This window comes from Hyperoodon ampullatus (genome assembly GCF_949752795.1).
Source record: "Hyperoodon ampullatus genome assembly, chromosome: 3".
Classification (NCBI taxonomy): Eukaryota; Metazoa; Chordata; class Mammalia; order Artiodactyla; family Ziphiidae; genus Hyperoodon; species Hyperoodon ampullatus.
This window is the reverse complement of record NC_136916.1, coordinates 19,102,457-19,390,814: the sequence shown is the minus strand read 5'-3', so window position 1 is coordinate 19,390,814 and position 288,358 is coordinate 19,102,457. Positions and strand designations below refer to the sequence as shown.

General features: G+C 40.5%; 5 protein-coding genes and 1 pseudogene across 9 annotated transcripts in view; 3 read left to right on the top strand and 3 right to left on the bottom strand.

Moving 5' to 3' along the window:
* CCDC3 (coiled-coil domain containing 3) overlaps positions 1-91,039 on the bottom strand; it is a gene marked incomplete at its 3' end in the record, with an annotated part of 98,087 nt that extends 7,048 nt beyond the window's left edge. Inside the window, exons 1-2 of the mRNA XM_079700134.1 lie at positions 90,660-91,039; positions 86,294-86,468 (exon numbers count right to left, since the gene is read on the bottom strand). Of these exons, the coding sequence (XP_079556260.1) occupies positions 86,294-86,468; positions 90,660-91,033 (549 nt within the window). The 5' untranslated portion in view covers positions 91,034-91,039. The remainder of the gene's footprint in view (positions 1-86,293; positions 86,469-90,659) is intronic.
* Positions 69,048-69,520, top strand: LOC307050134 (large ribosomal subunit protein uL24-like; annotated as a pseudogene). Its single transcript has one exon. The product of its transcript is annotated as a large ribosomal subunit protein uL24-like (transcript).
* A 52,025-nt stretch (positions 91,040-143,064) lies between the features above and the next one.
* On the bottom strand, positions 143,065-206,764 carry ANKRD26 (ankyrin repeat domain containing 26; the record flags this gene model as incomplete). The annotated part of the gene is made up of 28 exons (XM_079699053.1): positions 143,065-143,269; positions 144,453-144,498; positions 151,111-151,339; positions 152,738-152,955; positions 153,771-154,061; positions 160,002-160,131; positions 161,961-162,067; positions 166,422-166,515; positions 166,857-166,927; positions 169,777-169,929; positions 171,325-172,281; positions 174,844-174,981; positions 175,595-175,778; positions 177,634-177,847; positions 181,104-181,245; positions 181,530-181,563; positions 183,351-183,518; positions 186,057-186,208; positions 189,861-189,943; positions 193,170-193,242; positions 193,333-193,361; positions 196,113-196,206; positions 199,088-199,149; positions 199,691-199,817; positions 202,925-203,118; positions 203,208-203,268; positions 204,153-204,225; positions 206,538-206,764. 28 exons carry the CDS (start codon positions 206,762-206,764, stop codon positions 143,133-143,135), a joined length of 4,488 nt encoding a protein of 1,495 aa, XP_079555179.1. The 3' UTR covers positions 143,065-143,132.
* Positions 206,765-221,817: 15,053 nt separating this feature from the next.
* YME1L1 (YME1 like 1 ATPase) lies at positions 221,818-255,914 on the bottom strand. Of its 2 annotated transcripts, XM_079699325.1 has the most exons (19): positions 255,798-255,914; positions 251,432-251,563; positions 245,427-245,589; positions 244,812-244,910; positions 239,307-239,416; positions 237,827-237,977; positions 237,336-237,419; positions 236,145-236,227; positions 233,704-233,794; positions 232,824-232,976; positions 229,957-230,089; positions 229,185-229,247; positions 227,942-228,054; positions 226,931-227,086; positions 225,808-225,959; positions 224,667-224,793; positions 224,500-224,573; positions 223,768-223,854; positions 221,818-222,339 (listed from the first exon to the last, which is right to left on the bottom strand). In XM_079699325.1, exons 1-19 carry the CDS (start codon positions 255,828-255,830, stop codon positions 222,196-222,198), a joined length of 2,148 nt encoding a protein of 715 aa, XP_079555451.1. In that variant the 5' UTR covers positions 255,831-255,914; the 3' UTR covers positions 221,818-222,195. The 2 variants fall into 2 exon arrangements, with proteins under 2 accessions (XP_079555451.1, XP_079555452.1); XM_079699326.1 differs by lacking the exon at positions 244,812-244,910.
* Positions 230,474-231,189, top strand: LOC307050686 (synaptophysin-like protein 1; the record flags this gene model as incomplete). Its single annotated transcript, XM_079700881.1, is given in 3 exon segments — positions 230,474-230,808; positions 230,810-231,073; positions 231,075-231,189. Coding segments are annotated over 3 exon segments (714 nt in total).
* Positions 255,915-256,957: 1,043 nt separating the features above from the next.
* Positions 256,958-285,887, top strand: MASTL (microtubule associated serine/threonine kinase like; the record flags this gene model as incomplete). 3 transcript variants are annotated; one of them, XM_079700450.1, is made up of 12 exons in its annotated part: positions 256,958-257,143; positions 260,346-260,483; positions 265,544-265,683; positions 266,353-266,441; positions 269,351-269,460; positions 269,653-269,803; positions 272,673-272,845; positions 274,784-275,929; positions 277,000-277,138; positions 282,768-282,881; positions 282,979-283,080; positions 285,730-285,887. In XM_079700450.1, the coding sequence occupies 12 exons, from the start codon at positions 256,958-256,960 to the stop codon at positions 285,885-285,887; spliced, it is 2,646 nt and encodes an 881-aa protein (XP_079556576.1). The 3 variants fall into 3 exon arrangements, with proteins under 3 accessions (XP_079556576.1, XP_079556575.1, XP_079556577.1); XM_079700449.1 differs by having other exon boundaries at positions 276,997-277,138; XM_079700451.1 differs by lacking the exon at positions 282,768-282,881.
* Positions 285,888-288,358: the final 2,471 nt, after the last annotated feature.

Sequence of the window (288,358 nt, the reverse complement as noted above, 5' to 3'; positions counted from 1 at the left end):
TACTGACATTCTACTGGATGAGGAAGTGAACCAGACCCTGAGATATATTATTCTAGGACAAGCTCAGAAAGCAATCCAGGACTATGCCTACAAGGCACTGCCAGCTCCCACTAAAAATACAGAGGAAGGAGCAGTTCCTTCACAAATAAACCCCGGGGACCTAAGTTCTTCTCAGTACCTGGAAAGAGGGCTCCCCCAAAGACCAACTGTTGCCAAAATGGAAGGACCACTATAAAGTAATTTTAACCACCCCCACTGCTGTCAAACGGCAAGGGGTATCTGTTGGGTACATCTGTCCAGACTAAAGCTTTTACTTCCAGAAACCCCACGGGTCACAACAGAAGAACCATGCACCTGTGAGCCAGCGGAAGATCTGAGACACCTATTCCAAAGACAGGTACCATCAACAGGTAAGTAAAATGATGTAGTGGGTTGGCTCCTATTTGAAGCCTTAATGGGATTTGGGACCTCTCTTGTTTCCTTGGCTGATGTGGTTCTTGACAATCGTCTGGCCCTTGAGTACCTTCTGGCAGAGCAAGGCAGAGTTTGTGCGATAACTAATACTTCCCGCTGCACTGGGATCAATGCAATAGAACACGTAAAAGTTAATATTAAGGAAATACAAGCTCAGGCAGAGTGGCTTTATAATTTTGTCAGGGGTGATATCGCCTTCCTTGTCTGGTGGTCAACAGTCAAGGAAGCCCAAAGTTAACCTGGTTCCTTCCCTTTCTAGGTGCTTTAATGGCAATTGTTGTTCTTCTCCTTTTTAGCCTTTGTTTTGTTTAACCTTTTGGTTAAGTTTGTGTCTTTTAGGCTCCAACAGTTTGAAGTAAGGCTCATGATGGCTCAAGAAATTTAGCCCATTCCAGCAGAAAGTGGCCCAGGTCCCTACTTGTCCTTGGAACAGTCAGCGAGGGACTTCTCCTCTAGGGGAGGGTTAGGGTCTGTGGCCCCTGTCCAGCAGGAGGAAGTTTCAGAAGAAGAGACCTTCAGCCTCTTACCCCTTAATAAATGTGTAGAGTCTCTCATGGGGGAATGAGACAGGCTGGGACCTGGGACCCTTTGCTGCAGTGCTGCAATGCTTGCACCTGGACACTCCTCTCCTCAAGCAACAAATTAAAAGAAACTGTATGGGACTAAAAATTACTGCGTGCATGCTCAGTTGGGGCAAATTCTGGACAAAAGATACAAAGAGACCAAAAAAACCCAACTGTCATTTTGAGGAGCCTGGAGCAAAAGCAGGGGTCTGGAACAAAAGCAGGGGTCTGGAGCAAAAGCAGGGGACTGCACATGCCCCCTGCACACAACACCACCTAAGGGGTGGGCAAAACACCTAAGCTACCCCTTCGGCCCAACCCCTGGACACACCCCTACCCTCACCCCATATAAGGAACAAGCTCGCCCCCTCTCAGGGAGTGGGCAAGCAAGGGAACCTGTTGTTTGTTCTCACTCCCCCCTGCTGCAGCAGGGGCCCCAATAAAGCCTTGCCTGAAAAAAACAAACAAAACCCACAATGAGGTATCACTCACACCTGTCATCAAAAAGACAAGAAATACGGTTCCAGTTCAAGATGGTGACATAAGAGGATTCTGAGCTCACCTCCCACCATGGACACACCGAATCTACAGCTACATACAGAACATCTTCCCCTGAAAGGAACCCCAAAACTATGAGTGACCCCTATATACCAGACAACCGAGGAAAAAACGCACATTGAAGCAAGTAGGAGAGGCTGAGACAATCTCATCATAAACCCAGTGCAGCAACCTGCAATCAAGAGGGAACTGACAACTGAGCTTATCCCTGAGGAGCAAAGGGGTTGAACCCCACATCTGGCACCCCAACTTTTAAGACCTGCACCTGAGAGACCGAGCCCCTGAAACTTCCAGGTTTGAAAGCCACCAGGGCTTGCCTCCCTGAGACCCACAGGCTATGAGTGAACTGAGAACAGTTCTTAAAGGGCTCACACAGACTCACCTGGCTACCCAGCACCAAGGCCCAGTGCAGAGGCAGCTGACTGAAAAGCAACCAATTCGCTTATCTGAAAGCTCTGGCCTGAGGGTCAGGCTTCTCACTGAACACACAGCTAAAGGCCAACTGAAATACTCGACAAAGACTATGGCCTTCAGGATCCATTGTCATGCTTTCCCTCTGCTCCACCCTAGGTTGTGGTGTCTCCAAGAAAGGGGCTTATGTACACATCTGACACCCTAGCTTTTGTGTCTGTCAGTCACCCAGAGAACACATCCCTTGATAGCGTGGCTCTGGTGGCCAGCGGGGCTTGTGTTCATGGGTTCATCGGGATGGTAGCAAACAAAGAAATAGTTCTTAACTGGCTATTACCATGGGGTTCAAGGCAGAGGGAGCAGACAGAAATGCCCAGTTCCCAGTCTTCTCCTAAAAGAGATATTTGCAAACTGTAAAAGCTTCTACATGAGGGCTTGGCTTCCAATCAGCCTGAATCTAGGTGCTGACTGAAATCCTGCCCTGACAGGTCTTGGCACACCCTCAACTACTACGAGCCACTAAGAATAAAGTAGGCTTCTTGGACAATCACAAAGGTTTGAGACATATCCAAGAGGTAGGGCAGAGTTGAACGATAAGGTTCATCTCCTACATAAAGCCACTCCTTCAAGACTGGGAGAGGTAGTGGTTTCATCTAACGCATATAAGCCACAGATTGTCAAGGAAAAATGAAGAAACAGAGGAATATTTCCAAAGGAAACAATAAGATAAAACCTTAGAAAAAGACCTTAATGAAATGGAGATGAGTAATTTACCTGATAAAGAGCTCAAAAGAATGGTGATAAAGATGCTCACAGAGCTCAGGAGAAGAATGCATGCATAAAATGCGAATTTCACCAGAGATCAAGAATATGAGAAAGTACCAAATAGAAGTGACAGAGCTGAAGAATACAATAGCTGAACTGAAAAATACAATAGAGGTGTTCAACAGCAGACCGGATGAAGCAGAAAAAAAGGATCACGGAACTCAAAGACAGGGCAGTGTAGCTCATCCAATCAGAACAGCAAAACGAAAAGAGAATGAAGAAGACTGAAGATAGCCTAAGGGACTTACGAGACAACATCAAGCAAAAGGGGTCCCTAAAGAGGAAGAGAGAAAGGGGCAGAAAAATTGAAGAAATAATGGCTGAAAACTTCCCTAATCTAGATCCAGATCCAGGAAACCCAGAGAGTATTAAATAAGATGAACCCGAAGAGACCCACACCAAGATACATTGTAATTCAAGTATCAACAGTTAAAGACAAGGAGAAATCTTAAAAGCAACAAGAGAAAAATAACTTGTTATGCACAAGGGGAACCTACAAGACGATCAGCAGATTTTTCAGCAGAAACTGCAGGTCAGAGGGAGTGGCATGATATACAGCTATAAAGAGCTGAAAGAAAAAAAAAACTGCCAACTAAGAATACTCTACCCTGGAAAACTGTCCTTCAGAACTGAAGGAGAGAGAAAGAATTTTCTAGACAAGCAAAAGCAAAAGAATTTCATCACTACTAGACCAGCCTTACAAGAAATGTTAAAGGGAGTTATTCAAGCTGAATAGAGAAGGTGCTAATTAGTAGCAAGAAAACATTAAAAAGTATGAATCTCACTGGTAAAGGTAAATATATAGTAAAATTCAGAATAATCTAATGTCATAAAGGCAGTGGGTTAATCACTTGTAAAGCCAGTATGAAGGTTAAAAGATAAAAGTAGAAAAATAACTATATAATTTGTTAGTGGGTACACAGGATAAAAAGATGTATTTGTGACATCAAAAGCATTGGAAAATAAGTTATTAACTTAAAATGGACTGTTACAAGTTGTTTTACATAAACCTCATGGTAACTACAAAGCAAAAGCCTATAGTAGATAAACAAAATATAAAGAGAAGGGACTCTACCACTACAGAAAATCATCAAACAACAAAGAGCAAGAGAAGAGAAAGGAACAGAGGAATTACAAAACAACCAGAAAGAAATTAACCAAACAGTAATAAGTACATACCTATAAATAATTACATTAAATGTAAATGGACTATCTCCAATCAAAAGACAGAGTGGCGAGCCTGTGCTCTGCAACGGGAGAGGCCACAACAGTGAGAGGCCCACGTACCAAAAAAAAAAAAAAAAAAGACAGAGTGGCGGAACTTCCCTGGTGGCACAGTGATTAAGAATCTGCCTGCCAATGCAGGGAACACGGGTTCGAGCCCTGGTCCAGGAAGATCCCACATGCCGCAGAGCAACTAAGACCATGTGCCGCAACTACTGAAGCTTGCGTGCTACAACTACTGAAGCCTGCACACCTAGAGCCTGTGCTCCACAACAAGAGAAGCCACCGCAATGAGAAGTCCATGCACCACAACGAAGAGTAGCCCCCACTCGCTGCAGCTAGAAAAAGCCCGCGTGCAGCAACAAAGACCCAATGCAGCCAAAAATAAATAAATAAGTAAATAAATAAAGACAGAGTGGCTGAATGGATATAAAATATGACCCATCTATATGCTGCCTAAAAGAGACTCACTTCAGCTTTAAGGACACACAGAGACTGAAAGTAAAGGAATGGAAAACGATATTCCATGCAAATGGAAATCAAAAGCAAGCTGGGGTAGCTGTACTTACACTATAAGACAAACTATAATAAGAAACAAAGGTCATTAATATAATGATAAAGGGATCAATTCATCAAGAGGATATAACACTTGTAAATACTTATGCACTCAACATAGGAGCATCTAAATATATAAAGCAAATATTAACAGACCTAAAGGGAGAAATAGACAGCAATACAATAATAGTAGGGGACTTCAGTATCCCCCATCAATAATAAATAGACCATACAGACAGAAAAATAAGGAAACACTGGACTTAAACTACGTTAGACCAGATAGACTTAACATTTACAGAACATTCAATCTAAAAGCAACAGAACACAGATTCTTCTCATATGCACAGGAAACATTCTCCAGGATAGATAATAAATTAGAATGCTGAAATCTTATCAAGCAGCTTTTCTGACCACAATGGTATAAAAGTAGAAATCAATTATAGAATAAAACTGGAAGATTCAAAAATATGTGGAGATTAAACATGCTCCTGAACAACCAAAGGGTCAAAAGAGAAAATCAAGAAATAAAACATACCATAACTTGCGGGATGCAATAACATCAGTTGTAAGAGGGAAGTTTATAGTGATAAATGCCTACATGATAAAACAAGAAAGATCTCAAATAAACAACCTAACTTTACACCTCAAGGACCTAGAAAAAGAAAAAATAAAGCCCAAATTTAGTAGAAGGACTAAAAGCTGGTTTTCTGAAAAAATAGTAATCTTCAGCTAGATTCAGCGAAGAAAAGAGCCATATATAAAATCAGAAATGAAAGGAGGTATTACACCTATTACAGCAGATCATAAGAGACTATGAACAATTATACACCACCAAACTGGACAATTTGAAGAAATGGATAAATTCCTAGAAACATACAACCTACCCACAGTAAATCATAAAATAAATAGAAAATCTGAACAGACCAAGTACTAGTAAAGAGATTGAATCAGTAATCAAAAACTTCCCAAGTACTAGTAAAGAGATTGAACCAGTAATCAAAAACTTCCCAAGAAACAGAAGTCCAGGACCATATGGCTTCAGTGGTGAATTCTACCAAACATTTAAAGAAAAATAAACATAAAAAACATAAAGAAAAATACCAATCCTTCTCAAACTCTTCCAAAAAATAGAAGAGAGAACACTTCCAAACTCATTTTACAAGGCCAGTATTACCTTAATACCAAAACCAGACAAGGACACCACAGAAATCACAAGCCAGTATCCTTGATGAATACAGATGCAAAGATCCTCAGCAAAACATTAACAAACTCTTTTCAACAATATATTAATAGAACCATATACCATAATCAAGGTGCATTTATTCCAGGGGTGCAAAGATGGTTCAACATCTGCAAATCAGTTAATGTGCTACACATTAATAAAATGAAGGATACAAATCCTATCAGTAAAGGCAGTAAAAGCATTTGACAAAATTCAACATCCATTTATGATAGAAACTTTGGTGGGGGATTAGGCCTCAAGGGCAGAGCTCTCATGAATGGGATTAACGTCCTTATAAAGGAGGCCTGAGAACTCCCTTGCCCCCTCTGCCGGTGAAGATACAAGAAGTCTGTGACCTGCAAGAGGGCCCTCACCTGTCCATGCCGGTTCCCTGACCTTGGACTTCCAGCCTCTAGAACCTTGAGCAAAAAATTTCTGTTGTTTATAAGTCCCCCAGTGGGTGGAATTTTGTTATGGCAGCCCAAACAGACTAAGACCCCCTGGTACATAGTAAATGTCCACTAAATGTTGTTGATTATTATGGTATAGAGTTCAATCTCTTAAAACCCTTAAGACCTTTGTGACTGGACCCAGCCTGCATCTCCAGTCTTACTTAACATCCTTCTGTTCACACACTTTATGCCCAAAGCAACCTGGCTCTAGTTGTTCCCCAGTATGTCTTGTTCTTTCCCATCTCTGGGCCTCTGCATGCCCTTCCTTCCTCCTGGAGGGCTGGTTGACCCCAGCTCTCTCTGGCAGTCCTAGAACCATTCTGCAGGTCCATCCCCATGACACTTTCCATAGGTGTCTCTCCAATTACACATAACGTTTCCTACTCCCCCATCTCCATAGCACGCAGAGCTATTCATACAGCACACACCAAGCACCACACAGCCCCGGGGGTACGTGCACTGCCCTCGTCACATCACAAACTGCCGAAGGCCTATTTCACCATGGTCTTTGTAGCCTTGTTGTCCTGGCCATTTTAGGCATACACTAAAACATCTGAATCAAGTTAAGTGTTCCAAAAATACCTGTCATTTAACAAAGAGCTTTTGCCACTGTTAAGGGGGTTGGGGGGAGGGAACATGTGCCACACTGCCCTCTTCTGGCCAAAATGAGCCCCTCGAAGAGAAGGTACCACAGGAGACTCTAGAGAACTCATTAGTTAGATAGTATATGACCAGATATCATCTATATAACTTTCTGACAGTTTAGTATGGCCACGTACTAGGCTCAGTGCTTTATATCCACTCTCACTAAGTCATGATCGTTCTCTAAGTTATGACAGATCCTTGAACCAAGAACAAGATAAAAGAATCCAAGCAAAGTCTATTAAAAGAAGAGGACTGATGGGGAGGGGGAAGGGTAAGCTGTGATAAAGCGAAAGAGAGGCATGGACATATATACACTACCAAACGTAAGGTAGATAGCTAGAGGGAAGCAGCCGCAGAACACGGGGAGATCAGCTGGGTGCTTTGTGACCGCCTGGAGGGGTGGGATGGGGAGGGTGGGAGGGAGGGAGATGCATGAGGGAGGGGATGTGGGAACAGATATATATGTATGACTGATTCACTTTGTTATAAAGCAGAAACTAATAAAAAATAAAGAAAGAAAGAAAGAAAGAAAGAAGAGGACTGGGTTTTCGGGGGGATTGACATGTACACACTGCTGTATTTAAAATGGATAACCAACAGGGTATTGCACAGGGAGCTCTGCTCAATATTATGTAACAACCTAAATGGGAAAAGAATTTGAAAAAGAATAGATACATGTATATGTATAACTGAATCACTTTGCTGTACACCTGAAACTAACCCAACGTTGTTAATCAACTATGCTCCAGTATAAAATGAAAAGTTAAAAAAGAGGACTGGGTTTTAATATGGCTGGCTGTTCTTTTTTTTTTTTTTTTTTTTTTTTTTTTTTTTTTTTTTTGCGGTACGCGGGCCTCTCACTGTTGTGGCCTCTCCCGTTGCGGAGCACAGGCTCCGGATGCGCAGGCTCAGCGGCCATGGCTCACGGGCCCAGCCGCTCCGCGGCATATGGGATCCTCCCAGACCGGGGCACGAACCCGTATCCCCTGCATCGGCAGGCGGACTCTCAACCACTGCGCCACCAGGGAGGCCCTGGCTGTTCATTTTGAAAGGACAGAATCCAATAGTGGGTTGGAACATAACATCAAAGAGAAGGCTGAGTTACATTTTATGACGTTCTTCACACGCTGCATTTTAAAATAATAAATGAGGGGTTTCCCTGGTGGCGCAGTGGTTGAGAGTCCGCCTGCCAATGCAGGGGACACGGGTTCGTGCCCCGGTCTGGGAAGATCCCACATGCCGCGGAGCAGCTGGGCCCGTGAGCCATGGCCGCTGAGCCTGCGCGTCCGGAGCCTGTGCTCCGCAACGGGAGAGGCCGCAACAGTGAGAGGCCCGCATACCACACACACAAAAAGATACCATAAAATAATAAATGAGAGCAAACACGGTGGGATGCAACAAGCTCTGTGGTCTTGGTGGAACGTTAGTGCACATCTAAGACATCAACACTCTTCGTAGGCATCCCTCAGACCCAGGGCCCAGCTGTTCCCTGCTCTAGGGAGATAGAGCAAGAGGAAGGCCATCTTGACAATGGCCTGAAGAAACCAAGATGAAGCAAAGGGACAGCCGGAAAGTTTGTCTGTGGGGGGGTGGGGGTAGTTATTAAAATGGGATGAAAGGGATGACTGGAGTTCCTTGGTGAATATGTCACTCTCAATCCCTTAGCCTCTGACATGGTAGGGTTTGAGCTGGAGCAGAAAGACATAGGAGGACTCTTGTCCAATGTCACCCATAGCAAAGCTGTGACCCAGGACCCCTTACCAAGCAGAAGGTCTTTATCTCTGGAAAGCGGGTTCTGCCTGCAAATAGGCAGGGCTTAGGCCCTAGGAATAAGAGGCTAACCCCATAAAATGAAGCCATTGTCACAAGGGTCTCAAGCAGGCCTCCGGAATCCTGGCCTTCACCTCTTGAGAAAGCATGAATTTCTACACAAGACCTGTGCTTTTAAATATGTGTTTCTTTAAGAAACTATCCTTTCTCTGGAATGCTTTCCAAATGAAATCAATCTCTTTAGAAACTGCTTTTAAAGTATACATATAAAAGGTCAACACACTTGCTCATTTAATTTTGTGTGCTTTATAAGAGGCTGAGGAGAGGAGGGGGAAAGGCCAGACCAAGAGGAAACACGTATTGCCACGCGTTCTTTGAAGAAGAACCAAAGAGAAGCAAATGATCATTTGGGGCAACCCCCAAGCAACTGATTCCTAGTGAGCAGCCCCATCCTCAGGACCACATCACACCAGCTCTGACTGGCTACAGAGGAGAAAGCCCTTGCCTGTCAGATGTCTAAGCCCCCAGCATCCACCTGTGGCTGAGTCGCTTTTCTCTAGAAAGCTCCACTGCTTCAGGGTGGATGGGAAGGCTGCCATAGGGGAGCCTGCCCTTTTATTCTCAGACAAAAGGTAGGCTGGGATACCCATTCTTTACCTTCTTTTTAAAGTAACGTCTTTTTAAACTATAAAAAGCAACATATTTTATTGTAGAAAAACTTTTTCAAATTGAGACCAAACAAAAGACAATTAAGATCATCTGTAATTCTGTTGCACTGAGATAGCCACTGGTTTACATTTTAATATATCTCTTCCTAGGATTGTTTCTATTGGTATACGTAACTATTTAAACGAAGTTGGACTCGTGCCATTATTAGACTTTCTGATGTGATTTTTCCCTTTGCTATTTTGTCATGATTCTTTTCTGGACACTTGTCCACTTCCATGGAGCATTTCGGTGGAAGCTGGGGGAGGGGGTGTCAGGTGGTTCTGCCCGGCTGCCATGAACTACAAAACCCATCCCTGGTCGTTAATCCTCCTCCATCCTTACAACCACAGGCCAACAGGGAAGGATGCCAAGACGGGCGGTTTTGCATCTGAGGGGCTGAATGATCTTAGGGTGGCCTTTCGGGTGGTCACCAGCCTCCAATGACAGGACAAACCCATGAGAGTTTCTCACCTGTGCTCTACCTAAAACCTTCCCATGTGTTCTCTGCTGTCCCCAGGAATCTCAGGTGCTGTGGGAAAGTTTCCCAATCAAGATCTTGAAGGGTTAAGGAATTGAAGCCATGTTACCATATAGAATCCATATACAATACAGAATCACCTCTAAATGATTAAAGAAATCATTTCTAAATGGTTTCCACTTCCATATGTTCATTCATTCCAGCAAGAAGCATTTATTATACCATGCCTGGCACTGTACGGCGCAGAAAGTTCTCCCTGAGTTATTCCGCAATATACCACTAAGCTCTGTATCTACTTAACAAAAAGACAGTGCATTAAAAATTACTATTTCATGGCAGCAGACATACCAAAGGCTCCCTGAGAGGATTCTTGCCTTCACAGCTGCTTTCAATTTAAATAACTCTATACAGACAAGACAAAAATGTACTTTCTGAAATGTTAAAAATGAGGCAAGTCCCAAAGTGGTAACACTGACCAACAGCTTGCCTTTTTAACACTTTGCTGCTGTTCTTGAGATTCAAAAAAGAGAAAGGAAAAAAAAAAAAGGAGAGAATTAAAATCTAGAACAGAGGCCAGCAAACTATGGCTTGTGGACCGGATCCGGCCCACCACCTGTTTTTGCTAATAAAGTTTTATTGGAACACTGCCACGTTCCTTTGTTTACATATGGTCTGTGGCTCCTTTCCCACTACAATGGCAGAGTAGTTGGGACATAGACTGTGTGGTCCAAAAAGTCTAAAATGTTTAGTACCTGGCCCCTTGTTGGAGAAAATTCTGGAACACTCATCTTGAGAGAAGCTCAAGGCAAACGGAGATGCAAAGGCAACAGCTGACAACTGGATGAGTTTGGAGGGAAAACAGCCAATAAAGAATGGAGGAGGGCAAAGGATGGAAAAAGCATCGGGTCCCAGAGTTTGCCAAGACCCTCACTGCCCACCCTTCACCCTTTTCACACCACTTTCGAACACTGATGTGCAATCACTGCTTCGGGCTGCCAGGTCGCAGCTCAAGTTCTCAGTGATTCTTGTCAAGGAGGCTTTGACTCTCAACAGACTGCTGCCAATTTCAAACCTCCAGATGGAAGTTCACAAAAGAGCTCTTTCCAAAATGGTTATCCCACTCTTTCTAAAGTGCTTCCCCAGCGACACTGGAAAGGTACGCTTTCTGGAACCTACCCATGTGCACTGCCCAGGAGCAGCCACTCTCAGGGCGAGAGGCACTCTGAAGTGGGTCGCTGGTCACACACAATTTGTCAGTTCTGAAAAGCTGACACTGCATGGTGCCTTCTGATCCAGTCAAGGCCAGAGGCCAAGACTCCTTCATTCTCCGTGGGATGCGGGAACTCCTGGAGGGTTGATGGAGAGCCCACCGGCCTCAACCCAAGTTCCTGCCAGTGCTCCCTCACCCTGTCTCTTCGTCCCACCATTGTTTTCAACCTCTTAGAGACAGAGGGGTGAGGAGGCGAGCAGCAGAGTCAAGTCAAAGCAGAATGGTTTCCTAAATGATTTGACAGCAGCAGTTTGGATGACACCCAGCACTACCGAGAAAACTCCCAAGCCACAGAAGTGACAACAGCGTGGCTCTTCTGCGGACTCTCTGGAGAAACAACCTGAGGTTCCTATGACTGTATTTGACTTGGCATCTGGTCCTTCCTGTGCTCCACCCAAAGTCAAAAGAGTTGTCTCCCTGTGCCAGGAACCCAGCAGAAGTGAGAGCAGATGCCCCAGACAGGCTGTGGCTGAAGGCGAGGGGCATGGAGAATGGGCAAGTGGGGGTGGGAGCAGGCAGGCAGGGGGTCAGGGGACAGAGCTGGGGGCAGCAGCACCCTTCCCACTGGGCGGTACTGGCTCAGGGGCTCCCCCAACCCTCCCTTCCCCCCACTCTCCCCAGACAAGCCAAGGCTGTCTGGCCTCCTGGGTAGGAGCCTGGGCTTCAGAACCAGGCAAAACTGGGATTGCATCCTGGCTGCTCCTTCACCGTATGGCAGGGCCGCCTCGCCTGCATCAACGAAGCTGCCTTACTTCACTCTCCTCATTTACGCAACGGGGGTAATAATGCCTCCACCATCGACTTGCTTTGAAGATTAAAATCAGATAACAGATGTAAAAGCATCTGACATAGCACCTGACATACGGTAAACATACAGTAAATGAATCTTTATGACTGTTCCTCACCTGAACTTGAGCTTTCCTGATTGAACTGCTCCTTCATAACCACACTGGGCTCCCTCAAATATCTATGCCTTTGCACGTGTAGTTCCTTCTGCTTAGAAAATCTCCACCAGCTACCCCCCACATCCTTATCCAACTGACGAAATTCTACTTATTCTCCAAGCCTGGGTTCAAGGGTCACCTCCTCTGCGAAGCCTTCCCTGATTCCTCCAGAAAGAGCCATGTAATCTTTCCCCAATTCTATTGTCAAGTTTATCACACTGCGAGTCTGACTCTCTCCTGGACAGTCAAAGCCCCTCAAATGCAAGGGTTCCATCTTTTCATCTTCGTATCCAGTACCCGGCATGGAATAAAGCACTTAAGGAAGGGATGCAGGTTGAAATAAAAACAAGTTCAGTGACTTAAAAAATGAGCAACAAACGGAGAAGCAGGAGCCACCTTTGGAAAGTAGGTGCTGGTTCATTGTGATCCTTGTGAAGTCCTATCCCAAGTCTGTTCTGACTCCCTGTTCTGGTAAGATCAGGAACTGGCTTTAATGATCCCTGAAGTTAATGCATTTTCTTTTCTGATTCTCTCCCAGGCCCCGCTGACTAGGTTATTTTGTGTATTCTACACCAAATCCATAAGAGCTGCAGGACATAATGGAGGTGAGAAAAGACTGAATTTTCACGGGGAGATGCTGGGTTACAGGAAGCCCAGGTAAATTCAGGACACAGATCACGTTTCAGAAAGACTCCAGGGGTGGCGGAAGAAGAGGACAGGGTCTTCAAAGGCCAGGGCTTAACTCTTGAATCGACTATGATTAAAATCAGGAGAGACTGCACCGCCTTGGGTCCATTCTGTGCCATCACAGAAAGGGAAGTTTACCGATTAAGTTCCGTTACAGAGAGAGATAAAGGTAACTCTTCAGATAAATGCCCTAGAAAGCACTGCCAAGGTGAGGTCTACAAAATGCTCAACTCGTGATGCTCGCATGGGGACAAAAGGGGGTCTTTTGGTCAAATAAAGTTCAAAAATTCTGCATATTATGTCTCCCTCTTTGATATGATACACATTAACCTATCAACCATACACGTTGGTCCTGCATTAAATCAGCCTCCATAAATGTTTTACACCCGTTCTCATCTGACTATGGCAGAGCCCTCCAACAGGCAACAAGAACTGATCTCATGTGTTGGGGGGATGTCCATCTTCCTAGCCCTGGAGGCAGCCAGTCCACTCAGCTATGAGCAGCCTGCTACGTTGTCCTCAGGGCTTTTTTTTAATCAATGTCCATTACAAAAATCCTTTACTGTTATGGTTGGAAAAGGCATCATGGGTCTAGGAGTTCAGTAACTTTTAGAATAAATTTTGAAGATAATTAATGATATTTTAATTACCACTCATACATAAATGAATAAATGTCCTCACTGCATCCCACTACACACTCTCTCTATATATATATCTATATAGAGATATAGACATATATCTCTATAAAGAGAGAAAGAATATTAATCACTCAATTGTATGCACGTGGACCTTGCTGATGGGAACTGAACTTGTTCCATTCTGTGACACTTCGATCTAGGTTCTAAGCTTCTCGCGGGGGAAATCCGTGTCTCCCCAGGGAGTTTTGCAAACATCATTTTCCACTGTCCATGATGGAAGGATGACCGGGAAGCACTAGGTCATGGAAGACTGATTCCCACCCCCAAGGCTTTTCTAGACCTACTGAAGGAGGTAAAACGGAAACCGCAGATCCTCGCGTGAGAAGGCTGCTAGCAGCTCTTATTCAGTTCCGAGCACTTTCCATGGTGCGAGGGAGAGAAGACTCCCCGGTAAAGTGGAAAGGAGGGTGTGACTTTTTTAGGTTCCCAGAAATTCATTCCAGACAGTTGGCATCACAGTAGAAGGATGGGCACCTCCATCTAGTCCCTGTCCTGCCATCGATAAGTTGGTGACTTTGGCGAGTCATGGCCCTCCCTGAACCTCAGCTGTAGCCTCCAAGACGTCTTCCGATGCCTCTGAATGTTTGGTCAAAGCCTCCTTGGGCGTTTTAGTCCCTAGTTGTCCAGTTCTGGCCAGGGCTGGGATTCTCTCCCATGAAAACAGTGGGAGGAAAACAGACCCACAGTAGACTTGCCAATGCAGGAATTCCCCTGGGAGGCATGGGTGCTATTCACGGTCACTGGGACCTCCGGATTTTATTTAAAGATCTGACCACTGGCCTTCTGATGTGCGTGCTCAGCTTCCATGGCATCTCAGGCTATGGGAGAGGAAGAATGAAAGGGCCTGATGGTGTGGGCGCCTCCAAACCCAGCAGTCGACAGACGTGCGACTACTAGCGACGGGGACCAAGTTCCTTCCTGCCCCAGCCCTGGGCGTGCGGGCCACTGCTGAGTGGGGCTCACAGAGCCACCGACTGGCTCCGTAAGCTCCAGGCCTCGGGTCACTGCTGCTGCCCAAGGGAACAGCAGGCCAAGGTGAAGCTTCCCCCTGGCCCTGTGGACCTCTGAACTCAGTCCAAGGTGACCTAAAGGCAGCCCCTCTGATCTCAAGGCATCCGGGTAAGGCTGCGGAGAGTAGGAAGGCTGAACCATGGATCACGGGGGTCCCACCAGGGAGGGGAAGCCTAGAGCAGAAACTGGCCCAGAGGCAAGCCAGCCTGCTCTGCCCCTGCTCTCCCTTCAAAGGCATCACTGGCCTGACCCATCTGGGTCCAAGGCTCACTTCCCTGGGGCCTTTCACCCTCACAGGTTTCAAACATTCAGTATTGTCTCCAGCCCTTCTGAAAAGGGCAGCTAAGGACCAGGCTCTACTCTCCCTCCTGATGTGTGGTGTATTTTCCTGGCATCATCAGTACTGGCTGAAAAACCCAAAGGGTTCCTGCCACCAGCCCAGCCCAACTGGGAAATGCAACAAAGATTTATAAGCTGTGAGCATGCTCCTATTTACTTCCCAGAGACTGATGACTGGTCCACGGCCACATCCAGGGTCTGACTCAGTCCAAAGTCTGTTTGCTTGGGAGAGTTTTTCAAACCCAGATACAGGATTTTCTGCTACTGAATCAAGACAGATAGCCCCGGAGCCACCTCTCCTTAGAGGAGAAAGAGCTGGGGGTGGGATTCAGTGAGAGCTAGCTTCAAACTTAGCTCAGGCTACGCAGCTATTTTTTCTTCTTTCAGACAGTGGAGATACAGATAATGGTGAGACTGTGCATGGCGGTATTTGGGAAGCTGTCCATCCACTAAATGTTGACCATTATAATTACATACAGGCTCAGTCCATAACCTCATGTCCCAGAATCAGTTCTCAGCTAATATTTTAATAGGTAAAAATATTATTGGAAAATCCTTAAACCACAGATGACAAACAGATACTCAAGCACACTGATGTGTTTCTGCCAACTTTCAAGGGCTGTCCTTCCTGCCTTGGTATCTGGCACAAGTCCCTGCAAACTTAAAAGCTTCAATAACACGGTCAGGGCAAATTTTACATGTGAAAGGCATTAGATTACAGAATCCTACCCACTGCATGGTTATGGCCAGATTCTATGACAAATGAAAAAGGAATATTAGCTCTGAGAAGAAAATTTAAATATGCCTTAATTATTGTCCCATTATACAAACAACCAAAGTTATTCCTAGCCACCTCTTTAACAATTTGCTGTTCCACCTTCCTGAAATGCTGTTCCATGACTCTGCACATCAAGCTCATTGTCATCCTTCTGGTTCCTGTGTCACCGCCTCAGATATCTTTCCTTACCACCTTGTAAGTAACCTCCCCTAATGACTACCTCAGCAACCTGCTCCTGCCCCTAATAGCATGATCAGTTGACTAAATAATGATTAATTATCTCTTTCTTCCATTACACTATAAAACAGGGACCCTGTCTCTCATTTTTACTGCTATTACCCTAGTGCAGTTATTACCCTAATACAGTGCCTGGCATACAGTAAGTGCTCAAAAGAGTTTTGACTGAAATAACGAATTATAAAGCTATTACATGCTAATTATTTTAAAAATTGGAAACTACTTCAAAACAGAAAAAACAAAGTCACCACTCAAAAATGACTTCTTTTACTGGCATCATTTTTTTTTTAACCTAGTTATAAACTACACTGTATTTTCAATTTTGAATTTGGCTTTCTCAAGCTTTCATTTCATAAAAACCTTACAATCTGAGAGTTTCACTATTCTGATGACTGAATCTATTTAATTATAAGATTACTCTTTAATTTATTTAGATATATTCCTTTGGCTGGGCACACAGGCTGTTTCTAAACATTGTACTATTTTAAATAATGTTCAAGAAAATAACACGTCACATTTTTCTTTATCAGGATTATTTCTTTAGGGCTGACACTTGAAAGTGAAATTCTTAGGTTATTAGACTGGAAGTAATGAACATTTCTAAGAATTTTTCTCTGTGTTGCCGAATTGTTTTCTAAGAGTATTATACTGATTTAAGATTTAATTTTTCATATTTCTTTCTTTGATTTACCTAGAATCTATTTGGGTATATGGTATGATGTGAGTACATAAATACATTTTTTTCCAAAAAGCAAAGCAATTATTCTCCCACATTTTATTAAATACTCCTCCCTTAAGCGGGGGGGTGGGGGTGTGTGATGAACTGGGAGACTGGGATTGACATATATACACTAATATGTATAAAATAGATAACTAATAAGAACCTGCTGTATAAAAAATAAAATAAAATCCTAAATAAATAAATAAATACTCTTCCCTTTCCCACAGATTATATTACCTCCTTCCTCAGGATTCTAACTTATACTAAGGTCTGATTGGACCTACTTCGGCCTGTTTAGCTGTGGGTTAGTACACCAGTCTCATGGGGCTTTCATAGTATATCATGTGATAGGATATTCCTCTTCTTTTTCAAAAAGTCCTTAGCCAAACTTTTAAAATCCAGATGGATTCTATAAGGATCTTAAAATACAGTATGAACCCATAGAGCTCTATACATATTTTGAGTGTATCAAAAACTACAGACTAATATTTATTACCTAACTTTAAAAACTGCTTCAAAGTATATGCTTTTCTCATCTGTCTCCCTGCCCTTTATTTTTTCTTAAATACACCCTTGATTCATCTGTCTTATTCCTACTCAGGGAATAAAGCCATGAAAGTTTTATGTTTTGTTCTGGATTTAACCTATAAAAGTTGTATGTTCCCCTCTTCTCATTACCCATCTAGAAAAATACGCACAGATGTTCCTAATGGGGATAAAGAAGGACGGTCACAGCAGTATTAATAAGATTGAAAAAGTAGCAACAACTTTCATGCCCGACAGTAAGGGAAGGGCTAAATAAACTACAGCCTGTCCACCCAATGAAATACTATGCAAAATTAAAGGGATGAAAAGGGAATAAATCTCCGACATGTATTATCAAGTGGTAACCTCCCCCCAGTTGTAGACCCATTCATATAGTATTATACCACTTATGAAAAAAAAAAGCCCACCAAACTATTTTTTAGGGTCCACATGTATGCATGTAAAACCCTGGTCTGAGGTCTGGAAGGATCTTGACTGTTAAGGAGGTTGCCTCGGGGAAGGGGCCTGGGACTCAGAGTTGTAAAGGAAGCTGTGCTTTTATCTGTAGCGCATACATTTTTATACAAATACCATATGTGTGCATGTTTCACTTGTGCAATTAGAAATGAGTACGTGTTTTTAAAGTCATACTCTTGGGGGCTTCCCTGGTGGCGCAGTGGTTGAGAGTCTGCCTGCTAATGCAGGGGACACGGGTTCGAGCCCTGGTCTGGGAAGATTCCACATGCCGCGGAGCAACTGGGCCCGTGAGCCACAACTGCTGAGCCTGCGCTTCTGGAGCCTGTGCTCCACAACAAGAGAGGCCGCGATAGTGAGAGGCCCACGTACTGCGATGAAGAGTGGCCCCTGCTTGCCACAACTAGAGAAAGCCCTCGCACAGAAACGAAGACCCAACACAGCAAAAATAAATAAATAATAAAGTCATTCTCTTGGAAGGGATGATCAGCTCTTAGGTGCATTTCTCTTGCACATGCCTTGGTGCCATGAGGTTCCTTCCGTAGGTGCTCGGCATGACTTAGCCCCATGGAGCACCCAGGGCCTTGGCCCCCAGGGATCCTCACCCAGCAGGAATCACAAAAGACTGCAGTTGCCATTTTAGGTAAGAAAAGCCACTCTCGGGCAAGGGTGGGGGGAGCTTGATGAGGATTAGACTAGCAGCCAAGTCACGGGTGACACTTCCCAACCAGTCATAAAGGAGCAGGTGCTAAGCATGTAACCAGCTGGGGACATCACACACGACCCATCAGATCCAGTTCACGGCTGTGGAAGGGGGCTGTTGTTTACTTGATGCACCAAGATCCCCACACTTGGGACTTTATCACCCCTAGATTCTGGCGTTGGAGAAAGAATAATAACTACCATTTATCAAGGCATCCACGTGCCAGGCACCGTACTACCTGTTTTGGACACATTCTCGTATTAAATTCTGACATTTGACCCACAAGGTAGGTTGAACTATTTGTCCCATTTTAGAGATTAGAAACACGAAGCTCAGACGGCGGAAGCAACTCGCCTAAAGCCCATGGTACGTGATGGAACTTGAGCTTGGAATCAGACCATCTCTCCTCAAAGGCTGTGTGCCCTTTGCTCTTAAGCTCTGTGACAGAGGTCTTCAACTAAGTAGATTTCATCTGCAAACCAATAGCTCAAGTGGAGTTTTCCAGGGGCCTGGCTCTCCTCCCTGGCCCTCCGCAGTGCACACAGGTCCATTCCCCTTCCACCACCTTCCACCTACTCCCCACTCCTCCGCCCGTCCCCCCACCCCAAAAAAACAGGCGCAAGCTAAACATGACAATATTTTGCCTGTGACACAGTGGTTTCAGTTACCAAAAGAGAAAACTGAAAACAAGCGTTCCAGCTGCCCACCTCCTCATCTGCGTCCGTAACCCCACTTGCGAGCACTCTGGATACTCAATCTAAAATGAATTAAGGAGGCAACTTTAGTGAAGAAGGACATGAGCTCAGCTTATTTACTTGGCTGTGTTGGGTCTTCGTTTCTGTGCGAGGGCTTTCTCTAGTTGCGGCGAGCAGGTACCACTCTTCATCGCGGTACGCGGGCCTCTCACTGTTGCGGCCTCTCTTGTTGCGGAGCACAGGCTCCAGACACGCAGGATCAGTGGTTGTGGCTCACGGGCCTAGTTGCTCCGCGGCATGTGGGATCTTCCCAGACCAGGGCTCGAACCCGTGTCTCCTGCATTGGCAGGCGGATTCTCAACCACTGCACCACCAGGGAAGACCCAAGCTCAGCTTTTAAAAACTAACAGTTAATGAACATCAAATTCCACTCTAGTCCCTGAGAAGGTGACCTTTTGACTCATAAACTTTATACATCCTGTGGCCAGAGCCGCCTCAGCGCTGGAATCCTGTCCCCAAGGCTGGGCGTGTGCATCTGCTGTGAGGTCTGCCCAGAGGCCCAGGGTGGGCGGCCAGCTCCCCACTCACCCCCTCCCTGAGCTGGAAGCCAGGAAGCCCCGCCCACTGATAGACTTGACTGACCGAGGAAAAGCCAGGCCTTATGCTTTTTTCTCTTTTTATCTATCTATCTATCTATCTATCTATCTATTTTATTTTTGGCTGTGTTGGGTCTTCGTTGCTGCGTGTGGGCTTTCTCTAGTTCCGGCAAGCAGGGGCTACTCTTCGTTGCGGTGCGCGGGCTTCTCACTGCGGTGGCTTCTCTTGTTGCGGAGCACGGGCTCCAGGCATGCAGGCTTCAACAGTTGTGGCACGCGGGCTCAGTAGTTGTGGTGCGCTGGCTTAGTTGCTCCATGGCATGTGGAATCTTCCCGAACCAGGGCTCGACCCCGTGTGCCCTGCATTGGCAGGCGGATTCTTTTTTTTTTTTTTTTTTTAGATGTTGGGGGTAGGAGTTTATTAATTAATTAATTTATTTATTTACTTTTGCTGTGTTGGGTCTTCGTTTCTGTGCGAGGGCTTTCTCTAGTTGTGGCAAGTGGGGGCCACTCTTCCTCGCGGTGCGCGGGCCTCTCACTGTCGCGGCCTCTCTTGTTGCGGAGCACAGGCTCCAGACACGCAGGCTCAGTAGTTGTGGCACACGGGCCTAGTTGCTCCGCGGCATGTGGGATCCTCCCAGACCAGGGCTCGAACCCGTGTCCCCTGCATTAGCTGGCAGACTCTCAACCACTGCGCCACCAGGGAAGCCCTGCAGGCGGATTCTTAACCACTGTGCCACCAGGGAAGTCCCTCCTTTTCTCAAATAATTTTTTTTATTGTGGTAACATACACAGAACACCATTAATGCACCCACGTTTACATGCACGGTTCCGTGGCCTCAGGTGCACTCCCACGGCTGTGCAGTCCCCCCTGCCATCCGTCTCCAGGCCTCACCTCTGGGCTCCCTAAGCATTCCCACCCCACCCTACCTTCCCCTGTCAACTGCTCCGCTTCGGCCCTTACAAACTGGCCTCCACTTCTCCAGATGGTCCTTTGCTTTCTGCAGCGGTGCCATTCTGGGGAATAAAGCCTGCACCGCGAGCAGCCCACACGGCACAGGCTCCCGAGCAGCCCCGCTCTGATGGCCTCCGGGGCCTCCTTCCAGACCCGGGCTGGACCTCCCTGCCCAGAAGGCTCAGGATCTGCCCCCTGAGCGGACCCCCAAGCCTCCCCCTTGGACAGCCCTGCATCCACCTGCTCCTCCCTCCAGGCTTCTCCGTGTCAGGAGATGCTTTGGAACCCGGGTTACAACCTGGCACCTCCCTGGGCAGCTAGGTGACCCCGCGCAGGTGGCCGAACCTCAAGGAGACAAAACACCCCTCTACAAAATGGAGCCCCTCTATCTAACTGCTACAATGGATGTGAGGACTGAAAAAGAGTCTTGTCAAGGGCCCGGGATGTGGAAAGCTCTGTTAGATGCTGACAGGCTCCTTCCATAAGATGACACTGACTCCTAGTGATTCCTACTCCAGCTCCCTCTCTCTCTCCATCACTCTCCTTCTCAGTTCTCACTTCCCTCTTCCCACAACACCCCTGTCCGCCCACTCCTCACTCTCTGCCTTTGGTGGGAACCCAGAAAGTTGATGTTATCCCAGCACGTGGTAGGCTCCCTGCTGTCTGAATCCCAAGGAGCTTCTGTTTCTAACCTCTTCACTTGGCTGAGTCTGGCAGAAAAAATGCCCACTTAGATGTCACATCTCATAGGAGGGAATGTACAGAAAGAGACAATTCCCCAAATGCCAATTTACAGCCTGGAAAGGGAGCCCAGAGCCTTCTGGGCTCGGAAAACATACCCTTGCTCTGATGCTTGCCAAATGTTCGATATACAAACATAGGACATCCTTTCCTTCCCTTCCCCCTCTGTGAGCGAGATAAAGACAATCCCTTGATAGATTTGAAGAATAAATTACTTATTTCTAAAAGTCACTGGGGGAAAGAGACCATCTGGACGCTTTGAAAGCCTTAAACACAGGAAAGAAACCAAGTAGACGAAACCAGATTGGAATGGGCTTCTACAGACATCCCCTGGGCCCGTCTGTAACTTTAATCTCCTAGAAGAGAAAGTAATATGATTGTTCCCCTGCAATCTCCTGTTTGGGAAATACATGCCAGGGCACTTGTATTACATCACTTCTCTGCTCAGAAACCTTCAAAGGCAACCAGAGCCCACCAGGAGGTGGTCCTCACTTGGCTTTCCGATTTGACATCATTACTCTTTTCACAAGCACTAAATTACAGGCACCCTGAACTAGTCTTGCTGTTTCCCAAACACACCCCAACCATCACTTGTAGAGTCTTCATTACCGATGCGTTCTTCACCTGGCATGCCTCCCCACCCCCACCCACTTAAAAGGCACCCTCTCCAAGGCCAGCCTCTGATGCCACTTTCACAAGACCTTTCCTGGGCCCCTCGACTGCATGTAATCCATCCCCTTTGGCGTCCCATGGTGCCTGGAACCCCCCTTTTTGCATTTACCTTGCGGAGGCAAGAATTAAAACCCATTATGTGATATCTTATCATAAGGTACATAGATAGGTTCACCCCAGGGATACATCATGGTCATGTACATACTTGTCTTCACCTCTGCGCTTGATGATGAATCTTTGGAGACAACACCTGTGTCTGCCTCCTGGTCTCCATCACTCAGCACCCCTGCTCCATGCCTGGAACTTTCCGGGTACTCAGTAAACATTAGTCTATTAAGCTTTACAAGTTGTTAACACTTCTCTAAGCATACAGCCTGTGGACACAACCTCCGCTGCCATGTGGATCTTTGCAAATGTTTATAAGGAGCCTGAACTCAGCAGTGCACACATCCCCATGGAACAGCTGCACTTTGCAGTGAAACCAAGGGAAAGTGGAATTCCCTCCCTTTGATAGATGGATGACACACTAGGTCTGGTCTGAGATTCATCTATGAGCTCAGTTCTGTACCTTGAAGGAGACTGGTTTCAGATGCTACAGACTTATCATCCCCTCAATTTCCACTTGAAGCATCTGGTATGATTAGCTTAGGCTATGCAAATTTCCAGGTGAAGCTCTGAGTTTTTAGAGCCCTTCCCAATCTCCCGGAAAGCCATAAAGCAAAGAGCTTAACATTCCCTATTTCCGATTCTGTCTTGAAACCACATTCCCACACAGTGTGGCTTAAGACACAAAAATCATTGCATTAGGCTGCAGACTTTCCAGCACGAATGAGCCCGTTAGGTTCTTCTGACCTCTTTCAGGAAATCCTACACTTGTGGGTTGAAGTAGAAATCCTAGAATGCCTTCTGAACTGAAAATTCATTGCCAAAAGGGAACTTATAACTGTTGCCATGGCAGCCAACCTGTCACGTTTCACTCAGCCTAAGAATATCTAAACCCTGATGGTTCTGAGAACAGGCTAAGTGGAACGGCCAGGTGCGATCTCCACAGGGACCTGGGGTAAGACCCATTTTCCTGGTCTTAACCCACTGTGCCTCTCTGTGGATCTCTAAATGCCCTGACTTCCTCTGAGTGTCATTGTGGGGATCCAGGCTATAGCTCCTGCTTCTCCATCACGTTCTGTATGTACACATGTGTGAATGTGAGACTCCCCAGAACACACGGTCAGTGTGGGTCTCCGGAATGTGAGCACCATGGAGAACGCTGCGAGAGAACAGACCAAGAGGAGCTAGAGATTTTCAAGGGAGACTGGCAGTTCCCCAAGGTGGGAACCGGATGGGACGTGGTGAGCAGCCCCCAGGGATCACTGAGCCCAGGTGGAGGGGATGCAGTAAGCCTGAAGTTCTAGAAGCTTCTGTGTGCTGAAGGAGAGGGCACCACCCATAACTGTTCGGGGGGAAGGCTCATTTGGGAGGCAGAGATGGTCCGAATGAAACACAGGGTCCCAGGAGAGCCCAACTGGGGAGAGCAACAGACCTCGGTCAGACCAGTGGGTCTCCATCAGGTAGCAGGTAGGTGGGAAGGGGATTCCAGAGAGGGGGGATAAGCAGCAAGGCCTGAAGGGATGCCTCGAGGTGCTAAGAAAGCCCGTCAGCGGGAGTGCTGTTGAGGTCACCAAACTAGGGTGTCCTCTTTGCCTCACTGGCTCATATTCAATAGGTTACTGATCCTAGTCAAAAAGTCATCCACATCACCTTTCCCCTCCTTAAAATCCCTGGTGGCCCACTATTAATCAAGAATAATTTGAAAATTCAGAGCCACTGAATCACATGTTTCGAGGTCCTGCAGGCAACCTCTCACCCAGTGAAGGCACCTCTCACCCACTTCTGACAAGTGGCCACTGGGGAAAGACACTCTGACCACACCTGGCATCCAGCTCACTTTTTTTTTCTAGCACAACTACCTATCCCAAAAGTAAACATACTTACATATCTTATAGCAAAATATAACATAAATGGTTTCAATTCTTGCTTCTGGAATCAACGCAGAATAAAACCATTTTCTCTTCTCCAAGGTAGCACCCCAAAGGTTTGTACTATACAGAATCATGCCTTCTCTAAGTCCTCTCCATCCCAGGGTAAATATCGCCAGCTCCCTGGACCATTTCTCACATTACATTTTTCAAGACTCCCTCATGGTCTAAACTCTACATCTCAAGAAACCCTCCAATCGATCGATCCATCCATCCATCCATCCGTTCTACCTAATGTGGTATCCAGAGCTGAGCACTGTGCTTAAGGGATGGTCTGATCAGGGCCACTAAAGCCCAAACCTTATGTATGAGGCAAGAGGGAGCAGGGAGGGGTAGAGGTGGAGCTCCCACACAGCCAGCTCACTAAGGTGGGATAGGCCTGAGGAGGGCTTACCGGGCTGTAGAGGAAGAATCTGCAGATGCAGTGGAGGATTTGAGGTGTTGTGCCCAAGAGAGAGGTTGGGCAGCAGTAGAGAAGGACAGCTGGGCACCCAGTGATACATCTGGAGTGCTGGACTGGGTGGGGTCTATGACACTGGGTAGGATGGAAACAGGTGGACAGTCAGGAGTAGAAACCAAAACAGTAATAAATATCAGTCCTTGCTATGGACTGGGAAACACAGGTGGAGTGTGAAGACAGCTGTAAATTAGTGATAATAGGCTGGTCTCTACTCCATGCACCGGGCTGTGTGTAACAAGGAGTGATCATCAAATTCTGAGCCTAAGAAACTGACATAACCCTAAGAGCCACTGGATGGGGTACCAAAGCCATGTATTTAAAGCCATTAATGTATTTCTCATATATGCCAAGAACTGTGGCTAAATGGAAAAGGATGGCAGGCAACAGGAGCCTTAGCTATGAGGTCCAATGAAAGGACGGCAGGACATACATGATGCCCTGGCTCCAGGATGCCTCATTCACGATGTATTGGAATTGTGATCCAGCAGCACTCTTTTCAAGATTGTGATGTGAATGATCATACAGAGAGGGCCTACTTTCTTTGCTCTGCATCCTGTTTTTCTATTAAGGTGGAAACAAAGATCGAATAACAGGTAAGACATAGAAAATGATAAATAGCAAGATGGTACACTTAAACTCAACCATTAAATATGGTTGGACTAAACACTAATTAAAAGGACAAAGATGATCTAACTGGATAGAAAAGCAAGACCCACTACATGCTATTTATAAGAAATGGACTTTAAATACACAGACACAGATACATCATGGAAACATGCAGCACAAGAAAGCTGGTGTGGCTACACTGATATCAGGTGAAGTAGACTTCAGCACATGGAGTCTACTACTCGAGATAACAGAGGACACTTCATCAAGGGTCAACTCATCATGAAAACATTATGATTATATATATTTTACCCCTAAAAACAAAAAATGTAGGAAGTAAACTCAGGGAATATTTCTTCAATGCTGTGAGCATTAAAAAGATAAATAAGATACAGTCACTGCCCCCAAACAACTTCCATCTTGTAAATAAACAAGTATTTAAAGATTTTCAGAGTAGCGTAGGAATTCTGTCCTCTGACCACCATTCCATCCCTGGAGCAGCAACTGGGAAGTCAGTCCTTTTTGTGTAGCAAGTTCTGATGTGGCAAAAGGCTCTTGTTCCACTGAAGACATGTCTAGTCCCTCAACATCCAAAGTGAGGGGACAGAAAAGTCTCTATCACAGGACCGTTGGCAAGACCAGCTTTGCAGACACCTGGTTGACCTCAAGTGGAGATGAATGTGATGATTAATTTTATGTGTCAACTTGACCAGGATAAGGGATGCCCAGAGAGCTGGTAAAACATTTCTGGGTGTGACTTTGCGGGTGTTTCTGGAAGAGATTAGCATTTAGCTCATAGACTGAGTAAAGAAGATACACCTCCCCAATGTGGGTGGGCATCATCCAATCCCTTGAGGGCCTGAATAGAACAGTAAGGTGGAGGAAGGGTGAATTCTCACTCTGCTTGAGCTGGAACATCTGTCTTCTCCTGCCCCCAGATATCAGCACTCCTGGTTCTTAGGCCTTCAGACTCAGGGCAAGACTTACACCATTGGACCCCTGGTTCTCTGGCCTTTGGGTTGGGACTGGAACCATACTACTGTCTTTCCTGGACCTCCAGCTTGCAGATGGCAGATGATATGAGCCAATCCCTCATAAAAAGTCTTTCTGTTTTCCTACATTTATCTTCTTGGTTCTGTTTCTCTGACTGATACAGTGAAGATCCAGGTCATCTGGGGCCATCAGACTAAAAGATGACATCTATTGGAGTATAACTGGTTTACAATGGTGTGTTAGTTTCTGCTTTATAACAAAGTGAATCAGCTCTACGTTATCATATATCCCCATACCTTCTCCCTCTTGCGTCTCCCTCCCACCCTCCCCGTCCCACCCCTGTAGGTGGTCACAAAGAACTGAGCTGATCTCCCTGTGCTATGTTTCATTATGTTTAAAATGGAAGTCCTGATGCCAGTCTGATAGAATTGGGGATTACATCATGCATGAAGACGTATACGGAAGGTCTTTGTAAACTATAAAATGCTATACAAAAGCAAGCTAAGAAGTCAAAGTGGGAGGGAGTACAGTCCTATCCTGCAGGGCACAATAACAGAAAATCTAGAATGAGAAAGAATTTTCTGGGCTTGCTTTAGCCACTGAAATTTCTTTTTGTAGTAAGTAGATGAAAGGTGAAGGGTATTATAAGGTAGTCCGCAAACATAAAATGGGAAAGACGTTGACAATTAACAGCTATGTATTGTTTTAAAGTAAAAGTACTGTTTACACATCTATATGTTATAATGGGAGATGCTAACTTGGGAGCAAGTTATGATGATGATTTTTTAGAAATTAACTTATTTATTTTTGGCTGCTTTGGGTCTTCGTTGCTGCCCACGGGCTTGCTCTAGTTGCAGCGAGCGGGGGCTACTCCTCATTGCGGTGCGCGGGCTTCTCATCGCGGTGGCTTCTCTCATTGCGGAGCATGGGCTCTAGGCGTGCAGGCTTCAGCAGTTGCAGCACGCGGGCTCAGTAGTTGTGGCATGTGGGCCCTGGGGCGCAGGCTCAGGAGTTGTGGTGCACGGGCTTAGTTGCTCCGTGGAATACGGGATCTTCCCGGACGAGGGCTCGAACCCGTGTCCCCTGCATTGGCAGGCGGATTCTTAACCACTGCGCCCCCAGGGAAGCCCCAGTGATGATTTTCTTCGTTCATTTTTTCCTTTCATAATTGCACAGTTGGAACAGAATTCCAGATGTCACCAAGCTCATGCTCCAGGCAGAACCTCAGCCAAATCACTTTCATCAAATAGGTCTCTAATCCTTTTGAAAAAGCTTTCCAGGAGAAGAGATTGTGAAGTTTCTCTGTGAATGGTTTAACATTTTTCACTTTCTTTTCTAATCAGTGATAATGGGTCACCGATTTGCAATGTGCCCTCAGAAAGCATATGTGTCACAAAAGCAATCTCTAGACATTTAGCAGAGTGGTGGGTATACTTAGATATTATTTTGAGGGAAAGTATTACCCAGTTTCTAGTGGCAAATATTGTGAACAATGGAAAATGTTCTCTTCCCATGACTGGGATGAGAGTTCCCCTCAATGTGTGAATGTTTCTCTGTATTATTGGTAAGAGGTCAATCTGACACTGAGGGGACGGGATGCCGTTTTGATATGTAAGGTAGAATTGTCCTCCTGTGCAACTGACAACAGCCACAGCAGACAGTGGCTGCTACGATTGGGTTAACAGCTGAAACCACATGCTAGAGCAATTGTTCTCAAATGGGGTTGGGGGGATTTTACCTCCCAGGGGACATTTGACAGTGTTTGTAGACATTTTGCTTGTCGTGACTTTGGAGATAACACTACTGCCATCAGTGGACAGAGGGCAGGGATGCTGCCAAACAACTCACAATGCCCAGGACAGGCCCCCTCAACAGAGAAGTATCCATCCAGAAATGTCAACAGTGCTAAGGTTGAGAAAGCCCGTTCTAGAAGGAGACCTGGAGCACAGAGCAAAGGAGGGGCTTGTAAGGATGGGGCTTCAGTGGGAACTCCAATGACATGTGTCTGTCCCAGGCTCTGGTCCAGACCTGACTCTACACAGTGAGGGGCACAAATCCATTTAAAGCTCTGACAAGTGTACTGTGTTCACAAACCTTTATGAATGAGGTCCACGCATGAGTACAACAATTATCAACTTTTTTAGGCAGACATGGTGGAATGGGAAAAGCCAGAAGTCCTAAACTGTCTGCATTTCAAGAATTGGGTCCTATGTGTATGTTTCTTCTATGGGGGTTCTTACTCAGGGGTTCCCACCCACCAAAGGTCTGTGAGTAGAATTCAGAGGCTCTGTGGATTTGGGTGGGAAAATATTACATATTTATTTTCACTGATTTCTAACTGAAACATAGCATTTTGCTCTATTCTGAATTCAGTCAACAAGCCACAGCAGTATTAGCAACACCTGACGTTCCGTCACTGGTGGAAATCAGACACCTTCATCTCACCTTATATCTCAATAAATTACTGATGCTCATCATTACTTTGAAGTTGTAAATGTTATGAGACTTGCAGCTAGTTCTTATTCTATAATGTGTCAACAATAGAGCATGTGTATTTCTATATCACAAATTTGTTTTTTTTATATTCTGATAACTTATGTCATAAAACTGGTTGCCTTTGTAACCCTGGGCATGTTATTTTCTGCCTTTAAAAATATTACTCTGAAAAGCGGTCCAGAAGCTTCACCAGACTGTCACAGAGCTCTACGGCACAGAAAAAGTTTAAGAATCTCTCTTGGTGATATAGTGAACAGACTTGTGGTTGCCAAGTGAGAGGAGGGGTACGGAGGAAAGGAATGGGAGTTTGGGATTAGCAGAGGCAAACTAGTATATATAGGATGGTTAAACAGTAAGGTCCTACTGTAGAGCACAGGGAACTATATTCAATATCCTGCGACAAACCCTAATGGAAAAGAATATGAAAAAGAATATCTATCTATCTATCTATCTATCTATCTATCTATCTGAGTCACTTTGCTGTATGGAAGAAATTAATACAACATTGTAAATCAACTATACTTCAATGAAATTTAAAAAAAATAGAAGACTCCCCCTTGGATAGGGACAGAATATGACTCAGAACAAGCCCATTCACAAATTGTTGCCACGGCTAAAGGAAAGCTGATGGGTCTGTGGAAAGCATGTTCGTTGGCCTGGCTCTGATGGAAGGCCAACCTGGACCCTTTGGACAGTGGTCACAACCTGGGGCCTTGGCCTGCTGGAGGCCCATGCAACTTCACACCAGGGCTCCACTTGGACCCGTGAAGGCACACAGTCCACCCAGGTCTGTCATCACCCAAAATGTTGGCCCCTTCCACCTCCTATCCTCGGCCCTGCTCTCACTCCAACTTTCTCTGTGTCGTTATGCTTTGATCCAGGCTGCCCACACCCTCCTCCCTCCCAAATCGCTGGAACTCTGCAGTATAGAAAATCAATCCTCAAACATCTTCATCTCGCGGGGAGAACCCTCCTTCCATCTGCCCGCCTGGTTGAAGCCTCGCTCTTCCAAGAACACAGCTTCCCAGTCCCTCAGGCTGCAGGGCTGGGAGGAGGGATTCGCTTTTTCCTCCCCCAACAATGGCATTTCCAAACCATTCCTCCTCCACTCACATATAACAACCCTGGAGCTTTCGGACTCAGGCCATCTGACTGTATCACAATCTCCACCTCTTCATTTGTCATCCACTGGTCTTCTAATCACCAGCCTACACTCAGGAATGCCTTTAGCCCAGACTTCTCTCCCACCAGGAATCACATGGATAATGTACCCTTGATCTTGCCTCCAGTGACCTTCATTCACACCGGGCTTTAGCCACTTTCTCCTACCGGATGTCTCCAGTAGTGAGTCATCACCTGGAACCACCCCACCCTTAACATTCTACACCCATTACGCACCACAACTTCCTAGAGGCAGTATAAGTACAATGTGGAAAGCTTAGGCTTTGATGCTAGACTACCTGGGTTCAAATTCCAGTTCTGTACTAGTGGGGAGACTTTGGACAAGTTACTTAATCTCTCCATGCTCGTAAAATGTGAAAAATAATAGTCCTTTCTCATACGGTTGCTGTGAGAGTTAAATGAGTTAATTTGCACCAAGAATCTAGAATGATGCCTGGCACACATACAGAGCTATTTATACACCGGCTTCCACTATCATCCTTCCAGATTGCTCATGCCATCACTTCCTTTGTTGGTCCTTGGCGTCCTGGGGTTTCTCCTCTCCTGACCTCTCCATTTTCTCCAGAAGTATCCATTTACTCCTGTCTTCACCTCCTTCCCTATGCAGTCACCCTCTCTCCCCTGGTTGCTTCGTCAATATTTGCTTAATGGATGAATTAATCAATGATCCATAACTTCAACTATGTTCTCGTCCATACCCTCAGCCCCGCTGCCTTCTTGTCCTTTTCATAAACACCCCAACAATACACCAGCCCCAGATCTAACCAAAGATCTCACTTCTCCCCTTCTACCCCCCAGATGTTGACTGCTTCCACTACAAATTCAGCATCTCCAGCTTCAACTCTGCCCAGTTCTTCCTTTATGTGTCTCACGTCAACTCTCTTTGCTATCGCTCACAACAATGATGCCAGCCTTCAGTGCTCCCTCAAAGCCCTCTTCTCTGACCACCTCTTTCTCCACTCCTGGCAGATGACTGCTTCCTGCCTTATAGAGAAATAAAGACTTCCGTGTGTGCGTGTGTGTGTGCGTACACGCTCACGTGTGTATGAGAGAGAAAGGAAGAAGTGAAGTGGGGCAGAATAAAGGTTCCTCAGCTTTCTTCCCCATTCCTTAAACACATCTGCATCTCCTCATCTCCCGTTCCAGGAGAAAAGCTGCCTTCCTTTGGAGTAAGCTAAATTCCTACTCCAGTGCCCAACTTCCATCCAACCCATCCCACTGTAGCTTTTAAGCTGCCTGAGAAGGAAGCTTTGTATTTTAGAATGAAGATTACTACTATGTAATAAATGGTAGAAATGGATCAATCCTGTCCAGATATCAGCTGGACTCTAAGAATAAATTAGACACTCTGGGAAGGTCAGCTTTCTCACACGGGGCCATACAGAGACATACTGGAGATACCAACCAAATCATGAGACTTACCTAAAAGAACTATGAAATCAAAGCCTGAGCGATCCCATTAAGAGTGACCAAAATCAGTAACTTTTTACAGCCAATGACTTAATAAAAATCTTAACTAATTGGTAAACCCAAAGAACTTCCTGAAAACAAAGACCGTTAGGTACCAGCGTAGTTCATCAACAGACCTAAATATCTGAAAACGGGCTGTTTTTTTCCGACAAAGCAGAGAACGCTGCTGGCAGATGTTTTACAGAGAAAAGCAAATAGCTTAAAATACATCAGACTATTTCAGTTAAAGAAGCAATGACACAAAAAGAAAAAATAAGGCATCTGGAAAAATAGTAATTGAAAGAATTTTTTCCCCTTAAGCCAAGCCCCAGTACACTGTTTCTCCTGGGAATGAGATTTTACAGTTGGGAAACAAGATGTGGGGATAACTGCTACATTTCAAATATATTACTGGTGCACAGAAGGCTGCAATGAAATGGTCAGCAAGGATTTCAAAATCGTATAGCCCTTTGAGAGTTACACTAATAAGATCCATGTTATGAACGAGCTTAGATGTCTGCAGAAGTCACCTTTGGGTCAGGGTGGTTCCCTACTCAAAGGGATGAGAATCGGATGTGGCTTAAGGAAGGAAGGTAATATACATACATGATGGAGGAAAGGGCCACCTTCAGCCCACATCCCTTCCTTCTCTCTCTCTCTACTTGCAGGACTTTTCCTAGAATAGCAGGTCTCTCTCTTCAACCCTAATTTGAAGGTCATTGTTGGACAGGATTTGCCCTTCTTAGACCCTAGGTCCAATGCCTTAAATCACTGGGAGCACTAAATAAATATCTGGTGACCAACTGAAGACCAACAGGTCTGGTCAGAACTCAAGTCCTTGTCCTTAGGCCCGTTCATATATACCTTGTGACATTATGAGAATACCTGGGAAGCTGTGGGGCTGTGAGCAGACTGTGACATCACATTTGATTTTTAGGGCCCCTGGAAGACTCTTTTGGTTATTTAAATAGCAGAAGAGCCAAACACCACTGCCAACGGTCCCTCGATATGGGTTCTCTCTTTTCCTCAGTAACAGAATCCTACAAGAACTGTGTAACGGGGCACTGGGTTGCCCAGGTGAGAACCCAAGTTTCCCAGCCTGCCTTGAGCCAACTGCAGCCATGTGAACAAGTTCTGACCACAGAATATGAGTAGAAGTGGTAGGTAGAGTAGTATAATGTACAACTTCTAGGAAGTACTTCATAAAGGTAAAAGCATGTCCTTCTCTTACCCTTTTTTCCTTCCCGCTGGCTGGACTGCAGATGTGATGGCTGGAGCTGGAATGGACATTTTGGGCCATGAGTTGAAGTTAGTCACAGAGGCCATGCACAGGGGAGTAACGAGACGGAAGGACCAGACCCCAGGGCACTCCATTCCAGTCTGGCCTGCCTACCTGACTTTCACATGAGTGAGAAACAAACCTCTACCTAAGCCTCTTGGGTTTTCTGATCCTTGACCTGAAACTAACACTAGGAATACATACTGATTTATATAACACGGCAGGACGGGGCTAGTTGCCATGCTCACTGGGAAAGAAGGTATAAAACAGACTCATGCTTCTAACTCCGTGGAAGTAATAACCTGGCAGGACTCTTTGAGGAGGTCACATCAGATTCTTGGACAAAGACTCTTCCTTTAATACCAATATATCTGGGTTTTCTGACCAGGGGAACCATGGACTTCTCCGGCTGTATATCACTATGAGTGCAGCCTGTCAAGCAATCAGGTGCTGACGTTAGGCTGAGGCTGTATACACGTGGTGACTGCGCAGGCCCATCGGAATGGCGGGACATCCAGTGGAACGGACATCCATTGGAATGGCTGGGCATCACACTGTACCTGTTTCTGAGCATGCTTTAGGGGCACACCTGTGCTCTCTCCTGGCTACTGCTACCCCTCACCCCTCATACACCATCACGTCCTGCGCTCCCCTGGCTGTCTCCTCTCCAGGGCAGCCCCCTTCCCGCATCCACCATTCTCCTTACGACACAGATCCAGCCCCACCCCCTCCTGGAAGCCGGTCCTTTCTTCCTCCAGCTCTTACCTGCACACTGACTAACCCAAGGGCTCCCCCTGACAGGTCACGGCTCAAAACATACATATTGAATGAATAAATAAACTAAATATTCAATAAGGCCTCAGGCCTGAGAGTTCAAGGTAACAGGAAACTCTCTCCAAAGCACTCCCCAGAAGCCAGAAAGCAGTGCATATTTAAAAGAAAGAGAATCAGCCTGAGTCATCACTAGGCTGCTCTGTCCACAGGATTGTTTCACTTGAAAAAAAGAGGGGACACTGCCTGCTGGAATGCTAAGCAAGACTCTAAAGGAAGGAATTCATCCCTCACCCTTTCAGATGCTAGCTATGGTGCCCGAGATCAGCTTCGGAGCAAACAGAATGAGGTGAATTGTTCTCTATTAAAATAAACAACATGGGGGGCTGCCCTGGTGGCACAGTGGATAAGAATCTGCCTGCCAATGCAGGAGACACAGGTTCGAGCCGTGGTCCAGAAAGATCCCACATGCGGCGGAGCAACTAAGCCCGTGCGCCACAACTACTGAGCCTGTGCTCTAGAGCCCGCAAGCCACAACTACTGAGTCCCATGCACCTAGAGCCCGTGCTCTGCAACAAGAGAAGCCACCGCAATGAGAAGCCCACATGCCGCAACGAAGAGTAGCCCCCGCTCGCTGCAACTAGAGAAAGCCCGAGTGCAGCAATGAAGACCCAACGCAGCCAAAAATAAATAAATAAATAAAAAATTTTTAAAAAATAATAAAATAGGGCCTCCCTGGTGGCGCAGTGGTTGAGAGTCCGCCTGCCGATGCAGGGGATACGGGTTCGTGCCCCGGTCTGGGAGGATCCCATATGCCGCGGAGCGGCTGGGCCCGTGAGCCATGGCTGCTGAGCCTGCGCATCCGGAGCCTGTGCTCCGCAACGGGAGAGGCCACAACAGTGAGAGGCCCACGTACCCCCCAAAAAAAAAAAAAAAAAAAAAAATAATAATAATAATAAAATAAAATAAACAACATGAAATGCTTTAACACACTGGGGTTGGTGAACCTCAGAGAAACATGCATTTGATTGTCATTTTCTCCCCTTATCCTGGATTTTCTGGCTAAATCTCCTGTACGCCATTAGAATAGAGAAGATAAACATTTCTCAACTTCCCACCTCGTCACCCACATCTGAAACCCTTAGAAGAACCCACACACCCCAAGCAGAGCCGACTGCACAAGTTCAGACCTGCAGTCCTGCCCAGGGAAGGTGTCGGTCACGATCGTTTTTTCACAGCTGACAGTGAGGTCCTCTATCAGGAAGGGTCTGACTCCATTTAATGCCCAACTGTAGTAATTATGACCAGGCAGCCCGGGTCACCTCAGGAGGGGCAAGACATGCAGGGGACATGTATGGCTGGGCTTCCTCGGTAACACAAAGACTGAGTGATCTACGGCTCAGTTTGTGCACAGCTGCTTGGATATCAAAGGCCAAGGAGGAGCTGAAACAATCCATCAACAAGTACTTAGTGAGAACTGGGAGAAATAAAGACAGTTGAAAACGCTGTGTCAGCCAGCAAGGAATGTTCACCTTGACACAGCGATTCTTAGCCTGGAGGCCATGACGCAGTCACGGTGGGTTGTGAAATCAATTTAGCGGGTCTCTACCTACATTTGTAAATAAATCAGGACAGAATAGAAAGTATCAGGGCTACACTTTCATAACTTTGTGAAACTTCTGTTTTGGTCCTAAAATGTTCTTCTTTGTGGGAGCTCCAGCCAAAAATGTGTGGGAGCCACTGCCTGAATAAATGATGAACAGTTCACGTTCTTGTGGGAGCTCCTCTTTTATGTCTCGTGCACTCGCCTTCCATGGAATTCGACCCCATCTGCACAACCCCCAATATCGTTCTTCCGGTGTGTTCAAAGATGGCCACAATTATACCCTTTAAACAGATAATGGATGCAGGTGCAAAACAGAAAATGACTTCTAGTGGCCACTCAGAGGACACGGCCAAAATGGCTGTGGCCAAATCAGGTAAGACCAAGAGGCAGGCTTGTGTGGTCCTCCCCAAACCAACTATGTAGCCAAACAATGAACGGCTGCAAGTAGCTAGTGGGCGCCAACTAGAGCAGCTCGCTGCTCCGTCCTCAGTCCCGGAAACAGTCCCTGGCACAAAGCTGGCCCTCAATAAATATTAGTTGAGTGAATAATTCAATGAAGGAATGAATTAGGACAATCCCCAAAAATCATGATGTAGTGACATGGACATTTACCTAACCCTACAAAGAAATCATGTTTCACTGAGGTGCAGTAAAGACACTCAGCTAGACTTAGAGAACTGAGTTAGAACCAAGATTATTTAACTCCAGCTTGAAATGCTCTGATGGCATCATTTGGACTGAACACTACCCTGGCCTGGGGCATCACTTCATTCCCGAGCTCCCTCCTAGCCTTCTAGCTACAGATTCTTCTTCCCTCTCAGCCCATCTTGAAACTTCTTCTTTAGCAATAATGAACTAAATGAAATTCTCCGTCTCATGGGACTGTTTTATGATTTGGTGCCATTGCAGGTTCAGTGTCCTTTGCCTGAAATGCTAGTCTTCTTTGACAGCCAAGCCAAACCGTCCCTTTAAGTCATCCTCCTTTAAGTCCCAGGTCAGGTATGATCTCCTCAAGGCCTGCCCTGATCACGTGCCCTTAACCCCAGCCTCTGCAGAGTAAACCAAGCTCTCATCCACGCTACCTCTGTACCGCAGACAAATCCAGTACAATTGTTGTTTGGCTAATATCCTGTTGCAGTTTACCTGGTTAGGTGTTTTACTCCCGGGCTGGATTTTGAGCTCCCTGAGGTCTACAGTGGCTCTTATTCAGTAAGTGTTTAATGGAGGTATAAACGAGTACATGAATGAACGAGTAAACCAGTCAGTCCTCCTGGACCCTTCTTGCCCACCTTCAGCCCATCTCATCCCATCTCCATAAATTACGAGAAAATTAAAAAGATTAAAATATGTACATGCAAATAAAATACTGATACGGCCTGAAGCAAAAGAAAAAATAGGAAGTCAACGGCTAATGGTGTTTTCACAGGTAGACCACGGAGAAGTCACTGGTCTGTGACTCTGGCACCACCTGCTTGAACGTGGGCAGGGAACATTCTCTCCCGAGTCCCGCTGCTCATTCGCTGAGGGACAAGCTGAGAGGGTGGCTCACTCAGGTTTAACCCTGTGGAATTGTGACTTAGGAAGAGCCTGGGGGGCTCGTGGGCACTCAGCCCAGGGAACACTGACCCCGAAGAGAAAGGACCTCTCACGTGGGAAGAAGAAAATAAGGGAAGTCATGAAAGGGTCCAGGGCAGGGGACGGCAATCATTTTTGATAAAAGGCCAGTGAATAGATATTTTGGGCTTTGTGAGCCACATGGCCTGGGACACCACTCATCCAGGCCATTGTAGCCCAGAAGCAACCACACACAATCCCTAACACCAACCAAGGCTGTGAGCCACTAAAACTTTATTTATACACACTGAAATTAGAATTTCGTACAATTCTCATGTCACAAATTTTTTTTTTTTACATTTAAAAATGTAAAAACCATACTTAGCTCAGGAGCCATACAAAAATAGGCAGTGGGCCGGAGGTGACCAGCTGACCAGATGTGGCCTGAGGGCCGAAGTTTGCCAACCTCTGGCCTAGTGTGGAGAAATCATGCTAGGTAATAACGTCTGAAAATCTTCACTCAGAAAACAAATACTGCTATGTATATGTATAACTGAATCACTTTGCTGTACACCTGAAGCTAACACAACATTGTAAATTAACTATATTCTAATATAAAATAAAATTAAATTAAAAAAAGAAAAAGAAAACAAATATTGTTGTAGTTTACCCAGAATGCCCATGATCTGACCTATGCCAAATTATCAGTATTTCCAGAATTTGGATATTCTAAGTTCAAACAAACATGATGCTCATAAAAGACTTCATCCAACTCAAATGTTTTTGATTTTGAATGAGCTTATGCTTCCTTCTATGACACAGATTATTGAATGGGGTACTTAATATATATTTGCCCCATTAGAATCCAACACTCCAAAAAAACGAATATCATCCATGAAAGCAAATAAGGGACCCAGACAATCACAATGCATGTGTCACCTGGGAGACTCCCAGGAGAGCCCTGCAGACGTCCATCGCCATCTGCCTTCCCGTCTTTAGCGTGTGGACCAGCCCACCTAGACATCACCAGCTGTCACTCACAGCCCAGCACTTCACGCAGTCACCACACACTGCCCACAGCAGCAACCTGTGCTTCAACTGTTTTCGATGACTCATCATCTATTTTTAAAACGTTTAGAATAAGTGTATTTTTGTTCAGACACGTCTGATATTTAGACTCCTCAGTTGGTATACCAAATGGAGTTACACGTTCCCAAAATTGTTTACTTCCATTTCCCTAAAGAGTCACTGTAAGATTTCATTAAATACTAAGCTCTCCTAATTCAAATAAAATATAACTTTTCAAGGACACCTCTGTTAGGCAACCTGTAGAATTTCACTTAAGAAAATCTTACTACCTGCCCTGTGATTGGGATTCCACACCCCCCGCCCCCAATCGTACTCCATCCATCACTTGATTCCTGTCTGAAACCACCACCTTTCTGAGGCAAAGCCCAGCGATGTCTAAGCCTGTCAACGGGTATTACAGGGCAGGATGTTGGGAGTGAAGAGAGGGAGACAAGTTTCAAGGGAGGCCCTGTGGATCATCTGGTTTGTAACCAAGATGCAGATTCAATAACTTCATCCTTGTTTCTGTGACTTGTGACCACTACGTGTTGCTGTTCTGCCAGACCACCACAATCAGAAAGAAAACGTCCTCATCCATCATTCTAGGACTCTCAAGATATACTGAGCTATTCCTAAAACTCCGTATTATACTCTTCAGGCCAATTTTCCCCCATCGAGCCTGTCTATGGAGCAGGAATATGGTTAAGATGGACATGAATGGGCCCTCCACCCAACACAGCTGGGGAGTCAGCACCCAGACCCAGTGGCAGGCCCGAAAGCCACTCCTCACCCGCTTCTTCCTGCCCATGGAACCCTGATTTTATTCACCTTCCTCCTGGTTCCAGGCTCAGAGAAAGGGCTTTCCCACCTCCAGGAGATGTATCTTGATGAGTCTAAGGTTAGACTCTACACTACTAGGGGAAATGACACTTCTTTTGCCACAGTATAAGCCTGGAGCTCCTGGTGGATTAATTATCATGGGCCAGGAACACAATCCTGGCCAAGGAAATGACAAAGACCTCTTCTTGACGAAGCTTTAGTCAAGTTCCTCGGAGTCATCTTCTCCACGAGGCCTCAACCTTGTGCTGAAAAGACTTTGACTCTCTGCACAAAGGATCTTACCCACTGCACCCACTAAGGGGCTCAAACAAACTCTAGCACGGCTTCTAGCAGCCTGTGGTCCTGTCCCTGGGTTGAACCAGTGCCCTGTGAGTTCCCACCTGAAAAACCTCAAAGCTGCCAAATGAATTTACCATTTGTTCCAGCCAACAGCCTGATAGGCCCCTGACTCCCTTTTCTTAAAGCATTTATTTAAAAACCAAAACAAGACAAAAAACCTTACAATTGTAAATCCTTCTCCTGTCCCTTTGAGATGTATATGTATCTCCTCTAACCAAGGAGTGTCTTCCTCAAGGACCTGAGAGCCATTCCTTTCAAATGTAATCATCAGGAAAGATAGTGCACACACGCACGCGTGCACACACACGCGCGCACACACACGCACACACACACACCCCGTCTCCCCGGTCTCCCAGGCTATATGGGAGGCAGGAGGCTAACTTCTATTAGCACCAGTTAGTAAACCCACATGGCCTCATCACACTGACTAACCAGCGTGCTTTTTGTGATTTTTATACCTCTCTGTCTGTGCTTGAGCCTCTGTTCATCCTCCTCTTAAAACTCACAGCCACCTCTACCCAGATCAGAGTTAAGCCCAGCTCTCCACATACTCGTCTCCTTCTCCTACTGCCATAGTACTGCGTGAAATCTCTCTTTACCGCCTTTACCTAGTGTCAGGCTTTGTCTTTCTTTACCAGAAGCAGAAGGAAAGCCTGCTAAAGGGCTGCTACAACATTTTCTTTCTGATCAAAAACAAAATGAAACAAAAACAAACAAAAAAAAACCCCCAACCATCCAAGACTATGAAGGAATTTGGAGAGAAATTTCCATTTGGGATATAGCAGCTGTGTGAGGAGGTGATTCCTAAGGCTACAACCTTGCACCACAAGGGGACAAATTCAAAGGCCAGGCTGAGAGCCACAGGTGCCAAGACCCTGACAGCCTGAGCCTCTGATGACACTAGATACCAGCCCTGGACCTGCACGGCCCTGGGCTTCTTGTTAGAGGAGACTGATAAACACCCTAGCGTTTAGGCTGCTTTGGGTACAACCCTGAAGTCAGACACCTCCTAACTGATTCAATCCACAGGGTGAAGGGCTGCCCAGAGGGGGCGGCAGAAACACAGCAGTGCCCAAAGAGCCACGGTGATCATGACAATTGCAGGTAACACAAATGCAACCCAAAACTCCAGTAGGGAAAAAGGAGTCTTTGGTCTATGAAACTGACAAGTCCAAGACTCACTTTAGGTTCTGGCAGAGCTGGACTCAGGTATGCTGACGATGCCATCAGAAGGCTTTCCCGTCTCCTCTCCTCTGCTTTCCCCGTCACCAACCTCATCCTCAGGAGCTTCGCCCCATGTCGTGGTGAAGATGCCAACAGCACCAGGTGTACCCTCTTCCTATTGGTGACCCCAAAGGGAACGGGGAGGCTTTGTCCTTACAGTTCCAGCAGAAGTCTCATTGGCCTGGCTTAGGTGTCTGCCCATTTCTTAAACACTGACCGTGGCCAGGGGAGATGAAATCTACTGGACCAGGCCTAGATCACAGGGATGCAATCAGTTCAAGGAGAAAGGGTGGCCACAGGAAAGTCAGGATGCCACTGCCAAAAGCAAGAGTCAGGCCGAAGCAGCAGATATCCAAAAATGACAGGAATGAAAATTAAACCTTAGACTCTGACCTGCCTGGCTAGCTTAGTCGGTAGAGCATAAGACTCTTAAATCTTAGACTCTGATAACTACCCTACAACTGCCCTAATCCACTGTAACCTGGGAAGGGCTACCACTGCCATCTCACCCACGTTAGTAGTAGTAGTAGTAGTAGTAGTATACAAGCTACAAAGAGTAGGACTATGCCTTATTATTCCTTAGCACAGTGCCTGGCTTGTAACAGACACTCAAATACTAGTTACCCAAGTGTTCTACCATTTGTATATACAGGGGGGTCAGGGTGAGCCAAGGACCAGCCCATAGGAAACCATCTTTATGGACTTAGTATCTCCTCCACTCAAAAAATAGGATGTCAGAGCTGAAAGACACCTTATAAATCATCTAGTCCAAACCCCTCGGATTACAGTCAAAAAACCTGAGCCTCAGACAGGGTTGGTGGTGTGGCCTAGATCTCAAGGCTGGTCAGGGTCAAGGTCAGGGCTAAGGCTTCTTGCCAGCCTGGTGTTTACCACAGCACCACATAGTACCCAAAACACTTACAGGTGAGTCTTCAGGAAAATTAAAATGTTCCTTCCTTTCCTAAGGGTTTTCTCAGCATAACTGTACTGTCCTTGAGAGGGAAAAGCAATGAAAATAACAGACATAAGAGTTTTGAATATCTGTTGTGTTTTTACCCTCCAGTTCCACAGACCTTTGGGATTACTGTATTGTTTTTTAGTGTTTCATTTGCGTGCGTGTGGAAAGAGCGGGGGGCGGGGGGTGTTTGTCCGGGGGTGAAGAGCCAGAATAAAGAAAAGATCACTGGGAGCGAGAAAGATGTGTCTGGGTCCTGGTGCAGCAGAGGATGGAAATTCCCTAACCTTAGGTTCAAGACTTATCTGCTTATTGGCCCAGAGAAGGCAGCTGCGAGGCACGGGAGATTTATAATGTGACATTCCAGCCCTGATCTCTGTGGAAGAAACAGGCCAAAGCCCACAATACTCAGTGTACGGCTGGTGCTTTTGTACAGAGCTCAACATCTTTTCCACCACAATGGCAAACTATGCAGAGTGGAAACACAGGGTGGGCGGGTGAGCTGGGCAGTGGGGAGAGGCGAGAATTGTGGGAGATGACGCCGAGGCCCCTGAAGGGGGCAAGGCTGCACAGCCCTCCCCAGACCCAAGGGCTTGCAGAAGGCCACACCTTTCCAGAGTAACTGTGCTGCCTGAACTCCGCCCGCCACATCCCAAGCTTGGGATTTCTGCCCTGACACCCAGAAGCAGCCCTACTGACCAAACCAATCAGGATGGAAAATGGAAAGTTTTCTGTGGGGTATAAAGCTCTGTGCAGAAATGCAAGGGAGATTTTGGTGGTCTTCAGACTTGGTCTGTTTAGAATGTGACATCTCAGTGGAAGAAAAGTAGGCAGGACGGGGAACAGAAGTGCCTAACAGCAGGGAAGAGCCCACAAATACCACCACCACACCCTTGGCAATAGGGATGCCCCCTAAGGTGCTGGCAGAGAGCGCCACCATCCTGCAACAGCTCTGCGTACGCATGGGCTTGGGATCCCCTACACCCAGGCCCTGGCCCAGACTCCGCCCTCACCAGCTCGGTGGTTTCAACAAGTGGCTTCAGCCCACCCTGTCTCAGTGTCCACGTCTACGACAGGAGAGTCCTCAGAGTACACACATTGCAGGGCTGTTGTGAAAACCTAGTGTCCCCAGAGCCTGCTGGGTGACTGTCACCCACTTTATCCACTGTTCCCAAAAATGAGTCAGGAAAGGAAACGGCAGGTGGATCGACTCCTTGCTGAAGACCAGTATTTCCTTCAAAGAAAAGAAGAACCATAAAGCCAAAGAGCATGAAACGCGCAGAGAGGGAAGACGCTTCCATCAGTCTTAAATTATCCGAGCTACAGTCTATGTAGCAAATCTATTCATAGAAATGGTCCTTGTGAAGGTCGGGAAAGGTGTTGGCACACATAATCGGGGTGTTTTTTCTGTTGCTTCTTCCTCAAGACTCTGGGACTACCGTATACCTGTAGCCTAGCTCCCCGCTCCGTGTTTGCTCTAAAGCCTGGAGCAACTCAGGACAAAGGAGGGCTTTGCATTAGGAAGTTAATGGAAGCACCTAGGCTCAGAGCGCTGGGGACGCACAAAGGATCTGCCACTCCCAAGAAATCAGCTGAAATCAGTACAGTTTCCATTTCAACGTTGGTGATCCAGGTTTGCACTAAAGACCTCCTTAGGAGGCTTCCAAATAGTTACTTGTGGTCTCAACTTCAAAGAAAATACTCCAGCCATGTAGAGGAAGACCCTCTGACCCCTCTTTGAGGGCATGAGCATGAGGAAACAGCTTCTGAGAAAGAAATGACTATTTGTATTTGTGGATGCTAAGTGTCAGACCAGATAGATGGGCAAACATCAGACTTTAGGAGGTTGATGATAAATAATGGAACGTAGCTTTCTGAGATTCAAAGTCAAATTTGATAAAAGGCCAAGAAGAAAGAAAACAGAAACTGCTGTTTTCACACCAGGGTAAGAGCTCCAAAATTTCTCCCTGCCTTCTTTGGCTTCCCTGAAGTGGAAGGATTTGATATGACAAGTTCTACTGTCAGATGGACACCTACCCTTTAAAGAGATTTGCTTTGGATCTAAGAAAAATACCGAACCATCAGCAAACCCCCCAAATCTCTTCCAGCTGTAAGAATGAAATGATGCGTTAACATGAATGAGCTTTCCCATTTAGAACTGGTTCTTCCTTTCTTCTTCTAAAGACCTGTAGTTTTGCAGTTGTCACCTGTTACATCTAAAATGCCATATCAAGTGGCCAGCACAAAAGCCTAAGTCCCAAACGACATAAAACATCTTCAGATACAACAGGGAGCTTCTTAAGTCACATAGTGTGAATATGAACTCCAAAATCATTTGGGATACACAGAATAAATTTTTTCTTGAGTAATGTATCAAACATGGACTAGGAAGATTATTTTTAGTTCTAGTTAAAAGCTTCAAGAAGCCAAGTTTTTTCTTTTCCTTTTTCTTGGCTAGAATTGCCATAGCTTTTATATGTTTCTTACAAGTGTATGTGTATGCTTTTCATAAATTTACACACAGATACACAACACACTTTTTCCAACTCCATTCTCCCATCAAGAGTAATGGAATCTAAGCTTTTTATTTGGTTAAGAGACCTCCGGCTGTGTTAAGAATACTTCTGCAGTTAAATACCACTTTCAACTAGTAAAAGAAAATAGCTGTGGGAAAGAGGAGACTTCTGAGACTGGAATTCTTCAACACATTGGACAATAGTATTTTTCCTTTATTTAGAAAGCTGCTCTAACTCCTCCCAAGATAAAGACGATGACCAAATACAGGCCAAGTGCTCACTCTGTCTCCTCTTTGGCTCTGAGCATCAACTAGATTTCCTTTCTTGTTTACCTTTGGCTCTCTCTTTTCTTTTACCTCTAACAAAACAATACCATTCATAATGCTACTTTTTATTGATATGGCCCTCAGACTCATCAAATACATATATTCAGCACAATAAGCAAACACACACATAGTGGTGCCCATGTCCTAAGCACTGTTCGAAGAGTTTTGTATGTGCTTCACTCATTAAACCACGTTACGTCAACATTCCTCACAATAGTCTTACAGGCTTCATGGTGATGGCTACCCAAATTCTTCCTCCCTTCCCGTTAAATCCCAACTTTGTTAAAGTTCCACCCTTTTTCACATGGCCATTACTGCAGGAGGGTGTCCTAGGGGGCGGGTCCTTACTGGTCTAAGTTAAGTGGCCCACTGGGTGCAAGTATGTGACACACTTCTGGCCAAAGACACACAAGAGAAAGTCTGCCGGGTTGCGGGGAGGGGGAAGTTCATGAAAATAATTTTTTTGTTCTTAATAAAAGCTACACAGGAAGAGAGAATGTCTCCCTCTTTTGGATCTTGTTGGGCCTGGAGTTGATGCCTTCAACTGCTGCAGCCTTCTTGCAACCATGAGGGAATCTAGCCTGAGGACAAAGGCACCACAGAGAGAATGCCAAGCCAAGAGAGTCACCCAGAGGGGTCCAAGAGCCCCAACTGTACTGTTTCTGCAGCTGCCATAGCTTTTGATTTCTTGCCTCATGTGATAAGACATTTCCTCATTGTTTTATTCTTCTATAAACTATTTAATCTAGTATTAATTTTTTTTATTATATTTTAAAATTTATTTATTTTTGGCTGCGTTAGGTCTCCATTGCTGCACCTGGGCTTTCTCTAGTTGCGACGAGCGGGGGCTACTCTTCATTGCAGTGCGTGGGCTTCTCATTGCGGTGGCTTCTCTTGTTGTAGAGCACAGGCTCTAGGTATGTGGGCTTCAGTAGTTGTGGCACGCGGGCTCAGCAGTTGTGGCTCGTGGGCTCTAGAGCGCAGGCTCAGTAGTTGTGGCACACGGGCTTAGTTGTTCCGTGGCATGTGGGATCTTCCCGGACCAGGGATTGAACCCATGTCCCCTGCATTGGCAGGCAGATTCTTAAGCACTGTGCCACCAGGGAAGTCCCTTCCTCATTGTTTTAAATTAGCTGAGTCCAGAGTTCTCTCTTACTTGTAGCCAAAGGCATCCTTAATTGTAAATTAAGAGATGAAGAAAGAAATAAAGAGTAAGAGGGCAAGTGACTTACCTAAAATCACACTGCTAGTAAATGTCCTAAGAACATGCAGGCACTAAGGGACTACGGTTTATACACAAAACCTAAGAAAAAGGGCTAAGAGAAAGACTTCCAAATACCAGTGTTTTATAAATTATATGTACATATACTTTCATAATCACACACACACACAGTCTCTCTCTCTCACACACACAAGCACATCACAACTAATCTTGAAATTATGGTTAGCAAGTTCATTAACTAGAGCTCAATATATATCTCTGACTCCTATCCCCAAAGATTATTAGATTTTGATGTTGTGTGAGAGAGAAAGAGATTATAGGTGTAAGTCACTGAAAGTGTCATGGGCACATGAGAAGGCAAATATATTCTCTTTTTATTAAACTCCAATGGTTTTGACTCTTAACAGTTTATCTTAGTAAAATCAAGCGATCAGCCACCATAGTCTAAGAATATAAACCAGGCAGTGATCTGTTGTTCATTGTTAATGCTTCTTTTCTCCCGTGATCCTGAGTCACTGACTCCTGGATGCTAGCTGTGTGGGGATTTCGGCTAGAAGGAGGCATCATGCAAAAGAGAGCCCAACGCTGGCTCTCCCCAAGGAGAAAGTTTCATTACTACAGATGCCACAGAATGACACATGGAAAAGGCAGACTCCACACAAGCGGGACTCGGCATGGAATTCACTCCGGATGATAAACCACTGAGTTCTATGAAGCAAATTAAGAGTTCATTCTTAGTGACTGCCCATCAATAAGAGTCTCCAGCACAGAAAGCGAACCCCCCACCCAGGCATCAGACTTCCAGGTCCTTTGTAAGCCTTTCCCCAGAGGCTCCTAAGGCAATGTCTCAATAAATCTGTCATGGTCTGTGAACAAGAAGCATCTGGGAGTGAGGTAAAAAAGCGCTAATGAATTCAAAGCCCACAGCATTAGTTCTGGGCCGAGTTACTTCTAAATGGTAATATCTGTCCGGAGGAGTCTCCTTCCCTGCTGTCTCGTTTCTCTGTAGAGGGTCCCTCAGTGGAGGTACGCTGCTGGTCTATCCGGGGCTCCTCACTCACGCCCCACCCCCAGGGGGCGGGGAGTGAATTCTGATTGGTTTGAGAACGGAAACTGCGCCTGCCTCGCTTGGTCCCACCCTCTCCCCTTACCCTTTCGGGAACTAGTTGACCACAGGGGGCTCCCTGTCGTCTTCTTATCAAAGCTGAAAACAGTAGAGCATCACAGCCCACAGACACAGGCTGTGGTTTTCCAGAGCCATCTGTGCCTGACTGGGTGGGCGAGTGCATCGAATCCTACACTGGAGAAACTGCCCTCTCACCTGCAGGTAGGATGACATTTTCCTACACCATCTTGATCCGTTAAAGAAAAAGCAATCTTCAACTCAATTCAGAACATGGGTGACGAAGCCGGCGGCTCTTTATGGAGCACACTCTGACCCCAACATTTTCCAAAAGCAGAGAGGCTTCACCACCCTTGACTGTGTGTGTATAGTGCCTCATGGCATTAGAAGCACTCTCCCATATCCTCTCTCTTTGGGCCTTTTCAACAAACCTGGTGGAAGACAGCGTTTAGCATCCCAAGCGGGCTCCAGTGTGGCAACTGGGACTCGCAAATTTTAAGTGATCTGTCCAGAGTCCACAGCTCTGCGCAATGTCGCAGATCGCTAGCTCCAGGCTTCTGTTCTTTGCGGAATACCTTTCCCTCTCAGCTTCCTCCAAGGCTCTAAGAATCCGTGAGCCACGTGACAGAGCCGTGATGGGGCAGGACGTAGACCAGGGCTCTCTCCATCTCCCCCGACGTGGCAGTCCTGCCTTTTAAAGGCTGCTTCAGTGCAACACCATTTATTGATTTTGGTTCTGTTTGATAGAGAGCTTAATTTACAGGAAGCCCCAACTTTACATTTTTCCTCGCTTCAGAGGCTTCGACCAGGCACGGAAGATAATTAGATGAATTCTTCTGTTATTTCAGTGACCTATTTTTCATTCTGACAAAGAGCGTGTCTCTCCCCAAATTAGAGACTCTTAAAAAGTTCTTTAAAAGCCACTCCACAAACTAATAAACTAAGCAAATAGAAAGCACTTTGCAAAGGCGGCAGGCGTGTCATCACACCGTCCACTTCTCAGGGTCTACACCCTAAAGTGGGAGCCTGTCTACTTACAGGTGCAGTGTCAAGGCAGGTAATCGCTCTAATACATACATCTGCAAACTTGTAGTATTCTGAAGGGAAGAAAAGTCCTTGACTGTCATGATGTGGAATCAGACCCCCGAGCGGTCAACTGCCCTCGGAAGCCTGCCTCCCTCCCTCTCTGTCCCGGGGGGACTCATAGACTACATTCACACGGTGCAGCAAAACTGCCTCACTGAAGCTGGCAGGAGAGGAGCCTCGGTGGTCAGCCGAACCAAGGCCTGAGCGGAAAACACAAGTGGCTGTTACCCTTCCTCCCATGACCAAGGACGTTCTCTTGCCTTAACTGGTCCTGCACAGTGAACACAAGTGACTCTCTGAGGACCTCAGGTCTCCCACTCAGAGCACAACTTCCCAATGTCGACCATGGTAGGCGGCGATGTGGACGAGCAGGAATGTGCACGCTGCAGTCCTAAAGGACCTCTTTCTTGCCAAACCCAGCATCTTTCCGCCCCTTGAACTTCAGCTCTGGGCACCGCTGCCCTCCTGGTTGTCTCTGCGAGAGGGTCCCGCCACACGGCAGTCTCCTGCTCTCCCACCCACATTCCTCATGGCTGGTTGTCTGTCGGCCGGGCTGAGTCTTGTCCCTCTGTCCTCCTCCCTCAACTGCAGCCAAGCCCCAAGGCGCGGTTCTCAACCTCGGTTCTCTCCTGTCTCCTCCGAGGTGGCCTCATGCTGCCTCGTGGCTGCAACCATCACCTCCCAGGCCAGGCACGTCAACTTCCCTCTGCCTCTCATCCCACTGCCTACAGGATAATAATCCTCACTGTCAAACCATGACTCCGTGCCATCCACAACCCAGACCACCCCCTACCCAAGCAAGGCCTCCAACGCAACCTCTCTCCCCAACTTTGCTTGTGGTTTTGCTTTTGTTGTTCTATTTTTGTCATGATACTCGCAGTCAAGCAGGCTTCACCTCCAAAAATGCACAGCATCCTTGGACCTCACTGGCACCTCACCCCCAACTTCTAAAGCCGGCCAGAGGCAAGCATCCCCTTATCTCAGCCTCAGGTCCAGGCCATACAGTTGGTTTCTGCCATGTTTCCAGTCTGGCATCCTGGGTTTCCTGCTGGACCAGACCTCCTACCCTAAGCCACATCCCATTCTAAGCTGGAGTCCTGATATGTTCCTAGTTCCTGCCAAGTCCCCATCCACCAGGGCTGGGGGACAAGCGTGTTCCATAGCCACCTGGAGACTCTAGATCACATTCCAGATGCCTCTAAAAATGAGGAATTCCAGTATGGAGGTTCCTTAAAAAACTAAAAATAGAACTACCATATGATCCAGCAATCCCACTCCTGGGCATATATCTGGAGAAAACCATAATCCAAAAGGATACATGCACCCCAAAGTTCACTGCAGCACTATTCACAATAGCCAAGACATGGAAGCAACCTAAGAGTCCACTGATGGAGGAATGGATAAAGAAGATGCGGTACATATATACAATGGAATATTACTCAGTCATTAAAAAGAATGAAATAATGCCACTTGCAGCAACATGGATGGACCTAGACATTATCATACTAAGTGAAGTAAGGTCAGACACAGAAAGACAAATATCATATGATATCACTCATATGTGGAATCTAATTTTTTTAAAAATTAAACAAATGAACTTATTTACAAAAGAGAAACAGATTTACAGATATCAAAAACAAACTTATGGTTACCAAAGGGGAAATGTGGAGGGGAGAGATAAATCAGGAGCTTGGGATGAACAAACACACACTACTATATATAAGACAGGTAACCAACAAGGACCTACTATACAGCACAGGCAACTCTACTCAATATTCTGTAATAACCTATATGGGAAAAGAATCTAAAAATGAATGAATATGTGTATATATATAACTGAATCACTTTGCTCTACACCTGAAACTAACACAACATCGTAAATTAACTATACACCAATAAAATTAAATTTTTTAAATTTTTTACAAAATAAAAATGAGGAATTCCAGAAGACAGCTTGGTTTGGGGTAAACAGCATAGCAGAGGGAAGTAGGGTGGTAGAGTAGAAAGAATCCCAACTTTGGGTGCGGACAGGCCTGGGTTTGAATCCTACCAACTCACCAACTGTGACTAGGCAGCCTTCTCCTCTAAGCCTGGTCCCTGCACTGTGAGGTGGGGATACCACCACCTGGTTTTTGGAATTGTCATGAGGAATAAAGAAGTTCAGAAGAACAATGACAGGAGCTACCATTTATGGAGTCTTCAAGGGAAGGAGACCAGATGAGACCGCCCTTAGGGCTGCAAAAAACAGAACATTCACACTCCATCTTGTGAGAGCACCAGAATCACAACTAACTGCTAAACAGTCATGACAAGAAGACACTGGATCTCACCAAAAAAGATACCCCACATCCAAAGACAAAGGAGAAGCCACAATGAGACGGTAGGAGGGGCTCAATCACAATAAAATCAAATCCCATAAACTGCTAGGTGGGTGACTCACAAACTGGAGAACACTTATACCACAGAAGTCCACCCACTGGAGTGAAGGTTCTAAGCCCCACGTCAGGCTTCCCAACCTGGGGGTCCAGCAACTGGAGGAGGAATTCCTAGAGAATCAGACTTTGAAGGCTAGGGGGATTTGATTGCAGGACTTCGACAGGACTGGGGGAAACAGAGACTCCACTCTTGGAGGGCACACACAAGGTAGTGTGTGCATCGGGAACCAGAGGAAGGAGCAGTGACCCCAGGGGAGACTGAACCAGACCTACCTGCTTGTGTTGGAGGGTCTCCTGCAGAGGTGGGCGGTGGCTGTGGCTCACTGTGAGGACAAGGACACTGGCAGCAGAAGTTTGGGAAGTACTCCTTGGCGTGAGCCCTCACAGAGTCTGCTATTAGCCCCACCAAAGTGCCCAGGTAGGCTCCAGTGTTGGGTCGACTCAGGCCAAACAACCAACAGGGAGGGAACCCAGCCCCACCCATCAGCAGTCAAGCGGATTAAAGTTTTACTGAGCTCTGCCGACCAGAGGAACAGCCAGCTCTACCCACCACCAGTCCCTCCCATCAGGAAACTTGCACAAGCCTCTCAGATAGCCTCATCCACCAGAGGGCAGACAGCAGAAGCAAGAAGAACTACAATCCTGCAGCCTGTGGAACAAAACAAAAGACACAGGCTCACTGAATGGATACGAAAACAAGACCCATATACATGCTGTCTACAAGAGCCCCACTTCAGACCTAGGGACACATACAGACTGAAAGTGAGGGGATGGAAAAAGAGACTCCATACAAATGGAAAGCAAAAGAAAGCTGGAGTAGCAATTCTCTTATCAGATAAAATAGACTTTAAAATAAAGAATGTTACAAGAGACAAGGAAGGACACTACATAATGATCAAGGGATCAATCAAAGAAGAAAATATAACAATTATAAATATATATGTACCCAACATAGGAACACCTTAATACATAAAGCAACTTCTAACAGCTATAAAAGAGGAAATCGACAGTAACACAATAATAGTAGGGGACTTTAACACCTCACTTACACCAATGGACAGATCATCCAGGCAGAAAATTAATGAGGAAACACAAGCTTTAAATGACACAAGACACCAGAGAGATTTAATTGATATTTATAGGACATTCCATCCAAAAACAGCAGATTACACTTTCTTCTCAAGGGCGCACAAAACATTCTCCAGGATAGATCACATCTTGGATCACAAAACTAGCCTCAGTAAATTTAAGAAAATTGAAATCATATCAAGCATCTTTTCTGACCACAATGCTATGAGATTAGAAATCAATAACAGGGGGAAAAAAATGTAAAAAAACACACACATGGAGGCTAAACAATACATTACTAAGTAACCAAGAGATCACTGAAGAAATCAAAGAGGAAATCAAAAAATACCTAGACACAGATTACAATGAAAACACAATGATCCAAAACCTATGGGATGCAGCAAAAGCGGTTCTAAGAGGGAAGTTTATAGCTATACAAGCCTACCTCAAGAAACAAGAAAAATCTCAAATAAACAATCTAATCTTACACCTAAAGGAAGTAGAGAAAGAAGAACAAAACCGAAAGTTAGCAGAAGGAAAGAAATCATAAAGATCAGAGCAGAAATAAATGAAATAGAAACAAAGAAAACAATAGCAAATATCAATAAAACTAAAAGCTGGTTCTTTGAGAAGATAAACAAAATTGATAAACCATTAGCCAGACTCATCAAGAAAAAGAGGGAGAGGATTCAAATCGATAAAATTAGAAATGAAAAAGAAGTTACAATAGACACCACAGAAATACAAACCATCCTAAGAGACTACTACCAGCAACTCTATGCCAATAAAATGGACAACGTGGAAGTAATGGACAAATTCTTAGAAAGGTATAACCTTCCAAACTGAACCAGGAAGAAATAGAAAATATAAATAGACCAATCACAAGTAATGAAATTGAAACTGTGATAAAAAATGTTCCAAAAAACAAAAGTCCAGGACCAGATGACTTCACACGTGAATTCTATCAAACATTTAGAGAAGAGCTAACACCCATCCTTTTCAAACTCTTCCAAAATATAGCAGAGGGAGGAACACTCCCAAACTCATTCCATGAGGCCAACATCACCCTGATACCAAAACCAGACAAAGATACTACAAAAAAAGAAAATTACAGACCAATATCACTGATGAATATAGATGCAAAAATCCTCAACAAAATACTAGCAAACAGAATCCAACAACACATTAAAAGGATCATACACCATGATCAAGTGGGATTTATCCCAGGGATGCAAGGATTCTTCAATATATGCAAATCAATGTGATATACTATATTACAAATTGAAGAATAAAAACCATATGATCATCTCAATAGATGCAGAAGAAGCTTTTGACAAAATTCAACACCCATTTATGATAAAAACTCTCCAGAAAGTGGGCATAGAGGGAAACTACCTCAACATAATAAAGGCCATATATGACAAACCCACAGCAAACATCATTCTCAATGGTGAAAAACTGAAAGCATTTCCTCTAATGTCAGGAACAAGACAAGGATGTCCACTCTCACCACTAGTATTCAACATAGTTTTGGAAGTCCGAGCTATGGCAATCAGAGAAGAAAAAGAAATAAAAGGAATACAAATTGGAAAAGAAGAAGTAAAACTGTCACTGTTTGCAGATGACATCATACTATACATAGAGAATCCTAAAGATGCCACCAGAAAACTCCTAGAGCTAATCAATGAATTTGGTAAAGTTGCAGGATACAAAATTAATGCACAGAAATCTCGTGCATTCCTGTACACTGATGATGAAAAATCTGAAAGAGAAATTAAGGAAGCCCTCCCATTTACCACTGCAACAAAAAGAATAAAATACCTAGGAATAAACCTACCTAGGGAGACAAAAGATCTGTATGCAGAAAAGTATAAGACACTGATGAAAGAAATTAAAGATGATACCAACAGATGGAGAGATATACCATGTTCTTGGATTGGAAGAATGAATATTGTGAAAATGAGTATACTACCCAAAGCAACCTACAGATTCAATGCAATCCCTATCAAATTACCAATGGCATTTTTTACAGAACTAGAATAAAAAATCTTAAAATTTGTATGGAGACACAAAAGACCCCAAATAGCCAAAGCAGTCTTGAGGGAAAAAAATGGAGCTGGAGGAATCAGACTCCCTGACTTCAGGCTATACTACAAAGCTACAGTAATCAAGACAATATGGTACTGGCACAAAAATAGAAACACAGATCAATGGAACAAGATAGAAAGCCCAGAGGTAAACCCACACACCTATGGTCAACTAATCTATGACAAAGGGGGCAAGGATATACAATGGAGAAAAGACAGTCTATTCAATAAGTGGAGCTGGGAAAACTGGACAGTTACATGTAAAAGAATGAAATTAGAACACTCCCCAACACGATACACAAAAATAAACTCAAAATGGATTAGAGACCTAAATGTAAGACCAGACACTATAAATCTCTTAAGAGGAAAACGTAGGAAGAACACTCTTTGACATAAATCACAGCAAGATCTTTTTTGATCCACCTCCTAGAGTAATGGAAATAAAACCAAAAATAAACAAATGGGACCTAATTAAACTTAAAAGCTTTTGCAAAGCAAAGGAAACTACAAACAAGACGAAAAGACAACCCTCAGAATGGGAGAAAATATTTGCAAACAAATCAATGGACAAAGGATTAATCTCCAAAATATATAAACAGCTCATGCAGCTCAATAAAAAAACAAACAACCAATCCAAAAATGGGCAGAAGACCTAAATTGACATTTCTCCAAATAAGACATACAGATGGCCAAGAAGCACATGGAAAGTTGCTCAAGATCACTAATTATTAGAGAAATGCAAATCAAAACTACAATGAGGTATCACCTCACACCAGTTAGAATGGGCATCATCAGAAAATCTACAAACAATAAATGCTGGAGAGGGTGTGGAGAAAAGGGAACCCTCTTGCACTGTTGGTGGGAATGTAAATTGATACAGCCACTATGGAGAACAGTATGGAGGTTCCTTAAAAAACTAAAAATAGAATTACCATATGACCCAGCAATCCCACTACTGGGCATATACCCAGAGAAAACCACAATTCAAAAAGACACATGCACCCCAATATTCATTGCAGCACTATTTACAATAGCCAGGTCATGGAAGCAACTTAAATGCCCATCAACAGACGAATGGATAAAGAAGATGTGGTACATATATACAATGGAATATTACTCAGCCATATTAAGGAACGAAATTTGGTCATTTATAGAGACATGGATGTACCTAGCGACTGTCACACAGAGTGAAGGAAGTCAGAAAGTGAAAGACAAATATCTCATATTAATGCATATATGTGGAACCTAGAAAAATGGTACAGATGAACCAGTTTGCAGGGCAGAAATTGAGACACAGATGTAGAGAACAAACGTATGGACACCAAGGGGGAAAGTGGCGGGGGTGGGGGTGTGATGAATTCGGAGATTGGGATTGATATATATATACTAATATTTATAAAATGGATAACTAATAAGAACCTGCTGTATAAAAAATAAAATAAAAAAGAAAGAAACAGAACATCCTAGCACAGTGCAAGTCCCTCTATGATACAGGGCCACTACAGCTGCCCACCCTACGGGGTAAGTCTCCAGGCTAAAGGGAAGAAGGAGGAGGCCCTGGAGAGAGTCCAACCAAGGCGGGAGGCCTGAGCGATGGAAGAAGGCAGGGAGGCAACCTGGCCTCACGCCTGAGTCCTTGGGGGATGCCGCCGGTTCTCGCCTGTGTGGACCAGCACTGTCCACCTCTGGGAAGGGTTGGGGGAGACAACCATGCTCTTCCAACATGGAAGTCTCCTCCAAGAGGTCAGAGGCCGAGATTATTTGCTGGGTTCCCAGCGCCACCAGAAGGCCATTGCTGTCTCCAAGTCAGTGAGAAGGGGTAAGCTTCTCTCGCGCTCATGCACGTTACCCAATTTCCACTGCACTTAGGGCTTCCAGGTAAACCCAACCCAAGTCCCACACCCCCAAGGCCTCTTGCATATAACCTCAGCTTTTCTCCCAGGAGCACGATGTAGTTTTAAACAAAAGTCACTACACCAGACATTTGGGGACCTGAATTATTTTCCTACCTGCTAACAACCTCTGTGACTTTGAGTTGGTCACTTACCCCCCCCAACCACGTTGTCATCTGTAATGACATCTGTGGTTGTGAAAATGAAATGAAAAATAAAAGCATCCCCAAACCAGGCAGCACTAGAGAAGGATCCAAGATGATCTTTGGAAAGGTCAAAGACATAGACAATAGCCCTTTTAATGGTAGGAGATTTAAGGGGCGATGGACAGAGCATCCCAAATCTGAGATACCTAGGCCTCCATAATGAAACACATTGGATAGGAAATACCTGCTGGGTACAGTGAGAAAAGCCTCATCCCATGCAGAAACCATGGCCAGGTTTTCAAACTTCCTGTCTGGACTTTCCATTTATGAGACAGGCTGCTTTCAGAACCTGGCCAAGCCAGCCAATGTGTTCCATACGTCATCAACAGAGCACAGGAACAGGGCAGTTCGGTGCAGGCCAGAGGTCTCCACTGCCACCAAAATGATGATCCTGCTGGCAGGGACTGGCCACATGCCTCTCCTCCTGTTTTCCTCTCAAAGTGTGTTTTTATAGCTGTTATCTTTATCAGCAGAGGGGATGGAACTGCCTGATGGTAGACTGATATATTGAAGTGATAGCAATTATATAGAATTTGGAAATCATGCATATGGCTATTTTATCCACCTAAACTCGGCCTCAGAATACCCTGCAGAAGGAGAGGGAGGGGTGGGATGGAAAGGGAATTACGGCCCAGACAGAACACGAGGTACTGGGAAGCAGAGGGCACGGGGCTGAAGGCTGAGTGAGCTCTGACTATGAGTCACAGTGGAGCTCAGTCAGGAGACCCAAGGTGGGCTGGACCCCCAGGCCAACAGGACACCCCCGTCTTTGTAGGAGAAAGGAGAGGTGGGTGAGTGGATCAAGAAGAGGCCTGGTGTTTCCCAGTGATGTCATCTGCATCCTTAATCCCAGAAAAGGAAACAGGAGGGTGTTTTATGAGAGTCCTCCCTGCAGCCCAGAGAAGCCCAAGGTCTGCTCACTTCCTCTCTGTCCGGAGGCCCATCCTTCAAGGTCGGATGAGGACACTCTCTCGCCAGCTCCTGCAATGGTAGGAACCAACCTTCTGCAGAGCAAGACCTGATTTCTGCCAGGCACAAGGGAAGAAAACGGGGCTGACTCAACCCATCCGAATGGAAGTGGGTGGGAGGAGGCGGGTAGGATGAACCCAGCTTCTCAAGACAGTCCCGACAATCCCCTGCCCTTCCTGGAAACTTCTTGGAACCCAAATCAAAGGCAGGAGATGGAAAGAGAGGATGGAGGTATAGGAGGAGAAGATGGAATACAGAATAATCACAGTGAGAACAACAGAACCGATATTTATCGGGGGCTTTACTCTAAGTGTATTAAGTATATTAACATGAGTTAATACATTTAACTCCTAACAACCCTATGAAGTAAAGTCTATTATTATCCTATTTTTTTTTCATGAGGAAACTGATCCCACAGCTCATACTGTTCACTTTCATGCCAGGTGTTTGAAAAATGTCCCCAAGGCCTTTTTTTTTTTTTTTTTTTTTTTTTTGTGGTACGCGGGCCTCTCACTGTTGTGGCCTCTCCCCCTGCAGAGCACAGGCTCCGGACTAGCAGGCTCAGCGGCCATGGCTCACGGGCCCAGCCACTCCGCGGCATGTGGGATCCTCCCGGACCGGGGCACAAACCCGTGTCCCCTGCATCGGCAGGCAGACTCCCAACCACTGCGCCACCAGGGAAGCCCTCCCAAGGCCTTTAAGACACGAGTTAACTGTCACTCCGAATAGCCAAGCAGAAAAGGGCAGCATAGCTGGGAAATGCCGTTCCATGTGGCGAAACGGGAGTGTGGCGTCCTGTTGTCGAGAGCTTTTGTGAGAGTGTAGGGAAGAGAAACAGACGCAGCTCTCGGAGCCCTTGACGCTGACCCACCAGCAGAGGCACCCGCCTTTCTGAGCAGCTGGGTCCTTGCTGCTGGCTCCACGGGGGTCTTCCATCGCCCCTAGGTCACTGCCTAACTGCGGGGGGGGCGGGGCTCTGTGAAGCTTCGTCCTTTCAACATCTTGAATTCTTCAATGGGTCTTATTTGAATCGCATCCAGGGATGAAGGTGGATGGCCAGATCGGGATCTCCTCGGAGAGCTCCAATGTGTTCTCCCAGTTTAACAGTTACCATTTTTTGAACACCTACTGTGTGTCAGAGATCTGTAGTAGCTAGGGTTTTATATACATTATCTCCTGAAATCTTAACCTCTTCAAGGTAAGTAATGCCTACCCTGTACATTGTGCCATGACAAATGAAGAATCTGAGACCACCCTCCTGCCACCACCTCCACAACGAAGGGATTCCCAAAGGTCAAATGTCCGGTGAGGCCAGGAGTCAAGTCCATGCCTGACTGACTGAACTCAAGTCATCACGTGGGCTTCTCTGGCCTTCATTATTAGGTTTAAATTGTTTTAACACCATGGGCTTCGATCCTGCCATCCACACCCTCTTCCCAAGCCCTGACCCAGCAGGGAGCAGAGGCATCTCTCCCTTGTAAATGTCCTCCACCACACCCACACCCACCCACACCTACCCACACGCACCCACCCACCCACCCACCCACACCTACCCACACCCACCCACCCACCACACCCACCACACACACACACACACACACACACACACACACACACTCTCACTCTTTCTGTTTGTCTCTCCCTCCTCCTCCCTCTCTCTCTCCGGGCCTCCCACGCCCTCCAATGGGAACAAACCAAGGCTCCTTTTGGGCCTAGCCCCCAGCCCAAGTTCTGAACAGACAGGAACCTTCCCATGTTCTACTCAATTCCAACCCCACCTACTGCACACAGGTCAGCCTTGTAAGAGAAGAACTTGAGTTTCATCAGCCTTTCACGAGAAAGGCTGCAAGTAAAAAAATCCACCGAGCCAATTCACCCCTAGTTGTTTCTCCAACTAGAAGAAACATGGGCAAATCAATACTCAACAACCCCTCCCACGGTCTACAGCACTCAAGTCTCTCTTTGTGCACAAGGCCAGGCCTGCAGCCAAGGGCTCTCAACAAGCAGCTGCCCACCTGCTGAGTATTGGGGGGCAAGTCCTGCTAACAGTCCTTCTGTTGCCAGCGCCCTCAGTCACACAAGGGGTGCCCCTGGCAGGTGACAAGAAATGGACACACTGTGCATGTAACCAGCAACTCTTTCAGACAGCCTCAAAGCACTTCACTCTTATCATCCTTTAACCTTGTTACCAAGGGTGGTAGAGTTATCCCAACCCCAGTTTGCAGGTGCTAACCTTCATTTCCCCAGGTTTCAATGAATTGAGTCAGGCTAGAAATTCAGGACACAGCACAGTCATAGGACCCTGGGCCCCAAGACGCACCCTTCCACATTGCATCCTACTGACTTATTAAAGACAGGAGGTGAGAATCCCTGCAGGGGTAAGATGGCTGTTATTTGCATCTCAGCCCCCAGGTCTCCCCAGATGGGGTCCAGACAGTGGAGCAAGGCCACCTCAACCAGCCACAAGCCCGGGCTTGGTGAGAAGCATGTCTCTGGAGACCAAGGTCTCTGCCCAATTTCCCTCAGATGGATGAGTAGAAAGATGAGCAGTAGCAGCAGCGTAAGTGAGGGACGGGCGGTCAGCAGAAGCTCATGGACCTGCATAAATGAAAGGAAGTGGTGTTTCTGGAGCTGGTACTTGAGCATTCATTCTCTCATTCGCTGAGCAATTTCTGTGTGTTAAGCTACAAGGATGATGAAGACATGGTCCCTACCCTCAGAGTAGCAGGTATAATGGAGAAGCGTAGCATGAGGAGTGGCAGGGATGGGGAGCAGGGGTAGCCAAGAATTCTAAGTGAATTCCACCACATAAGGTTGAATTGTCAAGACAAGAACCCACAACCACAAAGAAATGTATGTTATAGAATTTATCTTTCTACATCTGATCCTAACCTGCTTCTAACTTACAGTCTTATGATGCAAGTAGATAAAAACAGATGCATGCACCTCTACACATGCCCTGTCCCATATGCAAAATAATGTAATTCTCGCTGAAAATCCAGTAAGACTAGCGGGGAGGGAGGGATGAATTGGCAGAGCACGAGGGAATCTCAGGGCAGTGAAACTACCCTATATGACACTCTAATGGTGCACACATGTCATTATGCATCTGTACAAATACATAGTATGTACAACACCAAGAGTGAACCCGAAGGTAAACCATGGACTCTGGGTGATTATGATGTATCAATGTAGGTTCGTCAATTGCAACAAATGTACCATCTGGAGAAGGATGTTCATAATGGGGAAGGCCATGCATGTGTTGAGGCAGCGGGTGTATGGGAAATCTTTCTATCGTCCCCTCAATTTTGCTGTGAACCTGAGACGACTCTAAAAAATAAAGTATTTTAAAAAAACTTTGATAAGACCACCACCAGATCATAATATAGATGGGTATTTAGTCCAGTCCAGCTGCTAAAACAAAGTACTATAGACTGGGTGACTTGCACATAACAGAAATTTACTTCTCACAGTTCTAGAGGCTAAGAAGTCCATCAAGACATTGGCAGATTCGGTGTCAGGTGAGTGCAGCTTCCTGGTCCATAAGCAGCCATCTTCTCGCTATACCCTCACATGGAGGGACAGGGAGCTCACTGAGGTCTCTTCTATAAGGGCACTAATCCCATTCATAAGGCTCCACCCTCATGACCTAACCACCTCTCAGTCCCATCGCATTGGGGGTTAGGGTTTCAAGATATGAATGGGGGGAAGGGCACATAAACATTCAGTCTGTGGCAACAAGAGCCCTGGGCAGCCAGCCAGCCTACCCACCCTGAGCCCTCTCTCTGCTCAGAGCCTTCTCCATGGCAGCAACCAAAATGAGACATTATGCAGTATGCCAGGCATCTGAGCCTCCATGGCCACGCTCTAGGGTCCAAGATTTAAAGAGACGTCCATTTGGAAGCCCAGATTTCTCAGTCTGCAAGCTCTGCCTTCACACACCATCCTGAGATAGAAGTTCAGTGGGCCAAAATGCAAACCATTTCGGGATTTGCCAAATTACAGAGCTCCATTCAGCAGCTAGCCACTTCTTAATCTGTGCCACAGTCTTTGCATACATAGCTCGTTTAAATCTTAAAATAGCCCTGTGCAAAGAGATCATTATCCCCGTTTTGCAGATAAAGCAGCAGAGACTCAGAGAGGTGGAACGTCTTACCCACAGTCACAGAATGAGTTTGGGGCAGTACCAGGATTCAGCCCCCAGGTCTCCCCGGGCCAACACTCAGAATGGTATCCACCACTTTGTAGTGTCCAGAGGAGAGTAAGCAGTGCCTTTGACATATTTCCTTGGTGCCCCTAAATGCCTGTAGATACCAGTGTTGATGAAGCCTTTCAAGGGAAAAGAGCAAACCTGCCACCCCTGCAGAGTTAGTAAGCTGATTGCAATGCTGACAATGACAGCATCTCAAGCTAATTTCCTTGGATAGGTCTCTCCAGAAAGCATTCAATTCCAGCCATGAGAGCAACATGTTTGCAACATGAATTGACTAAAGGGAGAAGAAATGCCCTTCACTTGAGGGTTTCAATTAATTAGTGTTTCTCATAACAAAATCCAAGCTCTCATAGGACCTTTCCAGTAAGGCCTTGTAAGCGGTTTTCTAACCCTAGGAAAGACTTACTGCTGACTCCTTCAGACTTATTAATGTTTCATCACTAACAGATACATATTAAGTTCCTATTGTTCATGAAAAGAATTGGATTTGAAAGAGAGGATTCCTTCTCATTAGTAGCTTATGACCTTATTACAGACAGATAAAAACTTACAAAAGACACGTCTGGGGACTTCCCTGGTGGTGCAGTGGTTAAGAATCTGCCTGCCAATGCAGGGGACATGGGTTCGAGCCCTGGTCTGGGAAGATCCCACATGCTGCGGAGCAACTAAGCCCGTGCGCCACAACTACTGAGCTTGCGCTCTAGAGCCCACGAGCCACAAATACTGAGCCCTCGTGCCACAACAACTGAAGCCCGCATGCCTAGAGCCTGTGCTGTGCAGCAAGAGAAGCCACTGCAATGAGAAGCCTGCACACCACAAAGAAGAGTAGCCCCTGCTCACTGCAACTAGAGAAAGCCCACACACAGCAACGCAGACCCAACGCAGCCAAAAAATAAACTAAATAAATAAATTAATAATAATAATAATAAAAAAGACACATCTGGAATAAAGCAGATTTCATCTTCCTTAGGAACAACGGGACAGAGGAATGAGCTCAGGCCCAGGCTTGTTCATGGTTGGTGTCTGGATGGTATCAACTGTGTGGTTTGAGTGACCCAGTGTATCGTCTAGAAAAGCTATTTTCCCACTCTTGCTTGAGTGCCCTGTTCCACTCATTTTTTTTTCAACTGAAGTATAGTTGATTTATAACATTATATTAGTTGCAGATTTACAACATAGTGATTCAATATTTTTACATAGTATACTCCATTTAAAGTTATTATAAAATATTGGCTATATTCCCTGTGCGGAACATTACATCCTTGTATCTTTTTATTTTATACATCTTTATTGGAGTATAATTGCTTCACAATACTCTGTTAGTTTCTGTTGTACAACAAAGTGAATCAGCCATATGCACACATATATCCCCATATCCCCTTCTTCTTGTGTCTCCCTCCCACCCTCCCTATCCCACCCCTCTAGGTCGCCACAAAGCACCAAGCTGATCTCTCTGTGCTATGCTGCTGCTTCCCACTAGCTATGTATTTTACATTTGGTGGTGTATATATGTCAATGCTACTCTCACTTTGTCCCAGCTTACCCTTTCCCCCCACCCCGTGTCCTCAGTTCCATTCTCTATGTCTGTGTCTTTATTCCTGTCCTGCCCCTAGGTTCATCAGTACCATTTTTTTTTAGATTCCATATATATGCATTAGCCTACAGTATTTGTTTTTCCCTTTCTGACTTATTTCACTCTGTATGACATACTCTAAGTCCATCCACCTCACCACAAATAACTCAATTTCGTTTCTTTTTATGGCTGAGTAATATTCCATTGTATATATGTACCACATCTCCTTTATCCATTCATCTGTCGATGGACATTTAGGTTGCTTCCATGTCCTGGCTATTGTAAATAGTGCTGCAATGAACACTGTGGTACATGTCTCTTTTTGAATTATGGTTTTCTCAGGGTATATGCCCAGTAGTGGGATTGCTGGGTCATATGGTAGTTCTGTTTTTAGTTTTTTTAATATCTTTGTATCTTATTTTATACCTAGCAGTTTATACCTCTTAATCCCCTTCCACTATCATGTCCCTCCCCATTCCCCTTGACTCATTTTTTTTTAAGAATTAAAGGATCTAAAGCTTTAAAATGTAAATGTTTACGGAAGGCAATAAATAATGCCACTAACCTCCCTTACCACTTTATCCTGAATTAGTCTGTGAGATTGGCTTCAACTGTCTAGCAGAGCCTTGGGGTTACACAACACAGGCAGGCAAAGGACAGGTGGGGCAAAAGAGACCTCTGGGGTCTGGAGAATGGGACTCTAAGAAAGAGATAAGGTGGGAGCCATGGGCACCAGGCAGGCGGCCAACGGGGGTCTGCAGGGAGAACCCAGAGATGAAAACAAAAAGACAAACAGCACACAGAGACTAACCCTGGTCTCCAGACGCAACTATGACCATTTCCCAGAAAACTGAGAAACCAACCCTTCTCTCTGGCCACAGAATAAGGAAATGAAAAAAAGGGCCCTTTTCTCAAAGCAAACAAATAGAAATGATTTAGAAAGCACCTAGAGGGTTGCCACCTGACACTGTGCAAAAATGTCCTTCCTTTACTTTTTATGTATGTATGTATTTACGCACACATGCATTGGTTTATTATATTCCTTTGACCTGTATTTATGACCATTTTGCTTTACTACAAAGCTACGACAGAGTCTACACACTTTTGGAACCCTACGCTAGCTTCTACTAATATTTTAATAGTTTTAGTGAAATTACAGTTACCATATTTAAAATCAAAACAGCAGCACTTGGCCACATGATAAGAGTTGTAGCTGTGGGGTGGGTCTTTGTTTTCCTATAAAATTCTTCCGCGATGTTGCATTAAGGGGTTGACCAGATGACTCTTCAGCTCCCTTCTAGCACTGACATTCTTCTCCTTGTGTCTGTGCAGAGTAAATGGACTGGCCTTGAGTGCACCCAGGGGACACCGATCCCCAGAACAGGCTGGCAGCATCTGGGTTTGCCTAGGCCCCCAGGGGAAGCATGGCTCTGCCAGGTGTCACAGCTGATTTAACTGAAAGAAAGATGAAAACCAGCCATGGGAACTGAAGCTTGACAGCATTCCCTGAGGGTCTGGTGAGTGAGAACCAGAGCAGTATGGAGGAGACTGGAGGAATCTCCTCTGGCCCAAGTCTCCCAGGCAATGTTTGCTCTAACCACTGAGATCCATCCCCAGGAATGCCCCCAGCTGTGTGCAAAACCACAGCGCCTGCTGAGGAAGGTGAGAGCTGAAGCTGCTAGTCAACTCCTGGGATAGGATGATGCAGAAGCAAAGGGCCTACTGGGAGAAGGGGGTGTGGGGAAGAAAAAAGGATAAAGGCAAAGATACGTTTTCCCTTCCCAAGAGAGGTCTGCATGAGCTAATATCTCCACAGGGAGAGCTCAGATGGTGGCAGATTTTTTGCTTCCAAGACAAGAAGGGGATAAATGATCATCCTGTCTTATTCAAGACCACAGCTTGATGGCCAAAGATCTCTCTTCCAAATCTCTCACACTGCTTTGTAAAGGACAAGGACAGTCAACACATTCAGCCTCCATGTCCACATGGGAACAATGAAACACTGAGAAAGAATTTAATGAAGAAAGCAACTGCAGTAGACTTTGGGAATAGACGTCAGAACGTCCATTTCCTAGCCTGCAAGACTCTCGGAATGCTTTATTTCCTTTCCTCCTAGTACCAGAACACATTTCCATAGTAACTCCCAGAGAACTGGGTGCCTCGTGGGGCCAGACGGAGGTTGGCTTAAAGATCCTCTTCTTTGGGGGCATAGAAGACCCTTAACAAGAACCAGATCCCTTGTTGGATCCTCCCCTTTCAATTTCAGGATATATGTGCTGAGGTACTCTGGAATGATTTGGGGATTAAAGGGTGGACATTATGCAAGAAAAGAAATTAAAAATTAATGAAGAAATGAGGTCACTCAGTGAAGCCTCTTCAAAAAACCAGGATGAGAACCTTCTCCTGCTCACTTCTGACTTTTTGGCGAAGATGCATAACTGCCATCTGTGAGGCGGTCCACAGGATGAGAGTATGGATTATTCACAAAGCTCTGAGTTTAGTTACCAAGTTCCATACCACTATGACCTACCCTGATCCATTTTGCAGATGGAGAAACTGAGTCATGGTGAGATCACATGGTTATTAATGAGATAAAAATGAGCATTGGCCTAGCATGGATCCAAATCTACAGCTTGGCAGCTCTATTCACAACAGTCAAGACATGGAAACAACCTAAATGTCCATCAACAGATGAATGGATAAAGAAGATGTGGTGTATATATACAATGGAATATTACTCAGCCATAAAAAAGAATGAAATAATGCCATTTACCACAACATGCATGGACCAAGAGATTATCATACTAAGTGAAGTAAGTCAGAAAGAGAAAGACAAATACCATATGATATCACTTATATGTGGAATCTAAAATATGACACAAATGGGGGATTCCCTGGCAATCCAGTGGTTAGGACTCCGCACGCTCACTGCTGAGGGCCCAGGTTCAATCCCTGGCTGGGGAACTAAGGTCCCACAGGCCACGCAGCATGGCCAAAAAATAATAATAATAAAAAAAATAAAGTATGACACAGATGAACTTATCTATGAAACAGAAACAGACTCACAGACATAGAGAACAGACTTGTGGTTGCCAAGGGGTGGGGTGGAGAGATGGATTGGGAGTTTGGGGTTAGCAGATGCCAACTATTATGCATAGAATGGATAAACAACAAGGTCCTACTGTACAGCGCAGGGAACTACATTCAGTATCCTGGGATCAACCATAATAGAAAAGAATAAGAAAAAGAATGTATATATATGCATAACTGAATCACTTTACTGTACAGGAGAAATTAACACAACACTGTAAATCAGTTATACTTCAATAAAATTTTTTAAAAATCTACAGCTATGGTCACATACTACAACACGGATGAACCTTGAGGACACTATGCTAAGTGAAACAAGGCAGTCACAGAACGACAAATAATGCATGATTCCACTCATTTAAGGTATCTAAAGTAGTCAATCTCACAGAAGCAAAAAGCAGAATGGTAGTTGCCAGCAGCAGGGATGTGTGGGGAATGGGGAGTTACTATTCAATGGGTCTAGAGTTTCAGTTTCTGCAAAATGAAAAAGTCTTAGAAATCTGCTTACAACATGTGTATAGTTAATATTTGCACCGTACACCTAATGGTTGAGGGTAGATTCCATGTTATGTGTTTTTTAATCACAATTTAAAAGATCTATAGCTATGAGCAGCTTAACAGCTGTGTCTCATCCATCTTAGTGCTGCTGCAAAGAAGAGTTTGAAGACATATATACTATAAAGGAAAATGTCTACAGCCATAGCTCTAGTAAGAGGAAATGACAAACATGGGCAAAAGATATGAATAGACATTTCACCAAAGAGGCCATACAGATGGTAAACCTGCAGATGAAAAGATGACCAACATTGGCAGTTACTAGGGAAATAGAAATTTAAACCACAGTGACAAGACAGACCACAAAATGGGAGAAAATATTTGCAAATCATACACCTAATAAGGGTCTAGTATCTAAAATATATAACGAACTGTTACAACTCAACAATAAAAAGACAACCCAATTGAAAACTGGGCAAAAGTTTGAATAGACATTTCTCCAGAGAAGCTATGCAAATGGCCAATAAACACGAGAAGATGCTCAAATCATAACTCGTCAGGGAAATGAAAAATCAAAACCACAATGAAAGACCACTTCACTTCCAGCAGGATGGCTAGAATCAATAAGGCAGATAATAACAAGTGTTGACAAAGATGTAGAGAAACTGGAACCCTCATACACTGAAGATGAGAAGGTAAAATGGCGCAGCTGCTTTGGAAATCAGTTTGGCAGTTCCTCAAAAGGCTAAACATAGAATTACCATATGACCCAGTAATTCAACTCTTAGGAAAATACCCAAAAGAAAACACATATACATACATACAAAAACTTGTACAAAAACGTTGTTAGAAATATTATTCATAACAGGCAAAAGTGGAAACAACCCAAATGTCCATCAACTGATGGATAAACAAAATGTAGTAATCATACGATAGAATATTATTCAGCCATACAAAGGAATGAAGTGCTGACTCATATTACAACATGGATGAACCCGCGAAACATTATGCTTAGTGAAAGAAGCCAGTCGCAAAGGGCCACATATTGTAAGATTTCATTTCTATGGGCAAATCCATAGAGACAGAGGATAGTGGTTGCCGGGGGCTGGGAAGAGGGCTGAATTGGGAGTGACTGGTAATGGGTACCAGTCACTCTTTTTGGAGGGATGAAAATGCTTTGGAAATACAGATAATGATGATAGTTGTACCTACCTGAGAATATACTAAAAACCACTGAATTATATACTTTAAAAGGGTGAGTTTTATGGTGTGTGAATTACATCTAAAAAAAATTTAAACACAATGAGAACTCCTATCAGAATGGATAAAATAAAAAATAGTGATAATGGCAAACAGCAATGATGCAAAAAACTGGATCACTCAGACATTGTTGGTGGGAATGTAAATGATTCAGCCACTTTGGAAAACAGTTTGAAAGTTTCCTTTAAAATGACGAATGGACTCATCAGGTGACCTGGCATATGACACTCTTGGCCATTTACTGTAGAGAAATTTTTTTTTTTTAAGTGGCATACCCTTTTTTAAAAAAATTTATTTATTTTTGGCTGCACTGGGTCTTCGTTGCTGCACACAGGCTTTCTCTAGTTGAGGCAAGCAGGGGTTACTCTTCCTTGCGGTGCTCGGGCTTCTCATTGCGGTGGCTTCTTTTGTTGTGGAGCACGGGCTCTAGGTGCAAGGGCTTCAGTAGTTGTGGCACGCGGGCTCAGTAGTTGTAGCTCACGGGCTCTAGAGCACAAGCTCAGTAGTTGTGGAGCATGGGCCTAGTGGCTCCGTGGCATGTGGGATCTTCCTGGACTAGGGCTCGAACCCGTGTCCCCTGCATTGGCAGGCAGATTCTTAACCACTGTGTCACCAGGGAAGTCACCTTTTTTAAAATTTATTTTTGGCTGCACTGAGTCTTTGTTACTGTGTGCAGACTTTTCACTGCGGTGGCTTCTCTTGTTGTGGAGCACGGGCTCTAGGTGCACAGGCTTCAGTAGTTGTGGCGCACGGGCTTAGTTGCTCTGTGGCATGTGGGATTTTCCCGGACCGGGGCTCGAACTCGTGCCCCCTGCACTGGCAGGCGGATTCTTAACCACTGCGCCACCAGGGAAGTCTAAGAAATGACAACTTCTGTCCACTCAAAAACCTATGCATGGGGCTTCCCTGGTGGCGCAGTGGTTGAGAGTCCGCCTGCCGATGCAGGGGACATGGATTTGTGCCCCGGTCCGGGAAGATCCGACATGCCACGGAGTGGCTGGGCCCATGAGCCATGGCCGCTGAGCCTGCGCGTCCGGAGCCTGTGCTCCGCAATGGGAGAGGCCACAACAGTGAGAGGCCCGCGTGCTGCAAAAAACAAACCAACAAACAAAAAAACCTATGCATGAATGTTCAGAGCAGTTTTTTTCATTATAGCTGATAACTCAAAACCAACCAATGTCCTTCAGTGAGTGAATAGTTAACCAAATGATGGTCCACCATACCATGCAGTTATTACTCAGCAATAAAAAGAAAAACAACTTTGGATGAACCTCAGGGAAGTTATGCTGAGAGAAAGAAGATAATCTCAGAAAGTTCCTTAAACTGTATGGTTCTACTGATATAACACTTGAAATAACAAAATTCTGGAGATAGAGAACAGATGAGTGGCCGCCAGGGTTTGGGAATGGACAATGGAGAAGTTGTAGCTATAAGGAGTACCACAAGGGAGCCCGAGGTGATAGGACGGTTCTGTATCTTGACTGTGTTGATAGCAACAGGAAGCTACACACACACAAACAAGTGCATTATGTATAACTGGTGACTCAGCTCCGTGCATTTTACCAGTGTCATTACCCGGTTTTGCTATTGCACTAGTTATACGACATGTTCAATTGGGAAGAACGGGTGAAGGGTACCAAAGACTTCTCTCCATTTCTTTGCAACAGCCAATGAATCTATATTTATTCCAAAATAAGAAGTTTGTGGGGTTTTTAAAGTAACTACATGGGGTATTAGTCAATGCTTAAAAGTAATGACTGTGTTTCAATAAAGCTCAGAAGTGAAGGCAGAAGAAGAAATGACAGCCTGCACAGTACAGCCACAAACTATCACCTCTACAACACGTCAGAGGAATCCTCCTTTTAGTGTGAACTGCATATACCTGATAACAAGTCAAGAACTTCCGGTGTAGACCCACTAACTTGTGTGTCCTCACTTGTCCTCTAATCCCCCGCATGCAGATCTGCTATCCTAATCTACCCTCATCCTCATCTCTGGGCTTCCATTCATGCTCTTTCCTGTCTGACTTCATCTTCTCTCCACCTATCCAAATCCTTCCCACTGGGTCATAAGGCCCTGCAGCAGTATCCATCTTTCCACATGGGTTAATTGTATCTCTCTAAGTAGATGCTTGAGTTCAGGCACCAGCTCATCTTCCTCTACCACATCCTCCATAATACATCATACAATGCTGAGAATGTAGGGAGTATCAAAGATTTCTGTTGATGGAATAAAGGCCTGCCTGCATCAAGATCTTTTATTCTCACTCTTGTGAGCTAGGTGATGGAGAACGGGTACACACAGGGGCATGAAAGCCAAGACAATGTTTCACACGTAATCGCAACTGGGACCAGCTGCTCTGTGGCATGTGGGATCTTCCCAGACCGGGGCACAAACCCGTGTCTCCTGCATCAGCAGGCGGACTCTCAACCACTGCGCCACCAGGGAAGCCCGCAACTGTGTACTTTTAAAATCATCATCTCAGTTGCTTTTTATTACAGGGCTATGAATGATGCATAGGAGGTATAATCTGATCCATTTTACGGATAAGGAAACTTAGTTCAGAGTGTCTAAGTGATATACAAAATCACAATTGGTACTGAGTCAGGGTTAGAAACCAAGACTCATCCTAAAACCTTAACGAGATGCAAATTGCCACTTTAAACTTGGTTTTTAAAAGAGCAAATTATTGGTCTCTTCCCTTCTGCGGCCATTGCTGAAGCACCAGCGGCCAAAATGAAATGCAATCCCTTTGTGACTTCTGACCCAAGTGAGAATCGGAAAAGGCATTTCAACGCGCCTTCCCACATTCGCAGGAAGATCATGTCTTCCCCTGTTTTTAAAGAGCTGAGACAGAAGTACAATGTCCGATCCATGCCCATCCGAAAGGACGATAAAGTTCATGTTGTACAAGCGCGCTACAGAGGCAGCAAACTGGCAAAGCAGTCCAGGTTTACAGGAAGAAATATGTCATCTACGCTGAATGAGCACAGCGGGAGAAGGCTAATAGCACGACTGTCCATGTGGGCGTTCACTCCAGCACGGTGGTTATCACCAGACTAAAACTGGGCAAAGACTGCAAGGAGATCCTCAAATGTAAAGCCAAATCTCACCAAGTAGGAAAGGAAAAGGGCAAATATAAGGAAGAAACAATTGAGAAGATGCAGGAATAAAGTAATCTTGAATACAACTTTCATTAAAAACTGTTAAAAATGAAAAAGGGCAAATTATTAGTAAATTAAGATGCAAATGTTCCCAAAATGAAGTGTAACTTTTGCAACCCAAAATATGGTACTTAGCCAACACCTTGGGGTGGCTGAGGCCCTATATGAAGAGGAAAAAGGAGAAGGCTTAAAAAGTGGGGATAGAAGAGCAGACTGTGATCAGGGAACAATTGGAGGAACACAGGAAAAGCCCCACTTCCAAACATATCCTGAATCCAGCCATTCCTCTCCAGCACCACTGCTGTCCCCTAGACCCTGCCTCCATCACTCAGAGCACATCACTCCACTCAACAGCTCCCCGAAGCATAAAGGTCTAAACTTGACCTTGCTTAGAAAAGCTCTAAATGGTCCAGGTCCTGCTCACCTCTCTAAACTCATCTCATTCCATTCGTCCCCACCGACAATGCTCCCTTCACACCTTTCCAACCCTCAAGCATGCCTAGCAGGGTCTAGCACAGCGGCACTGGCTTCTTCTCCTGCCTGGAATGCTTTGCCACCTGACCTTTGTACAGCTTGCCCTGTCATTCAGACTTCAGTGTAGGTGTCACCCTCTCAGCCTAAAGTAGTTGCCAATTCCTCTTTGTCATTTACCACCCTCTTTTAATTCTTTGCCAAACATCATTAGCTGACATGTTTCTTATTGACTGATTATTGATTGATGTATTGATTGTCTCTTCCTCATCCCACTATAGCGTAAGCTCTAGGAGGGCAGGGAACTCTCTTCTCTTTTTTTTCTTTTGTATTCCCAGTGCCTGACATACAGCAGGTATTCAATAAATACGTGTACAGTGAAGGTCTGAATAAATGAATGAATGAAAAAGACCACCACCCTAACTCCCTCACAGTTCTGGTTCTACCTGGCCAATGAATGACCTATTAATGGCAACCTAAAAGTTACTAACATTCAACTAGAGGATAAGTAAATAGCATGACCCTTGATATCACAAAAAGTACTTTGAAAACAGTAAACCGCTGACCCCTGAACGACACGGGGGTTAATCCACGTATAACATAGTTGGCCCTCCGCATCCTCAGACTCAACTAACCATGGACCGCGTAGTACTGTATTTACTACTAAAGAATATCTGCATATAAATGGACCCGTGCAGTGCAAACCTGTGTCGTTCAAGGGTCAACTGTATTACAGATCATCTTACAAGGTCCAGATCAAGCCCCCTCTCTTCTCTGAAATCTTCCTGGGATACTCAAGGCCCCACTGATCCCCCTTTCTCTGACTTCCTAAAGCTTTTACTGCCTACACCACTCATGTGATACTTTACAACCCTCTTCTGTATTTTGGTACCCATGCCTACCATGTGAGGGAACCATGCTAGGTCCTGGGAATAAAACAACCAGTAAAAAGGAGTTTATATCCCGGATGGGGGACATGAATAGTAAACCAGTATTTTCATAAACCATTGTATTTGTGATAAGTGTCACACACACAAAAAGGTGTGCACTAACAGCATAATCAAAGGACAAAACCAGACCAGCTGCATAAAGGAAGGATAGCAAATAAGAAGTGGGTCAGGGAAGTAACAGTCTATGAGAAGAAAATCTCTCAGCTTTGGAAGGCAGGAGACCAGGGAGCAGGCAGGATGGAGAACATAAATAGCATGAACTTGAAGCTGGGAGACCCTGATCTCACTTCTGGCTCCATCACTGTCCACCCACATTCCTCAGTTTGTCCAAGTTTCAATTGACTCAACTGTGATAACAACAGAATCATGTTCAGTGTTTACAGAACCCTCAGAGAAATAAAATATAACCCCTTCATCTTCCACAGATGAAATTATTTAATTTCAGAGAACAAGATACCTATTGAGCATACATTAATTACGTGTTAAGCATAAAGATCGATCAAAGTAAATGGATTTGCCCAAGATTAACATTAGTTAGTGGGCACAGACCATATTAGAATCCACATCTGCTGAAGCCCAGGCCCTGAATTCTTCTCATAGGTATCCATCACCCTCCACAATCTGGTCTATGCAACTCCCACTACTCTCACTGCTAGAAGCCCATTCCAAGCTGAAATGCTGAAACCATTCCAAGCTCCATGTTGACTCCAGGCCTTCTGAAATTCTGGGCCCCTTTGTGAGGTCACACATCCCCCTTTCCCAGCTCAGAATGTGAAATGTCCCCCATCCACACTCAGCTCAGGTAACACCTCCTAGATTGCCATTCACCTAGCTGGTCTAGAGCAGTGGTTCTCAAAGTCTGCAGATTCCTGGGGGATCCAGAGATCCTTTCAGGGGAGCCCATGAAATCAAAGCTATTTTCAGAACAATACTAAGATGTCTTGTTCACTGTGCTGACATTTGCACTGTTGGTGCAAAAGCAAAGGTGAGTAAAACTGCTGGCACCTAGTGCAAATCAAGGCAGCAGACCAAATGACACTAATAGGGATTATATTTTTCAGTGCCTTGTGTGGGCAGAAAAGAAAAAGGCAGTTTAAGAATGTCCTTGATGATGGGACTTCCCTGGAGGTCCAGTGGTTAAGACTTCGCCTTTCAGTGCAGGGGAAGATTTGATCCCTGGTCACAGAGCCAATATCCCACATGCCTCAGGGCCAAAAAACCAAAACATAAAACAGAGGCAATATTGTAACAAATTCAATAAAGACTTTAAAAATGGTCCACATCAGGCTTCCCTGGTGGCACAGTGGTTGAGAGTCTGCCTGCCAATGCAGGGGACACGGGTTCGTGCCCCGGTCCAGGAAGATCCCACATGCCACGGAGCAGCTGGGCCCATGAGCCATGGCTGCTGAGCCTGCGTGTCCAGAGCCTGTGCTCCACAACTAGAGAGGCCACAACACTGAGAGGCCCGCGTACCGCAAAAAAAAAAAAAAAAAAAAAAAAAAGGTCCACATCAGAAAGTCTTAAAACAAACAAACAAACAAAAAAACTTCCACTAGAGCTACTACTACTAGAGCTAATCAACGAATTTGGTAAAGTTATAAATAATTACATAATTAATGCACAAAAATCTCTTGCATTCCTATACACTAATGATGAAAGATCTGAAAGAGAAATTAAGGAAAGACTCCCATTTATCACTGCAACAAAAGGAATAAAATACCTAGGAATAAACCTACCTAAGGAGACGAAAGACTTGTATGCAGAAAACTATGACACTGATGAAAGAAATTAAAGATGATACAAACAGATGGAGAGATATACCATGTTCTTGAATTGGAAGAATCAACACTGTGAAAATGACTATACTACCCAAAGCAATCTACAGATTCAATGCAATCTCTATCAAACTACCAATGGCATTTTTCACAGAACTAGAACAAAAAGACTGCACAATTTGTATGGAAATACAAAAGACCCCGAATAGCCAAAGCAATCTTAAGAAAAACAGAGCTGGAGGAATCAGGTTCCCTGACTTCAGACTATACTACAAAGCTACAGTAATCAAGACAGTATGGTACTGGCACAAAAACAGAAATATAGATCAATGGAAGAGGATAGAAAGCCCAGAGATAAACCCACACACATATGGTCACCTTATCTTTGATAAAGGAGGCAAGAATATACAATGGAGAAAAGACAGCATCTTCAATAAGTGGTGCTGGGAAAACTGGACAGCTACATGTAAAAGAATGAAATTAGAACACTCCCTAACACCATACACAAAAGTAAACTCAAAATGGATTCAAGACCTAAATGTAAGGCCAGACACTCTAGACCTAAATGTAAGGCCAGACACTCTAAAACTCTTAGAGGAAAACATAGGCAGAACACTCTGACATAAATCACAGCAAGACCCTTTTTGACTCACCTCTTAGAGAAATGGAAATAAAAAGACAAACAAATGGGACCTAATGAAACTTAAAAGCTTTTCCACAGCAAAGGAAACCATAAACAAGACAAAAAGACAACCCTCAGAATGGGAGAAAATATTTGCAAACGAAGCAACTGACAAAGGATTAATCTCCAAAATATACAAGCAGCTCATGCAGCTCAATATAAAAAAAACAAACAATCCAAAAATGGGCAGAAGGCCTAAATAGACATTTCTCCAAAGAAGATATACAGATTGCCAACAAACACATGAAAGGATGTTCAACATCACTAATCATTAGAGAAATGCAAACCAAAACTCCAATGATGTATCACCTCATACTGGTCAGAATGGCCATCATCAAAAAATCTACAAACAATAAATGCTGGAGAGAGTGTGGAGAAAAGGGAACCTTTTTGCACTGTTGGTGGGAATGTAGACTGATACAGCCACTATGGAGAAGAGTATGGAGGTTCCTCAAAAAACTAAAAATGGAACTACCATACAACCCAGCAATCCCACTACTGGGCATATACCCTGAAAAAACCATAATTCAAAAAGAGTCATGTACTACAATGTTCACTGCAGCTCTATTTACAGTAGCCAAGACATGGAAACAACCTAAGTGTCCATCAACAGATGACTGGATAAAGAAGATGTGGCACATATATACAATGGAATATTACTCAGCCATAAAAGGAAATGAAATTGAGTTATTTGTAGTGAGGTGGATGGACCTAGAGACTGTCATACAGAGTGAAGCAAGTCAGAAAGAGAAAAACAAATAACCTATGCTAACACATATATATGGAATCTAAAAAAAAAAAAGTTTCTGAAGAGCCTAGGGGCAGGACAGGAATAAGGACGCAGACATAGAGAATGGACCTGAGGATACAGGGTGGGGAAGGGTAAGCTGGGATGCAGTGAGAGAGTGGCATGGACATATATACACTACCAAATGTAAAACAGATAGCTAGTGGGAAGCAGCCGCGTAGCACCAGGAGATCAGCTCGGTGCTTTGTGTCCACCTAGAGGGGTGGGATAGGGAGGGTATGAGGGAGATGCAAGAGGGAGGAGATATGGGGATGTATGTATATGTATAGCTGATTCACTTTGTTATACAGCAGAAACTAACACACCATTGTAAAGCAATTATACTCCAATAAAGATGTTAAAAAAAAGACAAAGTAATCAAAACCTATCCATACAAAATAAAACATAGCACAAAACATTGAAGATAGTAAGAGAGAAAAACATGGGAAAATGAACTATAAGACAAACAAAAAACAGTTAACAAAATGCCAATAGTAAATCCTTATCAATAATCACTTTAAATGTAAATGGACTAAACTCCCCAATAAGAAGATATGGGATAGCCGAATACATACAAAAATTAAGATATAATTGCGCCTGGTGGCGCAGTGGTTGAGAATCCACCTGCCAACTCAGGGGACACGGGTTCAAGCCCTGTTCCAGGAAGATCCCAATGCCGCAGAGCAACTAAGCCCGTGTGCCACAACTACTGAGCCTGCGCTCTAGCTCCCGCAAGCCACAACTATCGAGCCCTCGGACCACAACTACTGAAGCCCATGCACCTAGATCCCATGCTCTGCAACAAGAGAAGCCACCGCAATGAGAAGCCTGTGCACCTCAAGGAAGAGTAGCCCCCACTTGCTGCAACTAGAGAAAGCCTGTGTGCAGCAACGAAGACCCAACACAGCCAAAAATAAATAAATAAATAAAATTTATTTTTAAAAAAGATATAATTGTATTGTATCTAGAAGAAACTCACTTTAGATTCAAAGGCACATTGACTGAAGGTGAAGGAATGGAAAAGGATATTCCATGTGAAAGATAACCAAAAGAAAGTAGGAGTGACTATTCTAATATCAGACAAAGTAGGTTTTAAAAACTGTCTCTAGAGATAAAGGTCAGTACATAATCATAAAGTGGTCAGTTCAATAGGAAGATATAATAATTGTAAATATATATGCACTCAATGTAAGAACACCTAAGTATATAAAATATTGACAAATCCAAAGGAGAAAGTGATAGAATACAATAATAGTAGGGGACTTCAGTATCCCACTTTCATAATGGAGGTAACACTTAGATGCAGAATCAATTAAGAGTGGACTTGAACAACAGTATAGACCAAAAGGACCTAACAGACATATAGAAAACTTTTCACCCAACAGCAGGAGAGTACACATTCTTTTCAAGCACACATAGATATTCTCCAGGATATATCACATGTTATACCACATGTTAAGTAACAAACAAGTCTTAACAAATTTAAAAAGATTAAAAGTACACCAAGAATCTTTTCTGAACACAATGGAATAATCAATAATCGAAGGAAAAGAGGGAAATTCACAAATACACCGAAATTAAACAACACACACTTGAATAACCAATGGATCAAAAGGGAATTTTTTAAAATCCTGAAACAAATGAAAATGAAAACACAACATACCCAAACTTATGGGATGCAGTAAGAGCAGTACTAAGAGAAAAGTTTATAGTGATAAATGCCTATATTATAAAAGAAAATCTCTAATAAAGAACCTAAATTTACACCTCAAGGAACTACAGAAGAACTAAACCCAAAGTTATCAGAGGAAGAAAATAATAAAGAACAGAGAAGAAATAAATCAAATAGAGACTAGAAAATAACAGAAAAGAACTAAAAGTTGATTTTTTGAAAGAAATAAACAAAATCAATAAACCCTTACCTAAACTAAGAAGGAAAGAGAGGAGACTGAAATAAATACAGAAATGAAAGCAACATTACAATAGATACCTCAGAAACAAGAATGATCATTAGGGACTATTTATGAACAATTATGTGAACAAATTGGAAAACCTAGAAGAAATAAATTCTGAGAAACATACAACCTGTCAATACTGAAACAAGAAGAAACAGAAAAACTAAACATACCAGTAACAAATAAGGAGATTCAAACAGTAATAAAAAGACTCCCAAAAGCAAAAAGCCTAGGACCAAATGGATTCAAAGCTGAATTCTACCAACATTCAAAGAAGAATTAACACCAATCCTCCTTAAACTCATCCAAAAAATAGGAGAGAGAATACTTCCAAACTCATTTTATGACAGCAGCCTCACCTAATATCATAGCTAGACAAAGACACTGCAAGAATAGAAAACTACTGACCAATATCTCTGATGCACATAGATGCAAAAATCTTCAAAAAAATACTAGCACACTGAATTCAACAATGTATCAAAAAGATTATACTCCACGACCAAATGATATTTATCCCTGGGATGGAAGGTTGGTTTAACATATGCAAATCAAGGTAATACAGCACATTAACAAAATGAACAATTTGAAACACATGATCATCTCAGTATGCAGAAAAAGCACTTGGCAAAGTTCAACACCCATTCATGACAAAAACTCTCAATAAAATAAGTATAAAAGAAATTTCCTCAACACAATAAAGGCCATTTATGAAAAGCCCACAGCTAACATCATAATCAATGGGGAAAATGGAAAGCTTTTCCTACTCTTGCCAATTCTATTAAACATAATGCTGGAAGTACTAGCAAGAAAAGACATAAAAGGCATCTAAATTGGAACAAAGGAAATAAAATTATCTCTGTTTGCAGATGTCATGATTCTATATGTAGAAAACCCTGAAGACTCCACACACACAAAAATTAGAATATATGAATCCAGTAAAGTCGCAGGATACAAAATCAACATATGCCAAAAAAAGCAGTTGTATTTCTTTACACCAACAACAATCTATCTGAAAAGGAAACGAGGAAAACAATCCTATATATGATAGCACCAAAAAGAACAAAATACCTAGGAATAAATTTAACCAAAGAAGTGAAAGATCTATGCACTGAAAACTTTATAAGATTGATGAGAGAAAGACAAAAAATCAGTAGAGAGATATCCCATATTCATGGACTGGAAGAATTAATATTGCTAAAATGCCCATATTACCCAAAGTGATGTAGAGATTCAAAGCCATCATTATCAAAATTTCAATGGCATTTTTCACAGAAATGGAAAAAACAATTCTAAAATTTGTGCAGAACTACAAAAGATCTTGAATAGTCAAAGCCATCTTGAAAAAAGAACAAAGCTGGAGGCATCATGGTTGCTGATTTCAAATCATATTACAAAGCTATAGTAATTAAAACAGCATGATACAGGCATAAAAACAGACCAGTGGAATAGAATTGAGAGCCCAGAAATAAATCCACACATGTACAGTCAACTAGTCTTCAGTAAAGATGCCAAGGACACACAAGGGGGAAGAATAGTTTAATACATTGTGGGGCTTCCCTGGTGGCACAGTGGTTAAGAATCTGCCTGCCAATGCAGGAGACACGGGTTCAAGCCCTGGTTCAGGAAGATTCCATGCGCTGCGGAGCAACTAAGCCCGTGCACTGAGCCTGCACGCTAGAGCCTGCAAGACACAACTACTGAGTCCGTGCACCACAACTACTGAAGCCCACGTGCCTAGAGCCTGTGCTCTGCAACAAGAGAAGCCACCATAATGAAAAGCCCACGCACCACAACGAAGCGTAGCCCCCGCTTGCCTCAACTAGAGAGGGCCCGCGTACTGCAATGAAGACCCAGTGTAGCCAAAAATAAACAAATAAATAAGTTTATTTTTAAAAAATACATTGTGTTGGGAAAACTGGATTCACATGCAGATGAATGAAACTGGACCCTTATCTCACACCATATACAAAAATTAACTCAAAATAAAGACTTAAAGGTAAGACCTGAAACTAGAAAAAAAAACTTCTTGACATTGGTGTGGGCCATAATTTTCTAGATAGGACCCCAAAAGCACAGGCAACAAAAGCAAAAATTGATAAATTGGATTGCATCAAAATAAAAAGCTTGGGCTTCCCTGGTGGCGCAGTGGTTGAGAGCCCGCCTGCCGATGCAGGGGACACGGGTTCGTGCCCCGGTCCGGGAAGATCCCACATGCCGCGGAGCGGCTGGGCCCGTGAGCCATGGCCGCTGAGCCTGCACGTCCGGAGCCTGTGCTCCGCAACGGGAGAGGCCACAGCAGTGAGAGGCCCGCGTACCTCAAAAAAAAAAAAAAGAAAGAAAGAAAATAAATAAATAAATAAATAAAAAGCTTCTGTACAACAAAGGAATCAATAAAATGAAAGGGCAACCTATGGATTGGGAGAAAATAATTTGCAAACCATCTATCTGGTCCAAAATATACAAGGAACTCATACAAGTAAACAGCAAAACAACAACCTGATTTAAAAATGGATGAAGGAATTGAACATACAAATGGCCAACTAATCATCAGGGAAATGCAAACCAAAGCCATAATGGGATATCACCTCATGCCTGTCATGATGGCTAGTATCCAAAAAATGAAAGATAACATGTGTGAGCAAGGATATGGAGAAAAGGGAACACTTGTACACTGTTGGTGGGAATGTAAATTAATGCAGTCATTATGGGCAACAGTCCAAATGGAGGGTCCTCAAAAAATGAAAAATAGAACTACCATCCAGCAAACTCTCTTCTGAGTATATACACAAAGAAAATGAAATCAGTACCTTTAAGAAATCAGTACCATGTTCATTGAATCATTAATCACAATAGCCAAGACATGGAAACAACCTGTATCCATCAGCAAGTGCATGAAGATAAATGTGGTAGATACACATACAATGGAATATTATTCAGCCATGAGAAAGAAGGAAATCCTGCCATTTGTGACAATACAGATGGACCTTGAGGGCATCATGTTTAGTGAGATAAGTCAGAAAAAGACAAATACTGTTTGGTCTCACTTATATGTAGCTTTTTTTTTTTTAAACCCACAATGAGATAGCACCACACACCTATTAGAATATCCTTTTTTTTTTTTAAACTGATAATACCTAGTACTGATGAGAATGCAGAACTGGAAATCTCATACAGGGCTAATGCAAATGCAAAATGGTACACTCACCCTGGAAAACAGTTTCGCATTTTCTGATAAATTTAAACATACACTTACCTTATGATCCAGCAAACCCATCCAAGGTATTTACCCAAGAGAAACGAAAATTTATTTTCACACAAAAACCATACATCTCTATTTAGAACAGCTCCAGTAGCCTAAAACTGGAAACAACCTAAGTATCTCTAACTGCTGAATGGATAAATAAAACTGTGGTACAGCCCTATAGCAGAATATTCCTAAGCAATAAAAAAGGAGTGAACTACAGATACATAAAACATAGACAAATCTCAAGTGCTAAATAAAAGAAGCCAAACTAAGAAAAAAAAAAAGCAACATACATGATTCTATTCACATGATATTCTGGAAAATGCAAAACTAGTTGGAGAAGCAACCAGAGGTTCCCAGGAGCTGAGGTTGGGGAAGGGTCTGACTATATGGCAGCAGCTCAGGGGAGGGTTTTGGCAATGATGGAACTTTTCTATATTGTGGTTGTAGTTGTGATTATACAACCATGTGTATCTGTCAAAACATAACGGTACATGAAAAAGAGTGACTTCTGCTACATGTGGATTTTAAATATTAATTTAGAAATCAGAAATAGAGAGGGAGAAAGAGGAGGCCTCTGCTCACTAAGGCCTCAGAGCTCCCTGAATGAGAGATAATACATTCAACAAATGTGTAAGACACCATAAAAACATACCAAATATACAATAGTGAATAAAACAGATAACCCTGCCCTCGAGTAGTTTAGTCTACTTGGGAAGACAGCATCTGATGACTAGGAAAACAGGGACCAAGAGGCTTTGAACAGGATGGCTGCCATCTTTATTTATTTATTTTGGATGGCTGCCATCCTTAAATACAACAGCCACCCCCCACCCCCACCCAGCTGTTCTGCCCCCTTCACCTGCAGCCTCATCTGTATTCAACCCTCCACAGCCAAACGTCCTGAAGGAGTTGTCCACTCCCACTATCTCCATATCCTCGTCTCACCCTCTCCTCACACCCCACAACCTAGATTCTCCTCCCTCTATGGAACTGTCCTCATCTCTGCCACCAAAGCCGAGTGGTTACTTGACTTCATCTTACTTGACTTCTCAACAGCTTTTGGTTCTGTCGATCACTTATCCTTCCGGAGACACTCTGTGCCGTTGACTCTCCTAGTTTTCCTCTTACCAGTCTGACCGCTCCTTCTCCACCAGTGTTAGCATTCTACACCACTCAGTCCTGCCCTAGGGCTTCAACTCTTACTCTAAGCCCTCTCCCATGGAAGTCTCATCCGTGTCCAGTTTCAGCTGACATTAGTTATCGATCAGACACAAAGGTATATCTTCTAATCAGAGCTCTTCTCAAAGCTCCAAACAGACACAACCACCCATTCAAGATCTCACATGGATGGCTCAAGGGCACCTCAACTCAACATGTCCAACCCTAGACTCATGAATTCCCTACCAAACCTGTCCTATCCCCATTTATCAGTGTTAGTTCTGGCATGCAGTCAGCCAGGAACACAGGAGTTATCTTTGACCCTCCCACCTCTTGTACCACCCCAATTCAAACCGTCATGAACATCTACCGATTTTATTTCCTAAATCTCTCTCAGGTTTGCCTACATCACTCCACCCCCATTGCCTCCACCCTGGTCCAACATCTATCTGGTAGCTTTCTAACAACCACTACCTGTTCTTACCATATCACCTGGATCCCCTCCAATCCAGTTCCCTACTCCTGCCACTTTGGGTGGTTTTTGTGTGTGTGTGTGGGTGTGTGTGAATTTGCTCCCGTCACCCCTTGCTTTCAAAACATCAAGGGTTTCCCATTACTGTAGAACAAAGCCCAATCCTCACCAGAATCTACCAATCCCTGCATGGTCTGACCCCACCTACTGCTCTGGCCTCATTCTTCTCACTCACTCCCTTTCCTCCAGCCACAGGAGCTTTCTTTGGTTTCCTCAAAGGCACCATGGACCCTGCTACCACAGAGCCTTTGCACAGATTCTTCTCCCTCTCTGGATTGCTCTCATTTCCCAGTTACCCCAACATTAACTAAGATACCTCCTCATCCATCAGATTTTAGTCCCAGTATCAATTCAGCAGAAAAGGCTTTCTTTACCCCTAAGTCTAGATCAGACACCCTGATTATTTCCTTTCTTTTCCTTGGAGCATTGATTTCCATTTTAAATTATAAAGTCATTAACGTGGTCTTTTGATTGTGTCCACCATCAACACTAAGACTATAAACTTCATGAGATCAGGAACTTTGTATTTTGCTCAACACTGAAACTCTAGTATCTAACACAGCAGCTGCCTCACAGTAGGCACTCAATAAACATTTGCTAAAGTTTGGACTTGGGACTTCCCTGGTGGTCCAATGGTAAAGAATCTGCCTTACAATGGAGGGGACGAGGGTTCAATCCCTGGTCAGGAAACTAAGATCCCACATGCCACGGAGCAACTAAGCCCGAATGCCATAACTACTGAGCTCGTGCGCCTCAACTAGAGCCCATGTGCTGCAAACTAGAGAGCCCACACACTCTGGAACCTTCGCGCCACAACTACAGAGCCCACATGCCCTGGAGCCTGCGCACCACAATGAAGAGCCCGTGCACCACAACAAAAGATCCCGCATGCCTCAACGAAGATCCCACATGCCGCAACTAAGACCTGATGCAGCCAAAAATATATAAAATAAAATAAGTAAATAATAGATCTTTAAAAAAAAAAGATTGGACTCAACAATCCCACAAAATGAGGTATGTATAATGTTATACATGTCCGCACTCTATGTAATATCAATGGATTGGAAACAGCATAACTACCTATCGACAGGGGACTTGATTAAACATATACAGTGAGGCATTCATACAATGGAATACTATGCAGCAATTTAAAGCAACTTACATGCACTGATATGGAAAGATGTTTAAGATCTACTTATGAATAACGCAGGGCACAGCAAAGTGTGCATAGTGCAGTGCCACTGGTGTCAAAGACGACAATAAATCATGTTTGAATTGTTTGTTGGACGAGAATACTCATCGAACGTTTACAAGAAACTGTTAACAGTGGTTACTTGTTTGGAGGGTAGGTGGGAACTGGGTGGATGGGTGTCAGAGGTGGGAGAAAAAAACTCTACTGACTACCATTTTGTACTTTTAGATTTGGGAATCCACATGAACATGGTTTATAATTCAGTAAACGATTTTTTTTAAGTGCTCCCTGGCTGGAACCCAATAAGTTCTATTGAATGAATTACAGCACACATGACAGCTTCCTCATCACTGTTCCCATCTCCAACACATATCCCTGTCACCACTGCTGCCACCACTCTGCCACTGCCCCGGGAAGAAGCAGGAAGCTTTTTTAAAGCTACATATCCTTTACATTTGAAAGCCCTACTTTCTAATTACCAATTTACAGTGAGCACTCTTTAGACTTGACAAAGTGCTTTCAAACATGTGCTCTAATTAGGTCCTTATAACAACCTGAGACAGTTTAGACGTTTTTAGCCCCATTTTATAGATTAGAAAACTGAGGTTGTGAGACATTAAGGGTCCTGCCTGAGGTCACGCCTCTGGAAATGGCTGAGCCAATCTCAATCTCCTGATGAAAAGTCGACGTTCCTTCGGATGCAGCTTGGAGGATGACAGCTCCCCCACCATCCCTCCTGACTCCAAAATGGGAAAACAGAAAGATGGCAGCAGGTCTTTCACAGATTTTACTTCAATCCCATGACATTCTAGAACAGTGTGGATCAGTCTGGGTATTGGTCCTAGGGGACAGGACATGCTGAGAGGGGAAAACAGACAACTTCTGTTTTGATTGTTAACACTCACCCAGCAGGGAAGAAAAGAAGGAAAAGCTTCTTGGCTGGTGTGGAGAGAATCCTGCCAGAAAATGGGATGGATGCTCTAACTTGCCAAAGACATCCCCCATAGTCCCATTAACACCATGATACTGCACCAGAGAGACACTAAACACTTAGGAACGCTGCTGATTTCCTGGCAACTTTTGTTTGTTTGTTTTGGTTTGGTTTTTTTGTGGTATGCGGGCCTCTCACTGTTGTGGCCTCTCCCGTTGCGGAGCACAGGCTCCGGACGCGCAGGCCCAGCGGCCATGGCTCACGGGCCCAGCCGCTCCGCGGCATGTGGGATCTTCCCAGACCAGGGCACGAACCCGTGTCCCCTGCATCGGCAGGCGGACTCTCAACCACTGCGCCACCAGGGAAGCCCTCCTGGCAACTTTTGAAAGCAAGATTGTGTTTCTACTGTCTGAGGCATGGGTGGAACGTTTGAGGGTGGAACTAGAGAATGGGAGGATTCGGCTGCTGAGGATGAGTTGCGGGTCACCCTGGGTGTGCATCACAAAATGTTTCCCTACGTAGTTTCCTCTGGTTCCATTTCTTAACCTCCAGATGGACCCTAGAGTCCCAGATTCATGTGGTGCTCCGAGTGAGTGAGAACTATGAGACAAAAGAAGGAGATGTGCCCTTCACAACCAGAGCCTAGATCCACCGTTCAAGCTGACTGGGGGCTTAGAGAAGAGCAGCTGCAACAGTGGAAAGGACAAGAACTCAGCTTTCCTCCAGGATTTATCATCATCTAAGATATGGCACGTAATTCAAGAAAGCCATGTTAACGTGCGACATCCAAGGCCATTCATAAAGGTCTCAGAACAAATGAAGGATTCGTGTGTTCCAATTAGCAAGAGTCTAACTGGAGTAAAAAGGTGACCTGCACAGCTCCTCTGGTCCCTCCTAAGACAGAGACCCCACCACCTTAGGAAAAACATAGCTTCTGATGTAATATGATGTGTTTAGACTGCCTAGGAGAGAAAATAGCATGCTCACCTTCAGACAGAAAAGGCAGAGAATTTTTAGCCTTTTTTGGAAGAAAGGAGCAAGTAATTGTCAATAACTCTTCATCTAACTCTGAGATCTTCAAGTCACAGCTACTTTAATCACTCCAGAGGCCATAAAAATTTCTCAAGGAGTGTTGTAAAATGTAAATGCTAACAACATTTACCAGAAAGCCAACTTAGTTTTCGTTTAAACCTAAATTCTCAAATGAACTAGCTAATTTAATTTAGCTCTAATGTGGTACATTTCCAAATGGTCCAGGGATAAAAATGGAAAGAGCCAAAGTGTTGAAAAGTACAAGGTCCATAAACGCCTTCAGCTACACAGCAGCTCAGCAATCTGTAACAATTAACTTTCCTCCCCAGAAGCTTCTGACTCTTGGAGCAAATGCACACGCCCACCCTTTGTTGTCTAAGAGACCAGGGTGATGAAAGGGAAAAGGAATTCTCCCCAAGATCAACATCTGACCACCAGAAATAGGACTGCCTTCACACTGAAACAATTCTCCATGGTCCTATTGTTCTACTTTTTTCTAATGATGGAAAAATCTAATTCCAGGGAAATGTTAATAGCTTCATTATGTGACCACGGGGCTAATCAGTTATATAGCTAAAGAGTTTGGGGGCTAAGCTATAAGGTATTTTTGGAACAACATCTGATCTCTTGATATAAATCTATTGTTACCAAGGATTTAGTAGTTTAAGCAAAACTCCCACAGGATGGAGACCCAAAGGACCAAGACTAAAAGGATTTCATTCGGAACATGCTAAGGACTGACCCAGGCTGGGGATACTCAGGCTGATACTTGGTAGGTCCAGTTCAATGCAGGGTGGGTGCCAGCACCCACCACCAGATGAAGAGCAGAAAAACAAACTAACAAACAGGTGCTTGGAACCATGTTGGGAGCAAAATATAAGACAAGCACTCAGAAAATTCTGGCAAACCATGGAGGAAGGGTCAGAGAAGTCTAGATCTCTGTCAGTCGAGGAGGCCTAAGGAAGGAACCCTTGGTCATGTTAAGGAAGTAAGAATCCACATTTTTCCTTAGTTGGATGCACCTGACCATCATGAGAACAGTTTCTGGGCAAAGAACATGAAGAAAGCCTCCAGGTGTCAGGGAGCCCTGGGCAGAAGGTAAGGAGGTTTGGGCAAACAAGGCCACTCCCCTGGGCCAATCCACCAGACAAGAGAAAGTCACATCCCCCAAGGCCACCCCAGATAGGAGAAAAGAAGGAAGCCACCAAACATGTGCAAATTGACCCATTAAAAAAGTCCTTGTTTCAGGGGACACCCACATCCCCACATCAGAACTCTCTCCAGTGGTCTGTCACATGGTCCTAAAAACATCTCAGATGGGAGACTGGGAGCCATGGGCCACCACCTCCCCTGACCTGGTCCCACAATCACCACAGGTCTATTGTGGCAATGCCACTGCTCTGGGAAAGTGACAATCCTCAAAATGTCTCCACAACTCTGGCAACTGCCTCAGATTGAAGGATCCCTTTTATATTTTCATGCCCCAAACTACCCGACCCTTACATTCCACAATTACCTTGGTCACACTGTACCTCTACGTCTTAGCAACTATAGATAAGAATCATAGAAGTGTTAGCTATGATAATTATTTAAGTCCATTTCCTTAAGGGCCTTTTCTTTCCTCTTAGAAAATTCCTTAGAGCCCTATGCTATCAATAATAATGATAATAATAGTGATAGTAGTCATAATAGCTCATGTGTATTGAGCACTTACTGTGCTAAGGGCTTTACACATTTCCATTTCCTGCCTAGTTAAATCATGTCCCATCAGCCCTACGGGGTAGCTGCTACTATTGTTTCCATTTTACAGAAGAGGAAACTGAGGCACAGTGTGCCAACCTTCATCCCATCTTGTTCCCTCACTTTGTGAGGAACCCCACGCCAAACAGTAAAGCCTCAGAAATCCAAAGTTTATGAGCAGTGTTTGTTAACTGCAGGCAGGGAAGGGAGAAAAATACTCTTTGGTCTGGATTTTTGGAAGAGGACTCTTGACTCCCTTCGTCACAAAATGCACACAAGATGTAGCTATTCTACTATTTTGCTGTAGCTCAGAGTACAGCCAATTCTTACCCTAGTGTCTTCTTGGACCTCCCAGTCACTGGAGAAAGTTGCCAGTTGCTGCCCTTGGGAACAGTTTGAAAACTGGAAAAGGCTGGAAAACATCCTTCTGTTCTCTTGAGTGTCTGGAAAGATGGCATCTTGGAAATTGACTCCATGAGGCAAGAGGTTATAATTTTCATCCATCCTAATGGAAAAAAGGAAAAAAGCAGAGCTGTAGACTGGATACATATGGGGTGTACCATCCTGAATCAAGAGTCAACAGAAGACTGTGACAGTGTTGCCAATTTTATGACAATGTCTTTTTTTAAATTAAAGTATTGTTAATTTACAATGTTGTGCTAATTTCTGCTATATAGCAAAGTGACTCAGTTATACACGTATATGTACTTTTAAAAATATTCTTTTCCATTATGGTTTATCCCAGGAGACTGGATATAGTTCCCTGTGCTATACAGTAGGACCATGTTGTTTATCCATTCTAAGTGTAACAGTTTGCATCTACTAACCCCAAACACTCAGTCCATCCCTCTCCCTTCCCCCCGTCCTCCTGGGCAACAAGAAGTCTATTCTCTTTATCTGTGAGTCTGTTTCTGGTTTGTGGACAGATTCACTTGTGCCATATTTTAGATTCCACATGTAAGTGATATCATATGGTATTTGTCTTTCTCTTTCTGACTTACTTCAATTAGTATGATAATCTCTAGTTACACTCATGTTGCTGCAAATAGCATTATTTTGTTCTTTTTTATGGCTGAGTAGTATTCCATTGTATATACACCACATTTTCTTTACTCATTCATCTGTCGATGGACATTTAGGTTGTTTCTACGTCATGGTTATTGTGAATAGCGCTGCTATGAACATAGGGGTGCATGTATCTTTTTAAATTATAGTCTTGTCCGTGTATATGCCCAGGAGTGGGATTGCTGGATCATATGGTAGTTCTATTTTTAGTTTTCTGAGGAACTTCCATACTGTTTTTCATAGTGGCTGTACCAACTTACATTCCCACCAACAATGTAGGAGGGTTCCCTTTTCTCCACACCTTCTCCAGCATTTGTTATTTGTAGACATTTTAATGATGGCCATTCTTACCGGCATGAAGTGGTACCTCATTGTAGTTCTGATTTGCTTTTCTCTAATAATTAGTGACTCTCAGCATCTTTTCATGTGCCTACTGGCCATCTGCATGTCTTCTTTGGAGAAATGTCTGTTAAGGTCTTCTGCCCATTTTTTTGATTGGGTTGTTTTTTGTTGAGTTGTATGAGCTGCTTTTATATTTTGGAGATTAAGCTCATGTCTGTCACATCATTTGCAAATACTTTCTCCCATTCTATAGGTTGTCTTTTCTTTTTTTTAATGGTTTCTTTTGCCGTGCAAAAGCTTGATTTTGATTAGGTCTCTTTTGTTTATATTTGTTTTTATTTCTATTGCCTTGGGAAACTGACCTAACATCGGCACGGTTTATGTCAGAGAATGTTTTGCCTATGCTCTCTTCTAGGAGTTTTATGGTGTCATGTCTTATGTTTATGAGAAAAAGTCTCATAAAGGCGCAAAGTCTCTAAGCCATTTTGAGTTTATTTTTGTGCATGGTGTGAGTGTGCGTTCTAACTTCACTGATTTAGATGCAGTTGCCATTTATACGACAATGTCTTACATGGCTCTCATTAGAGGAGTGACTTTGTTTCTCTGCCTCACATCACATGAGTCTATTCTTAAGGTTTTCAAAAAACGTGAGCTGGGGAATGGGGGAGTGTGCGCATGTGTCTGTCTATTTGTGTCTCCCAAGTGGCCTTCCTTCTCAGAGTGTTTCTTGGTGAAAGGAAAGCCAGTTGTAATGAGCCGGGATTCAAGTCCTACCATTGCTACTTACCTCCTGTCTGACACAAAGTGAATTTCTTAAATTCTCTAAGCTTCAATTTACAAACTATAAAAAGAGGATGACAACAGCGCCTTATTATTTAATGGTGGTGTAAGGACTGCATTTTAAAAAGTAAGTAAAGCATCTGGCACAGAGTGAGGACAGTATGAAAGTTAGTTAATATTTTTACAGAGCTTCACGTAAAGTATCTGTTGGCAAGATAAAGTCAAGAAAAGGAAAAGGAGAGATGGGAGTTACCCTCCGGCCAAAAGGGGGCATTTAGGGGTCACCAGGGAGTCTCCACTGCCACTTTCTCCTGTGACACTGACCAGAATCTGTTCTCTTCTCAGTGGGTCCCAGAATAACAGAAGAGGAATGATTTGTATGCGGTTGTTAACATACATCAGGGCAACACAGCCCTGAGAAATAGAAATCTGTCAGACTACCATTTGACTCTGTATTTCTGCCCTAACGTTTTATAAACATGTCATAGCAAAAGATGAAAGAGTTGGCTGACCACCGCAGAGCCAGCAGACAAAACTGTATTTCATTATAAAATCGGAAAAGAAAATAATGTCTTCTCAAGTACTCCAGCTCTTTTTTTTTTTTTTTTTTTTTTTTTTTTTGCAGTACGCAAGCCTCTCACTGTTGTGGCCTTTCCCGTTGCGGAGCACAGGTTCCAGACGCGCAGGCTCAGCGGCCATGGTTCACGGGCCCAGCCGCTCCGCGGCATGTGGGATCTTCCCGGACCGGGGCACGAACCAGTGTCCCCTGCATCGGCAGGCGGACTCTCAACCACTGCGCCACCAGGGAAGCCCCAGCTCTTTTTTCTTGGGAAAATTAAGTTTTATTGTTGAATAGTTTTATAGCTGGGTTCCCAGTGTTTTCCCTAAATAAAGGCATGAAAAAATCTATGTGAAGTTTCTCTGTATCAAGAAGACACTGTCTCACTCCTTGCTGACTTCATTTAGAAACTCTTACTTCTCAAGCAATTAAAAAAACTCAGCTTAATCTAGCTAAACCACCCAAGCCAACACAAAGCACGCCATGTATTCTAAACTTAGATATTCTGGCTTCAATATGGAAAACATGTGTTGACATGAGCTTCCCGACGGCCCTCTGTGGAACTTACTGTTTTCTTTCTCAGTGACATGAAATCTCGAGAGCTAAAAGTGAGTCTGCAGGCCAAGGTCATGGTCAGTCCATATTTCCTTACTGCTACTCCAGAGGCTGGGAAGACTGGATCCTCTGGATCCCCTGAAGATCAAGATAGAGAGTGAATCCACGGCCCATCACAGCCGTGGATTCACTCGCTATCTTGATAGATACAGAACCTCAAAATGGAATCTAACGTATCAGTCTTCTCCTTCAACTGGAGACAACCAATGCATTTAGGGTTCCACCTGCTGTTTTTTATTTCAAACTTCAGTTGAACCCATCGTCTGAATTCTTATCCACACGCATTTCACCGTGACCACAAGACCAGCTTTCATGGAACTGCACGAGATTCCAGAAGTCTCCAATCAGACAGGGCGTCCTACCTAATTCACCTCTGTATTCTTCAAAGCCCTGTGACACCCCGCCCAGAGCCCTTACCGTCCTCCATAAACCTTTGCTATTTCGAAGAGCCTGGCATTGAGGTCTGCTGGCAGCTGATATGAGCTAACATGAGTGAAACAAGAAGACAACAGCTGGGCTGCATTCCACACCATTCCCATCTTGGCATTTAAGCAGGTGCGCAGAATAGAGTAACTATTCGTTCCCCATCTAACCTGAACCAGGTGTTTTGCATGAGTTACTGTGTTTTAGTCTCAACCAGCCTTGTTTCTCACATCATGAAGGTGAGGCTATTGAGGTTCTGGACAAGGTCAGTAACTTGCTCAAAATCATAGGGAGGGCAGAGCCAGAATTCCAGCAACGGTCCGATTTCAGAGGGGTTTTGTTTTGACCACCGCCCAGCCCAAACTACTCCCACCGAATCCAGCTTAAAATATAGGGTCCCACCTAAATTAGGGTTCCACCTGTTCTTTATTTCAAACTTGAGTCGAAGCCATCACCTCAATTCTTATCCACAAGCATTTCATCTGGACCACAAACCAACTTTCATGGAACTCAGAGAGGGCTCCTGCCTGATTTACCTTTATATTCCTCAAAGCACTGTGACCAGGGTCTCCCCGCCCACCCCCCGGAGCCCCCCGCATAAACCTTTGCTCCTGCAACAGGCTGGCTACTTGTTGCTGGAAACCACCTAGAGCTTTTGCCTGAAACATTCTTCTGCCCTTTAAGCGCAGGAATCATCCCTCTTTTGCCAAGTCTTAGCCAGAGGTACCCCGGATGTTGTAGACACGTCGGGAGGAGCAGGAAAGAGGCGAGTACGGGAAGGAGCCCAAGGCATCATCTAACATCGCACGCACGGCCAGGATCCTGTGGGAGGTCCTGATCCGGCTCCCAATAAAGGTGACCTCACACGCAAATGGCCGGGGGGGTGGTGTGGGCGGGAGGTGGCGGGCTCACCTGAGGAAGAAGAAATAGGAGTAATCCTGGACCACGGTGTGGGAGTGACAGGAGAAGTAGCCCAGGCCGGTGAGGTTGAGCCTGGAGCCCGCGGGAACCTCGAGCATGCTGCCCCACGCCTGGTCGCACAGCATCTCGATCTCGGCCGAGTAGAAGAGCCCCGCCTCGCCGGCCTCGTACTGCCAGGGCAGGTAGTTGTACAAGCCGTGCACCTCTTGGTGCAGCGCCAGCACCTTGGCGTACACGATGATCTCGGCCAGCTCGGCGCGGCAGCCCTCGCTCAGGGGTCTCCACTCCGAGGGCAGCTGGCAGCTGCGGGAGGTTCCCAGCCGGCCGGCCAGGCAGAGCGCGGCGAGCAGCAGCCGGGGCAGCATGCCGGCGGCGGGGCGAGCGGCGGGACCGGCCTGGTGGGCGCTGCGCCCGAGGCGCACTAGCCGGGGCGCATGGCGGGGAAGCCCGGGGCGGAGCTGGGGCGCCGGTGGCGTCGGGGAGCCCGGAGCGGCCGGCCCACGGCGCCGCCCCGCCGGCCGGGGAAGCGCAGCCCTGGGCGCTCGACGCGCCGCTCCCACCGCCGCCAGGATCAGCCGGCTGGCCCCAGCCCGTGACGCTTTAAAAAGGGCGCGGGGAGGGCCGACCGCCGCCTCCTCCTGCCCACCGCGGGTGGGGCGTGGGCGGCGGCGGGAGGGGCGGAGGCGGGACGCGGGCCAAGGACGCGCGAAGCTCGGGAGACGCGGGGCGCTGGACCCGTAGCCCCGGGCCAGGCGCGGTGTTTGGGGAGCGCCGGGCTCCGCGGAAAAGCCAGTGCTGGGAGCGGCGGCCCAGCCCTCTTGCAGCGCCCCGCGGACCGACTGGTCGAAGCTTTCCAGGCGCAAAACCTGTTCCAGATGTGGCATCCTTAGAATGATCGCTGTCAATTGCCATGATTACGCTGTATACGTTTTTGCATTTTCTGTAGTTCATTTAGAGTCAAATACATAGAAATCTAACTTTACCATCGCAGAGGTCAACTAGGAAATTCAATGTGATACAACAAACTTTTCTGGATTCATTCATTCTCTCTCTCTCTCTCCCCACCCCACCCCCTTATTTTTTAATAATGCTCTTAGGAAAGCCTTAAAGATTTGAAAAGCCAAAGCCAGACTGCTCTGATTTTGCTACAGTTACATGATTTCATGTTTTACATAATTCCTACATTCAGATTCTGAATACCCTTCACCTGAGAAATAAATTCAGAAGTAAATTGCAAACAGCTTTTCACAAGTCAATGAGTGGCTGTGAGGAGAGCCAAACTCCACAGTTAAATCTTTATTCCTAAACTCAGCAGTTCCTTTTATCTCCAAATTGCCTTAATTGCTCCTAATGTAGTAAGAAGAAAAAAGAGGATATTTATAAATATGTAATATTTTATATAGGCAATACATATACATAATATGCATATAATATACACATATGCATATGTCGTACATATTATATAATATATATTTATAATAAATTTATAAGCAAAACTGCCTTAAAATGGAAGGCTCTTTGTTCTGCAAGCATATTAACCAGGGTATCTGCAAGTGTAAATCTTAGAATCCAGATGAATTCTTCTCTGTACTGAAGGGAAGAGCTCTTAGGGAATTCTGGAAGGAAAGGTAAAGAGAAAAGAGTGTAGAGAAGCAGGAGAGAAAATTCCAAGGCTGGGGCCTCACCTCCCATGATCCCCAAACCTTCTTACCGTGATCCCTGAATCTTCGGTTAGGACAACTGAATTCGTGAGTGCTTCTTGTGACTGAAGCTTTCGAAAGGCAACTCTGGGGCACAGATCCAGCCACTGTGGGACAAGGAATGGGGAGGAAGAGTGTGTGAAAAGGGCAGCCTCAGGGAACCAGAAGACATCTTAGGGAGGGCTTCGGCATCTCAAGAAGTGGAATGACCAGGACTCCAGCCAGCGCTGCCCAGCTCCTGAGAGAATGGAAGGCTCCAGCCGACATGAGGTCACACTAATCCAGAATCTGATCAATGACTCAATGGACCAAATTCTTACTCCTACAAAATCATCTGTGATGAGCCTAAAAGAAGAAAGAAATCAGAGTAAAGAGCTCCTCACAGGTAATAACTAACCCCTGCATAGCTAGTAGTCAGCCTGAGGCCTCCATTAATTTTGTAGAAAAAGTAGTTATATTGAGGGGAGCAAGTGGACAGTAGTCCTGAGGGTATATGACTCCTCACGGCGACCCCACCCCCCCCATGGTAGGTACCAGACTTTCCCAGTGGCATGGAGGATGGCATCACGTGTTGTACTTCAGGACTGCTCAGTTGTCTCTCACTGAAAATGTGAGTTAAAACATTTCATGGTCACTGTCTTAGTCTGATCAGGCTGCCATAGCAAAATACCATAGCCTGAGTGTCTTAAACGACAAGACATTTATTTCTCACAGTTCTGGAGGCTGGAAGTCCAAGATCAAGGTGTCAGCAGGATTGGTTTCTGGTGTGGTTGCTCTTCCAGACTAGTATACGGCTGCCTCCCCTCTGCATCCTCACACGGCCTTCCTTCTGTGTACCTGCAAAGGGAGAGAAATCTCTGGTGTCTCGTCCGTCCTCCTCTTGTAAGGACACCAGTCCTATCAGATTAGATCACCACCCTTGTGAACTCATTTAACCTGAATTACTTCCCTAAAGGTCCTATCTCCAAATACAGTCTCATTGGTGGTTAAGGCTTTAAGATATGAATGTAGGGCAGGGAGGAGGGGACGGGAACAGGGGACACAATTTAATCCATAAGTTATTTAGCAGGTGTTCTGCAGGTTTGCTAGAGAAAAAGAGAGAGAGGATATAAAAGGGTTTATATTCCTGGCAAGCCGACATAGAGCAAGCATTGCCAAATTATCATATTAACAACTGCTAACATTTATTCATCGCTTACTATGGGCCAAGCACTATTGTAAGGACTTTGCATATTGTAATGCTCCAAACAACACTTTGAAGTAGGTACTGCTTATATAGAATAGATAACTAATAAGAACCTACTGAATAGCACAGGGAACTCTATTCACTACTCTGTAATGACCTATATGGGAATAGAATCTAAAAAAGAGTGGATATGTGTATATCCATGAGTCAGTACATATAACTGACTCACTTTGCTGTACCGCAGAAACTAACACAACATTATAAGTCAACTATACTCCAATTTTAAAAAATTAAGTTAAGAAAAAGCAGGTACTGCTATCATCCTCATTTTAGAGATAAGGGACTTAAGAACAGAGAGGTTAATTGACTTACTAAGATCACAGAGCTAGAAAGTGACTGAGCCAGGATTCAAACCCCAGCATCAAATTCCAGAGTCCATGCACTTAACTACAGCATTAAAATATGGACAAAACAAGCAATGTTTTAAAAGCATGAGTGGGCCCTTTATCAAGAAGTAAGTAGAGTATATGAACAATAATAACCTTCTCAGAATCACCAGTGATGGTTAAATGAGGCTGTAATTGGACTAACGTTAATTTTGTTTTAACCAGCAGCCCTGCTCTATAAGTTATTAAGTCTATTTTAAGTTAGTGCTATAACTTATGCAGACAAGAGAATAAGGAAGTTTTTCTTTTTAATTGTATCTTCAAGTGCTTCAGAGGCCTGGAAAACGTTTGTCCATTTCTACAGACCTTAAAACCCTGAATTTTCTTTCCATTTAGATGAACAAATAAATAAAAATCAGTATGCACGGCTGATGTCTCTCTTGTTGTATAAACCTGACAGAATCAAAACTCTTCCAATACCGCCCAGAATGTATTTTCCAGACACGAGGGCCTTTGAGAGGTTGTCCTTCTCCTGGATTCTTCACAGACACATCAGTCATGCTTTTCTTCTCTGTAAAGTCTGGCAGAGGGCCTCGCTGATTGGGGTTCTTCACCTGGAGCCCTGGGTGAGCAGCTCCTCTTTGGGGACTAAGAACTCCAAACAAGCAGAGCTCAAGATAGTCAGGATGGGAAGCAAAAACTCTATGACTGAATCTACGGGTTTGGTGGCAAACAAGCCACTTCCACCCCTGGATTCCAAGACCCGTATATTCTGGCTATGGGGGAGATAGCACCATATATGTTCTCTGTTTCAAACGTGTACAATATCCTTCACAGCATTTACAATATCCTTTAAGATAGCACCCCATCCTTTCAGGATGCTGACTCCCATCTGACACAGGAACTGAGTCTTCATAAGCCATTACATTGTACCAGTAAGCTTTCAAAATTTGCTCAGTTGCTTCTAGGTGATGTAGTACATGGTTAGACCAGTTAATTCCATGGCCAAGAGCCCATTGCTGCATTCGCTTTGCTGTGAGAGAAGAGATGCTATGGAAGTCATTGATCAGAAGCAATGCTATGGAGAGTACCATGACGGTGAATAAGGTGTTCTTTGGTCCATAGATAGTGCTCCTGGCAGAAGCATCGTGGGGCAGGGAAGGCGCATCCACACCTAGAATGTATCTACTCCAGTGAGGACAAGTCTCTGCTCCCTCCAAGATGGAAGAGGTCCAGTGAAGTCAACCTGCCACCAGGGCATCAGTATTGATCTCTGGTGCTAACATAGTAAGCCTTCAGCATTGGTGTTAGCAGGATCAGCCTGAGTAAGGTGAGTTCAGAAACACGAAGTGAGCAAATACTGTTGGAAAAATCACACAGATAGACTTGCTCAACACAGGGTTGCCACAAACCTTCAATTTGCAAAAAGACATAATATCTGTAAAGCACAGAAAAGTGAAGCATAATGAAACGATATATGCCTGTATCCTAAATATATATAAATGTAGATATATCCTAATATATATATTATATATTCTAATATATATACATATATCTCATATTGGTGATACATATAATATATATATTCATGTTTTTCTGGTGATGCCTAACACATATCCAATCAAACCAACATCAACTGCCCAAGAGCTGGTATCCATATGTACTACTGGCCATCTCTCAGTCTGGACATTGTGTACAACTAAGTATGTTGCTCAGAGTTCTACCCATGGGAATGTTTTTCCTCACCAGCATCCTTCAGCATCAACCCTGAGTGGCAGGCACTGAGGGATACTAGCATACAAGACAGAACAATCTGTAAACCAGGCTTACAGTTGATTCTATAGGTGGGTCCAAGTAGCACATTCAAATGTGATATATACAGTTGACCCCTGAACAACAGGGGTTTTAACTACACTGAGCTTGAGTTTGAGTCCTCTTATAAGGGGATTTTTTTCAATGAATATGTATTATGTTTTGTGGGACCTATCTCCCACCTTCTAATTTACAGACACATTACTAAGGCCTCTAAAGTATCTGCTACTTTATGAACATCAAATCTAATCATCATAATGTCATCAGTGAGCTTGGAGTATGATGTTTTGTGGAATGTCAAGATAATCAAGATCTGTCCAGAATAATATGACAGAAAGTAGAATTGGTATAGCCCGGAGGCAAGACTGTGAAAGTGCACTGTTAGCCCTGACAAGTAAAAGCAAACTGTTTCTGGTGGCCTTTACGACTTGGTATAGAGAAAAGGGCATACACCAGGTCAGTAGCTGCAAAGCAAGTGCTCAAGAACATGTCAATTTGCTCCAGGAAAGATACTACACCTGGGGCAGCAGGTGGAGTTTTAGTGACCACTTCATTAAGTTTATAGTAGGCATCACTCATTCTTCAAGATCACTGTGACTTTTGCACAGGTCAAACTGGTGAGTTCAATGGAGATGTGGTAAGTGTCATGTTTTGTGCAGCTTTCAGCCTATAGATAACTAATATTGTGGCTGGACCGGCCCTTGTGGTTCTTATTATAATTGTAAGATGCCCTCAGCAATAACTAATAGGAAGCTTTGAAAAAAAAATTTTATTACTTTCAAGTCCTAGAAATTACATGGGACACATAGGGTCATACAGCAAAGTCACAGGTAGAGAGAGAGAGCACAGGCCTGGAGTTCTGTTATCTAACTATCTATCTATTTATCTATCTATTTATTTAGCTAGCTGCGCCAGGTCTTGGTTGTGGCACACGGGATCTTTGTTGCGGCATGCGGGATTTTTTTTTTTTTAGTTGTGGCATGCGAATCTTTAGTTGCAGCATGTGGGATCTAGTTCCCTGACCAGGGATGGAACCTGGGCCCCCTACATTGGGAGCACGGAGTCTTACCCACTGGACCACCAGGGAAGTCCCTGGAGTTCTGCTTTTATTGGGGTTGAGGGTGGGCTGCCTAGGATTTTGAAGGCTCACTATTTATTGGTGAGTTTAAAATGCAAGAGCAGGACTAATAAGAACCTGCTGTATAAAAAAATAAGTAAAATAAAATTCAAAAATTCAAAATAAATAAATAAAATGTAAGAGCAGGAACCTAAAGCACAAGAAGAGGAAACCCAGGAGCCCAGATGGTCAGTTATCGAAATCAACCAAGATCTCTAACAAAGGAGCTGGTGGGTTGGAGTAGGGACAGCCTGGCTTTTTCTCTAGTCTCACGGCTGGCACTGTGTTTATTCAAGATAGCTGACTTTGAAGAGGATACCTTGGCAATCAAAGCTTAAATCAGGCACTTGCGCTACGAAAAATAAACAAACAAAAAACTGTCAGGGCCTACACTACATATCATCACCCAGACTTCTTTCAAGTCTTTGATGGCAACATTAATTTTTGCACTCCTCCCAGGGATGCAGTACTGTTTCTGATTTACTCTCTTGATATGAATGGAAACCCTAGGGGCGTCTGCTTAGCCCTTCCTACCATAGTGGCCATCACCCACGGGTCAGAGACCAAATGTGGGATTCTGCCCCTTGTCAACTATGTCTATTCCAATTACACCTTCAGCAACTGGGGAAATAACCACTAGCTGAGTCCCTGGACTCCCTAAAGTTAACAAATGAACAAAGACTCCAGCAGCTACAATTCAGAGTCATCCTACCTGAATTAGGTTCAGAATGGTCTTTCACTTTTGCCTGTTATTTTAACATTGTACATAGGGACTAGGCCCAGAAAGGCTGACCAGAGACCAACAAGTTAAAAACAAAGGACGTTCTTCCCATTGTATCATATTTCCCAGTTGTACGGTGTCTTTCTTGGAGGCTCTCAATGTGCTATGTAAATATTAACTCATTCTTCTGGTTCCCTTGGAAGGCAGGAAGCCAATGTTATTTCATAGATAAAGAAGCTGGAGTCCCGAGGGGTTAAAAGCCTTGCCTGGGATGACATAACGACAGGAGCTGGGGGGTGCTGGGAATGGGGCTTGGGGTCAGGAATCCCTGCCAGGTGTCCACTGGCTCCCAAATAGGGCCTTCTTCTTAAGAGACAACTTTGTGTGTTAAAACTCTGTGGGAATCTTGTTCTATAAAAGGAATGTTATGGGATGCTGGGATGCGACATACATTATTCTTCCCCACATGCATGCAGAGTACATTTTCAGGAGGCAGGTTTAGGACACGTAGGTATTGTCTATAATATTGATAGTTCCAATTCATCCAATTTGGGGACTAATATTTAGCCTAAAAGACCCTTTCAGTGCTGAATCCATGACAATTCTATCAAGAGAAGATAAAAATAAGGAGGCTTAACTCTTGACAGACATCTTAATCTATGCCATTTTATGCGTCCGCATTCAGAAAACGAATGATCTAAGTTTGGGGTTGACAAGCACCCCGTAGGAATGCATGGCTCTCTGTTAGGTTTTAGGAACCATGCTTACTTCCTCACTCTACTGTCACAATGAAGACTTGGCCAGACCCCTTTTCACAGTTGGCAAAACAGAAACAGAGAGACTAGTTGATTTTTCAAGTAATTGAGCTGAGGCTGTAAGAATTCCTGTTATAATTTTAAGTACATCAAACCAAATTCCCAACATCCTTTTGTGTAAGTTTTTAGATGCTAAATGGAAATGCTAGGCATGGATTGAGCATCTTGACATTCTAATATCATCAATCAACACGTACGTTTCAACAAATAACTTTCAACATTTACCTTTCAACTACCATGTGTCAGGCGCTATTCTAGGCCCTGAGGATACAGCAGTGAATAAAACAGAGACCCCCTCCCTCTTGGGGGGTACATCCACCAAAAGCCAAATTGGTGCCATTGATAAGTTGGGGAGAGAAAGGCTTGCCTTTGAAGACATAGCCTTTACCTGGGAAAGAATGGCTTGAAAACCTCGTTCAACATCCTCTGAAACAACTTCACTTAAGTGTCCAAGTAACTGACCAGGTTAAAATTCAGCACTCTGGGGCTTCCCTGGTGGTGCAGTGGTTGGGGGTCCGCCTGCCGATGCAGGGGACACGGGTTCGTGCCCCGGTCCGGGAAGATCCCACATGCCGCGGAGCGGCTGGGCCCATGAGCCATGGCCACTGAGCCTGTGCGTCCGGAGCCTGTGCTCCGCAACGGGAGAGGCCACAACAGTGAGAGGCCCGTGTACTGCAAAAAATAAAAAATAAAAAAAATAAAAATTCAGCACTCTGGGTCTCAGATGAGCCTCTGAGAAGCCAAGTTCCCCTTTCTATTTCAGAGCGTAACCAACCCTCAGACTGAGAGCAAGGTGGGTTTCATTGACATTAGTGTCACATCATTTCCTTCACATCATTTCCTTTCACATCAGTGTTCTTGGAAGGAAAACAATAAGCCACAGTTGAGGAGGAGGAGTGGAGAGAGGGTATCTGTGTGATTACCCTAAAGCCGCTCTGACTTTCCCTGAGATGTTATCAACAACTGGTTCTTTCCCATAGGAAGTGAAGTCTCGTGGGGAAGTGGTAGAAACCATGGTGGGTGGAGTGGAACAAAGTTCTTAAAAGGGAAGAGCCCTCCTGCTGAAGAGAAGACACACAGCTGGGCCCACTCAACGGACTGTAAATTCACAAACTGTGCATCCTGGACCAATTTTCACCTCTCAGCCCTTGCCTGTTAGCTCAGCTTATCAGTTCCTGCTCCGGGAATGTATAAAACCGATAGAATAGCGTGCATGGGAAATTTTATTTAGACCCAAACATATAAACCACTGGGTGTTTTCAATTTGCTGGTTCAACATTTTTGCCAGCTGCATAGAAGAGTTCAAATCCTTTTGAAAAGCTTGCTGGAGAAACAGGCTTTTATTCCAGAGGAAGGATCTCATAGGATTTTGGCTTGGTGGGACATTGTGATGACCACTGAGAAATGAACAGAAAGTTTGGATTTCAGGTATTCTTATGTTTACTGTGAAAGCACTGCATTAAAAGGGTTAATAAATATGGCTCTGAAACATACATAAAAGTAGATTGCAGCCCTTTGTTTGGCATCAGGAAGAAGTCCAACGGATTCATTTATAGCAAAACCCCAAAGGCATCACAATTAGAGTCTTTTTTTCCCCTAAGTGATTCTTTTCACTTGCATTCTGCATTTATTAATCTTTCTATCTGTGCTCTTATTGCAAAGGCATAATGTGATCAGTATTTCAGCAACTTATACCCCTAAGGTAAAGTACTTTTCAGAAGAATATCTGCTTTTTCCAAATTTTCCATTACTGATTTTGTTCCATTTAAAAATATTGACTTGCTGCCAGTAACCCCACTTTATACATTATAGCCTTTAAAAATAAGTTTTCCAAACCTGTGTTAATAATGTGAGCAGTGAGCAGGCACTATTGAGTTACATGAATGAATGAATATATATGTTCTGTATCTATAAATGTACAACTTCATCTGAAAGATAATCCAACACTAAAACTATTTATTCAATTTAAATGTTCCCTTATCATGTATTTAATTTTTGTGTTCGAGCTAAAAAATGTGGGCTTTGGGGGTGGATTATAGCTATAATATAATATAGCTACAAATGTTCTACTCATTATTTACAAAAATGAGTTCTTTGTGGGCATAGCTAAGCTTAACACTTCACAATAGAAGCAGATAACTCTTCTGAAATAGTTTTTTTTAAAGAAACCAATTCCAAGTACAATAGGTTCCCTTCTATCTTTCTCTTCTTCTCAATCTCAGCTTAATCTTGCACGAATCTCCAGATCTGCACTCAAGAGCTTCTCACTCCACTTCAATCCTTCCTTGGAGTCAACTCCCTTCTATTTCTAGTAACACACTTTGGGGGAAACTGGCTTTAAAAAAACCTTACAGCTTTTTTCAGCAGTAAGTTCTGAACTTCAACTTGCATGAGAGCTCATTCCTGTGACCAGCTTCTGTCAGTCTGTGGCTAAAGCAATTCTGCCCAGAAGTGTGGCTTCCTTTACTCAGCTCTCGTATCTCCTTTCCACGGGGGAAGATTAAGAGAGAAATAGAGTGATCGGCTCTCGGAGTATAACACCTACCTCCCTTCTCTGCTTTGTGACTTTCCAACCTCCCATCACCTAATGGGTAGATTCTCTCCAGTAAGATGGACACTGTAGAGGGATGGGAATCTCCGGCCCTCTTTTCCTGCTTTTCTATTTCCCTACCCCCTCCTTCCTCCATCCTCTCACAAGAGATGGGGGTTTACTAACTTTATTGGTGAGAGCCCAGGACATTCATCAGGTCATATCTGCCAGTGAGCAGGTTCATGGTGCCTTTAAGGACAACACAGGTGGGCAGACCTCTCTCATCAGGCTCCTCCTGTAGACTATGCAGAAGCTGTCTTCTCAGAGCATTCAGTTCTTTTCTCCACCTCTTCCACCTCTAATGGCATGCTAAAATGGGCCAAGGGAGCCAGACTTCTCTCTAGTTTTCTCCCTCCCCGAAGTTATATCTGAGTGGCTTGTGCCAAGATTTAGATTCAGGATAAAACGTAGACAATCCTCTTAGACTGTGAGCCGAAATCACATGCTTCAACTCAGTTTTACCAGAGAGTCAAGCATTGTCTGGTACTAGGGCCTGTTCAGCTATAAATAGAGTGGTACAGGGGGCCTCTCATTATATGAGAATCCATTGTCTGGGTTATTTAAGAGAAGCAAAGTCATCTTAAAGCAAACCTATTCATTAATAAACTGACTACTGATAAAATTAATGTCCAACCAAAGACCCTTTCTTTCAAGACATTAGTATCCATCCTACCAACATTATAGCAGATAATAAATTCAAATATAGAAGAAGTGAAAAGAACTTGTAAATATTACAAAAGATGCTGGATTTCATGAAGTTGATGAAAGCAATATTGCAGAACTGCTTGAAATATATGTCAAGCCAATAATAAACGGGGGGGCTTCCCTGGTGGCACAGTGGTTGAGAATCCGCCTGCCAATGCAGGGGACATGGGCTCAATCCCTGGTCCGGGAAGGTCCCACATGCTGCAGAGCAACTAAGCCTGTGCGCCACAACTACTGAGCCTGTGTGTCAAAACTACTGACGCCTGCGCGCCTAGAGCCCGTGCTCTGCAACAAGAGAAGCCCCCACAATGAGAAGCCCACGCACCACAACGAAGAGTAGCCCCCACTCACTGCAACTAGAAAAAGCCAGCGCGCAGCAATGAAGACCCACCTCAGCCAAAAATAAAAATAAAGAGAATAAATTTATTTTTTAAAATAATAATAATAAATGGGGATAATTTGACCAGTTAACAATTGAAGAAGAGAAAATAAACAAAGATGATGACATAAAAGATACAAAGCAGGTGGAAAAATTAAATAAAATTTTTGAATATTTTTGCAAAAATAGCCCTTTTTCTGATTACATCAAAAGTCAAATGTGAAGTCAAAGATATTTTATCCTACCATTATACAAGTGCATCTAAAAATCATTAGCTCTGTTTGGCTTATCTATTGTTGCCTAACCAACCACCCATACATTTAAAGATTTAAAACAATAACAATGTAACATTTCTCACAGTGCTATTGGATGATCGGTAGCTCTTCTGCTTCACATGGTACTTTTAAGGTTCTTAGAAGTCTTCTTGTCTAGCTGAGAGGATCATTGAGATAGTCCTTAAATCTTTCTGACGCCTTAACAGAGACATTGACCCGGAGGTCATATTTTACTAATAGCACCCTGTATTTCATCCTCAAACCAAGGCCATTTTTTACTTTGAGAAATGTTTTTCTTGGAGAGACTAAGGATGGAAGCAATTTTATTATCAAACCCACAAGTTTTAGTGCCTTTTTAGTTCTTCTAAATTCTGCTTGAAATCTAAACAGTTCCTTCTTTGCCTCAACTGGCTCTTCCTGGACTTCACCATAGGCATCTAAAAAGAGCCAGATTTCACTTTCAACATACTGTCCAGAAATCCCCTTAGCCAGATCCCAAGTTCATAAGCTACCCTTTCTATTTATTTCGTATATTTCCACAGGCAAATAGTTTTGCTAATTGTTCTACCAATACGTAACTCGGGTTCTCTTTCCTTCAGCTTCTAGAAGGATGTTCCTCACTTCCCTTCAGTGTCCACTAACAGTCTCTTCGTCATTTCTCCAAATTTCTCCATTCTTCCACCAGACTCAAAATCAATGCCACATGTGGTGGCAGGACCCCACTTTGAGGTCATAGTTTCTGTTTTAGCTATCTAATGCTACATAACACACCACCCCAAATTTAATGGCTTCTCACAATTTATTATGACTTCTTACAACTCTGTGGGTTGACCAGGAGGTTATTAGGCTTCACATGTTGTTGGCTTGGAGTTGGATGCCTATAAGATCTAAAATGGACTCACATACATGGCTGGAAATTGGTACTTGCTACAGGCTGGGAGCCCAGTTGGACTTGGCTAGAGGCCTTGATTCTCCTCCAGGGAGGCTTCTCTCCATGGTTGCTTATGCTTTCTCACAGCACAGTGGATGGTTTCCAAAAAGAAGCATTCTAAGAAGGCAAGGTCCACTGTGCAAGGACTAACCAGTCTTTCACTTGCATCACTCTTGCTAATGTTCCATTGGTCAAAGGAGTCACATGGCCAAGCCCAGAATCAATGTGTGAGGGGACTCACAGGGATGCAAATAAGAAGCTTGGTTCATTGAGGGCCACTAAATTAACAGTCTATCACATCCTTCAAATCAACACTCCATTTATTTTTGGTTGAGCAAATGATTTAGTGCACAATTGTCATTATAAGATCATTTTGTTGAGTATGAAACAAAATAGACTAATTTTTCTAAATTTGCATTTTATTTGTCAAAAATCATACCTGTCAAACCTGTTTTACATTGTCTACTATGACATTTTGGTCCTCATTTTAAGTGAATTCCGTTTGAGTGGCCTTTTTCTAGTATTAGTTATCCTCGGATATAAAGAGTCCTGTATTTTGTTTCGCATTTAGTTTTTGTGCCTTGAGTCTCACTCTCAGGTCAACAGCCCTTTGCAGAAAAGGAGTGAGTCACAAAACAGGATTTGGGCCATCACTAGTCCCTGGAAATATCATAATAGCACCAAAACATCACCCCTCATCCTGACATATCTTTTTTTACTTTATTCATAAAAAAGAATTAAATGGTCACTTTCCCACCAGTTTTCTAACTAGGCACTGATAACCAGGTGTGGCTTGAAATTATTTACAATAGTACTTTCCTTGTCAAGCCTTAAAAACCTACAGCTCTTACAAACTGCTTCAGTAGGAGAATTCTACAGATATTAGTTCTAAAAGGCCTAGAGTCTTTATAAGGAACATTTTGAACAAAGGTATACTTTGTAAACAGAGGTTTAATTTTGTTCTCTGATACATGTTTAAGCTTTGAAGGAGGCTTTAACGAATAAGAGTACTTTATGTTTCATAATGCTATGGAGTCTACACTTAGCATTGAATACCTGGGATATGTCTTCTTTATATAGAGACAGAAAAAAATCTAAAATGTTTGAATTCACTGAAACTTAGGAAACACTCTACATTCTTATTTAATCCTTGAGGAAACGACAGGTTATTTTTTTAAGGGATTTAGTATCTAGCCAGGAAGCATGTATGGTGACCATTTTGATTTCCTCCCCAGAGACTCTCAGTTTAATCATATAGTGGTCAATGTAACACAAGATTTTTTTTTTACCCCAGCATGAATCTGAGATGTAATGTAACTGAAACTCTCTAATCAAATGCTTCCACAAAGCCAACGATTTCAACAGTGCTGTTTGGGGCCACCCCTAGAGTGTTGTTACCTATTCTTTCATTTCCTCCTCTTAGATAGATCCGTCATTTTTCCAGGCCTGAACTTTCTGTTCCTTTCACATACCTTCATAAGCACTTAACAAAGGATAACCCCCAACCTTGGAGTTTTGTCATTTTGCCTTCAGTTTCCATGACAATCTGGGTTGTTTTTAAAGGAACTATAATTGCTGCTTCAGTACTAGCTCTGCTTCCAGCCAACTTGAAAACAAAACTGCCAAAGGCCAGTGAGCTGGTCTATCACCAACCTGGAAGGTAGAGCCACTGTGAGGGATGAGCTTACGAGAAAGGGTCAGGGTCTGGGTTCATGGGTGAATTTCAATAGCAGTTCCTCTGCTAACAGACATCTCCCAGAACCCAAAGTGCACCTCAGGATGTAATTCACCCTATAGTGAACTCTTTCAACAGATGGATAGTGTCCTATTTTAAAGAATCTAGTGAGAAAGAGATTCAATGGCTTCCTTCAGAAATGTGTCCCATTCATCATGCCTTATCAGGAATTCCTTCACATCCCATAATAATATGAAGTCTCCCCTTTGTCCCCCTTCTCTCTGACTCCTCACTGCACTAAGACACTAATTGTTAACTCATTCACAGCTACCATTCATGGAGCAGCCACCACCTGCCCACAGTACATGTTGACACTCCACCAGGGTTTATCATTTAACCGCTACAACACTACAAGGTAAATATTATTAGCCCCACTTTACTGATAATGAACTAAAGCAATAGTTCAGAGAGGTTATACTAACTTGCCCAAGTTCTCATGGTCATACAGCTAGTAAATGCTAGAGCCAGCATTTATTTATTTATTTATATTTATTTTTTGCGGTACGCGGGCCTCTCACTGTTGTGGCCTCTCCTGTTGCGGAGCACAGGCTCCGGACGCGCAGGCTCAGCGGCCATGGCTCACGGGCCCAGCCGCTCCGCGGCACGTGGGATCTTCCCGGACTGGGGCACGAACCCGTGTCCCCTGCATTGGCAGGCGGACTCTCAACCACTGCGCCACCAGGGAAGCCCTAGAGCCAGCATTTAAACCTCATATTCTTTTTTCTCAATTAGTGATGGAAACTAAGGAGATATCATGATTCCTCTTAGGGAGTTATCATGATTCTGCCGTAGAATGTTTACCCCATGTTTGACAAGGACCCTTGGTTTACAATGGCCAGGTTGACATAAGACACAGTGTCTCAATGTCGATAAGTCAGTGAAATAGCTCAGAACAGAATTTGGAACACATGTAACCCAGACCACCCAGACACTCAAAACAACCTCACTGGGATTTTAATTTTTTTTTCTATTTTTTTCTAATTTGCAGTTCATAGAGCACTCACAGATGCCAGAGCAGAATCAAAACTCTAGGGATTCAGTGGATTATACTACTTCACCCACCAAAAAAAATGGGTATTGGAGTCAATTTGTAGACTACTGCTGGATTCTTGGCCCCATGCACTAAATAACTGGTCTAAGTTGGAGTCCTAGGAGGACAAATTGAGGCAAAAACACAGATATAGAAAATAGAAGGGCAGTAAAACCCAAAGGGCACTGTCTCCCTTTCTGATAGTCAAATTCACCAAAACCAAGTTTCTGCCTCTTTACAAATGAGGTATTTCTCCAGACACTGCTGGACCATAAATGACATGAGGATAGGAAACCTGGTGTCTCAGTCCCTAGCATATCACTGCACTCTGCAGAGCAGTGGCCATACTGTCAGCTCTCAACAGATACTGAATGAATCACTGCATAATCTAATAGTGTGTGGAATTTCCCTCCGATTTAGAGTCACTTGTTCTATAACTAAACAAGGTGTGTGGTATGTGATCAAGGATGAAAGTGGAGGCTGATGGGATGCCAGTCTCTCCCCTGTACTCCTGCGGTGGGCTCTGATACCACTGCCCCCACTGCGGATTCCAATTCTAAGTCTCAAACTTCTGGAAATTTCGGTGACATGAGGAAAGCTGCTTTGATATTGCCTCAGGAAACAGTTTCATCTTGTCCATTTGAGTTAAAAAACAGAAGAGATGGAAGGAAATCACTATAACACCCAGTTCTGGGATTATTGCAGGATGCCCAAGTAGAGAGCACCACTGCTCTATTTCTGGGTTGCAATCTTACATATGGGGCCTTTACTAAGTGGAAGTGGCCTCTGCAAGCTTCAGTGCTTTTTGCTCCTGTTTTGCTCCAGCATGTCTTACATTACTTTTCTGCTAACTTCCTGAAAGCCAGGCAAAAGAAACTCACCTTTTGGCATGACTGCTATGATGCGTTTTGTAGCTCAGCAGCTAAACAATAGGTATTAGCAACCAAAAAACAAACAAACAAACAAAAAAAGGAATGAACACCACCTAGTAAAGAAGGCTAGAGAAGACAAGTCTCAACTTGGTTCTGGAATGAATGGCAATATCCTTCAAAAACACTTTGCCAAAACAGATATCCTACCCTACGTGAGCCTTTCAAAAATTTCAATTTTTCTGTGGTTCCACATTGTCTTTTTGGTTAGACCTGTGATATTGTTAAGGGCAGGAAACATATCATGTTTATATACATTCCAGTGAACCAAGCATATTCTGGTTGTTTGATTCATGTTAAGGAATCCAAAGGCATTTTTAAAAAATATCAAGGAGCTCTTAAATTTATAAAACAAATATTAACAGACCTAAAGGGAGAAATAGACAGCAATACAATAATAGTAGAGGACTTCAATACCCTGTTTTCATCAATGGATACATCACCCAGACAGAAAATCTATAAGGAAACATTGGACTTAAATGACACCCTAGACCAGAGAGACTTAAGAGACATTTACAGAACATTCCATCAAACAGCATCAGAATACACATTCTTCTCAACTGCTCATAGAACATTCTCCAGGATAGAGGACATGTCAAGCCACAAGAAAGTCTTAATAAACTTTGAAACCATATCAAGCATCTTTTCTGACCACTGTGGTGTGAAACTACAAATCAATTACAAGAAGAAAACTGGAAAACTCACAAATATGTGGAGATTAAACAACATGCAAATCAACAACCAATGGGTCAAATAAGAAATCCAAAGAGAAATCAGAAACATCTTGAGACAAATAAAAATGGAAACACAACATACCAAAACTTATGGGATGTAGCAAAAGAAGTTCTCAGAGGGAAGTTTATAACTATAAATGCATCAAGAAAAAAGAATGGGGGCTTCCCTGGTGGCGCAGTGGTTGAGAGTCCGCCTAACGATGCAAGGGACGCGGGGTCGTGCCCCGGTCCGGGAAGATCCCACATGCCGCAGAGCGGCTGGGCCCGTGAGCCATGGCCACTGAGCTTGTGCGTCCGGAGCCTGTGCTCTGCAACGGGAGAGGCCACAACAGTGAGAGGCCCGCCTACCGCAAATAAATAAATAAATAAATAAATAACTTAAAAAAGAATGATATCAAATAAACAACCTAATAAGGAACTAGAAAAATAAGAACATACCAAGCCCAAAGTTATTATAAGGAAGGCAATAAAGATCAGAATGGAAACAAATGAAATAGAAACTAAAAATAAGTAAATAAATAAAATAAAAAGCTGTTTTTTGAAAATGTAAGCAAAATAAACAAATCTTTAGCTAGACTAATCAAGAAAAAGAGAGGAGTGAAATAAAATAATAAATGGAGGGACGTTACAAGTGATGAGATACAAAAACAAAGAAGCATGAGAGACTACTATGAACAATTATATGCCAAAAAATCTGATAACCTAGCAGATATGGACAAATTCCTATAAATATACAACCTATCAAGACTGAATCTTAAAGAAATAGAAAATCTGAACAGATCAATTCCTAGTTAAGAGGTTGATTGGTCATGAAAAATCTCCAACAAGGAAAAGTCCACGATCACTTGGATTCATGAGTGAATTCTACCAAATATTTAAAGAAGAGTTAATACCAGCCCTTCTCAAACTCTTCCGAAAAACAGAAGATAAGGGAATTCTTCCAAACTCATTTCATGAGACCATCATTACCTTGATACCAGAACCAGACAATAACACTACAAGAAAAGAAAATTATAAGCCAATATTCCTGATAAACATAGATGCAAAATTCTTCAACAAAACATTAGCAAACTGAATTTAACAATACATTAAGAGGATCATACATCATGATAAAGTGGCATTTATTCCAGGAACACAAGGATGGTTCAACATCTGAAAATCAATAAATATAATACACCACATGAACAAAATGAAGGATAAAAATCATATGAACATCTCAATAGATGCAGAAAATGCATTTGACAAAATTTAAGGTTCATTCATGATTAAAAACTCTCAGCAAAGTGAGTATAAAGGGAATGTACCTCAACATAATAAAGGCCATATATGACAAGCCCACAACTAACATCATACTCAATGGTGAAAAACGGAAAGCTTTTCCTGTAAGATCTTACACAACAGTGTAAGATCAGGAACAAGAAAAGGATGCCCATTATCACCATTTTTATTCAACATAGTACTGGAATTCCTAGCCAGATATATTAGGCAAGAAAAAAATAAAATAAAACTTATCCAGATTGGAAAGGAAGAAGTAGAACTGTCTTTATTTGCAGATGATATGATATTGTATATAGGAAACACTAAAAATCCCTCAAAAAAACTGTTAGAACTAATTAAAAAATCAGTACAGTTGCAGGATACAAAATCAATATACAACAATCCCTTGAATTACTTGAACAAATATCAGAAAGAGAAATTAAGAAAATAATCCCATTTATAATTGCATCAAAAAGAATTAAATACCTAGGAATAAATTTAGCCAAGGAGGTGAAAGACCTGTATGCTGAAAATTATAAAACATTGATGAAAGACACTAAAGGAGACACAAACAAATGGAAAGCTATTCTGTGCTCTGGATTAGAAGAATATTACTGCAATGTCCAACTATCCAAAGCAATCTATAGACTCAATGTGATTCCTACAGCATATAAATAATTCATAAAACTCAATAGAAAGAAAAACAATCCTATTAAAAATGGGCAGAGGATCAGAATAGACATTTTTCCAAAAAAGGCATACAAATGGCCAAAAGGTACATGGAAAGGTGCTCAACATCACTAATTATCAGGGAAATGCAAATCAAAAGCACAATGAAGTATCACCTCATAACTGTTAAAATGGCTATTAACAAAAAGACAAGATATAACAAGTGTCCATGAGGATGCAGAGAAAAGTGAACACTTGTACATTGTTGGCAGGAATATAAATTGGTGCAGCCACTATGGAATACAGCATAAAGGGTCCTTAAAAAATTAAAAATAGAACTACCATATAATCCAGCAATCTTTTTCTGGGTATTTATTCAAAAGAAACAAAATCACTATCTGTAAAACACATCTGCACCCTCACGTTCATTGTAGCATTATTGACAATAGCAAAAACATAAAAACAACCTAAGGGTCCATTGATGGATGAATGGACAAAGAAAAATATGATAAATATATAATGGAATATTATACGGCCATAAAAAAGGCCTGCCATTGGGACAACATGGATGGACCTTGAGGGCACTATACTAAGTGAAATAAGTCTGTGAAAACTGATAAACAGAAACCTCATTTAAAATGGAGTCAGGGGGGCTTCCCTGGTGGCGCAGTGGTTGAAAGTCTGCCTGCCGATGCAGGGGACGCGGGTTCGTGCCCTGGTCGGGGAAGATCCCACATGCCGCAGAGCGGCTGGGCCCGTGAGCCATGGCCGCTGAGCCTGCGCGTCCGGAGCCTGTGCTCTGCAAAGGGAGAGGCCCGCATACCGCAAAAAAAAAGAAAAAAAAAAAATGGAGCCGGGGCGGGGGCACTTCCCTAGTGGTGCATGGTTAAAAATCCGCCTGCGAATGCAGGGGATACGGGTTTGATCTCTGGTCCAGGAGGATCCCACATGCCGCGGAGCAACTAAGCCGTGCGCCACAAATACTGAGCCTGTGCTCTAGAGCCCACAAGCCACAACTACCTAGCTGGCGCTCTAGGGCCCACAGGCCGCAACTACTGAGCTTGCGCACCAGAGCTACTGAAGCCCACGCGCCTAGGGCCTGTGCTCCGCAACAAGAAAAGCCACTGCAATGAGAAGTCCACACCACAATGAAGAGTAACCCGCACTCACCGCAACTAGAGAAAGCCGGCATGCAGCAACGAAGACCAAAGGCAGCCGAAAAAATAAAAAGTAAAATAAAATAAAATGGAGTTGGGGGCCAGAAGGGAGAGCTCTCACACCCTACCACTCAATGTCAATTGCAGATCCAACAGGAAGAGAGGTACATTTTCATCTCCCACAGGAGGAAGGTTACTACTTTACTACACAGCAGAAGGGAGGAAGAATTTCTCCTTGCCTGGTAGCAGGCCAGCCAATAATAGACTGTCACAATTCAGCCAGTAAAAAGCCACTACACTTAAAACTTTCAGTTTCCTCCAATGGACTCCTTGTTTATAACAGCCCCTTCCAACTCTCCCTTCTCCTCTATAAGAGAAGGTTCCTCTCCTTTGTCCTCTGAACTTGCCTGTGGTTCACTACACATTGCATGTCCCAAACTGCAATTCTTTGCTCTTCCTGAGTAAACCATTTTGCTAGTAAAATAACTGGCTGTTTTACTGTTTTACTGTTTCTCAACAAGTCACAGAAAGACAAATACTGTATGATCTCACTTGTATCTGGAATCTAAAAATCAAAAACTGAACTCATAGATACAGAAATAGTTTGGTGGCTGCCAATGGCCACAGGTAGAGGAGTGGGCAAAATGGGTGAAGGTGGTCAAAAGGTATAATCTTCAGTTATAAATAAATAAGTCCTGGGGATGTAATGTACAGCATGGTGACTGTAGTTAACAATACTGTATTGTATATTTGACAGTTATTGAGAGAGTAAATCTTAAAAGTTTTCATCCCAAGAAAAAAATATTTGTAACTATGTGTAGTGTTAGGGGTTAACTAAACTTATTGTGGTGATCATTTTGCAATTAATACATGTATCAAAGAATTATGCTGTATACCTAAAACTAACACAATGTTGTATGTCGATTATATCAATAAAATGTATATTATTTTAAAAAGAAAAAATATCAAAGTCTGTGGTAACCATTCACATATAATTTATGGTTCCATGACTTAAGGGGCCCTGGGATTGGAACCACTTGGGAAGACACTTCAGAAAATGAACTTGAATAGAAACACACCACCAAACAAAATTTCCCCCTAGGAAGGAAAGCAAAAAGGGGCTTAAGTGTCTAATACCACTAGGAAGTAGCCGTCCACCAGTATGTAGTAATAAAAAAAAGTACTGCCATATGACCCAGCAATTCCTACTCCTGGGTATACATCCAAAACCACAAAAATACTAATTTGAAAAGATACAGGCACCCCAACGTTCATAGCAGCATTATTTACAACTGCCAAGATATGGAAGCAACCTAAGTGTCCATCAACAGATGAATGGATAAACAAGATGTGGTATACATACACACACACACACACACACACACACACACACACACAATGGAATACTACTCAGCCATTAAAAAGAATGAAATTTTGCCATTTGCAACAACATGGATGGCCTTGAAGGGAATTATGCTAAGTGAAATAAGTCAGACAGAGAAAGAAAAATACTGTATGATATCACTTATATATGGAATCTAAAAAATGAAAGAAACTAGTAAATACAACAAAAAAGAAACAGACTCACAAATATAGAGAACTAGTGGTTACCAGTGGGGAGAGGGCAGGAGGGAGGGGCGAGATAAGGGTAAGGGATTAAGAGGTACAAACTACTATATACAGAATAAATAAGCTACAAGGATATATTGTACAACACAGGGACTATAGCCAATATTTTAAAATGGAGCATACCTTTAAAGGTTGTGAATCACTATGTTGTAGACTTGAAACTTATATAATGTTGTATATCAACTATATCAATTTAAAATTAATTAAAAAATAAAATAAAATAATTATTTTAAAAACTGAACAAAAAAGAGAAGGTGGAAAATATTGAATCCTGCTTGATCTCTTTTAAATTCAGTTGACATCACTGAATTTAACAGTATTTCCAAAATGTAAAACAATCCATAAACTCCAGGTAAACCATACGCAATTTGCAAATAGAAACCTCTTCTTCAAAGAGCTTAAGTCAGAGAAGTTCTAGAAAACCAGGCTCTCTCTAACCTAGACAAAAAGTAAAAGAAGCCTTAAATATGCTAAGTAACTTTATCCCATAACTAATTCTCATATTTTTATATAAACCATTTAATTTTTCTGTTAAATTGTTTTGATAAAAAATTCCAAATATACCCCAAAATAGAGTATAACAAATACCCAGGTACCAGTTATCCAGCTTCAATAACCATCAACATTTTGTCATGCTTGTTTCATGAACAGTCATTTTTCCTTAAGCTAGGGTATATTAAAGCAAATCTAAGTTTTCGAGTCATTTTGCCACTGAATACTTCATTAGGCCTCTAAAAAGAAGAAAATATTCTATCACATAACCATAATGCCATTAACACACCCAACAAAATTATGATACCCAACTTCGTAAAAGTTTCTCAAATACCTAAAACAATCTTTCTTACCATAGGTTTATTTGAAACACTGTATAAGGTTATTATGTGACTTAGGTCTCTTTTAAGTTTCTTTCACACTAGAGCATTCCTCTCTCTCTTCCCTTTTTTCTTCCCATGCTATTGGGTAGTTGAAAAAAACTGGGTCCAGAGTCCTGAAGAACTTGCCACACCCTGAATTTGGTTGCAAAGCCATTTCTTAAGCTGTAACCCCCCTGGCTAGCTATGATTTCCAGAGGAGCATCCTTTGATATTGTGGACACTCTGTATTGCCTCACTTGGTGAAACTGGTGGGCGTATAACCTGTGTCCACGCTACCCTACTCTTCCCCTGGATCCAGGTGGAGGAATGTAACTAACCACTTGGAACCCCAAGAAACAGCTTTTCTCCAGTGGAGATCCCTAATGGGTTTCCTAGGAGAGCTGGAAAGGAGAGAAGTGTTCCCACAATCCAGTTAAAGAAAGAGTAGCCCAGGGCTGTGTAGGCGCTCTGCCAGGAAAGAACAAAAGTTGATTGTTAAGGAGAAAAAACAACCAACAGTGTTTGTGTTCCAGAAGAGGAAGCTCCTATCACAGACAAAGTTGTAGGACTTGCTGAGGCTCAGCAGTAGAGGCTCCACGTCTCTTGTTGGAAGGCAAGTAGCAAGAAGGAGCCTGCGGTGCTCGCATGTATTTGCTTGTCTACCCAGCCCCGCTCCTTTCTTTGTATTTACAGACACGGAGCCTGGATCTGCAGATTAGAAACAAGAATACAGATGAAGTTCCCGGCAGCTCAGAGCACTTGGCAGCCAGCACCTTGCTCAGGATGCTGGAGCTCCTGGGAGGGAGGGATTTATGGGCTGGCCAGGGGGCCTCTTCTATACACATGCCCAGCAGCACTGGTGGCTCATTTTGACCACACCTTGCATACCTGCTTCAAGGTGATTCCTTCTGAGTTCCCGCTCAATCTGGGTTGCTTTGAGGGTCCGGTTTCCTCACCATAATCCAGAGGAGCCTGGTCAGGAAGCCCTGGAGTAATTAGAAATTAAACTCCAAGGTACACCTTTTGACTAACTATCTAAGAGGGCAGCTCAAATGCAAACATGCATGTGCTTTAGTTTGAATGAACACATGATCGCTGACTGTCAGCTCAGCGCCAGGCTTGGTGCTCAGGACTGGGACATATAGAGAATATTCCAGACGATTCCAGACCTGCCCTCCCAGAGCTGTCAGTCTGGACACAGTTGTGCTCTATCCATCCCTGATCTGTCTCTTTTTTTAAAGTACTTCCAGAATGGATTCCAATATAAATTTTTATTCTGTAATTTATACTCCTGTTGCTACTGCCCTATACTATAAATAGAAAATAAATCATCTGGGGCAGTTATGTAGTATCTTTTGCACAGGACTTTAAAGCACTTCACAAACACTGACCATGAATAGTAAATTAATCTGTAAATTAATTCCTACTTTACAGATGGATAGCAGCATGAGGATGTTTAAAGTCTAGAGATATCAGAGTAAACTTCTGACTTCACTGTAATTTGCATTATGGTCCTCCTCCCTGGAGCCCCGTGTCCTCCCTGTATGCAGCATTGGCAGCTGAAAATAATATGACCCTTTCCTCCTCTCCCCCCCTCCCCAGTATTTGAAAATCAGGGAGAGGTGATCTTTAGTTGTCATAATAATGGTGGCAGATGCATTAGTGATATGTAGATGCCAGAAGCCTGGATGCTGTTTCTCCTGCACAGCAAAGTTTTCACGGAAAGAGATTTTCCTGCCCTAAATGCCAGTAGTCCTCTGGGTGGTCATTTACCCTGGTAAGTGATCTCTTACACCCTTCCCAGTTGACAGTCTATGCATATCGGTCACTGACAGTCCAGTCACAGAGAGATGAAGTTCTACACTCAGCTGGTCCAGCCCAGGCTTGATGAGAGGAACCAGAAGGGAGCAGACAACTGGCATCAGGGGCTATCATTTGCAAGTTTTTCAGGTTACTCAGCTTCTGCTTGGGAAGGGCCCCAAAGTTTCACACAGATTTGCTTCTAAATTCCACACAAGAATCTAATATTGGCAACCCTGTCAACTTGTGTAAAGAATATCATCAGCCCAAGGTCAACTCTTTTAGTAGCCAGTGGGTCCCAGCTGCCAGTGGAGCCTGACTAACCAGCAAGTTGAGCTGTACTCAGAAGTAAACAGCTGGAGCCAACCAACAAGGACAGGCAGAATAAGTTCCAGGTTGCTAAACTCCTGGCCATCTGTACACTTGAACTTCCAGGTGGTCTTGGAGGGTGACCTTGTGCTGTTTATGATGCTGTAGTCCTTTAGTAAATTATGTCCTGCGTGCGCTAAGTGGACTAAAATTATTTACTGTGTATCTTACCTACAGACTGGCTCCTTTAAGGCCTACAGAATCAATCACTCTTAGAGATCCCAGTTAACTTTATAATGTTCTCAAGAGCTCAGCCTCAAATGAAATACCTCACACTGAAGAATAAAAAAATCAAGCTCCAAAGACGGAGTAATTATTTTTCCAAACTGTATGTCTGAATGCACATACACCAAAAAGTTATCCTCAAAAGTTTTCCAAAAAATAACACAAAAGTATAGGTAAAGTCAACTTAACCAGAAATAACTATTAATTTGGGTAACTTGAGGTAAGTTGAAACAGATTTAGTATTTCTCTTGGTTTCTAAAAGTTGGTGTCTTTAATTAAAAATAAAAACTAGGGACTTCCCTGGTGGCGGAGTGGTTAAGAATCCTTCTGCCAATGCAGGGGACACAGGTTTGATCCCTAGTCCGGGAAGATCCCACATGCCACGGAGCAACTAAACCTGTTCACCATAGCTACTGAGCCTGCGCTCTAGAGCCCAAGAGCCACAACTACTGAGCCCACATGCTGCAACTACTGAAGCCTGCATGCGCCTGGAGACCATGCCCCACAACAAGAGAAGCTACCACAATGAGAAGCCCACACACCGCAACAAAGGGTAGCCCCTGCTTGCTGCAACCAGAGAAAGCCCACACCCAGCAGCAAAGACCCAATGCAGCCAAAAATAAACAAATAAATTTAAAAAACAAAACAAAACTAAAGCTAGATAACTGGTATTTTACTAATCAAGTCTTATTTCTGGTACAGCTATACAAACTAAAACACCACTCACAGCAAATCTTGCACATTTTTATGTGAATGTTTGTTTATACTCAGCTCCTCTTGGCTCCACACCATAACATCATGTTCCGAGTTAAGTAATCTTATTCCGCAAGAAGTACGCATATGTGCTGATTTCCCCTCGCAGTAAGTCCTTTCCAAATGTTTGGCAGAGAATCTTGATGAAGTGGGATGGCCCCAGACAGTGGCCATCAGACCAGGACCACATGCTAACACCTACCACCATCTCCAGAGGTGTGATCATTAAGGGTGCTAAACGGGCCACCCCAGACTCAAAAGATTCCAATTGGTTTTCTTTGACCTTGGACTTGGAGCAGTGAGATGTTGTGCATAAAGCAAAGAATCTGCAGACAGGTGACCTGGATCCAAATATCAACTCCACCATTTCTTGCTGTGTCATCACAGGAAAATCACTTAAATCCTCTGAGCCCCAGTTTCTCCTATCTATCTATCTATCTATCCATCCATTTTCTTTCTATCTTCATCTATCACAGCAGGTTGTGGTAAAGAGTAAAAGAAGATAAAGAGGGAGGCACTTTGAAAACTGCAAACTTACAAATTAATCCTAGTTGTTGAGATGGTGATGCATGGACTAGGGCTTGGGGACCAGGACCAACCCTGGGCTTTCTACCTTCTGAAGGTTTCTGGGATTTGGGGGAAGAACAAGGCAAGGAGCATGGGGCAGGGAACCATGAATCCCAGGATGGTTCCATGAGGTGGCCCCAGGGCCAGGTCAACGTGGTTGGTTATTTAGTGTGAAACAAATGAGTGCAACCTCTGGGAGGAGGAGATTAGTGGTAACGTGGGACATTAAGTTGGGACTTGAGGGCACCAAGAGCTGGATAGACCTGGACGCTACACTAGAGGGATGGCAGAGGGAGGGAGTGTGAAGTGAGCCTGATTCAGACCTAATGTGGCCATTTCTGGACCCCTATTTTTTCATTCTCCTTATGTGCTTGTTCAACTTCCTGCTTGTTTACCCCTTAAAATAATTTTTTTAACCATACGTCTTTTCAAATTATTCACTTGTGAGTATTTCAAAATGCATATTAATACTGTCATTTGACTAAAAAAAAACTAAAAAAAACTATATGTCTTTTCACACCTATTTAAGTTAACATCTAAAACATTTCTTCATCAGCTTAAAGAGCTGCAAAGGATATAATTTCTGGTGAATTGGAAATACTAAACATTTAAAAATAAAATCCTAATATGACTTTTTTCAATGTTTCCAGTATAATCTAATATCACAGCCATGTGATATCCACCATAATTCAATATACACCAACAAGCTTGTCTTTAATAGGCAAACATTATTTCATTTACTCCTTAAAGTTGTATTTCCACTCCACTTTCTTTACATAATTTTATGTTAATGTGATCTATTTTATGCCTAAAATTCTTTTATTGATCACCCATAATAATTATCTGCAGCAAAAATATGTATATAACTTGAAATTGATCTTGCACATTTTAATTAATTTGAAATTAATTTTTAAATCCTGTAGCCAAATAGCTCTAGATATCAAAGAAATAATTCTGGACTGAATTAATATTAATTCAGTCCATAATTATTTATATGTGATTTATCAAATTAATGTGATTTATAGATACTATTAATATGTGATTTATCAAAATAGAATTCTTATAAAAAATTATTAAACATAAAAAGTACAATTTTATTGGAAAAACTACTTTTCATCAGACTTCTTACTAAAATAGAAGGGGTTCCTCATCAACATTATTACCATTTTACAATTATTGTTGTTACAGTTATTGTAAGCACTGTGAAAACGTTTTCATGAAAATAAATATATGAGAATGAAAGGAATTTTATCATAGAAATATCAATTACTGAGCTCCTTCTGATAGGGTAATCTATCATCAAAATTATTTTTAATCTAATCTCTGACAGCTCAATTAGGTCTTCCCTCAATTTTCATGAAAGCAAAGAATTAAAAATCATCTGAGTTGCAAAACGATTACTAAGTCAATAGACTCATTCGCTTTCTCAAAACACAGCATTTTGTCTGGCACCCCAGAGATTTGTGGGCCCTGGGGCATGCATGATAGTAAGAAGAGGAGGGGAGAGAAACATGTCTCACCTTTATGAAGTGGCCTTTGTAGGAGGGGAGACCCTCCACCCCACTGGAATGGCTTACTGCCATTCAGCTCTCAGCAGAGTGATTTTAGGAAAGCGTGCACGTGCAGGTTGTGGATCTAGAAATTTTTTTTTAATCCATGTACCCTTAGCAAGCCTTCACACACCCCTATGGATGTGGGTGCCCATATGTGAAGGCCACCCCCCTTGGAATGACCCCACTGACCTGGGAGCTGAGTCTCAGTGGAGCTGGTGACCCTGGACAACTGGAGCTTCCCTGACTTCTCCAAATAGCCTTCTCCAAACTGGGTTTGGTGGGACATTAGTGGCCTTTGAAATGTTAGGGATTCCCAGTGAAGAGAGACTTGTTTTTGACCTGTTTTTCCCAGGTCAAAAACATTTGGGAAAAGCTCCCTCTCATTTCCCCCTCCTAGAGATTTGAGATAAAACCTGAATATTAAAGGCTAAAGAAGGCTGTTTAACTTTGTTTAGTGCAGAATTTCCCAAACCCACTTGATCCTCCACCCCAATCTTTTCCCCCAAAGAACACATAGTTATAGAGAGAGAGACTTGAAGTCATCTGCTCTGGCCCACAGAGCTCCAAGCTGAGTCTCCTGTGTGTTGCCTATGTGGCCTGACCTGTTCAGGACAAATACAGACCTCTTTAAACTCTCCAGGGGGACCTGAGATCAGTTTGTTTTCATGGACTGTTCCCTGCTACCTGCTAAGGAAATGTTACCTTCTGCGCCAGCTTTCCTATTGATGTTATCCATTTTCAGATGGAGGTTCTGGTACAACAGGAAGCCTTCTGTGCTATTGACACTGGGCAGCACCCACTGCAGCCATGAACTTGAAGTATTATGATCAACTCTCAAATAACCACCAGTGGATGGTCAGCTTGGTGCTTCCTCAGCTGCCTTTCTGGGCTCCACAGTCATTGACAGCGTGGGCCAAGCCAAGAAAGGGTTATAATTAGATGTAGAGTAAAATGAAAATCCAAACATATATGAGTGGTGTGTATGTATGTATGAGACAGAGAGATTGTGCCTCATTATAGGAGTGTTTTTCATTACTTCCAGAGCCACGTGGATTTTAATCAACTGGTTTGAATTGTCCATCTTCTCATTGCAAAACACAAAGTGTAGGCTATACTATCATGATGATGTTGAGAATACACAGTTCAAGCATCACCGTTGGGGAGAGAAGCCCCTGAAGTTGTTTACTGCATGGGAAAGAGGGTTGGGTTACCTGACTTGGGTCACATTCTGGGACATCTTAGGCATTTGATCTAAACACTACCACTGAAGATACACAAGAACAAGGCCCTGCTACCCTTTCCCTTTATTCACCAGGAAGACTACAGGACTTCAAGTTAGAAAGTAGTCAACATTCTGTGCACAAGTCCTGAACATTTTGGTTAGCACTGAGATCCAATCAGACTCTCCACTCTTGACTGCAGCTCAAAATTCAAACAAATCAGTCATACCTGCTGGAAAAGAAGGTTGGAGAGCGAGCCTGTGCAGCAGCTCTGTTCTTGGAACACAGGAACCATGAAGCCTGTCTGCCTGTACCTTCACTCTGCACACCTACTCAGAACAAGAGAGCTGGTTAGAGCCAAAGACCAACTCTATGGATACTGGTTCAGCCTCAGCGCAGATTGGCTTCGCTCTTTGGAAACCTCTGCTCTCACCTGTGAATCTGGAAAACAACAAATGCACTTTTATAAGCCTCTGCAAACCAAGAAGAACAAAACTCAAAATAGCTGGAAGAAACGAGATAAGGAATCAAAACTACCTTTTGGGGCTTCCCTGGTGGCGCAGTGGTTGAGTCCACCTGCCAATGCAGGGGACATGGGTTCGTGCCCCTGTCCGGGAGGATCCCACATGCCGCAGAGCGGCTGGGCCCGTGAGCCATGGCCGCTGAGCCTGCGCGTCCGGAGCCTGTGCTCCGCAGCGGGAGAAGCCACAGCAGTGAGAGGCCCGCGTACCGCAAAAAAAAAAACTTTTGATCTTAAAACCACTTGAGATTTCTTGGGAAATTATCCCCCCAAAACTCCCTTTTATAGGAAGACAAAGGGAGCAGAAATTAAATGGTTTGCCTACAGTCGAAGGGAGAGGGCACAGCTGAAACATGATGGAAGTAAGAGCTCTCAGCCCGTCAGGTCACAGGTTCTAGGGGTTAAAGTTCAGAGAAAACTGCTCACGAAGTACCGGGGAATAAACAACACGCAGCGAGGCCATCAGCTGGATGCTCACTGGAGGGAAAAAAGAGAGTTCGAAACCCTCAATCACCAACCCGTCCCCACAGACTGGGGTGGGACAGTGGGGGGGAGTTAACGTGCATGCAGTCGGGGGCTGTTATCACTGCCTCGGCACGGAAGGGGCTCTCACCCTGTTTTTGAGGGGCTGACGCATTGTCTTCTGATTCAATGTCTCCCTGGTGTGGAGAACAGCTGTAGCGGATGTCCAACATCCCTCTGCCTAGTTCCCAAGAGCAAGAAACGAGCTTTTGTTTTGTTTTCTCCCTCCATTGGCTCTTCCAGGTAGTAGCAAGGCTGGGAAGTAGCAGAGAATAAACGTCTGCTCAAGGGCACTTTCTGATCCAAACCCACAGCGTGGCGTCAATCTGTCACTTTGGGTTCCGCAGGACGGGCAGTGGCCGACCCGAAAGGCGGTGAAATTGGCCAGGTGTTAACCTGGGAGCGCGCGGGGTGAAGAGAGACGTTTCTTTATCACGGCCACGGATGCGCCTGTGGTGGGGGGGAGGGTCTGTTTTCAGCCTGTGAAGGAGGCTGAGCGATGGGAGAGTTATTTCTCCACGACAAAGGGAAGTGCAGCCTGCAGGTCTGTGCAGCCCCCGGGCTGCTGCATAGCCACGTGGTATCCCTGGTTAGTTTCTGAAGCTGTCAGAGCGCGAGAAATCCGACTGCCAGGAGGTGGGATGTTGGCGTTTAAATGCTTAAATAAACCACATCTGTAGGAGGGCAGAACCCATGGGTTGTTTCTGGGCCCTGGGCTTTGAGAAAAGTAATAATAGGGATATGTGAGTAAGACAAAGCTCTAGACACTGGAATTCCTTTGAATTATTCTTCTCTGTCCCCAAATGAACCTCAAGTATTTCCAATGAATTTATTTTCTCTATCTTCCTATCCATTCATTTATCTATCTGTCTACTTTGATCACAGCCTGCAAATTAAGACTGTTTGCTTGGGGATGAAGAGGGATAGTTCTCACCCAGCAAGGCCATTCCAGCACTGATTCGGCATTAATATAAACGAATCCCCACAGTGATAAAGAAAAACCATGGGGTGCAACAGAAAGATGCAGGCTTTGGTGACAGGTGGGCCATTTGTGTGCAAATTCCAGCTCAAATATTTAAGTTTAAACCCTTGGCCTCAACTGTCTCATCCCTAAGTGGGAATGATGGCGGCACCTTACAAAACTGTTGTGGGCATTGCAGGTTATCCTATAAAGTAAAGCTCAGGGCACCTCGTAAGCATACATGTGGCTACTGTCACTACTGTTATTATTGTATTGATATTACTGTTTCTGCAAAATCAGGGAAGCGCTGCCACTAGGTGGAACACTCATCTACTAAGGACGGACTTCAGATATTATCAAGGCAAGGCTGGGGAGAAAGGAGGAGTCCAGCTGCTATGGAGAGTGGGCAGGAGGGCAGGAGGTAGCGGGCCTGGGACAGGTGGGTATCAGGCCCTAGACCCAAGGGGTGGTGAGGAGAGAGGAAGGGTAATGATGAAAGTTCTTGACTGGGCAGGAGAAGACTTCAGGCCTAAACAGTTCTGCCTGGACAAGACAAAGCAGAAATGGACCAGAGCCAAGGAATGTGCTGCCGGGGAGGGGACAGGAGGAAGCCCATTTCCTGGGTTCCTCTTGCAGAAGGTGTGCAGCTGTTTCCCTCAGGGGATGGATGGGAGGGCCCCTCTTAGGGACTTCAGGAGGAGGCTGGAAGGCACAGACGACAAGGGCAGTATATTCTCCAAACCTTGTTGACTGCTTACCTGACTTGTTCTGGTAACTTCCATATACATATTTGCATGGATACGTTATTCACCTGTATTGATGATGTATTTGTATGGCTTACGTAAAATGTCTTAAAAACACAAAGATCTGCCGTAAAACACCGTGCCTGTAGTTAACAATACTGTGTTATGCACTTAAAAAATTTGTCAAGAGGGTAGATCTCATGTTAAGTGTTCTTACCATAATTTTTTGTTTAAATTCAATGTTTTTTTAAATAAGAAGATCCAGTGGATCTTCTTTCACATCTAATTTCAGATACTCCTGGCCCCCAAAACAGGTGGTAGGGCCAGGGGTAAAGCCTTTCCCCTCCACCCTTAGAAAGAGAACTCATTTCTCTTTCTCTAATACCACAGGTCTGAAAGTAGTGTTATGTACTTATTTTTGTAGGTAGGAGGGTTAAAATTAGTGAGATAAAAACATTTGGCGGGCTTCCCTGGGGGCGCAGTGGTTGAGAGTCCACCTGCCGATGCAGGGGACACGGGTTCGTGCCCCGGTCTGGGAGGATCCCACATGCCGCGGAGCGGCTGGGCCCGTGAGCCATGGCCGCTGAGCCTGCGCGTCCGGAGCCTGTGCTCCGCAACAGGAGAGGCCACAACAGTGAGAGGCCTGTGTACCGCAAAAAAAACAAAACAAAACAAAAAAAACATTTGGCGACTATTGGTTTATGTAATAAAAGCACAGAGAGCCCAAACTGATGCTCTTTGTGAAAAACCATAGGTGATAGAAACAGAAGGGTTACCACTTGTACAAGTGAGGGATGTTGATTTTTTATTCTCTTGTCACTTACAAACCTGAACCTGATACTTCATTTGTACACCGCTCAGACCAAAATAAGAGCTCCTCTTTTGGCCCTGGTGAGCTGCGTGGGCAGGCATGGCGGTGACACAACTCCCGGTGTCGTCCGGCAGAGGGCGGCACCGAGCCCAGCCAGGCAGCTGTGCTAAGAACAAGGGCACTCTGCAAGGGTGGGCCTCACCTGGCTTGCCTGCTCTCAGCCCGGCTTCTGCAGGCTGCCTGTGCTCCCTCTTTTTACCATCACGATCCACCCCTTCCTGACTCTGTGTGTGATCTCCCCATGCCTGGAATGCTTCTGCTCCTCCACTGCAATCCCCTTCAGCTACTCATCAAGCCCTATTCATCTTATAAACTCAACTTAAGCTCTTAAAAATGGATGGCTCCCATTTTTTTGTCCCCCACTCAACAGCCAGTCCAATAACTAGCTGTTTGTTTGCATTTCTGTCATTCTGCTTTGCCATGAGCTCCATGAGGGCAAGGATTGCATCTCAATGGTCTTTGGGTCCTCCTGGCCCAGCTGACTCAATCATAGGGGATTCAGGAATTTATTGTTGAAGGATTTTCTTCTCTGCCTTGTCCTCTGCCGTGTCCTGAAGCATCTGCTCCAGAGCTTTTATGACTTTTCCTGCACTTCGGTTATCTATTGCCACAGGATAAACCACCCCAAAATATAATGACTAAGAGCACGATGTATTAATTCTTATGATTCTGTAGGTTGGTTGACTTTACATCAACAATTCTTCTGCCCCATGTGGTGTACACTGTGGTCACTTATGTGGCTGCTTTCAGCTGGGAGCTCAGTTGGGCCAGAACAGCCAAGAAGACTTCACTCAGATGGCAGGTGGTTGGTGCTGGCCATTGGCTGGAGCCTCTGAGTTCTCCCCACCTGGGCTTCTCTTCATCTCACAGTCTAGTTGGGCTTCCTCACACTATGGCAGCTGGGTTCCAAGAGAGTGGAAGCTGCCTATGCCCAGAACTTTCACTGCATTTGGTTGGCCAAAGCAAGTCACAAGGCCAGCCCAGATTCAAGGGAGAAGAGAGAGAACACCCCTCTTGATGTAGGAGAAACTTATGTATACAGGGAGGGGAGAAATTGTTTGTGGCCAGCTTTAAGGACAATCTCCCCACCATGGACAGTCCTTATTACAGTACCTTTATTCCTACTGAAGGATTTACTTAACTCCAATATGCTCGGCAACTTGCTGGCTATCTGCTTTGCTCAATAAATAAACTCGACCACGTGCCATTCTCTGTCTTTATCCTGAGTTCGTTTGCATTCTCCCTGCTATCTGCCTGCCTTCCAGGCTGCAGATCAAGTCCTTTGTTTGCTGAAACAATTGGGGTGAGGAAGCCTTTGAAACCTCCTTTGACAGGGAACAGTCACTTCCTGTTTGGTGTCTGATGTGGGAAAATGATATGCAATTGTGCAGAAATTTGGATACTTCTTTAAACATCTTCCCCAAAAACATCACATGGAACAGTAGGTTTCACCAATTAATTTTGTTCAGTGACGGTAGACTAACCACTGCAGCAAAAAGTCCACAATCTCAGAGGCTTAACACATGAGACTTTAATTCTTACTCATGTAACAGCCCAATGTGGGCCCAAGTCAGTGGGGTACCTGGCTCCATGCAGTCATTCAGGGACCCGGGATGGAAGCAACTCTGCCACCTTCAACCCATGATTTCCAAGGTCATCCTGGGCATACATCCAGAAAGTGGAGGGGAAAAAGCACAGGAGATTTATATAGGCGAACCCTGGAAATGGCACAGATCACTTCCTCTCTCTTTCCGTTGGCTACATTTCAGTCACACGGCCAAAGTGAACTATGATGGAAACCAGAACATGTGGTCCTGCTGAGTAACCAGGAAGAAGGGGAAGCAAGTTCAATGATGAACCAGCAGTCCCTGCCACAATGTCCTGGACCATACAAATTACACACAGAGTATCACTCGTGCCTGTTAGTTCACAGCTCACACTCATTGTGAGCACGCAAACCTGGGACGAGGAGGGTAAGCATGCCTATAAAATTAAGGAGTGTTTAGCAAGAAACTTGAGCACATCTTCCCTCAACTTTCCCTGTGTATGGAAAAAAACGTTTCCAGGCTTGTGCACAGCGCCATCTGCTGCTCAGAAGAAAAAGCAGGAAGGGATCCCAGTAACCCGGCAGAAGAGTCAGAAATTAGTACACACTCTGGACTCGTAATTGGTTTGGTAACATAGGTGATTAGAGAAAATTCGTGCAGCAGTCATTTTCGTTTAATAGGCACCAACTAAAAATTGTGAGGACGACTGTTTGGTTTTTTGGCTTAGTTTATTTTTCTGTGAAATTAAACTAGGAGGTCAACACAGGAATGAGAATCAAGAGGAGTATGTGAACGTGCTCGTGTAGGAAGGGAGCTGAGTCCAGTGAAGTGCTTGATTGGAGTGCAGAGACCTAGCTTTGAGTGCCAGCGTTGCCATTACCCGGGCTGTAGTTTCCTCAGTTTTAAAATGAGGAAATAAGAAGATTTTTGTAGACCTCTTCCAGCGGGGAGTTCTAATCCAGTCACAGAGGTCGTATATGACCCATATTAAAGATGGCGGTTGAAGCCATATGAATACATTGGATCCCCCAAGGAGAGTGGCTTTGGTTTTTTTTTTTAATCCAAATCCATACGTTTGTTTTCTGTTTTGTTTTTTTTTTTGGCCACATCTCATGGCTTGTGGGATCTTAGTTCCCCGACCAGGGATTGAACCCACACCCTCAGCAGTGAAAGCACCGCATCTTAACCACTGGACTGCCAGGGAAGTCCCCAAATCCATATGTTTTAATTTCCACGTAAGAAGCATTATTCCTTGCATTTAAGGAAACATAAATATGCATGTATTTCTTAAGTAACTAAGTAGGACTCACTGACTTGGTGAAGTTGGTTATGGGGAAGAGAGTTTATAGCCTGGTGCAACCGGGTAGCTGATGAATTCCTGCAACTGACTAATAACAATAGTAGTTAACCGACTTTGGAGCATCAACTATGAGTCAGGCACATTCTAATTGTCTTACATAGATTATCTCACTTATTACAACAACCCCTGTGAGGAGTACAACTGTTGGTCCATTTTACAGAAGAGGAAACTGAGACACAGCAAATACTGGTGGAAGAAAAAATCAGAAATGGAGAGGAAGAGAGAGTGTGACAGACTCTCCACCAAAGTTGGGTGCTATGCTCCCCTCCCACGCATTCAGGTGGCCCAACGGAGTGGGACAGCAGTAATGTGACACTAAAACTCAGATGGGCCTTTGCCATCCTCTTTTCTGCTCCCTCCTTCTCACACCAAGGCAACCTTGGAAGCCATATATTGAAGGTGGCTGCAACTACTTGAGTCTGGATCCCTGAATGACCTTGTGGAGTGGATCTCCTGTGCCCCATTTCACCCTCCATCTCCTGACCTGGAACTTTTGCCTTGGACTGTTACACAGATGAGAAATGCATTTTTTTTTCTAATTTTTTTTTTTTTTTTGGTACGTGGGCCTCTCACTGTTGCGGCCTCTCCCGTTGCAGAGCACAGGCTCCGGACGCGCAGGCTCAGCGGCCATAGCTCACAGGCCCAGCCCCTCCGTGGCACGTGGGATCTTCCCGGACCGGGGCCCAAACCCGTGTCCCCTGCATCGGCAGGCGGACTCCCAATCACTGCGCCACCAGGGAAGCCCCGAGAAATGCATTTTTACTGGTTAAGCTACTAAGAATTGGGAGTATCTTTGTCACAGCAATAATATACAGTGCACATCTTGTTATAACTAATTAAAACTGAGTGGGAAGTGAAGACAATAGATTAAATATTGGGCAAGTTGAGATTGAAATCTTGTGGGACAACCGAATGAAAATGTCTAATAGGCAAGCAGTGGGAGTTTGTAGAGACACAGGGAGTCATTTTTACATATGCAAATTCACCTGTGCGCGAGAGTGGGGAAGAATTATTTAAATTGTTTTCTTTATGCAATTTTACCCTATGGCTCCAGGCTCTGAACTGATGGAGAAATGGGAGGTGTGAATCTGCTCTTCCTCCAAATGGGTTCATTTCGCTTGTAGGTCTTCACAGTATGAAAATCTCACCATTCTGAGTATAATTCCAGTCTTTAAAGAAACGTTTTCCTGCATCATAGCTCCAAATTTGAGCCAGCTGTTTCATCTCTAATTCAACTGAGAAAACAATGAACAAGTCTCGTGTTGACAAATGCTATTCTCACCTCTGACCCCGATCTTAGAACTCAACCCCCTACAAGACGCAAGTACCGTGTAAGTTTGGGAATTAGTGTTTTCAAGATGGCAGTTGAATTCATGGGAGAGGATTGGCTTTCTTGGGGGAAGTGCATAGAGTACAATGAGGAGAGGACAAAAGATGGAACCATGGGCAACTCCAACCTATGGGAGGTGGGTGGAGAGGAGCAGGTCCTAAAGGCTGACGACAGAAGGAACAGGGGAGAGGGGGAGGAGGACCAGGAGTACTTGGTGCCCCCAAAGCCAAAGGAGAACAGGATGCCAAAGAGTGAAGAATCGATGATTTCAAAACAAACAAACAAAAAAAGCTGCGAAAAGGGTAAATGGATTTGACAATAAAAATAGCATTCGCGGGCTTCCCTGGTGTCACAGTGGTTGAGAGTCCGCCTGCCGATGCAGGGGACACGGGTTCGTGCCCCGGTCCGGGAAGATCCCACATGCCGCGGAGCGGCTGGGCCCGTGAGCCATGGCCGCTGGGCCTGCGCATCCGGAGCCTGTGCTCCGCAGCGGGAGAGGCCACAACGGTGAGAGGCCCGCATACCGCAAAAAAAAAAAACAAAAAAAAAATCATTTGCAACTTTTGCCAGAGCAATTTAAATGGAGTTGCAGACATAAAAATCAGATGTTAATGGATTAAAAAAATAAATGAGAGGCGAGGAAGAGGGAGCAGGGTGCTGAGAAGTCTGGTGATGAAGGCACAGCCAGAGACTGGGGAGGGCTTGGGAGTCAGCAGGTCAAATCCTCCCCCACAGTTTTCTAGCTGTCCAACTACCCTCAGATTCAGTCTCTTATCTGTGAAATGGGCTTAATAATGCCAGTCTCAGAGAGGTTTCTGAGGATGAAATGAGAGGACAGGAACAACTGTGCTTTAAGAAGCTAAACAACTCGGAATGGGTGTAAGTCATGGGTGTTCCAGACATTCTAAAATCTTCCTCTCCACAGAGCAGCATCAACACAGAGCTGAGCACTGCGCACAAATGTCGTCTCCTCATAGAACTTCTACTGACATGTGCTTGGAGGAGCGTCATGGGAGTACCCTGTGAAACTCTGGTTCATTTGATGAAAAGATGTTAAAGATGTTTTTTATTATATTACACAGCTTCATCCTAAAGACGACTTCTGGGAGTATCCTCTCTGGTCTTAATTGCATCATTAATTCTGTAAGTAAATGTGTTTCTCCTGAACAACTGGCCTGTTTTTATCTTGTGCGTAACCGATCATTTCCCTTTTTCCAATGGTTACTAGAAAGCTCAGAGACAAAGGCCATGAATGCATTTTGTACGAGTTCTTCTCCGGTTCTCCTTTATGTCCTTACCCTTGTACTTCTCATATTTAAGACCTGCGTCATACGGCTTTTTATTGTGCATTCTTGTATACAGTCTTAAACATTTCCTCTGACAGGGAAGAATATAAATAATGTTGCAGGGTGGATAAAAAGAAACAAAATTGAGTTATTTGTAGTGAGGTGGATGGACCTAGAGACTGTCATGCAGAGTGAAGTCAGTCAGAAAGAGGAAAACAAATACCGTATGCTAACACATATATATGGAATCTAAAAAAAAGAAAAAAAAAAGGTTCTGAAGAACCTAGGGGCAGGACAGGAATAAAGACACAGACGTAGAGAATGGACTTGAGGACACGGGGAGGGGGAAGGGTAAGCTGGGACAAAGTGAGAGAGTGGCATGGACATATATACATTATCAAATGTAAAATAGATAGCTAGTGGGAAGCAGCCGCATAGCACAGGGAGATCAGCTCCGTGCTGTGTGAACACCTAGAGGGGTGGGATAGGGAGGGTGGGAGGGAGACACAAGAGGGAGGAGATATGGGGATGTATGTATATGTAGGAGATGATTCACTTTGTTATAAAGCAGAAGCTAACACACCATTGTAAAGCAATTATACTCCAATAAAGATGTTAAAAAAGAAAAAGTTTCAGGGCGGTGTTGAATATTTTTAGGCCCATATTAGAGTTGATTTTCAAGTACATATTAACATCTCTCCAACCTATCTATATATCCCAAGAAACTCGCTCCTGTGTACCTTCCTCAACACCAGAGCTCATGACAATAGCTAACACTGACTGAGCTTTTACTATGTGGGCTGTTCTAAGCGCTGTGTATGTATGGATTCCTTTAACCATCACAAGACCCTATTTGTGTCTACTTTACTGATTAGGAAACTGAGGCACAGCAAAGCCACAAAGATAGTAAGTGACGGATCTAAGATTAAAAACCCAACTGTCTGGCTTCCCTGGTGGCGCAGTGGTTGAGAGTCCGCCTGCCAATGCAGGGGATGCGGGTTCGTGCCCCGGTCTGGGAAGATCCCACATGCTGCAGAGCAGCTAGGCCCGTGAGCCATGGCCGCTGAGCCTGCGCGTCCGGAGCCTATGCTCTGCAATGGGAGAGGCCACAACAGTGAGAGGACCAAGTACCGCAAAAAAAAACCAACAAAAAAACCCAAAAACCCAACTGTCTGGCTCCAGAGTCTGTCCCCTTTCCCACCAAGTGTGGTGGTGGTGGTATATAGTAATACCCCTTCTCCACACGGTCAATGAAAACTCCTGGACGAAATTGGCTTAAATATTTTGTTTTTGATGCTTTGTGGTTGTTGGGAAGAAGAGCTGGAGAAGAAAAACAAAGTAGCTAGATTAAAATGTCTTTCACGTAATGAGATAGGCAAAATATAGCTAAATATAATAATATGTCTAAGCATAAATCTTTAGGAATACAGCTTTCCTTACTACATAAGTAATTTTTAATTAAACTCATCTTCCTCCCTTGGTTTCGAACAGTTCTGATCCTCTTCTGATGATGCTAATTGTCTATGCCCGTCTTATGTCTTATGACCATAATTTTAACTTTTTTAAAGCAGCTGGATGAAATAGATATGGACCTAAGAGAAAAACAGGATATATACAGTAAACATGCCATGTCAAGCATTCCTACTATTTATCAACTTATTAAAGTAAAAAAAAATGGTCCAACTGGCACCAGAATACTGAAAAAAAGAAGGAGATGATGTTGCTGAGTCAGGAACTTTTGGCTTCTCATCCTTTATGGCTCCTCTGAAGGCAGTTAATAAGATTATCCTTTTAATCCCTGACCATGCCTTGCCACTCTGCTATCTTTAGTGCAGGCTTATGGGTATTAATAATGACCTTGCTTAACAAGCATGATAGGAAGCTAATACTGTTCCTTCCTCTCAAATATCCTGCCTACTCCTCATCATTCAGGGCCCAGGCCACATCCCACACCCTCCGTGGAGATGTCTTCCTTTCCCAGCCACACTAGCTCATGTCCAGGCAACTTTCTTCTAAATTCCTGCAACACTCTTTGGTATCACAGCTGTAAATTCTACAGTTACCACTTGACATTGTCATTCATATATATATTATATATAGTATAAATAGATTATATATTTAACATAATATATATATGTATAATATATGTGTGTGTGTATATATATATATGTATATATATATATATATATATATATCAGCCTATCAGTCATTAGGTATAAAATACCTTCCAGGCGGGAACTGAGTCTCTTTGTATTTACTAGGTCCAACATCTCCTAGTACAATGCAAGGGCACCAGAAATGTTTTTTGAATTAATGAGTTCAGGAGAAAGGGAGGGAATGACTGAAAGGATGCATGGATGGATGGATGGACATATGGGAAGCGAGTTTGAAGGCCTCCCTGAATGACCAATCCTGCCTTTGCTTAGGGCAATATTTCTCTAAGAGAGGTCTTTGGATCTTCTGCATCTGAATCACTTGAAATGATTGTTTAAAATGCAAATTGCTAGGCTCCAAACCCAACCTCTTTGATCAGAGTCTGGAGCTAGGCCTGGGAATTTGCATCTTAACAAGCACCCCAGGTGATTCATTAACACACAAATTTGAGAGCCACTGGCTTATCAGAGCTTGTTTAGAAAGCATTTTCGGGGAATTCCCTGGCGGTCCAGTGGTTAGGACTCTGCCCTTCCACTGCAGGGGGCATGGGCTCGATCCCTAGTCAGGGAACGAAGATCCTGCATAGATGTGGCACGGCCAAAAGAAAAAAAGGAAGGCATCTTTTGAAGGATTAATTGGAATAATCTGGATTAAACACCTCTCCCCTCCATAGATTTTATAATTAAACTCAAACCTGTAAGAACCTGGGTGTCATACTCTTTTTGTAACAAATCAACTCTCCTGGAAGAAAGGGACTTCTAGTTTTTAGGCAAGTTTAGTTTTTGGTAAGGTCATTGGAACTGAGGTAAATTGCGAAGCCCAAAATATTTTATACTATGATGCTTTAAAGACACTTCTGCCTGTAGCATCATTTCACTCAGGAGTTTTATAACTTGCAGGATTCCTAAGAGGAGCCGCAGTCTCCTGGGCAAACCATGGTAGTAGAGTCTTGGTCCTGGCTTCAGTGGTCGCTTGTGGTTGCTCATTGGAATATCTCATGACTGCTTTTCTTTTTCTTCCTTTTTGAAATGTCTCCCAACAGGTGACGTAGGACACAGGGAACTGTTTTCCGAATTAGGGTGTGGGTGGCCCTGTTCTGGAAGCAGCTTCTGAACTGATAGATCCCTCGATGCAGCAGGAACAACCTCCCTCTTCACAGCCCCCCTTATCTGAGGCAGACTTTCTCTTTTAATGGGGGAGATTTTAAAAGCTTAACAAAGAAGTGAACTCAGTAGGTCTACTATTTGAACTCAACGCTGCGTTTTTCTTTTCTCCTTTTCCACAGTAGGGAGTTTCCTCTTTCAGTACCTGCAGCTTCGACTTCACTTTCTGTAACAGGTGCTGTGAGGGGTATGGAACATTCCCAGTCTTTGTGAGACAAAGTCAGAGTCCCTTGAAATGAAGAATTCCATTGAATTGGTTCCAGATGACTTACTGTATTTTTTTCTTGTCCTCTACTTGTATGATATTCATTAGAAATTCAATTATTAGAAATGCAAGAAATAGAGGAATAGGATGCTGTCTCCTGGAGTTCCCATGTCAATACTTTTATCCATGTAGCCTAGTCTCATGCTCCCTTGAGCTCTCCCTTCTCTTTCTCTCTTTCATCTCCAACTTTTTTACTCTCTTTATAGGTTTTTCTACAATATTTTCTCTTTACCTTTTATTAAAGTATGTTTCATCACTTCCACTCTTTATTATCTTTCTCAGAAGTACACATACACACACACACACACACACTCACACGAGTTCCCCACACCAGCTCTGTGTTTAGGTGCTGTTTTACTGGGCTGTCTCTGTGTTTGACTTACATTTTCATTATTCCACAATATTACCACATGCCAGGAGAGGCAACCATTTTACTGTCTGCTTCTCATTTTGATTCACATCACGCTAAAATAGAGCAAAAGAAAGCGTCGCAGACGGACAATATGAATGCTCTGTTTAAGGTGCTGGGCTTTTATAATTACATTTCATGTTTTCCAAAGAAGAGCCCATGTATTGGAATCATGGCCAGTCATTTGGCGCCATCTGCTGGACGCAAAGAGTCACAGGCTGGGAAAATCAGATCTGATTTAATGAATATCAGGTGCCTACCACATACCTAGAACCATCCTGAGCAAATTGCTTCTCGCTGTCAAAATGACTATACTACTCAAAGCAATCTACAGATTCAATGCAATACTTATCAATAAAATTACCAATGGCATTTTTTACAGAACTAGAACAAAAACTTTTACAATTTATATGAAAACACAAAAGATCATGAATAGCCAAAGCTATCCTCCCAAACGCAGCTGGAGGAATCAGGGTCCCTGACATCAGACTATGATACGAAGCTAAAGTAATCAAAACACTGGTTCTGGCACAAAAACAGAGATAGAGATCAATGGAACAGTTTAGAAAGTCCAGACATAAACCCACGCACCTATGGTCAATTAATCTACAACAAAGGAGGCAAGAATATACAATGGAGAAAGGACAGTCTCTTCAGTAAGTGGTGCTGGGAAAACTGGACAGCTACATGTAAAAGAATGAAATTAGAACACTCCCTAACACCATACATAAAAATAAGCTCAAAATCCAAGACCTAAATGTAAGGATGACTACTATAAAACTCTTAGAGAAAAACACAGGCAGAACACTCTCTGACATAAATCACAGCAAATCTTTTTTGATTCACCTCCTGGAGCAATGAAAATAAAAACAAAAATAAACAAATGGGACCTAATCAAACTTACAAGCTTTTGCACAGCAAAGGAAACCATAAACAAAATGAAAAGACAACCCACAGAATGGGAGAAAATATTTGCAAATGATGTGACCAACAAGGGAGTAATCTCCAAAATATACAAAAAGTTCATGCAGCTCAATATCAAAAAACAAACCATGCAATCAAAAAATGCGCGGAAGACCTTAATAGACATTTCTCCAAAGAAGACATACAGATGGCCGGTAGGCACATGAAAACCTGCTCAACATCACTAATCATTAGAGAAATGCAAGTCAAAACTACAATGAAGTATCACCTCACACCGGTCAGAATGGCCATCATCAAAAATCTACAAACAATAAATGCTGGAGAGGGTTTGGAGAAAAGGGACCCTCCTACACTGTTGGTGGGAATGTAAATTGGTACAACCATTATGGAGAACAGTATAGAGGTTCCTTAAATAACTAAATATAGAACTACCATATGATCCAGCAATCCCACTCCTGGGCATATACCCTGAGAAAACCATAATTCAAAAAGATACAAGCACCCCAACATTCACTGCAGCACTATTTACAATAGCCAAGACACGGAAACAAGCTAAATGCCCATCGACAGAGAAAGGAATAAAGAAGATGTGGTACATATACACAATGGAATTTTACTCAGCCATAAAAAAAGAAGGAAATAATGCCATCTGCAGCAACATGGATGGACCTAGAGATTATCATACTAAGTGAAGTAAGTCAGACAGAGAAAAACAAATATCATATGATATCACTCATATGTGGAGTCTAATTTAAAAATGATACAAATGAGTTTATTTACAAAACAGAAACCAACTCACAGATCTTGAAATCAAACTTATGGTTACCAGAGGGGAAGCATGGGGGGGAGGGATAAATTAGGAGACTGGGATTAACATATACACAATACTACATATAAAATAGATAACTAACTAATAAGGACCTACTGTATAGCACAGGGAACTCTACTCAATATTCGGTAATAACCTATATGGGAAAAGAATCTGAAAAATAATGGATCTATATAGGTATGATATATATATAACTGATTCACTTTGCTATACATCTGAAACTAACACAACATTGTTAGTCAACTATACTCCAATAAAATTTTTTTTAATTGTTTCCTGCTGGAACAAGGCTTTATATCCCTTTAGAACAAATCTCTCCAACTCCTAATAAATATCTCAGAAGCTAAGTGGTCTTTCCTACGACTTCCTTTCCATTTTCTTTGCAGTTTCATAAAGTGATTTTGTTTTATTTACTCCAGTGAGTCATTAGCATAAGGATCAAAATGACAACCGGTAACAAACAATTAGAGAGAAGAAGCCACATTTTATTTGTTGTTGCTTCTCTAGCATCCAGCACAAAGACTAGAGCTCTGGAATTGGCTGGTTTTGGTTTTGTGGCTTTTCGAATGATATAACACGCATTTACTATCTGAGGTGAGGGAATATGACACGCAGATTATTTTATTTTAAGGAGAGAGATTTTTCTAGACCTTCCAGTTTAGGTGGGTTATGATTGAAAAACTAACTAGGAACCCTCTCCCCTCCTCTTGAAACCATTAAAAATAAGGGGGGAAACACTGTTAAAAAGAAAAGCTAATTGCAATGGAGCAGGACCCAGTGGGGACCTCCCCATGGCCCCTGCCTCTTGTTTGTAGAAAACCTTTAGCCTCCTAGGCTTTCCCCCAGTTCCAAAGAGCAAATGTAATTAGGGAAGTGAGAAAAAAGGAAAATAGTGAAGCAAGACAAAATAATAATAGTTTAGCCATAAAACAAAGTCAAGGACCTTTAGTTCCTCCTCAAGGGCTATAGATAATATTCTAAGCCATATATATCCTTGAGCTGTTTTGCAGACACTGAAAATCCCACCAGGTGGAAGAAGTTAACTGCATGCTGACCACAAGCCCACAGACCTCAGACCGGTTGGAACCTGATGGTTGATGTTGATTCCCAAAACACCACCCTGTTACCTCACTGCCAACCAATCCAGAAGGATGTACACAAGCTCATCTGGCACATTACACCCTCACCCCTAATGTTGCCTTTAAAAACCCTTCCCTGAAAACCATCGGACAGTTTGGGTCTATTGAGCCTGAGCCATCTGTTCTCCTTGCTTGGCGCCACGTTGGGCACCTTGGAATAAACGCCACACTTTCCTTCATCACAACCTGGTGTCAGTAGATTATCTTTGCTGTGCACTGGGCAAGTGGACCCAAGTTTGGTTTGGTAACAAAATCAATAACAAACTCCTATGCTCAACATCACTAATTATTAGAGAAATACAAATCAAAACTACAATGAGGTATCACCTCACGCCGGTCAGAATGGCCATCATCAAAAAATCTACAAACAATAAATGCTGGAGAGGGTATGGAGAAAAGGGAACCCTCTTGCACTGTTGGTGGGAATGTAATTGATACAGCCACTATGGAGAACAGTATGGAGGTTCCTTAAAAAACTGAAAACAGAAATACCATGTGACCCAGCAATCCCACTACTGGGCATATACCCTGAGAAAACCATAATTCAAAAGGACACATGTACCCCAGTGTTCATTGCAGCACTCTTTACAATAGCCAGGACATGGAAACAACCTAAATGTCCAATGACAGAAGAATGGATAAAGAAGAAGTGGTACATATATATAATGGAATATTACTTAGCCATGAAAAGGAATGAAATTGGGTCATTTGTAGAGATGTGGATGGACCTAGAGTCTGTTATACAGAGTAAAGTAAGCCAGAAAGAGAAAAGCAAATATCATATATCAATGCATATATGTGGAATCTAGAAAAATGGTACAGATGAACCTATTTGCAGGGTAGGAATAGAGACACAGATGTAGAGAATGGACATGTGGACACAGGAAGGAAGGGGAGGGTGGGATGAACTGGAAAAACAGGATTGACATATATACACTACCATGTGTAAAATAGCTAGCTAGTGGGAACATGCTATAAAGCACAGGAAGCTCAGCTCGGTGCTCTGTGATGACCTAGGTGGGTGGGATGGGGGTCGGGGCGAGGGAGGTCCAAGAGGGAGAGGATATAGGTATACATATAGCTGATTCACCTCATTGTACAGCAGAAACTAACACAACATTGTAAAGCAATTATACTCTAATAAAAAAATTTTAAAAGTAAAACAATAAAAAACTCTTGCAGGGGGGCAGGAAGGAACATACAGGTTGCATTATAGGTTCTCCATAAAACCTAGCCTAGAACTGGAAAAATATTAGAATATTTCAATATTCTTCTTAAAATTGATAGTTAAAATATCTGCCCAGTGTGATAGTTAATTTATGTGCCAACTTGGCTAGATTATGATCCCAGCCGTTTGGTCAAACACAAGTTAGATGTTTCCATGAAGGTATTTAAATATATATATATATATATATATATATATATATATATATATATATTAAAGACAGTTTTGTATCCTGCTTTTATAAACATCACATTTGGAGCACTTTACCATACCATTAAGTATTCTTTGAGGAAATTATTTATTTATTTATTTATTTATTTGGTTGCACCAGGTCTTAGTTGCAGCAGGTGGGCTCCTTAGTTGAGGGACGCAGGCCCTTTAGTTGTGGCATGCAAACTCCTAGTTACGGTGTGCATGTGGGATCTAGTTCCCTGACCAGGGATCGAACCTGGGCCCCCTGCATTGGGAACGCAGTCTTAACCACTGCGCCACCAGGGAAGTCCCCTCTGTGAAGGTGTATTTAAATGTGATTAGTATTTAAATCAGTAACTTTGAATAAAGCTGATTACCCTCCATAATGTCCATGAGCCTCATCCAATCAGTTGAAGGTCTTAAGAGCAAAGACTGAGGTTCCCCAAAGTGGAATGAACTCTTTTCAAGACTGAAGCATAGAAACCCTGCCTGAGTTTCCAGACTATTGTCCTGGGGATTCAGACTCAAGACTGCAACATCAACTCTTCCCTGGATTTACAGCCTGCAGGCCCACCCTGCAGATTTCAGACCTGTTGACAGAGATAGATAGATAGACGATAGATGATAGATAGATAGATAGATAGATAACCTCATACTATTTTTATTTCCCCTCTGGAGAACACTGACTAATAATTTTACTATATCCCAGCAGCAGCAGGGCTATGTTATGTTTCACTATATCTTGGCAACAGGGATATAGTTATGTTTATAATTATAGTAAAATATATTGTGGTAATCATCTCATAAGTCAAATCATTATGCTGTACACCTTAAAATTATACAGTGTTGCATGTCAATTATATCTCAATAAAACTGGAAGGAACAAAAAAGAATTTCAATTCGGGAGACACAGATTCACGTAAAATTGAGTGTTCCGAGAGAGAGTCAGGGGCTTATAAAGACAAAATGCCACAGGCTGACAAAATATTGCCTGATGAGAATTATGACTGACTCTGATACGAGTCAGGAAATACTTGTCCTTAAGGGATCACAAGTTATTTTAGGGTAGGGTCCAAGAAGTATCTTGAGTTTCTGGCAGATGTTCTGGATGACTTCATTAGGACAATAAATGGTCAAAAGGTCAGATCCCATCCAGGCTGAGACTTGCATATGTCACACCCCTTAATGGCCTCCCAGGTCCACTTTAGAGAGCCCTCTTTAGGGAGCATTACCGACTCCATTTTTATTTTTCTTTCACAAAAGGCAGTATGAAATTTGTCCCTGACTTCTGCTGAAGTGAATAACTGTACAATACCATACAAAGTGAAGAACCTTCATATTCTATTACAAGTTAATCACTGAGGGGATGTTGCCTACAAGCTTAAATTATACACAATGGCCCATCTCTGGGAACCCTGCCTCCCAGGTAATGAGCATTAAGCTAAAGTACCTTTGTTTAGCTCCCAGGAAGCATGCTGACCAGGCCCACCTGTGAATGACTGCAGGGAGGAAAAAGAGGAAAAAAGTAACACCTCCCCTCAGGAGGCTGATGGGAGCCAGGAAGTGTTTGACTTTACTCCCTTCCCTTTCAGTATAAAAGAAGCCTGAATTCTAACTCAGGCTAGATGGTTCTTTGGGACATGAGTCTCCCATCTTCTCAGCCTGCCAGCTTTGCAAATAAGGTCGCTATTCCTTGCTCCAACAACTCGTCTCTCAATTTATTGGCCGGTCCTGCAGCGAGCAGTATGACTAACACAATGACCCCACCTCAGCTTGAAGCCATTCAAGTGAGCTTCAACTCACTGGCTAGTATTGTATGGATAACAGAGTTTGCCATAGATTCCTTCCTTGCAGGCGAAGCAAAGTCTGTGCCACTTGTAAATTAGCATCGCTACCTGTACTAAGGTATGTGCTGTCGGGGAGAAAAAAAACCTTCCTCTATCCTTCTAGGTTCGTCTGACTGGTCTCAGGATAAAATTGATGTGAGACAGATTGAGGAGAAAAACAAAAAAAAAAGCTTACTAACATGTATACTTCCTATATACATGGGAGAGACCCAGGAAAACTGAGTAACTCACCAGAATGGCTAAAAACCTCCCCTTAAATACCATCTTCAGCTAAAGACAAAAGAGGATGTTATGGGTAGTGGTTTGGGACTACAAAGTGGAGGAAGGCAATTCACATGGAGATGGAAAAGCAAATGTTTGGAACTCCCTGTAAAAATCTGGAGTGCCCTTTACCGCACCTAGCCCATATTCCTTCTAGGTGTCTCTGGTGATGGTGGTCTTCTCGGACCAGGCCCTTTATCTAAACTCTTCAACAGTTAAGGGGGTGGTAAAAAGAAAGACTTCCTGAGTCTTCCACTTCTTAAAATTATTCAGCCTAAAATAATTCTCGTGCCAAAGAGACATGTTTAGGGGTGACATATTTTGCTTCCTTACAGTGCCTTGGGCCAGATAGCAAAGGTTAATATGGAAACACAAGGAGGAAGCCACCTGCCTTCCCAAGGTCGTCCCTAATGGTTTGGGGGACTCGGCTAGATACCTGAACCTGAGATTTGGGGGAGTTCAGCTGAGACCAACTTCTTTTGCTAAGTCAGGGTCCTGCTGATCGTAGCTCTGATTAAGTGTTGGCTAAGACAAACCCAAAGGATTTGGTGCCCACCAATTTCAAGTTTAGTTGGACTGGTTACAGTGGCCGATGTTGGGGCTAAAGCTCCTTCCGGAATGAGGGGTAGAATTGTGGGGAAGCAAAATTTCCTGGGATTTCTCAGCGATCTTGTAAAAAGCCCTGGCCCTCTGAGACTCTTTGTGCAGTGTGAGATTCATATCTACAGCCATTTGTCTAGTTAATTGCTCTGATCTGAAAGGATTCATAAAGTCTCATCCCCCCAGGAGGACCAAATAGTTACAGCTCTGAGTAGGCCTCCGAAGCTGCACCATCTCCCTAGGAATTCACATTTCAAGGAGGAATGAGGCCCAGAAACTTGGAGACTCCGGGTCTGGCTCCTGGAGAGATTTCATCACCGGCAAAGCCCATTAGCTGTTCCCAGGAAATAAAAATAGAATCTGGGTAGTAAAATAAAGTCTAACCTTTTTTGCCTTTGTGCTTAGTCTGCTTTCACTGGCTTACAGGGGGGCTTCGTGCAGAGGCCTCGCATCCAGCACTTCAGACCCGAGTGCCGGGTGTGAAATGTCTGCGCCAATGCTCCAGCTGGGGGTGGGAGGTCCGACCGTATGCAGGAACGCTGCGCACGACACCCCCAATCAAGATGGCGGTGGCGGGCCATGTGGGCACTGCGATGGGGAGCAGCTGCGCCTGCGCCTGCCCCGCGAGAACTCCACCCCCTCCCCTGCTGATGGGATCCCTGTGAAGCAGTCCCGCCCACAGCCTCTTGAGCGGGAGCTTGTGCCTCTGCATTCTTTGATCAAAGAGTAAAGCTTTCTGGGCTTCCCTGGTGGCGCAGTGGTTGAGAGTACGCCTGCCGCTGCAGGGGACACGGGTTTGTGCCCCGGTGCGGGAGGATCCCACATGCCACGGAGCGGCTGGGCCCGTGAGCCATGGCTGCTGTGCCTGTGCGTCCGGAGCCTGTGCTCCGAAACGGAAGAGGCCACAGCAGTGAGAGGCCCGCGTACCGCAAAAAAAAAAAAAAAAGAGTAAAGCTTTCCTTTGCTTCTGAACCCAACTCATTCTACTGGTGGGGGCGACACTGGGCAGAAGGACCCTTGTTGGGGTGGGTAACAGTTTTACTTACATACCAAAGGCCAGAGTGAGGAGATGCTTCCCAGGAGAGAAGGACGGCTAACTCCCGCCCCTTCACCTGCTGACTTAGAACAGCTGACCTGTTCTCACCGTGTTGCCCCAGGTGCAGGCCTAGGCGAGGGGGAAGGCCTGTGTCTTTACTGTGAGATATTAATAAGGACTGTCTCCGATCCCAATACGCTGTGGGTGCATTCAGGATGAAATTAAAGAGTATTAAAAGCCCAGCCAGGGGCCCCCCTGGTGGCGCAGTGGTTGGGAGTCCGCCTGCCGATGGGGGGGGCCTGGGTTCGTGCCCCGGTCTGGGAGGGTCCCACGTGCCGCGGAGCGGCTGGGCCCGTGGGCCGTGGCCGCTGGGCCTGCGCGTCCGGAGCCTGTGCTCCGCGGCGGGAGGGGCCCCGGCAGTGGGAGGCCCGCGTACCGCAAAAAAAAAAAAAAAAAAGCCCAGCCAAAAGGAGAGAGTGTCTCAAAGAGGTCCGTTATACTGAAAGCCAAGAGGAATGAGAAATTCAGTTAGACAAGGACTGGAAAGGTGTCACTTTGATTTAGCGATGTGGAAGTCATCGGTGACTTCGGAGTAGTTTTGAGAGAATGGGGGAAGGAGAAGACAGCCTAGAGCGGGTGGGGATACAGGCAAATCTTTCAAGAAGTTTCTCGTGAGAAATGAGATTGCCTGGTACACATGAGAGGGAAAAAACAGCGTGAAAAGTTTACAGAGAGAGGAGATTTGAAATCGACATTGTGAAGAAAGAAGATGCAAATTAACTAAATAAAAGTAGTAGAATAATTTTCTTCAGCAGCGCGTAGATGCCTGGGTGAAGGTTACGGGGGAGAACGATAAGCAATCTCTTATGAAGTTCTGCCAACTAAGTACACTGAAAGGACAGAAGAAAAGGGAATAAAGGATGTAAGTAAGAGTCACTAACATTTTAGCTCTTGGAATTGTTGGGAAGGAAAACACTTCCTCTACCCTCTTACGTTCATTAATTGGGAATCTGCAAATTAAATTGACAAAAGCAGATTACCATGAGAAAAAAACATTTACCTGTGTATGACTACATGCAGGGGTTCACAAAGAAACGTGATTTGAAGGGCTGGCTACAACTGGGGGCTTATATACTACTTAAGTGACAGGGAGTAGGAGAAAGGCATCTTCTGAAAAACATGACTTCTTGGTGGGGGGAGGGAAGGGCACTTATGGGAGAACAAATGACATTTAGGAAAGATAAATGTTAGATTAGGAGAATATATGGGAGATATGGTGGTTTTATGAAAATGTCTGTTTGAGTCTGGTGCTTGGAACTCTTCTCTAAGACTGTTTCCAAAAAGTAAGTAAGTAAATAAATAGAAAAGGTGAAAAGTCTTAGGCAAATTTTATTTCTCCATGAGGAAAGATCTATGAATCAGTGTTTAAAGTTATATATACTAAGTTTTATGGCACTATAACAATTGTAATACATCAAAACATTGACAATAAGGACTTCCCTGGTGGCACACTGGTTAAGAATCCTCCTGCCAATGCAGGGAACACAGGTTCGCCCTGGTCCGGGAAGATCCCACATGCCATGGAGCAACTAAGCCTGTGCGCCACAACTACTGAGCCTGTGCTCTAGAGCCCGCCTGCCACAACTACTGAAGCCCACGCGCCTAGAGCCCAGGCTCCGCAACAAGAGAAGCCACCACGATGAGAAGCCCGTAGCCCCCGCTCGCCGCAACTAGAGAAAGTCCGCATGCAGCAACGAAGACCCAACACAGTCAAAAATAAATAATATTTAAAAAAAAACAAAACATTGACAATAGCCATAGCAGCAGTATATCCAAATGATGTCTGTCTAAATCTTTAGGTCTATATATAGTGATAAAATTGGAAATAGAAAAAAGCTATCAATCAACACCACTATATATTAATGACAAGTTTGGTTGTCTGGGTGCTGGTATCAGGGCTCAGTTTGAGTGTGTAAAACTCAACAGTGTTTTGATTCACAAAATCTGCTTAAAAGGAAGTTAGATGCAGAGAAACATGGTTTAAAATACTATATAAATTTTCATCATACACATATAATACAAAAATATTTTCCTTTAATCAAGATTTTCACGTCATGTTTAATGGGAAACAACTAAAATGTTATGCAAACAACCCAGTAGGGAAATTTTTACTATTTATCCTTTAGATCATATAATTTTTCTTCAAAATCTGTACATATTCTCGTGATGCTTTCCAAACTAGATCTTGATTTAGATTTGACTCATCAGTAGCTCCTAGAGGAGAAGCGCTATAGGATCCAGATTCACATTCAGCAGCATCTGAAAAGAAAAAGAAAGGATTATATTCTTTACCTAAAATACTTGAGTTAACTAAATATAAGTTAGTAAAAAAAAACCCTGAGACCTTTCTAAGCGTTCAGAAGAATGAAAAGTATCTATACATGACATAACACAAAATACAAGATTACTATTATATAATTTGCCTGGGGTTGCACAATGAATTAATTGCTCTTGTGGCTGAGTATCAGAGCTTCTGGCTTTCTCGTTCGTCATTCATTTACTCAACAACCATCTGCTAAGGTGCTGTGACAAGCACTGAAATTACAAGATGAAGGTGACACAGTCCACCCTGAAAAATCATACTATAAACTGGAAAAACAGACAAACAGGCAATTTCCATACAGAGTCATAAATACTATGACAGGTATAAAAGAGGGTACAAGGAATACTCAGAAGTGACACCCAGCTTTGTGTCAATACTGTCAGCTTTTTGGTGGAGGTGGTATGTAAATGGATACCTGAAGGACAAGGAAAAAGTACGGGAGATGGAGGGAAGAAGCAAATACAAAGACTAAAGGTGAGGAAGAGCACCTGTGGGATTGTAAGTAGTCTATTTGACTAGATGTAGAGCAAAGGGGCAGAGGAAGGTAGTAAAGAGATAAGGCTGAATACTATGGCAGGACCCAAACTGATTTGGGTGTTTTTATTCCATGATAAGGAATTTGGAATTTTTCCTGAGAGCGAAAGATAAACCAATGACAAAGTCAATGACAGGAAATTTTAATGTCAACCACCAAGTGACAGCTACACGAACGTGACTGCTTGAGTCTGGGTATTTTGGCCTTAATCACTGCCAGAAACTTGAGAAGTTGATAAACCCCATGTTTTCTAATAGTGTCAGCGTGCAGGTTGACAGTTCCACAGGGATGGCAGAAGTAGAGAGGAAGGATATAGCCAGAAATAAAAAGAAATACATAGACTTTTTGAGATTTTCTTTTTAAAGCTATGGAACATGATGAATAAATGAGGAATCAGGATATTTTTCATTATGAATGTTCATTCTTTCACATTTTTTCATTAGATATGTATAAGAAAAGATATTTAACCTATCAATAGTATCTCTCATCCAAACAATGGAAAGAGATGCCATTTACTACTGAATATTTACAGTTTATTTCAGAAATTTAATTCTAAATTTAATTCATAAATTTCAGCAACATACCTTTTTCTAGTTCTCTAGTTATAGCATTTTGCAACTCCTGCCGCATCTGAAATAAGTCAAATATTATTATGTTTAAGTTAGACAAGAGACTTTTGTAGGAATGATGTATAGCTTATGAAATGTGGCCTTTAAATAATACTTCTAGAGACTAGACCTAATTTGAGGATTGCTTAAATAGAAAAATAATCACATAAATAAAATAAAATAAATTCCTATTTATTTTGATTTTAGATAATAAAGAACATATATATGTAATGTTATTTAGATTAATCTGATAAAAAGTACAATAAATATCAGTCTATTGAATATACATAATTTCAGAGGGTGATATTTGATCTTATTGGTACAAACAAGTTTAAACGATTAAAGTTATATATTACAATGAATGCATTACTTTGCAATTCTTAGAAAAATTGCTCTTTATAAAAGTTTAATCAGTTTTTTACTCTAATGGATCTTTCTTTAAAATGAGTTTTCCTTTCTTACACTTCTATATAACTAAAAATTTAAGGTATGTTCTATGGTAATAATTTTTCAACATAGAATCTTAAATACATAAAATGGAGAAAATGGTTCTGTTGTAATGTCATGTCAAAATTCTACTGGCAAAAAATTAAGTAAAGGTATTTTGCTGTCTATATTAGGACTAAAACATTTATTTCAGAAAATCTGCTTGAAGAAAGGAAAAGTAGAGGCTAGAGCCAGTTTTCAAACTCAGTTTCTGATTCATGACTTTCTAGAATTAGAAACAAGGAAAACAATACATAATTCTTTAACTGTAACTTTGTTTCCATTCTAGAAATTAGGGCCAACTTTTTGAAACATTTGACTAATTATAGTTATCTACTTAATTATGAAATGTGTGGGAACATTTCAAACTGTCTTACAAGTGTCTCCACCTAGAGTGTTCTTTTAAAAATCTTTCTTATAAAAGGCACCCTCTCACTAAACAGGGTCTAAAATAGTATACTGAACATAACAAACACTGTGATGATAATGATATCATGATAGCCAACGCCTTTGTAAATTTTAGGTGCGAAGACAAATTTTTTGGCTAGCAGGTTTCCCAATATTTTCAGAGACTGTTTTCCATAACACTTTTCTGACAACAGCACTGTAGAGAGGCCCTATGAAATGAATAATGTGACAACATTACTAGACAGGTTTTGTGAAATTAATAACTCATAACAGATGAAGGAAGAAGCCTTTACTGAAATAATTTTTTATTACCATTAATAAACACTGCAAAATGTAGGTCACGTTTTTACATGCGTTGAATTAGGGAATGACCTGTGTAAGATTACTCTCTTTTCCCCCAAAAGCTCTTTTCCTCAACATGTACTTCCGAGACCCTTATGTTGATTTCTAGGTGAAGATCATGGAGGAAGTAGTTGGTAGTCAAACATTAATAAGGAGGACAGGGCTTCCCTGGTGGCGCAGTGGTTGAGAGTCCGCCTGCCGATGCAGGGGACACGGGTTCACGCCCCGGTCCGGGAAGATCCCACATGCCGCGGAGCGGCTGGGCCCATGAGCCATGGACGCTGAGCCTGTGCATCCGGAGCCTGTGCTCCACAACGGGAGAGGCCACAACAGTGAGAGGCCCGCGTACCGCAAAAAAAATAAAATAAATAATAAGGAGAACACACCTGCATTTTTCTTTAAACTTTTCCATTTAACAAAAACACAGAAAGGTGAGAAAATTATACACAGGAAAACAATATATCAGCAAGTTTTAATTTTAAAGATTTTTAGTTAGAAGGATTCTCTCACAACTGGTAGTTTCCAAACTATGTCCCATAGAAATGGAAGGTCCCCCACTGAGGACACTGCAGGATTGAAGGAAAAAGAAGTCACAGCTTCAGGGTCTCCGCCACTCCTTTAGCTAAACAGCTCTATATTTGTCTCTGTTTTATATAATACAGTTTCATGCAAAATTTTTTTTAAAAAAAAGAAAGGTTCTTTTCCTTGAAAGAAAATTTTTTAAGGTATGAGAGTCATTGATTTAGTCAAAGTCCCTAATTTTACAAAAGAGGTAACAAAGGCTCAGAGAGGCTTTGTCACAAAGCCAACGTGTCACAAAGCCAACGGCCTTCTCACTGAGTCTAGAGAGAGTTCTACGCCAGCTACTTCCTCAGATAAAGAAAAAAAAACACATAGATTTTTAACTATAACTCAGAGAAAATGAATATGTAAAACTTTGTCATGTAGCTCAATAACGTTTGATGCATGAGACATGAAATAGTAGCTTTCTAACTAAATTATATGTTTTAAAGGCATGAACAAGAATAAATTATCATAACTCCTATTAGTAGCAGTCAATATATTTAATTTATAAAGCACAGGTTTTTTTTTTTAACCACAGGACAGGGAACTTGAAGGAGAAAATCTTTAGTTGAATCACACAGGCCAAAATTGAGGAGATTCTTCTTCTTTTTTTATTATTATTTACTTATTTATTTTTGCGGTACGCGGGCTTCTCACTGTTGTGGCCTCTCTCGTTGCGGAGCACAGGCTCCGCACACGCAGGCTCAGCGGCCATGGCTCATGGGCCCAGCTGCTCCGCGGAATGTGGGATCTTCCCAGACCAGGGCACGAACCCGTGTCCCCTGGATCGGCAGGCAGACTCTCAACCACTGCGCCACCAGGGAAGCCTGAGGAGATTCTTCTTTAAAAGGATATTCGGTTCCTCCAAATAAAACTTGGTTTACCGAAATGAGTCAACAAATGAATTATCCACGTTGTGGGTTATTTATGGCAAAATTTAAAACACAAAACAGATTTCTCTTTACCATCTAGCATACTTCAATCTCTCATCATTAGTTTGTATGTACAAAAAACATGAGTGTAATCTCAATTAGAATTTAAATCCAGTCAGAAATTATAGGCTAATTCCTTGGCCTAATGTTTCAACGTGAGGACTTATACTCCTACCCTCCTCATGAGAGGAGGGGAGATTTACCCAATGCGTGAATTTCGGAGAAGGAACTAAGAAGTGCTTGCTTGCTTCTGAATCTCTTCTTTGAGAAGGTGTGTGTGCCCTCAGCACCGGAAACTGGGGTCTGCTCTCATGCCCACAGTAAGCAGCCTGCCCTGGGGTGGGGGTCGGGCATTTGCTTCCTCCCCTTAGGCCTAATTTGGGATGAAGTATTCTGAGGCCCACAGTGACTGCACACCTAAAGCACGTCCTCCAATTCGTTAGTTAATGTGTCAGTAACAAAGCTCCTTAGTTGATCTCCAGCTGCTGACTCCCACGTGCTGAACTCACAAGGGGAAGAGAAGTGTCATCTGCCACCTACCCACCACAGCTCCAACAAGGCAGAGGACCACACGACACTGAGGGAACGTTTTCTTCTTCTTCCCTGACTTTATAATTAATGTACATTGTTCAAAACAACCCCCACTATAAAGTAGGGGAAAGGTGAAAGGAACATTTTAGAAAGAAACGTAGTGAAGCCAGTAACAATATGAAGCGCAACAAGCATGTGTTCGTTCACCCAACCATAATGTATTACTGTTAAATTATACCTGAGACTGCAGGCTGGAAAATAATGTTGCACTCTCTTTTTAAGACCAATCTGATAAATATATACACACCACACACATACACATGCACACTCATTTCCAAAGTTAATTTATTTTCAGTAATTATTGATACTTTTAAAATTTGATATCACTCATTTTAAATGTCATGAAAATGTAATAAAATCAAGTCATTTAAATCACTTCAATTCATTATCCAATTGTAAACAGGCTAAGGTATGAAGGAAATTACACTTGGCAGTCTGTAGATATTAAGTACATATATTTTGCTGCAGAGAGAAGAACTGAGGAAGAATTTGTAGATCAAAGAGCTGAAAAACTAAGTACAGGAAAAAAAATGAATGAAAGAAAAAGAACTGTTAAGAAGTTGAACTATTACCTCTATCTTTCAAAAGATAAAATGCCTACTCATTTGTCCATGTGGACAAAATGAAGTGGGAACAAGAAGGATTATACTGATATAATAAACTGAGACAATAAACAAGTTTATTGAACTCTGCCTCTGCCTTATGAGAAACTAGCTTAACTACTGTAGTAATTTGATTAGAGTTAAAACTCAAGAGTGGACAGGCACTGCCTTGGTGATGTAAAGACGAGGCCTATTTTTTTTAAAAGAAATGTGACTCAATATTCTGGTGAGACACAAAATGTTGTGTCATATAAAAAGTCAAAGTCTTAGGAATATTAATTGTTTTAGCTTCAGTGCATTTGTATGACCACATTTAGAAAGGGAGTTGCTAAACTGAATGGACATTTGAGCAATTTTTAAAATTACTTAAATAAATCATTAGAAAAATTTTCAAAGTGTCAGTAATGCACCAAAAGTCCAAAATCAGTCAATGTAAAATGTAATCCTCCTACTTAAGACAGATTTAAAGGGCATTTATTAACTACTGTGGCCATGCATCGTGTTCGGCACACAAATACCTAAAAACTCTTGAACATAAAAAAATCTTTAAACCAGTGAGATTGTGTCTGTTATAAAATTGTCTGGAATAGATTTTTAAGTTTTCAGTTCTTGAAAAAATTCTATGTGCAAGAAAATCTAACAGTGATGTAGCTATTTTGGCTAATGTTAACTTTTTGTATTTTATAATAATATAATTAAATAACACAATTGAAAAAAACTGTAAAATTACTTCTGATATATAGGACAAAACATCCCAGAATTAACTACAATGTGAAAACTGAGGGTAAAATTAGCAAGACAGATACGTAGTAATCTCCTACCCCCACAATGGTATCAACTGCTAAGACTGAACTTCATGTACTGGTGAGGGAGGTAATAAATCTAAGTGTTAGGTACATGGAGAAAGCTTGCTGCTACAACCAGTGCAACTGAAACCACACACCTAGAGCAGTACTTTGCTATAATTATTTTCCTTAAAGTTAGGGGAAAATGCTGAGTAAGATAAAACTTCACAGTAGGAATAGTCCAAAATGTTAAAACATTGCAAATAAAGGAGAATGATAAACAAATGCAATCTTAATGCCATTTTTAACATTTTACTTTGTAGAGTCATAGCTAAAACCTTTAGAAGGCTATTGTTTTATCATGTCCCATCCAAAAACCCACCTCTTTCTATCATTTTAGATAGTACGTTAACACCTCTCATAGTATTATTTTATGTTTTCCTAGTAGAAATAATTATATTCCTAGCAATTCTAGAAGGCACCTTCTTTCTGTAAGTCTTACTAAGAATTATGTGAACAACAACTGTATAATAACTCTTCCGCGGCATTCTGTAGTGATTATGGAGACATGTCTTTGCATCTTGATAGAGTTAAGTAGTGCTCTTCAATCTCTCTTATTAAAACCAGCACGATTTGGCAAAGACCCCACAAGGGAACTATGTATACCTAGTAACTACAACATTGAGTTTAAAATAAACTATTTTTCGATTTATCTAGAATTACTAAAAAAATAAACGCCTCTTTCCTCCAAAAAAATTAAAGGAAAAAATTCCCGCAGAAATTTTCTCTCACATTGTTTTTGCATTCACACACTCTTTCATCTTCATCTTGTAAAATGATACATTGTTTGATTTTTTGGGTGACAACTCATGAGAACATTGTAAGTTTACATCATGCTTAGCAACTGACAGAGGGCTTGACATGCATTTTCTTTTTGACCCTGGAGTCCAGTTTCATGAAGCACTTAGACCCAATTTAGCCACAGCACTGTCTAAGAAACCTTAGCTTTGCTCTTCTATGATTTCTTACGACGTGAAGCCAAATGGGAAAACAGATTGAGACTTCATTTAACAAGGGCTACTTTTCTCTGCATCAGGAACATCATGAAAACACCATCAAAACCATAACCCCGTGTGCACTGAGTGAGATGCATATTTTAATAACAATGATACACAATGAAAACCAGTTGCAATTTAAAGACTCCCCATCATAGTCATCATTCATCCAGGTGATGGCAAGATAGAGACATAAGTGGACTTCATTTTAAAAATTTAAATATTTGCTTTATTTACGTATTTAGAAATGTTCTACAATTGCTCAGTGAGACATTTTATAAAAATTCAATAAAAATGCTCTAAGTAAAATAGCAATTAAGGATGCACTCTCATGTACGAAAACAACAAAAAATTTTAACTTAAAAACAGAAATTAACCTATTTAGTGCTACAAGTCTATTTAATTTACACAAAGGATTTATCTAGGATTCCTTTAAACAAAAGAAATCCATATATGGTTAAGTGTTTGGATGCCAATCATTCACTTATGCTTAGGGGTAGAAAAACTAGGGTGCAGCAAAACTTGAAAATGATTATGAACCATTGCCAAACTGAAATCAATTAGAAAGTATATCTTTGGTTATTAGGCAATAATATTTAATTTCTAAAATAGGATTTAACTGCAGTTTTTCAAGAAATGTCAGTTTAATTACATTTACTGAATAAAGTTAATGATAAATCTCTCTTGAAAATGAGAAATCCAGGGACTTTAAAAAATCATAAAATTTCTGTCTCTTTATTAGCACAATTAATTATGGCTTTTACTTCGTGTGTGTAAGTCAAATAAACAATTCAGAATTTCACCAAATTAAAAACAAGAATTATTATCAGAAATCTGAAACCCAAGGAAAAAAGGATAATATAACTAACCTTGGTCAAGTACATCTCCATGCTCTCACGTGAAGGGCGTGAACTTGAGGTAGAAATCTCTAAGTTTTCTCCTGGAGTAAGATATCTATTGAGCACTAAACTATTATTAATATTTCCTACACAAGGTGGCTTCAGGACTGGCCTCGTAGTAAGAGTGCTGAGTAAAGGTCTGTTCTGCTGTTTCTCCACCAGTAGTTTGGTACTGATCTCTGCCAGCCTCTCATTAGTCCTGGGAAGACGGCAAAACACCAATTTCATTCATTGCATTTTCCCTAAATGATTCGTAAATGATTTGCATTTTTTAAATTGCCATAATAGTAAATGGAATGTCCCATTAAACCACGTTTTAACACTGAAAATGGGTCAGAGCAGACCTATTATAAACAATTCTAGGTGGAAAATTGTTCTAAAGAAGTATATATGTGTCTGGGGGATCCTTAACTAACAAGTAAGTCAAAGTCGGGAGAGGAGAGAAATGGCGTCAGCGATGGAGACGGCTTAACAGGTGACGCTTGCTGCCTTCTGCGATGGCTGCACTTAGACACCCACCTTTAGTAAACCAGTTCAGGGATGAAAAACCAAACCATCCCTCAAAGACATTTTCAAGCATTTGCTTTCACCACCCCTGTATACACATTTCACTCATTACCTCAGAGGAATTAAGCATTCGGCACTGAGGAATAATCTAGAGCAGCGGTCCCCAACCTTTCTGGCACCGGGGGCCAGTTTCGTGGAAGACAACTTTTCCATGGATGGGGGTGTATGGGGCTTGTCAGGATGGTTCAGGCGGTAACGCGAGCGACGGGGGCCGATGGGGGGGCGGCAGGTGAAGCTTTGCTGGCTCGTCCGCCGCTCACCTCCTTCTGTGCGGCCCGGTTCCTAACAGGCTGCGGACAGGTACCGGTAACACTGTTACTGAGGCACTGGGGGTGGGATCTGCCCTTGCGGTCTTCCACGCACACCCTCACGCAGGCCACCGTGTTATTTTTAGACACTTTGTGAATTATACGGCCCTTCGCCCCTCTGTTACTTTCCCCTTATTTCACAAGCATGCCTTTATGTAGAGTAGAAAAACTTCAAATACAGTAGTTTGTCTCAGGGCGCCCTCTAGCGATGATACCAAAGATCATAATCAAGAAAGTAAATTTACCAAATGCTAAAATGTGACGCTTTGCGTTTAAGCTGTAATCTTCCAAAAAATAATTAAACTCGTTAATGTTTCTATTTACCGGAATTCCAACAAGAAATTTTATCTAAATTACAAAGTTTCAAAAACACTTAGCTTAAAGACTAAATCAGGTTAACTATTGGGTTGGCCAAAAAGCTCGTTTGGGTTTTTCCAGTAACATCTTACGGGAAGACACAAATGAACTTTTTGGCCAACCCAATATATGAAAATATAAAAAATAAAGTTATGTAAAACCAACAAAAAGGTGGGGAGATGCAAACTGGACTAACATTTTAAAGGTGACTTCACTTACTAACATCATTTTCCAAAGTTATACTATCTAGTTAGCTTTCACTTCCTACTAATCTCATGAACCTGGCTCAATAAAAATTATGCTTTAGAGGCAAATTAATGAGCTAAATTTAAATTTATTTTCTATGATTCTATGTTTTGACTTACTTGTTTAGTTTATTTGCCAATGACTTTCTAACTTTTAGTTCTTCGAGGTAGAGTTGCTTATATTTTTCCAACTCTGCTTTAGTAGAATCTTCTTGAAAAGTTTTCATTTTGGAGAGTTCAGATTCCAGATCTTTAATTCTGAGTTCCATTTGACTTCTTATTGAAGCATAATTATTCTCTCTTAACTGCTCTAAGTTTTCTTGAGATGCTGCTTGTGTCTAAAGTAAAATAAAAACATACATGTTTAAAATAATTATAACCTGAATAATTATAGTATATTTGTTCCCTTTAGTTTTGTGTCAATGATTCAGAGAGCAATTTTAAATGTGAAAAAAAAGCTGAACTTTAAAAATATTTATCATCAATGTAAACTGAGTTAAATCTTAATTATAAAATTAAAGTTGGATCATTCTTTTTTTTTTTTTTTTTTTTTTTTTTTTGTGGTACGCGGGCCTCTCACTGCTGTGGCCTCTCCCGTTGCGGAGCACAGGCTCCGGATGCACTGGCTCAGCAGCCATGGCTCACGGGCCCAGCCGCTCCGCGGCATATGGGATCCTCCCAGACCGGGGCACGAACCCGTATCCCCTGCATCGGCAGGCGGACTCTCAACCACTGCGCCACCAGGGAGGCCCTGGATCATTCTTATATTCATACTCATGTAATCTGATAATTCAAAGAATAATAGGATCAATTTAAAAATTTTTAAATTGAACAATACAGCTAAGAATAATCCAAGAGTATAGTACAATTTGTAAATCATAATATTTTCTTTTCATCCTAATAGTTTTGTTTTATACCAGTTGGTCTTAAAAATAAAATGATTCTCTAGTGAGAAATGTTCTGAAAGATCAATTTAGTGAGAATAATGATGGAAACTGAAATATTTAAAGGGAGAAACAAATGCCACCTTCCTTCCAGAAATTTACAAAACAAACTGCTATAAGGGAAGTAGAAGAAACACATAAAATGTATACATCCGAAATGTAATTTATAGTGAAGTGAATTAAAGCACATTACAGATCAAAAAATTAACCTGTAAAAATAGGTTGACTTCTTTTAATTTTTCTATTATATCCTGTCTTGCTCTTTCTTCAACCTCCCGTTTATACTGCTCTACTTGACTGTGTTCTATCATATTCATTTCTATATGACTTCTGAGGTTCACTACTTCTTGTTCCAACTTCTTTTTATTCTTCTCTAGTTTTTCACATTTCTTTTGCATTACTTTTATAGATAATAACTCCTGTTGAAGAACTTGATTTTTTGTACCCAGATGTAGACATTTTGAAGATGCAGTTTCCAGTTCTGCTGTAAGGTCATCAATCTGCATGAATAAAATAAAATCGCTTGGTAATTAGGGACGTAGACTGAGAATAGCCTAACTCAAAACCAGTATCAACTTTTAAAATAAATTCAGTTACAATAAAATGGTGTCTATATTGTAGCGTGTAGGACCTTGAATTACTAAGAAAATGAAGAAAAAAGTTCAAACCACCAAGAGCCACAAATATATATCCTTCACTGTCATCATTGTTACACAAAATTTGCATTTGATTTTATACTTTTATTCTTCTATTGTTTCATGTCTTTCCTCCATAAAATGACTATAAGTCACCTCTTAGTAGAAAGCCTCTTACTCCTTCCCCACCCCCATCTTAACCCTCCATGATTTTTAAACTTTTAGGGATATCATATTGAGTTATTTAGGGCTGATTAATAAATGCCTCCCAAAATAAGACTCTGAAAATCAGACTCTAATGAGTCTTGTAAATATGGCTTCTAATGCCATAAGCCTTTTTTCTGAACTACAAATATTTTATGCTAATTTGAATTGCATTCCAAGGAGAAATGCTTCACAGGGTTAAGGAGAAATCACATCTCCCAGTGTAATAGTTTAGTGAGATGATCCATACATTTTTCTGAACAAAAAAATGCCATTAATTCTTGTAATGCTTTGTTACTTTCCACAGAATAAGAGAACATACTAAACAAAACAAACAAAAAAACTTGCTGGAATTTCAATGACACTGAGTTGGGAAGAACTACTTCCCTTTAGACAGAATGATTGTTTGGTAAGACAAGGCAAGTGGATGTGGTAGTTTAAAAACATGTCTACATGTTTTTAAACTGGTGGCGCAGTGGTTGAGAGTCCGCCTGCCGATGCAGGGGACACGGGCTCGTGCCCCAGTCCGGGAAGATCCCACATGCCGCCACGGAGCGGCTGGGCCCGTGAGCCATGGCCACTGAGCCTGCGCGTCCAGAGCCTGTGCTCCGCAACGGGAGAGGCCACAACAGTGAGAGGCCCGCGTACCGCAAAAAAAAGAAAAAAAAAACATGTCTACAAATTCTTTGACACTTATCTCACGAAATTCTCAGGGCTTCGCAAGACTGTTAATGGAAGTCTGACGGCCCTTGAAGAGGCTGAAGGTGACAGCTTCTAGGCAAGGGAAGAAAATGACACTGCAACCTGGAGGAAGGGGGACTCTAGCGACAAAGCAGCTGAAAGTAAAATTGATGAGAGGGATAAGCTAAAATAAAAGACTATTAAATATAAAGGATCCAGGAGTCATTGGGTTCAAATATCTGTATCCCATTTACAGCATCTCCACATGCCCAAATAATGCTAAAACAGAGAAATAGCTTCTGGGCTAAGATCAGATTTAGGGTGCTGCCAGGAAAACATGGTCTAAAGATGAAGCCAAGACTGTAGAACCCTTTATTAACACCCTGGAAAGACTTAAGTTGGTGCCTCAAATTCCTTTAAGGATCTTAAAAAAGCACAAGAATTTTAAAGGCATCATCCTACAAAGTTTCCTGTCCTACCGTCCTACAACAGCTTCACAAGAAGCCCAAGGGGAAGAGCTTATCTCAAAAAGATTTGGGAGGGTAGCTTTTCCAATGTCATGAACCCCAATAAAATTCACAGGACATTCAAAGCTTTAAAGAGAACTGTGGTAGCAAAAACACTGCTTGCTAGCTTGGATTAACAGAGACCAAGACAGTGCAAAATGAGAAGAGGCCTCTGGGGTTTTCTTAGAAGTTCTGTAAGTCCCCCTTCCTCCAGGTTTCAGTGTCATTTTCTTCCTTTGCTGGCTTGAGAAACACTACTCAGCTGCAAACACAGGTCATTTCTGATGAAAAGGACAGAACAAAGAGCTCAGAGGGTACAGCAAAGGAGAATCACTTCCATGGTTGGGACTAAGTCCTAATCACAGAGCTGGCAGCAGGTATCAGGCTGTATTTCAGAACTGCTATGGACCAGCATGTCTTCCATTTTCCATTTCTGAAGGGGAGAGTCTTTAGCAGTTTAACAGAATGTTGGGTATGTGGGTGGCAGAAAATTTGTCCCTTTAGTTCTCAAGTCTTATACTGAGAGGATTGGTACTCAAGGGGCTATACTCTAGAAACCACACCCAGGAGCCTCATCCCCATCCGTACCTGGTGAAAGATGGTAAGATCCTGGACTCAAGCCCGAGCCTGACACCGTAACAATTGAGACTTGTGGGGGAACTGAGTAGGGATAAGTGTATTCTTCATGTGGAAGGAATATAAAAATTGTGGCCAGTGGGTAGATTATGCTGGTTTTTAAATGTATCCATAAGTTTTTAAAAAAAATTATCCCATAAAAAAAGGTAGACTATGGGCCAAGCATAAGTGACTTATTCCTAATGAACAGAATATGGTGAAAGAGATGCTGTGTGAATTGCAAGGCGAGGTTAGACAAGGCAACACAGCTTCTGCCTGGCTCTTAACCTTGGAACCCAGCCCCATGTTGTGAGGAAGCTCAGGCCACAAAGAGAGCCTAGGTGTTCAGGGTAGGTGTTCCAACTGAGGGGAAGAGAGGCCAGCTGTCCTGGCTATGCTTTTCCTAAGTATAGATTGTGAACAAAATAAACGTTGCTTATTTCAGCTACTAAACTTTGAGGAGATTTTTAGGAAAAAACAGATAGAAAAGTGGATAAAAAAAAGAGATAATAAGAAACATAACTTAGACACAGTAGAAATTGGTTTCCTATAAACTGGAATCTAATAAATGTTGAGATTAATTTAAAATGACAAACAATGCTGATGAGAAGGAGATAACTAGAAGAAAGACCTAAGAACTATTCAGGAGGAAGTTTCTGGCAGGTTCCCTTCACTTACAATTTCTTACAAATAGGCAGGTATGCCTCTTCAGAATTTCCCCTCAAGTTTGAAGATAAGGAAGATTGGTAGGCAAGGAGACATATGAAGTGTAAGAGTTGAAAAACAACTAGAAATCATCAGTTTAATTACCAAAATCAGACTTTTTTACCTCATCTCAATTAACTGAAATTCTAAGGGATAGGCAACTTTGAATATTTATTAATCTAGGACTCAATCTTCATTGTCCTTTCCTCAGAGAGGAAATAAAACATCATGGAAGCATTTTTAATCTTCTCAGTAGTAAAACAAATGGAATGTCCTTTGGCAGTATATAATTAAATACAATTTTTCCTTTACCTTACTTAAAGCTTGTTTGTAAGGGAAGGTAGGATATCTCATTTTTACATTGTACCACAGTGCTTCTCTATATCATACAAACTGGCTTTGAAATTTTGAAATTCAAATTACTAATCTATTATTTGTCCCAGATAAATTATTACCTTTAAAAAATTTTTATTTTATTTATTTTTGGCTGTGTTGGGTCTTCGTTGCTGTGCACAGGCTTTCTCTAGTTGCAGCGAGCAGGGGCTACTCTTTGTTGAGGTGCACAGGCTTCTCATTACAGTGGCTTCTCTTGTTGTGGAACACGGGCTCTAGGCGCATGGGCTTCAGTAGTTGTGGCACACAGGTTCCACAGCTGTGGCTTGCGGGCTCTAGAGTGCAGGCTCAGTAGTTGTGGCGCATGGGCTTAGTTGCTCCATGGCATGTGGGATCTTCCCGGACCTGGGCTCGAACCATTGTCCCCTGCATTGGCAGGCAGATTCTTAACCACTGCACCACCAGGGAAGCCCTACCCGGTTTTTTAACAGCTATACTCTTAAAAATTTTTCTTTGGATGGGATGAAATAGTTATTCTATTCATTATGTGTTAAGCTATAAAGTACAGCTATGCATCTCTTTCTTTTTAAATAAAAGAAGGTAGATACAGGGAACTGTGGTTTCTGAGAATGCAGGATCTATATCAAGAACAAGATCAGCATGAGTGTTACACACAAGAACCACATTAAAAGATGATTTAATTGTGAATTGCAACATGATGGCTTAGAGAGACTTCCAATGAGGAAAGCTGACAGCCCAGACTTAATCTTCTCCTAGATGGTGAAACCTATGGATGAGTCTATGAATTATAATGAGCTAAACATAATGAAGCAGATAGCAGACTAAGTCAGCAGATCTCGTGACCAAGATTTGATGGAAACTGGAGTGAAGTGGGAGGCACTGGGTGAGAGACTAAAGGTCTGAATGGAGGGAGAAAAAAAGGAATGGACTTTACCTTTGTAAACCTACTTCCCATTGTGTCATGGGGTCAGTGAGGCATAAGCTGGCCACAGGCTCCTTCAAGAGGCAAAAAACCTCCACGGAAGTAGAGTTAAAGACATTCCACTACACTGACTTTTTACTATTATATAAAACAACTGGTAAGATGCAAGATGACTAAGAAAGAATTCTCATAAAATCTGACTTGGTACTGGCATAGGACAGACATATAGATCAATGCGTTACCATTGAGGATCTAAAAGGAAAGCCCCACATTTACGGCCAACTGATTGTAAGAGTGCCAAATAATTGAATGAGACAAGAATAGTCTTTTTAACAAATGGTACTGGGACAACAGAATATCCACATACAAAAGAATAAAATTAGACCTCTACCTCATACCATATGTAGAAATTAAGTCAATATGCAAGAGCTAAAACTACAAAATTCTTACAAGAAAACACAGGTGTTTATCTTCATGACTGGATTTGGCAATTCTTAGATATGACACCAAAAGACAAAAATCGACTAACTGAACTTCATCAATATTAAAGACTTCCGTGTTTTGAAGGACACCATCAAGAAGGGGAAAGGGCAAGCTCCTGAATGAGAGAAAATACTTGAAAATCCTATATCCGATCGAAGGTTTGTATCTAGGATACAAAAAGAACTCTTACAATTCAATAATAAAAAGACAATCCAACTTAAAAATGGGCAAAAAGTTGAATAGACAGTTCTTCAAAGAAGATACACAGATAGACAATAAGCACATGAAAAGTGCCTCAATGTTATTAGTCAACAGCAAAACGCAAATCAAAACCACAATGAGATGCCACTTCACACCTACTAGGATGGCTATAATCAGAAAGACAGGTAATGACAAGTGTTGGTGGGCACGCAGAGAAACTGGAATGCTTACACACTTTGGATAAAAATGTAAAATGGTGCAGCCACTCTGGAAAACAGTACGGCAGTTCCTCAAAAGTTTAAACAGAGTTACCATATGATACAGCAATTCCATTGATAAGTATATTCCAAAAAGAAATGAAAAAAATATGTTCACACCGAAACTTGGACATGAATGTTCATAGCAGCATTATTAACAATAGCCAAAAAAGTGGAAACAACCCAAAGGTCCATCAACTGATGAATGGATAAATAAAATGTGGTATGTCCATACAAATGAATATTATTCAGCAATAAAAAGAAATAAAGTATTGATCCACGCTACAAAACAGATGTACCTTAAAAATATTATGCTGAATGAAAGAAGGCAGTCACAAAGGACCCCATATTCTGTGATTCCACTGACATGAAATATCCAAAATAGGCAAATCTATAGAAACAGGGAGTACAGTCGTGGTACTAGGGCTGGGAATATGAGGAAGGGAAAACTGGCACAGGGTGATGGCTAAAAAGTATAGGGTTTCTTTTTAGGGTGATGAAAATGGTCTAAAATTGATTGTGGTGATAACTGTATAACTCTTTGAATATACTAAAAGTCACTGAATTGTACAGTTTAAATGAGTGAACTGCATGGTATGTTCATTATATTTCAATAAAGCTGTCACCAAAAAATAATGGATGCTTTGGGGTAATGGTGTGCTGCTCAGCTTCAGATCACTAGCCATGGTTCAAGACACAAACAGTCAACAGTGTGCCCTTTTTATGGAAAAATTATATAGGAAAAAGTTGTCTTTTTTACTGGTATCAAGTCTAAAAAATTAAGAGACAAATCTATGTTTCACTGCTCAAAGCATGGAGTGATTTATATTTCCCCCAATTAAGTGACTTTTGGGTCCCAAAACTGATTAAAAATTACCTTATGTTTTAGCATATTAATCTGAATATCCATTTCACTTTGACTGGTTTTTAAATCTCCATGGAAACTAAGCTCTCCATTTTCATATTCATTTAACTTCCTTCTTGGCATTTTTAAGAGTTTCTTAAGTCTGTAGAAATGCATAGAATGAATAAATCAAGTTCTTTAAGAGTAGATAATTAATAACTATTTAAACAGATATATGTTCTATCATATAAAATAAACTCTATAAATTATAATCCTTTCTCATCTGTTCTAATCTAATATTGTTTGAAAGCATAATAACTAAATTTAAATCTTAGGTAAATAATATGAAGAAAAATTTTATGACACATGCTAAGTAAAGAGTTAATATAGTATGTGTATACATATATTATACGGTTCTTATAAGTAAGCTGTTCTTAGTATCCATTTTTAGTATGTTGATATGAAATATTAACTTATTATTAAATACTAGTTATAAACCAGAGATCAGTATCCAAGCTGAAGAAGAAGAGCATATCATATATGAATATTTTGAAAAGACACAAAAAGACATTTTGGTACCTACTGACCACAGGCTCTACAAGAAGCAAAGAAATAACATGCAAAAAAACATCGACACTGGCTTCCCTGGTGGCGCAGTGGTTGAGAGTCCGCCTGCCGATGCAGGGGACACGGGTTCATGCCCCGGTCCGGGAAGATCCCACATGCCGCGGAGCGGCTGGGCCCGTGGGCCATGGCTGCTGAGCCTGTGCGTCCGGAGCCTGTGCTCCGCAATGGGAGAGGCCACAGCAGTGAGAGGCCCGCGTACCGCAAAAAAAAACAAAAACAAAAACAAAACCAAACAAAAAACATCGACACTCACTCAAAATAGAAAAAGAAACAAGACAGAAAAATCTGTGGAGTCTGAGTTGACGGAGAAAAAAACCAGGCTGAGCTTCATGAAAAAGGAAATCAGCAGAGAGAGAATGTGTACCAGTCTCTTCAAGCTGTTTTAAGAGATCTAGAAATCTTGCCCAGCACAATTTTAACAAAATGCCAAGCAATGTAGAGAAAATTAAATGAGAGAAAAATACTAATGAGAATCAGGGAAGAACCATAAGTACAATACCAAAATCCACAGATGCTCAAGTCCTCCTAAGCATATACTCCTGTATACTCTAAATCATCTCTAGATCACTTATAATACCTAATACAAGGTAAATGCTATGTAAATAGTTATAAATACAATGTAAATAAATTCTATGGAAATAGTTGCCACCTGAGGCCAATCCAAGTTTTGCTCTGGGGAACTTTCTGGAATTTTTTTCCCGCTGAATACCTTCAATCTGAGGTTGGTTGAATCTGCGGATGCTGAGGGCTAACTGTGCTCAGCAAATAACCAGAAAGGAAGCCATGTGGAGGCATCACAGACATTGGGAAACACTCTATTTTTTTTTTTAATCTGAGTGGTCAAAACATGATCATTAATTTTATTATTCTTTAAGTCATACATATGTTTTTCTATGTATATTTTAGAACTAAACTTTTAGAGCAGAAAGAAAATATAAGCAAAATCAAGATAGTTTTTGATGTTGTTAAACAGTGACACAAATAGGTTTTTAGATATTAAAATACTTGAACGCTGAAGGGGAAGAACACAACTAAAAGGAGGCAGGATTACCAAAAAAGAGCAAAGATATCTTGCAGACATAAAAATTCAAGGTCGATGATGAAGAGCAGAGTGACATTACTATATGCAAGGCACACTATTGTTATTGTTTTAGAAATCATTAAAGAGGAACTGTAATACTGGGGCACTCAAAACAGTTTCAGATTGTGCTGTGAGTTTCTAAAGTAAACTTTTAAATAGGATGGATGATTTGTTTAAGTATGAATATACACATCTAAAATGAATTTGTATCTAAGGTTTTAATAAAACAAAATTATAGTTAAATCAATTAATTGTTGAAATTATCAGAAATATTAAAATCTTACCCAGTAATCTCTTTTTCTAATTCACTATTTTTCTTCATTTCTTGATCCAAACTATATTCCAGAGACTGTTTTAACTCAATATATTCCTTTAATTGCTCCTTTTCATCCTCAAAACAAATTTTTTAAATTATTTTTTAAAACCTAGAGACTTACTCTTCTTTCTTAAAAATATTACTTCTCATGAGTTCATGAGTAATATACGTTTATAGTGAAACACAGTTTATAAACCTGATGCCAATAAGGACAGATTTCAAAAATAATGACTTTTCTTGAAACAGCTTATATTGATTTTTCATTTTCATCATTTTTCTAGAATTTAAATTGCCAAAATTTATTTGTTAAAAACAGATGTTTTGGGACTTCCCTGGTGGCATGGTGGATAAGACTCCGTGCTCCCAATGCAGGGGGCCTGGGTTCAATCCTTAGTCAGAGAACTAGATCCCACATGCAGGCCGCAACAAAGAGGTTGCATGCCACAACTAAGGAGCACACCTGCTGCAACTGGGGAGCCCGCATGCTGCAACCAAGACTTGGAGCAACCAAATAATAATAATAATAATAAATAAATAAGTAAATAAATAACCCAGAGGTTTTTACACGTTAATGAAATTTTTTTAAAGAGTGGTTATATTTACGTTTTAGTTTCTAAAGATGCCCTAGAAACATTTTCATCAATGGTTTAAGATATTCCAAGTTTTGTTAAATCACATCTTACTAATATAATCTTTTTTTTTTTTTTGTGGTACGCGGGCCTCTCACTGTTGTGGCCTCTCCCATTGCGGAGCACAGGCTCAGGACACGTAGACTCAGCGACCATGGCTCACGGGCCTAGCCGCTCCGCGGCATGTGGGATCTTCCCGGACCGGGGCACGAACCCGTGTCCCCTGCATCGGCAAGCGGACTCTCAACCACTGTGCCACCAGGGAAGCCCCCACTAATATAATCTTTGAAAAATTCCCACACAAGATAAAGCCTTTCATTCTCTGTAAGCATTCTTCCATAGGTTTCAATTTCTACATTTCTATTAACCATTCTTCTCTTTAAATAAAGTTTAAGTCTTCTATACACTAAATAAAAATGTAACTTCGGGCTTCTCTGGTGGCACAGTGGTTGAGAGTCCGCCTGCTGATGCAAGGGACACGGGTTCGTGCCCTGGTACAGGAAGATCCAACATGCCTTGGAGCAGCTGGGCCTGTGAGCCATGGCCGCTGAGCCTGCGCAACCTGTGCTCCGCAACGGGAGAGGCCGCAACAGTGAGAGGCCCGCGCACCGCAAAAAAAAAAATGTAACTTCTTCTTGACTCTTGTAGCTTTTTCTCTCATCCTTTTTCTCCCTCACCCCCGCTACTGGACTCTTACATTCTTTTTTTAAATTAATTAATTAATTTTATTTATTTATTTTTGGCTGTGTTGGGTCTTTGTTGCTGTGTGCGGGCTTTCTCTAGTTGTGGTGAGCAGGGGCTACTCTTCGTTGTGGTGTGTGGGCTCCTCATTGCAGTGACTTCTCTTGTTGCAGAGCATGAGCTCTAGGCACATGGGCTCAGTAGTTGTGGCTTGCGGGCTCTAGAGTGCAGGCTCAGTAGTTGTGGCGCACAGGCTTAGTTGCTCTGCGGCATGTGGGATCTTCCCGGACCAAGGCTCGAACCCGTGTCCCCTGCATTGGCAGGTGGATTCTTAACCACTGCGCTACTAGGGAAGCCCTGGACTCTTACATTCTTTAACGCACGGTCTCATCCATAATTCATCTTTCATCACTTATTCTCTTCTTTTACACTAAATTGACTTTCAATCTTGTAACTCCACTAAAAGTTTTGAGGGTCATCAAGAACCGTTTCTTCTTCAGTCCTTACCCTGCTTCACTTCTCAGCAGCAACCGCAAACATGACCACACTCTGCCTCTGCTCCTCTGAGCCCACCTCAGTCTGAATGACAGTAACCCTTGATGTTCAGTCCTTGACCCTTTCTAATCCTCTTTCTAAATTCTCTCAGGGCTCCTTATATCTCAAGGCATCGTACCAGATTCCCTAACCTACCTTTCCAGCCTTGACCCCTTTGCTGAGATCACCTGTACTTTTCTCTCCCCCTTCTTGCTCCTCATAGACAACATCCTCAGCCACACTCATGAGCCATTACTCGGTGTGGATTATCCTTGTACAGAGCTATTCTTGGACACTTTATGTTTATTCTTATTGGTGTTACTTTGAGTGTAGTGTTATTTTCTAATCTTGGGGGGCACCCTCACCCTTAGGATGTTGACCAGCATACTTTGTCTTTATTTTCTTTTATAATGCGAAAGTTTTTCAAAAGGATCAGATTATCAATTATTTGCCCTTGTTTTCTTTTTTTTTTTTTTTGGCTGCATTGGATCTGCATTGCTGCGTGTGGGCTTTTTCTAGTTGAGGTGAGTGGGGGCTTCTCTTCACTGTGGTGCACGGGCTTCTCACTGCAGTGGCTTCTCTTGTTGCAGAGCACAGGCTCTAGGAACGTGGGCTGCAGTAGTTGCAGCACATGGGCTCAGTAGTTGTGGCTCGCAGGCTCTAGAGTGCAGGCTCAGTAGTTGTGGTGCACGGGCTTAGTGGCTCCCTGGCATGTGGGATCTTCCCGGACCAGGGATCAAACCCATGTCCAATGCATTGGCAGGCAGATTCCTAACCACTGCACCAGGGAAGTCCCTGCCCTTGTTTTCTTTTGAATAATTTCCTATTCCATAGAGACCTGACCTTATGGGAGTCTTCTGACACTCCTTTCAGGTGAACTCAACTATATTGTTTGGAGTCTTGAGTCAGCTAGAGCTCTCTCTTCTTCCCAGCCCAGATTCTTCATCTCAACACTGTGCTGACCATATATCTTAACTCAGGTTGGCTCTGGCCTGGGGATTCCTGAGATGAGAACTTTAGGAGAAGCCAGGGCTACTGACTGAGTTGGTGAAAAGCTGTCTCATTAAATTTTTGATTTGTGTAGACCTTAAAGTGGCCAATAATTCTATGTCATAATCCTAACTCATTTCTATAGGAATCTACAGAAAATCCCTCATTATTTTTTAATACGCTTAATCAGTGTGGGGTATCCTTACAAAATTTTCAATTTCTGATACCCGAATAGATTTGTGTGACAATGTAAGGGGACATCTGGCACTCTCATTCACATGAGACTCCTTTTGTCAACATATTGTATTGTCACTTGTATGAAAAGTATGCTAATACAATGTGACTAATGCATATCAAGTCTAGAAAAAATAATTTTCAATGTTTCTTTGAACACAATAAGGGCCAGTCAATAGAATGTTCTAGTTCCCCTGACAGGTATATCTGTATAATGACACTGCATGAATCTAACTATTGTGATGGAAAGAAACGAGTTGGTAGGTGCATCTACCTCATCCCTCCAACTTAGGGTTCACAATAGAATCTTCTGATTTTTAAATCATAGGTAGCTTCCCCTACAAAGGAGAGTATAAACGGCAGGAGAATCCCTTTCTGCTTGGTAAATAGTTACATAGCTTTCACTATACACTTATAAATTGGAATCCTGGATTACACACCAGTCTTCTCTGAGACTGGCTGTTACACCTTTGAAAGGCTGATTAACTCAACTGTCTGGGAAAAAAATTGTTCCTGAACTTGCTATGCTAGGAGCACCTGTTACTATGTAAGGCCCTGATTGAGCAGCCATTTCTACTTTTTCACTGGCATCTCTTTTCTTTTTTTAAAGAAAAAAGGGGGACTTCCCTGGAGGTCCAGTGGTTAAGACTTTGCCTTCCAATGCAGGAAGTTCGATCCCTGGTCAGGGAGCTAAGATCCCACATGCCTCCTGGCCAAAAAACCAAAACATAAAACAGAAGCAGTATTGTATCAAATTCAGTAAAGACTTTAAGAATGGTCCACATCAAAAAAATCTTTAAAAAATAAAGTAAACTAAAATCCAAGAAAGGAAAAAATACATTCCTTTCAGAAAAATGCTTGCATAGTGACCTAGTATTCCTTCTTGATAAAGAAAATGAACTACAACATTAAAAGTAATTCATTCTCAAAATAGCACTGGAGGGTTTAGATTACAAGGGAAATTCAGAATTCTAGATCAAATCATTACTCAAATTTCTGGACTCAAACAGATATTTGTGTACCACTGTTCATAGCAGCATTATTAACAATAGCCAGAAGGTGGAAAAATCACAGTGTTCATTGACAGATGAATGAATAAACAAAATGTGGTATATATAAAATATTGCTTTTGGACTGTCACAATCTTTTTAATTAAAATCTTACTATAAAAATCAATTTTATTATTTCAGTCAACTTCCTCTATAAAGAGGAATTATGCTACTAGTAGCAAGTAGTATCAATATAAAAATAAACTCTTTTATCAATGAGACTTTTCATATTGTCCAAAATATTCTTATATATTACTAGTAAAAACATTAAAATTCCTTTTCAGCATGACAGAAATTAAGAGATTGACTTACTGAACTTGTACTTAACAGGTTTTTCTGAAACTCTTCAATTTTGTCCGCTTGCTTTTTGACTGTAGCTTTTAACTCGGCATTTTCAATTTCAAGCCTAAAATGCATATTTTAAAATAATTATTCTCACACATAGATTTTAAAATACCACAGATTTTCTGAACAAACACCTGCAGGTTCAATTACATACGTTCTTAGAATTTTGAAAAGTAGATGATTTGGCAATTGTGCCGTTTTCTAGTTGTGTTCTGTGGATAATGTGAAAAATTTAGAAATAATGGAGAAAAATTATGCATTTCAAAATAGCTCAAAGCTGAAATGTTTACCCAGCTTCACAAAGATGTATTTATTGTCATAACTGACATAATTCTCATACTATACTGCTTATCTGCTCTATACTTATACGTAAGTTATTTTCTGTGCTGCTTTAAATTGTACTTTTGGATGTGATCCTGCGTCTTCTCAGCACATCTCATGGCCTCTGTACGTCGATCCTGTGCTTCTTGCAACTAAAAGGAGAAAAAATTTTTTTAAATTACTGATAATCTAGCAAATCCGCCATCATCTGTTTTTATGTCTTTCATCTGCATATTGTTTATGGCTACTTTCCTGCTGCAACAGCAGAGTTGAGTTGCTACAACAGACACCTTGTGAACCACAAAGCCTAAAATATTTACTATCTGGCCCTTTACAAGTTACTGACCTCTAGTACTAAACCACAACATCATTCATGCTTTAAATTATATTTTATCAAATAAATACACAAATTTATAAATTGGCCAAATGGGGGAAGACATTTATATTTTTTACTCCACGCTCTATACCCAACTATAATTTTAAATATCCACATATGTGAATGACCACAGCTCTTCCAGTGATTATGAATGTTCACACTACATACTACTGTTGGTGACAACCAGATGCTTCAGGGACTAGTGTGAGAGGTAGAATCTACACAGGAGCCAGAATGCGTGGGTCTGAGTCCCAATTCCACCAGTTATTTGCTGTATGTCCTTGAGCAAATTACTTAAATTTTCTTGTCTCAGTTTCTCCAGCCGTAAAATGAAGATAATAATAGCACTGACCTCACTGGGACGTCGGGAAGATTAAATTGGGGGGGGGTATACATAACGTATTTAGAAAAGTACGTGGCACATAGTAAATGCTAAGTGTTTACAATCAGAATTATTACTATTGCTGTATTTTATGTTTAAACAATTTGATATTTTAGGCAGATGGCATGCCAACAGAAGTGGTCTCCTGTACAAGTCACACTGAAATCATTCTCCATACCATTGAAATTGGCAGTAAACAGGGAGCATGAGGACCAGAATGTATGTGCCCAGTACTTCAAAAACTTTCACTGATTCCACTAGTCCTTTTTTCCACTTATAATAATTTATAAGTTACCACCTCTCTGTACCACTCAGTGGGCAGTGATCATGGACTAATATGCAAATAGCACCTCCTGGATTGAGTGGTACATAACTTACATGACCATCAGAGGAAGGGTTAAGTCACTGGCATGGAAATATCATCCTATTGCTAAATCAAAGTTCTGAATCAATTCACTCCCAGCAACTGTTTATGTCTAGAAAGTACTCGGATGAGAAAATTAAGGTTATGTGGTATGGATGTCGGAGAAGCTATCCACAGAGCTTTACAGTTGGTGAAGTGCTACAAATGTGAAAATCCCCAGTTCTGGCTGCATAATGAAGGAAGGCAAATTTAGATTTTTTTTTCCAGAGTGAGGGGAAAAAAAAAGAGCATTTAATTGAACAATTCTCCTCTATTAGATTAAGAGCTTTTAATTGCATATTTAATTGCTTAAAATACATTTTAATAAAAGATTTATTATATCAATATCTCCAAGAAAAAATGATTGGTATGGTATAAAGTACTTAATTGTATCCTAGCAACTGTTAAGCTAAAATATTTTCAATTTATGCAAGACAGGTGCCGTGCATATCAATAAATATTCCCTGTTAGACAAATTTATACTTAGACGAGATTCTCTCTCATGAAAAAAATTAAAACAGTGTAAAATTAAGGGCTAAACTGTTCTTCACAGACTAGATGACAGGGTCAATGAGAGCTAGGACAGTCAGAGAGAGAGCTTCATGGAGAAGACTGGGGGCCAGGTCTGAATAAATGGAGGATTAGGCAGGAGGAAAAGAAACTGTAAAGACAGAAAGGACAGCATGAGTAAAGGCCAAGAAAAGGTGAAATCAGCCAATTAACTCAGAGGATAAAATCCAACAGCAGGGAGATAAAAATTATGTCCACACAGTAACTTGTAAATGACTGTTCACAGCAGCATTATTAACAGCCCAAAGGTGGAAATAACCCAAAGGCCCATCAACTGATGAATGGATGAACGGCTTAGCCACATAACGTGCTGTTCAACAATAAACAGAAATGCAAGTACTGATATGCGCTATAACATGGATGAACCTCGAAAATGTTACGTCAAATGAGAAAAGCTAATCACAAAGGACCACATACTGTGTGATTCCATTTATATGAAATACCCAGAATAGGCACATCTACAGAGACAGAGATTAGACTGGTGGTTGCTGGGGCTGAAGGAGATGGGGGTCATGGGTGACGGCTAAGGGATGCAGGGTTTTCCTTTGGGGGTGATGGAGATGCTCTATAATTGATGCCAAGTGCACAACTCTCTGAATATACAAGGAGAGATTGAACTACACATTTTAAATGGGTGAATTATATGATATGTGAATTATCTCAATAGTTTTCTTAAAAATACAATGGCAGGATCTAGATAATTTTCTTAATTTTCTATTTTGGGTGTACATACTATACACGATCTGAGTATCTCTATGCTTTTACAATATATCTAAAATGAAAAGAAAATGAAGGCAATGCCTAACTTCAACTGGTTTGTATAATGACCTTTCTGCACAAGTTATTCTGAAATCCATGAAATAAATATACACAGATACTATATCCATTCACGAAAGTGAAGATGAAAAATGACAATTTTATGGAACATTCCATTAAACATTATCCTCTGATTTTATCTGGCTTGCTTCATCATGGTAGTAGAGATATCACTAAAAAATACTGTTTAATAGAAAAAAAAAGTCTCTCAACTTCTGTGAGGAATCACGCACAATTCTCAACTTTCCTAAGAGTAAATATTGTAAGAAAAAATATATAATGCAAATAACAGAATGAAAGTCAGAGTTTAAGAAACAAGTGCATTATAAAGATAACAAACTTGTAATAAATTTACTTGTAACGAAAATACAAAAGAAAGCCGTCCATGAAAATTAGTGTCCTAAAACACTTTATCCTATACATTAAGTATTGACACGTTAAATTTCATACATACCTGACTTGTGACTTGACGTAATTTTTTCTTTAAATCCTGTGCCTCATCTTCTAAATTAGTACGATAACGTGACGTGACCTCCAGTGAAGCCTCTGACATAGATTGCTTTTTTAGGGTATCAGCCAGTTCTTGTTGAAGTTGTCTCACAAGTGCCTAATAAGATACTCTGTCACTGATTTTATAAATTACCTTATTATTAAGTTATGTTAATAATAGATAACTCCAACCTATGTATTTTGAAAACTATCACCAGAGACATCAATTTGTCTCCTTCTTCTTGTATGTGCACCTTCCTGCTCACTGAATTTGGTTTAAGACACAGAAGGTGTTACCCTCCGGCCTTATCACTATTAAGTTACTTAGACAATGGATTCAGTCCCACCATCCACTCCCCGCCCTTCCCGATCAATTTGCTGAGCTTGAGGACCTCCTCAAGTCTCAGAAAGAAATGGGTGTGTAGGTGGGACGAGTGGTGGGAACATCTTCCCTCTTCTCTACTGGAGGCTTCGATTAACTTCAGAGATCCTCACATATTCAATCCAGTGCTCAATAGATTCCTATCTCAGAATTAAAATGAGGTCATTCCCATTTTAATTCCCAGAATTAAAATAAGACCTTCAGGGCCTCCCTCTGCCTCCCGATAGCAGCCCCTATGACCCTGTCCTCCACCCTATTCCTGCTACTCATGAATCTGCCACCCCTCACTAGTCTGAAAATGGGAGTCCAATGCCAAATTAATAAGTCACAGAGAGCTACAATTCTCTTTGTATTGGACAGATTTATATCCAAATGATAGTAACTGAGCCTTGAAATGAGAATTATGAGCAAATTATTTGTAGAAATGTTCCAAGTAAATTATAAATAGAAGTGGGAAGATTAAATCAAGTATAGTTTTGCTAAAGCTCACTACTTTAATCCCAAATTATGATTTAATGAAAAGTAGATGTCTTTAAAGAGTTGAGAGGTCATAAGAATACATGGTTTGAGGCTGAACTATTTCCCAAATTAATTCAAATTGACATGAATAAAAATAAAATTATATCAACTAAAAAGTTATGACAAGCTACTGAAGGAAAAGTACTATGAGATATGGCATCGACACATCAGTTCATTTGGGAAAACTGGAATTGACTGTCAAGGTAATACACACAACTGAACCTTAATTTCAAAATAATTCATTTTAGATCTGAGCGTTTCATTTATCTGCTTCATCATGATACTAAAATGTGGTGACATAAAGATTAAAATTATTATCTTAGCAGTAGAAGAGTAAATTACTAATACCTGTCTATACCCATTAACAATTTATAACTTAATCTCTTAAAATTTCATAGGTGACACAATGTCTCTACTCAAAGTAAAGCACCTCTCAGGTCTAATTCTTTATTTGCTGGATACAAGGTATGCTTTTAGGCTGATTTACAGTCTATAGATTTATAGTCTATATATTATTTATATTCAACTAGATTCAACATTTAGCCATAATCAGAATCACTTTGAATTTTCTTTCAGGAAGTCTGAGAATTATTTCTCTTCTTGGATACTTACTTCTCTTTCTGTTTTCTCATTTTCATACTGATACATTCTCTCTTTTAAATGATTACATTCATTGATTAACTCCTTGTTCCTTTCCTCCAGCATCAGACCTTGTTTTTCACTTTCAGCTTGAAGTTTTTTCACAATTTCCTGAAACTGGTCTTGGATGTTAATTACTGTCTTCTCTCTACTGTCGGCTTTGATTTGCGCATCATCCAGTTGCTGCCTGAGCAACATGTTTTCACTCTGGAGTTGAGATAATCTCTCTTCTAAGGATTCCTGCTTTCCAATGTATTTATTCACTTTGCCTTGTTCGCTTTGATACATGTGTTCAAGTTCCTTCTTTTGACACTGTGCTTGGCTTAGGTCTCTCTGTACACGTTCTAACACCAAAGTCTTTTCTCTGAGAGCATCCCTCGTGTGATGGAGCTTGGTTTCTAGGCTACTGAATTTACTTTCAGCTTTAGAAAGTTGCTGGGAAAGCATCTCATTGTTATCTTTCAGGTTAGACACATCAAAATTCATTTTGTCCTGCAAGCGTAACCTCTCATCTCTTGCTCTCTGGAAGGCAAGTTCCAGGTCTCTTTTTGATGTCTGACTTTGATGGTGATCATGTATGGCAGCAGCCAGTCTAGAATGGTAGGATTCCACTTCTGTTTCCAGTCTTTCTTTGCTTTGTTTTTCATTCTCCAGCTTAGAGTTTAGCATTGTATTCTCAGCTGTCAGAACATTAAGCTGTCCAGTATATTGGAATATTGTCTTTGTTAATGTTTCCTCATTCAGTTTTATTGTCTTTTGAAGATCATCATTCTTTTCTTTTACAATTTCAATGTCCTCAAAATATTTCTTTTCCTTTTCCTGGTTCTGACATTTTATTGTGTCTATTTCCAGTCTTAGCATGGCAACTTCATCCTGCAACATGTGGTTTTTATGTAACAGATCTTTTTCTTTTTCAGGACTATCGGACACCTAAGTGAAATAAAGGAAATTTTTAGCTAGTACTCAATAAATGGACATTTCATGATTTCCTCTGAAAGACTAACCTATATGTTTATACAATGAAAAGGCTGCAATAAGTGGATATCCAACTGGAAAAAATAAGGTTGGATACAAACCTCAGACTTCTTACAGGCAGAAATCTTCAAAAGTTCAAAAATTTAACTGAAGACAATGAATCCATGAAAGTAAAAAAGAAACCACAGGAGAATTCTTAAGAAGCTCAGAATTGGAAAGGCCTTTCTCTAAATTATAACAAACCCAGAAGGCTTAAAATAAAAGACTAATAAATCTGACTACACTTAAAAATTGCATCTGATGTGATATACTTATACAGTGGAATACTACTCAGCCATAAAAAAGAATGAAATAATGCCATTTGAAGCAACATGGATGGACCTAGAGACTGTCATACTAAGCGAAGTAAGCCAGACAGAAAGACAAATATCATATGATATCGCTTATACATGGAATCTAAAAAAATGATACAAGTAAACTTATTTACAAAACAGAAAGAGACTCACAGACGTAGAAAACAAACTTATGGTTACTGAAGGGGAAAGAGGGGGAGGGATTCATTAGGAGGTTGGGATTAATATATACACACTACTATATAAAACACAGGTAACCCACAATGACCTGCTGTGTAGCACAGGGAACTACACTCAATATTTGGAAAAAGAATCTATAAAGGTATATATATATATATATATATATATATAACTGAATCACTGTGCTGTATACCTGAAACTAACACAATATTGTAAATCAACTATACTTCAATAAAAAATAAAATAAAATACCACCTGCTAGCTTAAAAAAAAATTACATCTGCTATCTAACCTATACAGCTACCCCATAGTAAAAGCCTTACCTCTGTATATATTTCGACAGATTAAATTTCCTAAAAAATTTTTTTTCCTGAGAATATTCCATAAATATTCTATGTTTCTAATATTTTTATAGTCAGTTACAAGAATTACATCTACTGATAACTGTACTAAGCACTTCTACAAACATCAATTAACTCATTTAGCTATGACAGTCCTGGAAATGAGGAAGTCAAAAATACAAGCAAGCTGCAGGCTTTTCTCCAGGTCTTCTGACTTTACTATGAGTCCTCTTACACCAAACCACAGCTAGTTCTCTAGTACAAACATATAAATATGAAATGAGCCTTATATTTCACTATGGTGCATACACTAGTGGTAAATAAGGTAAAATTTATAGAGATCTTAGAAAATCGTGAGATTATTCGCTGTTGCAATAACTTATATTCTCTCTTCATAATGCTTAAAATAGTAAGGTAGGGGGAAATACAATGAACTGTTTCACTAAAAATAAAATACTTATCAATAAATTATCACTAAATAAATATTACGGCATATCTATCACTATTTTCAAAAGTTCCTTGTACTGAAATAGGACACTACATGGAGCAAAGTGTTAATTTTCTCACAAGTAGAAGAATGACATCCGAAAGACGGTCTCTGAACTGGCTATACCTTTCCTCCTTACCATCAGTGGAAGGGATAAACTAACCTCTCTATTAATCTATCAAGGAAGTGAAATCACTGCCAAAAACCATAATGTTGTTTTGTTTGTTTGTTTTGGGGTTTTCTCTTTTTTTTTTTGGTAATTTTGTAAGTTTATTCTAAGGAAATAATTTTTTTTTAAGTGCTCAAAAATGTTTTTATGGGCTTCCCTGGTGGCGCAGTGGTTTAGAGTCCGCCTGCCGATGCAGGGGACACGGGTTCGTGCCCCGGTCCAGGAAGATTCCACATGCCGCGGAGCGGCTGGGCCCGTGAGCCATGGCCACTGAGCCTGCGCGTCCGGAGCCTGTGCTCCGCAATGGGAGGGGCTACAACAGTGAAAGGCCCACGTACCGCAAAAAAAAAAAAAAAAAATGTTTTTACAACTAATGTTGCAGCTTTTAAGATACTGAAAAATTGTAAGTGATGTGAAAATGTCATTGATGGGGTACTGGTTAAAGAAATGACAGTGAAGCCAAGAACAGACTCTGATTTAGACACTGAAAATGATGAGGTGCATAGTGATTGACATGTTCACTCCAAAGCAGAGGGCAAGAACATATTCAGTGCTGGGATTTGGTCGGGTAGTGTGGTCGATGGTGGAGCACACATGGTCTTCCCTGCCTAAACCGCCATCAGGGTGCAGACTTTTCTAGATGGTAGCAATAGCTTTGACATTATGAAAAGTTCATCAGTTCCTATGGAAAATATTAAAAGCCTCTCCTTGGATGAGGCTATTGTATGTCACTGCTTGACTGTTGCAGACAAATGGATTTGAATTAAAAATACTACTTGAATTAAATTTGATCAAATATAATTCAATTATGTTTGAATTAAAAATATTAAATATCCAATGGACGAGAAACGTCACCCCCTCCCAAAATATACTTAAATAGGTTTTAAATATCCTCTACACTGTCTGTGATGTGTAGTATTGGTTTTTAAAATATATACATATACAGATACATATCCACAAATATTTGAAAATGATTAAAGAAAATACCTGAGAATTTATTTCCTTATTAGTCATTTCTATCTCCTTTTGTTTGGCAAGGTGACTGGTCAGGATTCCATCTTGTAAAATTCTGGCATTCTGCTCTCGAGAAAGCTGCCTCTGAGCGTCATTTCGCTCTTCTACAACCTGGAGACACATTTCATGAGGTTTTTGGTCTCATACCATTAAAAAAAAAAAGTCAAAAGCTTAAGAGCAGAATTAAAAAAAAAAAACTGTTAAAAGGAAGTAGCCTTTTAAAATAAACACAAGGATATTTATCCCACATGAATAACTTAAGATTTTAATTTAAATGACTGCTAAACGTATCACAGAGCAAAAATACAGGGAGATATAGTATTGTGAAAGAAAATCTTTTTACAAAGCTTTTAACTAGTTCCATCACAGTCTCAAGGCAATTTACCCTGTATTTTAACATAGAAAAGCCAAAATTAACACATGGATTGGAATTAAGAATATTACTTTCGAATGGACCAAAAATGCCAATCATTATGTTAATCATTAAGCTCAATTTACCTGCCATTCCTCGATTCAGAAAACATACACAGAGCATGTATTAGAAGCTAAGAATGGCAAGAAATTAATAATTTAAGCTATAAATGTCATAGTTCATATTTAGGATGAGATAACACTTTTTATTTGTTTTAAACCTAAATAATACATATTAAATCAAAGAGATATTACAAATAATACTGATGAAATACTGTTGGAAATTTGAAATTTTCACCAAAGATTAACTTACCTGATTCAGATTATTTCTCACAGTCCTCAGTTCCATGTCTAGTGCTCTGAGAGTGAGTTCAAGTTGTTGTTTCATTTCAACTTCTTTACTGTATTGCTCTTCTTTTCTTCTTAACTGCTCCCTAATTTTTTCATATAACATGTCAGCATTTCTTCTCTTCTCTTCTTCTTGTTTTAGGGTGAATCTGCAGTTAAATATGCTTACCTTAAAATGTGTTTTGTTAGAAAATAAAAAGTTCATTTTATGATCTGGCTCTTCACCTGCTGATTTAGTATCCTAATGAAATTTCTGTTCTCCAGTTTTTTTTTCCTTTCTAGGTCTCATATTTTTAATTCCTCACTTCAATCTCTTCATAAAGATATATATACTTGAAAGGTAGCAATGGAAAAACATTCTGCCACTTAAGTAAGTTTTAGTCAAGAGTAACTCTGGTGAATAGTGTAGGAAAGAAATTTTGAAATTATTCAGTGAAGTTAGGCTGAAAATTACCCTGTTTTCCACACTGTCATAATTACTCCTCCTTTAGGACAGATAATTTAGTTACTAGTTAAAAAGAGAAGCTGTTGTTTAGAAACAAGTTTATAAGTTCACTAGAAATAAAATTTCAACTTCATAAAATACTACAGGTACCCCTAAATGACTTACAGTGCCAGATAAAATCTGCAGATGCCTTTTACAGAACATATATCTTCAGACACTGTAATCCAAGACTAGGCTAGGGAGTCTAATATCTGTTGCCCTACACTTTTTATGTTTCTTCTTTTGCAACATTTTCAACTTGTTGATTATTATCTATTTAATAAATAATTTTAAATCCCGTAAGGCAGGATCCATATTAATTAATTAAATAGAGAGTATTTTGTGCTTTCAGCACAAACCTGTGAACTAATTTTATCTCTGTATGAAAGAGATATTGAATAAACTAATCAGTAATCACCTTCCATTTTTACCTTCTATTTCATCCATGCATATGTTAAGAATAAAACTACATAAATTTAAAAAAAAATTTTGTCTTGAAAAAAATGGCCATTTCATACTTCTGTGGGTGGGAGTGTAAAGTAATATAAACTTTCTGGAGAACAATTTAGAAACATGGATCAAAGACCTTTTTTAAAAGTCCTCATACTTTAACCAAATAACACAATATTAAAGAATTTATTCAAAATAAATAATCAGAAATGTAGAAATGAATTTACAGAAGAGACATTCCTTGTAGCATTAAATATAATACAGAAAAATGAAAAATAACTGAAATTCAATTTGCTAAAAAAATAATGACCATAATTCAAAAAGACACAAGCACCCCAATGTTCATTGCAGCACTATTTACAATTGCCAGGTCATGGAAGCAATGTAAATGCCCATCAACAGACGAATGGATAAAGAAGATGTGGCACATATATACAATGGAATATTACTCAGCCATAAAAAGGAACGGAGTTGGGTCATTTGTTGAGATGTGGTTGGATCTAGGGACTGTCATACAGAGTGAAGTAAGTCAGAAAGAGAAAAACAAATATCGTATATTAACGCATATATATGGAATCTAGAAAAATGGTACAGGTGAACTGGTTTGCAAGGCAGAAATAGAGACACAGATGTAGAGAACAAACGTATAGACACCAAGGGGGGAAAGCAGGGGGGTGGGATGAACTTGGAGCTTGGGATTGACATGTATACACTAATATGTATAAAATGGATAATAAGAACCTGCTGTATAAAAAAATAAAATTAAAAAAAAGAGAGATTACAAAAAAAATGAGGCTTCGTATGGAGAACTTCTGTATGGCCATGAAAATGATGATTTGGAAATATATACATTAAATTATTAGTAGAAGTATCCACTGTTAAGAACTTGCTGTATTATTTCCAAGAATTTCACACTCCACAATACTAATGAAGTTTTCTCCCCTGTAAAATCCCAGCAGGTAAGTTAGCAATTATAAAACTTCCCGTAGTATTAAAGTAAATACACATCTGTAGTATTACAGTAAATAAAAACAGTTCAAATATTTCTTTAAAACCAAGATGTTCAATACCTCAAGCTGCAGAGCTCTTGTTCCCACTCCACTTTTTGATGCTCTAACTGTGATTTCATTTCTTTTGTTTCTGATAGCTCCTTTTGTAGCCCAGTAACCTTACTTTCCATTTTTTTATTTTTTCCTGTAAGTAGTTCACAGTGATCTTTTTTAAGTTCTATTAATCTTTCATATGAAAGAACTGCATCCTGAATTTTCAATAAGCTAACAGAATCTGCATTAGGAAGAAAACAAAGATAGAAATAAAATATATGAGTAATTTTTATGTATAAAGCACTGTGCATTTTCACCTTCACTCATCCATACATTGAACAAATACATTTTTTTTTTTTTGGCCATGCCGCACAGCATGCGGGACCTTAATTCCCTGCAGGAATTCAAGTGGCTAAATATACAATGCCCCAAAGAGGTGGAGGAAAGAAACAGAAAAAAAATATTTGAAGAAAAGAATGGCCAACAACTTTCTAAACTTAATGAAAACCACAAGCCCACAGATCCAGGAGGATCTGGCAAGGAGAAAAGAAGTGGAAGTAAACTATTTTGTAATATTCTTATCCTATATATGATGTGGTACAATATTACTTGAAGGTGGACTGTGATAACCCTAAGTAAAATACTGTAAACCCTAAAGCAACCACTAAAATAGTGAAACAAAAGAGTTACAGTTAATAAACCAAAAAAACAAAAAAGAAATAAAACTACATCATAAAAATTACTTGATTAATCTAAAAGATGGCAGAAAAAGAAAAGGGGAACAAAGAACAGATGGGATAAACAGAAATCAAACAGCATAATGACAGATTCATACCTACTGTATCAATAATCACATTAAGTGAAAATGGTCTGAAAACCTCAATTAAAAAGCAGATTGTCAGGGACTTCACTGGTGGTACAGTGGTCAGGAATCCACCTGCCAATGCAGGAGACACAGGTTTGAGCCCTGGTCCTCCCACACGTCATGGAGCAACTAAACCCATGCGCCACAACTACTGAGCCCACATGCCACAATTACTGAAGCCCATGGGCCTACAGCCTGTGCTCCACAGCAAGAGAAGCCACCACAATGAGAAGCCTGTGCACCACAACGAAGAGTAGCCTCCACTCGCCGTAACTAGAGAAAGCCTGTGTGCAGCAATGAAGACCCAACGCAGCCAAAAATAAATTAATTAATTAATTTTTAAGAAAAAGCAGATTGTCGGACTGGATCAAAAAGCAAGACCCAACTGTATGCCACCTATAAGAAATGCACTTTAAACATACAAACATAAATTTGTAATAAGGTTAGAAATAAGATATACCACACTAACATGTGACAAAACAAAGGTAAGCTAGACTGGCTATATTAATACCAAACAAAGTAGACTTCAGAGCAAAAAACATTATCAGCAATAAACAAGGTCATTTCATAATGATAAGAGTGTCAATTAATAAGAAGCATAACAACTCTAAATGTTTATGCGCCTAATAACTTCAAAATATATGAAGCAAAACTTGAGAGAACTGCAAAGAAAAATAGACAAATCCACAATTACAGTCTGAGATTTCAATACCCCTCAATGAATAAGTGATAGAAAGAGCAGGCAGAAAATCATCAAGGATACTGTAGACTTGAACACCACCATTCTTTTCAAGTAGCCATGGAACACTTACCAAAAGAAGACTATATTCTGGGTTATAAAATAAAGGAGTAAGTCAAAAGGATTTAAGTCATACAAAGTATGTTCTCTGACCACAAAGCAATCAAACTGGAAATCAAGAACAAAAATATTTCTGGAAAATACTCCAATATTCGAAAACTAAATAACACACACCTAAATAATCCTTGGATTAAAGAGGTAATGAAAAGAGGAATTACAAAGTATTTTGAACTGAATAAAAATGAAAACATAATATATTACAATTTGTGGAATGCTGCTTACTTGCATGAAAATTTATAGCACTGAATGTCTATACTAGAAAAGAAGGTCTCAAATCAATGACTTGGCTTCCAACATAAAAATCCAGAAAAAGAGCAAATTAGGAGACTTCCCTGATGGTTCGGTGGTTAAGGATCTGCCTTCCAATCCAGGGGACACGGGTTCAATCCCTGGTCGGGGGACTAAAACCCCACATGCCATGGGGCAACTAAGCCCGCCCGCTGCAACTACTGAACACGCAAGCCACAACTAGAGAGCCGGCATGCCGCAACTACAGGGCCCACACACGCTGGAGCCCACACCCCATTTGGAGTGTCACAAATACTGAGCCCACACGCCACAACTAGAGAGAGAAGCCCACGTGCTGCAACAAAAGATCCCACGTGCTGCAACAAAGACCCAATGCAGCCAAAAATAAAATAAATAAATAAATATTTTTTTAAAAAGAGCAAAGTAAACCCAAAGCAAGCAGAAGAAAGGAAATAAAAAACATCAAAGAAAAAATCAATGAGAAAAAACAAAACAAACAAAACAAAAAAGACATGGAAAAATCAGTGAGGGACTCCCCTGGTGGCACAATGGTTAAGAATCCTTCTGCCAATGCAAGGGACATGGGTTTGCTCTCTGGTCCAGGAAGATGCCACATACCGCAGAGCAACTAAGTCTGTGTGCCAAAACTACTGAGCCTGCATTCTAGCATCCGCAAGCCACAACTACTGAGCCCGCGTGCCACAACTACTGAAGCCCATGTACCTAGAACCCATGCTCCACAACAAGAGAAGCCACAGCAATGAGAAGCCTGCACACTGAACGAAGAGTAACCCCCGCTTGCCGCAACTAGAGAAAGCCTGAGCACAGCAACGAACACCCAACACAGCCAAAAATAAATAAATAAATAAATAATTTTTAAAAAAACCAGTGAAACCAAATATGTTCAGAAGATGAATAAAAGTGATAAACCTCTAGCCAGGCTGATAATGAAAAAAAAAAAGAGAGAGAAGGCACAAATTACCAATTTCACAGAAATGAGTAATGAGAAATTACTACAGATTCTATAGATATTAAAAGACTGACAGAGTAATATTATGAACATTATGTAAATAAATTTGACAACTCAGATGAAGTGGGTAAATTCCTTGAAAGAGGGAAAATACCAAAGCTCAATCAAGAAAGCACAAATAGGGCTTCCCTGGTGGCGCAGGGGTTGAGAGTCCACCTGCCGATGCAGGGGACACGGGTTCGTGCCCGGGTCCAGGAAGATCCCACATGCCGTGGAGCGGCTGGGCCCATGAGCCATGGCTGCTGAGCCTGCGCGTCGGAGCCTGTGCTCCACAACGGGAGAGGCCACAGCAGTGAGAGGCCCGTGTACCGCAAAAAAAAAAAAAAAAAAGAACAAATAAACTAAATAGCCCTATATCTAAAAAAGAAACTAAAGTCCTACTTAAAGACCTTCCCACAAAGAAAATTCCAGGCCCAAATGGCTACACTGGTGAATTCTACCAAATATTACAACAGTATACACAAAAAGGCTTTATATTTATACCATGGTCCTACCTTTACACTCCATGCCAAGTTGTTGTATTAGAAACATGGAATTCTTATAATTAGAGTAAAGTATCTGGCAATCCTCAAAAGCTGTTTCAGATGACTGACTTAAGTCATCAAGGTCATCCATAGAATTAATTTGCTCTTTGACCTACAAATAAAAAATACTATTTCACAATGTCCCCAAAATACTTATAAAATATACTAAGTGTACAGAGGTGATAAATATCTCTTTATTAAAGCAACAACACAGATACTTCTTAAAAGAACAGATTTTTTATCAAAGGGATAATTTTATCAACAGTGTTTCTAAATTATTTTTTCAAAGTAAATGTTTCTACAACAAAGGAAGATTTTCTATTTTTCCACTATACCTTTCACAAAGTAATTTTTTACTACAGGATAATATTTTTTATAATTAATTTTTTACTCTACCTTGTTCTTTTCATTAGATGTTTCCTTTGTAGCCCTAAAACAACAAACAATTCTTTTCAGGCAAATATTAAATACTTAAAATACAAAGAATACCTAAACCTATTGTTTTTTACATAAAATATTTGCATTGGTAATTAATTTTCTATAAAAGAGATTAAACAATAAATAGAAAGAGTAACATTAAAGGACAAAGAAAATACACCATAATAATATTAACAAAGCATTAAATTAGATTAAGCTGACAATCAAAGGAAAAGGAAAAACATAATGTTACTTGCATTATTTGATAGGAAGAAATATACCAGGGTTTTTTGTTATTGTCATTTTCAATAAAAACTAACTTTATGGCACTAAAACCTATTTGGAAAGTATTAAGTCCTTATATGAAAGAAACCCTTTTTTAATAATCAAGATATTAGCTTTTTGAGGACTTACTATGTAATTGCTATGCATTATTATAAGCACCTTACATGTCTTAAAGGCATTTTAATCCTCACAACAATTCTGGGAGAGAGGTAATACATTAGGTCCTTTTTACACAGGAAGAAATGCAGCACAGAAAGGCTAAGTAACTTGCCCAAGCCCATACAGCAGATCAGCAGCTGACCCAGAATTCAAACCCAGGAAATCTGGCTTCAATACTTGTGTTTCACAATATGATGAGAAGGTAATATTTATTTTTAAGTGTTTTTAAGTAATATGATAGCAAATGAATCTGTATTATTATTCCATGTCTAGTTATAACTATAAATAATAATTTCTGAATCTTACATATATTTTTTAAAAATAAAAAGACTTTAGACCTAGGCAATATTGGAATTCTATTTTCAATAAAGATTTGCTTTTGTAAAGAAATTCATCAACAGGCATTCATTCACCCATTCAGCTGTTTATTCATACATTCAACATATACTTAGCGCACAATACGTGTTAATGACACTTTTGGTACAGGAAGCATGACTTTTGTAATTTAGAACTTTATAATCCAAAAGTAATAATCTGTGATAGATTGTTAATAGTTTTTTTCCTATCAAATATAAACAAAATCTTACCCTTTTCCCTGGAATCTAAACCACTATGAAGTTAACATAATCTGTTTTAGAGTACCTTACAAAACCATAGCCACTCATGATGATACTGTCATCTAGAATTATCAAGGAATGATTAAATCCTATTCAGTATGGCCTACATGTTTGTAAATTTATGATTATATAATTTTTTAAAATCTATGTATGATAGAATAACTTTTAAGTACTCATCTGCATATTCAATTATATAAGAATATTACACTTCAAAATCAATGAACAAGACCTTACCATAAAACTATACGTGAATAGAAGTATTATGTACAATTAGTTTACTATAATATTTTAAAGATAATGTAATACAATCAATAAGCTTTCTAATATTGGACATGCAAACAAGATTAAACTGAATAAATGCATCCTCTACTGGCTCATTTCCAACAGCATACAAACATACTCTAAAAAACTCCCATCTTAACATAAAAAGAGAAAGGAAACTCCCTTGAACTCCACATTCCTCTTCAGTTACCATCCAGTTCTCTATTGCCTTTCCCAGTAAATATTCCCTAAGGAGCTGTTTATACTTATTCACTACAGTCCAGCTTCCATGGGGAATATTTATTGAAACTACTTCTGGTCAAAGCCACTCGTCCTCATCTTAACCTTTCAGCAGCGTTCATCTGGTATAGTTGAGAATACTCCTGTCATGGCCTGTACACTATATTATGCTGTTCTATTTCCAGAAAAAGTATTCAGTGCTAATATTTCTTGACCTAAAAGAATTTGTAGATTTTACCTGCCATCATCCTGATCTACTCCACTTAAACTGCTGTCATCCTTCATGTGTAGCAGACCCCCAATCAGTGAATCAGCCTTCTCAAACATTGGTGTAATCACACATTCTTTTGATGTCCATTTTTCATTTTCATTTTTCTTTACTTCCTTCATATGTACACCAGGACCGCTACTTTAAAAAATCCATTAAAAAGCCAATGTTTTCTAATAATTCTACTGATAAAGAATAAAAAACCAATTTTTGTAAAATTCCAACTCTTACCCATCATAAGTCATTTATTAGTTCACAAAACAGTTATGAAGTACCAACCATATGCAAGCAAATACAAATTCTTGCTTCAAAGACAGATACACAATTATGATACAATGTGATATGTAAGAGTTGACATATGAAAGTTATAAGTGAACATAGGAAAGCTTTACAGAAGAGGTTAAATAAACAGAGGAGGTCATGAGGAAAAGAAAATGGAGAAAATCATTCTGCTTGGTGATTAGAATGTGAGCACAAAGATTAGACACATGGAGTCTAGGTGTTTCCTAGAAACTTGGAAGGAAAAGTACAAAATACGTGGAAGGAAGCAGAGAGATGAGTCTGGAAAGACATTCTGAAGAACCTCAAGTGCTACAATGAAAAGCTGAAGTTCACTGCCTAAAAGCAATGACTCTTAGACATGGGAGTAATAATTAGATTTCTACCATATTTTTTTGTTTTGTTTTGATATATAATAATGTTTAATTTGCATGATTTTTTAAAATAACATGAGGTACATAAAACATGAAAGAAGAACTCAAGGAAATATCTTGGGGGGAAAATTTACTTTTAAACACCCACATGTTGGGGTCATGTCAGCATCAGGGCTGAAAAATAGGTACCTCATAGTATCCCTCCACCACCAGCAACAATTTGGCATCTATCTACAGACAAAAGTGGCTTTGTGGCAGTTGCAGGATCCAGCACCATAAACCAAGGGACCTGGGAAGAGTCCTGCCCACCCAAGTGGTAACAGACATACAGACCACACCCCAGCTGTGGACCCTGCATGGCCCATGAACTGGCTCCAGCCACTCTTAGCAACGTCCAGGGAACCCCTGGAAAACACTGTCTTAGACAATCACCCACAGACGAGAGAGCCTTTGTGGAAATCCAGGTTTCCAGCAGAGAAGTGCTAGCATACCACTGGAACAAAAAAATGCAAGTTGGGATACATTGGAGAGGGCAGTTATTAAAGACTGGAAGAGGTGACTGCTACTTCAAATTCAAAGACAGCAATGCAAAACTTCAAGTAACATAAAAAAAGTCAAGAAAACATGACACTACCAAAAGATCACAATAATTTTCCAGTAACAAATCCCAAAGACATGGAAATCTGCAATCTACCTGATAGAGAATTCAAAATAGTAGTTTTAAGGAAACTCAGTGAGCTACAAGAAAACACAGAGAGACAACCCAATAAAATCAGGAAAGTAATACACAAACAAGATGAGGAGTTTAACAAAGAGATAGAAATAATAAAAAATAACCAAATGGAAATTTTGGAGCTGAAGAATACAATGAATGAAAGGAAAAATGCAATAAAGAGCACTGACAGCAGAATGGATCAAACAGAAGAAAGAATCTGTGAGTTAAGAGATAGGAGCTTTGAAATTATCCAATCAGAGGAGAATAAAGAAAAAAAGAATGAAAAAGTGGGAAGAAAGCCTACATGAATTACCAGATACCATCAAAAGAAATAATTCATAAATCATTGCAGTTCCAGAAAGAGAAGATAGGGAGAAGGTGGCAGAAGCTTATTTAAAGAAAAAATGGTTGAGAACTTCCTAAACCTGGCGAGAGATTTGGATATCCAAGTTCCTAAAGCTCATAGGTCTCCAAACAAACTCAACTTAAAGAAATCCTCGCCAGGAGACATTATAACAAAACTGTCAAAAATCAAAGACAAAGAGAGAGTCTTAAAAGCAGCAAAAGTAGGGCTTCCCTGGTGGCGCAGTGGTTGAGAGTCCGCCTGTCGATGCAGGGGATACGGATTCGTGCCCCGGTCCGGGAAGATCCCACATGCCGCGGAGCGGCTGGACCCGTGAGCCATGGCCGCTGAGCCTGCGCGTCCGGAGCCTGTGCTCGCAATGGGAGAGGCCACAACAGTGAGAGGCCCGCGTATCGCAAAAAAAAAAAAAAAAAAAAAGCAGCAAAAGTAAAGAGGCTTGTAAATTATAAGGGAACCCCCATAAGTCTATCAATGGATTTCAAGAGAGTAGGACGGCATATTCAAAGTGCTAAAAGAAAAAAACTGCCAACCAAGAATACTCTATCCAGAAAAGTTGTCTTTCAGAAATGAAGGAGAGATAAAGGCTTTCCCAAACAAAGCAAAGCTGAGGGAGGTCATCACCACTAGACCTGCCTCACAAGAAATGCTGAAAGGAGTCTTCAAGCTGAAATCAAAGGACGCTAATTAGTAACATAAAATATATTTAAATATACAACACACTGGTAAAGGTAAGTATACAGTTAAATCCAGAATACTCTAATACTGTAATATGGTGGTGTGTTAACCAATTAACTGTAGTATTAAGGCTAAAGGACAAGAGTATTAGAAATAACTATAACCCTAGTAAAATATAAAATTTGTTAATCATGAACATTAGCTCAAATGAGAACTTGTTTTATAGGAAAATAACAATTATCTATTGTTAAATACTGACATAGGCTTACCTATCAGAATCTTCATTCTCCATGGTAGGAAACTGTTGGTTATTCGTTTTTCTGCTCTTTCTCTGTTGAATTAATCCACTATCATCAGCATCATGTATGTTTTCTGATACTTCCATTTCACTACTTTTGTGCTTCTTCTTTGCTTCTTCAACCTTTAATGAAAGTTTGACACTACATATAATTGTTATTACCTTATTCATTATAAAGACCTTTTCATTGTCATTAATTACCTGACTCAGAGTTTGCCCCGGTTTTAAGCAATAAAAATAGTTTTTTGCTTACTTTAATTTTTTTAATTACAAGTCATTGAAATTTTTGTAAATTCTGCTGCTTTCTGTTTGAGGAAAAGAAATAAAATTTTTAAAATTTCAAAAAGGGCTTTCTTAATGTTGTGCAGCTATTCACATCCACTCTTCCCTGTCTGATGGCAGAGATAGAGAAATAAAGAGACAAAGACACAAAATTTGTCCTCTTTGGTCTTTACCACCTGGATTTTGCATTAAACAGCCAAATTTAGAGGATGTGACACCTTGGTGCTTGAGTAACAAAAAGGAAACATCCTTCTTTCTGCACTGAAGCTATTCTTCTCCCACTGCCTTTTACAATTCTTTTTTCATTTGGATCCTGGGAATATCAAAAAAGTGATGGTGTTCACTAAAATATATGAACCAAAGTTTACCAAAAAACAGGAGTAGAGTGAAATTGATGAATTGTTAGTTAGTGTGGAATTCTGGAAAATGAGTAATGCCTCCCAATTTCACATTCAATAACCATGAAATTTTATAGCTAAAGGGTATATAAGTAATTATCTACTTTAGCCCCACTATTTACCAATAGTGGGAATAAAACCAAGAAAGGTTCAATGATTTGTCCAAAGCCCCTAAAGTGGCATTTCCTATCATTTCATGGCACCAAAAGAGATGATACAATTCTGTAACCCTGAATCTGATAAATTACCAAATGAATTCATCAGATTAATCAGATAAGTTAAAAGTGTGACTTTGGCAAAGTAATTTAATGCCTCAGTTGGGGGTAGGGCTCATCTCTTTTTCTTTTAAAGGAGACTATCTACAGATTTTTGCCTATCTTTCAAACTCAGTCAATGCTCCTCTTACACAAAAGAGCAAACAAACGAATTTAAAAATCTATTACTGGAAGGAAAAAAAACCTCACTGCACGTCAAAACTCAGTTTTCTCCTTTGGAGATAAATACTGAATTTTTTTTGCTGAGGGTTTATACTACCTATATGATAAAATCATACATGTCAAAACTTACCACATTTTATTAAACAACATAATGTAAAGGTCTGACTCAACAGAAACATCTGAGAGTGGTGATTAAAGAATATGTGGGAGTACATGTATTTGTTATTAAAAATATCTTGAAGTGGCCATGTTGGAATTCTAAGTGCCAAGCGATTGAGTAAAGCAGAGAAGATCGCATACACTAAAGCACAATAAAGAGATTAGTTTAGCAGGAATACGTGTTTATGTCCCTTCTTTCAGTCACTGCTTCCTTCCCATACTATAGAGTGTAATTTATATTTAAAACCCTCTTGTATTGGTTTGGTTTTCTTATAAGTATTTGTAACAGCAGAAATATCACGACTTTTTATTTGAATCATGTGTTTCATTTCATTGGAGCAGGCAAGCCATAAATCAAAAAGTCTTTTGGGGGCTTCCCTGGTGGCGCAGTGGTTGAGAGTCCGCCTGCTGATGCAGGGGACATGGGTTCGTGCCCTGGTCCGGGAGGATCCCACAGGCCGCGGAGCGGCTGGGCCCATGGGCCATGGCCGCTGAGCCTGCGCATCCGGAGTCTGTGCTCCCCAACGGGAGAGGCCACAGCAGTGAGAGGCCCGCGTACCGCAAAAAAAAAAAAAAAAAAAAAAGTCTTTTGGGATCACTAGACTGAGGTATACATCCGATGTCTAATTTCCAATTAGTGGTATTTTGGTTCATATTTTGTAACATTTGCATAGCAAACTCTTGGTCTTCTTGCATTTCAAATGTAACTACTGGGTCCCTTACTTTTTTATTTTCTGTATCATTATAAAAACTCTCCTCATTTTTGTTAAAAACATGTTCAGTGTCTGGTTTATCACTTTCATAGTCTAATTTATTTTCATTTAAATAAAGCTGTGAAGATGACGGGCAAGCATGTCCCCAAGACCCGGAGGTTAAATAAGATGGAAAAACATTTTCAAGACTGGGTTCTTTTTGTTCAGGAAATGCTTGGAATGCTAGAGAGACAGACACTCCAAATGCATCTTTTGCCTCACAGTCAGGTATATTATTTGTCAAATTAGAAGGTATTTCCTTTATGTTTGCTCCTTCTTTAGGGTTATCATGTAGTGGCTCTTCCTCAGGACAAACAGTAATTTTGTATTTTTCAAAAATTCCACCAAACTTCCGCTTTAACTTATTTGTGATGCGTTTGAAGTTATTTTTCCACCCTAATTTGCCTTGTTTGATCCACATTTCCTCATGCTTTTGTACACAAGGAAGTCCTGAACATACAGATATGTCCTCTCTATCACATTCCTTATTCATTTCTGGTTCTTGAGGCATTTTTTGCAGATGCAAAAGCGGAAGATCAATTGGCTTGATTTGAGTTTCAGATGTCTTTTCTGTCAGGGTACATGTTTGTAAAATAACTTTATCCTTAAGTAATCAAGTACGGACAAAGAAAAATTAGAAAATAATTAAAATTTAACCATTAAACTTCTTAATCTATGTTTAGCTACTCACAAGTCACTGGATTACAACTAAGAAGTGAAAAATAACTTGCCTTAGCCTAAAACAGGAGAAAAACATGAACTCACAAACCCAATTTTGTCACTGTTTGTTTGAACTAAATAATTCATATATGTTAAATCTACCAAAAATGAATTAGGAGATGATTTTTAATGTTACAAAGCCTTCCTTACTTAAAAATATTTCACCTCACCGTACCTTAAAAAGTCCCTATGTGCATGTAAGGATTTTTTTTTAAGGACTAGTAACTGGAGAATAGACAAATCTTAAATTACTAGGCGCCAAAATCAATTAACACCAATCAGAAAGAGGAACAAATTCCTAAATTTTAATGCAAATTATATACTATGATAGTATTATACGTTGATATAATACCTGCTTTCATTCAGTTATATTATATTCTAATATCCACTAATGAAAGTGGATAAAACATTGTTTAATATTATTTACTGGTTTCCTACCCTGAAATGAAACAAATTAGAAAGTTATTGTTTGTACCCTAACAACGAAGGTCCAATTCTGGAAGGTTTGCTTCCTTAATAGGCAATTGGGTTGATTGTATGACCCCTTCTCTCCCTGAATGTAGATCCTTAGGTCGATTACATAGAGGTCACAAGACAGAATAAATCTTTAATCTTGGCATTAGTGACTGGCAATTTGAAACTGCAAATTCTGAACAGCTGGGAATGATTTCTCCTTCCATGAGTCTAACTCACGGACCATCACTGATATACTGTTCATAATTTCAACTGCTTAATCATACGATTCAGTATTTGATTATCACCTTCTTTATCATGTAAGGAAGAAGCAAACAATATTCAGGAAAATTTTGGCCTCAATTCCAAGGACAAAGTTTAACTATAAATTATAATAGATTCTAACAATATTTTAAGCTTTGTAATTAAAGCACTATAAAAACTAAATATTAAATTATTATCTATCAATTCTAAGAGGTTAATTTTGAAAGGTAATTTCATTTGAACTCTGTTATGTTGTTAAAGCATAGAAAACAATATTGAGCCAGAAATTTACATTTACATTTTTACATACCTGTGAGTGGTTATTTTCACTTCCATCAAGCCTTTCTTGTGCTTCCTCCGATGTTATTTCTAAGTCTAGTTCTGCTGACAAATCTATATGTTTAGTTAAAATTAACTACTTAGAACAGTTAGATAAAAGACATAATCTTTATAAAAATAAATTTAAAAAATTTTATCAAATGACAATTTAAATTAAGCTTAATCTTTAGCTGAATATTTACTTCTTTAAGAAATACCTCTAATTACCTAAAACTCCAACAAACCATCTGGGAAATACCAGATGTCACCAGGTTACAGGCACACAAACATCTCAAAGATTCATTTACAAATTCATCCACCAAACATCAATGAACAGAACAATCAAAAACCAAACAAAGGGTTTCCCTGGTGGCGCAGTGGTTGAGAGTCCGCCTGCTGATGCAGGGGACATGGGTTCATGCCCCGGTCCGGGAAGATTCCACATGCCGCGGAGCAGCTGGGCCCGTGAGCCATGGTCGCTAGGCCTGTGCGTCTGGAGCCTGTGCTAAACCTACCTAGGGAGACAAAAGATCTGTATGCAGAAAAGTATAAGACACTGATGAAAGAAATTAAAGATGATACCAACAGATGGAGAGATAAACCATGTTCCTGGATTGGAAGAATCAATATTGTGAAAATGACTATACTACCAAAAGCAATCTACAGATTCAATGCAATCCCTATCAAATTACCAATGGCATTTTTTACGGAACTAGAACAAAAACTCTTAAAATTTGTATGGAGACAAAAAAGACCCCGAATACCCAAAGCAGTCTTGAGGGAAAAAAACGGAGCTGGAGGAATCAGACTCCCTGACTTCAGGCTATATTACAAAGCTACAGTAATCAAGACAATATGGTACTGGCAGAAAAACAGAAACATAGATCAATGGAACAAGACAGAAAGCCCAGAGGTAAACCCACGCACCTATGGTCAACTAATCTATGACAAAGGAGGCAAGGATATACAATGGAGAAAAGACAGTCTCTTCAATAAGTGGTGCTGGGAAAACTGGACAGATACATGGAAAGAATGATATTAGAACACTCCCTAACACCATACACAAAAATAAACTCAAAATGGATTAGAGACCTAAATGTAAGACCAGACACTATAAATCTCTTAGAGGAAAACATAGGAAGAACACTCTTTGACATTAATCACAGCAAGATCTTTTTTGATCCACCTCCTAGAGTAATGTAAATAAAAACAAAAATAAACAAATGGGACCTAGTGAAACTTAAAAGCTTTTGCACAGGAAAGGAAACCATAAACAAGATAAAAAGACAACCCTCAGAATGGGAGAAAATATTTGCAAACAAATCAACGGACAAAGGATTAATCTCCAAAATATATAAACAGCTCATGCAGCTCAATATTAAAAAAACAAACAACCCAATCCAAAAATGGGCAGAAGACCTAGATAGACAGTTCTCCAAAGAAGACATACAGATGGCCAAGAAGCACATGAAAAGCTGTTCAACATCACTAATTATTAGAGAAATACAAATCAAAACTAGAATGAGGTATCACCTCACACCAGTTAGAATGGGCTTCATCAGAAAATGTACAAACAACAAATGCTGGAGAGGGTGTGGAGAAAAGAGAACCCTCTTGCCCTGTTGGTGGGAATGTAACTGATACAGCCACTATGGAGAACAGTATGGAGGTTCCTTAAAAAACTAAAAATAGAATTACCATATGATCCAGCAATCCCACTACTGGGCATATACCCAGAGAAAACCATAATTCAAAAAGACACATGCACCCCAATGTTCACTGCAGCACTATTTACCGTAGGCAGGTCATGGAAGCAACCTAAATGCCCATCGACAGACGAATGGATAAAGAAGATGTGGTACATATATACAATGGAATATTACTCAGCCATAAAAAAGGAATGAAATTGGGTCATTTGTTGAGACGTGGATGGATCTAGAGACTGTCATACAGAGTGAAGTAAGTCAGAAAGAGAAAAACAAATATTGTATATTAACGCATATATGTGGCACCTAAAAAAATGGTACAGATGAACCAGTTTGCAGGGCAGAAATTGAGGCACAGTTGTAGAGAACAAACGTATGGACACCAAGGGGGGAAAACCGCAGGGGGTTGGGGATGGTGGTGGGATGAATTGGGCGATTGGGATTGACATGTATACACTGATGTATATAAAATTGATGACTAATAAGAACCTGCTGTATATATTTAAAAAAAGACAAATCAAAGAAAAAAGCAAGAAATGTAAAAGTGAAAGTTTAAAGCCTGTTTCATCACAAGGGTCCCTTTATCATTTCACATCCATGAGCTCTGTAAATGGCTTAAAACAGTGGTTCTCAAGTGTCACCTGAGCATCCCTGGAGTCCCAAGACTCAACCGTTCAAGGGGTCCAAGAGGTCAAAACTATTTTCACAATAACAGTAAACATTATTTCCATTCTCATTCTGTTTTAAGTGTACAGAGGAGTTTTCCAGAGACAAGATATGTGATAACATCATACTTCTAATGGCTAATAGAATGTATGATTGTGTGTGCTTGTATTTTAAATTTTTCAGTTTTATTTTCCAATACAGTAAACATCAGTAGATACAACCTACTTAAACAAAAGTTCCTTGGAATTCTCAATAATTTTTAAAAGTATAAAAGGATCCTATATCTGGATCATAAAAAATAACAAACAAATAAATAAAAGGATCTTAAAGCCAAAAACTTTCAGAATTACTGTTTTAAAAGATTGTGTCTATCAAATCGTCATTAAGGTATGATTACTTTCCCCCACTTTTAATAATCAAAGACCACACACACACACACACACACACACACACACACAGTCTGCTAATCAAAACATCTGGTTGGCTTAAGCTCATCCGTGTAACACCACTAAAATGAAATAATTAAAGTTGAAGTACAATTGACATGTTAGCAAGTGAAGCTTTAGTCTAGGTAAAGGTCAGAATTCAAATAAGCATTTTATAAAACTGGAAAAATCTTAGAATCTAATAATTAACCTCTGAGAATCCCTAAGAAGTACAGAGATTCCAAACTGAGAACTTTAGGGTATTGAAACATACATAGAAACATCTGAGTTAAAGCTTACATTTTAAAAATATCTTTTTCTTATGCTTGTAAATATTTTTTCAAAACATGAATACCAACAATAACATGTGCCTTATTTATGTCAAATCCTTCAATTAAATTTGCAAAAACAAAAGAAAAAAGAATTAGGGATATGAAGGCTGTGAGCATTTCAAATATTTTAGTGTACCTCTTTCCAGAGTGAAATTTGCACTACAAAATTTACCTGATCTGGATGTTTGTAAATCCTTCATTCCTACTGTTTTATTAGGAACAGAATCTTTCACTCCAACTGCAGGCTGAATGGGTTTTGAAGCAAGTTGATTAATAAATAAGGTACATTTGATACAATCTGTAGTTAATAATTCAAGATAAAAATATGTTTTTACCTTCAAGTAAGGATATTTTACAGGAGAATCTAAAAGGCAAAAGGGACATAGAATCAATTACACGTAACTATGAAAGCCAACTATATATTCATGCAGTTAGTACTGAGCAGAATCCTCATGCTTGGCCTTGGCACTGAATACTTTAGGTTTTGGTGTTTTGTTTCTTGGGGGAAGTTAGGACTGCAACAAGACAGACATACGAATCCACTATAGATACTGAAGAAAAAATAGGAGTACAGGTTTAACAAAACATGCAGTTAAGATTTCAAAAGTAAGATTATGTTCCAAAAGCCTTTATAAAATAGAAAAATGCACATGTACCAATGTGAACATGCTGATTGATGAGGAGAAAAGTGATCTTTAATCAGAGGAACAAATCATGACCCCGAGAAGGTGAATGTGAAAGCTGATGGTAAAATGCAACAGCATATCTTGAATGCAATACAGCAGCATCATTTACACCATTATACTACAAGTATTTATCATGTTCTTCAATTTGTCCCGTAATTTAGGAAGTGCACATTTGGGATGACAGTTCAGTTGAATGTATAATTCATCTCTCATCGGAGAAAGTGTTATGAACTGATCAGCTTGGATATACACTTGTAGAATAATAGTTCATAAAAATATTCATTTTTTTCCATACCCATGTGGGCTACTGGTATGCCTACATTTCTTGGATCCTCTAGTTTAGTCATCTTAAAGTTTCTCGATCCACTCATGCAAGAAGGTATATAAGGCACATCTAAGAAATAACGTATTATAAGTTTTCAATATCGAAGTACGATTATCAAAAAGGAAAAAGGAAATTTTACTGCCACAGAATTATTAGATATTAAAAATCTTTCATATTTCAAAATCAGTGTAGTATTTACTGAAAATAACAATTTTAGCATTTAGGGAATGAACCCTATTAATTTTTTTGTTTCCAAAATTAGTTTGGTTCAGTATATCATGCTCATGTTTAAAAGGATTTTTGTGAAACAATTATCATCAAAAAATTAGCTGTCTTAGGGACTCCCCTGGCGGTCCAGTGGTTAAGACCCCATGCTTCTACTGCAGGGGGCATGGGTTCAATCCCTGGTCGGGGAAATTAAGATCCCACATGCCAAGCCAAGCAGCCAAAAAAAAAAAAAAAAAAAACCTATCTTAAAAAAAAAGCAACCAATGCTTCCATATTCAAATTAATCTCATTTGAATAACACATACCAACACAACATATATCTTTGATGCCTGATAGTTACAAGGAGGAGCTGGGGTTTACTTCAATTCTAGCACCCACTCCTTCTTCCAGTATTCTCTGGAGCAGCAATGACCTAACCTTGTTTCAGTGTAAATACACTGAAGTCATCTAACGAGAGTTCTCTCAAGTTTCCTCATCACCTCCACAATCACCTCCCTAACACCCTTCTTTCCCCCCCTCTTTCCTTTCACTATATTCTTTCCTCTTCAAAGGTAGTCTCTGGATCTGTGGTCTTAATTCTTCCCCTTTGACATTCTTTTTATGGATCATCCCCACCACTTCTTTTTTCCTCTTTGCTTAGCAGTGGCACCTTACATCTATAAGTTCTACTTCAACGCTTTGCTACCCTCTGGCTATAAACACACTCAGAAAGAAAAACAAAATAATGCTTTTCCTTGATCCTGTTCTGTCTTGAACTATCCAGTGGCTCCTCTTCCAGATTTCTCTAAATGCAAGCCTACACCCTTGCGACTCTGAGAGCTTGTCAGAAATGCACAATCCCAGACCTGCTGCTCAGCATGTGCACTTTTCACAAGGTCCCCAGGGGACTAATTAAAATTTGAGAAACTCTGATCTATGAGTCTGCTTCTACATTCCCACAGTAAGAGTGGGAAAGCTTTGCTGTTCATCTCTGACAAGTTTCGGTGCTGGAAGCTCACTTCAAATTTGTCTCACGTTTCAAATACTCTTCTCTTCCTTTTTCTAAAGACCTATTTTACTTTGCCCCCGTCCTCCACAGACCCCTGCTTCCTTTTCCTTCATTTACTCCCTGTAACCTCTGCCTCTCTCATTCTTTAGTCCTTCTTTCCTCTTCCTCATTTCCCGACTTTCCTTAGGTTGTAGAGTACCTTGAAATGGAACTAATAATTTAGCTCCTTAAAGGGGACTCTCAATTTAATCTGTGGCTGACACCAGATAAGATACACAGCTTCCCCCCTTTTCTCGTCTTTTTCCTCACTATGCATTTGACAGGTGATTTTCTTTCTTTTTTTTTTTACATCAACAGTGTTATGTTTTTTAATAGTTTTCAGAATATAAGCTGCATAGCTTTTTAGAATAAAAAATGATATAACTTCAGGTACATGCTTTAGGACACTTGGTTAAACAACAAGCAAACTGTGTCTTTGAGGACCACCTCAAAAGGGTGGCACACTTCACAGTGTAACTTGATAACAGACATGGAGATAGATGATTATATCATGGCATGTTGTCTACAAAAGAACATCTGGACAGTCAGAACTTAAATAGAACACAGCACACAGTTAAGTATTCAAGCACTGCTTTTTGGCCAAATAAAAACTGCCTAAAAACTGCTGATGGATTTTTGACTAGAAAAAAAGATGTAGCTGCTTAGTTCTTCTGATACAGCACTTCTTTTCCAGAATGAGACAGGCTCAGTTCAACTTGAAATCAGTGTGAGGAATGATTCTTCCTCTTAACCGACAGGTGATTTTCTTTGGCTATTAGAATATATCAGAATTCCCATTTTAAATCAACATGCTGCCAGATGACTTTTTCATAAAAATATAGTTCTTACCTTCTACTTGTCCATTTAATATATTTTTTCCTCTTTGACCTGCAGCTCCAGATAAATGATCAACATACTTCTGTGGAAGACTCTCAGAGATACTCTGTTAAAATTGATATTAATAATGAGTTGCATAAAGCTTTCCTAATCCCCTTCTAATAGCTGAAAATACCCTACTTTTTAAAAATTTCCTACTTTACAAGCAATTAGATTCAAAAATAAGAGAAGCATGCATTGAAAACCCAAACATTTAAATAGAAAACTTCATATACACTCTCTAGATCAAGTCTATCTTTTATCCTCATTTGGCTACTGACTCTGTAAACTGAGCATGGAAAGCCAGAGGAATTATTTTCACCGACAAAAAATGTGCCTGACTTACAGGCACATTTCAGCAAAGAATTAACTTCAAAACACCTAACTCTACTTTGCATTCCTTGTCAAAAGAAGAGAGTATTTTTTAAAAATATGTGTTTAAATAAATTCTTTAATAAGTACACTTGCTATACATTTAAAATATTTCTAAAGACAGAAATTTTTTAGTATTAAAATAATATACTTGGCATGAAAAGAAACCATGAAGTATGTCATGTTAAGCATAAACAGAACACTGTAGAAGTTGCTTCATTTAGGTAAACAAGGGCTTATAAGAATCTGTTATTTCATAAAATTTTTATTGATAGGAAAAATAGTTGAATAAAATAGCGAAGTAGTAAGAAAAACTTTTATGTTTAAATAATAGCAAAAAATTTAAATATAGTTATGCAACTCTTCAAAAAAGTACAGCAAGCTTTAATAAGGGAAGAATAAGAACTTTTATTTATTAATCATCTAAATGTGCCAAGCTTTTATTATGCACATTTTATCTTCTACATACAACAACAGTGATAAAAGTGATTGTAAGGACACTTCCTGTTTCCTGGTCATTCCAAGATGCGAGAGTGTAATGACGAACAGATGGGATCCGCTGTTCTCTCTGTTCAGAATGTCCCTCCCCTGGATCCTCACGTGACTGGCTCCTTCCCATCCTCCCCTTGGTAGCTATTCTCACATGCAGATCTTTTCTGACTACCTAAATTCCACTCCCACTCCCATCCCCATCCTAACTACAAACTCTCTCAATGTTGTCTAACGTAACATTCTCCATTTTCTTTGCCTCTCACTGTTGTGGCCTCTCCCGTTGAGGAGCACAGGCTCCGGACGCGCAGGCTCAGCGGCCATGGCTCACGGGCCCAGCCACTCCGCGGTACGTGGGATCTTCCCGGACCTGGGCACGAACCTGTGTCCCCTGCATCGGCAGGTGGACTCTCAACCACTGCGCCACCAGGGAAGCCCTCTCCATTTTCTTTAAATGAAGGACTTAACAGTGACTTATAAAGGATTTCTGTTTGGTTTTATGTTCCCACCACTATAGCCTAACCCCTCAATTGGTACAGTCAGTGTCTAACTGCCCAGTACATAGTTGGTATTCAATAACAGGAATTTATTTAAGATCAAAACATTTAAAATGTCGAGAGGACCTCAAGTACCAAAGCACTTGATACCTATAGGAGATCTCCAATAACAGTCTATAGAAACTTAACATACCCCAAGCTAGAAATCCACATGCCCGTTCTAATTTTCCTATTCTTAACACTACTGTCATTTTATTGTCCTTCAGGTTTTAAAAAAGTGCCCCAGCATTTAGTGAGTCACTAATTGCCACTGTGATCATTTTTGTCTTACATTTCTATAGCACCCTTTACAGTTTACAAGGTGTGTTCACAGCTGTTACCACATCTGTTCCATACACATACCTGAGAAGTGGGTACCAGTACCATTTTTACAAAGGAGGTCACTGACGCTCAACCAGGGTAGACAAGTTTTTCCGAGATCCCACAGCTAGTGACAGAACCAGGATGCTACCATGTCTTTTGACTTTAAACACAGTGCTGTATCACTGCAGCAGCTGTCTATATCTAACAGATCAGGCCCTTCTTATCTCTTTCCATAGCTGTCACCTTACAACAGGTCATCATTACTTTATATTTACGTTACTTCAAGTATGGCTGCCATAAAGGTACTCAACGCACACTAGTTTATCCAAAATGCTGTGTACTTATTAAAACATCGCTAAACCAAACTGTTGTTATTATAACGCCACATCCTTATTATTCCCCATTCTTTTGCTTCTCTTGAAACGTTCCTTGCAGATCTATTTGAAAATCCAAATGTAATAATACTTTCAAGTCTCAGGCACTATCTTTTTCAGGTCTAAGTGGTAAAAAACTACATTTCAACCTGTTTCTCTCTGAACCTCACTACGAGTTTTACACATCCATATGCACCAAAGAAACATACATTTGCTTGGGAGACTGGGACTGACAGATACACCCTACTATATATAAAATAGATCAATAATAAGGACCTACTGTATAGCACAGAGAACTCTACTGAATACTCTGTAATGGCCTATATAGGGAAGGAATCGAAAAAAGAGTGGATATATGTATAACTGATTCACTTTGCTATATATCTGAAACTAACACAACATTGTAAATCAACTATACTCCAACAAAAAATTTTTTTAAAAAAGAAAAGAAAAAAGAAACATACATTTGGCCATAGGCTGACCTGGAATAATGCTTCAGTTTTTAGATAAATTTAACTTCAGAACCCAAACTGATTCCTTATGACTTCTAAGCCTTGGTTTTTGCTCTGTGCTACACTGGTTTCATTAGGTGAATCTTGCAAATTAACAAAAGTGCACTATGTGGTAGTTATTATACTTAGCACACAATTATTTAATTAATTACAGGTTAAAAATATAAGGAAAAAATTTTGATGGGCAAATGCAAAGGTGAGAAAGTAAAGTCAAAGCATCCCCCCTTTTATGTTTTAACATCACTCAGTGCTTATATTTTATTTTTTTTGTATTTATTTATTTATTATTTTTTATTTTGTTTATATTTTAAAATAAAAATAATAATAATAGAAGACAGTACCTCAGAATCCCAAGGCGATTCTATACCTTCCTCTTCTCCTAATCCTAATGCTGACATCATATCTGTAAAATGCAGCCACAGATACATTAATGAGAACATTTACTACTATGAATTTTAAATACATATATGTCTATCTCCACCCACAAATATTTAAATAAAATAAAGTAGCAGAAAAGAATTTCAGAAGGTTGAGGCATTTTCAGGAAGAAAAAGTTGATAGTAGTAGGGATACTTCTGAAGAAACAGAGCAAAAGAAACATACTTTAAAAGAAATGGAAAAAAAAAAAAAAAAAAAAAGGGCTTCCCTGGTGGTGCAGTGGTTGAGAGTCCACCTGCCGACGCAGGGGACACGGGTTCGTGCCCCGGTCCGGGAAGATCCCACATGCTGCAGAGCGGCTGGGCCCGTGAGCCGTGGCCACTGGGACTGTGCGTCCGGAGCCTGTGCTCCGCAACGGGAGAGGCCACAGCAGTGAGAGGCCCGCGTACCACAAAAAAAAAAAAAAAAAAAAAGAAACGGGTAGTGTATTTGGATCTACACACTTTAGATGTTTTTAGACTAGCCTTTAAGCATAGAAAAAAATTCATAAATATTCACTAACTTACCACTCCTATTATTCTTCTGAGCTCCATCAACAGAAGTCAAATTGTTATGATCTGTTTGCTCTTGTGGAGCACTTTCAATATCAGTATCATTTTCTTTTTCTCCAATTTCTGGATTTGTTGCTCCTTCCTATAAAATCAAAACAAAATAAAACAAACACCTCATTCCAGAAAACATCATATTCATTCATTTGGTCATTCAATCAATCAATAAGACAGCAAACATTTACTGGATCTATCAAATGACAGGCACTATCCTGGGAGAAAAGCTGGAAATATAAATAGAAGACCGATTCTGCTCTGTATTCTAGGAGAAGTAGAGCTACATGAAAACAAGTAAGAACAGCAAAGCATCATTCAAAAGCTCTACAATTGATGTGAACAGAGTACAGGAAGGGCACAAAGGAAAGAGGAGTCAGCTGTATCTGGGTAGCTCAGGAAATGCTGCAAAGACAGGTCTGTGTCTTAAAAGACACACACAGTGTAGAGCGGGGACGTGAAGGGGATTCTAGAAAGGGCAGCCTGAGCAAAAGGACGAGGCGTGAAACAACATAACAAGTCACGTGGAAAACTAGAACACAGTTACCGGGAATGGTATGGAGAGACAAAACTGGAGGATCAGAGCCAACCCAAAAAAAGCAAGTGTCCTCCTAGAACATGAACTTTCTCCTTCATGTGATGGGGATCCACTACATAAGTAGAGGTGTTACATCCTCACAAACATATTTTAGAAAGGTCACTCTGGCAGCAACGTAAAGATGAACATCAGGGGAGCAAAACTAGAAAAGAGCATTTCAAAATTATAAGTGAGAAAGCAATAGGAAATGAAAAATGGTAAGCAGGTAGAAAATACTGAACTTGATGAGCAACAGGATGTGGTGATTTCAGGGAGGGATGGAGTCCAGGATTTTTCCTGCTTCGGTATTTCAGTGATGTTATCTACTAGGATGGGGAAGACAGATGACAGAGTAGCTTACAAAGAGTCAGGAAAGAGGAAAGCATCAGGGACAATGTCTTCAGTTTGGGGCATAACAAATTTGAGGCACCCAGGGGACTTAGAGGAAAGATTTGGATACATGCATTTGGATTAGTAATAGATAAACTTATTCAGGAAAAGCATATGATGTTAAGATAAATATCTGTAAAATATACTAACCTGGTATAATTAAATGATGCAAACCTATGCAGAGTTCTGAACTTTTGAAAATATAAACAAGACTGGGGAAGAAAACTATGAGATTCAATTTTTTGATTATATATTACAACATTTGTTTAAGGATATAAAATATACTCTTTCATGAATATGCGCAAATATTCATTTCTGGGATATTATAGCAATAAGCATTTTTAAGTTTAATGAAAAGATTTAATTGTAAAACACCAACTCAAGAGACTACAAGAAGACTCCTTTTCAAAAATTAATCTTAAAAGACAAGTTTTAAATTGTAGAAGAGAATGTTTATGTGATTATGGAATTATGAGGCATTTTTAAGTACTACTATGATGTACGGAAGAAATATAAAACCCTATTTTAAAATTCACATGGTTTCCTTATTCACCTGTGAACAGCACGCTAATAACTCTTCCTATCTACGCCTTATAGAATGGCGGTTAAAGATTGGGGAAATGATATAGAACTAAAAAAAATTAGTAAAACTATGATTATCCAAGTTGGAGATTTAAAAGTTCTCAGATACATCTATGATTAACAAACAGGACCCAATATTCACATGAGGGAAGAACAAAGGGACTAAAAAATCAAGTAACCAGGATTCCTGAGTTTTAGATATGAAAAAATTTACATGTTAGTTTAACTTGTATAACAAAATATTTACATGCTAGTTTAACTACAAATACTGAAGTTAATAAAGTTTCTCAAGAATAACAGGAAATGTAACTACTGCTGGAGATATTTTAAAAAGTAAAAAATTATCTTGCAAAGATAATTTTGTACACTCTGCTGGTAATTTTTCCTTCCTTATTATTTTATAATAACAAGTAGTTTATATTAGAAAAAAATCATAAATTGTGATTTCATTCATTTGATGTGTGTATATGTGCCCATTATGTGCAGATATTACTAGGAAAAGATAAATCAGAATCTCTCCAGAAAAAATGATTTCTATATTTTTTTCTTTAAGACTGTTGCAGTTTAAAATTTTCTCATTTAATGACTTGAAATTAAGAACCTCATTTACATAATTAGAAATTATAATCTTAGTGAAAGTCTAGATAAAATACTTATTTATTTCCTCTCTGTTTATTCTCAAAAAGATCTAAAACACCTACCAAGATGATACCAAACAGTAAGATAAATTAGTTAAGTATATACCAAACAGTAAGTAAGAAACCACAGAAACAGAAGGGCCCAAAATTCTTAATTCATAATAAATCTGATAAGGCCTAAAACAGAGCTCATCTTGCATTATCTATGAACAAAGGTTTTGCTAGATTAAATATAAGACATAACCTTATTAATTTAAAAGTGAGAATTTTTTAAAAAGGAAAAAACTTCAGATTAAAACTAACTTCCACATGGAACTATATTCAATACCTTGTAATAAACTATAATGGAAAAGAATTGAAAAGAATATAGATATATACATATATATGTATAACCAAGTCATTTTGCTGTACACCTGAAACTAACACAGTATAGTAAATCAATTACACTTCAAATAAAAAAAAACAACAACAACCAAAAAAAGGTAAGGATCAAATTCTTTCAGTTCTTCATAAAAATCAACTATATGTCATTCAAAAGAGTACGAGCATTTTTTCCCATGACCTGATTTTCTCTTGTTAATTTGAATTTGAAATAATTTCTATCATATTTTATAATATAGAGTTCCTGCTCTCACTTAACCCACTTCTGTTGTTTGTATAATAATCTCTCTCACCTTGACCCTCATTCAATCTTTAAATTCATCTTGTCCTTCTTAAATGAATTCTTCCCCTTCATCCCCCTCCCCATCTTCATATTCATCTAGCTGTTCTTTCTAGTTGCTTTCTCATTCTTTCCTTTCATAATGGCATACTTCAGAATGGTTTACTGCCACCAACGTTCATAAATCTTAATCCTGCACATATATTGCTCTTGTTATTACACTGTTTTCTATCGTGATCTTGAGGAATTCCATTTCTGTAAGGGATCCTTTTCATCACTGTAAGAATCAGGGGGCTGGTATGTGAAAAAGCACAGAAAAAAAAAGTTAAAAACAAAACAGAACAACTTACCTTTGTAAGACCAAGGCCTGCTGAAGACTTGAGAGGTTTTGGGAGAGGTTCAGGTGATGGGAAAGCAGGATGAGAGACGCCCTGGATTGATGGTTTGGGAAAAGTTTCGACCACATCTTCATTTCCACTATCAGAACTATTGTGCTCAAAGAAGGTTCTCTCTTCTGGTCTCACGATGCCACATTTTGCTTCTACTATAGTGAAAACAAGGTGGAGTACATGAGAACATCCATAATTTCAAATCAGTGAATAACACAAGAAGGACAGTCTTCAAATAACTTACTGTTTTTCTTGGATTGCTGAGAAGCACTCATTAGCTTTGTTAAGCTTGGTTTCAGGACATTCTAGAGAAGAAAACAAGAGCTTTAAGAATAAGAAGTATTGGGAATTCCCTGGCGATCCAGTGGTTAAAACTCCATGCTTCCACTGCAGTGGGCACGGGTTCAACCCCTGGTTGGGGAAATAAGATCCTGCACCGCTTGCGGGATCTTAATTCCCCGACCAGGAATTGAACCTGGGTCCTTGGCAGTGAGAGCGTGGAGTCCTAACCACTGGACAACCAGGGAATTCCCTGAATATACACTTAATGGAATGCTTCAGAAAACACAGTGAAATCCCTTCATAATATGGATTTTGAGAAACAGAATTTTAAATTCTAAATTTCCATAATTTCGACTGTTATTTTAGGCTTAATGCAGAACCAAAGACAAAACAGAGAAAAAAAAAAGTTCTCTCCTAACAACTCTATGATACCAAAATAAAAATTGTCCAAGAAAAAAGAACTAGATGATATATGCTACATAGTTTTGGAACTGAAAGGCCCCAGGAAAATTCTATAATTATTACAGTAAGTAACTGTATCCACTAAAGATTTCATTTAAGCATGAGTATATAGAAATCACATCAGTATGGTTGAAAAGTCACAGTAAGAATCCTTATCCTTGACCAAATTTCGTATTTCCTCCCTTGTGGGAAATCGATTCCCAATACACTTTTCCTGTCACTATCTACTTCCCAGCCCATTTTCTCTTCAGCCCTGACCTTCAGTATTTAGCAAAGTAAAAAAAAAATTCAACTAGTCATATTTTTATAAAATGGTTTGCTCTGACCAACTTTCTACTACAAACATAAAACAATGAGAGGTAGACCACTGCTAAACTTTAAAAGTTAATACTACACAAAACTAAATTCAAAGCAGGAAAACTAATTTCACAGGAGAGAACTTTACCTTGGTATCAAAATCTAAGTCTTCATCATCTGATGTAGGCCATGAATCATCAACACCAGGTTTGTTGGAAAGCCTTCAGAGCAAAAATATATAACAAAAATGAGTGACTTCATTTCTTAAACCAAAAACAAACAAAAAAAATCAAGTGAAAGGTTGGTTATCTATATATTAAGTGATGTTTCCTGACATCATTAAAATGTGGCCTCTGTTTTAGAAAAGCTTTTAGTTACCTATTTCTGCTTCCATCTCTCCCAACCTATGAAATATCTAGCTAAGACCCATTCTTAGTTCCCATAACAAAGGGTGACAGCCAATATACTGGCAGAGCCTGAGAATAATTTGTTTTCACCAGAAGTCCTAAAACCTGAACTGAAAACCCAATTAATGGGTAACATAACGTTTGTTTACCAGAACTGGAACAAACCTGATGACCTAAAACAAAGTAGAAGGATATGCTGTTCCTTCTCCATTGTCCATGCCTGGTTCAAAGAGTAATCTGTGTCCGTCAAAAATGGCAGTCTTGGTTCTCCAGCAGGGAAACCACTTATTAAAGAAGGCTCCCGGGGCTATCCCGATGGCGCAGGGGTTAAGAATCCACCTGCCAATGCAGGGGACACGGCTTCAAGCCCTGGTCCGGGAAGATCCCACATTCCGCGGAGCAGCTAAGCCCGTGCACCACAACTACTGAACTTTCACTCTAGCGCCCGCGAGCCACAACTACTGAGCCCACACGCCACCACTACTGAAGCCCGTACACCTAGAGCCCATGCTCCGCAACAAGAGAAGCCACCACAATGAGAAGCCCGTGCACCACAACGAAGAGTAGCCCTCACTCGCCGCAAAGAGAAAGCCCGCGCGCAGCAATGAAGCCAAAAATTAAATAAATAAATAAATAAATGTATTTAAAAAAAAAAAAGAAGGCCCCATTCCTTCCCTTTACTCTAAAACAGTACAGGGAGTCCCCTGAAATGTTTGAAAGTTAAATGTACAAAAGTCAAAGAACAAATTTATATGTCTAATTTATATGTTAAACTATTCCCAGAGAGATTAAAACACTAAAAATTATAAAGTCTACTTAGTTTTCCTATACAGGTCCTGCCTTATTCAGGTCCACATAAATAGCTAGCTCTTAAAAACCCTCATAGGCACTCAGATCCCCAAGCAGAGACAGTGCTGTAGAAACAGAGTCCTGGCAGCTGTGCCTCTCCTTCCCTATGTACTGCCTAAATATCTTCCTTCCTATAGGCTCCCCTCCCAAATCACCCCTGTGCCTCAACCCTGAGCCCTGCTCAATGGCAGCCTCCAACCTTTAAGATTTCAGCCTGTGAAGGCAATGGTTCCTGAATCAAGGATGGGCTCGGGACTTCCCTGGTGGCATAGTAGTTAAGAAACCGCCTGCCAATGCAGGGGACACGGGTTCGAGCCCTGGTCTGGGAAGATCCCACATATTGTGGAGCAACTAAGCCCATGTGCCACAACTACTGAGCCTGCGCTCTAGAGCCCGCAAACCACAACTACTGAGCCCGCATGCCACAACTACTGAAGCCTGCGCACCTACAGCCCGTGCTCCACAACAACAGAAGCCACCCCAATGAGAAGCCCACGCACTGCAACGAAGAGTAGCCCCCACTCGCTGCAACTAGAGAAAGCCCACGTGCAGCAGTGAAGACCCAGCACAGCCAAAAAATAAATTAATTAAAATAAATAAATTTAAAAAAAAAAAGAATCCGCCTGCTAATGCAGGGGACACGGGTTCGAGCCCTGGTCCAGGAAGATCCCACATGCTGCAGAGAAACTAAGCCCATGGGCCACAACAACTGAGCCTGCGCTCTAGAGCCGGCAAGCCACAACTACCTAGCCCACGTTCCACATCTACTGAGCCCACGTTCCACAACTAACTGAGCTCGCGCGCCTAGAGCCCGTGCTCCACAACAAGAGAAGCCACCACAATGAGAAGCCCGTGTACGGCAATGAAGACCCAACACAGCAATAAATAAATTATTTTTTTAAAAAAAGATACTGGATTGTATCTGAAGAATTTTTAGTACAGAAGTTGATCTGTCATGAGAATTATTTTCCTCATTATGCACTTCTCTGTAACATATAACATTACGGTATAAAAATGTGTACATTAAAAATAAGATGCTGTTCATGTTTAATTTCGTTTCTGTGATTACTGACATTCAGCCAAATGACTTTAAAACTGTCAGTAAAGTGCTCTATACGGGGAATCATGAGCGGGTCCGAAACCAGCTAAGGCTTTTGCTGCCTATAAAGTCTGCGGGGCGCGGGACCCCACGTAGGTGTCCACGAGCCTCGGAGGGGAAACTGACAGCAGGGGCCCCACCCAGGCCCGCCCCGCCTCCTTCCGCCCGCCCCGGTTACCTGTTCATCTTGTCCCTGTCGTTCAAGCCATTCTTCCCAAGCAGAATCTGCTGCACTTTGGCTACGTTGCCCACGCTGGCAGCTTTGTGGACCTTCCCGAGATCCTTGTGTCGGATGTGGTACTCGGGCCGGGAGTTGACCCGATTACCGCTCTCTCTCCGCGGGCTGGTGGAGGAGCCAAAGGGCGACTCGCCCTTCTTACTTCCGAAGCCAAAAATCTTCTTCATCGCAGAGCCTACACGCTTCAGACACACCTCACCTCCCCCTCAGCTTCTCACAGTCTCCTGAGCCTAACACTAGCGGTACAGATAAGCCAACGCGGTCTAGCCACAACATCCCAGCTGGGAAGCTCCGCGGTTTCTCATCTCTCAGCCCAGAATAACCCTAGCCAAGCGTTACAGCTAAACACAGTGCGCGTGCGCGCCTTGTAAGACGGCGTCACTGCGCTTGCGCACAGAGGCACGGAGCGCAGGAGTGCCCAGTGCGCATGTGCTAGGCCCGAAAGTCCCAAATCTCTGCGATTGTTTGTGGGTCGCGCTGGGTTGTTTTCCAACGGTGGTGCGAGCTGGCTGAGCGTTTCTGGACATTTGCAAATTTTAGAATCTTCCGTGAGAGAGTCGTCTTCGCATGCGACTGGGGCTAGAGTGGAGTGGAGCTTCAGGATGCTGAAGGCCTCGTCCCCCAGAGAGCTCCCCTAAAAATACTCTGTAAATCTCCTTATCCCTCAGTTTATTCCTTTCCACATCCCTCTGGGCCCCAGGCTTTCTTCATGGAATTTAACAGATGTAAGTACAGAAAGCTGTTTTCATGGTTCCAGAGACTGTGGCGACAGGTGTCATCAAGTGCAAACTTAGGAGAAACCAACGCAGTTTCTCCAGATGAAATGAAGACGCGTTTCCGCGTGCCTCCTGACCCTCCCCTGTGGCCCAGCGTTCCGTCTGCACATTTTCTTCACCTATATTTTAGTTTTTGTTTTTATTTTCCCCTAATTAAATCTCTAAATTCAAGATTTATTTTGGAGCATGGTGTAACATATGAGAACTTTTTAAAAAATGGTTATCCACTTGTCCCAAACAATCCATCTTTCCTCACCGAGTTTACCCCTTAATCTTCCATTTAATTCTCGGATGTTTTTTCTGTTTCTGGGTTTTCCATTCTGGTCTGCTTCTTCTAGCGTCAGTAGTGTATAAAATATAAATATCTATTACAGGTCCAAGGTTCCCCTCCTTATTCTTCCTTTTCAGTATTCTCTTGGAAATGTTTACCTCTACATTATTTGAGATGAATTTTTAATCACTATGCCAAGCTAAAGAGAGATCTTAGTGAGATTTTGATTGTAATTAGGTTAAGAGAATTTTAACTGAGAATCAGTCTCTTGTATCAGTGTATCCAGGTACATGTTATGTCTCTCAATTTGTCTTATTTTATGTCCTTCATTAGCCTTTGGTAGCTTTTTTCATTATGTAAATCCTGTACACTTCTTGATATATCTGTATCTGGGCGCTTTTTTTTTTTGTAATGGTATATTATTCTTTCATTATAATTTGTAAATGATTATTGTTTGATATCTGTGTATTCGTTTGACAACAAGAGTGAAGGACTTTTTTAAGCTATAATTTTGTAACAGGAGAAAGAGTTGATAGTTTCTGGCAGTACTTAAGGAAGGCACAGACTGGTTGGTATAGATTGAAGAATATTGAAGAATAGTATGCAGATGAAGAAAATCAAGTAGAATGCAAACAAGCACTCTGTTTTTTACTGAAGTATAAGATCGTTGCTACAAATTTAAAAAATCAATATAGCTAAATTTCCCTAAAATTCTATTAGCCAAATTTTTCAGTAATTAGCTAACTAATAGGGACATCTAACTTTCGTGTTTCCTCTTAATAGTCTCTTTGCTCCTTTGCTTTATCCACCCAAATCTGTTTCCCACTCCTAAATCTAATCATCATAGTGACCTTATGGAATCTTATCTCCATTGTTATGAAACCTCTTATGCTTTATACTTGTCCCATATTCTTTAAAATTTCCCAAACTTTAAATAATCTTTTCCCTTGCTTCCATCTTTCTCTATCTGCAATTTGTGTTTCCATCTTTATTCCATTTCTTAGGAATAAAGCAAAATAGGTTGACTCCATACTCCATACTGGTAGAAACAGGCGACGGTATACAGAAACTCCTTTTAATGTAGTACTTGATCCAGTAATTATACAATTACTGTAATTATACTGTTACAATACAATTAAACCAAACCTGGTATTGTGGGTGAAACAGACAGAAGCAGAAGCAGGCTCACAACAACAGTTAATACAAAACCAGCTATCCCCAAACTCAGCAGGTTCCTATTACATTTGTTGATGATTTCAAGATCAAAATCATGTTAATGATTTTAAGAATTTTGATTAACCAAATTAAAAAGTAACAGATACCACCATTGCACAAGATGCACCAGCAAAATTTGAAAGTTTGGCAGCCATATTTTACAGCAAGACAAATGCGTAGATATTAATTTAGGTACTTATTCTTCAGAGGCCATTTAATGCCATTTTGTGCTTTGTAGGTTGAATGATTTGACAACAAATTGTTTGGAATTAGCGACTCAGAAGTCAGGTGTCCAGACCTTCAGCAGAAATTGCTGCTGGGGGAATTCCCTGGAGGTCCAGAGGTTAGGACTCCTCGCTTCCACTGCAGCAAGCACGAGTTCCATCCCTGGTTGGGGAACGTGGCACAGCCAAAAAAAAAAAAAAGAAGAAAGAAAGAAAGAAAGAAAGCAATTGTGCCGAAAAACTCTGGAGGGAGGCAGGGTCCCTGTTGAAGTGATAGCTGGTTCCAGGACAGTGTCTTCACCGGTGAAAGAGCAATGAACAAAAACAAAACAAAAAACAAACAAAAAAACATTTCTCAGGTCTATCCAGCTTAGCTGGACCAAATGGTTTTGATGTGTGTGACTGGCTTCAACTCTGATCACCCACAATTTTCTTCCTATAATAGCCCAACCAGAAAATTATCTTTTGTCCTCTATTTGTCTCCGCAGTACTCCCCAGTGTGACCTATGAGACCAGTAAAGGCTCCCTATTGTGACATCTGAAGAAGACTCTGACACTTGCTGATGCAGCCTGGAATGAGGGTCAAAGACACTACCAGGCTGTAGGGAGGTAAGAACCACACACCAGGACTCCAGGTAGGTTGTCAAGATTTGGTTGACTCTAGTGTTTCTGTATAGACCAGAGATACTCAAGGAGTATATGCTAGGCCAACTCTGAACTTCTGTATGGCCTTGTCAAATGCTACCTGGATCCCCAAGCACTTGAAAGCTAAGATTCCCAGATTTCTTTGCAAACAGATGCCCTCTAGAAAGTTGTTGCTTAGGGACTTCCCTGGTGGTCCAGGGGTTAAGATTTCACGCTCCCAGTGCCAGGGGCCCAGGTTCGATCCCTGGTCAGGGAACTAGATGCCACATGCTGCAACTAAAAGAGCCCAAGTGCTGCCAACTAAGACCTGGCACAGCCAAATAAATAAATAAATAAAATTTTAAAGTAAAGTTGTTGCTTAGAGCTCCCATGCCTATCTAAGACTCAAATAATGCCCTGGTGGTTTCCTGCATATTTATTTATTTAATATTTATTTAACATATGTTAATGGAATTAATAATGTCAGAGTAATACCTGTTTTATGATGAAAAACATGTTATGGATGCCTTAACAAATTCAGGTGGGTCCAGTGTAATCACAAGGGTCCTTCATATGTGGAAGGAGGAGGCAGGAGTGTCAGAATGATATGAGGAAGACTCAACAGGTCATTGCTGGCTTTGAAGATGAAAGGGGCCACAAACCAAGGAATACAGGTGGCCTCTACAAGTCGGAAAAGACAAGAAAACTAATTGTCCTCTAGAACCTCCAGAAAGGAATGCAGCCTTGATGTTAGCTCAGTGAGAATCATTTCAGACCTCTGACCTCCAGAACTATACTATAAATATGTGTGGTTTTAAGCCACGAAATTTGTGGTAATATGTTAAGTGGCCATAGAAAATTATGGAGGGAGGGAGCTAGGAAGAATGGAAGAAGTGGAGATAGAGGGAAACAAAGAGGACTGGGTAGAGAGAGTCTAAAACTGCAGCACAGTTCTAACATTTCTGGCCAGGCCAAAGGGGAATCCTGGAGCCAAAGTCATATGATAAATAAATCCTCCATCTTCCAGGAAAGGGCCTGTATTTTACCCCTATTGTGGGTACAATGGCTGGGAGCAGTCGTGGGAAGCATGGGCATAGGACAGACACAGACGTGGATCCTGAAGGACAGCTGCTGGGGCTGTCAGTCTACTATGTGTCCCAAGTAGGTTCCCTAGTTTGCCCAGGACTGGGGCTTTCTTGGGACACAGGACTATCAGTGATAAAACCAAGACAGTCCTGGGAAAACTGGCATGTTTGGTTACCCTGTCCCTAGCACTGGAGACCTGATCTGAGCATTTTCATGCCCAACATACCCCTCAACTCTGTGGCCCCCTTAGGATAATTTCTGCTTATCATGGCAGTTTATAGCTGGAAAAAATTTTCACCCTCTTCCTACCTTCGCCAGAGTAGACACCATCTGTGACTCCTGAGATTCCATAGGCAGACTGGGGTGTTTGTAACTTTTCTTTGTAACTCTCAAACATTGAAACTCATTAGGAATGCAAGTTAAAATTTCAGCCGTTTTACTTCCATACTTCTCCCCCATAGAATCCAGACTATCCCCTGTGCCCCTGACCCCCCAGCATTGTGAGGATATGGAGCATCAGTTGGCAACGTGCCTACTTTAGCCCTTCCAATGAGGGTCTTTGCTTCCTATGAGGAGAAGGCACTGAGCTTATTTTCTCTTATTATTATTCTCTTATTGGTACTGAGCTTATTTTCTCATGACTACAGTCAGCCAGCAATGCACTTCCATCTACAAGAAAAATGGGTCAGCATCTCTACTTCATATAAAGTCTTAAGCCGTTTTTTGCTCCAGAGTCTGTGGCAAACATAGGACCTCTTAGTTTTATAGGGAGTTGGTACCAAGAAAGGTGTTATGGCCATCCCCTTTGTGGCCAAACTTTTTTCACTGGATACAAAATAGGCGCCTCAGTCACTAACCTGGGACCCAAGTGGGTTCTAAGAGGGGAAGGAGGTAAGGCAAAAGCTTAACATCACCCCTCAGAACCTTGCACGTGGGGGACCCAGTGCTAGGAGAATGAGGCATAGCTACATCCACTCTCACTACTAAGGTCTTCCTTCTTTCATATTTATTTTCTTATTTATATTTTCTAACTTTTCAGCAATAAACATATGTTGCTTTTGCATAGACATATAGTGATTTGTTTCTAGTTAAAATAGCTTTAAATATGTTTAAAGAAAGTTAAGATAAATTAAATTTTTTCTGTTAGATTATAAAATACATAATTAGTAAATATAAAAATATAATTATTAAATACTAGCCTACAGAAGAATAAGCATATTACTGGAAAACAGTAAGAGGTGAGAACATATTAACATAAGAGAAACTATACAAATCAATGAGAATTATATAATTATTAATAAGTGGTTTGGGAAAAATCAATTAATGATAAGAAGTTAACTACATATCTCAACATATACACCAAAAGAAACTCCAGGTTAGTAAAAATGTTTAGTCTTTTTAGTGAAACCATTAAATATTTTAGAAGAAAATATGGATGAGTGGTATTATTTATAAGTTTATGAAGATTTTTCAAACAAAAACAATGGAAGTGTCAAAAGAAAATATCAGTACATTTGGCCACATAAAATTTGTGACCAAAAAATTTAGTATAGGGCATTCCCTGGCGGTCCAGTGGTTAGGACTTGGCGCTTTCGCTGCCAGGGCCGGTGCAGCCACACCCACACCCACACCCACACACACACACACACACAAAATCAGTATAAATGCAAATACAGATAAAGCATTAACATGCATAATTAATAAAACATTCTTTTTGTTTACAATCAAGGAACTAAATTTTTTTAAAAGATTTTTTGATGTGGACCATTTTTAAAGTCTTCACTGAATTTGTTACAATATTGCTTGTTTTATGTTTTGGTTATTTTGGCTGTGAGGCGTGAAGGATCCTAGCTCCCCAATCAGGGATCAAACTCACACCCGCTGCATTGGAAGGTGAAGTCTTAACCACTGCACCGCCCGGGAGTCCCCTAAATTTTTTTTTTAATGATCAAAGGATACAATCAGTTCACAAATTAACCATGGGTACCAGAAGCTTTCTACTCTTACTTGATATGGATAGGGGTTCAACTTCATCATCTTGCCTCAAGACAACATTTGCTCATCAAATGCTGATAATTCTGTGGTAATTTAATCCACCAAGATCTTGATATTCTCACTACCTTACAGGACATCAAATTTACACATTATGTGGATGACTTCATGCTGATGGTATTAGGTGCATAGGAAATAGGAGATAGTTTGAAAGTTCTGGTAAAAATTTATTTTCCCACTGTTATGATTTATGTTAACCCTCTTTAAAAAATCAGCATTATCCATTTAAAGAAATATTTCCCCCAGAGTTAAGCACAAATCCTAAACATCACCTTGGCATCACAAGTAATTTACAAAATATAATGCTAACCATATAATCAGTTCTAACAGTGACCAACAGCAGGTTTGGTGGATAAATGAAATTTGTGATTCGGGGTACTGAGAAGCATAGTTAACAGTTCACTTTTAGAAAAGGTGTATTTTAAAAAAAAAGAAAAGGTGTATTTTTTATAAAACCCAACCAAGAGAGACATTCTTTTTACCTTATATGTACTCCTTTAACAACTCTTTCTTCAAATTTTATGAGAGGATTTGAGGAGATCTTATGACACTAAGAAGAAGCATGAACTTAAGAATCTTAAAATCTAACAAGGATGAAGAAGCATACAGAAAGCAGAACCAGGGTACAAGTATGCACTTGCCCTCCTATCAACTTCCCAAACAAGAAGAAAAAAAATCACGTTAAGTTTTGATAAATTTTGAAGTCAGTTTTCTTTGTGCTATAACAGTATAAAACATTATCTTTCAGCAAAATTAAAAATAAAAAATTATGAACCTTTTGGCCTAGCAGAGATGCTTCTACTTGGTGGGAGCTGTGCTCCCTCCACCAGGAAACGTTGTGCACCAGGCTTTGCATAGTTTTGGGTTTTTTAAAAATTAATTAATTAATTTAGGCTGCGTTGGGTCTTCATTGCTGCACGCGGGATTTCTCTAGTTGCAGCGAGCGGGGGCTACTCTTCCTTGCGGTGCGTGGGCTTCTCACTGCGGTGGCTTCTCTTGTTGCAGAGCACAGGCTCTAGGAGCGTGGGCTTCAGTAGTTGTGGCACGCAGGCTCAGCAGTTGTGGCTCGCAGGCTCTAGAGTGCAGGCTCAGGAGTCGTGGCACACGGGCTTAGTTGCTCCGAGGCATTTGGGATCTTCCAGGACCAGGGATCGAACCCGTGTCCCCTGCACTGGCAGCAGATTCTCAACCACTGCGCTACCAGGGAAGCCCCAGGCTTTGCATAGTTTGATTCACAAATTTCTTATAATCATTCAGTCATTTGATATTTTGGTTATAGTTGATTTGGGTTTCTTTTTAGATAACGATGCTTATTTCCAAATAATATAAACAGTCTCTCTTTTGTTCTTCCTGGAAATCCTTTAGCAACCATCTTCTCCAATCCTCCATATTTTGTCTCTTCTTTTTCCGTCTTCTCGCACCTCTGTCTCTTTCATCACCTAGTTCAGAACTTCCAGGAGAGTTATACAGACATTCCTAACATCTCAAGTTTACCAACAACTGGTCTTTAACATGCCTCAGGACTGTGAATGGAGGCAACTGGTTGATCAAAGATAAAACACATCTTGTATGAAATCAATCCAGAATACTTAAGGAGTTTCACATGCTGCAGGTCTTAAAGTTATCTTTTTATCCAGTTAACAGATCCTTCTATGTAAAAGATACTGTTAGCCTGGCACTCAGTCCTACCTTGCACATTTTATCTTCCAAAAAAGAAGGCAGATTTTCCTCAGGAAGACATTCCATCTTCTTTATTGTTATAGTCACTGCGATATTTTCAAAGACGAAAAAACCACTTACTACTCATATTCTCTATGGCATTATTTAACCGTCTATGGAGAATCTGACCCATCTGTTCCAGTGCTCTGCCTGATGGGGGAATTAGGATCAATCTACTGAATGCCCATTATTCTTTCACTCATTGAAGATTTATTAGCTGTCTACCTATAAAGCACTGCATTTAGTCTTAGAGATACTAGTGTTCAAGACTCCTTCCTAGAACTCAACACCAGGTGGGAAAAGGCAGACACAGAAACAATAAATTAGAGAACAGCTTTTTTTTTCTTCTTCTTCTTTTTCTTTTGGCCGCGCCATGTGGCATGCAGGATCTTAGTTCCCGGACCAGGGTTTGAACCTGCGCCCCCTGCATTGGGAGTGAGGAGTCCTAACCACTGGACCACCAGGGAAGTCCCCAAGAACCTTAGAGTTTACCAACATAAAATGGAGAGCAAAGAATAAGATCCCACAAAATAATTCCTGAATTTTAACATAATCATAAAAATGTTATCAACAGAATAAAGGGGGAAATAAGAGCTGTAATCAACTAAAAGCAGTTTCTCTTGTCCCCATTTTAACAATAAATAGATCATTCTACTAAATCCCTAGATTAGCTATTTCAATATTAAAAGTATTAAACTGATAATGATTATGGAAATATAACATGACTAAATTGCATAGGAATTTTAAGGGGAAAGAATACTGAACCATAATATAGTACAATAAAATATCATATAAGGGGGAGGAGGAAATAAAATCATATAAAAAATACTAAGACATTTATGTTGCTTCCATGATGTTTTGGATATTGCAAATAGTGCTGCTATGAACACCGGGGTGCATGTATCTTTTCGATAAATGTCCACTGACAAGTGAATGGATAAAGAATATGTAGTATACATATACAATGGAATATTACTCAGCCATAAAAAAGAATGAAATAATGCCATTTGCAGCAACATGGATGGACCTAGAGATTATATTAAGTGAAGTCAAGTCAGAGAAAGACATCATGATATCACTTATATGTGGAATCTAAAAAAAAATGATACAAATGAACTTATTTTATTTACGAAGCAGAAACAGACTCACAAACACAGAAAACAAATTTATGGTTACCAAAGGGGATAGCAGGGGGGCGGTGGTGGGAGATAAATTAGGAGTTTGGGATTAACATATACATACTACTATATATAAAACAGATAAGGACCTACTGTATAGCACAGGGAACTATACTCAATATCTTGTAATAACCTATAATGGAAAGGAATCTGGAAAAGAATATATATAGATATATATGTACAACTGAATCACTTTGCTGTACACTTGAAATACAACACTGTAAATTAACTATACTTCAATAAAATTTTTTTAAAATACCAAGACATTAGAAGCTTTGTTAAAATAGTTACTCACACACATATCCCATACATGATTATGATGGAAATTACACAAATATTTCAATTTTGAAAAATCTTATGAATAGAATTATATCACCCAGAAAAGTGTTCCAACAAAAATCTGTTAATATATGTAACCACTATTTTTGACTCATGGGATATAATTAGAAGGCAACTTCATCTCCCACTACCCTTTTAAATATTGAGAGGTTCTTCTCCCAACCCAGGTTGAAAACCCTTACTCTCAAGTAATAAGAAGTCCAGAGTTGCTTTAACTCACAAAGCACTGAAAAACAATGTCCAGCCCCACATAACTATACAGAACTATAAAAATGCCAAGTCAGAGTTAATCAGCTAGGCCATGCTACAGGCAGACCACCTGCAGTAGGGGTGGAAAGCAGGCATGGTCCCCTTCTTTCCTGCCTCATCCCACCCTTCCTCCTTCAGCTGGCTAATTATGGTTTCCCATGCTGCCAGGTTCAAAACTGCAGGGGGCGGTAGAGTTCTTATGTGAGATGGTTTTGAGCAGTCTGGATCTGGCAATTGTTTTAAAGCTGACTCTCTCTCAGGGGCATTTCTGTGCCCACAGCTGTTCTCACCTGTAACTCCCTTGACCTAAGTGAATGTAATCCATTCTTTCTTCTTGGCTCTTAAGGAATCCAGAGCCCCACTTTGGACTATCCTGTTCTGAGGCCTGTTCACGCCTCTAAGTGGCCTTTTGTGCGGTATCCAACGTGGATCCACCACCATGGCTCACTTTCTCTCTTTCACGCTTGACTAACATCTGGTCCTCGATAAGCACTCAAACAGTCTTTGTCAAAGCAAATGCTGAGAGTGCAGAACAGTCTCAACACATTAGCAGTTCTTCTCCTGTCCTGAGCCAAAGTAACCTACCAGTTCCTTCAGATTCCAGGTTCCCTGGGTATGAGTTACATACCTGCTCCCAGAACTGTGGGAGATTAGATTCATATCGAGTTCCCCAAACCAGGTTTTACAACCTCTCTTGCTCTCACCCTCTCTCTTTGGCAGCTCTGTAATTTCTTTTTTCATGAAATACATTCTCAAATTCATAACAGATTAGCTACCCATTATATTCCCATATGAAGCATTGATACATAACTAAATTAAGTTTCTGTTTAAAAGGTGGGGAGGGGTGTGTGTCAGGGAATCACATTCTTGCCCAAAAGAATAGGGATTCATGTGACAGAATGGGGGCAGGGGAGAATCTGCATAGAAATAAAATCCTCAGTTCAAATGTATCAACTCTCCAAATTTTATGTCCACGACTAGGTGTTATTTTTTCAATTCAAAGATCAAATCTACATTCCAACATATTTTATTAAAATATTAAATACTTACATTAAGAAAAATGCTTATAACTAGCCAGATTGTAGTAACTCAGTATTTACTTTAAAATGAATATGAACAAAGAATATCTAAAAATAAAACATGTATCAATTACCACAAGTAATCTATTCAATAGGTATAGGTTACTTGTAAAACTCTGGCATTGTGGTAGCTTTCAATGGACAGCTTTAAAAAGTTTACAAGTTCTCTCAAAGTCCATCCTTATTTAACTGATTTGGTTGAAATGTGATTCAGAATAAGCTGGGGAAATATACTTTTGGCATGATGAGGGGAGGAGGTTGACAAATCATCTCCATTTTTTAAAAAGCAGCTATAAATTTGGATAAACTGTTTAATAAAACAGCCATTTCAGCACTCTGGAAATTAACTGAAGATCTACAACTAACAAGTGCTTATTCATGAAACCCAGTTAGGGAAAGAACCTGTGAGCCTGTGGGATTACTGTGCTGCCACATCCCGGGCCAGGTCTACAGGTGCAGTAGTTCAACCAGGGCAACAGCAGACCCAGGGAACAAGGCTTGTTGTCACTGCCAGAGGGGACTCATTTGATATGATGCATTGTAAGTTAACCTGGGAGCTCAGTGGTAAGCAAACAAGGCTCAGTGAGGTTGTAGTCCTGTTTGGGGCAAACAACAGAGTAGCTAGGGATTTCACTGGAAGTTCTAGGAGGTAAGACAGCCATCTGGGTTTGATAAGCACTCTATATACTCCAGATGTACAGGCATGCAAAGCGGAAACTGAAGCTGGTTCAGGCCACCCACATACCCACGGTTGCCAAAGCCTGCACATATGCACAAGGGAGAAGCAAAAAAGCCCATCAGAAAGCTCAGACCAGAGCAGACTTGAAAATGACCTGAACACTGTATGTACTTGCCAGCCCACACAGATCCACTGGCAGAGTGGAGGCCTGACTGATGGGGTTTGAACACAACCTCTGTCCAGTCTTTGGCTATATGCTAAGCTATGCAATCCAGCAGCAACGCTTAGGAAGCAAGATTTATTACTTTAAAAAACGAGTAGAGACGTTGGTGACTGCACACTGCCGTGGAGACAGATTTCACAAATTTACTGGTGGCAAGTTACTAAATAAAACAAGAACAACCCTTGGGGGAAAAATTCAGAATTAGTAATTGCTACATTATCTGAAATTCAACAAGATTACAAAGCAAAGAAAGAAGAAAGTGTATCCTTACTGAGGAAGAAAAGCATTCAATAGGAACTGAGTATCTCCAGATGTTAGAATGAGCAAAGACTTAAAAGCAGCTATTATGAACATGTTCAAAGAACTAATGGAATTCATGTTTAAAGAATTAATGAGAGCTATGATGAAAATGATGCAATGCATGAAGAATCTCAGTAAAGAGATACAAGGTATATGAAAGAACCAGATAGAAACTTGGAGCTGAAAAATGTAATATCTGAAATGAAAAATTCAGTTGAAAGAAGAAGAAAGAATCAGTGAACTTGAAGCTGAATCAACAGAAAGTATTCAATCTGAAGAGGAGAGGGAGAAAAGCAATGAAAAAAATGAACAAAGCCTCAGAGACCAGATCAACATATGTGAAAGGAGAATCCCAGAAAAAGAAAGGGCAAATAAATACATTTGAAGAAATAATTGCCAAAAACGTCTCAAATCTGATGAAAAACATTAATCTACAGATCCAAGAGGTTCAACGAATCCCAAATAGGAAAAACTCAAGGATATCCACACTTATACACATCATAGTCAAACTGTTAAAAGACAAGACTAAGAAAAAATTCTTGAAAGCAGCAAGTGAAAAACAACCTATCGGAAAAGGAGACCAAAATTACCATTAACAGCTGACTTTTCACCAAAAATAATGGAAATCAGAGGCTGTGGGACGACACACTCAAAGTGCTTAAAGAATAAACTGTTGTGCTTCCCTGGTGGTACAGTGGTTGAGAGTCCACCTGCCGATGCAGGGGACGTGGGTTCGTGCCCCGGTCCGGGAAGATCCCACATGCCGTGGAGCGGCTAGGCCCGTGAGCCATGGCCGCTGAGCCTGCACGTCCGGTGCCTGTGCTCTGCAACGGGAGAGGGCACAACAGTGAGAGGCCCGCGTACTGCAAAAAAAACAAACAAACAAACAAACAAAAAAGGCAAAATAAAGACATCCCCAGATAAAGACAGAGGACTTAAGATTATATAAACCAGTAGTTAATAATTGTATTAAGTTGTTTTAACACGTACAGATATAACATGACAACAATAGCACAAAGGAAAGAAAAGGAGATATACTGGAACAAATTTACTACATTTTGACAGAATTAAACTTGTATTATTTTGAAGGAGCCTGTGATTACGAGTGATAAATGCGTACTGTCATCCCTAGAGCAACTGCTAAGACATAACTCACAATAGGAGGAACAGGGAATTTCCTGTTAGTCCAGTGGTTAGGACTCCGTGCTCTCACTGCCAAGGGCCCGGGTTCAGTTCCTGTTGGGGAACTAAGATCCCACAAGCCATGCTGTGCAGCCAAAAAAAAAAGAAGAGGAATACAGGGATCTCTTTAGATATGAGAAAAACAGAAAACAAATAGCAAATGGCAGATGTAAAAGCAACTACATAAATATTAAATATGAATGAACTAAACACCCTACTCAAACAACAGAGATTTTCAGACTGGATTAAAAAAAAACAAGATCGGGCTTCCCTGGTGGCGCAGTGGTTGAGAGTCCACCTGCCGATGCAGGGGACATGGGTTCGTGCCCCAGTCCGGGAAGATCCCACATGCCGTGGAGTGGCTGGGCCCGTGAGCCATGGCCGCTGAGCCTGCACGTCCGGGGCCTGTGCTCCGCAACGGGAGAGGCCACAACAGTGAGAGGCCCGCGTACCGCCAAAAAAAAAAACAAAAAACAAAAAAAAAACAAGATCCATATAATAAAGGGCTTGTCTTTAGAATATATGATCTCTTACAACACAGAAGACAACAACCCAAAGAGGGGAGGGAGGATTTCAACAGACATTTCTCCAAAGACGATATACAAATGACCAAAAGCCTAGCAGAGGATGTTCAAAATCACTAGTCCTAGGGAAATGTAAATTAAATCCACAATGAGATTCTACTTCATACCCACTAGATTGGCTTTGTCAAAAAGACAAGACTATAAGAAACACTGTACAAGATATGGAGAAACGGGAACCTTTATACACTGGTAGTTGGAACATTAAATTATATAGTTACTTTCAAAACAGTTCATCAGGTTCTTAAAAAGTTAAACAGAAACTCACCACATCACACAGCAATTTCTAGAAGTCTACCAAGACAAATGAGAACGTGTCCATGCAAAGACATGTATACTCATATATATATAAACACAGAGAGAAGGGGAGGGAAGGAAGGAGGGAGGGAAGAGAGGAGGAAGGGAGAAAGGAAGCAGGGGCAATAAAAAACGGGCAAATGAAAATAACTGGTATATCTGAATCAAGGGTATATGGGAATTCCTTGTATTATTCTGGTAATGTTTCTCTAAGTTTGAAAGTACATCAAAATTTTAAATTACCCAAATAAAGGGCAAGAATATCATGTAGCAAGCTCCCTCTACCAACCTCAACGAAGACCATATACAGCTTAAAAGTTACTAGAAAACTGTAGGTAATTTTAATAAAATCACTTCAAGAATATAGTATGGGGCCTCCCTGGTGGCGCAGTGGTTGAGAGTCCGCCTGCCGATGCAGGGGATACGGGTTCGTGCCCCGGTCTGGGAGGATCCCATATGCCGCGGAGCGGCTGGGCCCGTGAGCCATGGCCGCTGAGCCTGCGCATCCGGAGCCTGTGCTCCGCAACGGGAGAGGCCACAACAGTGAGAGGCCCGCGTACCGCAAAAAAAAAAAAAAAAAAAAAAGAATATAGTATGGTTGTAAAACCAATACAATGTGCTCTAAAATAATTTTTCTACTGAGTTAAATAAAGTCATCTGTAAATTCTGTAACAACACATTCATATTCACAAAATCTGACTGAAAAATAAACACAACTTTCCATTTCTAACACAGCATAATTCAAAAGTTCACTCTGAATGGGACTGGGTTTTTGGTTTTATTTTGGTTTTAACGCAAAGCATAATTACATAGTTATTCATAATTTGAGGTGTGTTACTTGTTTATTTAACAAAATACTGCTGCTCTGAAATAAACTTCATTTTCAGAGTGATGGTAATGTTAAAAAAAAAAGACCATGAAAATGCAAGCTGCATTTTAAAAAGCTTATAATAATCATTTAAATTACGATTGTATCTGTAGGTTCACAATTCTCTACTCTTAGGTTTTTAAAAAAACACTTTATATATGGTCAATCTAGATCATAATTAAGTGCATCTTAATGAAGTTTCCACTGATGTATGTAGAAATATGATTTACCAATAGCCAAATAGCATCATTTCTTTATCAAAGATAAGTGGTACTATCTAGAAATAAAGACAATCCTTCAAGAATTTTATTTTCCTAAGTAAAAATACTTCCCAAGAGCTAAAGGCACAATTTCTATTCACATCTAGCACTGTAACCAACCATAAAATCATTACTTATTTTCAACTTAATAACTGATTGACATTTCTCAAACAAGCTGTTTTCAATCCTGATAGTTCTTTATTTTCTTTAATAAATTGCTGTTTGCAGTAGTTGTCCATCATGAGAGTAATCAAAATTAGATAAATGTGACAAAAGACCGACAAAGTGTTTCACACCCTTGAGTGATACCAAGAATGAGAGAAAAGTGTTGCAAAATACGACTACTGCAGTGCTACTTATGGTCTTGCAATAAAACCAACAATGCATCAAGAGCTATCATCTCACATCCAATTTCTTCCCCTCAAGAACAATCTGAATCTCTTTGGCATCCAAAGTCTCATAGGTCAATAAAGCTTCTGCTAGATTCTTGTGCTCTTTTGCATGAGTCTTCAAGATATGTTTTGCTCGCTCATACGAATCCTGAAATACAAAGCAGACATGTAAGAGGCAGAAACCTTAGGAGAAGCAAAAACCCTAAATGAGATAAAAAGCCTTTATGCACCCTAAAAAAACTATAAAATCTATTGACTTCTATTTATGAAAGATAAACGCATTTAAAAGCTTGGTTCCCTAAAGATAACTCTTTCATACTTTCAAATGGTACATTTTTAACCTCAAAATCTATCATAGAGATAACTGAGGACTACTTAAACAAAAAGCTACTTAAGAAATAAAAGTATACACTGTACTCATCTGCTTTCTAAATAAGGTCTGTGAACACAGAAATCTATTTCTCTTTTCAGTATACGTGCTAAAAGGAAAGGGAGTTTGCTCCTTTTGCCTCTTGAGATTTCACCCAATTTACTCAATCTAGAATGGCCAGAAAAGATATAATTTCCATTCTTTTACTTGGTAACACACTCACCTCTCAATACTGTAATACAGTATCATTGGAGGTGATCCCTGACTTCCATACATTTGATTTTTTTTTTTGCAACCCACCTTGAACTTTTCATTTAAATCCTTCAACTCTCTTTCCAAAGGTGAGTCTGAATTAAGTTTATCAGCTTATGAATAACGGCAGTAATAACAGTTCATTTTTGGCAGTGTCATATTTGCCTGTACAATGTTTATGCCAATATTTTACTAGCGAATTATATTTTTGTCCTTATAAAATTGGGTGGAAAATGTAAAAATGAACTTACCAACACCAAGAAGCACAGGTCATATAAACACAATACAATTACTAGACATTTTGAACATAACCATGTCCAAGTAAAATAATCAAATTAAAGAAAATACATAAAATATTAGAAATATATCAGCTAAAGTACAACTGAATATTTAAATCACAATGTAAATTGTTCTGGGCTTCCCTAGTGGCACAGTGGTTAAGAATCCGCCTGCCAATGCAGGGGACATGGGTTCAATCCTTGGTCCGGGAAGATCCCACATGCCGCGAAGCAACTAAGCCCGCACGCCACAACCACTGAAGCCCCGCACCACAGCCACTGAAGCCCGTGCCCTAGAGCCCATGCTCAGCAACAAGAGAAGCCACCGCAATGAAGAGCAGCCCCTGCTCGCTGCAACTAGAGAAAGCCCACGTGCAGCAACAAAGACCCAATGCAGCCAAAAATAAAATAAATAAATTTATTTAAAAAAAAATATATATATATATATATAAATTGTTCTTAGCCTATGGCCAGAATAAAATAAAGATCCAGTCTATGATCAGGGGTTCCAGTCTATGTCAAAGATCCAGTCTATGACATATTTAATCACGGCAGCAACGGTGCACCTATTAACTTTATAAAACAGAGGAACTTTAGTTTTTTTGCAAGCACCCAAAAATTTAGGCACATTTTGACTAAATATATAAATAAACATTAAAAAAAAAAAGATCATTACCCTCAGAAGGATTCTGATTTCCTGTTCAATAGCAGATTGAGTTTCTGGACTCAGTTTCCCTGTATCGCTGTAGGTCATAACTCCAAGCTAAAATCAATGAAAAGAAAGAAATCCAACAGAAAAATCTCCAACACTAATATATGTAACAGAGGAAGTACTATCCTATACATAAGAAAATAAATATCATGGGGGCAAGGAAAAAATACAATATAAAAATGCCCTTGAGGGCAAAAAACTTCATTATTTTTCTGATAGTATAATACTAAAAAGTGTGAGCAAGAGAGAAAATTTTAAATCCTAAGTATCGTTCTGAGTACCTTCTTAGAAAACCTTAGCAGCTATTCTAGTCCAGAAATCCACAATTCACAGAGTACTGGAATTGCTTTATGGAGCCACAGTGATAATGTAGGAACGTGAAGTATGTGGAAAGGGCAAAGTAAGCAAGCTCAACAAGTAGGTCTGCGATGTCATATGAATAAAAAAAGCTAAAGAATTTATATTATCATTTGGTTAATTCATGAAGTAATAACTCTTACTGTTTGAGCAGCTGGAATGGAAAGAGTATGTTACATTTCTCAGAAAATGACATTTAGTTTAGAGCAAGCTTTGTTAAATCCGTTTGGAATGAGACAGGGGAAAATCTATCAATTTATAATGAGAACCCTCTCTCACAAAGAGACACTTGGCACATCAACATTTGATACATGAGGAAGGATTAAAATTAGCCATTACCTTTTCACTCATTCCAAATTTGGTGACCATCCGCTTTGCTATTTGGGTTGCATTATCAAAATCACTGGAAGCACCTAAAATTTTAAAATATACATAAAACTCAAGTTAAAAAAAAATCTTTAAACCAACAAACACAATTTGAACCAAAGCTATTCTTTACAGCCAACCTGTTGTAATATGATCAGCTCCAAATATAAGTTCCTCTGCCACTCTTCCTCCCATACTGACATCCATCTGAGCAAGAAGCTGAGCTCTAGTTTCGTTCCATCGATCATTTTCAGGCAACAGGGACACCTAGACAATTGAAAACCAAAGAAAAAATTCAGACACAGTTTTGAAACACTTACATTAATAACCTGAATTATCATTTGTCTCTCATGACCTTACTTAATACCATGATGCTGAAAGCTCAGCGGCATTTAATAGAGGTGGTCATGGTGATTGATTACCAAACCAGCTATGTATAAAATGAGGAAAGCAAAAGTGCAGTTTATAAATAATAAGTAGTTAATGTTGCAATACAACTGTTTGTCCCTCGTTGCACAAAAATGTTTAAAATGTCTATAGGGACGTCCCTGGTGGTGCAGTGGTTAAGAATCTGCCTGCCAATGCAGGGGACACGGTTCGAGCCCTGGTCTGGGAAGATCCCACATGCCGCGGAGCAACTCAGCCTGTGCGCCACAACTACTGGGCCCGTGCTCTAGAGCCTGCAAGCCACAACCACTGAGCCCATGTACCACAACTACTGAAGCCCGCACGCCTAGAGCCTGTGCTCTGCAACAAGAGAAGCCACCGCAACGAGAAGCCCACGCACCGCAATGAAGAGCAGCCCCCTCTCGCTTCAACCAGAGAAAGCCCGTGTGCAGCAAAGAAGACCCAACGCAGCCAAAAATAAAATTTAAAAAATAAATAAATAAAAATAAAACGTCTATAATTAGAAAGATATGAAAATGAAACTTGTACTCAATGAGAAAAAACTCAGAAAAACTATTGAACCAGTCACTATGATACATAATTTCTTTCGAGGGGAAAAGAGCAACTACATATTTAAGAATTATATTTTGCTGTCATTCCTGAATTACATTTCATAATGTAAATATATTATCTGAAATATTAAGGATATCCTTTATTAGCAGGTAAATTTCACAAGTATGTCTGATTTCAAGACAGTTGAGGAAGTTAAAGAAGAAAGTATCAACACACCTAGGAAGTAGCTGAATTTTCTTTTGAAATGTTTTCATCAGCAATTTTCTACATAAGCTCCTGGGGAGCACTATTTGAAAGAAAAGAAAAACTAAAGATACTCACATGTCCAAGTGTTGGCCCTCGTGGCATGATTGTAGCTTTGTTGATAGGCATAGCATCTTTAGTGTAATATGCAATAATAGCATGACCAGATTCATGATACGCTGTGATTGTTTTGTTTTTGTTATCAATTTCCACACTTCTACGCTCAGGCCCTAAGAATAAAAATTTACTTAAGTAAAATACTCCATTAGGAAGGTATATTTAAATGAATGAAGCTCCTTTGCCTCAAAGTCATTCTTAGAGTCATATGATTTAATATCATTAATAAATATTTTAAAAGTGTGAAAGTTTAAAAAATGAGTAGATTCCACTCTACAACACATGTAAACCATAATTTGTCAACTGAAAACCAAACTCTAAAAACTATCATCTTAATCCTTATATCAAAAGGAAAAGCTTTATTCTATTTCTAGAAAATAAACTTCTAATTTAACAGGAACATCACAACTAACCTGTTTTGAAGGCAATTCAAGATTTAAAATAAAAATTAAATACTGAAAAACAGTAAAATTAACTATTCTTTTATCAGCAATATCAGACAAGAGGAAAGACATGGGCACTCATGCCCCCCAAAGAGTGTAATATAAGTTATAATATATTTGTTCTGTAACAGGCCAAACTGTGTTGCTCTGTTAGAGTATATATTTGCATGTTTCTATACCTTTCTTTTTTATAAACTTTCTCTCAAAATTAAGAGTTTTTTCTCGGACTTCCCTGGTGGCGCAGTGGTTAAGAATCCACCTGCCAATGCAGGGGACACAGGTTCGAGCTCTGGTCCAAGAAGACTCCATATGCCGCGGAGCAACTAAGCCCATGCGCCACAGCTGCTGAGCCTGAGTTCTAGAGCCCATAAGCCACAACTACTGAAGCACCACGCACCCACAAGAAGAGAAGCCACCGCAATGAGAAGCCCATGCACCGCAGTGAAGAGTAGCCCCTGCTCGCCGCAACCAGAGAAAGCCCGCATGCAGCAACGAAGACCCAATGCAGCCAATAAATAAATAAATAAAAATTAAAAAAAAAAGAGTGAATTACCACCAAACCAAAAATTACCAAGTGGCAATTTAAAAAAAAAGAATTTTTTCTCTAACATAATGAACAGGGGAAAAAAAAGAAAACCTACCCATTAGGATTTTATCTTTGGAAAACTCTAGTTCCTTCATGGTAACCATTTCTTTTCCATCAACAGCTGCCTTTAAAGCAGCTTGGTTCACAAGATTCTCCAACTCTGCTCCAGAAAAGCCAACAGTACCTCGAGCTATGATTTCTGGATCAACAGCTATATGCAGACAGGACACAATATTAAAATTTCAGAAGAGCTAATAAAAAGCTCTTCATAAAGAACTCACATTGCAAAAGAAAAAAGAAGATAGCCATCATGAACTGTAATTTTACAAAAGCTTACTTCACTGAATTCTAAGGGGAAAAAGCCAAAACTGCTATTAAACACACCATTAAAATTGTCATTGGGACAAATCACAAAAGTTCTTATATTTAAATAACTTTGTGATAAACAAAGAAAGGTAGAGTTGCCAGATAACGATTTACAAACCTTTAATTATGGCCTAACCACAAACTGAAAAAGCACATTCATAGACATTTTGTTTTCAGAATTTCATCTTGAAATAACTTTGGACATAAAAGCCCCCCTTATTATCGGAAACATACTTGGTTTTAAGAATTGATTCAGATATCTTTGAAAATACTGCAGCTTTAATAGCTGCTTTTATTACTCAGGTAGTTCCATAATATTTCCATGTGTTTTGTTTTATAGTTTGCTTCCCCTCTTTTGGCCCCAAAGTGACTATATCATGAGGTACTATGCTCATAATATACAGGTGCTTTTTATATTATTTTATATTTTACATTCATCTAAAGAAACATTTATACATAGATTTCATCAAGCATTATCTAAGTACTCAAAAGAAAAATTTCTTTAGAATCGGGATTCAAAATGACAGAATCTCTGGACACACATTAATTGAGAAATGGACTTTATGGACAAACAAGAGGAGAGAAAAATAGACATTTAAAGGAATTTGTCTTTTAAGACATCCTGAGTAAGGACCACAAACAGGGTGGATTGATATATTACCATTTTATGGAGATAATGTATCATCGAATTAAGACTTACACTGATCAAACTTTATTTTATTGAGATACCACTTCAAGATTTCTGTTCGACCTTTTACATCTGGCCTGGGAACTGTAACCTGCATGTCAAAACGACCAGGACGTATTAAGGCGCTAAAGGGAGAATACAAAAAGAAAATATAAATTAATAAGCTGACCGTGCTGAAGGTCAAGTTAAACAGGACTGACATCCTAAAGAGAAGATGGAAAGACAATGGCAACCAATATTTATTTTGAACATAAATATTCAGATTAGTTCCTTATAAAACGTGGCTCAAATAACAGTTTCAATAACCAGAAGGCAGAACAAAGGTTCATATAGATAAATGTGTGCATCTAGATAGCATACAACCCTTCAGAGACAAAGACATGCAAGTCAGCCAGTCCAGGAACAAATAATTCTACAGCAATCTATTATGAGAGCTACACATCCATCTTACTGCTATTAAGTACAAAATGTTAAACTAGAGTCTTAGGCAAGAACCAACTATTAGATCAAATGAAAGTATGAATAACTTCTATATAATAAAACCAATAAAAAATTTAAACTATAGTCAATTTTATTCTAAAAATCCTCTCTACCCCCCACCCAAAAGCTTTGTGATGTTTAAGTTGTGAGAAGATTCTTTTAGCAGCTTTACTGAGATACAATTTTCATATCATAGAATTTGAAGTCGAAAACCCAGTGTTGTTTTTTTTTTTAACATCATTATTGGAGTATAATTTGCTTTACAATGTTGTGTTATTTTCTGCTGTATAACAAAGTGAATCAGTTATACATATACATATATCCCCATATCCCCTCCCTCTTGCGTCTCCCTCCCTGCCACCCTCCCTATCCCACCCCTCTAGGTGGTCACAAAGCACGGAGCTGATCTCCCTGTGCTGTGCCGCTGCTTCCCACTAGCTATCTATTTTACATTTGGTAGCGTAACCCAGTGGTTTTTAATATATTCAGAGTTGCCCAACCATCACCACAATCTAATTTTAGAGAATTTTTACCCCCTCCCTCTCTTCTACAGCTGAAAGAAACCCCAAATCTACTGGCAGTTATTCCCCATTTTCCCTAACCTCTGGCAACCACTAAATTACTTTCTGTTGCTATGGATCTGCTTATTCTAGACATTTCATATAAAAGCAATCATATAATATGTGATGTTTTGTGATGGGTTTCCTTCACTTAGCACAATATTTTTAAAGTTCATCACTATTCTAGAATATATCACAAAAATTTTAATACTTACTTATCTAATGCCTCTGGGAAGTTTGTGGCTCCTATGATGATAACTCCTTCGTTGGGTTTAAAACTATTATTAAAAAAAAAGGACCTTTTCATTGAAAATTAAAACAGCACACATGTAGAAATGTTCTGTGCAGAACTGTTTATCGTTAATCTTACTAACAGCAAAGAAAAGGGATTGATCTTTTTAATGCCCAAAATGATAAGGCATCTCTAATTGTTTCTTAAAATGCCAGTGCACTTCAATAAAAGTGTTAATAATAAATCACCAAGTCATCTGTGGTTACATACCTTCATAATAATTTTTCTAGTTAGGAAGAGATGACCTGACACAAAAAGCTTGAGTCCCCGACTAATTTTTGAAAAATATTTTCAAGTTTACCAATTCAAATTATTTGCTCCTAGACTTCCAGAATGTCTTATATGACTTTAAGAAACATTTTTTTGATCTACAGCAACACTCAAAGCTAGTCACAAACAGTGTAGGGATAAGGGTATTCTCCCTTTACATCTCCAAAGAGACTACTACTTTCAGCTGGAATCACTGCTTTCCTGCCATGCTACAGTAAATGAAAAATCTATTTTTTAATTTAAGAGAAGTTGATGTAACAATTATCAATGATCCCATTAGTAAAAACAATACAATAGTCAAAATAGCTTGTCTTTACTTCTTGGACGAGGGACTACTCTGTTGCCTATAAACATGAATTTTTCCTATCTCTAGTATGCTACCAAATATATCACCAAATTCTAAAGACAGAGGAAGATTCAATTACCCATCCATTTCAGCAAGAAGTTGATTTATGGTCTGCCGTGAATATGGATGCATTGGAGATTCAATTCGCTTCCCACCAACAGAATCTAATTCATCAATAAATATAACACACGGGGCATTTGCTTTTGCTTCCCCTAAGAAGACAGAAAAGATTCAAATAAGTTTAATAAAATCAACACTTTTAAAATAAAATTGCATAAATATTTAACAACTTTTAAGACAGTTAAAAAGCCAAAAAAAGACATTCAGTAGGGAGAAAATACATAAAAGGAGGTCCTTCTTAACTGATTTAAGAACAGTAGCCTCAGAAGAAAAAAAAAATTATACCATTGAGTATTCATTCTTCCTCGCTGTACAAACCATATACAATCAGATTTGAGGCAAATACTTTTAAAATACATACTAAAAACTTGATAGGCCCGCCCCGCGTGCCCTCTCTCACGGCCGGGCAGCTGTCTCTTCGGTCCCCCTCCTCCTCCGCCCCACCGTCCTGACTCTTTCCCTCCTTCCCTCAGAGGATGTCCTCCTTCCAGCTCAACCTCAACCCGCGAAAGGAGCCACTCGGCTTCATCAAGGTCCTCAAGTGGACTGCTTCTGTCTTTGCTTTTGCCACCTGTGGAGGTTTTAAGGGCAAAACAGAAATTCAAGTGGCTTGTCATCCTGAAGTTTCTGACAATAAAACGATTACAGCTACTTTTGGTTATCAATTCAGGTTGAATGAAGCATCATTTCAGGCACCTCAAGGTGTAAATATGTGTGATGTAGATTGGAAAATTCACGTCCTTATCGGAGATTACTCTTCTTCTGCACAGTTCTATGTTACTTTTGCAGTCTTTGTCTTCCTGTACTGCATCGCTGCTCTATGTTGGTTACACGAACCTGTATTGTGATAGTCGAAAACTTCCCATGGTTGACTTTGTTGTTACTCTTGTTGCCACTTTTTTGTGGTTGGTGAGCACTTCAGCCTGGGATAAAGCTCTTACAGATATTAAAACAGCTACTGGTCACAATATTGTCCAGGAACTTCTGCCTTGTAATCAACAAGGAGTGATATGTCATTTTGGCTCTGTGACTACTATGGGATCCCTAAATGTATCTGTGATCTTTGGCTTTCTGAATGATACTTTGGGGAGGAAATGCATGGTTTGTGTACAAAGAGACCAGCTTACACAGTCCCTCAAATACTTCTACTTCCCATAGCCAAGGAGGTATTCCTTCTCCAACTGGAATATAATTTATAATTGAAGAGAGAAGCACACTGTTTGAAACAGACGTCTATACTATGACTTGTTGCCAACATCTTGAGAAGCATTTTTTGTTTCTAATAAAAGTAACGGCTTTTTCAATAAATTGGTGCATTTAAAATTTTGCTGGTTTTTTACATAAAGCTTGTGCCTTTCCTAGAAATTTAACATGTAAATGTATTCTCACATGTGAATTCGAAAATTCTGGGGCCTATTATGAGATGATACACATTTTTAAATGAACAGTAATTTCTTCACTAAGTTGTTTGCCTTCCAAAGTGTTTACACCTTAAGCCTTAACATATATCTTCACTCAGAAAAGAGTTATATTGTTATATCATAATAGGAAGAAAATCTCTATTGGAATATACACTACTGTAAGTTTGTACAGATCATATTCCTAAGACCTGTCTTTGTTTAAGAAAGTCTTGATTACATAAATCATATTTAGAAAAAACATTTAGTTCACAGTTTATATCTGAACATTGTTTATAGGTTATGAAAATTTTTAATACAAAGGCTGTGTGTATGTTTTATTTCTGTTTTTCTAAATGACCTACAGTACTTGATAGGTGTACTAAAATTGTTTTGGGAGTGGGGTTTAGAAATTTCTAATAGATATATAGTTAATTTAGTAATTCTCTTGCATGAGGCGTAAGCTTCCATTATGCTGGTTATTTAATAGATTGGCTATATAAGTAGAATGTGGTTCACCAAGATATTTTGATATGTACGGGCATTACTCCTAATGATATTTGTTTGCTGTCGTTTGTTGCTCATACTCCTTCAGTGCAGGCTGAGGCCTAGTCTCCTTGTAAGTAGAGTAAAATAATCTACTATTTTTTGCAGACTCTATTCATAGGATTACAAAAAATTAAGATTGTCTTTTACTTTTGAAACATTTAACATTTATATTCAATGAAGTTGCTATTTTGAGTTTAGTATTGATATTGTGAAAATGAATGCAATTTGGATCCCATGCTTCTTAATGTTTATTCTTATTTCACAAATGGATAATTAAGGAATTATGCGTAATAAACAAGGAACCTAAGTGGGTTCTATTATCGGTGTGCTGTCTTTGCTCACACATTTGGGTATCTTCTGAATACAGGGCTTATTCACATTTTACTACCTAAATTTTTGTTGTACAGGGCCAGATTTCCTACTACTGCATGATTGTTTATATGTGAAGCACATCTTACTATTGCCTTATTTTTGTTGCTTTTGTTCATGACAAGAATTGTCAATATGAGAATATATATCTTTTATGCAACCAGCTTAATAAAGAAGTTAAAAGAAAAAAAAAAGAATTGATAAATAAGGTGAAAACAAAACACACCCCAAAAACCCCCAAAACAAAACAAACAAAAACCCAGCTTTTCAGTAGCCCCCAGCCTCACCCAGCAATCTAGCACTTCCACTAGCTCTTCCGACTAATTGGGGGAAAAAAAAAAGTACAGTTCTATTTTAGCTCACACACTAAGTTATCTGAAACCAGAACCCTACAATGGCTATTTCAGCCAATTATATCAATCAGAAACAGGTAGCAAAGAAAGGGTGAGAAACCCTCTTTCCCTAAAGTTAAGAGAAATTAGTACTGTATGAAAGATATGTTAAAACCTACTAAAAAGATTTCTTATACGGCTGGCTCCCACACCCACAAACATCTCATCAAATTCTGATCCAGAAGCATAATAAAAAGGAACGTCAGCTTCTCCGGCCACAGCTCGGGCAAGAAGTGTCTTTCCCGTCCCTGGTGGTCCAACTAAAAGAATTCCTAAAAGAAAAAATAAACAAGAATGGTTCAAATTAAAAATCAGAAACAAAGCCTGACATGAACTTATAACAAATAATTATTAATTTATATAGCTTTGCAGTTGAAGGCACATCAATGACCGATATTTTGAAACATAGCCAAAACGTATTTGTCTCTACTAATGATTCACTTCAGGATCTGCTCCTTAACTAATTCTCCTATATCATTTAAATACTGTTTACATATTGGGACAAATGTTGAAATTTGAATATGACTTTGAATTAGATAATAGTTTTGGATCTATGTTAAATTTCCTGATTTTAATAACTGTACTGAAGTGGTGTAAAGAGAATATCCATAATTCTTAGGAAACACACAATGAGTATTTAGGGGCAAAGGAGCATGACATCTATAATTTACTTGCAAATGGTTTAAAAAATACATGTTATGTAAAGAAAGGAATGAGCAAATAGAACAAAATGTTAAAAAAATTTTGAGTCTCATGAGTTAAAAGTATGGAGGGAGTTCTTTGTACTATTTATTGTTGCAATTTACTTAAAATTTGAAATTATAACAAAATTTTAAATTACCAAAAAAAAAAAGATTACAGAACAGTATGTTCAGAATGAGCACTTATTTGTAAAATAGCAATTAAGAATTAAACTTTGATCAGTCAAATTTGATAAAAGTTAAATTAGTGACATATTACAGTATTTTGTCAAGTTACGCGAAAGGGAAGATATCTTACCTTTCGGAAGTTTACCCCCAAGAACAGTAAATTTTTGTGGATTTTTCAAGAATTCAACAACTTCTTGTAATTCTTGTTTAGCTTCCTCCACCTAAAGTGATACAATTTACCAAATAATTATTATATTACCAAGATACCCTCTTTGAATATCATAAATTTAACTGCAGATTAAATTAACTTAGCTTTTTGTTTCGGTGAAAGTATACAAAAAGGCCCCTTTAGAAATACTCAGAGTTTTCTCCCGACCCTCGATGCCAGTTATATGAAGTCTCCTTATATATCCCAACAAAAACCCTTTTTAACTGCTTCCTTTGGTTAAAAAGAACTGTTATATTCAAAATTCTTGTTAAATGTGTCAGTGGCATTTAATATAAAGAGTCACGTAGTAAGTTTCAAATCCAAAACTTTTTTGGACCTGGTTATAAGCTTCAATGGCAAATTATGTGGTCTTACTATATATTAATGATAAGGGAGTCTGTGTTTAAGTTATAACATTAATTTGTGATTAGTTATGAGATCATTTTCATTACAAGGAACTACTACTAGATTATAAACGATTTAGTTCCTGACAAATGCCAAAGAACAGTGACAAAAATTAAGCTATAGTGTACTAATATTGTTTTATAAATGGCTGTGGTAAAAAAAATTTTAAAGATTTAATCTCCAAAATATAAAATATTGCAGAATTGAGATCTCTAGCAAAAATAAAGCCCAATCTGGCCAACAAAAATGGCAATCAGAATACTAGTTCAACTTTAAAACTCTGACATAAGATTAAGAAAGCTGCCTATCAGAAATGGTGAGCCATTTTACTAGTCAGCATATAACCAGAAGTCACAAATGCAAATTCCTAGTGGCAAAACGGTATCAATCAATGAGTGCAGAAGGCCAGATGTAGAACAATAGTGGTGGCAATGTGCTGAACTGGAAAGCAGCAGTCCTTTTAAAGACAACCACAACATGGCTCTGCCAAAGAATACAGGCCTAGTGCTCCAGGCTTCAATGTTCAAAAAACAAATGAACAAACAACCCAGAAATCTTTTTGTGGGTGAAACTTCAATTTAAAAATGTTGGCTACCAGTGTAAATTAAAAATGCCTCTGCAGGGCTTCCCTGGTGGCGCACTGGTTGAGAGTCCGCCTGCCAATGCAGGGGACACGGGTTCGTGCCCCGGTCCGGGAAGATCCCACATGCCGCGGAGCGGCTGGGCCCGTGAGCCATGGCTGCTGAGCCTGTGCGTCCGGAGCCTGTGCTCCGCAACGGGAGAGGCCACAGCAGTGTGAGGCCCACGTACCGCAAAAAAAAAAAAAAAAAAAGCCTCTGCATGTGTACTTTCACATATTTATTTATTTTAAATTACACTGGTGTAATAACATATTTGCAGCCAACCTGCAACCTCACATTACACAACTTTAAATAACTCTCAGTGAGAAAGCTCAAGTACATTGGGCAGTGTTAAAAAGAAAGTACCTGGGAAGGGGTGAACGTGAAACACATCTTTGGGCCAAAGTCCCACAAGACTTAGCACCACACACACAAACACCTCAGATGCCAATCCCAAATCTAGGTTGTCTCTGTGCTTCTACCAATTGGCTATAAATTGGAGGTTCCCACAACCCCTCCTTGTGTTTGATTAATTTGCTAGAGCAGCTCAGAGAACTCAGGAAACCAGTTTAGGTGCTAGACTACTGGTTTATTATGAAACGATATAACTCAGAACAGCCAGAAGGAAGAGACAGGTAGGGCAAGGGACATAGGAAGAGGCACAGGCCCCTCCACGTCCTCTCTGAAAACGCTACTCTCCTCACGCCTCCACGTGTTCACCAACTGAAAGCTCCCTGAACCCGGACCTGTTGGGATTTTTATGGGAGTTTCCTCACATAGACATGATCAATTATTAACTCCCTTTCCAGCCCCTCTCCCCTCTCTGGAGAACAGAGTGGAGGTGAAAGTTCTAAGACCCTAATCATGGCTGGGTCCTTCTGGTGACCGGCCCCCATCCAGGCGCCCACCCAGAGCCACCTCATTGGAACAAAAGACACTGCAGGAATTCCCTGGTGGTCCAGTGGTTAGGACTCCAAGTTTTCACTGCCGTGGGCCCGGGTTCAATCCCTGGTTGGGAAACTAAGATCTGGCAAGCTGCGTGCAGTGTGGCCCAGGTGGGAAAAAAAAAAAAGAACAAAGGACACTGCTATCACCCAGGAAATTATAAGGGACTCAGAAGCCCTGTGTCAGGAACCGGAGTCAAAGACCAAACAATAAAACAAAAGATGCTCCTGGTGCTCTTAGCACTTCGGAAATTACAACAAGGGTTTTAGGACCTCTGTGCCAGGAACATGGGACAGAGACCAATATATATATTTTCTATTATTTCAACTTTTAGAATAATAAAATACAATTAAGATAATGTTTGAGGAGATCAAGGTAAACTTTTTAACTTACTCCTTTAACATGTTCAAAGGTAACATTTTTCATCTGCACAGGATCTACGGCAGAATCAAGCCCCGTTGTTGTCCGGAAGCGGACTAAAGGGACAAAAACAAATGTTTACGTATTTGATAGATTCATAAAATTCTAACTACCTTATTTTTCAGACGCAAGAAAGCCCAGAAAAATTAAATATCTAAGTTCACATATATTTAATCAGTGTGAGGAGTAGATATTAGGTCTTCTGGATTTTGAGATGGTGTTCAAGGAATAAATGATTCATAATAAAATGACATCTTTGCCTTTCCAATTAAAACTAAGAATTTTCCTCTTCTTATATCGAATAATAAAAATTTAAACCAATGGTTCTCAAACTCCATTGTACATAATTAAGAAACACAAAGGAATAATCATCAGAGCTCATCCCACCCCTCCACCACCCTGCTGATATCACCTATCATCCCTATATTGGTTTTTTTTTTTGAAAAAAAGGAGACAAGAGAAGGCAGATCTAGATATAAAAAGGCTATTCCTAGATGTTAAAACCTCATCTCACGTTTGATGCCACTAACAAGTTTTAAAATAACTGGGGCTACATGCAAGTTCTGGGAATGATTCCTTATACAGGTCAACCAATGTTCTTAATTGTAAATCAGTTTTTTTCTCTCAAGGTAATCCATCATAAAGAAAGGAGAAAACACGGGGTAAAAACTGAATGATAGTTGAAAAAGCAATTGGAACCGCTTAAACCTGACATTATTCATTTTAGACTTGCAAACTGAGAAAATCTGCGACTCTATTTAAAGTAATTTTCCATATAAGTTAATTTTTACAAAATTCAATTTATTATTGTCTTTGAAATAGATGACTATTATACTTTGTATTGCTATTATAAAATTCTTCTACATGTTTTTAAAATTTTATTGGATATGCATCATTTTCTAAAAACTTGGGGAACTAACCACTACCAGAAGTAGATCTAACATTTCCACTCTAACATAATCCTTGGAACTTTAATTTCAATGCAAAAAACAATCTTAAAGTGACCCAATCTGAGAAGTCTTGACTTAGGAATGAAAGACCTAGACCCTGGAACTATAAACTTTAATGTTTTCTTATCTCTAAGTCTTAGATAGACTAACTATGAAAAAGAAATGAGTATATAAAAGACAAAAAAAAAGTCAGATAAATATAAAGAGCCCCTACCAGATAAAAATGGGTTTTTTAAGAGTCCATAAATGCCAACTACCAGCAGAATAAAGACAATCAGGCGAGTTCTTCTTAGAGAATCTGGAGAAAAAAGAAAAAGCCTTAAATCAAATTATATCAATGAGAAATGACAGCTCAATGAAATGCAAATATTAGGTTACTGATGGTAATCACATTTCACCACATGCAATATTGGAGCCTGGCATGTTTTGCATAATCTCCATGACTGCCTTTCAGCACCTGTTACCAAAAACTTCATGAAGCCACTCATGCTTCTATCGCTGACTTTGGCTTCTCACTTCAGAAAGTGAAAAGTGCCAGCAGATATTCCCACTTCTACACCACAGCTTAAGATACAAATATAATGAAATATAACCAATAAAATGTTGGGAAATTGTTAGAAAAGTTATTATAATCACTTAAAGGCAGGACTATAACTTTCTTTCAGATATTCTTCCCTAAATATGGATGCTGTCAGATCAACTCACCATTGGTTTTTTGTGTCAGTGCTTGAGCTTTCAGAAAACCCTCTGCAAAACCAGTTTTAAATGCATCTTGGTGAGCTTCAGGTATGTTTTTGGTTTTCATGAGTTTGTCCAAACTCTCAATGTCTGATCCTCTGTCCCGCAAAAGAAACCCCTAAATACGCAAACAACACATCAGTATCAGCTGACTATACAGATAATACTCCCCCAAAATATAACCACCACTCACAAAAAAATTCATTAAAATTCTAGAACTAAAAATTTTTATTGTCAATGTGAAGAATTAAGACTCAACAATAAATAATCAATAGCTAGGAAACTAACACTGGACCTTATACTTGCAGCAATTAATATAGAGAAACTCTCTACATAAGACCACTAACTATACCGAGAACAGTTAACAGGTCACATGTTGACTTAGGGTTCTAATGGCTTAGAATAGGTCACATTCCTTTATTTCTGCTGGAGGAAAAACTTCATTCATTTATTAAATGTTTACTGAGCACCTTTCATATACCTGGTCCTGTATAAGTTCTGAAGATGTAAAGATAAGTAACCAATCATCTGAATGTTTTCAGTCTATTGGGCAGAGATACACAAATAACTAAGTTTTTGAAGTCATTTTCGTACTATGTTAGAGGTACTAGGTATGGTGGTAAAACAATTGCTACCTAAGAGGTCAGTAAAGGCCTTACAGAGAATGGCACAGCTAAACCACGGCAACACAGAGCATGAGTAATTTGACAGAGCCATGAAACAGCAGCCTTTAGTGTTCAAGAGCTATAAACAATCTTGTTTGACAGGACTTTAAAAAAACCAAGAGAGGAGGAGGGCACACTGAAAGATGAGAACACAAAAATGGTAGGCAGAATGCCAAATGATGAAATGCCATATGTACCATGGCAGAAGTCTGACAATAAAGCAGAGGAATACAACCATTACACTGATACATTTCAGACAGTCTGGTGGATGGCAGTCTGGAGGCTGGGCTAAAGGTAGCAAAACTAAAGGCAAGGAGACTAAATGAGTGTTTATGAGAGGAATCTAGGCAAGAAATAACTATGATCTATCTATGCAGTGGAACTGGGGGTGAAGACAGATTTAAGAAATAAATACTTAAGAGGCTGGACCAACAGGATTTTAGTGATTAATGGATGGGGGAGGTGAGAGAAGATGGACAGATCATTGCTGTCCAGCAGGTTTCTAGCTTGGGTGGATGCTACTTATCCAAGAATACATAAGCAGGTATAGATTGATAGGGGAAAAAAAACAACAGAGGAAGATGTCTAATAGGCTAATGGAAAGATAAGCTTGGCACCCAGGAGAGTTCTAGCTATACTGATTACACAGGATATTAATCGTTTATCCTAAGTGGAAAAATGGAAGAAAATCTATTAGTCAGCAAGAGAAATCAGATATTGAAGGTTCTTTCTAATAACTTGAAAATTACTGCTTTTTCAAACAGCATAAAAGGTCTAATTACCTTCACGAATGATGGTGCTGTATGTTGTGTTTCTGCTAATCTTTCAGAAGTGGACTGCAGACGTCGTGTCCTTGATTTTAAAGTTTTAAAACCCCGAGACTGTATGAAAACTGAATCAAACAGTATCACATTTACTTCTCATTTTAAATTTTTATAAGGAAAGTGCGTTAAGAATCAAAACTCTGACACTATTCCCGTACATCCTAGTTATTATCTATTTTTTAACACAGTTCTTTGTTGTTGTTTTTACATTTTAAAATTACCAAGAAAAGTAAAGTTGATTTACAGATTCAATCCGTTTTAATGACTTTAGTTACAAGTGTGCTGAAGTGTTCCAGAAGTAACCAACTGAACAATTCCATGACTATACTTCTATGTATTAAAACATGCTCTTTCTATAAAAATAGTACATAACTTTTTGCAATTGTCTTCTTTCCCTTAACAATTTATCATGGATATTTTTCAGAACAGATCAGACAGTGCATGCAGTTTAATGGCTGTTTACAGTTTTCCCATTTATCAGGGTACGGCAATTTACTCAACTACTTCCCTACTATGGGCATTAGCTGTTTCCTAGTTTTTATTGCTAAAAATAATGCTGCAGTTAAAAATCTTGTACATGTTATCTTTCATCACACACAGACGACATTCCTAAAAGTGACACTGTGAGACTTGAATTGTTTAACACTAAGAAACTGTCCTCCAAAAGGATGTTGTCAAGGATTTATACACCCACTAATGAATATGAGTGTCCTTTCCTCCATATCCTTTGCAGCACTGAATATAAATAAAAATCTTTTTCATTTGTACAAAATCTGATGGGCAGAAAGTAACATTTTGTTTCAATTTGCATTTCAGATTAGAAGTGAGGAAAATTTTTGAAAACATTTTTAATTTTTTTTTTTTGCGGTACGCAGGCCTCTCACTGTTGTGGCCTCTCCCGTTGCAGAGCACAGGCTCCGGACGCGCAGGCTCAGCGGCCATGGCTCACGGGCCTAGCCGCTCCACGGCATGTGGGATCTTCCTGGACCGGGGCACGAACCCGTGTCCCCTGCATCGGCAGGCGGACTCTCAACCACTGCGCCACCAGGAAAGCCCACATTTTAAATTTTTATTGATTATTTTTATTTCTTTAGTGAACTGAGCACTCATGACCTTTCATATTTTTCCATTTTCATTTGCAGAATATGGATGTTATATATACTTTTAGTCATGTATATTTCAAACATTTATTTTAATGTCTTTGTCTTTTAATTAAGTGATACAGTAATTTGTAAGGTTAATGAAGCCATGCCTTTTAATCTTTAGTGTTTTCTTCACTGTGCTTTGATTAAAGAGTCTCATCCTCACACTAAGATTTTAAAGGCAGTTTACTGACTTCATCTAATACTTCTACTTGTTTTCAGTTCTTTGGAACTTTTTAAAGGGGTAAGAAAATAATCTGATTCCCTTTTTATGCCCAAGTTTAAAATCAACTTCTTTATTTTCCTAACTAATGTTTCGAGTTTTGATTGGAGTTGCACTGAAAATCTGGGTGCAAACTGATAATGTTAGAACGCTAAGTTCTTCTGAAAAGGACTACAGTACTCTCTCACTTTATTTTACTCAGCTCTTATTTCCTTCAGTCAGGTTTCATATGCATACATATATACATCTGTGTGTGTATATATATATCATGTTGCATATTTCTTGTCAGGATACAAGATTTAATGGATTTTGAACGATCTGTAAATAAAGATCCTATTGCTAGGATATATAAAGATCCTATTGCTATCCTATTGCTAGGATAAAAAAAAAAAAGCTATTGATTTTTATGCATTTATCTTCTATGGCACCAGAGCAGCCTTTCAGTTGATTTTACTGAATTTTCTGGTAAACAATCGTATCACCTAATTATAATTTTGCCCCTTTTAACTTATATAAAACTTCCTTTTCTTTTTAATCAGATATTTCAGGATCTCCAAATTAATGAACAAAAACAGGATACTAGACATCCTGTTTCTCATATTAATGAGAACCTAACAGATACACTTCAGAAATTTTAAAAGTATCTATTCTACAAGTTTTTAGGAAGCATAATAATTAGGATATATCACATGTCTTTTTTTTTTTTTTTTTTTTTTTGCGGTATGCGGGCCTCTCTCACTGTTGTGGCCTCTCCCATTGCGGAGCACAGGCTCCGGACGCACAGGCTCAGCGGCCATGGCCCACGGGCCCAGCCGCTCCGCGGCATGTGGGATCCTCCCAGACCGGAGCACGAACCCGTGTCCCCTGCATCGGCAGGCGGACTCTCAACCACTGCGCCACCAGGGAAGCCCTCACATGCCTTTTTATCATACACAAATAATAATCCTTTTCTTGTCTAATCAATTAACATGATAAATTAACATACTTCCTAATGTTAAATCATTCTTGTATTCCTTAATCATAATTTTTAGGATATTTCTATATGTGCCTTTTTAGACTTTACTTAGGATTTCTATATCTATATGAAGTGAAATTAATCTATTGTATTCTTTTTTGTACTAATATTTTAGTATCAGTAATCTTATGGAATAAACAGGGAAGCCTAGTCTATCTTTTTCTTTATTAAAAAAGTTTTAAGTAACAGGAAGACTCCTGACCTTGGAAAACAGAACACAGCCATAAAACCATCTGAGCCTAGTGCCTTTGGGGCAAAGAGATTATATTCGAAAGATATTATCTTTCAAATATTATAGTTATTGTCTTATCTCTTCCTGGGTCAATTCTGCTAATAATTTATAACTCAAATAATTATGTTTCAACATATTTTTATTTACAATATAAAATTATATACATTACAATTTAAAAATCTTCATTATCTGTGACAGTTCCCACTTTTCACTTCTAACACTGTATTTTCTCATTTCTTTCTTTTTTTTTTTTTTTTTGCTGTACGCAAGCCTCTCACTGCTGTGGCCTCTCCCATTGTGGAGCACAGGCTCCGGACGCGCAGGCTCAGCGGCCCTGGCTCACGGGCCCAGCCGCTCCACGGCATGTGGGATCTTCCCGGACCGGGGCACAAACCCGTGTCCCCTGCATCGGCAGGCGGACTCTCAACCACTGCGCCACCAGGGAAGCCCTTCTCATCATTTCTTAATCAGACTGTTTGTTCTATTTTCTTTCCAAATTAAATTTATTCTTTTTTTTTTTTTTTTTTTTTTGCTTGCAGTATGTGGGCCTCTCACTGTTGTGGCCTCTCCCATTGCGGAGCACAGGCTCCGGATGCGCAGGCTCAGCAGCCATGGCTCACGGGCCCAGCAGCTCCGTGGCATGTGGGATCTTCCCAGACCGGGGCACGAACCCGTGTCCCCTGCATCGGCAGGCGGACTCTCAACCACTGCGCCACCAGGGAAGCCCTAAATTTATTCCTGATTTAATTAAAACCATTTCTTGCTGTTATATTCATTTAATTTAATGTGTCTTATCCATATTAATTTCTCACGTTCTTTTAAGGAAATTCTAAAAATAAATATTTAATCAATTTATTTCCCATCTTCCTTATTTCCTAAAATTCATACAATGCCTTCAGCTTCAGTTTGTCCTCAACCCAAAGATTTAGATATGCAGATTTTCATTGTGGTTCAGGAATAATTGTCTATAATTTGTTTTCAATTCCATTCAGCCACAAGACACTTAGAAAAGTATCTTTAAAAATTTCCGGGACTTCCTTGGTGGCGCAGTGGTTGGGAATCCGCCTGCCAATGCAGGGGACACAGGTTCGAGCCCTGGTCCGGGAAGATCCCACATGCTGCAGAGCAACTAAGCCCACAAGCCACAGCTGCTGAATCCGTGTGCCACAACTACTGAAGCCCGAAACAAGAGAAGTCACCGCAGTGAGAAGCCTGTGAACCACAGCGGGGAGCAGCCCCTGCTTACCGCAACTAGAGAAAGCCTGCGCGTAGCAACAAAATCCCAACAAAGAAGACCCAACACAGCCAAAAATAAATAAATAAATTTATAAAAAAAAAAAAAAATTTCCACAGGGCTTCCCTGGTGGCGTAGTGGTTGAGAGTCCGCCTGCCAATGCAGGGGACACGGGTTCGTGCCCCGGTCCAGGAAGATCCCACATGCCGTGGAGCGGCTGGGCCCGTGAGCCAGGGCCACTGAGCCTGCGCGTCCGGAGCCTGTGCTCCGCGACGGGAGAGGCCACAACAGTGAGAGGTCCGTGTACCGCAAAAAAAAAGAGAGAAAAAAAAATTCCACATATTTAGGAATGTTTTTTAGGCATCTTTTCTATTATTTGACTTCAGTTTTATCATATGATCAGAGAATCTGACCTTTGAGTTATAACTTTTTGAAAATTTATTAAGATATTTTTTATACCCTAATACGTGCTCAGTTTTTTTCTTCCTTGAATATTTAAAAATGAGTGTATCATCCTTCTTAAGTATTCTTCTGTCTTCTACATTAACCATTTCTTCAAAGAACTACACAAGAGATTTCTTTGCCCAACCTGGTGCCTCTCCTTCATGCTGTAGATTTTCCTCAAATGTGGAGATTCTTGCAAACCATTTGTATTTGTAAAGAAGAACACAATGATCAGTACTAACTGCAGCCAGGTGTCCTCAAAACTATCAAAGTGGTAAATATATTTAGACTACAAAACATGGACTTATGGTAAATGAGCAGGTACCTTTAGTGTATGATTTAAGTCCAAAGTAACCTGGTTACTATCTTGTTTCTCTCTTTGGCATCAACCCTCATACCAGGAGTCCCCTTTCAACATACACACACGGACAGGTTATTACAAATGTGTTCTTTTGTCTAAAAGTTGCAAGCCAGATCTGTTCTGTGACTGGCCCACTTTTCGCAATCTTTCAACTGTTTCACTAAATCAGCTACCCCAGAGCTCACTATTATTGACTTAGAACTTGGGGATTTTTCCTAAGTTTTACTGGAATTAGCATTACACACCTCTTTCATGTCACTCTACTATAAGCGTCATGAGGGTTGATAACATAGGTCTTTTTCAGTTACATAACTATCACTCTCGCCTAACACCTATCAGTAGCGCCTGATATTAAATAAATATGAATGAATACATATTGGATTTTGATATCAATGGGGTTTCATCTACTTTACAAGTTCCAGAAAGTCATCAAATTTCTGGTCCATTTACAAAACCCCTCTGCTGCTGCCCTGACTTTTTTCTCTTTTTTATCTTTTTTTGTCATTGCAATGGGATTTTGAAAATGAGAGAAGTAAACAAATGTGCTTAATTGTTTTGGAGCAGGTATAGGTGAGCTCCCTAGAGTTTCCTTTACTGTGGCACTTGTCACTCACATTCAAAATCTAGTTATACTTCCCAGGTTAAAAATTACACAGATATACCCAAACTAGTTGATTCCAAATATTCTCCAAGTTCTACTGTGAGCTACAAATGAATGTTTCTAATCATTAATATCATTGAAAAAGACAAATCTGAATAGATTAAATAAATCTATTATTTTTTTCAAAATAAGTACAACGGTTGCTTCATACCTGGCCAGTACTGAAGATCTGAACAAATTCTTTTAAGAGTTCTTGAATGTTGTCTGTACAAGCAAGAGGAACGTAAAGTACTAAATATATCTAAGCAACCTGGAGGGAAATTGTAAAAAGTAAATTTTCTAACAGTCAAACAAACAAAAAAGTCATGAAATACAACAAATAATTTTACCGAATATTAGAAAAACCAAAATGAGTTTTGCCTTTCATTTGCCCATGTATGACTCTGCTTTTTGTATTTTTATCTAAAAGCATTGCAAATTTAATCACATTTCTTCATCATATTATTGTCTATCACTTGTCCTTTGGATTATCTTTTTTTATATGATATAGAAATATAGCTGCCAATGAAATTAAATTCAAACCAAGAGGTAAAAATATATATGTCTAGCTAAAGTCTTTTAGCTAAGAGCACAGAGAAACAAAAAATTGCTATTTCCTAGAGAGAATTTCAAAACTCTAATCAAAAAAAAAAAAACAAAAACAACTCTAATCAACAATGTAATGAAACACTGGAAACCAGAGGTGTATTAATAAGTGGTATCAATTAAATTATCAATAGTACTGGAATGGCTTACCTTCATTGGGACACAAAATATATTAACTTACCATATTTATTTTCAAAGAAGGACTGTGCAGATACATGAGATGTATGCCAGTGGGAAGAAACGTTTTTGTCCTTACAAATTCCAGGAAGTAGACTGTCTACCAGTTGATCAATTTGTCCAATTTTTAATTCAGATAATCCAAGGTCCCTTAAGTTAAGTACAGGCTGTAAAAGATTAATTCAACCAAGTAAGCATTATTATTTTTTAATTTTTATTTTTTTACTGACATGTAGTTGATTTACAATGTTTCAGGTATACAGCAGTGATTCAGTTATATATACATATACTTATATATGTATAAATATATGTATTCTTTTTCAGATTATTTTCCATTACAAGTTATTACAAGATATTGAATACAGTTCCCTGTGCTATACAGTAGGTCCTTGCTGTTTATCTCAAGTAAGCATTATTATCAAACTATTTAACTTGAAGAGTACTTATCAATTGAAACAATGCGAATTTTTTTTTTTTTTTTTTTTTTTGCGGTACGCGGGCCTCTCACTGTTGTGGCCTCTCCCGTTGCAGAGCACAGGCTCCGGACGCGCAGGCCCAGCGGCCATGGCTCACGGGCCCGGCCACTCCGCAGCATGTGGGATCTTCCCGGACCGGGGCACGAACCCGTGTCCCCTGCATCGGCAGGCGGACTCTCAACCACAGAGCCACCAGGGAAGCCCACAACGTGAATTTTTAAAGTCTAACAAATGTATTGATTCCCCGTTTCTTTCAAATATTTAAAAAATAAATTTGTATGAATATTTTTCTAGTTCTAGTTTTACTGAGGTCAGTCATGTGAGGTTTGACACAGGTTAAAAAAATCATATTCCCAATAGTATCACCAGTCTATGGAGTTTTAAAACTTCTTCCAGTCCCTAATGACCATAAACAAAAGCCCATCCAATAAAGAATTGCTGAGATTCTTATTTGAACAGAAAGGTTAAGTTAGCCATATCTAACTTCTAATAAGGAGGGAAATTAAACAAAGTAGAAGATGTGTGAAAACCAGTCAAGAAAATACACTCACCTTAAAACAGTTCTAAAATAATTAGAAATAGGATGGGGTGAGCTATTTTCTTGTCCAAATGAGCTGACAGGGAGACCCTACGGACAAGCCTCAAACAGCTAAAACTTCAAGTAAGGACAGCAAAAATAAACAGACCAAGTAAAGCATTAACTTTTTATGACTGATGTAGTCAGATCCCCAGATTACATAGCTCTGGATTGATGTTCAGGAGTTTGTCAAATATTAGCTTTGTGACAAGTCATTCATATTCTTAGAATCCTTTTCTTCATTAGGAAAATGACTATAAAATATATCCTGCCTATTTCTCAACAAGATAATATGGATCAATGGAAGAGATGACGCCTTGCTCATCTACATATCCTAGGATATACAGTAAGATAAAGGCAGGATGAAATAAAATACTTAAAAGGTGCTCTTTTTTTTGCCGTATGCGGGCCTCTCACTGCTGTGGCCTCTCCCGTTGCAGAGCACAGGCTCGGGACGCGCAGGCTCAGCGGCCATGGCTCACGGGCCCAGCCGCTCCGTGGCATGTGGGATCCTCCCGCACCGGGGCACGAACCCGTGTCCCCTGCATCGGCAGGCGGACTCTCAACCACTGCGCCACCAGGGAAGCCCTTAAAAGGTGCTTTTTAAGGTAATAAAAACTGTAGACTAGGGGCTTCCCTGGTGGCGCAGTGGTTGCAAGTCCGCCTGCCGATGCAGGGGACGCGGGTTCGTGCCCCGGTCTGGGAAAATCCCACATGCCGCGGAGCGGCTGGGCCCGTGAGCCATGGCCGCTGAGCCTGCGCGTCCGGAGCCTGTGCTCCGCAATGGGAGAGGCCACAACAGTGAGAGGCCCCCGTAACGCAAAAAAACAAAAAAAACAAAAAAAACAAAAAACTGTAGACTATAAAGCACATTATTATAATGGAATCAGAAGGACTACAATGTTCAAGAGCTGCAAAGATATTTTATCTTTTAAAATGGGGAAACCAAAAAGTCTATTTATAATACAAAGGGAAATGCAGATTTTTAACTAAGACAGAAATTTATGCCCCTTACATATTGAGTATCAAGTCCTAGGAACATAAAGAGAAATAAGGTACATATGAATATGATAATTATCATACAATAAGGTAACTGCTATTACAGAGATATTTTTTAAAAAGTCATGAGAGAACACAACAACTAATTTCCTAAGTGATAAGGCTTCACTGAAGTAACACTTAATTCACAAATGATGGGGGCAGAAACCTTGGGGAAGAGGGCAAACAAAAAGTCATCAAAGGGCTTGGAATGTCTGAGATGCAGTAAAAAGTTTAGTGACTGAAGAAAGCACTAGAAAGATGGGCTATGGCCATATTGTGAAGAGCCTTGTTTGAATTTAATTCTATAGCTAATATCATTAGTTTTGTTTTATAGGAAGAAAATAGAAGACAAAGATGATAAGCTGGAGAACAGAAGGCTGATGTAACAAGAGAAAAATGGTATGAACCCAAACTGAGCCCTGACTAAGAAGGATGCAAATACCAAGTCACAGACAACAGACATTTGAAGAAACCAGTAAAGTATAGGGATTGTGAGGGAGAAGGGTTCTGGATGGATGTGCTGGTTATTGATTTGTTGTCTCTTAGCTCCTCTTCATCCTTTTTTTTTGGCTCCATGTTCATGGATCTGGGCTCTTTAAATATTTTTCCTTTGTTGGCTAGAACATTAAGCTGTCAGTAGAGGGCACTGGAGAGACATTGTAGGAGGAGTTTCTGCTCTGGGTTCAGGCTATTGTGTTCACTCAGCGGGCTCCTGTGTGCAACATAACACCCATGGTTTCTCCAGGAGTGGTTCCTGCCACTCGTGCAGCTTCTCCAAAGCCTGGCTCCTACAGTGCACAGTTGCCAGCAGTACCCAGCAGCTTTTCCAGTAACACACATCCCCATGAACAGCTTCTCCTGGTACTCGAGGGGGCAGATTTCCATCAGGTTCAGCTGGCACTGCACCAGTGACTCCTGTGCCATTCAGTGAGCCAAGGCCATGCCCTCTCCAACAACCTCAGAACCTCAGCCCAGGGGTGGAGAACTCTTCCTGGGAAGCTCTCAGTCCTGGGAGGATTAGCTGCTTCTTGAATCTGCAAGTCCTATATATTTGAATTTTCTTTACTTATTACTAGCCAATCCCTAGTTATTCTAATCCCCTGTTAGACCAGGGTTTTTAAAATATTAAACTAAAAAATTATATATTTTTTCATATTAAACATTCACTGTTCAAATGACTATGTGGTCTCTCTCTCTTGGTTGGACCCAGACTGATGAAGAGGGGCTAAAACCACTCTAAGATCAAATACACTGGAATCTGGGGAAGCAGCTCAGTTTTAGACATCTTAATTTCAAGGTCCTTGGAGCCTATCCAGAGGGGTATTTTAATAAGCCACCAGATAATTACTTTAAAACTTTAGAGATACTTCAGAGTTGGAGATAGATTTGGGAGTTATCAGCGTATAAATATATATAGACATTAAGATATATAATCTGTGAGACTATGCAAAATGAAAATTAGATTACAGATAAATGTACACACATTATGTAAAAGGCTGGCAATAAAAAAGCCCAGCAAAACAGAAAGAGAAAAAAAAACCCCATCAATGTAGTATCATTCAATTTATGAAGTATTTTGAAAGCAGTGGATGTTCAGCAAGGTCAAATGCTAAGGAAAAGATGAAAAAGATGTGGATTTTTAAAAAGGCCTGTACTTACTGCTAAGGAAGTCAACAAAATATACCAAAACAAGTGTATAAAATGGTAAAAGTAGTAGCCAAACTACAATGGGATGTAGTATGAATAAAAGTTTAGCAAGAATAGATATTAAGTTCAGAGTACTACTTTTTCAAGAAGTCTGAAAGCAACAGGAAAAGAAGGCAGTAGCTTGAAGGAAGTTGAAAGTTTTTTGCTTGCGCTGTGAAGTGGGTGTTTGGATGAGCAAGACTTGATGAAAGCAATGTAACCTCAGAGCAAAGGAAGTGCGAGTAGAGATGAGGGAGGGTGCTTAAGAAGAATGAAAATGTTTGTGAAGCAATAACAAACAGTCATCAATGATAAACCATAAGAATAATGAAGGTAAATCAGAGGATAAGACACCAATTCTGTATCTGAGACCATTAGTCTTAAGCTCAACATTGGCTTCTAGAGTTTAGCTACTTTTCAAGCCCCCAAAATGTACTTCACTACTGACCTAGCCATTTCACTTGATGAAATAGTCAAACATTTAGCACCACGGAGAGTACAAATGGTGTTGTTTAGAGCAGCAAAAAATTGGAAACAATATCCAACAACAGAACATCATAAAATGAACACTCTGAAAGTCATTAAAAATAAAGAAAATGTATGGAATAAAAAGTTCTTAAGACTATTAAAATGATCAAGCAAAATCTAAATCAGCATATACAGTATGATCCAACTATTACAAAATATAAAAGTACAAGTGAGAAAAAGAGAAGCAGGATCATAGGTTAATTTAATTTCTTCTACCTATATAATATTTTCCAAAATTTCTAAAATGAACATAATACTGCTGCATGTAGCAATTCTGATACATACAGTCTTATCATTAGCAAAGCTCTTGGGCTGTAAATTGGAAGAAGGGTGTCACAACAGAATACAAGAATGGATTGCCTATAGACAGAGGCAATAGGAATTTGGCAGATATATAAAAGGAAAACATAGGGGCTTCCCTGGTGGCGCAGTGGTTAAGAATCCGCCTGCCAGTGCAGGGGACACGGGTTCGTACCCTGGTCCGGGAAGATTCCACATGCCGCGGAGCAACTAAGCCCATGCGCCACAACTACTGAGCCTGCGCTCCATAGCCCGTGAGCCACAACTACTGAGCCCACGAGCCACAACTACTAAAGCCTGCACACTTAGAGCCCATGCTCCGCAACAAGAGAAGCCACCGCAATGAGAAGCCTGTGCACTGCAACGAAGAGTAGCCCCCGATCACCACAACTAGAGAAAGCCCACACGCAACAACGAAGACCCAACACAGCCAAAAATAAATCAATTAATCAATTAAAAAAGAAAAAAAAAAAGGAAAGCATAAAGACAAACTTTTCATCTAAGTAAAATTGTATCCCAAGACTCACCTCACAACCACCCTCCATCCCACCCCCACCAAAAGCAGACTATTTTTTTTTTGGCTGCGCCACGTGGCATGTGGGATTGTAGTTCCCCGAACAGGGATCGAACCCGGGCCCCCTGCATTGGAAGCGTGGAGTCTCAACCACTGGGCCACCAGGGAAGTCCCGCAAACTTTTTTTCAACTCCTCCTCTACTGTCCTTTGCCATAGCCCCTGATATCAGGACTAAGAACATAAGCTATTTATGGTTAAAGAGATTTCTGAGAAACTTAACTATAGATTATAATGTTTACTATGAAAAATGTATTCTGAGCTACAAGCAACTATCTTATTAATGAATCTTGTAAACACAAGGTTCCTAGGTTGGGAATTCGCAATATCCTAGGCCACAATGATTTTCTAATTCTCTGAATACTCAACGTACGGTTTCATAGCTTATACATTTCACTTTCAGGTATCTATATTCTAATTGCTCATTTACACTGAAAGCTCCTATAAGGCAGTAGATGATAACTTCTTGCTATACTATCTTTCCTGAGAATTATGGGAATTATGGAGTTAACTGTAGGTTCCCTGCTACCACTGAAGCAACACAGAAGAATATCTAAATGATATTACACAAGCAGTAACGTAGAAAGTGAATACCAATACACTGCCACATGAAATTTTTTATAAATTAAATGTTAAAAATAAAACAAAGTAATATTTCTATATGTACAACAAAGCCAGAGTTGGACATCTTTAATCGTAAAAGGGAGATTAAGCTGAAGACAGAAATCACCCTGTTACAAATGCCTAAACATAGAAAGTTATTTCAGGCATGTTTACAATGTACTAAACCAAAAAAACTTTCTCACACACCCAGGGTAAAAACTATTACCTCATTGCTGGGAGCCTCATGCTCAGACACTACATCTCGATGCTGGTTTTGAGAAACTGATGCACTGACAGAAACAGATGTGTTTTTCGGTGAATGGAAGGCATTGATGAGATGACTCAGAGGAACTGTAACCTATAAAAAGATACAAGCTGAAAATAAGTAGTGCTTTTTAAAATAAAAACAGAAAAAAAACTTTTATTGTCAGGATTGGGTATTGTAAAAAGTTAAATATACACCGTATATCAAAACTATACATTAAAAATTATAAATACTCAGATTATTGCTGGTAGGAAGAAAACTGGTATATCCCTTCAGGATAGTATAGGGGTTATATACAGCAAAAGTATTAAAAATACATACATTTCACCATTCGAGCAATCTAACTTCTAGGGATTTATTCCAAGGAAATAATCTAGTAAGTAATGATCTATGCTTGCATATGCACAGAAGACAGTTTTCATCAAAATATTTAAAAATTTGTGGAAAGCTAGAAATGTCCAATAGGGGAGTGGCTACACAAATGACACCACCACAAAAATGAAATATTTCTCAGACATGAAACAAGTAAGCATATACCCAGAATTTTATACTTTTCAACTTCCCCACTGCACCACCCTATTCTAAGTCACCATCATCCATATGTGGACTTTTACAACTGCATCCTAACTTCTCTCCCTGAATCTGCTCTATTAAAGCCAGTCAGATCTCATCACTCCTCTGCTCAAAACCCTCCAATGGCTATTCTCACAATAAAAGTCAACGTCCTAACAACGATGACACAGAAAGCCCTCCCTGGCTCTTTATCACCTCTCCGAATTGACCCACCACTAAGTTTCCCTTCCTTCTCTCTGCTCCCACCACTGCATCCCCCTTTCTGTTCCTGGAAAACACCTGGCAGGCCCTCACCTCAAGGACTTTGCACTGCTATTTATTCCCTCCCGTCCAGTTAGTCACATAGTTTGTTCTCCCTTCAGTTCTTAACTCACAAGTCATCTTTTCATGCATCTACTCCCTGGACAACCTATGTAAGATTTCAGCAACCCTCCCCTAAAAAATATTCCTTATTGCCTTTTTCTGCTCTATTTTTTCTTCTTGACATTTTCACTATCTAACACACTTCATATATTTACTTATTTACCTATATATTATTTACTAGAAACCTCAATCTAAGTCATCTCATTAGCGTAAATCCAGGTGTGATCCAAAGAGGGGCTTTAAGAATAAAGACATGCCCATCACACAGGAAATTACAAGGGTTTTAGGAGCTCTGTGCTAAGAATTGGGAACAAAGACCAAATAGTTTTTATTTATTATACCACATTCTCCCACTGGAGCATAAGTTTCATGTGGCAAGGGGTTTTTCCCTCTATTTTATTATTTTTCTCTATTTTATTTATAAATTATTTAATATAAACTGTTTTTATGTTATACTTAATATAACTTAACACTTTATATTTTATTTTTCTCTACCTTACTTCCTCTGTTTCATTTAATACTGTATCCCAGTGCAATAATGCACACAGTAGATGCTAAATAAATACCTGTTGAGTAAATGATTAAATTAAATGGGCTCTTACTATATGCCACATTTTGAACTATGTACTTTACTTATATTATCTCATTTAATCCTCCTAACAGCTATAAACATTAGTTACTATTACATTTCTATCACACTTTCTCAGCAAGAAAGTACTAGAGGAAGAAGGATTCTAACACAGATAATCTGACTCCAGATTTCACTTAAAGACTTTTCATCCCATGGTTATTGATACAGAAATAAATTCATAACATTGTTTTTTAAATGAAAAAAGCGAGCCGCAAACCTTTATGTAACATTTTTCTTAAAAGTATGCATACACATACTTGTGTAGAGTTAAAAGGATGAAAGAACTTATTCTAAAATGTGATCTATTGGGGTGATGAAATTATAGGTGATCTTTCTTATTTATATTTTTCTTTTCAGGATTTTTGGCAATTAGCGTGTATTATTTTTAGAGTCAGAAAGAAACAATAAGCTCTTTTAAAACTATTACAAGAATCAGGGAATTCCCTGGCGGTACAGCAGTTAGGACTCCACGCTTTCACTGCTGAGGGCCTGGGTTCAATGCCACAAGCTGCGCAGCGTGACCAAAAAACAAGAACAACAAACAAACAAACAAAAAACCATAGGAATCAAATTATTTTAAGATACATATTTTCTGTCTATACATTTTTTGTTTTTGTTTTTGTTTTTTTGGCCTCCCCATGCGGCTTCTGGGAATTTAGTTCCCCGAGCAGGGATTGAACCTGGGCCCTCAGCGAGAGTGTGAAGTCCTAACCACTGGACTGCCAGGGAATTCCCTGTCTATAACCTTGAAAAGTTTTATTTTAATTAGTTGTACCTCTTCTCATTCAATAAAGAATTTAAACTGCTAAAAGATGGTTTGATCTCTCCTCAGTGAAAAGGTTGAACTTCTGTGTCATATAACGGTCCTACATGAGTCCAGTTAGGACTGCCTGTAGTACAGCAAATTCCTTCACTACCTCTACCGACATTGCATACCACTAACTCTATTCAGCTAATGATAAATTCTCCTAAAATTGGGTCTTCTTGACATCAGTTTCTTGCAGTTCAGTTTCAAAAGGTTTAATATTGTATTCAGCAAGCCAAGTCTAATTCTTTTTCAAACGATTGGTAGGACTCCTCCAGACACCGGTCATTTTGGTAAATAACACCTACTTGCATCCAGCTGATCAAACCCAGAAACACCTCTTTCCATCATCCCTCATGAAATTCTATTCTTTTTTCTTTCTTTCTTTTTTGGCCGCACCGCGCGGCTTCTGGGATCTTAGTTTCCCAACCAGGGATTGAACCCCAGTCCTTGGCAGTGAAAGCATGAAGTCCTAACCACTGGGCCACCAGGGAATTCCCTCTGTTCTTTTTTCAAAATAAATCTCATCCCCTTCTTTCCATAACCACTGTCACCACTTAGCGGTGCATTATCCCTCTCTGGATTAGTGCAATAACATCCTAAACTGAAAACATTTCCACTCTGTCCTTCCACATTCTCCACACAGCAAGAAGCCAGAGTAATCTATTACTTTGTAATAGATTGTAATCTAAATCTGATCACGTTACTCCTTAACATGCTTAAAAGCATTCAATGGTTTCCAACAAACTTAAAATGAAGCCCAAAGTCCCTTCTTGTAACACCCTGTATGATCTGCATCAGGTCTTCTCCCCAACCTCCTTTCCGTCACTGGCCCTTTAATCACCACGCTCTAGCCACACTGGCCTTATTCTTGTTCCTCCAATCAGCTAGGCTTGTCACTATCTCAGAACCTCCAGATGTTCTGTCTACCTGTTTACATCTATTCACTCTTCACTTGGCTAACTCCTACTCATTTTTTACTTCATATCATCAAGATTCCACATTTGCTTTGTTCACCTAGCACATTACTGATGCCCAATAAATAACCACTTCATTTTTTATTACCCCACCAGTACTAGCAAAATTCAAAACAAAACAAAACAAAAGGGAGTGGAGGTTACATAGAGAGACATAATTATATGCTTTAACCAAGAAACTAAAGAACGTCAAAAATTATTTTTAAAACGGAATGTTTCAAAAACTGTCTATTTGAAAAACTGTGAAGAACTCTCAAAAAAAAATCAAAATGTCACCATCAAAAAAGATTTTTAAATGAACTAAGAACAAAACATTGCCACCGGTGATTACTCCTGAAAGAAGAATTAAAAATAAAAACGCTTGGAATCTTTTTTCTCTGCCCTTTTGCTTCAAAAATGAAAAGAGGGGGAGGAGGCTGAATCAAAATTTTAAGTGCAAGCAGTGAATAACTTAAATATATCAATATATATTTATTTCTTACTTTTGGTCAAAAAAAGAGAGAAAGCATTCATAGAAGATTATTCAAATTTTTATAGCATGTTTGGGTTAAATTCCATTTAAAAGAAAGAGCAGAGAATCGGGTTGTGAAGACGAAAGTCTTTGAAGAGGCGGAAGGATGGAAAAGGAACATCACTTGCTCCCTTTACATCTACGGCAGACGCTTCCCCTGCCCCCTCCCCACCCCCACCCCAGAATGTCTAGAACTGAACAATGCCTGATGGGTTCTGTAGCAAAAATTCCACGCAATCAAATCGATAAGCCAAGGTCTCCATCAAGCTCGTATTTTGCTTCTGCTTCATCGTCAGCCCTTTACTCTCAGCGTCGTCCCGATCCCTTCTCAACCCCAGGACTCCAGGACTCCAACTGGATTAAATGCTTCCCTCCTACGATCTCTTAAGAGAAACCACTTCCAAGAAACGCAAACGGCAAACGCGGGCAGGGCGGGGGGAGAAAAATGGACTGGATGCGGGACCCACCTGGGGCTGAACGGTGCTCGACAGGGAAAACATCTTCTCCAGGCCGTCAGCGACCTCACCCGCCTGCCGAAACTGTCCCTCTTGTCCACGGCCCGGCGGGGAGGCGCTGAGCCCTTTTTTCCCCTTCTTTTCTCTCTCCTCTCGCCCTCACTCTTCCTAGAAACGGAAAATGGCCTCCCCTCCCTACAGCTGCTGCAAACACAGACAATCTGCCCCGGAAGGCAAGGCGCTAAAGCAACAGTACTTCCGGGCCAGGTGAGGCCGCCTCACAGGGGCGTGCGTCAACGCTCCGCCTTTTCGGGGGCAGCTGACGCCCCCCGAGGTAGTTCACGTTGACGTTGAGTAATGCACGCGCCGGAGCCCTAGAACTCATTGGCTGTAGTTTTCTTTTTAAAGGGGAAAGAAAGACACGGACCCTGTTAAAATCTTTCTCCAGCTTTGTTATCAATACTTACAATATATTCTCCTGTTCTGATTGGGCCTTGAGCTATTATAACCTCTTTTGCTACAATTAAGTGCTCTTTATCTTCCCCACAATAAATAACTCTTCCTATTTCAAATAGGCAAGTTACATCCTGTTAAAATATCAAATTACAGGACCAGTCATGCGCATCCTGCTCATCCAGCTTCTCCACATTCTGTGATTTCACTGGCCATTGTTTCACGGACCAGACCGAACTGGTTTACGTTTCTCCCGCGGGTGGGAGGCTGCAAAGGAGTTTAAAAAACAAAACAAAAAAAAAATGGGATGAGGGCCGGGTCCCACCAGCCTCGTTTGGAGGTCGGGAGAAAACTCTTCAAATCCCTCGATTCAGATTCAAGCCCCCGTAATCCCTTTCCCCGTTTGCCAAGAACTATTTGTGACGCCCCCTGTCACTACAAACGGGGTACGTGAGCCACTGTCACCCTGGAAGAGTCTGTGGTTGGTTCAAGAATTTCCCAGCTGCCCCGTCTTCACATTCATTGGCTTCTGCGTCGACGCAGAGCAGGTGACAGTGGCGGGGCCGCACTGGATTGGGCGTGGCGTGCGCAGCGACGGGGTGACGTCACTGCCGAAGCGCGGCGTGGGCGGAGCCTCGCTTTGAAACCAGTTGGCGGGAGTTGCGGCTCCGAAAGGGCTCTTGGTCGCTGACAGAGACTTGCATCCGGGCTGACCTGCTATGGAGACCACCGCCGGCGGCGAGATGGAGGGTGGAGGAGGCACGCCGACAGGGGAGTTCGTGAATAGGATCCCGGTGCCACGACCTCCCTCCATTGAAGAGTTCACCATAGTGAAGCCCATTAGCCGCGGCGCCTTCGGGAAGGTGTATCTGGGGCAGAAAGGCAACAGGTTGTACGCGGTGAAGGTAAGAGTCAAGGAATAAAGAAAGCGAAAGAGGCCAGCCCTTCGGCCCTCCTTCCCGCCCCCTGAACTGGGCAGGCCCCAGGGCCGCAGGAACGACTAGACGGGTGCCTGGCTCACTGAAACCTCCGGAGCCCTGTGGGATGACTTCTCACTTGGGGTGACAACGCGGGCAAGTCGGTGCCACCACTGCCCCGCCCTTCTCTTCGCACCGCGAAAGCTTGGAGACGCCAGAACTTCTGAATCATTTTTACTAATTTGGTCTTTACCAGGATTAGGGTTGAAACTTTAAATTTGAAACAGTTATTTCCATATTATATTTTAATTCTATCAGTTTGACAGATTCATTTTTTTTATTGAGATGTAACTGACATTTACTAGTTTCAAGTGTACAACATAATGATTCAGTGTTTGTCTGTGGCGAAGTGATCTCCACAATAAGTCTAGTTGACAACCATCATGACACAGCTACAAATTTTTTTTCTTGTGATGAGAACTTTTAAGATGTCTCTCAGCAGCTTTCAAATATACAATGTAGGATTAACTGTAGTCAGCATGCTGTGATGTAGATTAACTTCTGACCTATATAACCAAAAAGATCTCATTAAACCCCACTTTTCTCTTCATTCTATAAATCTAGAATGTACTTATATTTAAAGACAGAGCTGAAATATGTCCCAAATCACTCCCTTATCCTTGCAGTAGTATATATCATTCCAAAGCATTCAGGAGCTTTCAGTATATTTGAAGCTGTTCTGGCCACTCTTGATTCTCATCCACTCCCATAGTTTCAGATTACTCACATCTCAGCACTGAGTGATGGTGATAAAGGAAAGAAGCCAGCAGTCTGATGCAGTTTCAACTTCCTGTCGGACATTGCGGTGTGAATATCTAGCAGGCACCTCGGAATTGTGCTTGCCTAACTTCGAACAGTCCTCTCCACCTAACTGCCTCCTGTGTTCCTTCTCTCCATGTAATAATACCACCATCTCTGTCATTCAAGCTAGAAACTTCAGTCATTTTAACTTTTCTCTACTTCATCTGTATATTCTCTCTCTCAACTAGGCCTGTCAATTCTGTCTCATATTCATTCGTATTACCCCTTCCATTCCATTCCCAAGTCTGCCCAAGTACAGGACTTCACTTTTTCCATTTCTTTCTTTTCTTTCTTTCTAAAAGTACAATTCAGTTTTTAGTAAATTAAATATAGAGTAACCATGACCACATTCCAATTCTAGAACATTCCCATCACCCTGAAAAGACCTCTCTTGCTCACCTGTAATGTCTCCCCCCCTTAACACCCCTAGCCCCAGGTAATCATCAGTCTACTTTCTATCACTATAGGTTTGCCTTTTCTGGACATTGCATATAAATGGAATCATGAAATGTATGGTCTTTTGCATCTGGCTTTTTTCACTTGACATGATGTTTTTAAGGTTCGTCAGGCCTTCATTTCTATACCTAGTCTATTGGAACAGGCCCCTAACTGGAATCACTATTTTATTCCTTTGGCTGTGCCATGCAAGCTGAAGTCCAAACTCCTTAGAAAAGTAGTCATGCTCCAAGTTCTGGCTCTAAGCTTCCACTGTATCGTCTACCTATTCTATGTTCTAGCCACGCCAGACAATTGGCTAGTCCTTGAATGCTGTGTATTGTCTTGCTTCCAAACTTATGTTTATTCTGTTTCCTCCTTAAGTGCCTTCCTTCCACCCTTCTCTACTCTTCTCCACCTATGTTATTTATGTATTAAGATTCATCTTAGCCCCCCTTCAAACCTTTCCTGACCTTTCAGACCGACCCTACTGAAATTAATTCTCCCTCGCTTCATATGTTCCCAAGATTTTTTGCGTTTCCTTCTATTATACTAACCAGTCCCTATTAGCTGTTGAAATGAAAACACCAATACACTTTTTGATAAGTGTTTGTGAATATCCGCTTTGTGTGTAGAGTCTGTACAGTGGTAACAAAACGAACATGCCCTCATAGAGCTTGCAATCTAGTGGAATGATAGGTGAAATCATGTTTCAGACTGGCTCTGTCAGTTTCCCTTGTTTTCTTACGGAAAGGCTCTAAGGCTGGAATTTACAGCGTATTAATGGTTTTATTACATGTTCTATTGAATCTTTGGAAGAAATATGCCTTTTTTTGACTTGTAATCTTCCTGAGAATTGATCTCAATGTTACTAACTATTCAGTTTAGTGCTCCAATTTTTTTTAAAATTTATTTATTTTGGGCTGCGTTGGGTCTTCGTTGCTGTGCGCGGGCTTTTCTCTAGTTGCGGCGAGCGGGGGCTACTCTGTTGCGGTGCGCGGGCTTCTCACTGCGGTGGCTTCTCTTTGTTGCGGAGCACGGGCTCTACGTGCGTGGGCTTCCGTAGTTGTGGCTTGCGGGCTCAGTAGTTGTGGCTTGTGGGCTCAGTAGTTGTGGCTTGCAGGCTCTAGAGCGCAGGCTCAGTAGTTGTGGCGCACGGGCTTAGTTGCTCCGCGGCATGTGGGATCTTTCCGGACCAGGAATCGGACCTGTGTCCCCTGCACTGGCAGGCAGATTCTTATCCACTGCACCACCAGGGAAGCCCTAGTGCTCCAATTTTAATGTAGATTATAGTTTTGCTTCCTTACCAGTTACCTTGAGATTTTAAAAGAGTAGTTAGTTATTTTCTATAACACAGCATCTGAGACCATTAAGTTTCAGTAAACTCTAACCATTTTTAAGAAATTTTTTTCCCAGGCAAACAAACATACATTCCTCCTCTTTCTGTTTCTATTTCCATCCATCAAAGAACCAGAAATTTAAAAAAATGAATTAGCTACTCTTTCTCTATGCCTACATTCCTGATTATCTGGGGACGTATTAGGAACATTACTATCTTTTGGCTTAGCTGTAAGAAGAATAGAACAGATTTTTTTTTCTGCTAATAGGCAGGGTAGTCAAGGAGCATTTGCTTACATCTTTTTCCTTATCAAAAGGGATGTGATACTTTTGCCACTTGATACCATGATAAGCAGTTCTATGTTAAAGAAGGTTTTGTTTGTTTTCACCATATTAGCTGTTTTTCTAGCAGAGTTTCCCCGCTGGCAATGTAAGGTCCAAACAACATCTGTGTTTTCTCTCTCTGATTGTTTTCATGACAGCAACTTGGAAACCTGAGAATACTTTGTCATAAAAAATAAAATGGATGTGTCTATTGTCATGTTACGTACTACAGGTTGTCAAAAAAGCAGACATGATCAACAAAAATATGACTCATCAAGTACAAGCTGAGAGGGACGCCCTGGCCCTAAGCAAAAGTCCTTTCATTGTGCATTTGTACTATTCACTGCAGTCAGCAAACAATGTCTACTTGGTGAGTAAATAACTTGACATTTTCTCTTCATTCAGAAATCACTGAACCCAGTGACTTAAGAATTACAGTCTCTGGATTCAGACTACCTGGGTTTGAATTCCAGATCTTGCACTTACTAGCTTTATGACCTTGGCCAAGTTACTTTACCTGTTCTGTTAGTTAGGGTTCTCAGGGAAAAAGAACAATAGAGTGTGTATGTGTGTGTTTGTCTGTCTGCCTGTGTCTGTGTGTGTGTCTGTGTGTGTGTGTGTGTGTCTGTGTGTGTGTGTGTAGAGAGAGAGAGGGGGATTTATTTTAGGGAATTGCCCTACATGTTTATGGCGTGAGCAAGTCCAAAATCTGCAGGGTAGGCCAGCAGGCTGTAGACTCCGGGAAGAGTTGATGTTGCAGCTCAAGCTCAAAGGCAGTGAAGAGGTAGAATTCCCTCCTCTTTGGAGGAGAAAGAGATGACACCTCAATTTTTTTTCTCTTCAGGCCTTCAGCTGATTGGATAAGACCCTCCCACATGATGGAGGGTAATCAGCTTTTACTCGAAGTCTAATGGTTTAGATGTTAATCTCATCTAAAAAATACCTTCACAGCAACATTTAGATCAGTGTTTGACCAAATATCTGGGTACCATGGCTTAGCCAAGTTGACACATAAAATGAACTATCACACCTCAGTTTCCCCATTTGCAAAATGGACATAATAATAGTACCTGCCTCAAAGGTTGTTATAAAATTTCAATAGGTTGATATAAACTATGTAGAACAGTGTGTGGCACAGAGTGCTACAAATATTTGCTAAGTAAAGGATGCATAATAGAAATACTACATAAAGCTTGGGGTATAATAAGGAAAGATTTAGGGAAGTGGTGGATTTGGGGTGTATGGACTTGGAGAGCTGCTTGCTTTTCATTTAACACAACAGCTTACACTCTTAATTCTAATGAGGAATTTGGGTGGGGGCAGGAAGAGGTGAGGATGGTAGGTGTTTTGACTTCAAGTTCTAGAGGTTCTTCTGACTTCAGAGACAGTGTGTGGATTAAATGTTTGGTAACTCCAATAGCTTCTGTTTAGTGTAAACAAACAGAATAATTGACTTTACATCTTTTAAGCCAATAGTTGGCAAACTGGCCCATGGGCCAAAGAGCACGGTTGTGGTGCATGGGGTTAGTTGCTCCACTGCTGTGGTGCATGGGGTTAGGTGCTCCACGGCATGTGGGATCTTCCCGGACCAGGGATTGAACCCATCTCCCCTGCAATGGCAGGCGGATTCTTAACCACTGTGCTACCAGGGAAGTCCCTACTATAATATTTTTGAATTATTATTCCTGAGATCAGATAGGCGGCCATATCTTGTGTACTAACTTCATCACTGGTTTAGATCCTTGATACTCAAAGTGTGTTCACAGACAAGCAGTATCAGCATCCTCTGAGAGCTTATTACAAATGCAGAATCTCAAGCTGCACTCCAAGTCTGCTGAATCAGAATGTGATTTTGTTTGTTTGTTTTTTGTTTTTTGGCCGTGCTGTGTGGCATGTGGGATCTTAGTTCCTCAACCAGGGATCGAACCCGCACCCCCTGCAATGGAAGTGCGAGTCTTAACCACTGGACTGCCAGGGAATTCCCCAGACTGTGAATTTTAACAAGATCCCCAGGCATGTTAAAGTTTGAGAAGCACTGGCTTAGACAAAAGATTTCCTAGAAATCAAAGCTACTTTGAGACAAAAAGATAAAGTATGACTAAACTTAGCCACAATAACAACAAATAATTGATTACTACTTTCCAGGTACTATGCTAAGTACAAGGAACATAAAGATGGAAATGTTTATTACGGAAACGTTCAAACATATACAAAAATTGAAAGATTACTATAATGAACTCCCATATATCATCATCCAAGTTCACCAGTTGGCAACACTTCACCAAATTTGTTTAATCCATGTCAACTCCTCCACCAACCTTTCATGTAATGGTCTTGGCATCCTGTGATTCAGTGCCTCGATTCTTTTTTTTTTTTTAAACATCTTTATTGGAGTATAATTGCTTTACAATGGTGTGTTAGTTTCTGCTTTATAACAAAGTGAATCAGCTATACATATACATATATATGCGTCTCCCTCCCACCCTCCCTATCCCACCCCTCTAGGGGGTCACAAAGCACTGAGCTGATCTCCCTGTGCTATGTGGCTGCTTCTCATTAGCTATCTATTTTACATTTGGTAATATATATGAGTCCATGCCACTCTCTCACTTCATCCCAGCTTACCCTAATGCCTGGATTCTTTATTAAGGTTTTCAAAATGATGATTTTAAAATATTCTATTATTCCTTCAGCTTTTATTAGCCGGAATTCATCATAAAGAACTTTCCCTTATTATCTATTTCATTACTCTGAAATACAGCTTGTCTAAGGAAGGCAGAATAAATGCTTGATTCTTTCCCTTTCATCACCAGTTTTCAGAAGTGCAACCTCTAAATAAGTGTGTTTTTTAAAGTATCTTTATGAATTCATGGAATGTTGTAGTTTTGATGTGTTTTAATCCATTGCAGTCATTTTTTTCTGTGTTTAAATTGTCCCATCTTTAGTGAGTGGGAGCCCCTTCAGTTCATTTCTTTGTCTTTTTATACTATCCTAGTATTCTGATAGCTTCCTTGCTTTCTGTCATGACAAGATAGTTAAGGCTCATTTTGCAAATATCCTGAACTAGATCTAGGCAAGGAGGTCTAGCTCATTTTTGGGAAATAGTGTCTAGAGACCGTGATCTAGGAGGTAGTGATTAGAAAAGTTCATTGCCACTAGGTTGTCATTCCTTTTAGGCATTCTCAGTGGGCAGACTAGGAAACACACATTTTTATAGAAAAATATATCATGAGTTCATGCTGATATTTCCAGGTCAAAGGAAAATTACAGAATTTTTAGTTAACATTTTTGAAAAATATATAAAATATAAAAATATTTTGAAAAATATTTGTATTCTTTCACCCTGAGAATCTGGGTTCCTAACTATATCTATCTATCTATCTATATATATATATATATATGCATATAGTATTTTCAACATAGCAATACCAGTATTGTTTTCCTAACACTAAAACAACTGGATTCAATTTAGGATTTCTCTGCAATTCTTTTTGCCCTTATGATGTATGTACTGTCAAGATTCTGTTCTCTGAAGTCACTTGAAATAATTCTGTGAGGTTATGAAACTTGAGATAGTGCAAAGTTCATTTATTCCCCTTTTGTATCAGAGATTTCTACTTGAAAAGGGAATCCATAAAAGTATTAGAAGAAAACTGATGTGATTATTTTAATAGAATGGTGCACATCTTACTAAGTGAAAAATAAAGCCTACATTGACACAAAATACCTTATACATGGTCAGTAAGAAAGGGTAAATACCCCAGTAGAAAAATAGGCAAAGAATACAAGTGATTCAGAGAAGAAATATGCAAGACAAAAAGCAGTGTAAAGATGCTAAATCTCCCTAAAAGTAAATAAACATTTAAACAAGTTCATTTTTTCTTCCTTAGATTGACAAAAAGTATTGATAATCATTGTTGATAAGGGTGTGAGAAAACAAGCATTCTCATGAGCTCAAATACAGTTATCTGTTTGCTTACTTATTTCCCTCCTACTAAATTATAATCGTTAAGTGCATCAGTTACATTTTATTCATGCTATATTCCCCATGCTAGCACAGTTTTTGTGCTTAGTAATGTTTTAATGATTCATACCATCACCAAATATTAACTAACCTCTGTGTACCAGGGAAGTGATTGCCTTAAAGAGGAAAGAAATGACCTTATATTATCAAGTCCTTAGTAGGCAATATTTTATAGCTTGAAACTATAGAAAATTTTGAGAATAATGACTAGTACATGTAGAAGGATTAATAGAGCTTTGCAGCCTCATAGCAGTAATGAATTCAGGCAAAAATCATGTACAGTCATATGATGCTAAAATCATTGCTTGAAAGTTTGTTGGGGAAAGAGGTATTTACATAGTTTCAAAGTATCTTCACCAGATTGCCTATTAATTACAAAGAAGGAGAAAATACTTCTTCAGTGGAGAAACCTGGAAGTCACCACCTTAACTAAGTCATCAAAGTTAACATTACCAGGAATGGAACACACTAATATTTAGCAGTGTCATCTGGTGGAAGTCACTAAGAAGTACTCAACATCGATTTTGTAGTATTCCTGCCCAAAATTCATAACCTGAATTGAATCATATGGAAATAATCAGATGTCATGAAAGACCGTCCCATACCCCATCCAGCACCCTGCCAAAAAAAGGCAAAAAGTTATTCCAGATTAAAAGATACGAAAGAGATATGACAACTAAATCTCATGCATGGTCCTGGCCTGGGCATGAGAGACGAGGAGAGAGGCCATCAGGAAGAATATTAAGGTAATCAGAGAAATTTGAATACAGACTATACAACAGGTAATAGCATTATTTTAGCATTAAATTCCGTGCATTTTATTATGCTTTCGTTACATAAGAATGACCTTGTTGGGAGATACATGATGACCTCTTCAACTTTATTCTTGAGTTAGTCAGCCAAAATTTTAAAGTTATAGACTAATACCAGTTGCTAATGTTGCCATATTTTTTAAAATTAAACTGTTTAATCTGAACAAAAATACATGCATGTAAGGCATTTATGTTAATGATGTTAATAATTGTGTTATGTTTATTATGTAACAATCATGTTAATGATTAGCATAAATATTCATTTTTATATTCATATATGTGGAGAGGAAGAAAGCAAATGTGGCAAAGTGCTAATGATGGGCAAATGTAGATGGAGAGAATATGAGAAGTCATCCTGCTCTTCTCACACCTTTTGTGTATGTCTGAATTTTTGTTCAGACTGAACAGTTTAATTTAAATTTTAAAAAGTATATGGCAGTATGAGTAAACCTGGTATTGATGTGTACTGAGTGACACCAAGAAAATGTGTCTTATAGGACCATGCTAAAAATGCATAACTGTAATGCTCAAGTAAGATATTTTTAAAGTAGTCATATTAGTTTTATTTTGCAATATTTATATTCCTTTTGACAGGTAATGGAGTATCTCATAGGTGGAGATGTCAAGTCTCTCCTACACATATATGGTTATTTTGATGAAGAGATGGCTGTGAAATATATTTCTGAAGTGGCATTGGCTCTAGACTATCTTCATAGACATGGAATCATCCACAGGTAAAGACTGACTTTTCTCCAAACTATTACTTAAAGCACAAGTAATCAAATTATGTATTGAATATTTGAGTCTTAAATATTTGCATAACCCCACATATCTGGGTTATCTAAAGTTTAGTAGTAACTTGTGTGAGTTTAGAAATTATATCAACTCTTCTTTCATCTCCCTGTGTGTTTTGAATATGTTGCTTTGTCTTCGGGTATCCCATTTTGTGGAGAATATTGAATCTTTTTTCCACTCCTTTAGCTGTACATCATATAAAAGTGCTATATGTTATAATGCCAGCTGATTTACAGTGTTTTGCTCTTTGCAAAGAAAGGTTAAGTGGCTCTTTTCGATTAAAGCTTAATCTCACCCTCCTTGAAAGAGGTAAATATGATTTTGACCTGGCTTGAGGTTTATTTTACCTAATGAAGTTTATTTATTTTAATAGAATATGTAATGAATAATGCCAAAGATAATCTAGCATTAAATAGTTAACTTTCTTGTAGATTCAGATATACAAAATATAGTCTGCTTTTGAGAGTTTTCTGCACTTTCAAAGCCACCAATGAGAGAAAATAAGTCGGGTTTGATTGTTCTGTAACTTTCTGTTTTTTTCGCTGGTAATTCTAAAATCAACACTAGCTCTTTTTTAGTTATCTGCTATTTGTTTTTTATATGTGCAGGGATTTGAAACCAGACAATATGCTTATTTCTAATGAAGGTCATATTAAACTAACAGATTTTGGCCTTTCCAAAGTTACTTTGAATAGAGGTAAGTAACACAGCAAGTAAGTACCTTTTAAAAAATCCAACACATTTTAGACACTACATTTCATTAATTTATACTGTTTTCTTTGTTAGTTTATAATGAATAAAATTTGATGATTATTTTTTTCTGCAATAGGCTAAAAAAGTATACTGGTATTTTCATTCAATTAAAGACGAAAACGGATTAACTAATGTTATATCCTCAAATGTCCTTGAAGATCTTTGGATCTTCAAAGAGGAACTGACACTTTCTGTTCTTCCAAATTTTTATCCCTACTGAAACTGGTGCTGACCAATTAAACATCAGTAAAATGACTAAAATAACTACAACATGATAGACAACTAATACCTAAAGAAATTATTCAAATATACATGACCACCACCTTGATAAACAAGGGGCAGAGAAAATAAACACAGAATTCACAAATACATATATATGGAAGTATGTTAATTTCACTACTCGTAGCACTAGAAATGCTAATTTAAAAAAGTAATAAATGAATCATTTTACACTATTAAGCTAGCCAAAAGAAAAAAAGGAGAGCTGAAGATCCAGTGTTAATGAGACTGCAGAAAGCACAGGAAGTTTTCCTAGGGACATTGTAAATAAGCATAGTTCTTTCCAAAGAACTTTCTTATAGTTCCTTTTCCCATGTTTTTCTCTCTTACTATCTTCAATGTTTTGTGCTATGTTTTATTTTGTATGGATAGGTTTTGATTCCTTTGTCTTTTTTTTAACATCTTTATTGGAGTATAATTGCTTTACAATGGTGTGTTAGTTTCTGCTGTATAACAAAGTGAATCAGCTATACATATACATACATCCCCATATCTCCTCCCTTCCTCCCTCTTGCGTCTCCCTCATACCCTCCCTATCCCACCCCTCTAGGTGGTCACAAAGCACTGAGTTGATCTCCTTGTGCTATGCAGCTGCTTCCTACTAGCTATCTATTTTACATTTGGTAGTGTATATATGCCTATGCTACTCTCTCACTTTGTCCCAGCTTACCCCTCCCCCTCTGCATGTCCTCAAGCCCATTCTCTATGTCTGCATCTTTATTCCTGTCCTGCCCCTAGGTTCATCAGAACCATTTTTTTTCTTTTTTTTTAGATTCCATATATATGTGTTAGCATATGGTATTTGTTTTTCTCTTTCTGACTTTCTGCACTCTGTATGACAGACTCTAGATCCATCTACCTCACTACAAATAACTTAATTTCCTTTCTTTTTATGGCTGAGTAATATTTCATTGTATATATGTGCCACGTCTTCTTTATCCATTCATCTGTCGATGGACACTTAGATTGCTTCCATGTCCTGGCTATTGTAAATAGTGCTGCAGTGAACATTGTGGTACATGACTCTTCTTGAATTATGGTTTTCTCAGGGTATATGCCCAGTAGTAGGATTGCTGGGTCATATGGTAGTTCTATTTTTAGTTTTTTAAGGAAGCTCCATACTGTTCTCCATAGTGGCTGTATCACTTTACATTCCCACCAACTGTGCAAGCGGGTTCCCTTTTCTCCACACCCTCTCCAGCATTTATTGTTTGTAGATATTTTGATGATGGCCATTCTGACCGGTGTGAGGTGATACCTCATTGTAGTTTTGTTTTGCATTTCTCTAATGATTAGTGATGTTGAGCATCTTTTCATGTGTTTGTTGGCAATCTGTATATCTTCTTTGGAGAAATGTCTGTTTAAGTCTTCTGCCCATTTTTGGATTGAGTTGTTTGTTTTTTAGATATTGAGCTGCATGAGCTGCTTGTATATTTTGGAGAGTAATCCTTTGTCAGTTGCTTCATTTGCACATATTTTCTCCCATTCTGAGGGTTGTCTTTTCATCTTTTTAATGGTTTCCTTTGCTGTGCAAAAGCTTTTAAGTTTTATTAGGTCCCATTTGTTTATTTTTGTTTTTATTTGCATTTCTCTAGGAGGTGGGTCCAAAAGGATCTTGCTGTGATTTATGTCATAGAGTGTTCTGCCTATGTTTTCCTCTAAGAGTTTTCTAGTGTCTGGCCTTACATTTAGTTCTTTAATCCATTTTGAGTTTATTTTTGTGTATGGTGTTAGGGAGTGTTCTAATTTCACTCTTTTACACGTAGCTGTCCAGTTTTCCCAGTACCACTTATTGAAGAGGCTGTCTTTTCTCCATTTTATGGTCTTGCCTCCTTTATCAAAGATAAGGTGACCATATGTGTGTGGGTTTACCTCTGAGCTTTCTATCCTGTACCATTAATCTATATTTCTTTTTTTGTGCCAGTACCATACTGTCTTGATTACTGTAGCTTTGTAGTATAGTCTGAACTCAGGGAGCCTGATTCCTCCAGCTATGTTTTTCTTTCTCAAGATTACTTTGGCTATTCAGGGTCTTTTGTGTTTCCATACAAATTGTGAAATTTTTTGTTCTAGTTCTGTGAAAAATGGGTGGGCAGATTCTTAACCACTGTGCCACAAGGAAAGTCCCCTCAACCTCCTTTTCTAATACTTTATTACCAAGAATTATTTTTTTGCCAGTTAGATATCACTCTTGTATTTATCTTTTTTTAATTGATTAATTTATTTTTATCTTTTGACCCCCTTCATCCATTTCTCCCACCCCCTACCCCCACCTCTGGCAACCACCAATCAGTTCTCTGTATCCCTGAGCTTGTTTTTTTGTTTTGTTTTGTTTTTTGTATTCTGTATATAGAGGGAACATATGGTGTTTGTATTTCTCTGTCTGCTTAGTCGTACATGTTTCCTGTATGGCGTGATGGCTTTCCTAGCTCTATTTGTCTTGCACAAGACAACTTTACAGATAATGTTAATAATGTGGAAAGTGAGGCAAAGTTCAGAACAAATAAGTATTGATTTAGTCAATGACAGTTGAAGTTTTTGAAGAATATCATACACTTTTCTTTCCATACATAGATATCAATATGATGGATATTCTTACAACACCATCTATGGCTAAACCTAGGCAAGATTATTATTCAAGAACCCCTGGACAAGTATTATCTCTCATCAGCTCTTTGGGATTTGTAAGTACTTGATAAGAAAAAACTCATATAATATGCCCTTTCATGATTGCCATTTAAATGAATTAAAATATCAAGCATGTTGAATTACTTCAATATTTTATCTACTTAGGTGTAATAACTGTCTATGCATTTAGGTGGTGTTTTTGTGAAGGTAAATCATAGCATTTGTTTTTCTCTTTCTCTTTTTCATAGCACACACCAGTTGCAGAAAGAAGTCAAGACTCTGCAAATATTCTTTCAACCCATGTATCTGAAACATCACAGCTTTCTCAAGGACTAACTTGTCCTATGTCTATAGATCAAAAGGACATTACTCCTTGTTCTAGCAAACTACTAAAATCATGTGAGTATAAAAGAAAAGGTAGTTTATTCCATTAAATGTATCTTTTGAGAAACAAAGTATTTTGGAATATTCAAATATTCAAATGCTCTGTGGCATTCCTCTATTTTATCATGTAAATGCCATTTCTGACAGGGGTTGTTGCAGATCTTTAAATCAACAGAATAAAATGTCAAGTTAATTCTTCAATTAGCTATAACATTGTAACGATCATTGGGTGAATATTACTATACTGAATCTATGGAAGTCTTATATGGAGAAGATGTAGTATTTGTACTATTCTGTGCCTTTATAAAATTATTTCCAAAAGATTCTGAAATACAATAGTTGAAGTAAAGGTATGGTTTTTAATTATTACACAATAAAAGACAAAAATCAAGTAGTAAAGGAGGCAAGTGGGACATTTGTATAGCACTTAACCTTACCCTCTATAACTTATCAACAGTGGACAATTTAGTTGTCTGCATGCATGTTCATCATCTTGGGAATGTGAATAATGATGCTTTGAAGGGTAATTAGTGTTGTTTTTTCCATAGATTTTACCTTGTTTAGAATTTGGTCCTCAAATCTGTGCATATCTTGGATGAATGGATGAATGGGTAGACAGATAGAAAGAATTGCCTCCTTTTTACAAATGAGAAAATTAATATTTGAAAACTTTCAGTTACATACTAGTAAGTGGGTCAATTAATTCCTGACTGCAAATATAGTTTTCTGTCCACTGACCCTTTCCTCTTGTTTCTTCAAACACTTCTGTGAACATCAAAATAGCTGAAATATATATATAACTTTGATAAACAGAAAACTGTTAGGGAGTTCTCTGGTGGTCCTGGTTAGGACTCGGCACTTTCACTGCTGTGGCCCGGGCTCAATCCCTGGTCAGGGAATGAAGATTCTGCAAGACGTGTGGTGTGGCTGGGAAAAAAAAAAACCCAGAAAACTGTTAAAATATAGGATATGCAGATGTGATTTATAGCCTTGTTCTTAAGGGAAATGATTGCATCTCCCTCAGCCATTTTTTAATCTGATCAGAACGTGGTAGGCACTGTGCTGGTCACATGAGTGAATATGAGAGGTCCTTGCCTCCGGAGAACCTGTAATTTTGTGGTGATTGTAGGTATAAAGAGATAATAATAACAGTCCTATAAAATAAATGCCATAGGAAGAATACTATGATCCAACACAAAAAGTGATCATTGCTAACTGGAAAAATCAAGAATGGTTCTAAATAAAGATATAGGAACAGCTAAGCAGGACCTAAAAAGAGAAATAGGATCTTAATAGCTCCAAGTATATTAGAAAAGGGCATTTCATATAGAGGCATGAGCAAAGGCATGGACACATGGAAGTATCTTCCACCTTTAGACAACAGGACAACATGTGAGAATGGGAAGCATGTGCAAAGAAAAAGGAAGTTTAGCAGGTAGATGGGGAAGGTACATGGGGAAGGATCAGTGTTGTTACAGAGAGCCTGGAATGTAAACTATAGAAAAAGGGGAGCCACCAAAAGTTTCAAAGCAGGGAATGGTCTGATCGTATCGGTGATCCAGAAGGAGCTCAGTAGCAAATATACAGTGTGCAGACGCATTAGATCAAGTTCCCATGTTGCTGGGGAAAAGCAGCTGAGCAGTTTACTCAGATGTCAAGGTCAGTGTCCAGTGAGTCTCAGGAATCCCATTGAGAGCATTTATGTGCCAAAGAGAAAGTTGTTTTAGATGGACTTTCAAATCTCCTTCCAGTTTTAAAATTCTAAGGTTTATTACATCAAAAAAACTATAGTAAACTAAGAATTTACTTGGGATTAAAGTCATGTTCACCCTTTTCAGAAAAGAGAAAACAAGATATACATATCTCTTTATATACATATAAAATCCTTACATGCATGTATTGTGATCTTTAGTAATAGCATGATTATCTATTGTGTCTCATTTTAAGTTCAGGAGCAACAATTTTTATTTTTTTATTTTTTAAAATTTATTATTTTTTTTGGCTGCATCGGGTCTTCATTGCTGCGTGCGGTCTTTCTCTAGTTGCGGCAAGTGGGGGCTACTCTTCGTTGCAGTGTGCGGGCTTCTCATTGCGGTGGCTTCTTTTGCTGCAGAGCACAGGCTCTAGGCGCGTGGACTTCAGTAGTTGCGGCACACGGGCTCAGTAGTTGTGGTGCACAGGCTTAGTCGCTCTGCGGCATGTGGGATCTTCCCAGACCAGGGCTCAAACCCGTGTCCCCTGCATTGGCAGGCAGATTCTTAACCACTGTGCCACCAGGGAAGTCCCAGAGCAACAATTTTTAGCATCGTTATTTGTATATAAGATACAGGAACTTGTATCATATAGATGGTGCTGCTTTCTTGCACTGGCTCACTCCTAGACAAATCACTATTATTTGTTTTACCCAGTGGTGTAAAAAAGTCTCTATGGATGTGTATAATTCCACACTTGTAAGCATATAAACATCAACATTAAAATAAAGCCACAGTTTTAATTAAATACAAATTGAATCAAGTAAATGTAGTCCCATTCCAGCCTCCTAGCACACCTGGATATAGCACATCAATAATGGTCCTTCATCAAGAAAAGTTTCAAGTTGGATAATGATTATTCAAAATGGATTTCCTCCTAATTATGTAAATTTGCTCCCTTGTCCTGATTTCTACTTTATGAATATTGAGTTTTGCTTTGTTTTTTAACTTTCAGAACAGTACTTGTATGCCAAAACCACCCAAAGCCATCCTTATGGATGAAATAATGTTTACATGGAAATAGTTCTGATATGAAATACTTAATACTTTTTCTAATTATCTGTAAAGATTCAGGATCAGCGGGAAAGTAGGAAAGATGTGACAGAAGCTTCAATGTTTTCTCTTCTCCACAGGTCTTGAAACCGTTGCCTCCCACCCCGGGATGCCTGTGAAGTGTCTAACTTCCCATCTCCTCCAGTCTAGGAAAAGGCTGGCAACATCCAGCACCAGCAGTCAATCCCACACCTTCATGTCCAGTGTGGAATCCGAGTGCCACAGCAGTCCCAGATGGGAAAAGGATTGCCAGGTCAGAGTGACATTCACCTTACCCAAAACCAACTATGTGTGTCAAATTAATGATAGAAATGCTATGTACCTTTTCATACAAATTCTGTTAGGAAATGAAATGGTTACATGAATGACAGTCAAGGTATTCTTCATTTTCCTATATATTCTGTCAAATTCTCTTGAAATATTTCATTTCTCATTCAAGTGTGAAATTATTCTTGCCCAGTATATGAGATTCCAGAGATTCCAATTTTTTTATTTTTGCAGTATATTAATAGTAAATGTTTGGCTTCCAGGCATCTAGATGGACTTCTTTTTTTTAATTCCCTACCCTGACACAGACCTTAGATTGTTGAGTTTTTTTAACCTGTCTTCTTTTAAACTTATACTACCTCCTTCTTTACTGTTTTCTGCCAGTTTCTCATTTAATGGAATGGTAACTCTTTTGGATCAGAAATAACTTTTAGACCACAAAGGTAATGTAGGTGTGTCTTTGAAAGTATCTATTCTGAGGAGATTGCTTACCAAGTGAATAAATTTACTGAAAGTTATCTTACTTTATTTATATATTCTGTTTCGGGCTTTTTAAAGCTATTAAAGCTGAGGGGAACTAAAAATATAATAAAGTTTCCTTTATAGAATGCTGACAAAATAATGTTAGCTTAGAATAATGTTAATACACAAAGAGTAAACCTTCCATTTGATAAAATAAATTGGACTGTATTCGCTCCTTATTCTCAGTAGCATGATTTTCTTCATTATTGTTGGATATGTGTATTTTAGGAGTAAGGTCAAATTATTTTTTAGTTAAGGCAGGGTTTCTCAGTCTTTTTTTCCTTCTCTCCTTATTGATTGCCCTCTAGGTAATAAATGCTTCAGGAAAAGCCAGATTTCCGTTCTATTATTTTACCTCTTTTCTACTCAAGAAAGCATGTACTATAATATTTCAAACTACACATAGCTTAACCTTCTTCCTCCCTCGGCTGCATCCCTAAGGAATGCAATGATTGGGTTACAGTAGAGCCTCTCAGCTTAGGTTGGAGGAGTGACAATGGACCACAGGGGACCGCTGATAAACTTGCTAATCTCCAAATGCATCATTTTCTGTGCTTCCAGAGCAGTGAGTTGTACTTTAGGAATTGTCTTTTTGTTCATGACTAACTGCTCCTTACTATTACTAAGTAAGTTAATAAAGTTCGATTTTTCACATATCAAAATATGCACTATTAGGGTTTATTGAAGATTCACTCTAACTGAGTAATCTTGTAAAAATCCTGATTACCATATGCCAGTTTGCAAGATTATGTCCAAAATTCTGATCACACAAGGGCACCTGCAGAGTTGGAATTCCAGCAGTCTTCAGGAAAAGCACTTTGTTATCAACGCATCATCAGTTTATATTGTTGACAATGGATATTAACTCCTGTTATTTTGGGTTTTTAATTACAAATTGCCATTAGTTTAGCTTCATCTTGTCAGCTTGGTTTTATTATACTTGTATGAAGTGATATGTGTTTACATTAACAATATTTTTAGCCTGTAATTTTCCATTAACTGTATTTCATGCCCTGTGATTGAAATACAAAACAATCATCCCTTTTGCGCAGCAGATATATACCTAATGTAGCCTTACCCTCAGTTTTGCCTGAATATATTCCTATTAATTTGTCCTATTTAAATAACATGTAATACACCATCAAATACATATTATAGAATAGTTGGTTTAAATTTTATACCAGTGTTTCACTCAAAATAATGTGTATAAATGTATACTATAATTGTTTATATTGCTTTCTAATTCTCCATTATCATTGTTCTGTTTCTCCACAGGAATGTGGAAAGAGCTACCCATCGTAGCTTATGGGGTCAGTTATCCCACTTAAGTGGGCAGAGGTTTAAAAGGTTAAAGATTCTCAGCTTTACATAATTTTTTTAACCGGTTTTTCCTCCCTCTTAGGAAAGCGACAACGCAGTGGGCTCTACAGTGATGAGTTGGAATATAGTCGAAAAGCCTTTAGGTACAAAATCTACAGATGCCATGGAGACCAAAAGTTTCAATAAAAGGGATCTTGAGTTAGTCGTTTCTCCCATTCATAACAGCAGTGCCGATCCTGCCACTGGAAACTCTTGTGGAAACCTTGCTGAAAAATGTTCTTCTGGGGAAGTTTCTTGGGAAGCAAGAGAACTGGATGTAAATAATATTCATCTGGCTGCTGACACAAGCCAGTCTGGTTACCATCAGTCACATCAATGTGCTGTGGATTCCAGTGGGGTGACTGAAGAACACCTTGGGAAAAGAAGTTGTAAAAGAAGTTTTGAGTTAGTTGACTCCAGTCCTTGTCAGGAAATTATACAGAATAAAAAAAATTGTATCGAGTATATGAGTAGTAATGAAATGAGAGATGGTTATGCCAATCAAAGGACAGGCTTAACAGCTGAAGTCCAGGACCTTAAGCTGTCGGTATACAGAGATCAGCAAAATGACGGTGCTAATAAGGAGAACATGGGCAATTCTTTCATTGATAAACAACAAACCCCAGAAAAATCCCCTGTCCCAATGATAGCAAAAAACCTTATGTGTGAACTGGATGACGACTGTGACAAGAATAGTAAGAAAGACTACTTAAGTTCTAGTTTCCTGTGTTCCGATGATGATAGAACTCCTAAAAGTATCCGCATGGACTCTGATTCATCTTTTCCTGGAATTTCCATCATGGAAAGTCCATTAGGAAGGCAGTCCTTAGATCCAGATAAAAGCATCAAACAATCCTCTTTGGAAGAATCAAATATTGAAGACGTGCTTCCTGCATCCCCCAGCTGCCAAGAAGGCACCTTGCCGAGAGGTGATGAGAGTCCTGCTGTCCAAGACAGCAACCGAAAAATGTTAGCTCCTTCTTTGGAGGCGTTGAAAACATTAACCTCTAAAAGAAATGCTGTGGCTTTTCGGAGTTTTAACAGTCATATTAATGCATCCAATAGCTCAGAACCATCCAAAATGAGCATTACTTCTTTAGATATGATGGATATTTCATGTGCCTATAGTGGTTCATATCCCATGGCTATAACCCCTACTCAGAAAGAAAGATCCTACATGCCGTATCAGGTATGTGATCACTTGCTAATGTTCTGTCCTTTAGATTTTAGAAAAATAAACTATTAAGGCCAGACACTTGCCTGTCAGCTAGACTATATAATATTAATCATATAGTTTTGTTTTGCTTGTTGGGAATCTATGGCTCCTTGGAGGTTTTAGTACAGAAAGGTAAAGCAGGTAGCAATGTTTATCATTCTTAACTCCAATGCCTCCTTCATTTGTATTCTGTATACTTTCACATATTTACAGATAACATGTTTACATATTTACAATCACATATTTTCACTTGATCACAGCAACTCTGAGATACAAAATTAAAGTCCATCTACCTTACTGCCTTTTAAGGACATATTTAGATGATCTCTTTCCTTTATAGAAGAAAGTTGAAAAATAGATATTTCAAATCCTTTTTTTTTTCCTAAACCTTTATCTTTTTAAACCCAAAGTTTCATTTTTTCCTTCCTTCGGAGAGACATCATAATACAGAAAGTGTAAACCTCGACTGTAGGGTTACAAGACTTGAGTTTTCTATTTAGAACTTACTGAGTGACTTAGAAGTCCTTATCTTCAGAGCCTCTGTCTGCCGTTTGTCTGTAAAATATAATGACACCTGTCCTGCTGGTCCCACAGAGTCCTTGTGAGACAACAAAATACCTTAAAACCATAAATGCCAGTTAGCACGAGAGGTTATTTATGTGTAGTTCTGTTGTGTGCATTGTCCTAGTAATTCACTCATTTGTCAGCCACAGCCTCCCTCTGTGACTGCTCTCAAGCTTGTATTGATCCATCCTATCAAGAATTTTTTCTTGTGGATTTTTTCATTGTTTCTTGCATTTCCAGCTCTTACTGAAATAATTGGTGTTATCTAAGCTATTGAATTTCATTATTATAATTAGGGCTTTTTACAATAGGACTTTTCATAATTATAATTAGTTACAAGGCCATTTTCAAAACTGATCAAGTATTTGAGTGTATCTCTTATGCCCAGCAGCCTAGCTTTTCTTTTGTTTTAGCATTTCTGTTCACTGTAAAAGGAATTAAGATATTTATTGTGTCTTAAACTCTTTTGAAATTAGCAGACCCCAGATCAGGTCAAGTCAGGAACTCCATACCGAACTCCAAAGAGTGTGAGAAGGGGGGCGGCCCCCGTGGATGATGGGCGAATTCTGGGAACTCCAGACTACCTCGCACCAGAGCTGCTGTTAATCAGGGCCCACGGTAAGGCATGCACATCTTGCGTTTTCGAAGTATCACTATGTTTTCTTCTGAGATAAATTGTTTTAAATTTCTTTAGTACTTAGATTGTGTAATGTAAAAGAAAATGAACTCGTGCAATACTCTTTTCTCACATATATGGCCTTTATTATAGGAAAGAAGACATGCAGCCATTTGTTCTTGGCCTGCTGGTTTAGTCTCAATGATCCAGAGAGGTCCCGCCTTCCACCCCCTCTACTGTCTTTGTTCTAAATGTCTCCCCAGGTCTATTTTAGTTTGGGTTCAGGAATAGACAGTTGGGCCTACACTAAGATCCCACATGCCACGAGGCCAAAAAAAAAATCTGTCTCTAATCCCGACTTTCTCTAGGCAGCAGACACGTGGCCAAAGTGCCTATTCTGTATTCTACTGTCATTCAGATGCTATGTATCAGAGCTCGACTTGTCCTCTAGCTTGCTCTTCCTCTGTTCCGTCTCTCTGTTCACCATCTTCATTACCTTCAGGCATTTAAATCCGATGAATTACATCTCTGCAGTGTGTCTCCTCACTTTTTCATCTCTGCCACTATTCCATGTAAGAACCTCATCTTTCCCTTTCCTTCATTTAATAACTTTCTCTTTGATCTCCTCAACTTCGTTCTCTTTTTTGCAATCATTGCCACCAGACTTTCCCTCTTAAAGCATAATGGAGTTCATGCTACTCTTCTCCGTGAAACAGAGGAAGTGTTTGGCTTGGTGGCTCCTTCCTACCTGCAAAAAGAAAGCCAGGTCACTGATTCGAGGCTCTGAGCTCTCATGCTAGTCTCGTCTCTCAGTTAGTCTCTTTATAGGCCTTATTTTCCCATTTTACTTAGACACATTTATTTTCACATTTTCCTTATTTTGCACAACTGTTTTGCCTTAGTAGGTTTTTTGTTTGTTTGTTTGTTTTGTTTTGGCCACGCCGTGTGGCATGTGGGATCTTGGTTCCCCGACCAGCGATTGAACCCATGCCCTCTGCAGTCGAAGCGCAGGGTCCTAACCACTGGACAGCCAGGGAAGTCCTGTTCTGTTTCGTTTTGCCTTAGTTTAGAAAAGCCAGTCCCCAGTCACCTCCCTGTCAAATTTCTTCTCATCTGCTCATCAGTTCAAATGTCACCTCTTCCATAAAGCATCCCTTGATCAATTATGGAGAACTAATTATTCACTGCTATATCTAGAATCTGAGTTCTCCTTGTGCATAGCCCTCCAGGAGAGCTCCTTGGCAGCCCTCACTCACCCTTGTCAATAATCTCTACAATGTTGAAAGCAGACACATTTAACATTCCCCTTTCTTTATCCGCCAAAGCATCTAAGTTCCTCTGGGCACTTAACTAGTTTTGGTACTTTGTCCTTTTTGCTAAGTCACAGATTTGCCAGCTCATTTCCTATATTATAATTTACATTTTCTCCAACTTAGGATACAGTATGAAAGTAAACCTCAAATGTAAAGATTTACTTGATAAGATCTTGCCACTCTTTTAGTGGGACATGTAGTTAGTTATCTTAGCTAGCTAGTGAAATATTCTAAAATTTTTATTTTCTATAAAAGTAATTTGATACATAGTGTTTAAAATAAATAATAGATAGCAATTTATAATTTTAAAATACAATTCCCTGCTCTCTAACCTCTTCCCTGGAATCCCAGGCCCCAGAAACACTCACGTCGGCTCTTTAGTTTTCTAATTCCAAACATCCTACTGAGACCTCTGATGCCCTCCATGTCTTCCCCTCAGCCAAGGGGACTTAGGGACCCTGGCCTGAGTTTCCACAGCTTCTTGTGCATATGTTTGTTTCAGCTCTCTTAAAATTGTGTTAAAATCACCTGTATTGGGCTTCCCTGGTGGCGCAGTGGTTGAGAGTCTGCCTGCCGATGCAGGGGACACGGGTTCGTGCCCTGGTCCGGGAAGATCCCACATGCCGCGGAGCGGCTAGGCCCATGAGCCATGGCTGCTGAGCCTGTGCGTCCGGAGCCTGTGCTCCGCAACGGGAGAGACCACAACGGTGGGAGGCCCACGTACCGCAAAAAAAAAAAAAAAAAAAAAAATTACCTGTATTGTCTCTCCCAGAGTAGGGTGTTTTCTCCTTAGGGAAAGATGTCTTCCTCATCTTTGTATCTCTTATATCTGGCACAATACCTGGCTTCTAGTTCAATGAATGATATGAGAATGAACTCATAACTTTGAAACAATGTACCTAGCTCCTGTTTTCTTACATGCAGGATCTCTGACTTTGGGTGAGTAAATTTCTCCATAAAGGAACATGGCAAAGCACATTTAACTGAACGAAGTCTAACTAGATCACACTGCATACAAAATTTTTTTTCATTTCAGCTCATTTATGAACTGTTTTCTGTCTTCTGAGCAGGAAGACATCCAGAGAGATTGCTCTTCTCTGTGAAAACAAATTTAGGCATGTGGAATTTTTTTATAACTTTTAAAGGTAGCAGAGAGTGTAGATATAGCTTTTTTTATTACAACTGAAGAAATAGGCTTGATAAAAATATTAATATTAGTGGCTACAGAAGGGCTTGAATTTTCTAAATCATTCAATTCTATTATTATTAGAAAATAGAAAGGAATTAACAGTATCAATTTACAAATTAAAGAAGTGGGTTTTAAATTAGAAAGCCAGTAGTATAAAACAACTTTATTCTATATCTCTGGCTAATGATATATATTATAATTGATTTATTTTATAATTGATAATATGATTTATCACAATACATGATCTTATTAGACTTTGACTCAAGTATATGGGTATGTATGACATATCCATGGAAAAATCATGTATGTTTTGACATGACATGAGTACATTTTCGGCTGAGCTGGGAAAAAGGTACTAATTTCTAACCTAAGTAAAATAAATTAAAATGCACATTTTTTCCTGATTTCCCCCTACTTTTCTGTTATTTGGTTATATTATCTGAGCTGTTGGAATAATTCTTTCTCAGTGCTGCTTAAAAGGCCTACTAACCGAGGTGTTTTGTATGTTTTTATAGTGATTACTATAGAAATAGAAGCCTAGAGACTGTTTGTACCTTGTGTTCCTTAGGGAAGATGGGATTACATGGCTTGCAGATGAAAAGGCTCTCTAAATGCATGTGATTGTTTTTTCTAATGGCACATTCCATGATGCTTTCCTACTTGTTTTTTTTTTTCTACTTGTTTTAAAATGAAATGGTGGTAGTTGCTTAACCACAGTAATGAATTTTGTGAAATTGATTTTTTTAACATCTTTATTGGCGCATAATTGCTTTACAATGGTATGTTAGTTTCTGCTTTATAACAAAAGTGAATCAGCTATACATATACATATATCCCCATATCTCTTCCCTCTTGTGTCTCCCTCCCACCCTCCCTATCCCACTCCTCCAGGTGGTCACAAAGCACCGAGCTGATCTCCCTGTGCTATGGGGCTGCTTCCCACTAGCTATCTATTTTACATTTGGTAGTGTATATATGTCCATGCCACTCTCTCATTTTGTCCCAGCTTACCCTTCCCCCTCCGCATGTCCTCAAGTCCATTCTCTAGTAGGTCTGCGTCTTTATTCCCATCCTGCCCCTAGGTTCTTCATAATCATTTTTTTTCTTTTTAGATTCCATATATATGTGTTAGCATACGATATTCGTTTTTCTCTTTCTGACTTACTTCACTCTGTATGACAGCCTCTAGGTACATCCACCTCACTACAAATAACTCAATTTCATTTCTTTTTATAACTGAGTAATATTCCATTGTATATATGTGCCACATCTTCTTTATCCATTCATCTGTCGATGGACACTTAGGTTGCTTCCATTTCCTGGCTATTGTAAATAGTGCTGCAGTGAACATTGTGGTACATGACTCTTTTTGAATTATGGTTTTCTCAGGGTATATGCCCAGTAGTGGGATTGCTGGGTCATAAGGTAGTTCTATTTTTAGTTTTTTAAGGAAGCTCCATACTGTTCTCCATAGTGGCTGTATCACTTTACATTCCCACCAACAGTGCAAGAGGGTTCCCTTTTCTCCACACCCTCTCCACCATTTATTGTTTGTAGATTTTTTGATGATGGCCATTCTGAGTGGTGTGAGGTGATACCTCATTGCAGTTTTGGTTTGCATTTCTCTAATGATTAATGATGTTGAGCATTCTTTCATGTGTCTGTTGGCAATCTGTATATCTTCTTTGGAGAAATGTCTATTCAGGTCTTCTGCCCATTTTTGGATTGGGTTTTTTTTTGATATTGAGCTGCATGAGCTGCTTGTAAATTTTGGAGATTAATCCTTTGTCAGTTGCTTCATTTGCAAATATTTTCTCCCATTCTGAGGGTTGTCTTGTGAAATTGATTTTAAAGAGTAATTTTCAGGCAAATTTAGATCTAGACTAGAGTCTCAATTTTTAATTTATATGGAAGTTAATCATTTTTGGACTGAAATTAACCTTTGCTTAGGAAACATTTTGTTCATAGATGTATCTAAACAAGCGTATAAACCAGATTATAAGGTCATGTTTAAAATAATTGTCTAAAATGTCTTTGTATACAAATGATGCTTCCAATGAAGATTTTATTTAGAAATCAGTTTTACCTGGGTGTGGGATGAATTGGGAGATTAGGATTGACATATATACACTACTGATACTATGTATAAAGTAGATAATGAGAACCTACTGTATAGCACAGGGAACGCCTATGAGAAGGAAATCCAAAAGAGAGGGAATATATGTATATGTATAGCTCATTTACTTAGCTGCACAGTATAAACTAACACAATATTGTAAAGCAACTATACACCAATAAAAATTTTTAAAGAAAGAAATCAGTTTTACCTATTTATTAAGACTTATATTCTAATTACCTCCTCAAGCAATAGTTTAAATGAGTATTTTTTGTTAAACTAATTTGTCCCTCTATGTTCTTAAAAGGAATAAAGCCACATTAAAACCTTCTGTAAGGGGACTTCCCTGGCAGTCCAGTGGTTAAGACTCTGTGCTTCCACTGCAGGGGGCACGGGTTTGATCCCGGGTTAGGGAACTAAGATCCCACATGGTGTGCGTGGCAAAAACAAAACAAAACAAAAAAAAACCCTCTGTAGGTAAGGCTTTCCCTAGTTAGCAGGTTATCCTCCAGTTTGCATTAATATTACTACCTCATCTCATTCCTTTGTGAAACGAGTGGGCTATAGAATCATCTGAATGGTATTGTTTCCTGATTTGAAATTAAGAAATACTCTTTTAGAGAATAATTTTTAGATTAAATGCATTCCTTGGTTGTGTTTTAGGATTTAGCACAAATAAGTATCCAGAATATCAGAGGTTATTAATAACTTTTTAAACTTTTTTTTAACTAGCCATGTTAATTGCTAATCTAAACTTCTATTGGGCTGGCCAAAAAGTTCGTTCGGCTTTTTCCATATCATCTTATGGAGCCCAATATTTTCCAAGAAAGTAATTACCACATTGCCTAAAGGAAGGTAATTTGGGTCTTTGCACGTTTGGAAGCCAGAAGAAAGCCTTAAGGAAACGAGCCTTTGGGTCTTCATTGTGCCCAAATATCCACAGTTAATGTTTTAGTTGATCAAACATGTATAGAAAATGCTTGCAAGTTCAGCTGCTTCCTCTTAAATTCCAGGTCCTGCAGTAGACTGGTGGGCACTTGGAGTTTGCTTGTTTGAGTTTCTAACAGGAATTCCCCCTTTCAACGATGAAACACCCCAGCAAGTATTCCAGAATATTCTGAAAAGAGGTGATTCTTTTTCTCCTATTAAGATAGATTCATTTATCTCATTTATCTGTGTATTATTGTCTTGAGCAATGATTAACAAGTTTATTTGTATTTATAGATATCCCTTGGCCTGAAGGTGAAGAAAAGTTATCTGATAATGCTCAAAGTGCTGTAGAAATACTCTTAACCATTGATGATACAAAGAGAGCTGGAATGAAAGGTAAGGTTTTGTGTTAGTTAACTCTTTTACCCTTGATTTGTTGAGCCAAACTACTGATTTGGCTCAGTAGTTGTGGCTCGTGGGCTTTAGAGTGCAGGCTAAGTAGCTGTGGTGCACGGGCTTAGTTGCTCCGTGGCATGTGGGATCTTCCCAGACCAGGGATCGAACCTGTGTCCCCTGCATTGGCAGGTGGATTCTTAATCACTGCGCCACCAGGGAAGTCCCTGATATCATTATTGATTATCAAATATTTTTACGGACTTTGACTCCTTGTTGCATTCTTCACAGCCAGGTTGCCTCAAAAAAGACAAAATTGGTGCATTGTGACCCATTCAAATGTTCTTTCCAGTGCAGGGAATTCCAATTAATTTTAAAACCCAGTTTTGAAACACCAGTAAATCTCATTAGCAGCTGCCTTAAAATCCTTTTTGTCACAATGTATATATATAGAGACAACTATGCACTGTGTCTCAAAATGCATTTCCATGTGAAGTAGGGTATATTACTAAATGGACTTTAGTAATATGTCATTCACATCAGCTTCTAGGTGTTGCCTCCAATGAAGTCAACAGTTTATTTATTTAACAAATCCCATAGAGTGACTTCTAGGTGCTAGGCAGTGTTTTCGTTTCAGGCACTGGAGGTATCCTAGGGATGAACCAGACACATCCCTGTGCTTAAGTTCTAGAACTTACATTCTAGTGGAAAGACAGGAAGTAAACAAACAGTCATAACATAACGCCATCTAGTGGTAAGTACATGAAGAGAGAAAGCAAAGTGAGAGGGTACAAAGTGAAGGCAAGAGATTTAGTTTTTAGATGGGGTGGCCAGGAAGACCTGAAGAGTGGAATCTGAGCAAAAACTTATGGAAAGTGAGAATGCAGACATTTGAAAACCAAGCTCTAAAAATTGCTTTAGGGGACTTGCCTGGTGATCCAGTGGTTAAGACTCCAAGCTTCCACTGCAGGGGGCACAGGCTCGATCCCTGGTCAGGGAACTAAGGAACTAATATGACAAAAACATCATACAGTTTTATTTTTATTTTATTTTTATTTTTATTTTGGCTGCAAGGTGCGGCCAAAAAAAAATAATAATAAAATAAAAAATAAAAAAAAATTGCTTTAGAACAGCCTTCTCCACTGCTGATGATTTTGCTCCCCAAAGGACATTTGGCGTTGTCTGGAGACATTTTTTGGTTATCACAACAGTTGGGGGCATCTAGTAGGTAGAAGCCGGGGATTCTGCTCAGCATCCTACAGTGCACAGGACAGTCCCTACTACAAAGAATTATCTGGTCCCAAAGGTCAATTGTAACAAAGTTGGGAAACTGTTGTATAGAAAATGGCTATAATGCCCTGTAACTTGCTCAGTACATTCTTACCAGTGACCTCAAATTTTTGTTCATTAGTTAAATGAACAGTTTACCTAGTGAAGCAGATAGGGGTATTCTTCAGTTAAGAAACAGTTGTTTCAACAACTGTTTATTTAGTTAATCTTAACCTAGATTAGAATTCCTTTGCGGATTCAGTTTAAATAAATAGTTATGATGAGAGGATCACGAAGCATCACATCACATCCAGATATCCCAGTTCGAGTTAATACTACAAATAACTCTAAAGTAACACATGCTTGAACCGTTGAGACAAATAAATTCTCTAAATGTGAATTATTTTTGCTCTTTTATCCCTTTTCCTACCAGTCTTTTAGTTTATGGAAAATCCATCATATATACATATTGATTTTCCAGCCCCTTACCCCCAATACAGACAAACAATTCTTTCCTGTGTAGTCATCTTCTGATATTTTCCTTAAATTTAATTGCTTTTTTGGTTTGTATACTGCCTTAATTGACACTTCATTTTTCTGCTGTCTTTATTTGTTGCCTAATGAAGTGAATAGTTGAGGAGAGGGGCGGCTATGTCTGCCAACTAAATACCTGTGTGATCAAAAGAGATTTCATTTTACTAGATAGAAGGAAAATGTAGTTAAAGGGGAAGGCAAAGTTGAGATTTTGTAAGTGGAAGCAGTAGACTCGGATGTGGCCATACTGCTGGGCGGCTGGTGTGTTGTAGAGATGCAAGTCAGTGAAATCAAAGAAATCAAAGAACCAGGAAGAGAAAGAATGTGTCAGAAATATCACCAGTGTGTATGTTGAAATTACCAGGAAGGATAAGGATGGAGCACAGGGAAGAGAGCAAGGGACTGGAGGATGAGCTTCCTGCTGAAGTAATCTAGGGTGACGATGCTGAGGATTACAGAGATCAAAGCAGGTGGCAAGGAATTGGAATAAGAAGTGGGGCATTAATCATGGAAGATTAGGATTAGTGGTGTGGAAGCCGTGTCGGGCAGCAGGAAGTAGGCCAGGCTGTCTTCTCTCATCGAGTCAGGGATTCTGAGAGAAGATGCAGGCAGTGAGGAAGATAAGCTTCCGTTAAGGCACCTGTCATATGCCAGGTGACATACAGAACGACAGTGTGTGCTGTTGGGAAGTATGTGGTTGAAGAAGGAGACAGATGTTTTTAAAATGTCTGTGAAACGGACATAGTAAACCAGGGCAAGCTACATGTGGGACAGTCTCTCTTTAATTCCTGTAAAATAGGACTTTGGTAATGGTGTCATGATATTGCTTTGTTTGATATTTTTCCTAAGAGTTGAAACATCATCCTCTCTTCAGTGATGTGGACTGGGAAAATCTACAGCATCAAACGATGCCTTTCATACCCCAACCAGACAATGAAACTGATACATCTTATTTTGAAGCCAGGAATAATGCCCAGCACCTGACAGTATCTGGATTTAGCCTATAGCACATAAATTTTCCCTTTAATCTAACCTTGCCTTATAGAATAAGCTAGCATAATTACATACGCCTTAATACTAGATTGATCTAAGGGGGGAAAAATCATTATTTTACCCGGATCAATGAGCTTTTCATGTATGTTACAGCTTCCACAGCATTAAAAGGCTATCAAGAACATAATCAGTAATTTATCTTAATCTCAGAGTTGTACATAGATCTTCAAAGCTTTTTTCAACTTATTTATTTTGTTAGTGCACTTTATGAAAATTAATGCTTCAGTAAAACTAGAAACATGACCACTTTAGAGAGAGTGAGCCTCGAGCTTGATTTTCTTTCTCATCTGTTCATTTCAGTCCACCATTCAGTTTGGTGTTAATATGACAAAAACATCATACAGTTTTATTTTAGTGTAATTTATCTGTACCTGATTGCCTGCAAAAGCCAATCATTTAAGGCTGTAACTGTGACCTCAAAAATGCAGTTGGAAAATTCCTTCATTCAGTAATATAACTCCTTTCGGGAATGAGGAATAAACAAAAGCACGAGGGTTTTGGCTTATTTTGCTATGAATACAGTTTTGCTGCCTTGACTGCTTCTGGTGCTTTTTCTACAATACATATGTATTTAAAATAGTACTGGAGAGCTTAGGTGAGATATATTGTAGCAATTTTAACAGCTTGTTCATTTTTACCAAAAAATGTAATGGTTTACTTTTTTAAATAATTTGCTTAAAACGTATGCAGCATTACCAGAATAGCCGGATTCTTTTAAAAAAATAACTAACTTACTTTCACTTAGTAAATATAATTGTAACATACTTCGATATATTCTCTGTCAACATCATTCTTTTAAATATAGATACACTATGATTCAGCTTCACAGGTCATATCTTAAATTCATTCAGGTTTTTTGCAGACTTACCCCCCAAAAGAGAAAAGTTCAAATTTAAATGTACCATGTGTAAATTTTCTGTTAATCTATTAAATACTATTGTTCCTTTTGCAAAATGGCTTGAGTGTTTTTACTTTCCATCACCATCCCAGTACGAGCCGTGTTACTAATGTAGTTGACGAAGAAAATATAAGTTTAAAACTGTTACAGTGAAAGAGACACTGTAATAATCATTGCAATGTAACTGAATCCATGATTTAATGGTTTTACTGAGCTTGTTTTAGTTATGACTACTCAGATTTAATCCTCCTAATAGTCACCTCTTCTAACAATAATATGTTCAAAATACAGTTGTTAACAATTAAAACTTTGTTTAATGTAAATTACATCTTTCTCTTAAATTAGGTAAAAGCTAGGATTATTTGTCATCCTCTTTTGGAATTTTCAAGTACTAGAAAGAACACTGGCTTTGGAATCAAGCACAAATGGTTTAAACCATTGCTCTGCCAGAGTAAAAAACCTTGGGTGGATTAAACTCTGATTGTCTACCTGTATTGTGCAGATTAATTATGAGGAACTTCCAGGACACCAGTCTTATCAGGGATTTGAAACATTACTGAATAATCGAGGGAGATGTACATTGAACCTATTCCCAATGCAGGAGACAGTGCCCGTAAGTGGAAAAGTTAAGAACAGTTTGCTGTTGCAGCCCTAGCAGGTGCAGCTATGGCCACCTGGAATTCTGCATGCTGTAATGGTGTTTGCTGGGAACAAGTGATTTATTATCTAAACTTAAACCTTTTTGTGGGTTCAGATACTCATTAAGGAAGAACCTGAGACAGAATAAGAATGGAAAAATGCAAGTGTTTTGGCAGTTGTATGGATGTGTGTGCATACATGTCTTTGAAGAACAGATTGCTCTGCCAGGAGAAATCTGCATTCATTACTAGATATAATTTTTATTAATTGAAAATAATTTTCTCCCCACTTCCACTAACTGTTAAACAAATATAGAAAATGTATTTACTTTAGTGTACCTTTGTCAGAATTAATTTACTTTAGTGTACCTTTGTCAGAAATAATTTAATTAAATTAATTAAATTAAATTAAATTATACAAAGTATGTAGCAAACATAAAAGGTGTTTAATAAATGATCATTATTTGAGCCCTAAGTACCCTACTACTTCTCAGAATATTTGTCTTAATTTGGGGTTTGGGAAATGGTTGCTGTATAAAACTCTGCTATTAATCTCCAAAACATCTTGAAGATCACTTTCAGGCCTGATCACTCTGTTTGCCAGGAAGAACCATCTTGTTTTTAGCCAGTGAAGAACATGCTCAGAGTCCAAAAGATTGTGCAAATATTTACCATTTCCACCAGGACTCCTTTCAGTTAATACCAAGCCAGCTGTGGATGGGTCATTCTTATAACTATGGAAAGTGGACTGGTCACGGCAACATTTGAAGGAGAGAGACTGTAAAAGGCTACTGAACCAGCCCACCTGGATTCAAGACATATTTTAGAGGTGCAATCAATACGACTTACTGATGGATGGGATGAGGAGGGTGAAAGAATGGGAGTTTTG

Excerpts from the sequence above, each read along its gene's own strand:
- YME1L1 (XM_079699325.1), bottom strand. The coding sequence starts at position 255,830 with ATGTTTTCCCTGTCGAGCACCGTTCAGCCCCAG. Across the intron at positions 232,977-233,703 it reads TGGGGGTAAACTTCCGAAAG|GAATTCTTTTAGTTGGACCA; the intron begins GTAAGATATCTT and ends TTTTTCTTTTAG. Across the intron at positions 223,855-224,499 it reads AATTTGGAATGAGTGAAAAG|CTTGGAGTTATGACCTACAG; the intron begins GTAATGGCTAAT and ends CATTGATTTTAG.